The sequence below is a fragment of the Astatotilapia calliptera genome, chromosome 3 (assembly GCF_900246225.1).
Source record: "Astatotilapia calliptera chromosome 3, fAstCal1.2, whole genome shotgun sequence".
In the NCBI taxonomy this organism is placed as follows: Eukaryota; Metazoa; Chordata; class Actinopteri; order Cichliformes; family Cichlidae; genus Astatotilapia; species Astatotilapia calliptera.
Genome location: NC_039304.1, coordinates 757,944 through 989,976, shown reverse-complemented (window position 1 = coordinate 989,976; position 232,033 = coordinate 757,944). Strand labels below are relative to the sequence as shown.

General features: G+C 42.5%; 8 protein-coding genes and 1 pseudogene across 15 annotated transcripts in view; 6 read left to right on the top strand and 3 right to left on the bottom strand.

Moving 5' to 3' along the window:
• Positions 1-8,390, bottom strand: part of LOC113015885 (NACHT, LRR and PYD domains-containing protein 3-like) — a 525,401-nt gene extending 517,011 nt beyond the window's left edge. The window contains exons 1-5 of the mRNA XM_026158251.1: positions 7,943-8,390; positions 5,148-5,283; positions 2,857-2,935; positions 2,229-2,457; positions 776-2,087 (exon numbers count right to left, since the gene is read on the bottom strand). Of these exons, the coding sequence (XP_026014036.1) occupies positions 776-2,087; positions 2,229-2,457; positions 2,857-2,935; positions 5,148-5,257 (1,730 nt within the window). The 5' untranslated portion in view covers positions 5,258-5,283; positions 7,943-8,390. The remainder of the gene's footprint in view (positions 1-775; positions 2,088-2,228; positions 2,458-2,856; positions 2,936-5,147; positions 5,284-7,942) is intronic.
• Positions 8,391-66,227: 57,837 nt separating this feature from the next.
• On the bottom strand, positions 66,228-148,945 carry LOC113015897 (NACHT, LRR and PYD domains-containing protein 12-like). The gene is made up of 12 exons (XM_026158262.1): positions 148,719-148,945; positions 147,536-147,671; positions 143,039-143,115; positions 141,098-142,922; positions 107,939-108,112; positions 106,062-106,238; positions 103,735-103,911; positions 101,680-101,856; positions 84,756-84,932; positions 82,423-82,599; positions 77,950-78,123; positions 66,228-66,258 (listed from the first exon to the last, which is right to left on the bottom strand). The coding sequence occupies exons 2-12, from the start codon at positions 147,643-147,645 to the stop codon at positions 66,246-66,248; spliced, it is 3,258 nt and encodes a 1,085-aa protein (XP_026014047.1). The 5' UTR covers positions 147,646-147,671; positions 148,719-148,945; the 3' UTR covers positions 66,228-66,245.
• Positions 148,946-152,966: 4,021 nt separating this feature from the next.
• Positions 152,967-157,273, top strand: LOC113016045 (RNA-binding protein 4.1-like; annotated as a pseudogene).
• A 270-nt stretch (positions 157,274-157,543) lies between these two features.
• On the top strand, positions 157,544-161,789 carry LOC113016067 (RNA-binding protein 4.1-like). 5 transcript variants are annotated; one of them, XM_026158602.1, is made up of 4 exons: positions 157,544-158,167; positions 159,162-159,585; positions 160,272-161,170; positions 161,333-161,398. In XM_026158602.1, exons 2-3 carry the CDS (start codon positions 159,180-159,182, stop codon positions 161,123-161,125), a joined length of 1,260 nt encoding a protein of 419 aa, XP_026014387.1. In that variant the 5' UTR covers positions 157,544-158,167; positions 159,162-159,179; the 3' UTR covers positions 161,126-161,170; positions 161,333-161,398. The 5 variants fall into 5 exon arrangements, with proteins under 5 accessions (XP_026014387.1, XP_026014367.1, XP_026014394.1 ...); XM_026158582.1 differs by having other exon boundaries at positions 160,272-161,400; XM_026158609.1 differs by lacking the exon at positions 160,272-161,170 and having other exon boundaries at positions 157,546-158,167; positions 161,333-161,789.
• Positions 161,790-163,905: 2,116 nt separating this feature from the next.
• On the top strand, positions 163,906-176,557 carry sf1 (splicing factor 1). Of its 2 annotated transcripts, XM_026158343.1 has the most exons (12): positions 163,906-164,300; positions 164,802-164,933; positions 166,423-166,498; positions 169,824-169,976; positions 172,332-172,421; positions 172,521-172,704; positions 172,824-172,939; positions 173,107-173,214; positions 173,301-173,493; positions 173,568-173,799; positions 174,926-175,090; positions 175,490-176,557. In XM_026158343.1, the coding sequence occupies exons 1-12, from the start codon at positions 164,039-164,041 to the stop codon at positions 175,819-175,821; spliced, it is 2,043 nt and encodes a 680-aa protein (XP_026014128.1). In that variant the 5' UTR covers positions 163,906-164,038; the 3' UTR covers positions 175,822-176,557. The 2 variants fall into 2 exon arrangements, with proteins under 2 accessions (XP_026014128.1, XP_026014138.1); XM_026158353.1 differs by lacking the exons at positions 163,906-164,300; positions 166,423-166,498 and having other exon boundaries at positions 164,861-164,933.
• A 1,053-nt stretch (positions 176,558-177,610) lies between these two features.
• On the top strand, positions 177,611-190,198 carry LOC113015939 (glycogen phosphorylase, muscle form-like). Its single transcript, XM_026158323.1, has 20 exons — positions 177,611-178,003; positions 179,978-180,079; positions 180,611-180,689; positions 180,765-180,868; positions 181,320-181,451; positions 182,750-182,861; positions 182,945-183,027; positions 184,050-184,193; positions 184,306-184,398; positions 184,807-184,953; positions 185,112-185,275; positions 185,358-185,472; positions 185,544-185,645; positions 185,723-185,870; positions 185,961-186,019; positions 186,509-186,650; positions 186,814-187,021; positions 188,525-188,659; positions 188,839-188,905; positions 188,992-190,198. Exons 1-20 carry the CDS (start codon positions 177,761-177,763, stop codon positions 189,139-189,141), a joined length of 2,529 nt encoding a protein of 842 aa, XP_026014108.1. The 5' UTR covers positions 177,611-177,760; the 3' UTR covers positions 189,142-190,198.
• Positions 190,199-192,449: 2,251 nt separating this feature from the next.
• LOC113011367 (protein c-ets-1-B-like) lies at positions 192,450-197,098 on the top strand. Its single transcript, XM_026150880.1, has 7 exons — positions 192,450-192,468; positions 194,072-194,191; positions 194,264-194,467; positions 194,928-195,122; positions 196,035-196,259; positions 196,343-196,461; positions 196,741-197,098. Exons 1-7 carry the CDS (start codon positions 192,450-192,452, stop codon positions 196,951-196,953), a joined length of 1,095 nt encoding a protein of 364 aa, XP_026006665.1. The 3' UTR covers positions 196,954-197,098.
• A 6,340-nt stretch (positions 197,099-203,438) lies between these two features.
• Positions 203,439-207,071, bottom strand: LOC113016350 (bolA-like protein 2). 2 transcript variants are annotated; one of them, XM_026159124.1, is made up of 4 exons: positions 206,980-207,071; positions 206,716-206,780; positions 204,631-204,728; positions 203,439-203,648 (listed from the first exon to the last, which is right to left on the bottom strand). In XM_026159124.1, exons 2-4 carry the CDS (start codon positions 206,776-206,778, stop codon positions 203,549-203,551), a joined length of 261 nt encoding a protein of 86 aa, XP_026014909.1. In that variant the 5' UTR covers positions 206,779-206,780; positions 206,980-207,071; the 3' UTR covers positions 203,439-203,548. The 2 variants fall into 2 exon arrangements, with proteins under 2 accessions (XP_026014909.1, XP_026014918.1); XM_026159133.1 differs by lacking the exon at positions 206,980-207,071 and having other exon boundaries at positions 206,716-206,973.
• An 89-nt stretch (positions 207,072-207,160) lies between these two features.
• slx1b (SLX1 homolog B, structure-specific endonuclease subunit) lies at positions 207,161-213,096 on the top strand. 2 transcript variants are annotated; one of them, XM_026158796.1, is made up of 7 exons: positions 207,161-207,389; positions 207,423-207,476; positions 207,610-207,800; positions 207,882-207,933; positions 209,160-209,480; positions 210,320-210,535; positions 212,456-213,096. In XM_026158796.1, the coding sequence occupies exons 2-7, from the start codon at positions 207,444-207,446 to the stop codon at positions 212,483-212,485; spliced, it is 843 nt and encodes a 280-aa protein (XP_026014581.1). In that variant the 5' UTR covers positions 207,161-207,389; positions 207,423-207,443; the 3' UTR covers positions 212,486-213,096. The 2 variants fall into 2 exon arrangements, with proteins under 2 accessions (XP_026014581.1, XP_026014590.1); XM_026158805.1 differs by lacking the exon at positions 207,161-207,389 and having other exon boundaries at positions 207,417-207,800.
• The last annotated feature ends 18,937 nt before the right edge of the window (positions 213,097-232,033 follow it).

The window sequence follows — 232,033 nt, the reverse complement described above, 5'->3', positions numbered from 1 at the left end:
ATTATGATAATGAATACATGCAACTATAACTGATGACATAAGAATTTGGATTTTTAAGCTAAAGCGAAGCTGCTGACTCACTTGGCATGTTACTCTCAAATCCTCCCTAATAACAAGAACATAATTACACTTTAGCCACAAGAGGGCAGCAGCATTAAGTCGCATGTATATAAAGGTACAGTGATTATATTACAGTGATTTTGACAAAAACAAAACAGAAGTTCATGGCAGTGTGTTTTTCCATAACATACCAACCAAATTAAATAATAAAAACTTTATAACTTACAGAGCTTTTTTAGAGACTTTGACCACTGGCAGCAGCCTCAGAAGAGCCTCCTCTGAAGCAAAGTATTTCTGCAGGTCAAACACATCCAGATCTTTTTCTGATGACAGTAAGATGAAGACCAGAGCTGACCACTGAGCAGGAGACAGTTTATCTGTGGAGAGACGTCCTGATCTCAGGGACTGTTGGATCTCCTCCACTAGAGAACGATCATTCAGTTCATTCAGACAGTGAAACAGATTGATGCTTTTCTCTGCAGACAGATTCTCACTGAGCTTCTCCTTGATGTACTGAACTGCTTCCTGATTGGTCTGTGAGCTACTTCCTGTCTGTGTCAGCAGACCTCGTAGGAGAGTCTGATTGGTCTGCATTGAAAGACCCAGGAGGAAGCGGAGGAACAAGTCCAGGTGTCCATTTGGACTCTGTAAGGCCTTGTTCACAGCACACTGGTGGAGAGATTGGAGTTTTGGTTTATCAAATAGTTTAGACCACATGGACGTTGTTTGTTGTTCTTCCAGCAGATTGAGTCCAGAGTTGATGAAGGTCAGGTGGACATGAAGAGCAGCCAGAAACTCCTGAACACTGAGATGAACAAAGCAGAACACCTTGTCCTGGTACAGTTGTTTCTCCTCTTTAAAGATCTGTGTGAACACTCCTGAGTACACTGAGGCTGCTCTGATATCGATGCCACACTCTGTCAGGTCTGGTTCATAGAAGATCAGGTTTCCTTTCTGCAGCTGATCAAAAGCCAGTTTTCCCAGTGACTCAATCATCTTCCTGCTCTCTGGACTCCAGTGTGGATCTGTCTCAGCTCCTCCATCATATTTGATCCTCTTGACTTTGGCCTGAACCACCAGGAAGTGGATGTACATCTCAGTCAGGGTGTTGGGCAGCTCTGCTCCCTCTCTGGTTTCCAGCACATCCTCCAGAACTGTAGCAGTGATCCAGCAGAAGACTGGGATGTGACACATGATGTGGAGGCTTCGAGCTTTCTTGATGTGGGAGATGATCCTGCTGGCCTGCTCCTCATCTCTGAATCTCTTCCTGAAGTACTCCTCCTTCTGTGGGTCAGTGAACCCTCTGACCTCTGTCACCATGTCGACACACCAAGGAGGGATCTGATTGGCTGCTGCAGGTCGTGTTGTTATCCAAAGGCGAGCAGAAGGGAGCAGGTTCCCTCTGATGAGGTTTGTCAGCAGCTCATCCAATGAGGTGGACTTTCTGGTTTCTGTCAGGATTTTAGTTTTGTTGAAGTCCAAATTAAGTCGACACTCATCCAGACCATCAAGTATGAACACAACCTGGAAGTCTTCAAGCCTGCAGATTCCTGATTCGTTAGTTTGATTAAAGAAGTGATGAACAAGCTCCACCAAGCTGAACTTTTCCTCTTTCAGCACATTCAGCTCTCTGAAAGTGAATGGAAATATGAACTGGATGTCCTGGTTGGCTTTGTCTTCAGCCCAGTCCAGGCTGTATTTCTGTGTTAAGACTGTTTTCCCAATGCCAGCCACTCCCTTTGTCAGCACTGTTCTGATTGGTTCGTCTCTTCCTGGTGAGGCTTTAAAGATGTCTTCTTGTCTGATTGTTGTTTCTGGTCTGTCTGGTTTCCTGGATGCTGTTTCAATCTGTCTGACCTCATGTTCCTCATTGACCTCTGCAGTCCCTCCCTCTGTGATGTAGAGCTCTGTGTAGATCTGATTCAGGAGGGTTGGGCTTCCTGCTTTAGCGATGCCCTCAAACACACACTGGAACTTCTTCTTCAGTTGGGCTTTAAGTTCTCGTTTACAGAGTGGAGCAAATATTTCTGAAGGTAAGAAATTCAGAAAAAAATATTATATAATAAATATCATAGCCTTTCAGTACCCTGAAAGGATGAATGTCTATTGGTCCATTTCTTGAGCTATTAGGAAAGATCAATATTCAGTCTTTAGAGAAATTCTCTTACTGCTCTGCAGATGGTCAGCCATCTCATGCTGCTTAAGTCTCCTCAAGAAGTGGAGTGTGATCTTCAGAAATGCTTCTCTGCAGCTCTTTCTTTCATCTTCATCCTCACCTTCAAACATCTCCTCATCCTCCATCTGGCTCTTTAAAGTTTCTGGGTGATCTGGACTCAGAAGCTTCTGGATCTTCTTCAGCTCGTTCTTCACAAACATGGTGATGTTGTCCTCCAGCCGCTGGAAAAGAAAACTATATGAATTACCCAGTGGTAAATGGACTGGTTCTTATATAGCTCTCTTTGATACTCTGTGCACACAAAGCATTTATACAACATGCCTCATTCAACCAAGCACATTGTTCTATGCTTAAATACTTTCTTTCACACTCTGATGGATGCATCAGAGGGCAGCTTGGGTTTAGTACGTTACCCAGTACATTTGCCAGCCAGGGTTTGATTCACAAACCTTCTGACTAGTAGCTGACCTGCTCCCCTCCTGAGCTACAGTCACCCCAATCTGACTGAAATCATGGAGCCCAAACTCTGACTTATGTTGGACACACTGACAATCCTCTGGTCCACAAAGTGCAGCATAGAGGTGACTGAAAAGAACAAATGTAAACGTAGTACTACAAACCATAACCACAGAGTCCAGGTGTGTTTGATGTTGCTGTGCAGACTGACCAGTGGAAACCTCTGCTCTCTGCTGGTCCACTCTGTGGAGGAGTAATGTATAATTAGCTCATGTTATGTCTGTCCACACACAGACACAAGCTAAAGGTCCATGAAGTGATGTTTGGATGGGTTCAGTCAATCAGATGACTGTCATGGTGAAGCTTTGCTAGTCCTGCTGATCCCACTGAGAATTAACAACTCAGTTTCCAGATGTCTGTAGTTTTCTGCTCAGTTTCTTTAGTCCCAACAGCTCTTACCATCTCCTGCATAAAGCTTTCCCTCCATGCTCAGATGCCCTGGAACAAGGTGCTCTCTTTATATCAGTGACTGGTTTAAAGGGACAACTTGCAGTGCTCGCCAAACTTTGTGTCAGCAAAAGTAGTTCTAATGTTTCTTACATTTATTACATTTTTACATTTTTACACACACAAATCAATGAACGCAAAAACATGAACTTTCCAGATATTTTGTTTTACAATGTTACAAAACTCAGTTCACAACTACACAGTCTGATTTACAAGTACAAAATATTTATGACCACAGTTTGAGCCGATGTATGTCCCGAGTCTGTGGACTCAGTGGTTTTGTTTTGATTGTTATTGTCTTTTGTTACAATTTCATTCTGATTAAGATTTTCTAGTTCTGAGGTTTTGGTTTCTGTGTTCCCTCTGTACTGTGTTAGTATTGTGTCTCTGTGTTCACTTCCTGTTTTATTTTGACAGTGCCATGTCCTATGTTAGTGTGTCTACTTTTGCTTCCCCTTGTCTGGTTATGTCCAATGAATCCTGCTGTGTCTCCCTTTTCTCATTCCCTGATGGCTCTTTTGTGTATATGAGCCCTTTGTTTTTTCCTGCTTGTTGCTGGTTCGTCTGTGTTGTCTCCTCGTGTTTCCGTTTAAGGTTTCAGGTTAGTTTTTTGGTTTTTTCAGTAGAGGTTATCTTAGCTTCTGCACAGGCCATCTCCACTGCACTTCACCGTTGCAATACAGCTCACTCACGTCACAGCAGTGTCGGCATCTTGGGTCCTTTATTAAATTCAACATGGCTCGCCCCGCTAGCCGTGACATAAGATGTGAAAACAATATTTAAGGTGCAGGGCCAACAAACTGAGTCTAGAAATAAACTCAGAGTTGATTGAATTAGCATTTTGAATTGGCTGATCTGAGTTACTTCAATCAAGTCTATGTTCACTTTGAGTTAAGATTATACGTGATTGATGTAAAAGAAAAAAGCCATCATCAGCAAATGATTCTGATTTAGCAGGTTTTCAAATCTAAACGGTACCCATCCCTAGCTGGCTGTAGTTAAACCTTTACTTAAAAAGCATCCCTAGACCCAGCTGTCTTAGCTAATTATAGGCCAATCTCCAACCTGACAATCCTTGAAAGAGTAGTTGGGGGGAGACAATCAGAGGGGCAGTGTGATGATCTTTGGTTACAAACTACCGCAGTCAAGTCCAGAGGTGGGTAGTAACGAGTTACATTTACTCCGTTACGTTTACTTGAGTACGTTTTTGAAAAAAAAACTGTGCCATTAAAGTACCTTTTGTTACTTTAATGGCACACATGTTAATGTTAGCCATTTAAATATTAGCAGTTAGCTGAGGCCACAAGAAGAAGAGGCCCTAGAAGAACAATGGATGATAAGATTAGATTTTCAAGACTAGGCAGAGACGTGTTTTCCTTTACTGTCTCTTACAGAGGAGGGAGCAGATACCAGACGAGGTCACGGAGGTACGGGGAGGATTCGCAGCAGACCGCAAGACTGCCACGTCCATGCGAGAGAGCGATGGCTACGATAATCTCTGTTTTTGTCTCCCTGTATAATGTTGTACAGCCCATGTGAGGGTTATCCTCTCTGTGAACCAGATGCTTGATTTCACACAGAGGTCCACCAACTGAATTTGATCAGTTATGGAACGATTTACCTCGACAGGCTCCTTCACTCGCTGCTTTCAAACCTCCTTTAAAACACACTTTTACTCCCTGACCTTTGACCCAGTGTGACATGTTGACTCACTACCTCAGACACCTTAAAAATAGTCTTTTTGTTTTTTGGTGCTGCCTAAAAGAACCGTAAATATCTGTCCTATATACAGTTATGTTCATATATTTTTGTGCTACATCAGGAAACTCAAAAACATAGTTTTTAATATTTTAATCCTTATTTTTAAAACTGTTTTTGTCATTTTTCTTCTCCCATTGCATCAAAAATCATTATTTACACTGAATAAATGAGTCAGCAGCTCTCTTACATTGTTGCTGCAGGTTCATTACTGAAGTCTGGAGGGTTTCCTTTGGACCAGTCACTCCTCACAGACACACAGCTGGATGCTGCAGATCCTGCTCCATCCTCTTCCTCCATCTTCTTGATGTCAGGGTGGAGTTAGTCTGAGAGGCAAACACACACACTCAGAGGTGCTGTTGTACTGGAAGCATCACACTGACGGGTTTCTAAAGTTCTCATTGATCATTTCATGGAGTTTCTGTGGTAAACACTGTCCTGTGACGTATGTGTTATGGTGAGGGTCATGAGGGCTAACCAGCCCCACTCCTTCCTCCTCATATTTCAGCCTGAAGCACAATAACAGCCTAAACCTAACCAGGAGGCTGTAACCTCAAAGGGACTTCATGGTTAGACATAAAGGTTCAATGAAATGAAGCAGATCATAAAAACATGAGTTCCAACTTTAAAAGAAGCATCCACACGATGACGGCACAGCAGAGGAGCACTTTCTCTAACACACTGATTCAGTTCCACTGACACAAGGACACACACAGGAAGGCACACACACACAAGCCTTTATAAGAAACAACACAATCATCTGCGCTTGACTTGTCAATCCAAGTCCTTAGCCCATGAGCCCGCGGTATCAGACCACAGATATTCCCTTACTTTGAAAAAATAAAGACAGTTTTCAGAACAGACCTGATGTTTATGCTACAGTCTGTTTACCAATATAATCAATATCAGATATCAGAGCAAAAGAAACCTCGGTGATCAGGACGCTGGGACTGAGAACAGGAAGTGGCTCAAACGTCACAGTTTCATAATGTCACATTGAACTCCACTCACCAAGGGCGTAGATTTGGCATGGACGGAAGGGACGTGTCCCCACCAATAATTTGATCTCTTCGAGTAAAGAAAAACAAACCCGATAGTAAGAAAAAAACGATCTGTCAGCGTCTCATTCAGCGAGCGGAGCAGAAAAAGTTAAATTACGTTCTCTACTGGAGTCCTACATCATGTGACAAATATGGCCAATGTGATTGGCTGAGCCTTTCAGGGAGCTCTGTTTAGTTCCAGCAGCGGCAAACCTGCGCTGCGAGGAGGAGAGGAGGATGGAAGCGCAAAGGAAGAACCTGCATATAAGAAATTGTTTTTCAAAGAAACCTGTAAGTCACTTAAAGTCAAGTTCACTCATATAATGTGTCCGTCACAATAACGTTACAGGCTATGCCGGGTTCTCACACAGCTGAATAAACTGCTGTGTGAAAACAGCAGTTTATTCGACCATCTACGCCAGCGTCCGGTTATATTTTAGACAGCAAGGAACAGACGGCAGGTGACGTAATTCTGAAGGCTAGACCGTCCAATTTCACAGTCGCTCATTTCCGGTCTACCCAGCTTTCGGAGGACCTGGCCCACTTAGACCACTAAGGCCGCGTCCTCAGGTGGACGCAGCCTCTGAAGTTGGACACCCCCGGCCTGTTTCCGGCTGGACAATAATAACAGTGACATTTAACTTATTTTATCCGATAAATAAACACTGTAAGTTTCAAGTTTTTTGTATATATATATGTACATGTATCCCCCCCCCCCCCCCCAGCCCCTTTAGGTCTCCCTAATTCTGAGGTCTTATGGTTGGCAAGTAGGTGCTAGGCTTGGTCCAAATCAGTCTAAAATTGTATGTAACCACGAATAATGTGATTCCATGTCCACCAGGAGAGACTGGACAGTATAGATGCCAGCAGTTCATTTCAGCTAACGAGAGGAGCAGGCATGTGTTTGTTGTGTGGGCATGTAGTCCATATCTGTTGCTGTAACAGTAGTTCATGTTTAGAATTAAACATCCCAGCTCACTGATTTGATAGAGGGCAGTAGTGCCTGAAATGTTGCATAATGTTGCTGAGAGATCATTTACTTTGTGGTAATCTTAGATGAGTAGTTTTATGGACAAAACCCACCAGATCATTCAGTGTTCCCTTAGTGCTAATGTATCAGAGATGTTGGTGTAGTATAACTGAAGTAATGTTGTTAAGTCCTTAAAGTCATATTCTTTTATTGTCTTGACTGCATTTGAAGCCATTTTTACTTTTGTATGATACCTGATTTATATGGAATATGGCTGAAGTAAACTAAAGCCTGAAATACTTAGTCAGTCATTTGCTTAATAGTAATTTAACATCACATAATTCACATATAAAACTATGAATTGTAATTTTAAACGGTTTAAAAGCATGTAGAATAGCACATGTAGGCAAGAATATTTCTCCTCTTTTTATCAAGAAGCAAAAACAAAAAGGAAAAAATAAGAAACGGGGCAGGGGTCGATGGTTGAATCATCCGTCCCCACCAATGCCACAACCAAATCTACACCCTTGCCACTCACGGAGTTTCTGTCGCCATTGTAGTTTTTAAAGTCCCGTGATAAAGGCGGGTCTTTCTGTGAATCCGCACGCTCATTGGCTAATAGCTCGAGATTGACACATCGTTATCCAATGAGCATGCGGGAACTTCCGACATAAAGTTGTTTCCTTTGAAAAACCAAAGTCTGATTATTTTTGCCTCCACTGACGGAGCCTGTTGTTCCCGCCACAGAGACACAGTAATGTCAGAGCGGTGTTAACACTCACCCTGCCTCAGCACAGCTCTCACTCTCCTCCTGCTCTCTCACACTAAACGGAGGCTCAGCTAAACTCACTTCCTCTCTACTTACAGGAAACCAGCGCTCAGAGGAGCCGACCGGCCTCACATTTCACCCACAGACACGAACAGCGTGGAATTATTTTATGTCATAAGAAGAAACATATTCATGTTAACACTCACCTGCCTCAGCTCCACCTTCCTCCTCCTGCTGCTCTGAACGGAGGCTCAATACTTTCACTTTCACTGCTGCTCCCTAAACACAGAGGATGCTGGGACTTGTAGTTGTTTCCTTCCGGTGCGGTCTTCCTCTTTGTTTGTGTTTGTGTTCAAGTTATTTCGATCATGTAAACATCAACAGAACACGTGAAGCCACACAGAGTTTGTATGTCGAGGTGGGTAGGAGGGTTTGAGGGTTTGGGGAGGGGTCAGAGGGAAGAGGTCTCTCAGTCTGGACAATCCACATTGATGGCATTGCATCTTTCAACGTGTTTGTGGGTCGATTTGGATGCTCCAGGTGTGAGAGCAGCCACTCAGCCTCTGCTGCAGATGTGTGTCACAAGTTCATCTAGTAGTAGGCTATGGCACTTGGCCACAGGTGGCAGCAGTGGACTGGCCTCCATGTGAGACTGCTCCAGCTGCTATGTGATAGTCCAGCTGCAAACTGAAGATCATATGCAAGTTTTGGAAATTAAACTGTGTGAAGTAGTCAGACTCGAACGTCAAGGAAGGTGGTAGGGAAGCAGACTATGCAGACATTTTGGGTTTCCAAGGTGAGCAATTTATTTGCAGTGAACTTAATTTAATGTATAACTTAACAAAACTTTCCCCAAATCAATTCATTTAACAAAACTCAACATAACATGGCTCTGGTGACACAGCTCACCTCTCCTCTCTCCTGCATCTGGTAGAGACTGGCTTTAAATAGGGCCATCAATTTCCCTCCAATTGCCCAGCCAGTACCACTCACTCAACTGAGGGATCTAAAACGCTACACAGATTATCCAAAAAACACAAAACCTCTACACACTTCTAACATGCACATTTACACAACTAAATGGCAGTATTAACAAAAGGAAAAACATTCAACAAATCCCTTTAAACATTAACACAAACAAAAGGAAGCATCTCTCTGGAAAAAGAAACCCCTCCACATGGTTTGACCTGATGATGTCATGTGTGACATGATCAGGACTTTAAAATGAGGAAATGCCAAGCGGGCGTTTCCCCACACCTGACACTCATGATGACTGAAAAGACAAACAAAGTATGAACAAATGACTTAATCTGTAACATAATAAAGTATAAAGAAACATAACTTAGTATTTGTCTTAATTTGCAGAGTGTTTGATTTGCCGGCAACAAAACGCTTACACAAACAGTGAGTGAAGCAATGTTACTTGACAAATGCAAATCATAGCAAATACATAGAAACAGAATAATGTGTACAATGTGCAAAAAAAAGGTAAACACATATGGGACAAATGGAGAGAATTGCAACTGCTCCTCCACTTTGTCACACTCCCCCCCCCCCCTTAAGGCACTCACTCCTCCATGGAATGGGACAGAAAATCGGCCACCACATTCTTGTGCCCTGGTCTATACTGGATCCTGAAGCGAAATGGCTGTAGGGACAGATACCATCTAGTGATTCTGGCATTAGAGTCTTTCATTCTGTTCATCCATTGTAACGCACGATGGTCGGTTTCCAAAACAAACTCATCACCCATTAGATAGTACTTCAATGTATCCAGAGCCCATTTCATTGCCAGTGCCTCTTTCTCAATAGTGGAATATTTCATTTCCCTAGGAAAGAGCTTACGGCTTATATACACCACTGGTCGTTTATCCTCACCCTCACCCTGCAGCAACACTGCTCCAAGTCCTTCTCCGGAAGCGTCCGTCTGCAAAGTGAATGGCCGGGTAAAATCCGGGCACTGCAAAACAGGTTCACTACACAAACAGTTTTTAAGATCAACAAAAGCTGCATCACACTCGGCAGTCCATTTAACCTTTGTGGGGCTAGATTTGCGAGTAAGGTCACTAAGGACTGCTGCTCTAGCAGAGAAGTTGGGAATGAAGCGGCGATACCACCCCGCCAGACCCAAAAACGATTTCACTTTCCGTTTGGTCGTAGGAGGTGGGTAGGCACTCAGGGCTTCAATCTTTGACACCTGAGGGCGGATGACCCCACCCCCGATGACGTAACCCAAGTACTCCACCTCAGACTTAGCAATGTGACATTTGTGTGCATTTATGACAAGCCCGGCCCTCTTAATCCGTTGAAAGACATCAGAAAGGTGCTGAACATGATCCTCCCAGGTCTCGCTAAACACCACAATGTCATCAATGTATGCTGCAGCATACCCATCTGCACCTCTCAAAACCTCGTCCACCAACCTCTGAAATGTGGCTGGTGCACCGTGCAGACCAAAAGGCATTGTTCTGAAGCGATAAAGTCCACTGGGAACTCTAAAAGTTGTCAAATCTTTCGAAGACTCAGTCAAAGGTACTTGCCAGTAGCCCTTGCAAAGGTCTAGTGTCGTAAGATACTTAGCGTTCCCCAAGCGCTCAATCAGTTCCTCTACTCTTGGCATCGGATAAGCATCAAAAGCAGAAACAGCATTGAGTTTAGAGAAATCCACACAAAATCTCTGTTTAGGGTCATTTTTCTTCGGCACTAGCACCACTGGACTACACCATTCACCTCTAGATGGCTCAATGACCCCCATGTCAAGCATGTCTTCCACCTCTTGTTTCAATGCTGACATCAGCTTTGCAGGAACCCGTGAGGTGGTGTCCCTAATAGGTTTTTGATTGGGACAGTGGAGTTGTATCTCATGTTGGATGAGATTGGTGCAACCTGTTTTGGTGCTAAAAAGATCAGCAGGCATAATTGCTTTCACCTCTGTCTGTTGTTTGGAAGTAAGATGACTCTCATCAGGAACTAGCTGTTGACCTGCTGGAGAAGGAAAGAACAGCTCCCATGGTTCTTCCTCTTCGACCACGGCACGAGCCCAACACTCTAGTGAAGATGCTGGCCGATCACACCATTCTTTCAACAAATTTACATGAAATATCTGATTCTTCTTGCGACGCTCAGGCATGTACAGTTCATAGGTAACTGGACCCACTTTCCTACTGATCACATACGGTCCCTGCCACTTGGCAAGGAAACTGTTCTCAGATGATGGAAGAAGCAGCAAAACCTTTTGTCCCTCTTGAAAAATCCTCCTACGAGCTGCTTTGTCATAACTCTGCTTCTGACGTTGTTGGACACCAACCAGATGAGTATTGGCCAGCTCTTGGAACTCCTCAAGCTTATCTCTCATTTTCAGTACATATGAAAGAACATTGCATTGTTTTCTGGGATTTGGAGCCTCCCAAGCCTCTTTCAACACATCAAGGGGACCCCGGACAGCGTGGCCATACAAGAGCTGGAAAGGAGAAAACCCTGTGGAAGCTTGAGGTACCTCTCTGTAGGCAAAGAGCAAGAAAGGAAGCCACTGGTCCCAATCCGCTCCTGTATCTTTCACAAACTTCCTCAACATAGCTTTAAGGGTTTTGTTGAAACGTTCAACAAGGCCATCTGTTTGTGGGTGGTAGGGAGTTGTCTTAATACCTTTGATCCCCAGCAATCTATAGACTTCTCTCATGAAGTTAGATGTAAAGTTGGACCCTTGATCAGTAATGATTTCTTTTGGGATGCCTACCCTCAAGAACATTTGTATTAAGCAGTTGGCAATCTGACGAGCTTTAACCTTTTTTTAAGGGGAAAGCCTCGGGATATCTTGTAGCGTAGTCACACACTACCAAAATATACCTGTGCCCTGCACTGCTCCTCTCTAATGGGCCTATGATGTCCATCGCAACACGAGAGAACGGGGTGTCTATGACTGGCATAGGGATCAGGGGAGCCCTGTCACCTTTCCTTCCTGGTGCTGTTAACTGACACTCGGGACAAGACTTGCAAAACTGCACAGTGTCTGTAAACTGCTGTGGCCAGTAAAATCTAGTTGACATACGAGAGAAGGTTTTGGCTTGACCCAGGTGTCCTGCCCAAGGGACTGAGTGAGCTAACAGCAGTACTGTGGATCTTAAACTCTTAGGCACAACCAACTGGTCTCCGACCCTACTGCGGCGATATAATAGCTCACCCTTTAGGAAAAATAGCTCTCTGCCTCTCTCAGTGACCTCTGTTGCGTTTGTGACACTCTTTAAAAACAGGGGAGCTAAAGATGGATCCTCTCTTTGAAGCTGAGCTATTTCATCAGGTACGACTGGTAATTCATCACATTGTGGCACTGGAACTGGTTCAGTGAACTTTGTCCCCCTCAGCTTAGCCTGTCGCCTCTGGGCTCTGCTCTTTCTTATGCGACCCTGACTTAATCCTTCAAAATCAGGAACATCACTGTTAGCGAAAGGAAATTCACCCCAACCTAAACCTTCTTCCGCGTGATGCTTATGTTTTGACCTGGTGACTGCTACCATGGACTCAGCTGTAACACTTGGGTTGATTTCCTCTCCCCTGGCTATCAGATCTCGCAAAATGGGAAGATCACGGCCCAACACAACCTGATATGGCAGTTTACTCATAACTCCCACGGAAAGTAAATACAGCTTGCCGTCAATCTGAATATTAATGTTGGCAATTGGGTAATCCACATCATTACCGTGAACACACCAAACTTTTACCTTGCCACAAAATGTAGCATCCCTAGGAAGACATTCCTGCCTAACCAAGGTACGGCTGCTTCCTGAATCCAGAAGAGCCACACATGGCTTTTCCTCAATAAAAACGCATGTGGTGCGCTCATGCTGAGAAGAGGGCGCTGAAGACTCAACTTCATCTTCGACACCCCTTGAAGAAAAGCACATATATGTGTTACTGACAGTCTGACTTAGGCAATCTGCCCTAAAGTGACCTGTTTGACCACAAGAGTGACACACTAAAGGCCCACGTTGCTTGATTTCCCTAGCCCGACTACTAGTGGAATTATGGGGGCCCTGCCTGAAATTCCTAATTTTTTGACTGTTACCACTCTCTGTCCTACCTGCTATTACAGGGGCTAATTGTTTGGGACTTGCATAGTTCTTTAGTGGCCGACGGGCTGCAAGAAAAGCGTCAGCCAGCTCTGCTGCTTGCTTAGACGTGGTTGGGTTATGCTCCCTTATCCACGTGCGCAGTTCAGGATTGAGAACTCTCAGGAACTGCTCTAAAACAATGATGTCACCTATTTCATCTTTGGACTTTTCTCTTGGAACTATCCACTTATCATACAGTTCTTTCAAGCGTGTCCTTAACTCTTTAGGTGTCTCGTCATCGCCCAACGTCGTGGAGCGAAATCGGAGTCTGTAAGTCTCTGCACATATTTCAAACTTTTCAAGAACAGCTTCCTTCACCTTTACATAGTCCATAATTTCATCAATGTCCATGGCTACAAAAGCAGCTCGTGCCTTACCAGTGAGAAGTGGAGCAAGATGTAATGCCCAATCCTCGTGTGGCCACTGGCACCCGCTTACGATCCTCTCAAAAGTTGTTAGGTAATGCTCAATGTCTTCGTCCTCATTATAAGGCTGCATTTTAGGCCCTTTCCAAGCTGGTGGTCTTGTTAAGGGGGCAGACTGAGATGCTGTTGCGGCCTCCATGACGTTAGATTGTAACTGAGGCATTGCTGGATGCTCCGCAGTAGGCCTCAAACGTGTCTCTGTATCTGCTGTTGCACCTTCCACCAACAGCTGGTGCTCTCGACGTTCTGATTGCACTTCCTGCTGGAGCTGAGTGAACTGGTGCTGAATTTTCCACCAGCGACCTTCCTGCCGCTGCTTCTCCAGTTCCCATTGGGCCTCTCTGTCACTTTGTTGCCTCATAAAACCACGCAGGAGGTTTGAAAGTTCAGCAAGGTTATGCAGTTCAGTACATTGCTCTTGCTCTGCTTCCTCTAGCTGATTGAGCACTGGAGGCTCCTCACTTGCAGAGTCCATTGGCACTTGGTGCTTTTTTGGTCTGGCCCCTTTCTGCATTGCTGCTACCTACTGGCCTGGAGCCACTGCTGCCACCATTTGTGAAGTAGTCAGACTCGAACGTCAAGGAAGGTGGTAGGGAAGCAGACTATGCAGACATTTTGGGTTTCCAAGGTGAGCAATTTATTTGCAGTGAACTTAATTTAATGTATAACTTAACAAAACTTTCCCCAAATCAATTCATTTAACAAAACTCAACATAACATGGCTCTGGTGACACAGCTCACCTCTCCTCTCTCCTGCATCTGGTAGAGACTGGCTTTAAATAGGGCCATCAATTTCCCTCCAATTGCCCAGCCAGTACCACTCACTCAACTGAGGGATCTAAAACTCTACTCAGGTTATCTAAAAACACAAAACCTCTACACACTTCTAATATGCACATTTACACAACTAAATGGCAGTATTAACAAAAGGAAAAACATTCAACAAATCCCTTTAAACATTAACACAAACAAAAGGAAGCATCTCTCTGGAAAAAGAAACCCCTCCACATGGTTTGACCTGATGATGTCATGTGTGACATGATCAGGACTTTAAAATGAGGAAATGCCAAGCGGGCGTTTCCCCACACCTGACACTCATGATGACTGAAAAGACAAACAAAGTATGAACAAATGACTTAATCTGTAACATAATAAAGTATAAAGAAACATAACTTAGTATTTGTCTTAATTTGCAGAGTGTTTGATTTGCCGGCAACAAAACGCTTACACAAACAAACCCGGGATAGTGAGTGAAGCAATGTTACTTGACAAATGCAAATCATAGCAAATACATAGAAACAGAATAATGTGTACAATGTGCAAAAAAAAGGTAAACACATATGGGACAAATGGAGAGAATTGCAACTGCTCCTCCACTTTGTCACAAACTGTACAATATAAAGCGCCTTGAGGCGACTGTTGTTGTGATTTGGTGCTATATAAATAAAATTGAATTGAAATTCAGAATATTCTTAACTTAGCTTTAAAACCAACCCAATCTAACTCTCCTCCACACTCACAAACAAAGACAAACCAACTGACACATCTGAGTCCCTCACTTTCTTCAATCCACTCACTCTCACAAGCTCCACTTAGTCACACTGGCTCTGTTTATTACTAATTACTATTGTCTCCCCAGAAACACTTCCGTTTGTTTTTTCCTATTTCAGTTGTGTTTTTTGTGCTTTTGCAGCGTTTTTTTTTTATTGCTGGTGTTTTCTTAAGTTGCAGTCCGTTTGGCCTCTCAGGGCCACCGTAGATAAAGGCCAAAAATAAATACATAACATCATTTCAATCACTTTAAAGGTTTATTTGCAAGACACAAAAACAGAAAAAATAAAAAGTTACAAATGTATTGTGCATGAAACAGGAATTCAAACGTGGCTCAGATGTGTGTCACAAGTTCATCTGGCTGTAGGCTATGGCACTTGACCACAGGTGGCGCTAATTGACTTGACTCCATTTGAGTGCGCACAAAGTAAACTGCACACTTTAGTTGTGAAGCGAAAACGCTGAAATCGCAGTAATAACACGTACGAGGGGAACGATAACGAAGACCAGATGCTCCTGATCGTTACTCTTGCTGTCCTGTGAACAGCATCGGCGTGGTGTTAATTGTTTGCTTTTGTTTTGGCGAGCGCCCCGTGAATGAGAATATGACCAGGTAAACCCGCGACATTTTTAAATAGTTTGTCGTTCAACAGCAACAAGACTGACGGAGTGTGTTTGAGGAAACCTCACAAATGTCACAGATGAAATATTTGGTGTTTATTTGCTGGTTTGTCGGTAGCAGCTCCTTCAGAGTAAGTCTACCACACATCTGTTTGACCAACGCCAGTTGATTTGGATCACCGGTCCAAACAATTTGAACGATTGTTATATTTCCTTTTGTGTTGAGTTTGACTGATATTTGCTGGATAGCAAATGTTTTAAAGCTATGCAACCTTTATCTGCACATAGCAGTTAAACTGTTTAGATCAATCTTTATTGATAATATACATTATTTATTTATGAATTACTGTGTACACAAGAATAAGTTAATGTATTAAGTTAAACTGGCTGAAATCTTTGTATTATTCTTGTGATTTTTTTTTTATTGGCCCTGTTTATTTACAGGCCAGGTGACTCTTTAGGGGTTTAAAATGCCGAGCCAATGAACGGCTGGGAGCAGGAATCTTTCTTCACTGAAGCTTCCACTTCCACGGGTCTGGTAGGAAGTTGTCCAAGCCAACAAAACAAACAGACAAAAAATCCATCTATCAATCACCTGGATCACCTGTTGAGAAAGAAAAAAGAGAAAACAAGCAAACAAAAGAGAGCAATATAATAAACAACATCATCACGATGATCTATGTGAATATAACTGTAAATACTAAATATTGAATATTATTGTGCAGCACGTAAGATCGACAGCACACAGTGTGCTTTGAGGTAGCAGCCAAAATGCAAGGCAAGTTTATTTATATCGCACAATTCAACAACAAGGTGATCCCAAGTTCTTTACAGAACATTAAAAAACAAAAACAGATAAAAAGCATGATTTAAACGACGTGCCCGTGAGCTCCGCCGGCAGCCAGCTGTGCCAGAGTGACCGAGCCCCAGGCTGAGAGGCCAAAGGCACCCCACCCCCGAAGGAGCCCGAGCAAGTCCCAGGCTCCAGGCCCCGACAAGCAGTACCTGGACGCCCATCCCCGGACACAAAGAACCACCAATGCACCGATGTCTGAGGGCGTCTGCCACTGGCAGGGGGCGTGGTGGGGGGAGATAGGCCTCCATACCTTGGAGGGCCTGAGATGTCCCCAGAGAGGTGGCGTCTGATACCCAACCTGACATATGGACACAGACAAACAGGCACACACAGATACAAACATCCATTCCCACCCTCATGCTCTCATATGCAATTACTCAGCAGCAGGTAAGCGCATAGCCCCTCCTGGTAGCCCTCAATGTCTACGTGTATTTAAAATTGAGAGGTGGGCAACGGCACCAGGGGTGAGGTTGTACACCCTGATGTGATTCTGATCTTGGAAACATTAAAGACATTCATAGCCAGACTGCTGACTTTGTGTTTTTATTCAGTCGCCTAACAGAAGTGCAGTGAGAAACGATTTACCCCATCCTGATTTCTTAGCTATTTGCATATTTGCCACACTTACGTGTTTCAGATCGTGAAGCAAATTTTTATGATAGATAAAGATGACCAGAGTCAGTATAAAATAAAGCTTTTACATGTATTGCTGGGAGGTCGGCAGCTCCCTCCACTGCTTGGCCCTCTGTGAAAAACAACTGGGATCCAGCTTCCCTGTGATGCTGAATTATATAAGTGGACAAAAATAAATAGATAGAAGGATGGATGATTGTATTTTGTGTACAATCATTGAAGTGTAAAAAGGATTGGCCCTCCGTGGTGCCCTAAGCAAAGTTTGATTTTTGGGGCCCTTTAATAGTGCCAATAATAGTGATTAATGATCACCTACTATAAATGTATTTCATTTTCTAATGTTGATGTTGTTGTAATCCACAGTGAAAAATGTCATAAAAACAGATAACAAATTTGCAACTTTCATGAAAAATGTTTTCATTAATATTTAAAAAAAAAAAAAACTAAGCAAAACACCTCCCCCTGCTGGCCACACAGAGAAACAATAGATAAAACCTGAGAGCTGCACAGTTGCAGCAGTGTGGTTTACGTCATTCTGTTGTCAGCCTGTTTTACACATCGGTGGTTTCTTATTGACGTGTAAAAAGATCTGAAATCGTAGTAAATTCAGCTGCTATTGTGGGCTGGGGATGATTTACACTTAACATTTTAATAACTGGGTATTGAATGTCAGAGGCCCAATGTTCCCTCTAATTTTTCAGGTGTCTGAGCGAACACACAAACTCCCTGAGCGGTTCCTTGGACCACTGTGAGCGACATCAGACGTGTGCACTGTGGTCACTGAAAGAAACTCCGTCCCGGGTCTGGTCCGTGGATCGGGTTTCCCCGAGGCGTGTGCGTCTATAAGCAGAGTTTTGTCTTTACCCTATAAGATTCAAAAGTATTCTTAAGTAACACTCAGCAATATATTCTCAAGTAGCACTCAGATATGCCGTCAGCGGGTTAGTTACGACGTCGGGAGCAGTTAGGAGAACAAAATGATACAGAGACTGTTCAGGTTGCTTTCCCAAAATCAACTCAAAGTTTTATTCTTTTGTGCAGCAGTATTTATAGGCAGAAAGTTCGTGTGTCAACAAGTTTCAAGTTAAAACCATATAAGGAAGGTCCCCCAGCTCTGAAAGAGGCCTTCTACTATCGTATCTCAACATACCTTTGACAGGTCCGTTAAACACTAGACAGTTAGAATCCTTTGTTCTACAATTGCAGTAAGATGCACTCTCAAGGCCTATAAATCTTATACAGAGGTCTCCTACATCCGTGAGTTCTGACACAACCCAGATGGTCTTCACATAAACATCCTCTGCAAGGGAGTGATAAGTAAAAGAGTGATTTGTTGGTGTTTTCCCTCCAACCTTAGTATCTACTTTCACACCATAAAATCTTGAGTTGACAAAGCAAGAGAAAATGACGGTTAACATAAAGAGCCTTGTTGAGTCACAGAATCTTCTGTCTAATATCATCAAAAAAAGTACCCAATAAATGCTCCCATAATACTAAAATATCTAACAGTTGCTGTTAGAGGTCAATTTGTTACATCAATGTCTTTGCATGATTTTCCAGTGTTTAGCAAGGAGATGTAAAGTGGGTCACCAGCCAAGTCGTTGTACAGTTTATTTCTGTTAAATGCCTCACATAATAATATGAGGATAAAATGAGGCACTGTGAAAGTCATCTATGCAATAATGACAATAATAATAATAATAATAATAACAACAACAACAACAACAACAATATATACACTTAAAAACTACCCCGCACACAATAGTTTTGCACCTGAGCATTTAAAGTTAGAGCACTTTATTCATCACTTAAATCACTTTTAACTGGATTGTCAACGTCTGACAGTTTATGGTCTGTTTACAAGTTTTACTGTTTATGTTTGTTTGTCTTTACTTTTGTGAATAGCTGCTATAGGATAGGGCTGCACGATTTTGCATAAAATGAGAATCACGATTTTTTGGCTTAGAATTGAGATCATGATTCTCTCACGATTTTCTTTTCCAGTATAAATATTTATTGCACTTATTAACTGCTCATCAACTTCGTAACAGTTGAGACTGAACATAAAAACAATAAATAAACAAAAAAACAACAAATGCCTCACGTTTTGTGGTTGCCGCAAAATGTTGTACTGCTTGAAATTCCGTCTCCACCGTTGCTCGACACTGCGTGTATAGAGCAGGTAGTGCAACAATAGAAAAATAGTTGCGGGACGGCACTGTGTAGCGTTTGTCTAGGGTGTTGATCATTTTCCTAAATCGCTCATTTTGCACAGTGTTGATGGGAGCCATATCTTTGGTCAGGTGATAAGTGATGGCGTCCGTAATTTCTTTGTGCCTGCGGGAGTTCGACGGGTATAGGGAAGCGCTGTATAAGGTTCCCGTTATTGATGTTTGGGTGGTTGACCGGGACGGATTTTCTCCTGTCACTTTCTCGTTATCCCTGACGTGCTCTCAGTTGTTTTTTCCCTGCTAATATTAGCATCACATGGCACAGCTTCTGTATCACGTGGTGTAAGGCTCCGCCCTTGTCATTTGTTGAGCAGGAAGAGTGAGCGCTTGTTTTCATGCAGAGTACGTCCCGGATCAAAATGTGGTACAATCGTCGTCGTCCTCTTTTTTTTTTTTTAATCGTTGTCATTTGGAAATGAGATCGCACATAAGTATGAATCGACATCGCGATTTTCTAACGATTAATCGTGCAGCCCTACTATAGGATGTATATATAATTATATTTAAACATTGCACTTTCTATTGTGCTTGGAAAATGTTACCTGACTGTTGTACACTAATATTGTATATAACAGCAGCTTACTATCTCACCTGATTCCTCCTTCCATGACTCGATTGAGCCTTGGTCTGGTGGTGACCATTTTAATAGCCGGCCCTGGTTCCAACCCCTGAAAAAAAGCAATAACAAATATTTTTTAAAAAAAAATACTTATCAAACAAGCATATAACATATTATTTATTGCAGGTTAGAAAAGAACATTAAAGGGTCAGGCCTGAATATGAATCTCAGTGCTGTTTGGGTTTGTCCCACTGTTGCTCTGTCTCGGTGTAGGTGTGAAGAGACAACCTGCAGCTTCATTTCTGATTGAAAGAGCAAGGCTCACACTGTGCGATTTTGTCAGTCGCGCGATTCAGCTCCTGCTCAAACTGCACGATTGACTCGCAGGGGTTAGAAGTTCGTACGTCACGATGCAGGGTCTCACACTATACCGCCCGATGCTCTGATGCGACCCGAGTGCTGACACTGTGCGTCCATGAAATGAAGGTTATAACAGAAATTCTGTCGCTCGTGTAACGCAAAGTTATTTACAAATCAGTCATGTGACAGGGAGTAGTTGCCATGGGTTACATTCGCTCTCCCTCTTTGTCTTTCACTCACACAGACACGCACACCACCGCCATCAGCTTTGCTAAATTGCTAATGAAAAACATTGATCAGGCAGCTGTGATTGAGCAGCAATGTAAATCCAACTATTTTCACGGTTGTTGTGGTCGTGATAATTTTGTGAGGCCACATCGAATAGGCTCGGATGAGCTTTCCAAAGTTCTACAAGTGCCTCCATCGCTTGTGTCCAGATCACACGCTGCACTGCCGTGCTGCGCCATCTTTTTCGCTGACATATGTGCTTGCGCGTGCGCAGTGTGAGAAGCTGCGATGACACCCTCACGACGGTCGCGGATTTCAAACAGGTTTGAAATCCTCAGGACCAAGCGATTGATGATCGGGAGCTGGTCGTGAGGTGTTAATCGCTTCTCGTTACCCCACGTATACTACACGATGCACGACGCACGATGAAGGCAAAAATCGGGCCGATCACTCAGAAATCGGCTCAAAATGGGCCAAAAATCACACAGTGTCTGCCCAGCATAAGCCCAGACAACACTGCCAGCTACACACCAGCACCGATCAGAAAAAAAGGACAACAGGGTCCCGAACCTCTGCTCAGTCTGCACTAAACCATATAGAAAGCCAGTCTTACACACAATGGCTATACAATAATTGAGAGGCAGAGGCCTGTGACATCCACCAGGTACAAAGAGGGCTAGATGATGGCACTCAAAATGAAGCTGAGTTAGTCAAAGTCATTTATAATTCTGTGAATTCATCTTTTTACAAGTAGACAAACAGCAACACTGGACTGAATTGAACAACCATGCATGCATAGTTTACCAAGTCTCTCAGAGTATAATTTCTCTGACCTTTCTCAGTGTCCAACAGAGTACCCAAATAGCATACCTTTATTAAAATGTAATTTTAATAAATAGCACTAGAATACAGGTAACTGATATTCAATTACCCTACCTTTTAAAAGTTATTTCTGGAAATAAATTTAATTCAAGTGTCAAAATGATAATAAAACCTTTTTTCAATGTGGCATTTTGTGTATGATTTATAAGACAACACATAAAGTTCAACTTAAGTGACGATCAAAGACTGCAGGTCATTAATCAATGTATAAAACTAAAACAAACGTATTTTAGTTACACAGCACACAAACACGGAAGCAAGACGTGTAATTAGAATTACATATAATAAATATGAATTCATTAGTGCAATTTCTTTAACCATAGAGAATGACTAAATCCTTCAGGACAATGGTCATATCAGTGCACTGAACTCACTATGTTATCCATCTAACAGAGCCTCAACATGTTCTCACTGTAATTTCCCCTCATGAATGAATTTATGCTGCACTAATCTGAATGTTCGGAGGGAAATCAAACGCATTTTACTGGCAGTACTCAAGCTGTCTAAAAATAGCCAAACCTTGTAACCAACCATTGGTTAATCGGATGTGCGCCTCCAGACATTATAATTGCGAAACTGGTTCGCTGTGTATGCGCTGACTCCACAGGTACGGAAATATATCAGGCTTCGGGGTTTCTGCTCCACTGCCGTTTTTTCATACGGGTCCACATTTCCAATGTATGCTATTTTAGTACTGTCTCTTCGCATCTGACACAATCTGAGTCTATAAAGTTCTTTTTGTTTTGAGCTGCTTTTAAGTACGGTTTGTATCTTCCTTCCAAACGAGTGTGTTTGTTTTGATTCGTGGCCTGATAAAATGGTGGCATGCTCCCACAATGCATTGCGGCGTGACGTTAACACCAAAGCCCTATAACAGATTTTATAAATCTCAAATTTTACGTTTGAGTCTTATAAAATAGTAATGATAATTCCATAATTAAAATTAGACGAGTTAACGAACAAAAAAACCTAAAAAACAGTGATAACATAAAATCAACACAAGGCGGTCCAATCACGAAACACAATCGTAGTTAGCCAATCAGGGCGGGTGACAACAGATTACATCACAAGTTGTAACTTAAAGACCGGCGGGAACCTTATTTGATCTTTCTGCATCTTTCTAAGATACTTCGAGGGACACAGACGACTCTTACTGTTCTCAAAAACTTCATAAAACGTAAGTATTGAATTTTGAGGGTGGTTTTTTTTACTACCCTTATAATATGTATAATACAATATAGGGCAAGACACAAGATCTAGCCATTTAACTTGCTGTCAATATAAAGAGTGTCAAAGTACCAAAATTTAATCTGACTTTTCTTTCTTTTTCCTATGTTACGTTTCTATTGCAGAGAAATTCATTATCGATAAATTCACATCGACAGTAATGTATTAGTGGGTGTCATAGTTGATGAACTTATTGTCTCATGGGTATTTAATTGAAAAAAGATCTAAATGTATTAATGAAAAATAATTTCAGTCCTAATTTTTTATATGAAATATTAAGATCTTAACGAATTTGACAAATCTTCAAGATCTATAACAGTTTTATAAACTTTAAGATGTTAAGTTTGAGCTGTGAGTCTCTAAATTTGCTTAAGGCTGGCACTCTGCCCTGGCAACAACACTTTCTAGCACTTTCTCAATTAAGCTATACAAAAACTGAATAACCAATAGGAATTAAGCTAAAAGAGTTAAACAAAAACCTAATGGAAACCATATTCTGAATAACTTCATCTCCCACAGTGCCTCTCGTCAAAAAAGCCATTTTCTGCGCAGTTACAGAGGGTGAGACTGAAGTGAAAACAGGGTACATTACTGTCGTTCTATTGGCTCAAATGATTAACACAGGGGACCAATAGAAAGAGCCACAGAGACTATGCAACTGCATTATGTTTATGTGTGTATGTGTGTGTGTGTGTGTGTGTGGGGGGGGAGGGGGGCATTTTAGGCATTTCAATAAAGTTAAATCATCTCTGCTCTTTAGAAATTCAAAGCCACAGACCAAATTGTGAAATATGAATAGAACTGTAATTTCACTGTTTCACTTCAGCAGCATCAATCTTTGCACAGATAATCTTCATATGATGATTTCTTGTTTATTGTCAGTATTTTCAAAGGAGATTATATGCTAGAAAATACAAAAAATAAATGAATAACAATTTGGTGAGAAAAAACATTGAGTTTGAGTTCAGTCCTAAGTTACTTTCACCAACTTGTCTCTGCTGTAATATTTAGATTAATTCATAGAAGTCTTAGAACTGTCAGCTTTATTTTAAAACCAACATTGTATATCAATACAATACTTTTAGACAGGCCTGTGTTTTTGGCCTGTCATTTTTAAGCAGGAACCTCAGAAAGGTATTTATGAGTTTTGTTTGACATCAGAAAGTAAAAAGACTGCACAAAAGCTACACGTGTTACCATATTATATGACCCTTGCTATAACAGAAATGTATTAACCCCTTAATATTTTTTGTGTTGCTTTTTTTTCAGAATGGCTTTGACAAAGCTTTTGAACAACCGCCCTGACACGCCATATTTCCGGCCACCCCCACTGCACATACAAATTTTAAAGTCCTGTGACCAGCTAAAAGTCATTAGCTGGGACTTCAAAGATGCAACACCAACACCCCTGATAACAAAGAAGAACACCATTGCGGCAATCACCGATGGCCAGACTGTGACAAAGATCACAATATTTGAAGAATATGCCTCTAAAGTCCAGCAGGGGGGGTCATTTATTATGAGAGGCCATGAACTCAGGGGCACAGGCCCCCCTTACAACATCAGTGTCACACCCAGAACACAATTTTTTAGGGCACCGACCCTAAGTGTGAGGGAAGGTCTTGTAAAAGAAGCAGAGGATCTTCTGCATCCTCTTGCTCCTCTCACCCCACTCAAGATGAGCTCCACAAATGAGGGACTCATGACAGTTCAAGGGGAGGTGGTGGAGGTAAGTATTTGTGGTTCCATCAGAATTTACATGGATTTAGGTTTCCAAATAACCCATTATTGCCGGTATTTTTTACAGTGAAAATAATTTGGGTTTTTGCTGTCAAGCAGAGACTAAATTCTGTTAAGATTTTTAAGCACAATTTTTAAAAAATATTTTCCTCAGACCATTTCTGGTATTTTTGCAGCCAATTTGCATTGTGCCTACGTACATTTGTGTTGTAAGGGCTAGATTTTAATGAACAGTCTCTACTTGATAATAAAAACAAACAGAATAATTATTTTATACACTTCTGTATATAAATTCGCACAAAAGTCTTAATCTAAATATATCCTTTATAATAAAAATAAAAGCAGATACAACAGAAATGGTCAAAAAGTACCCTGAATTGGACATAATGGAAAACAAATAGATTTTGTATACCTGAAACTGGCAAACTTTTCACTTATGTTGCTGTCACTTAAACTAAGTTGCAAAATGTATTGTTTACAGAAGGATTTCCTACAACCTGTTTCATAATCACAGTATATGAAAAACATCCTAATGACCGATACAGATAAAACTGCTTCTGATAAGATAAATGGCATGTGCAGAATACTTAACAACAACCATAACATAATCTAAACAGATTACTGAAGAAATAAAAACCTATCACAGATAACTACACTCAATTTACTTTTCAGGTTTCTGCTGTAAAGAAGGTGCTGTCGGGAAAACAACATGTTCCCCTTAAAAATCTACAGCACACAAACACTAGATAGATAGATAGATAGATAGATTCACCACTCGCCCCTGCGGGCTGTCAATCCTTCAAGCTCGGGTCCTCTACCAGAGGCCTGGGAGCTTGTGGGTCCTGCGCAGTATCTTAGCTGTTCCTAGAACTGCACTTTTCTGGACAGAGATCCCGCACCACTATGTCCGGTTGGTTAGCCAACCGGATATAGTGGTGCGCAGTCCTGGGAAGAGCTAAGATATTGCGCAGAACCCTCAAGCTCCCAGGCCTCTGGTAGAGGACCCGAGCTTGAAGGATTGACCGCCCGCAGGGGCGAGCGGGGTATTTTTTTTCCAGGTGAACATAATTAACCATTTTGGAATTTACTTACCTGGATGATTGAGCATGCATCAAGACATAATGTGTGTATGTATGTGTCTTGGTGACTTCGTGAAACCACGTGATGACCATAGGTTTTCTTTTTTTCTTGTTGGATAAAGAAGCCCAACGTTTTCTGGGCTAAATGTGTGCCTATGCTGTGTCAACAGACAAAAGTCGAGGAGAGAGCTGACATTCTCATCATTGGTGTGGCCACGGCAGAAATGCCAAACCAGCTGGAGGTGTTACTGGAGGATGGAAAGAGCCTTTACATTCAAAGTGAGCTGTGGAGTCCCTTTGACAAGGAACTGGAGGAGGCAGCAATCAAAGTTACTGTTAAAATAAAGGGAAACCATATTGTACATATTCAAAAATATCAATACGAATAGTTTAAACAAAATGTACAGTTCCTTTGTTCACTTTGTTCAAAAATGGGATTGTATTTTATAACTCCAAAAGTATGAATTTTTTTCCTATTAGTATTTATAATTTTTAATGATATTTTGTTAAGTTCTCTACTATAGTTAACAGTTTTAGTATTTTCAAGTGTTAAGTATTTATATATTAAAAATTCTACATAATAATCTTATATTTGTGTTTGTTTGTAATTTTTGGAACACTGGAAGGCTATAAAATGTTTTTAAAAAAAGAAGAATAACAGAACTGATCAAAGCTTAATGTTGAATTTTGTAGATAATAAAGGGGGCAGGTCTATAAACAATATTTGATTTGTACCTTTTGAAAAAGCCAACAAATTCCTTTCATTATTGATTTTAACATTCCTGCTCTTTTAATTTTTAATTCAAATAATTGTGGTAGGGCAAAATGATGAACTCGAGCTTTCTGGGTGGAATTGATATCAATTAGAATAGAATAGATTAGAATAATCATTTAATTGTCCCACAAGGGGAAATGTGCTTGTATCAGCAGCACAAAAAAACCCACATATACAAACAGAACAGGACACAGAACAGAAACACAATTGTTACATATTTACATCATGGACAATAGTTACCAAAGCAGAGTACAGTACAGTTGTTAAAATTTGAGTACAGATCGGGTGCAAACAGAGCAGGATACTGAAAAATGTTTAAATAGTTAGGAATATTTAGAATAATTACAAAACTGCAGATTGTGTATCGTACTTGTGCATTAAAAAGTAGACATGTAACTCTCAATAAGTGGGTGTATATATAAACTGAGAAAAGTAATGTACATAGGTGTAGATCAGCAGGTGGTTCTCCTGAAACCAGTGGACTCAGTACAGACCTGTGGTGATGACAACTATGGCAGAGTTGTCAGAGAACTTCTGTTGGTGGCAGCATGGGGAGGTAATGGAGAAGTCTGCAGTCTAGGAGGTGAAGAGGAACAGATCCAGCACAGTTCCCTGTGAGGCCGCCGTACTGTAGACAGTGTATCAGAGACACAGCCCTGTGTCATCACATACTGTGGGCGTTCTGTGAGGTAGTCCAGTATCTTGTGGGGGATGTTGGCTTGCTCGGTGGTAGGCAGAACAGCAGAAGCGCCGAGGGCTAACAGCTTCTGGCTAACAACAGAGCCCTGCTGTAAAGAATGCGAGGTTGGATCTCCACGCGCTCTCCGGACACAGATGCCGTGACAAATGCAATAACAAAAACGATTGTCCATAAAATTCCGAGCTCCATTGTGGGAGATCAGTCCACAAAAGAAAAGCTCAGTCCACAGTCCACAATAGAAAAACAAAAACAAGGTTCACAAGAACAACAAAGAAACAAATATTAAAGGGAAAAAAGGACTCTGTCAGGCTGGAGCTGCTGATACTGGCTGCCAGCTCGGAGCGGCGCCTGAAGCTTTTTTCACAGGCAGTGAATTAAAACAGACATTCACATGTGCATATTCAAAGAAACGGGAAAAAAATAAAGAACGTTAAAGTTGTGGAAAAAATAACATTGAAAATTAATTGAATATCAATTAATAAATACTTAAAAAACTGCCCCGTGTTAGAGAGTGACTTATGATAAGTTATTGCTTGGTTTAACTTTACTACTAACAGCTTTATGGTTCTTGTCTGATCAAAACTCAAGTCAGCTGTGTCACTAAAAAGTAATGATAAACAGAAACACATATCACTGAATGTGACCGTCATGAACTTTTCAAGGCATTCTTATCAACACTCTGATAACCACAGGTTCAAACAGATGTTTGACCAAATTAATCTAAAATCTATACAAACAATTGAAGCATCCGTTGGAATTGTGAACATATCCTTGTTTGCCATGTTTATGTTCACAGGCTATTTTATAAATTTATACATATACATATATATATTTATACATGGGAAGTGAGAAACAAAATATGTTCTCTGATTTGTTGGAGTTTTTTGCACATACCGTGTGGCAAGGATAAACAACATATTCAAATGCCACATTGAAATTTTCAAAAGCTTCTTTTTTCAATTAGTTTACAGTTTCCTAATTTGATGATGAATATGGTACCAAACTAAGGAATACTGTTGAAATGAAGTTCACATTGTGATATACTTTAGGTATGGAGAGTCACACAGCTGAACAATAGATGTGCATATTTAAAGAAACAGGGATAAAATAAAGAACATTGTTGTGGAATAAATTATATTGAAAAATAATCAATGTTAGAGAGTGACTTATGATCAGATAATATTTGGGTTAACTTTACCTCTTACAGCTTTTCACATAGTACTGTGACCAGGATGAAAGTCATCATGAAGTAGCTGTAAACAGTAGAATCATTAACATGAATATTATGGTTCTACTCTGACTCATGTCAGCCGTGTGACCTCATAAAATGATAAACAGAAACACATAGCACTGGATGAGACCTTCATGAACTTTTCAAACAGACTTAATGGGTCAAACTATATGTCTGACCCATTATCTATATATATTAGAGCAGCGGTCCCCAACCTTTTTTGCGCCACGGACCGGTTTATGCCCGACAATATTTTCACGGACCGGCCTTTAAGGTGTCGCAAATAAATACAACAAAATAAAACTAGTACCGGTACCGAAAAAAAAGAAGATTTATTCATAACACACGTGAAAAGATCAAGGAAAACCGAGTTAACGATAAAACGATAACAAAATAACGCTGAAAACCAATAAAAATCCTGAAAACGATACATTTCACACCTGAGCCTCAACTCTCGCAGCCCGGTACCAAACGACTCACGGACCGGTACCAGTCCAAGGCCCGGGGGTTGGGGACCGCTGTATTAGAGCAGTCTAAGCACAGATGTGGAAAACCACTGTTACACCTATTCTATACTCATGTACTTACTGACACCCCATACTAAGACAATATTCATACAAACACACTTTGAGCTTTCTTTACTTATCCTCTTAAACACTTTCTTTTTTTGAGATTGTGTAATCTCTATAAAGAATATGTGTAATGGTTCAATAGATTCTGATTTAAATGTCCATAGTAATCAAATGATCATTATTGTGCAGCCTACAATTCAAGATTTAGAGCTGTGTGTTTGTATGAATTCAGGTTGCTATACTTATAGACTAAAATTACAGTAATCCACTATTTACCCAAACAAGTTACGTTGTTTGGGTAAATAGTAGGGGTGCAACGATACACAAAATTCACGGTTCGGTTCGATACTTTGGTGTCACGGTTCGATATTTTTTCGATACAAAAAAAAATGTTCATGCCTTTTTAATTTGTCATTTATTAAATTTTCACGGCACATTCCGCACCACATCTCTGTGCGTTCATCATTTGTTTGAAGCCAGCTCACCTCCTGCAACTACTTTTCCGAGAATACGTGCTTCTTTTGTGGTTCGGACTCCTGACATTTCTTTGGAGGTGGAGGAACATCACAGTAATTGCTTAAAGGAGCTTCTTTGACATCTTTAAGAGTTTTAAACAAATGTCTGTCCTCCTGAAAATCTTATGTACGCAAACACGCGTTGCAATTTCTTATCTTGTGCGCGTTTTTTATTTTGACAGCGAATGCGCACCTGCGGACCACTTATGTGCAGCCCTGGTTATATAGCTTGTCATATTGCAGCCACATAAATTCTTTTGTCCATGAAACCATAAAGCTGCACTTTCTTTTTGCCTTATAGTCTGATTTGTCATAACTTTTGTTTTGCGGTAAGCTTTTCTTTGGCTGTCCCTTCTTCACCCTGACCTGTCTTATTTGGCTCAGCAGAACTGAAATATATATCCTGCTGCTTTTACACACGCACTCACATGACGCTCAGCGATTCTCTGCGCGATCAACCTCTCACATGTTTAAGCTTGCTGCGGGAGATTTCACTTGTCATGTTTGCATAGTAAGCTAACGATTGATAAGACGATGTCAGAGGAATTGGTGCACAAATTATCATCACTCACCAATCAGTACGGTCGCTCTCTATACACAGTTCGCGCGATTGCAAAGTGAAAGCAAAAAACAAGCGCAAATTCAAACGTGATTTCAATATGTCACATATTGACAGTGGCTCACCGATGCCAATGACATAATTACCCAGCTACATTTCCGAAAAAATGCAAAAGCATTGACATATATTTTTCCTTCCTACGATAGCCCGACGGGCAGGGCAGAGATAGATTTTGGTAGCCTGACTGGAAAAATCGCTAGCCCCGGGACGTCGGGCTAGCGATATTGCGAGCCCTGTATCTGATTGAGGAATCACTCATCTTTGGAAAAGAGAGTTTATTACAGAGAAATGGCTCTTTCCAAAATAAAAGCTATACTATACGCTTCTTCTGGGCTTTATTCTCAGCAGCATATTAAACATATCAGGTCCCCATAAGGAGAATCATGTGCTAACGGCTGTCTAAATGACTCGGGTAAAGTTTGTAGCATGCGTGCTTGTTGTTTTTGTCTGCTTCCACTTGTCTTTGCACTAGGATGATGTCGGCATAAATGTGCAGTAGTGATGGGTCGTTCGCGAATGAAATGGCTCTAAGAGACGGCTCTTTGACGTGAACAATGCGAGCCGGCTCCTTATCGCGAGCCGTCACGTGGGTTTTTTTTTTTTTTCTTTCTCTCACCCTTTCTCTCTCTCTCTCTCTCACCCTCTCTCTCTCTCTCGCAGTTTTTTCCGCTTCACTCTGCACGCAGCCTTGTGCTTTACGCTGGGCAGAGGGGGGAGGGGCGGTAGTTACACTCAGTAGCACAGGAACAGAGCCAGAGGGGGAGAGAGAAAGAGAGCCAGGGACAACAACGTCACATTAGAAAGGTATAGTAATCATCCACAACTATTTTCGGTTGCAGATGATAAAGGATTCAGAAAGTTTATTCATGCAGGTCCATATGACAGAGAATATGCATGTTCTTTTTGTTTTCATATTATAATTTATATTTAATTGTGTTGTGGATTGCAGCGTTTTGTGTTGTTTTCACTTTAAATTTGTAAAAGGAAAAAGCTGAAAATTTAAATAGTTAAAAGTTGAAATGTGAATAGTTGACTTTTGTATTATATGATTTATTTATTACATTTTATGTGGAGTGAATAAATAAAAGTATATTTACGGTGGCCCCTAGAGACAAATCACATACAAACTTCAAATCACGTACGAACTCTGAAGCATGTACAAACTCCAAAACACGTAAAAACACGTACAAACTCCAAAACACGTAAAAACATGTACAAACTCCGAAGCACGTAAAAACTCCGAAGCACATAAAAACTCCGAAGCACATAAAAACTCAAAACACGTACAAAAGACAACAGAAGTGCTCCAGGATGCTGGGCGCAGTGTTGAGCTTTTGTTATCTTGTGGCTACACAAGCCAGCAAGTACCAACGACCAGATTTGGTGTGTGGTAATAACAGGTAAATGAACATTTTTTTTAAATTATTTGAATATATATGAGTGCCTGTGTATAAATACACAAACAATACACATATGCTTTCAATTGTGTAATTTAAGTGATCTAGTAGCTCTGCTTTGGAAGTTCAGTTCATGCTAGAAATGTGTTTTGGAGTTTGTACGTGTTTTGTCTCTAGGGGCCACCGCATATATTTATATATAAACATATATAAATAAAACCACTTTTTTTTACGTTAGTAATTCCTTTTGTGCATAATTTTTTCTTATTGTTAATAATAAATTAATTAAAGCAACAAAACAACCTGAAGAGCCGGTTCGGAGCCGAAAGAGCCGGCTCTTTTTAGTGAGCCGAACCGAAAGAGCCGGATCTCTAAAAAGAGCTGGAAATCCCATCACTAATGTGCAGTCATATTCAATGTGTTCCCACTGGTGCTGTCAGCGTAAATCTCGTTGAAATGACGTTAACGCCAGAACACGGCAAATCTCCGTTAACGAGCTACCGCGGATCGCCCCGTGCCTGGGGCTGGACGGCCAACACGTTAACGAGCTAACTGCACTAACACACTAGCTCCCACCCATGTAATTGAGCATTGCGTGGCACATCTCACATACTGTTTTCCTTTAGTCCATGACGCGCTTACCTTCAGGGTCATACGTCACATGAAAACCAAAATAGTTCCAAACGCCAGATCTGAATGAGGGTGGGGGAGGTTCAATTTGCCATGTTGCAAGGAGAGCTTAACTTCTGTCTCGCTAGCTTGCCCTGCGCTCAGTGAATCTGCGTTCGACTACTCCGCCTAGGTTGCACTGTCGAGCGCAGATCCACTGAGCGCTCAACACAGACAGCATCGTCAGAAGGAAAGTTGATAAAATAAATTAAAAATTTTGTATTGTTCGATACATATGCGTACCGAACCGAAAGCACTGTATCGAACGGTTCAATATCGATACGAGTATCGTTGCACCCCTAGTAAATAGATTGGGGTTTTTCTACAACATAATTATTCAACAATCAAAAATACAAAACAATATATGTGCACATTAATCCAAAGTTCAGTTTTATATGTCCGATATTGTTTGTAAAATCTGGTGACACAAACAGAGTCAAAAATTCATTGTTGGTCTGACATGTGGCTCTGTTTACCTTTGAACAATGATGTGCTGCTAAAAAAATAATATGTTAATTAAAAATGTTTTTGTTTAGTAAAAGGACTGAAATCACAAGGAAACTATCACCTTAAAGCCTCATTTTTAATACCATCACAAACAGATGTTTTCCACGCAGTTAACAAAGCTCCAGCACATCCGATCACTGCATCTAAATCTAAAAGAAGACAAAAAACATATCAAATATAATTTACACAATGGAAGCCTTTTGATTTAATAAATAAGCTCAAAATAAGTTGAATTTTGAATATTGAATATTTGAGGGAAAAATCTGATGCTACCACAAGAATGCAAAGTCACACTGGAAACGATGACAGGCTTGCAGCCCTCTGTCTTCCTGGAGTGAGGTGCCTAATCAGTAGCAGTGAGGTGACAGAAGTTGGTGTCTGTAAGAGTGGCCAAACACTGATACTCTGTCCACTTGTGTAGAGTCTAACGGTGTGTTCACACCAAACGCGATAGAGGCAGCAGAGCGTCAGGCTTACATGTAAAGTCAATGGAAAGGCGCGCTGACCCGCGATTGCGGCTCCCGCGAAAATTCGGAAGCAGATTTGCGTCGCCAAAACGCCAGAAACGCGCGTGAGTGTAGCGCGTTTCAGGCGTTTGACTCGCGAAAAAAACCACGCGCGTGAGTTTGTGTGTTGCATTTTGTGCATACACGCGTTTCGCGTCCCCCGCTCGAGTTGGAAAAATCTCAACTCCAGCGTAAAATCGCGCCGCGACAACCAATCAGGAGCCTGGTGACGTGGCTGTTACCTAGGTCAAAGGGGCAGATCCAGCCAAAGCCCTTTATTCTTCAATAGAAGGAAGGCTAATCAATGCCGTAGCAAACAACCCGGAGCCGTACGACACCAGCTGCTTTCTGGACCGAGACAGGAATATAAAGGACCGAGCTTGGAGGAAGATATGTGAAGGGCAACCTGGTAAGTTCATTCATTTCTCTTAAGTTTTCTCTAAAGTTTTCACTGACCCGGGGAAGCTGCACAAAAGCTAGCAAGCCACCGCTATTTTCCCACTGACGTACAAATACCGTTCTGCTTTTAGGCATGTTGTCATTTAAGAATATATTTTATTGTTTATTAATAAACAGCTCACAGTGGTCCCGCTGTTCATCTGTCACTGCCTCTTTTTTTTTTTTTTTTTTTTTGCACCGGACAGCATTGCATTCTGCAGCCTGATTGACAAATCTGCTCCGTGTCGTGTCTCCTGCGCTTGCCAAATTTATCATGTTTGGTTTTGATAACCATCACGTCCAATAGAAAAAACAGCACAAAAACACCCATAACTATGAGCCTCATTCGGAAATAGACACCTGCACCGTGAGGGAAAAAGGCGCACGAAAGTGGCGCGCAGATGAAGACAAACCGCGGCATATTAATACTTTTACGTTTTGCAATCTACAAAGGTTTGTGAAGGAAATTGTTTCCAGGGCCTACTCCGTGGATCGGCTTCCTCCGAGGCGTGGACGTCTATCAGCAGAGAATGTCCCTTAGTCTGTAACACAGTCAAATATATTCTCAAGTAATATTCAAGCATGCCATTCAGCGTGTTAGTACGAGCAGCTTGGGAGAACAAGAAAACAGAGACTGCTTTAGATTGTCTTCCCAAAGTGACTCAACTTTATTCACAAGTACAACAGTTTATATAGAGGGTAAAATTCATGAGACAGCAGATTTATCAGTTTAAACCAGTACAGACCAAGATAAGGGAGCGTCTTCCTGCCCTTGGGTGAAGAAGCACCCTTTGTGTAGTTTATTAGTTCAGCTACAATTGTGATTATCTCAGCGACATATTTTCAAGGCACAAAACGAAGAGTTCTTACATTAGTGAAATCTGAAACAAATCATTTGGCCTTCAACAGGCGTCTAAAAGATTAAGAAACTAATGTAGCTGAGGGAGTGATCTCTGTGGTATTTCAACCTTGTACCAGCCTGTGATTCTCACACATCAATTCTTGGGTCAAAGAGAAAAATAACTAAAACAAAGGGGCCTTATTGAATGACAGAGTTTTCCTGTATAATGTCACTATAAAACAATATCCAGTAAATGCTACCATGGTACTAAAATACCTAACAGTTTGCACTTTGAGAATCAATTGTGAGAACTGTGACCAATGTTCATGTGTATGTGTGGAAAACAGTGTATAAAGTGCGTGGCCAGGGGCTAGTTATTCTGAGAACCCCTGCTGCAATAAATGAGGGACCACTGTCTACTCTATGATTATTATATTCAACCTGTTAACATTTAATACTGTATTGATAGAACCAACTGATTCTGCAGCAGAGCATCCCCTGTCCCTGAGCTCCTGCTGCTGCACCCACAGGTATGTACAGCAAGCACTGATACCTTTTTAGTCGGTGGGATTGCCTTGTGATCACCTTTACTAAATATCTACAACCAATCTGATTATATCCTGTTTTTGGTTTGTTTGTTTTTTTCAATGTTGAAATTAAAATCTAGTAGCAGCCTTCTCATTTCTTTGTGTTTTGTGCTGTTTTACAGGCCCACAGGGGAGGACGGCTCCGAGGCAGATGAGGGACGTGTCCCAGGACGGTCCATCGGTGGTGGAGCTGGAGCCACACCAGTCTCCAATGGAGCATTTCCTCCTCAGCCTGGTTCCTGCTCTGGAGAGCAGCTGGTCCTTTTTATTCCTGTCTCTCTGTAAATTCTTATATTTTATATATTCATGTTTAATGTTTTTCTGTTTGAGAATTTTAATATTATTTCAAATAAATTTTTATAATGACTAATGTCTCAGTTCTACTACACAGCAAATGTTGGCACACGACTTGACACATGTAGAATTTATTTCATATTATACTAATGACAAAATATACTGATACAGTGGGATGCAAAAGTTTGGGGAACCTTGTTAATAGACATCATTTTCCTGTATAAATCGTTGGTTGTTACAATAAAAAATGTCAGTTAAATATTATACAGGAGACACACAGTGATATTTGAGAAGTGAAAAGAAGTTTACTGGATTTACAAAAAGTGTGCAATAATTATTTAAACAAAATCAAGCAGGTGCATCAATTTGGGCACCACAAAAAAGAAATGAAATAAATATTTAGTGTATATCAATGTGTGTGTCTCCTATATGATATATGGGGTGCCTTTGTCTGGACGTGCTTCCCATCCAGAGCTGCACAGCACAGAGGAAAGTTCCAGCGCTCCTGGAAACCCTCTGTGATGGACCACCAGTCTCCAGGTGAAGGCACAGCCATGAAGTCGTCCACTAGACAGTCCCAGATGGACGTCGCTGCCTGGGGGGTGATCTGGCTCACCATGGACACACCGACTCTGTAACTGAATGCTTGGTGCTGAAGGAGTCCCCGGTGACAAGGAACATGGACAAAATTGTTCAAAATCAGTATTATGTGTACTGCAGTTACAAAATACATTATTCAAATTCCAAAACACTTTTGTGATGTCAGATTTAAATCACAAAACTTAAATCTTACATAAAACATTTTGTAATTATAAGGATAATTACAAAATGTATATTAGATAATATCTAAAACAGTTGTGTTTTGTTTTAACTTTAACATATCATAATTTGATTGGTAGCAACTTTCACAACTACAGTGAGCCAATCACTCATAATTCCTAAACATGTCAATCAGGTAGGAATGAAGTGAGACATTAATAGAAATAAAGAGTTGTATGTTGACATGTAGCCCTTTCCTTGCTTAAATCATTAATATTTTTGAAAAATTAATCTGTGATAAGACAGCTTATCAAGATAGAACCATGTAACTAAAGATGAACCAAACTGTTCACAGTTTTATCTAACTCTGTTTTAATAAAGGCTGGTGACCCCTGTTATAGAGTCTGACAGCTGCAGGGATTATATACAAATATTCAACTATTCCAGAATTAAACCAGGTCTAAATAAAAAGGAGTGAGTATCACTACAAAGGTTAACTCAGTGGTCCTAATGCTACAGTTTGATATCAGCAAACACCGAGCGCATACATTGATGTGACACCACAGCCATGCTATCATTGCAAACACTGATAACAGCATAAATCGAATTAAATCGAGGCTTGATGAGAGCTTCTGAGTATCACTAGGAATATTATAAACAGTCGTCTCTGTCACGGTCCTGGGTCTTATGACCCAGTGTTTTGAGTTTTAGTTCATTTTGATGTTTTAGTTTATGTAGCCCTTCAGGTTCCTAAGTTCATTTGTTATCATGCTTAAGTGTTTCTAGTTCTTATTATTTCCCCCTCGTGTTTCCAACTATGGTAAATCTCCCCTGCTTTTCATGTGTTTCATGTCTGTGTCTTACATTGTGAAGTTTGGGTTGTCATGTCTACGTCTCATTATGTTTCCTGTTTTATTGTGAAGAGGTCTGGTGTTTCTGTGTTCAGTTTTACTCTTCCCCTGTGGCGTTGTTATGTTCATGTTGATCTACTGTGCCTTTCTGTTCCATGTTTCAGATCCCTATGTTCTGTCTCCCCCAGTCTGTTAAGTCCACATGTCTTGAGTTCCGTCAGTGTGTTTCCTGTTTTACTTTCACAGTCTGTTCTATGTTAATGTTTCTAGTTTTGCTTCCCTTGCCTCGTCCTGCTCAATTACTTTCCCACTGTGACGTCATTATGTTCATGTGTGCCAGCTGTTTCCTCATGTGTCTCCACTTCCCCTAATCACCTCCTGTGTATTTAAGTCCTCTGTTTTCAGTGTGTGTTTGTCAGGTTGTCTGTTGTTCACGCCATGTTCTCCATGCCATGTTTCTAGGTTTCATGTCCAGGTTTTTCCATGTTGTTTGTTTAGTCCTCCCAGTTTAGGTTAATGTTAGTTTTATTTCTGTTTAGTTTTCACCCATGCCCTATTATTTTGTACCCTTGTTTCTTGCCTTATTAAACGGCTTGTTTTGTTAATCCACACCACGTTTTGGTCTGCGCTTGAGTCCTTCCCTGCAACACATACGGTCTGCCCCAGCCAGACCGTGACAGTCTCTGTACCACAGTTTGCTTTCAGTAAACACCGACAGCATTCACTGTTAGCATAGCACATCCATGTTAGCAGTGTATAAATGGATGGTTTAGCATATTAGCACAGGTATCAATAAAGGACTACCGTATTAAACACTTTTACTAACCTCAGGCAGACGGACAGGCGCTCTGCAGGTGGGATTGAGCGCCTGTAATTGGTGTCTAGGCGGGCGATTCTGGGACCGACGCGGGACAGCAGGTCCTCAAACTGGCCGAGTGAATGACGGTGATAGCGCTGGAATCGGCCGTCATCCAGGCGCAGCTCCTGGAGCAAGTGGTGAAACTCACCAAACTGCTCACGCCTCTGGAGGACCTGATGGACCCAGGTACGGCAAGGATGTCCTTTACGCCGCTACTCTGCTCTCCACAGTAAATAGAGAAGGGAAACTCTCTCTTCAAGTGCTAGCTCGACACCTGCCATCTTGCAAAGATACCGGTCTTGCAAAACTTCCTCCCACATCCCTCCCACATTTCCGGTTCACGCGCGTTAAAATATGATATTTTGGGGCGCGATGGATTTTTCTTGGACACGCGTAGAGGTGCGAATGTGCACGCGTCAAGTTAGGGGCGTTTGGGGCTTTTTTCACGCGCCCATCGCGTTCGGTGTGAACACACCGTAAGAAGCTGGAATGCAGGCACACCGGACGAGCTTGTTCTAAAAAATACAGAAAAAAACCCAACATTTCATTAGTATTAAGGCATAAAAACTACAAACAAGTTATACAATGAGAAAAATTTAAAATACCTCATACGTGCTGCAGGCCAATAACCAGAATCAAGAGCAATCTCACACCACGTGAGTGTGAGATTGGTGAAGATAGACACAAGCTCAAGTGATGAGGTTTGAATGTCTCAGTTTGGAAACTGAAAAACTCAGAAGACAGCAATACCTGCACAGAGAGACAGAGTAGAAAAAAAAACATAGATTTTTCATCCATAATGTGAATTAAAAGTCATAAAGTGCCAACTAGTTTAATCATTTGAGTGTGGAATTATTTATGAAATAAACAGGATTTAAATTAATCAATTAATTAAATTAAAAGCTCTGACTTGTATTTTGTTTTTATCAAAGATAAAGAATCATACCTTTCTCTGCTCTGTAGATCACTGGACTCTGACAGGAAGTACAGTTTCCTCAGTATGAGTCATCATTGATGGTTTCAGAGGTGTCGACTGTGGCAGCATAGTGATGGTCTCTAGATAAGGCAGGAGGTCAGGTGATGTGATCTTCTCCATTGAAGACACACTGGTATGGCAGTTCATAAAACAGTAGTGTCTGTGTGGCATGTAGTTATCTGTGCAGTCCAGCACTGATGGATCAGGTTCAGATCGGCAGTTCATGAAGATGATGTTACGATGTTGTTGTTTCAGCTGAGGATGGTGATGTTTGAAGGTTTTCCCACAAAGGAAACAGGACTGTGTGTGCCCTGTCGGAAGAAAATAAACCTACAAAACATAAAGTGCTTTTAACACCACCCACCCTCCCCACCCACCCATCTCAGCCCCCAAGAGTCAATATAATGCTGGTATGGGGTGTCAGTTAGTAAATCTACTTAGTGCATCAGAAAGCATGGCCTACACCTAAAGCCCATGGTTTCTGACGTCTTTGCAGCTATTTCCAGCTGCTCAGAGAATTCTGACTTGGCCTTTATCCACCCAAACTCAAACCCACCCGGATAAAGGCCAAGTCAGAAAATTGATGCAGAAACTTTCCATTTACATCTAAATCAGTTTTTATAAAAATTCTTTTACCTGTAAAAAATATTTTTCTCCACTAAATGTATTAATACAGAAATCTCTGGTAGCCTAAGGATAGTTTAAAACTTTTTACATTTTTTTGTACCTGTAAAACATGATCAACAAAAACTCATTTACCGAAAAAACCTTTGATTCTACAAAATCTATTATAATCAAGCAAATATAATTGGCGGTATTTATTCATGTGACCCATAATATATACCTGCATTTATCTGGGATTTATTTGTTTGCTATTTAATATTTTGAAAGCCCTTTGACAGGAAGCTCTCATTTGTTGAGATATATACATCACAGTGAAATAAAGTATCAACAAAAAGAGAGGACAATTTACATCAATGAAAGAATGCATTTAAAAAAAGTAGATTTAGTAATTTAAAACATGAGTATAAAAAATAAATGTTGCTGCACATTTCAGATCAGAGGCATGATAACAGAAAGCAGATCTCCCGGCTCTGCATGAAGTACAGCCATGATTTGGTGAAATGATTAATAACATTGCAATAAGAAAGGGTCTTCTTACAGACAGAGTAGGGAAGACAATTTTTTCAATGAAAAATCTTTTTCATGCTCTACAATCAGCAAACTCTAACAAACATGATCTGTAATTGTTTCAAAACTCACCACACGACTTCATGATTGGCTCGAGGACAGGACACAAAACACAGGGTTGTGGTAACTGTAATATGGACACCTTAATGGAGACATTGCTGTGCCTGAGAAATAAAAATGAGGTCAAGCAGGGTGTTCTTGTCTGTAGTGGCAGAAGTGATCAGCTGTGAATACCCTCTAGACTGAAACTGCTCCAGAATCTATTTTCTTCCACTCTGTAACTGGTTTTCATTAAAATCTCCACACACAATTATTGGGTGACAGTCCATTATTTCAAGTGAATCTAAAAGACTTACCAGGTTTTGCATGAACGGTGTCAAACTGTAGTCAGGGGGTCTGTACACAACTGCAATGAGCGCAGGGAATGGAGCCTGAACCTTCAACACTAAAAACTCAAGATCAGTGACATTATGCAGATACTGTTTTACCTGAACCTGAAAATGATTCCTCAAATACACAACAACTCCACCACCACTTCTGCTGGCCATGTGAGGAAAGTTTGTGTAGGACACATGTCTGTTGCGTTTGAACATGGTGTAGCCGTCCAAATGAAGACTATCTGCAACAAAAGAGCCTTGGAGGTGAGACTCTGTGAGACACAAAACATCTGCTAAACACATTTCATGATGACTCTTGATGTCACTGATGTGAGATGGCAAACCCTCCGTATTGTGATGGATCAGTGTAAGTGTCAAGTCTGCTGGCTGTTTCTCTGACCTGAAGAAGAGGCAGCATTTCCTCAATGCTTGCTTGTCTCATGGTTTGGAGGGCTGCAGTTACCTCGGGATTGGCGATAGTCTTAAAGAACACGGGGATTATGACAATTTAACACAATGATCTGAGAAAAATATCTGTTTCTCTCACTTTCACTGTATTCTGATTAAATTTCCAACATTCTTTTAACATTTCAAAAGAAACCTGCAATTTGTCTTTCTTCCACTTCCACTCTGCTCTCCTACACTGACGCCTGACTGCTCGGGTGGATTCATTTAACCAGGGCTGTGGAACACGTTTTGGGCGCCTGGTTTTTAATGGGTTCACAGTGTTCAGGGTCTGAGTACAGGTTTCCTGGAACTGCAAAAGCAGCTCATCTGGGGTGGGCCCAATAAGTAATCTCAGGGTCGGTAAAGATTTTCTTTATAAAAGTGGAGCAGAAGAGAGCAGCGGTGGGGTGGAGCGCGAGCTTTGAACTCATGCGCAAGAGAAACAGGTTTGTGATGAGAGAACACTGAATCCCCAATTTCCAAATTAAAAACAGATAAACCATATGATAACACCAGGTCAAGAGTGACTGATGAACACTGAGAAAACCTCCAACCATCAAACCAATTTGAGCTTAAACAGAAACACATGAAAGGTAATCTTGTTTCTTACATTAATCACCAGAGATTGTTGCATCAAAAGAGACGACGTCTGTCAAAGTCAGGGGTTAAAAGTGGGACGGTGTTTTTGTTTTGCTAACTCTCCACGACACTCTAAACTTCAGGCTGCTCACCTACAGTCAGCCTCCATTGCCCCTTGATGCCCACTGACACTAGTCAGCTTCTACGACAGTGGGTGGGGGTAACTGCAGAGTTACTCTAGTTTTGCATTTTCATTTTCTTCGTTTGTTTTTAATTCAGTTTAGTTTCACTTACGTTCTATTGTGAGTTTATGTATTTCAGTTTAGTTTAGAGAGCAAGAGAGTAATAATAACTAACTGAGGAAATAAAAGTAAAACCCTTCAAAGTGCTGCAGAGAAAGAAAAGATTTCACTCTTGTCAGTCACCTTAAATGATAAAAACTGGACTTCACCACTGCTCTTAACTTGTCTGTCCAATTTAAAATCACTGTCCAACTTAAAACCAAGGTCAGTAATAAAAGGTTTAAGATAAACTTCCAGGGGACCCAAACCAACAGAGGAGGACTCACAAGGACCACTAGTTCAAAACGCCAACATCTCTGTTTTCTTATCACTAGAATTTAAGAAGTTTAACCCTTTAAAGCCGATTGGAGCGGGCACGCTCTGTTTTGCGTAACTATTTTTAAATCCCGGTAGCACTGCAACCACGTAAGCTAGCGCAAAATTTTTTTTTGCATATGAAACCGGAGGAGTTGTACTTACATCTTATGCCATCAGCTTGTCCTAGGTCACGGTTTCCTTCCACATATAGCTTTGCAAAAACTGCATAAAAACCACTTGCAGCAACACAAACATAATATTCCAGAAACACGCTTTGCCGATCTGATCAGCTGTTCATAACACTTCCTATGTTGGAATAGACGTCAGCGCGAACTTTCACATATCCGCCATACCTGCCCGAAACCGGAAGTGATGTCGTTTTCGCAGAAATGTAGTGGGGTTTTTTACCATCAGGGCCTCATGAGCCTATAATTGTGTTTTTAAAAGTTATCTTTGACTTTATGACTTTCTGTGTCGTTTGTGGGATGCTTAGGACTCATATTGCACTGCTGGAAATAGTTTATTTTGATGCACATGCTGCTTTTTTGCAAATTTGCATTATAATATTTATTTTCATTTTTCGTGCAGTGTATAAAAATTGGTGTATTTCAAAAATAAAAGTATGAAGACACTCAAAATAAATTTCCTGTGGTGGGAATCTATTTTGTGCAACTTTTTTGTATTTACAGTTTTGAGGGATAAGCCTCTTAAATTTCTCTAACTAGAAATATATGTTAAAAAAACAAAAACGATTAAAAAATTTTTTTGTAGTTTATTGCACTTTTTTGCAATTTATATTACTATGCACTTAATGCATACATATTATTAAAATCTGGGTTATAATGGTTGTATTGATGTAAAGCAACTTGAAATGCTCCCAAAAATGGCTCCACAGCATGTAAAAATATAATATAAGCTCTGGCGGACTTGGTTCTATGGTAGGTCTTAAAGCAGGGGTGTCAAACTCAAATATACAGTGGGCCAAAATTCTAAACTGGAACAAAGTCGCGGGCTAACATTAATATTTATTGAAAAAAATCTTCCTCCAGATATAACAAGGAACCTTTTCTTACAGACTCAAATAAGTTTTGCTGAAAAAATGAATATGGAATAAGCAACGCTTAATACTGAACGATATAGAACTTATATAAACATACATAACTTAATATTGCACACATGCAAAATTGAAATTCCAATTAAATAACATATCACTGGAATGCATTTCTTAAATAAAAATTGTATTTGCAGCCTCCTGATTTAAATTTTAGCAGTAAACTTTTTCCCTAGGCTAATAATAAATGTAAAATAAAATAACAATAATAAACCACTTAACTAATAAAAATATTATTAAACGTGAAACCATTCAAGCCCATGTCTGGGAGTAGCAAGACAAATTGCACAAAGAAAATGGTAATTATAGCTCAGTTTGCTACACACTGATCTACTCTGATGCGTCCAAGCCAGATACCTGGCATCTCTTCTTGGATGCTAGTTCCTTAATGTCTGGGCTCAGGCTCTGAGCTGAGGAAATCCTCAGGATCGAGTGAAGGTGTTCATCGGTCAGACGTCTCCTGTGAGATGTTTTGGCCATCTTCATTGAGGAGAATAGTTGCTCACATAGGTAAGTGCTGCCGAACATGGAGAGCATCTGAGCAGCGTGGGTGCGGAGCCCAGGCATTGTGTCAGGGATGAAATGTGGAAATTGTCAAGCGCCCACAGCATCATACTTTGATTTCAGTGTGTCACTACACTGGAGTTCAATCAGCTCCATTTGGAGGTTTGTTGGAGCTTTTGCCACGTCAACTGCAAAAGGATTACTGAGCAGTTCAAATCGACATTTCTGGGCGTCAAAGTCGGCAAACCGCCGGGTAAACTCAGTACTGAGTACACAGAGTGTTTCAGCAAACTGTACGCATGGAAACACAGCAGTAGAGATTTGCATGTTCATCGTTTGGCAGCAGGGAAAATGGCCCAGGTTTCCTTGTAGCATCTGATTCTGCCACAGGCACAATTTCGTTTTAAAAGCCCTCACTGCAGCGTACATATCTGTGATGATACGCCCCCGTCCCTGAAGCTGCACTCTTCAGCGCATCGAGATGGCTCGTGATATCACACATAAAGGCCAGCTCACACAGAAACTCTTGCTCCCTGAGCTCAGCTGTGTCTTGCCCTTTGCTTTCCAGAAACTGAAATATTTCCTCGCATAGCTCGAAACATCTGTTCAGTACTTTCCCTCGGCTTAACCACCTCACCTCCGTGTGATACGGCACGTCTCCGTATTCCGAACCACACTCCTCAAGAAAAGATTTGAATTGGCGGTGATTCAGACCTTTGGCTCTTATAAAGTTAACTACTCGTGTTACTGCGGTCATAACATGTTCCATCTTTAGGGCTTTGCCACAAAGTGATTCTTGATGTATGATGCAGTGATAAACAGTCAGCTCACCTGCACAGTTCTCCGCTCGCATCTTCTCCCGTACCCTGCCCACCAGTCCGCTCCTTTGACCACACATCGCTGGTGCACCATCTGTCGTTAACCCCACAAGTTTTTCCCATGGCAACTTCATTTCAGTTAGACATTTGGAAACCTCTTCAAATATTTCCTTCTCTGTGCTTGTTCCATGCATTGATTTTAATCCTAAAAGTTCTTCCGTAACACAGAGAGTTGAGTCCACACCACGGATGAAGACTGAAAGCTGGGCAGTATCAGAGGCGTCGCTGCTCTCATCCACAGCAAGGGAGAATGCAACGAAACTGTTTCCCTTCTCCATCAGCTGGTTATTTAGATTGTTGGCAAGTTCACGTGTGCGATCAGCTACTGTGTTTCTGCTCAGGCTAACATTTGCCGGGCTGATTTTGCGATCTCTGCTGCCACAACAAAACTAGCCTTTACAGCAGCCTCACTTTGTGATATGGCTTTTTTTGAACATGGTCTGTTGTGAAACAAAACTTCTTTTCATCTCTTCTGCTTTCCGGCGCCTTTGAGTCATGTCCAGGTCCTTGTACTTCTCTTGGTGTTTCGTTTCATAGTGTCGTCTAATGTTGTACTCCTTGGTTAAAGCCACATGAGCTCCACATACAAGACAAACAGGTCTGTCTTTTACAAAAGTAAACAGATATTCTGTCTCCCACCTGTCCAGAAAGCTCCTGTTTTCGTTCTTTCTTTTTGCCATTTTGGGAGAGGTAGCGCGGCAGTATTCGCGCGGTTGCTATGACTACAGTCAACAGAGGAGAGGGCGTTAATGGTGTAAGAAACTACATTCCGGGTTTCTCTGAGGCGTGGGCTTTCATCATCAGAGTTCATCCTTTAACCTATAACAATTAAAATATTCTCAAGTATGATCAACGGTTAATTACGGCACCGGCCGGAGTACCGGGAGCAGTTTGGAAGAACAAAAAGACGCGGAGACTGTTCTAAATTGTCATCCCAAACTAACTCAAAGTTTATTCTTTGTGCAGCAGTTTTTATAGGCAGACAACAAGTTTCAGTTCAGACCCTGCCCACTGGGTGGGGTGGTGTCCTTCGACAGTTGGAATCCTTTGTTCAGCAAGGGCAATAAAGATGCACTCACAAGGCCTATAAATCTTATACAGAGGTCTCCTACATCCGTGAGTTCTGACACCACCCAGATGGTCTTCACATAAACATCTTCTGCAAGGTAGTGATAAGTAAAAGAGTGATTTGTTGGTGTTTTCCCTCCAACCTTAGTATCTACTTTCACACCATAGAATCTTCAGTTGACACAGCAAGAGGAGATGACGTTCAAACAAAGGGCATTGCAGAAACAGGGTCCTTTGTATAATATCATCAAAAACAATACTCAGCAAATGCTACCATGGTATCAAAATATCACAACAAATGGGTCCTGTCCTGGCTGACGCGCCAACAGAGCATTCTGGGAGTTGTAGTATTAGCAGTACATGCGCTGTATAAGACCGGCGGGCCAGCTCTAATAGTAATTTGGTATGGCCTCGCGGGCCAAATGTAATTAGGCCCGCGAGGCCAGAGTTTGACACCTATGTCTTAAAGGGTTAAAGCCAACCAAGCTTTAATGTTATTTAGACATGTCAAGAGAGGTTTTATGGAGATGCCATCCTTCTGCTTTAGTGGCAAATACATTTAACAGTCATCAGTGAAACAATGAAAAGAGATCCCATGCCTTTTAAGGATGAAACCCAAAGGCAATATATACAGTAAAAAGAGCCCTAAACTTGACCCCTGTGGGACGCCACATGACAGAGAAGCAGAAGATGATTTGGATCCGAGAAGCTGACAGAGAAAGTTCTGTTTGCCAAATAAGACTAAACCAATTAAGTTCAGGGCCACCAATAACCACTACATCCTTTAATCAAGATAATAGGATGTTGTTGTTGTGGAGCAGGGAAATTATTTTACTGCTATTGTTAAATAATTGTCATCATTACCATTGCATTAATAATAAAATCTGGAGTTTATATTGCATTCAGGGGTTAAACAGCGTCTCTTTCAGAAAGACTGAGTTGCAGGCTGACAGGAAGTTGTATGCAGAAGTGAAAGCAGATAGTTATTTTGAGCCGCAGGCTAAGACGAGGCTTTAACAATGTAACAGATAGCTTTAAGAAGGCCTTAAGCAGTTATGACTATTTTATACACAATGCATATCTGTGCTTATTAAAGAGTTGGAGCTCGGTCAATTAATTGGGGGTCGGAAGCTTTGTTCGGCGCGATGTTCGGACAATCTATTGTGCAAGTGACTTGGAGCCATAGAAGGAATTGCAATACATGCTTACAAAACACTTATATATCAGATCATTTTATATTAAGGTTTTAGTAGAGGTTCTTGGTTAAAACATTTATTTAGTAGAAGACATACACATAGTCTCAGTGAGCTTCTGGTCTGGTAAAAGGTCAGAAGTGCAACAGGTGAATTGAGAAAGAGCATGTGAGGTCGTGACACACACACATAGAGTTAAATTTATTTAGAGGAACCGTCCTTGTTGTCTCGGCAAGAAAGAGGAACAATTCATTTTAAGATAAGAACGGAAAGTACCAAGCCATGAAAATAGAAGATGATTTTCTGGGTGAAAAGTCATGATGATGTTGATCTGATCTATGTATAAAATGTACCGGTGACGCATGAAGGGGCGTCAGTAAATAAACCCTGATGCTATAAAATATCTGTTCATGCTTTGATTAAGTCGAAGACTACTTCCTGTCTGCGTACAGAGTTGTCTTCCCACACGTGTGTTCATTAAAATCATGGTTTGACCAAAGACCTACTGGACCATGGGTGGTGTGTACTCTCCTTCCTCAACTTTGAATCTTAACATTTGGGGGCTTCGTCCGGTGGTTGAGGAGGGAGAATTGGAGGTTTAGATGGAGAAATTTGGTGGTCTCTGAGGTGGTCTGACGGGCAGACATGAATTCCAGTGGTCGAAGTGAGTGGGCATAAGCCGGCTTATCCAAAAGGTAAGGCACTACCTGTTGAATTATTTCCAAAGTGTGCCAAATTGAATATGATAAAATTTAAGTCTACTCACTGAAGTTACTGGTGGATGTCTGTTTTGATTTTGATGAGAATGTCATGACAGTACTGAGGATTTAAAGCAGTTGGACTGCTGGAAAGGATTTAATGCGGTTGGACCGCGGGAAGCAGTTGGACTGCTGGAAATGATTTTAGTATGTTAGGGAATTTGGTTATTTTTTGGTTATAAGGTTGGACCTGCTTCAGTCTTACACTTTGTTGGGTGTTTTACTGTTGTTCCAAAGTATTATAAATTACTCAAGAACGCCAGTTGGACTGGTAGGAAGCGCAGAGCCCGGAGGTTACGCTCCCTCCTTGTCGTGGACGCGCGACATTGACCTCTCGGCGAAGAGGGATAGTTCAGTGTGGCTTAACTGTGGGGTACAGGGCATCCTGGAATTAAGCTAGGAGTTAGAGTCTCCTTACCGTTTGGAACGGTATCTGCGCTTTTTTGGGCAGCAAAGGTTGGACCTTGGGTGTTGGACACTTTTAAATTGAGTTAGGGATTTTAGAAATGAGGCCAGAAACAGTTAAAGTCTTGATACTGGTTAATTGGTCGCAAAAAACTCAGGGAGTTTATCCGCTGGGCGGTTATTTTAAATTTGTCTAAAATTGTGTAGGCGCTAAAGCTGGCAGATCTGACAGTGGTTGTAAATATAAGACGTCTCTGTAATAAAAAAGATCTCTGTGTGTCGAGTCAGTAATGCACTGACTTCCTGCTGCTATTCTTAGATGAAGAGTGTGTGTGCATGCAAATGAGGCAACTGATGCAGAGCGCATGAGAGGACTATGCTTTCGGTTTTGTGTGATTATTCAGCCCTATAACTATTGTTTGCAAATGTGGATAAATGTCTGCGATTAAAATGCTGGCTTAGTAAATAATAACATTGTAAATATATGAATGGTGACAGCGTTTCAAAATAGAATATAAGAATTGTTTGTGTTTAAAACCAACGTTTAGGTAAGAAGATTTAAGGTGGATTTGAAGGCATAAACAAAAAATAAAAGGGTTACAGTCTGTAAGTGTTGTTAATTCATGAGCTGACTGGATGCAGAGTAAGTGGAGTGGTCATCCTGAGAGGATTGAATGATACTCTAACTCTGTGGTCAAGTCAGACATAGGTTTTAAGTAACCATGAGCCACTAATAAGCGTGACAGATTAATGAATATGTGTAAATTGAACTTGTTAAATAGCCTTAATAGAAGTATCTCAATGAACACGCAATGAAGTGGACTTTTTAGGGGTAGTTTACCATTGATACCATAAAAAGCAACTTAATTAGTAGTTCAATAACAAATTTTAAAGATAACCTTTGTTATTTGATAAGAGAGAGAAAAATTCAGGTTACATATAGTAAATAAATAAGGGAATGTTAATGTCTGCGTCATTCCACACTGAAATTTCAATTGTAGGGGATCATTTGGAGGTGAATTGTGTAGGACACGGGGAGACAGAAGAATCTCCCCATGAGTTTCCGGTGTGCATAGAAATTGAGGAGGCTGAACTGGAAGCCTGACTGGGTCGTTGTTTTTGTTTATTTGAGGGTCTGCTGGAAATTTGTGAGAACGACCACCTTGATATGTGGGAGCCTTCTCGGGCAGCGATTTTTTGTTAAACATGTGGCAGGCTGTGCAAAATGGAGAAAGCTTTGACATGATGAATAAAGGTGTGAGAGGTATTTCTTGGGTGATGTAAGGTAGGATGTTTTAAAGTTTAAAAGTGTTTTTAATTTGAGAGAGGCATGAGTGATGTTATAAGAGTTTGAGTTTCTTTTTCTTTCAGTTTAAAACACATAAGTACATACACTTGGTACACCTGTTTACTCTTTGACTTTATTAAAACAAACGGTGTATTTGAGTTTGAATTTCAGTAATTGTATGTTGATATGGTAATTTAGTTTTATGTTAGGTGAAGGAGATGTCCATCTCTGCGTCTTGCAGGATTGAAAGTGAAAGTTGAAGGTTGTGATGTGAATGCTGTGAGTACTCGATTTGAATGATTCTGTGTGAGGTGTACAAAATACTAAATAATAATAACACTATGAAAGTTGATAGTAGAGTGAGTGCAAGGTGATGTGTGAACAGAGGAAGTCTGAGAGAGAAGTGTGTGCGTAGGCAAAATGCAGAGTGTGTGCGTGAAATAAGGGAGTATTGTTTTTACATCAAGGTTTAGTAGAACTAAAGTAGAACGTTACAAACAAACAGAAGAAGGAGTCAGAAGTGAGATAGTTTAATATAAGATGCAATGAAGGAAGCAGCTTACATTCCTTTAATTCCCAGAGCCAGTGTGTTCCCTCCCCTGCCCACTTGGGCCCCGTATCAGGCGAGTATGGAAGGCTGGATAGCCCATGACGGGTAAGATCCCACCTCGAAACCCTGGGACAACCTAAGGCAGGCACAGTCACGATTATTCGCCTCACTCAGTCCCGGTGAGCTCCGACTCACTGGTGAGATGAAGTGAAGAGGATGGGACCTCAAGGGGTAAAGCCGCTGGGCTAAGGTGGAGGTGGAAAGTGGCAAGTGGAGCCCTACCTTCTGGCTGAGGACAAGGAATGCTGCTATTTAAGGTAGGAAATCAGAATTTGGGTTAGTAAATTTGGGGAGGAGAAAATTGACTGTTTAAAGGCAAAATTATGAAGGAGTCTGACACACTGCAAAAGCACCATATGCAAATTCACACACACAAACAGAAAATGCATTAAACTTATAAAGACAAGACAAGCTCATGGAGTTTAATGCAGAGATAGAGATTAAACCTGGCTAAGAACACAAACATAGGCAATGAAGAACAGCTTGCTATTTTGTATGAATGATACAATGGTGTGAATGTTTAATAAAATACATTTGTGTTTGTAATTGAGGAATAGAAGAAGCCATATGACAAAGGGGGTTATGTTTTATGCTGAATTGAAGTATGTTACAGAGCATAAGGGGGTGATTTTTGTGTGCAAATTGTGTGGTTTTAATGAGACTTTTGGTGTATTGAGGAGGTGAAATTATGTGGTGGCAAGACTTGGGTGTTTAAGGTTGTTGTGGTGATGGGTTGATTCTGTCAGGTAGGTTGTTGTTGTTATTTTTGTTTTTAATAGAGGGAGTTTTAGGAAACATGGACATGTCTGGGAGGGGCCCATTATTTTGTAACAGTGCACTTAAAGAAAACCTGTCAGGGGATTTTGTTTTGTTTTTATGAGCTAACAATCAGCTCTATTTTTTCATTTCTGTTTTAAGCAGGCCTGCAACAGTGAATAACGGCGCTGAAAATTATCGGGAAGAGCAAATATAAGGTGGGCTTCCCAGATTACAATTGGCTGAGGAGAAAGCTACCTGTGGGGACTGATCAAGGTCGTAAGTCCCTGTAAAAAGGATTTTATGCGAGTCAATCCAGTCCAAAAGCATAAAGAAATATTTTCCTATGGAAAATAAAAAATGACTGAGCTCATTTTGCTGAGGGTGGAGTATCTGATCGTGCGGGAAGCTCCACTATCAGCAAATATATGGTGTGACTGCATGTGAGTGAATGTGTGAGTGAATGTGAGGGTGAATTAATGTGGATGAACAATTTGCTTTTACCAGAAAAATTTTTGTTTTGTTGACTGGGGTTAGATTATGGGATTATAGTATATTGTTGGGAGAATGCCAAATGCTAAAGGGGAAATATTTTTTGATGTAACTCAGTTATCATTAATTGAAGAAACACATGACTGATAACTGTTCTGTTTTAAGTTTATTTTTATGACATAGGTTGGATCATGAGTGGGGAAACTGAGCATTTTTAAGTTTTGTATAGTATCTTGACACATGAAATGTATCAAGATAAAGGGGGGTTTAGGGTTTAATAATTTAATTGTTTAATAATTTAGGATCATTTTAGGACCTTTTGGGTTTTTGATCATTTGGATATGGTAAAACTGAAACTGTTATTTTTAAGTTAAGGTTAAAGGATTAAAGGTGAACTTGTCACGGTTTGCGAGGCAAGCCGTGTGGAGTTGTAGAAAAGGACCCAAAAGGCGGCAGCTCTGGTGCAGGTGAATATTTATTTACAACGGTGGGCACAAAACAGCACTGGTGGAAAAACAAGAAACCGGAAACCTAAACTGGGTAAGCTAATAACACAAACCAGAAACGAGACGCAGGGAGACCGAGGGGAAACAACACAGACGAACCAGCAACTACCATAACAGAAGACACAACTTAAATACACCCAGAGAAAGTACGGGGAGAACACAGACATAACAGGCTGGGGGAAACATGGAATAAACACAAAGAGAGACGAGAGCTCATAAATACACAGAGGGGCACAAGGGGGTAAGAGTCACAAAGGGAAAAACACTTAGGGAACACCACAATAGGACACCTGAGAAAACCTGGCCTAAATAAGGAGCGAAAATACAAGGAACCAAGAATACTGGGCCAACATGGCCCAGGACCATGACAGAACTGAATCCTGTTTAGAAGATACAATGCTGGTTTTTCAAAGCTGTGAATAAATCTTAGAGGGAAAATTAGTGAGGGTTGAAGGAGTAGAACAGGTTTGATTTTTTGATCTTTAGAAGAAGTGGTTATAATGTAGGCTTACACATACAGATATTACATGGAAGGTATTTTTAGGATAAAGGGGGAGCTTCTACGTAGAAATGATTTTTATACATATTGCATTTTGTGCTTTTAAAGGAGTTGTGGCTCAAATTTGTCTCTGGAGGGTCACGAGCCTTTGGCTAGCGCTATGATTAGCCAATCTACTGTGAGGATAATATGAGTTCATGAAGGATTGCACACGCTTACAGACACAGAGTTAAGAAACACACATGACAGTATTGATTCCAGGCAAAAGGCCTTAAATTCATTTAGCTTTTAACTGAACTTAAAGAAGGACCAAAGAGGAAGGAAAGCATATATTTTGGTTAAGTCTGGTACATTAGAATTAGAAGGTATTGTTACATTAAAGGGAGAAAATGAAATATAAAGGCTATACCAAAATGGGTTATAACATAGGAAATGTGAGGTTAAAATGAAGTTAACACATAGGAGTTGTTTCAAGGCAGCATTTAGCTATGATGAAATGTATACAGGAGTAATTGCTTATATGCTTAAACTTCATTGATTAAAGTGGTTGTTTTCTTTTAGAGTAGAGGAACTTGCAGCAGCGACAATTTGTGCACAGGATGTTGATGATCAGATAAGGGAAAATAGAGCGAGCAACCGGACGTGAAAGCAGGGCTTAAAGAGTTTTAAAGGGATGAGTAACGTTGAAGAGTATACATAAATACAAGTCAATAAGTTAAGAAGATAATTAGGATCAGGCTTTTGATTAAAGAGTCCCAGATAGGATAAGTTAGGGAGGTGCAGGAAAAGGTGTTTTGTTTCCTTTGCAGAAGATCGATCTCGGCGACCACAGGAGGGGCGAGGATCCTGGAGATCTCGAGGCCTGCTGAACCACAATGTATTGCGACCTCTGGTGTTCCAGAGGTCGTGAGAGGGAGTGTGGAGCAGGGAAATTATTTTACTGCTATTGTTAAATAATTGTCATCATTACCATTGCATTAATAATAAAATCTGGAGTTTATATTGCATTCAGGGGTTAAACAGCGTCTCTTTCAGAAAGACTGAGTTGCAGGCTGACAGGAAGTTGTATGCAGAAGTGAAAGCAGATAGTTATTTTGAGCCGCAGGCTAAGACGAGGCTTTAACAATGTAACAGATAGCTTTAAGAAGGCCTTAAGCAGTTATGACTATTTCATACACAATGCATATCTGTGCTTATTAAAGAGTTGGAGCTCGGTCAATTAATTGGGGGTCGGAAGCTTTGTTCGGCGCGATGTTCGGACAATCTATTGTGCAAGTGACTTGGAGCCATAGAAGGAATTGCAATACATGCTTACAAAACACTTATATATCAGATCATTTTATATTAAGGTTTTAGTAGAGGTTCTTGGTTAAAACATTTATTTAGTAGAAGACATACACATAGTCTCAGTGAGCTTCTGGTCTGGTAAAAGGTCAGAAGTGCAACAGGTGAATTGAGAAAGAGCATGTGAGGTCGTGACACACACACATAGAGTTAAATTTATTTAGAGGAACCGTCCTTGTTGTCTCGGCAAGAAAGAGGAACAATTCATTTTAAGATAAGAACGGAAAGTACCAAGCCATGAAAATAGAAGATGATTTTCTGGGTGAAAAGTCATGATGATGTTGATCTGATCTATGTATAAAATGTAACGGTGACGCATGAAGGGGCGTCAGTAAATAAACCCTGATGCTATAAAATATCTGTTCATGCTTTGATTAAGTCGAAGACTACTTCCTGTCTGCGTACAGAGTTGTCTTCCCACACGTGTGTTCATTAAAATCATTGTTTGACCAAAGACCTACTGGACCATGGGTGGTGTGTACTCTCCTTCCTCAACTTTGAATCTTAACATTGTCTACTGTGTCAAAAGCAGCAGTCAGGTCAAGCAAGACCAGAACAACGTGGGTACCAGAATAAAGACCTTTAAGAATGCAGATTCTGTGCTATAAAGGGTTTTAAATCCTGATTGAAAAACCTCAAGGATGCCATTACATCTATAAAATATTTCAGTTGACACAAAACATTTTTCTCTAACACTTGGAAAGAAAATGCAGCTTGGAAATCGGTCTATAATTAGCTAAAACTGTGTGATCAAGGCCAGGTTTCTTAAGCAGTGGCTGCCCTACTGCATGTTTGAAAATTGCAGGAACCACACCAGAGGACAGACTGCTGTTAATAATGTCAAGGACAGACTGCCCTATACTAGGAAAGATTTCTTTTAAAAATCGTGGAGGGAAAGGATCCTGGGGGGAACCTGCGGGGTTAATATGACACCCCCCAGGGCAGCTGTGGCTACAACCGTAGCTTGCCTCCACCAGTGTGTGAATGCGAGAGTGAATGAATAGTGGCATTGTAAAGTGCTTTGGGTGCCTTGAAAAGCGCTATATAAATCCAATCCATTATTATTATTAAAATCAGCAGTGCAAGGGACAGAGACAGAGGGGTCAGAGTCAGGAGCTGTGATAAGAGGCCTGGTGGTGCCGACCTTTTCAATAAAAGGTGATCATCATGTCTGGCGATTATACCTCAGCAGAGACTTTGTTTGGTGAATGAAACAGGTCAGAAATAATAGAAACAAACTTCAGAGTGACAGACGAGCAACCACACACAGCAGCGCCATCTTGTTACCAGTCAGGTGTGAAGAGCAGTTAGACCAAAGGTTCATTCAAGACTTTTTATGTGAAGGGAAGGATTTTAAACTGGATTCTGGATTTATCAGAAAATCAGTTCAGCTCGATCTGTTTCAGGATGGCTGAGTGGTCTAAGGTGCTGTGTTTAGTGCTCACTCTCCCCTGGAGGTGTGGGTTTGAATCCCACTCTTAGCAGTTTCTGCTTCATTGTCTTTCTCGGTGTTCACATCTCCTCATTCCTGAAATGGTCTGCTCACATTCACGTCCAGTCCAAAAAGGCTAGGCAAGCGCCTGTACCGTCTCCGACAACTCAGGAAGTTAGCAGGTTTTTCCAGTGGTCCTCAGAACTTTCTATTCAGGCGCTGTGGAGAGCATCCTCACACAGAACATCACTTCCTGGTGTGTCCAGGACACTAACTGTGTCCAGGATTGAAAAGCAGAGTGATCCGTGCGTCAGAACGCGTTACAAATGCAAATACAGTATGATCCACAAATAAAACTTCCCTACAGGACATTTACACCAGGAGATGTTGGTCCAGAGCATCTCAGATATTAAAGGACTGGTCCCATCCCAGTAACAAAATGTTTCGACTTCTGCAATCAGGCAGAAGTTTCCACACCATCGGGGCCAAAACAGAGACTCAAGGAGGAGCTTCTCTCCTCAGGCCATACGAGTCCTAAATCAGAACATGCCCCCACTCCCCTCATAGCATCAATAAGTGACTGAAACAGGACCTTATATCAATCTGTTCACACTTCTCTGGTCACTCAGTTGAATTACTCTGTTTATATTACTCTGGTCACTTGTTTACTTGCACTGCTCTGTCCATACGTTGCTGTGCTAATATGGCACAAGACACGTTAACACTCCATTTGCACAATGTACATTTTCAGATTTTTGATTTAAAATTTCCAGACTTTTACAATTTATTTACTTATTGTATATAATGTCTTTTTTTGTACAGTCAAAGGAGCAGTTCACTGTTTTTTTTGTAATTTAATGACTGCATGTGACAAATAAAAAATCTCGAGTCTTGAACGTTATCAGAATCAGAATCAGAAAGGGTTTTATTGCCAAATGTTGAGCAGGTTTACAACATTAGGAAATTGCTGCGGTGCTTCAGTGCAAACATGCTGTCATAAATTGCGCTTAAATAGACATGAAAAAATAAAAGTAAGAATAAGAATTAAAAGTGCTACGTAGAAAGATATATGCATGAGATATACATGAGATATATACATGAGAATAAGAATTAAAAGTGCTACGTAGAAAGATATATACATGAGTGCAGGTGGTGATCAGTGCCAAAACATGGAATGATGCAGTGAACACAGCGTAGGGTCATGTGTTAGTGGTGGGGACAGTCGTACGTTTATTGTTCATGTGTCCAACAGCAGAGGGGAAGAAACTGTTCTTATGGCGAGAGGTTCTGGTGCGAATGGACCGGAGCCTCCTGCCTGAAGGGAGCAGGTCAAACAGACTGTATCCAGGGTGAGAAGGGTCAGCTGAGATCCGAGCTGCACGCCGCAGTGTCCTGGAGGTGTACAGGTCCTGCAGAGATGGGAGTCTGCAGCCAATCACCTTCTCTCTCTTTCTAGGCCCTGCCAGTACTCTCGCTCCAGCATTTTGGATCAGCTGAAGGCTTTTGAGGGAGTTTTTATGACATCTGAAAATAGCAAATTGCAGTTGCCCAGGACTTGCATGAACAGTTCAACAGCAAAGCCCCAAATACCAAACAGGCTCATCAGGGATTTGAACCCAGGACCGTTTACACCCAAAGTGAAAAGGGAAAAGCTTCCTTAGGCATTTTCCAGGTCACAGCAGAGGTGTGCTTGCAGGCGGAGGAGGAGTGAGGTGCTGAGGCTGCTCCTGCTGCCCTCCAGCGAAGCCCAGGTGGCTGCTCTCAAACCTGCCCACAGCAAAGAGGAGCAGCTTCAATTACATGTTTCTTAGATTGTCACAAATAAGCTTTCGTTTAATTTTCAGATGATCACTTTTAATTTTAAATTAAGAACCAATTTAGGTGGGTTATTTAGAGCTTCCAATGAGGTGCATGTGTTTAGATCATGGCGGACAAAAAAAGAGTACCTGAAGAAAAACCCTGCAACATGGAGCATGCACCCACCTGCAATCAACACAGTGGCATGAGCATATAGTCATACAGATGAGCATGACAGCGTCAAGCTTCATAACCAGAAACCTTACACCACAAATTAAGTCACATTTTGACCCTAAAATCTGAATTTTGCAGTTAAAATCATCACATAATTTTCATCTGTAATATTTTATTTCACTTGGTACATAAGTTACATGTGTGCATAATGCACTGAAAGAGATTCCTTCGTGGTACTGAAGTACTAATGTTTACTGATGTTTATTTTTGGCCCTTTTGTGTATCAGTAAAACTGATGTGCGTTCTTCCACATGCATATTGTTAAAGTCGTGTGAGAGAGTTACACATTTATAATATATGATACATAACTGTGTATTGTAGTAGTTCTGTGTACAAGTTTGAATTGAATTCTCTTATTTAATCTAAAATAAAACTCTGTGTTATCTTGTTAACATGAATAACAAATAATTACCTTAGAAAAACTTTTTGGAGAATTTAAATGGTAAACAATAAGAACAAGGCCAACAACATCCTTCATATCAGATCTGTTAGCTGTCCCTGTATGAGGGACTATGGGAACATGTGTGCAGCTGCAGAGATTCTTTCAAATGGAGCCTAAACAGCATGTGGCAGCTGAGAGGCTCTATAGACAACACGTGGGCTCGTCCAGGATTTGAACCCGGGACCTCTCACACCCAAAGTGAGAATCTGATGCCACACAAATTATTTGTGCCGCTCCAAAAATAATTTCTGTCCACTTGAGATGAAGGAGAACAACAGCCTGATACCTGAAGCCTTGGTAGCAAAATACCCATGCCTCATAGAGCCAGGGTCTTTTAATGGCCTATATGGTTGGCAACAGAGGATAAAGTATAAAATGGGCAACTACAGGGCAAAGTTAAGAGGTCGCCAATTAGCCATTCCAGAGCTCGAGGTGAACACACTGAAGAGACGATGCTCCAGTGAAGAGGGTTCACTTAAAGGCTTTAAAAGGGCCAAAAAAGCTGAAGTCAACTATCTGCCACCACTGCCATTCGGTGAGACTGAGGAAACCTTAGAGATGGAGAGACTAGAGTTGCTGAAGGAAATGAAGAAGAAGAACAATGAGAGGGCAATTAATGAGAAAATGGAGAAGTCTTTCGCTATGAGAAGAAAAGAGGTTGTCAAGGATTGCCCCGCAATCCAAGACCTCTTAGAGAGGTGGCCTTCTCTGTTCTGTGAAAATCAGGTAAATCCAGTTCTTGTTCATGCAGCAACTAAGTGTATGTGAGATCTCATGAGTCATCTTTGACATGATTTTGTGTTTTATCTCTCATTTCAGATCAAAGAGGAGTTTAAGCGAATAACCACAATTCATCTGGAGCGAACGTTTTTGTCCAGATTGGACAGGTACACCACCAAACTCCTGGAGATATTTCGAAGGAAGGGCGGGACTGCAGGGACCAAAATAAAACCAATGTTGGACTCACTGAATAAGGTAAAATTTTAAATTATTTTAATTACATATACTAATGGAAAAGATGAGGTCATACACACTGAGAATGTATCACTCTTATTTAAAGGACAAGTTTGTTATTTTACACTTAAAGCTTTGTTTTCAGATTGTTTATGATGAAATCGAACGATTTTGATTGAAATTTGGACACATGCTGCTGGCCTGAGCTTTTTTGGTTTCTGTGGTAGCGCACCCCCACCTCCACAATGGCTTCATACAAAGACGTGAAACTCACCGAGTGGTCAGGGGTGTTCACTGATATGTTCACACACAAATCGCTGCAAAAATGCTTTCCAACAGGTGTTTTACCATTTGTTGTAAAACTGGACCTATTTTTTCAAACGCCTTACACCTGTACATTCTTCCGCCGAGAGCTTGAATAATAGAATAGAATAGCGGCGGACTAATACCGTACATCACAGCACATCTAATACAAGTCAATGGAGTTGGACAAAAACTACAATAAAAACCAGTTGGAAAGTATCTTTTGCAGCGATTTTTGTGTGAACATATCAGTGAACACTCCTGACCACTCGGTGAGTTTCACGTCTTTGTAAACGACAGTTTTATGCGTTTTAGGAAGGATTGTTCCAGTGCACCTATGAAGCCATTGTGGAGGTGGGGGTGTGCTACCACAGAAACCAAAAAAGCTCGGGCCAGCAGCATGTGTCCAAATTTCAATCAAAATCGTTCGATTTCATCATAAACTGAAAACAGGGCTTTAAGTGTAAAATACTGAACTTGTCGTTTAATCTGATCAGTGTCTGTGTTGGCTGAAACTGTTCTCCTGATCCTGACACTGTGGCCACAATTAACAATTTATGCACATGATTGTCTCTACAAGTGTATACAAACCTGTCATCTCTCCCTTAATATGCGCTCAAAAGCAGAGAAATTTACAGAATTTTCAAAGTGACCCTCTGAGTGCAGCGAGATCCCTTCCTGCTGCCCATAGACTCCAATACTATTATTTCCCAAAATATTACTCTTGTGTGTGGGAATTCCTGTCCTTGACTGGTTAATATTGTGATAGGAGGTACTGATATGTTGCAAAAAATTCATTTGCATGTCCAGTGATGAGGCAGAAAACTTTCCTCACTGGGCAGAGACAGTTTCTGGACCCACAGATTATGACATGCACTGGACTCTTGTCTTAACACACATCGTTGAGAAATTCATGTTAAGTTGTACACTTCACAACGTTAGAATGTAGCTGCAGGCTTACATTCTCCATGGGTAACTTTCTGTTTACATCTGTATGTGCTGTTATGTATGTATGTTACATATGTTATGTTGTGTATTTTCTGCAATAAATTTTCTTTTTGGGTTTAATAGCATCATGTCGATGGCAGAAGGGACATTATCATTCGTTGCTTAGTTGAGTATCTTGGAGAGAGTGGAGAGGAGCTGATCAAAGACCATCAGGTATCTGATGATCATAATGACTGTATTAAAATTGTCTAACCTTATAATCTGGTCTTCACTTGTGATGATATATTGAAGGTCAAAGATTCTCTACACTCGTGATGTTTTTTAATAAAGACTCAAGATGAATATTTTCAGTCAGGCTTTTAACTAATTTCTTAAATCTTTATGCTCTTACCCTTTATTTTTTAAATCATATTTAATCTTTATCTTATCTGCCTTAAACTTTAACTTGCCTTTTGTCTGGTTTTTTTCTGACTATTTAACGATCACTTATTAACTTTATTTTATGAGCAAAAGAGTATTTAATTTGATTATACCTTTATAACCTATTTTAATGATTTAATGGTTCTGGTCTACCAACACGCGTGCCGTCCCATGGACAGCTCCAGGCTGGATGGCCCCCAAAAGTGATTTTCTTTGTCTCAGGGTCAGCCTCTGTGAAGCACGTTCTGTAACTTTACGTATGAAAAGTGCCATATGAATATTGTTTGATTTGAGTATACTAAATTGAGTATACCTCTTTTTTATTTTTACATTTTTTTTCTCTTAACCTTTTCTTTTACTTGGAATCTATTCTAGTTATTTCTAATTGTGGCTTGTTTGTTTTCACAGGAGGACGTCAGCCAAGAAGCATTGAAAGAGGACTGCAGTAATCACATGATGAAGATCATCGTAATCCATCCCAATGTGGCACAGGAAAACCAAGACCCTGTGAACGTGTCGGTCATCATTGAGGGGACAGAAATTCTGGAGGACTGTGTGACAAACGCTTGCCTCCTGCTCATGGGTGTCATCTATGCTGCCAATTTAAGTTACCCACTGAAACTGAAATATACGTTTGAGGTATTTCAGAAGCTGTTTCTTGAGCTTGACATCCTTAAAATGTCACCAAAGGTCCAGTCTCTCCACAAGAAACTTTTAGTGTGAGTGTTCCAGTGTTATTTGTGCTTTTGTCCAGCACAATTAATTTGTTTGCATTTTGTCTGTTTTCTGACAGTAATTTCAAATGTTGCTCAGTTTTATACAAGTTCTTTCTGTCCTGAACGTTCTGAGAATGTCTGCAAAGGTAGTGATTGCAACTGTTAATGGACAGAGTTGATGTATGTGTTCTGAAAGTTGATTAGAAGAAAGGGGACAGTGCACACTGAGTTTTTGAATAGCATGTTTTGTTTTTTTTGTATATGTGTATATGCTCTGTTTTGAAATTTGCGAGCAAGAAGTTCTATGGCCATGTTTTTTGTGGTTATAATGTTTTGTAGATATTTTAAATATATCTATGCCATTTCAACTGTGAAATAAAAGTGTCCCTTAAGCTGCAAATATTTGTTTTGGAAAATATTGATTTATTATTTAATAGAATAATAAGAATATTTATTCAATTCGATTAATATTAACTAGTACATTCATAATAAATATTACTTAATAATTACATAGAATATATCAAAGAAAAGATGAGTAAGAAACACAAAGAAATATCAGCAATGTTCACTTGGGTTTTGTAATTGGATGCAATGGTATTCTGAGTAAAAGTTACAATATATAGATGAGTATTGCCAGCGCAATTTACTTGTGTATTTCACATAAAAAATAGATGGTTCTAGTAAGTAAATATTACTTAGAAATAGCCCGAGTAAAGATTACAAGCACTTTCTGTGTGGAAAAAGTTGCCTAGCTTTTTTTAAGTAAATGTCACTCCAATTTTTTTCAGTATGTACTCAGTCATATTAAAAACGAGAACAAGTTCCCAGAGATGGTTTCACAAAAACATGTGTACGTCTTTTGAAGTCTGCAAGTGAAATCAACGGAGAGCCTTAAATCCTTCGGTTATGTTTTCCATGAAGACGGAGCAGAAAAGGAGAACGCCTTCTTCCCAAGCTCTGCATGAACTGATGGAACAGTGAATGTAATGATGTCCTGAGACTGCAGGCTGTGACTAAACTGTTTGCCTAACATGTACTCTGATAAATAGGAGGCAGTAACCCAGAAACAGATTTATAGAGAAAATGATACTAATGGACCATCCTGTGTAAGACCAATGAGGACCAGTTAACCAGAGAACACAGAGTACAGTGGTGTGTTAAAGGTTTACAGACAGTTATAAATCTTAATGCTCCATGATGGACAAAATCCAACAGATGAAGAGAGCGAGCAGAGTCATTCATATAAATCATGTCACTGTAATCCAGGGCAGGTAAAAAAAAGGTGGCAGCAACAAACTTTTTCCTGTGAAACATGATCTGTTCCTGGAAGAGAAGCCCAACTTCAGCCTCAGTGTCTTTATTAGATGTTCAATGTGTGGCTTATAGGAACGACTGTCATCAACCACAATACCGAGGTCTGTGTACGAGGCCACAGTTTCAATAGAAATACTTTGAGCAGATACAGGAGAAGGAAATAAAGCCGGACCCTCTTTCTGTTTGTGAACAACATGACTTTGTTTTTTTCTACATTTAAAGCCAGTCTGAGCCAGCTGAGACTGAATACTATCAACAGCTGCTGTAATGGTTTGAAAACTATGTTGATGGTATAAAATGAACAGATGCATCTAGATTTTGTGCCACACCGTTGACATAAGTAGCCCAGGGCAGAACCCTGTGCACTCGTTTAGTGACATTTAAAAAGCTGGAAGAGAGACCATTGAGCTGAACGCACTGCTGATGTCCAAAAGAACATTGGAGAAGCAGCCAGCTGCTCGGTCTGAAAGGCCTATTTCCAGTAATCTATGACATAAAATGCTGTGGTCAGCAGCTCAGCTCATAAACCAAGGGACTGGGAGCAGCTGCTACTGAGTGTTGCTGGAGTTCCTGTGCTGTTAGATCCTCATCCTCTCCACGCACCTTGGAAGTAGGTGAAGTTGTGCCAGAAGAGTTTTTGTTGTGGTCGACAGTGTCAAAGGCTTTTGATAGATCAATAAAAAGAGCTGCACAATAGATGTCTTTGAGAACTTTTATCGAAGCAGTTCCAGTACTGTGCAGTTTCCTAAAACCAGACTGGAAGGGAGATAAAATCATATTTTCATCCAGATAACTTTGAAGTTGATTATTTACCAGCCTTTGAAGAACCTTAGATAAGACACAGAGTTTGGAAATTGGCCTGTAATTACTAACTGTTGAAGAATCACCAGCTTTCAGTGGGGGAGTACAGAGGCACACTTCCACATCTGTGGTAAAGCCTTCTGTTGTAGAGAAAGATTAAAAATATAAGACACTGGCTCAGCTATGATATTTGCAGCCAAGTGCAAGAAGGAAGGAGAACGATTGTGAGGACGAGTTTCTGGTGTTGGGGCTATTCAAAGCCTTACAAACCTCTTCTACTGTGACAGGTGTGAAGGAAAAGGTATCAGTAAGCAGGAACTACGAGCAGAGTTGTGTGCAAGAGGTTTACCATCAGATACTGTGCTGAACAAAGAGCAAGAAGCAACAAAGTGTTTGTTAAAGCAACATTTCAGTTTTGTCTGACACAGGAGTGGAGTCGATATTTAAGTGAGGAGGAAGCTCTGAGGAGTCACAGCTGGCAGAGACACTTTATAGTTTGCCAAAACCTCCTACGGTCGTTTGGACTGTCAGTCGTTAAAGTAAAAAATAGTCACATTGGATCTTGATGATGGAGGCAGTAATCCGATTACACAGCTAATGAAAACGTAGCCAATCAGCATCAGAGCCAGACTTCCTGCCCAGGCCTGGTTTCTCTCATGTAGGAGATCGGCCGGTACTGAACCAAACCAGGCCTGTCCCGACCTTTCACCCTGACCTGGCAAAAAGGGGCGTGTCTGTCCACAAAGTAGACACAACTCTCCTGTAAATGTTCCCAAACTGACATTGTCAGCCTGTTTAATACGACCCCAGTTCAAACTGATGCGGGCTCGGAGCGTGAGATTTTAGATTTCTCACAGCACCAACTATGCAGTGATCACTCAGGTCGTTGGAAAAACTGCAGATGTGGAAAACTTACGCAGCATATTAGTTAAAAAAGGTCAATAAGAGCAGATTTATCTGGGTGTTTAGGATCAAGGCGTGTGAGGCTTTAAATAATTTGAGTCAGTTTTAAAAACAAGCAGCGTGCCTTAAACTCATCAGACACAGAAGAAAGCCAGTCCCAATGAAAATCATCCATCTGAAAGACGTCATTAAAATGCAGCTCAGATAAAAGTTGAACCAGAGACGGTGATGTGCTGGGGGAAGCAGGTGGAGGCTGATAGCAGCCAACAACAGTCTGATTTCCAAACAGATCAATAGTTAAGGCCAAGATTTCAAATGGCTGAGGTGCAGATGGAGAGAACAAGACTTGAGCAGCAAGACAGAGCTTCACATAAACTTCCAGACCTCCGCCTTTTCTGGGACAGTCTGAGTGCTAAATGTTAAATCCATCAGTTGCTACGTTTTTATCCAGTAAAGATTTGGAAAGTCTCAGAAACAACAATGATACCAGCACCGGTTGAACAGGCCCAGATTCCAATCATATCCATGTTAGGAAGCACACGACGTGATGCATGTGTAACCCAGACAGTTTTTAACATCTGCTGGTGTTTCACATTCAGCCAGAGGCCCAGGGTTAGGTTGGATACCAGACAATAATAAAAGCATCGTTATTAGACTTTAGAGCTCGTTTATAGCTGACACCACATGTAGAGTTTACGTTCACACAGAGACGATGACATTTTTCTAAAACCAGCAAACAATAAACAAGAAATGTAACAAGAGTTTCAGAAGAAGCTGTTTTACAGAGAAATGATTCCCTGAAGACAAAATTATTATTATCATCTTTATTTCTCCAGGTGAAAATTTAATTGAGATTAAAAATGTTGTTTGTAAATTAAAATACTATTTCAGTATTTAAGGCAGATAACCTAAGTATGAAGAATGCTTACATGATGTACATACTGTGAATGCCTGCTTTTGAAACCTTAATAAAAATATGAATTAAAAAAAAAAAAAAATAAAATGTGGTTTTCAAGAGAGACCTGGCATCATGGCAGAAAGAGTCAAAAATACATCATAATTCAAACAAATACAAAATAGGAAAAACATCCTACATAAACTTCATAAAGTTTCATTAACAGACTTTGAACAATGGACTTCAAACTTCCCCCCAAAACAACAGAAACACATTTGAAGATAATGAATGACATTTATCCCTCTAAAGAAGGACTTAGACTACGATTTAATATGAATGAGAACATGTTCATAAATGGATGCAACCAAAGATTTCATCAATCCCTGATTTAGAGACAACAGAACATTTGGTTTGATTTCACAAGATAAGAATGACGACTGAGTTGGAAGATTGTTTTACGTTTAGTCAAATCTTTCATACATAAAGTCGGATTACAAAATCATCCCCTAAGTTTGTTGTTTTATTCAAGGAATTGAAATTATAGAGAAAATCTGTGAAATGACTTAAAGAAAACAAACCACAAAAACTCTATGATACTCTAAACCCCCTGGTTTAGGTCGGCAACCTTTCTGATGATGAGTGCATCTAACATTTCCTCAGAAGTCAATGTGCCATATGATTGCATTAGCAATAAATTACACACTATATAGAACAACTTCATAGGATTATATTTGTGCGTAGATGTTGGCAGCTGTCAGCGAATAGTTATCAGCTACTTTGAAACAAAAAAGACTTTTTATCCATAACAGCAAATGAACTGTACAACAGAAAATACAAATGCTATTCATGGTCTCCTCACAACAATGATAAGAAAAATAAACTGGGCCAATATGTCATGTTTGTTAATACAGGGACACACATGTTAATGTGATCTCTGGTCTCCCACTCAGAGACACAGGTCTCCGAGTGGGAGTTATTGTAACTGACTGTAAAAAGTCAGTACAACGAAAATAAACTCCACCTAAACTTGGTTTATATCTGTCCCAAATAGACTGCAGGTCATAACTTCTTACCTGAAGTTCAGTTCACCTGTCACTCGGATCGGCGGCTGCCTCAGGTCTCTGCTCCTCCTGGGTGGCCGACCCCTGCTCTAAAGCATCTGATTTGGATTCCTGAGATCAAATATATTTTCCTTTGGCTTTGTTTTCTTCCCATTTGTGGCTTTAATGTAGTGTTACATCCTGTTTGTTTGCTTCCATCTGTATACATGTCCAGATTCACTGTTATGTTTCTATTCTTACATTGCTGTGTGATCAGTTCCCTCTGCTGACTGATGTGACCTTTTGTATCTCACACTGATACTTGTCATATTTGTATCTGCGCCTAAAAGATAAAAAGTTTTCCATGCTAAAACACAGCTCCACCTCCTGCAGTTCTCCCTCTGAACCACTAGATGTCTCTGTTATCTAAATGAAGACGTGCAGCACAGCAACCACAGCAGCGCTCAGATCACACGTGTCCTGTTATTATGTATAAAAGCATGAAACAGGTGAGACAGGTGGGATCAATATTAATGTTGTGGAAATATATGAAAAAGCAACAGAAGAGTGAAAACATTTCCTGTTTCTAGAAAGATCTTTCAGCTCATAGCTGCTCACAGACTGTATTTACAAGTGACAAACTGCAACTCTACAGTACATCTACAGTATATATCAAATATATTCTGTATTCAAATCTATTGAGTGATGTTTAAAAGTCTTTCCAGGTGAGTTTGATCCAGGAGGGTCTGAAGCCAGAGTCAGACAGAGACTGTGCAGAGACTGTAGAAGGACAGAGCAGCAGCAGAGCAGTCCAGATACACTGATGATCCTCTGTCAGATCCAGAGGGACACACAGGGATGATGCTGGACTCTACATTGTGTCTGACAGTGGAGCTGTTCTCAGAGCAGTTCACTCTGCAGCACTGACAGTCATCTGCACTTCTTCTCATTCCTCTGTCAGTCACTGCTGGATGAAGCTCTCCTCTCCACCTCCCAGTAACATGGCCCAGTCAGAGCGTCTCTACACACAAGCTGCTGCTGCTTCAACCTCTCTGGATCATCAGGACACAGCTCCTCCTCTCTCAGCACACACACCGTCCTGTTTACCATCATATCCTCCACCTGCAGAGAGAAGAAGGAAGAGCAGAGGAGATAAACGAGTGTTTCCAGAGACTCTTCATCAGCTGTCAGTCAGTGATGCAGCACATCCAGTATAAAGAGCAGCAGGGACTTCAGTGCTGGGACTGTACTAGGACTCATTGTTGCTTCACTTTTTCTAATCTTTGGATTTTTATTGAAGTTGATGAAAATGTTTTTCCCTCCTAGTTTGAGTTTGGACTTTCATTCATTAGAAGAACCTTGGTGTGTCCACTCTGAGCTCTGTAGGAACCCCAACAACAAGCCCAACAATCCAGATGGAAGGTTCCAGCTGTTATGATGATTTCTGATATGAGGTTCATTTCTACGGTGGTGATCGCAGGGTGTGCACAGGTCAAGTGCCACTATGACCCTCCACAAAATAATGAGGACAGGGGCTGATCGTTCAGCTCTTTAATGGCAGATTTAGCGTGGGTGTGGTTCTACAAACAGAATGGAAAATAGAACACAAATTACAATCAAATTATAGACAACAATAATCACCATATAACATATATACTTGTCTTATAGGCCCTAATACTAAGCTGGCGGCTTTTACTTATAGTCTGAACCATATTTGGCAACAAAGAAAATAAACATCTTCCCATCACTTAACTTTTGTGCCCCACTCACTTATGATGCCAACTAAAGAAGGCAAATACACATAACAAATCACCAACTCAAACTGAACTCAGTTTTGCCTAGGCGAACTTAGCTTAGCTTAGCCCGCTTAGCTTAGCTTAGCGATAACTTAGCTTATAGAAAATGTAGAGGACGTCCAGAGCAAGAAAACATACAGGCTATCCTTCTATCCTTCTTACACAAGAAATATCCTGTAACTCACCAGTCTTATGGACGCACACTCTCACTGAACCCACATAAACTGCTCCCGAGCATAACTTGTGATTCACACTGCCTTCATGAACACCATTTTCCATCCCAGTCAAAACATTACTCACAAAACGGCCGCGCCCTCTAGTGGCGAGGCAGAAAACTGCATCACAGTCCTGCCTTCAGAACACCCCAGCCAACATGTATATATGGGCCCCACCTGGTTTTTGCTCGGGCTAGATGGGTACCATATGGGCATGGGCTCAAACTGGTCTTTTTGTATGGGGCCTACTTGGGTTCTTCACATTAAACCCATGTGGGCAATGCCAAGTGGGCACTTTTAGTAGGTCCTAGCTGGGTCAAACATGGGAAACACTTAACTTGGTACAAAATGGGAAACACATGTAGGACCCACTTGGGTTTTTCACATGGGTTAGATATGTGCTAACATAGTCTTTTAAAGAAAAGCTGTTTTTGTGTGCCCCAGGTGGGGCAAACTGCATCATTCCATGTTTGGCATTGATCACCACCTGCACTCATGTATCTATCTACTTAGCACTTTTAATTCTTATTCTTATTTTTATATCTATTTAAGCGTTTATGACAGTATGTTTGCACCAAGCACCGCAGCAATTTCCTAATGTTGTAAACCTGCTCAACATTTGGCAATAAAACCCTTTCTGATTCTGATTCTTTTAAGTGAGGTGTTGCTATTGTTATCATTACGATATATTCTGTCAATTATGCTTTTATTATTATGTTGTTTTATTTTTATGTTATTTGACAATTATTACATATGATTTTTTAAAACATAATAACCATTCCTATACTTAAAAAACTAAGCAAAACTAAAATTTATCTGTTTAACTTGTGCATGGTTTGCCTTTTAAAATGTTTGTATCAGGCATAAAATTACTTTTTAAATAAAGTTGTTTTTTAAAGTGAGCGGTTCCTATAGGGCTTTGGAGAAACATCGTGACTGGGTTCCAGCGCTACACAAGGGACCTGCTTCAAACATACCACCATGCCAATCAGATTACTTCTTCTGAGGGTGAAGAGGTGACCCTCCTGGATAAGATGGTGAAGGTTTGCTGTGTTTGGTGAACAGTGTGATAATAAAACCAGGGAAGAATGAAACCTGCTCCTGTTAAATATTCTTAAGTCTTGTGCTGTTAAAATTGCTGTGTTTTTTCAAAAGATACAGTAAATAAAGTAATGTTAGTAGTGGGTGATATCATGTAAACACTCATGATTTGTGTAAACATTTTGTCATTTGTAAACTATAAATGACATGGATTCTACACTGATGTGATGTTCTATAAAGTGGTTTTAATAAAAAAAGAGGCAAAATTAGTTTGTTTCTTTATTCAACTTTTGAACAGTGGGACTCAGTCAGTAGATATTCAGTAAATGCAAATTATTTACACGGCAGTGCACCACAGGCATAAATCTAGACCCCTAGATAAAACATTATGGGTCATTCCCACAACCCACAGCTTTACTGTGTTCCAGCAAAGTATCCAATAGCAGTGACAACTCCTCCACAGTAGCAGGAGGGATTTTTCTTTTTTGAGGATGGCTCCTTTTACCTTTCAATACGGATGGTCTGTTTATGTTTTGATCAAGAGCCTTTTTTAGGCAGCTGAAGAGGAGAAGTCCATCTTATGGCCAACCTCTGGCTGTATCTTGGTATTATTACCCAGCAAAACCCAGTATGCAGGTTCATCTGTAACAGTCCTTGTGCCACAGATCAACACTGTTGCTTCTACATTAAACAGAAGAGCAGCGACATGGCTGCAGGTCTCTGCGACTCCGGCCTTACAGCTGCAGTGGGCGGCTTCAACCTTCCCTGTGATGCTCACAGTGACCCATGGCTGCAATGCTGGTTCATTCAGTCTTTGAGAGTGCAGCACCTGAAACACACACAAAGTTCATTTAAAGACAAGAACTAATGAGCCAAGGCCGACGTAAATGTGTTTTATCTACTTTATCATAAATGTAACAAAGTGTTTAGAAAGTTAGCACATACATGTAATTTTTCATTTCTTTATGTGTCCATCTATAGAACGCTGCATGTTATAGTGTAAATCTGTCTGTTCTCTGTCAGAAAATTGCCTGCAGAAAATGAACCTAAAGTATGTAATGCAAGGATGTCATCACTTTAGCGATGTAGAAAGCATAAAGTGACAATTATGAATCACTTAATATGATAAGGAGATCCTGCAGGTCATTAATCAATGTATAAAATTAAAATAAAATGTATTTTTAGTGACACAGGATACAAACATGGAAGCAAGATGTATAATTAGGATTATTTATGAATAAATTAGTGCAAACACAGCTTTTTCAGCCTAAACACTGCCTGGATCACTCTCTTAGGCTACGTCCACACGTACATGGGTAATTTTGAAAACGGACATTTTCTGTTTTCCTAAAAAAAAAACAAAAAAAAACAAAATCCCATCCACTCGTAAAAGCCAAAACGCTGCTGCTAAAGCAGCAGGTGGCGATATATTCCTAATGTGTAGAAATGTTGGCCAATCAGAAGTCATGAAGCCTGGGTGGGAAAGCGTAAACAAAGATGGTGCATAGAAGCAGAACTGAGTCCTATGTGTGGAGGGACAGTAACTGTGTGTATGTAAGCATATTAACACTGCATAGAGTAAAATTAACAGTAATGGTATTTTTTCTAAGTCATTGTAGAAATTCCTTTCACCGAAGCAATAACCTGGCACATGGTGTGATGTCAAAAAAGGCACAGACCTTTGATGCTGCGTTTCCTCTGTTTCCCTCATCCACACCTAAACGCAAAAACGGTTTTTGAAAATCTCCACCCTTGCATGAGTTTCAAAAAAGTCTCCGCTTTCAAATACTGGTGTACGTGTGGACGTAGCCTTAAATACTGTGCTGTTCCATCTAGTTATTGGTTACTGAAAAATGTCCAAGGCAGTTATTAATTTAATAAATAAGTGCAGCTGTTCAGATCAGATGGTGATGTAGGAAAATGCAGAACATGTTACTATAGCTGAATGCTGTGTAAAACACTAGTATTAAATCTAACTCCCATTGATGGCTTAATTAACTATTTAATAAAATGAAGTCTTTCACTAAATATCCCCCTATGCATAGTTAAGTAGTCTATGTTTGTGTAAAAAAAGATTTGTGTGTGTAAAAAAGATTTGTGTGTGGCCAAAAAAACCCTGCACGTTACAAGTATGAATTTTGACCCTATTTTTCTTCCTTTCATCTGATTGGTCAATGTCATGTCAATCACAAATGTAACAATCCAATCAGAGAACAGATGGGTTTGGCTGTCGGAGGGGAGCTTTTTTGAACTGCAGGTCCTTGAAGGGTGATACAGTTTGAAGCTGGAGGATCGCTATATAAATATCCGATAGCAGCTCGGTCCCCTAATTTTCAGCAGCTGTTGAAAGGAAAAAGTTGTGGTATATCAGTGGTTAGAAATACCATTATTACTTTAGGATTAGTTTAACACAAAGTCAGGGCTGACCCAGGACCATTGCTGTGAGTCACAGCGTGCAGCATAAAGGTCCTTTCACATCAGACACAGGATGTGCTGCTAATGCTAACTAAAAGCAAAGGATCCAGAATTTGTAGCGCTGGCTGCTGAGCTCTGTGGGTTTTTGCAGCAGCTCTACCTGTACTAGATGCACCTGCTCCTTGTCTTTTCTATCTCTAACTTTATGTCCTCTACAAGAGTTTCTGGGGTTTTTTTTGCCAGTTCTTCAAATGTTAAATAAAAACATGTATGCTAATTCATAACGGAGAAAGCTTTGTAATGAAAGCTGTCATTTCAAAAACACTGCTCCCCCCCCGCAGCGCTGTTGAAAAGGCTGTGGAAGTCCCTGTATTATGCACGTAGACCTGTGACACAAAAATCACCAAAGTCGGACGACCACAGACTGTTTTCCTTCGTGGTGGTGAAGCAAAACGCTGGGTTGGCATGTAAAAGGGCATTTATTCCCTTCAAAGACCTGCAGTTCAAAAAAGCGCCCCTCCGGCAGCCAAACCCATCTGTTCTCTGATTGGATTGTTACATTTGTGATTGACATGACATTGACCAATCAGATGAAAGGAAGAAAAATAGGGTCAAAATTCATACTTGTAACTTGCAGGGTTCTTTTTTGGCTAAGTCAGCACACAAATCTTTTTTACACACACACAAATTCTTTTTACACATACAGATCTTTTTTTATGCACACACACACACACACACACACACACACACACACACACACACAAAAAAAAAAATCTTTTTTACACATACAAATCCTGATTTACAAGTACAAAATATTTATGACCACATTTTGAGCCCATAGCACTGTAACAGCTAGAAGGAACTCCTCAAAATTAAAGGCAGAATAGGGAAATACATGGAAATAACCATTTTCCTTCAAGCACATGAGCAAAGTTAAATTGGTATACTTGATAACTGTTGTTATAAGTATCACATGAATATGAATCCCCACAATTATAGATTTTAATTGGCAAGCAACATGCAGATGTACAGAAGGACTATAAACAGCAATTTCTATCACATACAACTCTTTGAGAAAATACCAGCAACAGTGATAATTTATCACTTGCTGATTTATACATTTTACAGTGTAGATTGATGGAAAAGCTCCACTCTGGCTGAAGTGTTTTTTACAAACAATGTTTCCAAATACAGTGGCTTGCAAAAGTATTCGGCCCCCTTGAACTTTCCCACATTTTGTCACATTACAGCCACAAACATGAATCAATTTTATTGGAATCCCACGTGAAAGACCAATTGTGGGGATGGTGTGTTCAGAGTGATGTGCAGTGTTAGTTTTAGGCCACACATAGCGTTTTGCATTTTGGCCAAAAAGTTCCATTTTTGGTCTCATCTGTCCAGAGTATCTTCTTCCACATGTTTGCTGTGTCCCCACATGGCTTGTGGCAAACTGCAAACGGGACTTCTTATGGTTTTCTGTTAACAATGGCTTTCTTCTTGCCACTCTTCCATAAAGGCCAACTTTGTGCAGTGCACGACTAATAGTTGTCCTATGGACAGATTCCCCCACCTGAGCTGTAGATCTCTGCAGCTCGTCCAGAGTCACCATGGGCCTCTTGGCTGCATTTCTCTCTTTCTCTGCAGCGCCCTCCTTGTTCGGCCTGTGAGTTTAGGTGGATGGCCTTGTCTTGGTAGGTTTACGGTTGTGCCATACTCCTTCCATTTCTGAATGATCACTTGAACAGTGCTCCGTGGGATGTTCAAGGCTTGGGAAATCTTTTTGTAGCCCAAACCTGCTCTAAATTTCTCAATAACTTCATCCCTGACCTGTCTGGTGTGTTCTTTGGACTTCATGGTGTTGTTGCTCCCAATATTCTCTTAGACAACCTCTGAGGCCGTCACAGAGCAGCTGTATTTGTGCTGACATTAGATTACACACAGGTGCACTCTATTTAGTCATTAGCACTCATCAGGCAATGTCCATGGGCAACTGACTGCACTCAGACCAAAGGGGGCTGAATAATTACGCACACCCCACTTTGCAGTTATTGATTTGTAAAAAATATTTGGAATCATGTATGACTTTCATTCCACTTTCACGTGTACACCACTTTGCGTTGGTCTTTCACATGGAATTCCAATAAAAATGATTCCTGCTTGTGTCTGCAATGTGACAAAATGTGGAAAAGTTCAAGGGGGGTGAATACTTTTGCAAGGTACTGTATTCCTCTTCAGAATATCTTCTGCAATTTTTTGAATTTCCGTATGTGTGAAAATGGCTCACACTTCTATTCTGCACACAATCTTCTGTGTATTTTAGTGAAATGGATTACCTTCTTGCCAAATCACAGACAAGGAGAAGGAGAATTAAAGTTCGAGTTCAGCAGCATTTACATAGCCTTGCCTTAGATGCTGTGGAACTTGCAGAGAAGGCCGTGGACCAGGCTTTGCAATACACTGAAGATGTGGCGAACAAACATTCGATTGTGGATGAAGCAGTGGAAAATATTGAAGATATAGAAAATAAAGATGAGACTATCAACAAGGCAGAGGACAATGTAGAGGAATATTCGAGTAACAGCTTGGATGAAGATTTACCTCTGGATTTTAATAGTAATGACTTTTACATGGATAGTGAAGCGGATGAAGAACAAAACTGTGACTTTCCTGATGTGGAGTCAGACTCTGATGCTAAGAGGAAACTTGCTGAATGGGCAGCAAACCGAAATGTGTCTCATTCTGTGTTGTCAGAGCTCTTAACCATACTTTTGGAGCTTGGTCTAGATTTGCCAAAGGATCCCAGAACTTTGCTCAGTACATTAAAAGACTGTGAAGTGAAACAGATTGGCAGGGGAAGTTACTACCATTTTGGTCTTGAAAGTGCAGTATTGTCAGAACTGAAAATGATAAATCAACATGAACTGAAAACTGATACATTAACCATTCGTGTGAATGTTGATGGTTTGCCTCTCTTTAAGAGCTCTAATATGCAACTGTGGCCTATTTTAGGTAAGATAGTTGAACTGCCACAAGCAAATGTTTTCATGATGGGTATATATGCTGGTCCCTGCAAACCTGAGTCGGTGAACGACTACATGCATGATTTTATAGAAGATGTAAAAAAGGTCACAAAAACTGGTATTGTTTTCAATGGAAAACACTTCAATGTACCCCTTCCAGATGCTTTTATCTGTGACACCCCAGCTAGAGCTTATTTAAAATGCATCAAAGGTCATGGTGGCTACAGTTCTTGTGAGCGCTGTACACAGTATGGTGTTTATGTTGATGGGAAAGTTATTTTTCCAGATATGGATTCAAGTCTCAGATCAGATTCTCAGTTTGAAGAAATGTTAGATGAAGATCACCACAACTCCAAATCACCTCTTCAAGAGCTAGGCATTGGCATGGTTTCAGCCTTTCCCTTAGACTATATGCATTTAATTTGCTTGGGTATTGTACGTAAATTACTTGCCCTGTGGATTAAGGGACCATTGCAGTGTCGGGTTCCTACTTCTACTCTGTCTGCCATTTCAGATCACTTAAAACAGTGTAGGCAAAGTCTGCCACGCACGTTTTCCAGAAAACCACGGTCCCTAATGGAGTACAGACAATGGAAAGCTACAGAATTAAGACAATTTTTGTTGTATACTGGACCAGTTGTGCTTTTCCAGAAACTGTGCAATCCACAGTACAAGAACTTCCTGGTGTGATGTGGCCTTTCTCAGCCGACGGCACTTTGTGTTTTTTGTGCTAGATTCTGAAGCTGCAGGTTTTATCTTTCTCAAAACAATATTGACTGAACCAGCAGCAAAAGAAGATCCAAACTACACTGAAAATTTCGCTTCACGTAAACATCGTCATGAATTCCCTCTTACTTTTGCTGTTTTGGTTTTCCACCATGGTGGTTTTCCATGACGGTACTGGAATATTTCTAACATTTTGAGTTATTTTCCAGTATTAGAAAATCAGCACTGCTCAGTGTTAACCATTGTTAATCTTCAAAACTGACTAGGTTACTTTTAAACATATAACACTGTCAAAAGTGTTAATTTAACACTCAACAGTGTTGTATTTAACACTCAGAGATGTGGACCCATATAGACACTCTCCAGTGTTAATTTAACACTGGAGATTTTGCTGTGTAGTATTTCTTATCTCCACACAATTAACATTAAGTAATATGTAAAGCGTCCATTTATCCTCCATTCCTGGTCCATTATCTTAAGCTTAGGCTGCTCCCCCTGTGACCCAATCCAGTACTAAGTAGAGAGGCCCAGACTTCGCTCTCTCCAGTCTCTTGGCCCTGCTCCTCCAGCGGAATCCCAAGGCATTTCCAGGCCAGCAGAGAAACATAGTCCCTTTAGCATGTCCTGGGTGTTCCTCTGGGTCTCTTCCTGGTTGGATGTGCCCAAAACGTCTCCCCAGGGAGGCATCCTACCCAGATGCCAGTATCTAATCCAGGGGTGTTAAACTCAAATACACAGTGGGCCAAAATTCAAAACTGGAACAAAGTCGCGGGCTAACGTTAATATTTATTGAAATCTATTTATTCCTCCAGATATAGGAATGAATCTTTTCTTATGGACTCAAACACATTTTGCTGAAAAACTGAATATGGAACAAGCAAAGCTTAATACTAAACAATATATATATATATATATATATATATATATATATATATATATATATATATATATATATATATATATTAGCTGTATAATACCAGTAGGCCAGCTCTAATAGTAATTTGGTATGGCTTCGCGGGCCAAATGTAAGTAGGCTGGGGGCCAAATTTGGCCCGCGGGCCAGAGTTTGACACTTATGATCTAATCTGTCCTTTTTGTATGTTCCCCTCAGGTTGCCATGGTAGCAGATATAGGGGGAACAAGCGTAGATGATGCTACAAGGAGAATGATGAAATTCCTCATATCACCCGAGCTTGCCGTGGAGTACAACTTGCTTGGCCGACATGGGAAGAAAAAGTTCCGAGATTTGCGCCTCTTTAATGTTGTGTATGGTAAGTTAATTTCACTTGAGACACTTTTTTTAATAAAGTGTTTGAAAGTGTAAGTGAGATTGGTTATTGTGCCATCTTATATATTTGAGGCAAGAAAGTGAAATAAACATTGTTCTTTGTAAATCTTTCCGAAAGGAAGTAAGCTACGGTTACCTTTACTTTGGCTTACCCATTTTTCTTCTTCATTTGCAGAGGCACTGAAGAAGAATTCTTTGACTGCAAAAGTCAACCTGCAAGAAGCAGAGAAAGCTCTCTCCAAATGGTTCACTGGAGCTAGAGACAGAGGAGGACTGAGGGCTGCTAGGGGACAAAATAGACTAACGGCTCTGTAAAAAACATAACAGACACCTCTGCTGATTCAAGTCAAGGTTCTGAGTTTCCCTTCTTATTTTTTCCCATGTTGCTACAGTTCCCAAGACCAAGGAACTGATTGTGGACTTCAGGAAGACCAGGAAACACTTGACCCCTGTTTCAATTCAGGGGGTCAGTGTTGACATTGTGGAGGACTATAAATACCTTGGAGTACACATTGACAATAAACTGGACTGGGCTAAAAACACCACAGCACTTTACAGGAAGGGCCAGAGTCGTCTCTATTTTTTGAGGCGACTGAGGTCCTTCAACATCTGCCAGAAAATGCTGAGGATTTTCTATGAGTCTGTTGTGGCCAGTGCGATCCTCTATGCTGTTGCATGCTGGGGGAGCAGGCTGAGGGTCGCAGATGCCAACAGACTTAATAAACTAATCCGTAAGGACAGCAATGTTGTGGGGATGGAGCTGGACTCCCTCAAGGTGGTGTCGGAGAGGCGGATGCTGTCCAAGATAAAGACAATGTTGGATAACACCTCCCACCCACTCCATGACATGTTGGTCAGTCACAGGAGCACGTTCAGTGAGAGACTGAGATTACCGAAAAGCACCACTGAACGACACAGGAAATCATTCCTGCCTGTGGCCATCTCCCTGTACAACGCATCCACTTAACACACTGTTTGCTGCTACAACTACACATGTTTCTTTTCCAACTATTTATTTATGAGTGACTTATGTATGTATGTATGTATATATATGTATATATTGTACTATTCTTAGTTAGTGTATTGTCTGTCTTGTCTTAATGTTGGTTTAAAATGGAGCACTGTAACAAAAAATAATTTCCCCCAGGGATCAATAAAGTATTCTGATTCTGATTCTGATTCTGATTCCAACTCTAAGCAATTTGAATGTAGTTTGATATTTCGAGTTTTTTAAGTTCACACTCCTTGGAATAGTTACTTAAACCCACAGTTGTGTGACAAAATAAATGTGACAAAATAAATGTGAACAAAATGTGTTTTGTGTCCCCTCTTGATTTCTATTTGCAGTCAGCTTTAATATATTTAGTGTCTTTGTGTCACAGAAGCCGTATTGGCTGTCTGTTAAATTGATTTTGTGGCTGTTTTTCTACATGGGACCCACCCAGTGCCAGAAATTAGCCAATTCAAACAGGTAGTAAGATGCAACTACAGAACCCACTGATAATGCCATTCCAACTTTTTAGCTCATGTTTTCCTCATGTTGTACACACTAAGAACTTGAAAAATGGGGCCCGGGTGGGTTTATGAGTACTTTGCCCAGTTGGGGTCCATTTAGTTCCCAGATTTTACCAATATAACACCAAGATGGGCTTATAAAATGGGGCCATTATGGAACCCGTGGACAATCCCACTTAAAACCCACTTTTTAGCCGATGTGATGCCCACATGGTACCCACAAAAACTGGAAAGATGGGGCCTGGGTGGGTTTTTGTGTATGTTGCCCAGTTGGGGCCCATTTAGTTCCTAAATTTTACCAATATAACACCTATATGGGCATTTAACATGGGGCCATTACGGAACCCGTGGACAATCCTATATGGGGCCCATTTTTCAGCCCATTTCCAAACCATATGGGCCCCACATATAAATGTTGGCTGGGACCAGCTGTTAACTGGAGGAATTCCATCCAAACATCTGCTCTCACTAAATTCTTCCTCACCTACAGACTGTGTTCGTCACTGCTTTAAACTTGGAAATGAATGCAGTCATTGGTCTGCGTGCTGCTTTGTTCAGAGAGCTGATTGGCTGTTGACAGCGTTTGATCAGAGTGTGTCAGCCGTTACTATGGTGACCATAAAGGTCAGAAACAGGAAGTGTTTGTGTCCAATCCTGAAGCCTGTCACCATTCTCCTCTCACAGCTTCACTGAGAAGCTGCAGCTTTACAGGAAACACTGGATCTTTGTTTCATACTGACTGTGTTTAGTACAATACTGCTGACAGCACCACCCAATCACTCCATCACTCTACTTACAGCAGAGTCTCCAGTCTGTAGTCTGGACTCTGCTGAAGATCAGACAGCTGCTTCACATCTGGATCCTTCAGGTTGTTTCCCCACAGGTCCAGCTCTCTCAGATGGGAGGGGTTGGACTTCAGCGCTGCTGCCAGATAATCACAGCTGATCTTTGACAAACCACAGAAACTCAATCTGTATAAAGAATGAAAGATGTAAGTTTATTAGACAAAGTGTGAGCTTGAAATCATTCAGTGTTTCATCATCTGTTCAGAGCCGAAGAAGGTTCAGAATGTAGAAGTTTAGAAAATGGAAACTCCAAACAGCTGAAGCCAACAGGAAGCAGCTTCAAACAGGAAACTGTGCAGAGTTTCAGACTATATGTCCTGATGCAGCCAGTTGGATTTTGGAGATTTGAAACTCTGTTCTGTGACTAAGTCCTTGAATCATTTCTTCCAGTCGGTCCAACAAGACAGACTAAGTGTTGGACATGTGTTGTGGCTCCATTATGGGAGCTTCTAAATGTGATGTGATGGCCCCTCTGGGTCTGTCAGGTCACAGGACTGAAGAGAGCTCAAACTGGGCACACACTTGTTCCAGTCTGGACCAAAGACTCTATACTGGGACTGAGGGACTGCTTTGACTGCACCCACTGGAACTTTTTAAAGGCTCATGTTCTCACTTAGATCATCGATTTCTACTTACATTTCTTTCTGGGAAAAATGGGGATTACTTTGAAAACAGGAAGTATTTTCCCCAATAAGCAGCCCTGGATTAGTAAATCACTCCAACATGTTCTCAGGCAGAAGAAGCTGTCTTGTTATGAGGGAGAGAAGAAAAAGATTGAGGCACAGAAACTTGTTGAAAGAGAGATAAAGCAGCTAAAATCAGGTGTAAAAGTAAAGCAGAGGATGAGCTGAATAAAGGACACTCAAGGCTGGCTTGGAAAGGAATGAAGTCCATGGTGGGGATGCAGAACAAGGAGCAAAGATGAATGTGATGCTGAATCAGCAGAAGACTTGGACTCATTTGATTCCAGCTTTGATATCATTGATTTCAATGAAGAGCTTTGTGATTGTAGCAAAGGGCTGGTAGCTCTGAGAGTCCCACTGATGAGGTGTTTGTGTGGAAATCTCTTAGTGGGATCAAAGAGAGAAAAAGCCCTGGTCCTGATGCTGTGGGAGGGAAATGATTGAAGTGTGCTGTGAGGAACTGACTGGGAGATTTTCACACATTTTCCAGTCCTCCTTGGAAAAAAACAGGAAGTTCCCAGCATATGGAAACAAAGGTTAAGTGTCCTATGGCACTCAGTAGGTATGGGTACCAGTATCCGGTGCCATTATGGCACCAGTTCTGACATAAACGGTAGTAATGTTGGGATTCAAATATATATTCTTAGTGTTTATTTGCTGATTATATTGTTTTATGTATTTTACTAAGAGAGGGCCAGCTCTGAGTAGAGTCTGAGCAAAACGTACTGACAGGAAACTGCATGCTTTTGCAGAGCACTGGAGGTGCAGACAGAAAGTGAAACTAAGCAGAGTGTTTTGATCAAAACTTAGAGTGTGTGACGTGCTGCGGAAATATATAAATAACCATGCTGGCTGCTGCTGCTTTCAGACCTGAGCGTGTGTGTCCGTGTGTTCAGGTCTCCGTTCCCGGGAATGTAAAATAAAGATCATTTTTTGAGCTTTGAGCACCCTGGGTCCAGTCTTTCTTTGCCGCCAAAAGAATTCAAAGAACGAAATTTAATAGTAACCAGACCGAAAAGCAGCGCACATTTTGGTGCTTTTTCCCCCTGAGATGTCATACACTTTAGATTCTAGCCAATCATTTTACCTTTCCAAGGATAGTAGGCGGGCCCAGGTACGTACATTCTTTTAGAGCAGAGCTACAGATTAAAAATGCCCAAGGCGAAGTGGTCAAAGTCTGGCTGTACTTCACAGCTAAAGATGCAAACTCAGCAGCCTGCAACAAGTGCTTTAAGGTGATACTGTGCAAAGGAGGTAACACCTCGAATCTGATGAAACACCTGGCGACGCATAGCGTTTTTTTTAAAAGCCGAGAAATGCACCGTATTTGATAGCTTGCTGCAAGACCGAGCGCATCTACTGCTGGTGTGGTGCCTGTTATCAGACCCGGAGTTAGCAACATCCCCCAAGAACCCGAAGAGGAGAGTCCTGGCCCCTAGCCCTGCCAGTGTAGCAGAAATGATGACGGATGATGATGGCAGCAGCAGCCGTTCTTCTCTGGGTGAGTAGCTTAATGTTGTTCGTGTGTAATTTACGTTGAGTAGGCTAACCACGTTATTACTTTAATGCATGTAAGGTGAACTAGCAAACACCGTCTTAGTTACATGCGGTTGTCTTCTTGTTTGATGGCAGATGCTCCCTTTACCCTGGCCAAAAAGGCTAAAATGACCAAAGAAAAAGTGGAAAACAGTTAAACATGAGAGGTTTTTGGACAAAGTTTGTGTTCTCCATTCTTTAAGCACTGGCACCATTTCAAAAATACTGGGTTGGCACCGGTATCAGATAAAACCTAAACGATACCCATTCCTAGCACTCAGTGAGGATGGTGCTGTGGCCCCACCACCTCCACCTCTTTGTAAAGGAACTAACTGTCATCTGAAGCTTCAAATGGAACTAAGACTTCCTCCACTAGGTGGCAGTGTCTGATGAGAAAGTGTTAGTGGAGCTGGCCTGGAGTCAGAAACAGGAAGATGCATGATTTGGGCTGAAATGGGGAAATGTGGTTAGCACTAGTGCCTTAAAGCAAGAAGGTTGTAGGTTGAAGCTTGTTGGCCTTTCTGTGGAGGTTGGATGTTCTCCCACAGTCCAATGAAATGCTGCTTAGGTTCATTGGTGCTTCTAAATTGGCTGTAGGTATGGATGTGAGAGAGTGCTTCTCTGTGTCTCTCTGTTGGCCCTGTGATGGACTGCTCACCTATGCAGGTGGACCACGCCTCTTGCCCTATGACAGCTAGGGCACAGGCTGCAGCTCTTTGAGCCTAAGCTGAATAAACAGTTAGCAAAAATGATCCATAGATGGCCTGAAATCCCCCAGTTAGCAGTTTGGTAGATAGCTATGACATGCTAATCCCATCCAGCAGCTGTATTCTACCTGTAAGCTGATCCCTGCTGAGCCAAAGCACTTTTTCATATACAAATTACAACCTTTAATAGAAACCTATTGGTCAGCATCTTATTAGCCTGCTGTTAGCTTCATTCCACAGAAAACTGAGAGAAACTAACAGAGTTGATAAAGAATAAAGAGAAATGTGCTGATTTAAAGCCTTTGAAGTGCTTCAGATGATCTCTGTCCACTTCTGTCCACTCATTCATTCATGTAAGCTTTCTAATGCAGCTTTGATCTTCACAGTCTGCTTCATGAAACTCATTCTAACCCTGAATGTCAGAGTGTTCCTCCTTCTCTTTCCCATCATTCATGCTGGCAGTGGAGGAGATTTGGATGTTGGACTGTGTTTTGGATGATGTGTGTATGTTTGTGTTGGACTGCTGTCTGTAAAGCAAACGCACATTTTGCTTTGGATTTCAGTTTCAGACAGACTTTAAGGTGGAATGAAGAGTTGGAGAGTTTCACAGTGAATTATCCAGGGGAGGATTTTTCTTCTTCTTTGAAGGTTTGTGTCACGGCGAGTGAGGTGAGCCGTGTGGAGGAAATGAAGGAGGATCCAAATGCAGGCAGTTGTGAAGGTGTGAAGGTGGTTTATTGAACATGAAAGTAAATACAAACGGCAAAATGGAGCTAGAACTAAACTATACTGGGATAAACTAAACTACAGAGCACAAACCTTAACGAGAACGACCAGAGGAGAATGATGATGGACAGCAGGGAGAACACACGGGTGAGACATGGTAGATACACAGATCAGGCAGGGTGGAATACACAGACGGACCAGCAACAACAATGACGGAAGACATGACTTAAATACACAGAGAACCACAGGGGAATTACACACAGGTGGTGGACACAGCTGGGAATAATCAACAAGACGAGACAAAGGTAAAACTGAACACACTCACATGAGACCCAGACCTTCACAATAAAACAGGAAATGAGAACACCACACCAAGACGCAGACCTGACACTGAGAGACAGACAGGAAATGACATATGAAACTAAACTCACATCGTAAACCCAGATAAACAGAAACATGGAACTCTAATAATAGAAATCATAATCATCACCATAACACGACAAGAGAACAAGAACACAATCTCTGATGAAAACTTAAATCAAAACACAATAAACTCAAAATACTGGGTCCAACGGACCCAGAACCGTGACAGTTTGAAATGTGAACATTGTTCTGCTGCAGTCAATGGACTAAACCAGAGAAGAAGAAAACAGACTTTACCATGAAGATCCTCAGTGTGGATCAGTATAATATCAGCCTGATGTCTGCAGTTTAGTGTCAGCACAAATTTCACATCATATTCATCTCAGCACAACTAAAACATGCTGACTGACCTCAGAGTTTCAAGTCCACATCCTGGACTCTCCAGGAAACCACACAGAAGCTTCACTCCTGAATCCTGCAGGTTGTAGTTGTAGCTCAGGTCCAGCTGTCTCAGATGGGAGGGGTTGGACTTCAGTGCTGCTGCCAGATAATCACAGCTGATCTCTGACAAACCACAGCCCCTCAATCTGTATAAAGAATGAAAGATGTAAGTTTATTAGACAAAGTGTGAGCTTGAAATCATTCAGTGTTTCATCATCTGTTCAGAGCTGAAGAAGGTTCAGAATGTAGAAGTTTAGAAAATGGAAACTCCAAACAGCTGAAGCCAACAGGAAGCAGCTTCAAACAAACACAACAAGAGAAAAAACTCTGAACGTTTCACATTAAAGTCGTACATTTATCATAAAAACAGGACAAAGACCTGAAAAAGTCGTGTTTTTCCTTCCAGGAACCACGAGGCTTCACTTTTAAAGGTGAAGTGTGAAAGAAATGGACATATTTGAAGTCCAACACCTTTTTCCAGTCACATTATTAAAGTAGAAAAACTACAAGCTCATTTTCATTCCAACAAGTCATCTTCTGACCTGGACTAACAACACTGGTCTCGATGTGCAGCTGGCTGTGAGACCAGCGCTCAGGGAGCGTCTACAAAGTGCAACACTGAAAGAACATCACACACTAATTTGCTTCCAGCACTTTCACACAAACATCTACTGTCATTATTGTCACCGAACTCTGTGGATCCTTTATTGCAAATTCAAATGGGATCAAATGGTCAGACAAAAGAGGGTTATGAGGAAATATGATTAAATGTTGTGTATTAGCAGCAAGTTATTGAATCATTTTCCTCAGAAACCAAACAAAATGATTGACAAACATGTTTTTACAGACTCAGTGTTGGACTTGGATCAGCAGGATAAGCTGATGTTTAAAGGCATTTGAGTCTCGCTGTATGAGAGTCCAGTTATTACTCAATATTTATGGCTGATGTTCTTTCAGTGTTGCACTTTGTAGACGCTCCCTGAGCCTCACAGCCAGCTGCACATGGACCAGCTGACATTACCCAGCATTAGAGGCGGCTGTAAAAAAATGGATTTTCCTATTTAAATGGTTTTAATTTGAATAAAGCGATGTTGATTCATTCAATCCTGAATCAATTTTTAATATAAATGTATTTTGCCAGAATCTCAGGTTAAAGTTCCTAAACGTATTTCAACAACAACCAAACAGATAAAACAGTAAATGAGAGCAGCTAAACACACAAAGATGGAAACACAGAGCGTGGATCGTTCACTCGACGGCACGTACACGGACACGCCATCGGGGCTGAAAGTGGACAGCTCACAGATCCTGAAGCTGCAGGTTTCATCTGTCTCCAACCAAAACTGAGTGAACCAGCAGCAGAAGAAGATCCAAACTACGCTTTACGTTTGATGAACATCGTCATGAATTCTCTCTGACTTTGACGTTTACTTCCTGCACAGCTCTCTCTCTCTCAGTGTACTTCAAGAACAGTTTACCTTCAAAAATCTGTTTCCTGCATTATTCACTGCTTATTACGCACCAGTCTGCTGTTGTGTTCACTGCTGTCGGCCTCCGAAAACAAAGCCTCATTTCTGCTGTTCAATACTGAAGAAATGTAAACCTTTTAAAATGATGACAGATTACAAACTCTCAGCTGTGTCTGTAATCAGACCTCTGTAACTTTGCTTCACTTCAGCAGCATCAGCTCATGTTCACATGTTGATTCATGGTTTGCTTCAGTTTTTGATGGACTGCAGAATATTTTGAAGGTTATCTGCTATAAAAAGCCAGGACAGGAAAATCTGCTTCATGTTTTCCTGTTTGATCCTCAGTGATTTTGACACAAAGGCCTCTGCTGTGATGATCACACCTCTGATCAAGTCTCACAGTGTCAGCTTTGTTTTTATACATATGGATATGTGCTGATAAATGATCAGAGTTATAATATTTCCCACTGTCTGCTGTGTGCCGTGACCTTTGACCTGCTAAAGACAGTCAGCTGTGGATTATTCATAGTTGTGTCTGATACTTAGAACTGTGAGGAAGAACACTAAACAGTTAATCAGGGTCCCCTCTCTCTGAATCAGAAAAGGTGGGCAGGCCGCGTGTGGGCCGCAGGCCATACGTTGAGTCTCACTGTTTGAAATGTGAACATTGTTCTGCTGCAGTCAATGGACTAAACCAGAGAAGAAGAAAACAGACTTTACCATGAAGATCCTCAGTGTGGATCAGTATAATATCAGCCTGATGTCTGCAGTTTAGTGCCAGCACAACTTTCACATCATATTCATCTCAGCACAACTAAAACATGCTGACTGACCTCAGAGTTTCAAGTCCACATCCTGGACTCTCCAGGAAACCACACAGATGCTTCACTCCTGAATCCTGCAGGTTGTAGTTGTAGCTCAGGTCCAGCTCTCTCAGATGGGAGGGGTTGGACTTCAGTGCTGCTGCCAGATAATCACAGCTGATCTTTAACAAACCACAGCCCTTCAATCTGTATAAAGAATGAAAGATGTAAGTTTATTAGACAAAGTGTGAGCTTGAAAGCATTCAGTGTTTCATCATCTGTTCAGAGCTGAAGAGAGTTCAGCATGTAGAAGTTAAGAAAATGGAAACTCCAAACAGCTGAAGCCAACAAGAAGAAGCTTCAAACAAACACAACAAGAGAAAAAACTCTGAATGTTTCACATTAAAGTCGTACATTCATCATAAAAACAGGAAAAAGACTTGAAAAAGTCGTGTTTTTCCTTCCAGGAACCACAAGGCTTCACTTTTAAAGGTGAAGTGTGAAAGAAATGGACATATTTGAAGTCCAACACCTTTTTCCAGTCACATTATTATAGCAGACAAACTACAAGCTCATTTTCATTCCAACAAGTCATCTTCTGACCTGGACTAACAACACTGGTCTCTATGTGCAGCTGGCTGTGAGACCAGTGCTCGGGGAGCGTCTACAAAGTGCAACACTGAAAGAACATCACACACTAATTTGCTTCCAGCACTTTCACACAAACATCTACTGTCATTATTGTCACCAAACTCTGTGGATCCTTTATTGCAAATTCAAATGGGATCAAATGGTCAGACAAAAGAGGGTTATGAGGAAATATGATGAAATGTTGTGTATTAGCAGCAAGTTATTGAATCATTTTCCTCAGAAACCAAACAAAATGATTGACAAACATGTTTTTACAAACTCAGTGTTGGACTTGGATCAGCAGGATAAGCTGATGTTTAAAGGCATTTGAGTCTCGCTGTATGAGAGTCCAGTTATTACTCAATATTTATGGCTGATGTTCTTTCAGTGTTGCACTTTGTAGACGCTCCCTGAGCCTCACAGCCAGCTGCACATGGACCAGCTGACATTACCCAGCATTAGAGGCGGCTGTAAAAAAATGGATTTTCCTATTTAAATGGTTTTAATTTGAATAAAGCGATGTTGATTCATTCAATCCTGAATCGATTTTTAACCCTTTAAGACCTACCATAGAACCAAGTCCGCCAGAGCTTATATTATATTTTTACATGGTGTGGTGACATTTTTGGGAGCATTTCAAGTCGCTATACATCAATACAACAATTATAGCCCAGATTTTAATAATATGTAGTCATTAAGTGCATAGTAATTACATAAATTGCAAAAAAGTGCAATAAACTACAAAAAAATATATTTATACATATACATATATTTCTAGTTAGAGAAATTTAAGAGGCTTATCCCTCAAAACTGTAAATACAAAAAAGTTGCACAAAATAGTTTCCTACCACAGGAAATTTATTGTGAGTGTCTTCATAGTTTTATTTTTGAAATACACCAATTTTTATATACTGCAGGAAAAACAAAAATAAATATTATACTGCAAATTTGCAAAAAAGCAGCATATGCATCAACATAAACTATTTCCAGCAGTGCAATATGAGTCCTAAGCATCCCAGAAAAGACACAGAAAGTCATAAAGTCAAAGATAACTTTTAAAAACACCAGTATAGGCCCTGAGGCCCTGATGGTAAAAAAGAAAACTACATTTCTGCGAAAATGACGTCACTTCCAGTTTCGGGCAGGTAATGGCGGACATGCAAAAGTTCGCGCTAACTTCTATTCCAACGTAGGAAGTGTTATGAACAGCTGATGGGATCAGCAAAGCGTGTTTCTGGAATATTATGTTTTTGTTGCTGCAAGTGCTTTTTATGCAGTTTTTGCAAAGCTTTATGTGGAAGGAAAATGTGACATAGGACAAGCTGATGGCATAAGATGTAATTACAACTCCTCCGGTTCCATATGTAAAAAAAATGATTGCGCTAGCTTACGTGGTTGCAGAGCTACCGGGATTTAAAAATAGTTACGCAAAACAGAGCGTGCCCGCTCCGACCGGCTCTAAAGGGTTAATATAAATGTATTTTGCCAGAATCTCAGGTTAAAGCTCCCAAACGTATTTCAACAACAACCAAACAGATAAAACAGTAAATGAGAGCAGCTAAACACACAAAGATGGAAACACAGAGCGTGGATCGTTCACTCGACGGCACGTACACGGACACGCCGTCGGGGCTGAAAGTGGACAGCTCAAAGATCCTGAAGCTGCAGGTTTCATCTGTCTCCAACCAAAACTGACTGAACCAGCAGCAAAAGAAGATCCAAACTACGCTTTACGTTTGATGAACATCGTCATGAATTCTCTCTGACTTTGACGTTTACTTCCTGCACAGCTCTCTCTCTCAGTGTACTTCAAGAACAGTTTACCTTCAAAAATCTGTTTTCTGCATTATTTACTGCTTATTACGCACCAGTCTGCTGTTGTGTTCACTGCTGTCGGCCTCCGAAAACAAAAAACAAGGAGCACGAGAGTCCAGAACAAACCAAAAACAGGTCAACACAAAACAAGACTATTTACGAGGCCACAATAAAGTCCGGGGGTCGACCTGGAGGTCGACAACACAAGAGCCTAAACAGTTCAGGGGGCCGACCATGCACACAGCAACGGCGGCGACGGGCAAACAGTTCTGAAGGCCGACCGTGCACATGGCAATGGCGGCGACGGGCAAACAGTTCTGGAGGCCGACCGTGCACACGGCAATGGCGGCGGAGGCAAAACCAATCAGGAGGCCGACCACTTGGAAGGCAGTGGCGGCCACTGAGCAGGTCCGGAGGTCGGCCGCGATGCCAGCGGCGGCGACGAACGCTTTCCGGAGGCCGTCCCCGAAGGCCATGATGCCATCTTAGAGGCCCGGAAAACGGCCGGCAGAGGCGAGGCGGAACGGGTCGAGCTGGCTCAGACGGCGGCGTGGCAACCACAGAACCAGACGAGGCAGGACCAGACGAGGCAGGACCAGGCGTGGACGAAGACACAGAGGCAGGACCAGGCGTGGACGAAGACACGGAGGCAGGACCAGGCGTGGACGAAGACACGGAGGCAGGACCAGGCGTGGATGACGACACGGAGGCCGGACCAGGCGTGGATGAAGACACGGAAGCCGGACCAGGCGTGGATGACGACACGGAGGCCGGACCAGGCGTGGATGACGACACGGAGGCCGGACCAGGCGTGGATGAAGACGCGGAACCTGACGGCAGCGGGACGGCTGCGGAACCTGACGGCAGCGGGACGGCTGCGGACAGTGATGCTGCAGGAGGTGATGTGGATGCATGCAACGGTGTAGGAGTCACAGGGGATGATTCAGCAGATGGTAGCTGAGCAAACTTCCCCGGACCGCCAGCAGATGTGAGGATGTGCTGGCTGGGTCCTCCAGGACCCTCAGCTAACGTGGCGTGGTGATGGGTGGGCTCCTCGGACCCTCCAGCAGACGTGGCATGACGCTGGACGGGCTCCTCGGGCCCTCCAGCAGACGTGGCTTGAGGCTGGACGGGCTCCTCGGGCCCTCCAGCTGACGAGGCAGGAAGCTGGCTAGATTCCCCAGAACCTCCAGCTGACGAGTCTTGGGGCTGGACGGGCTCCTCGGGCCCTCCAGCTGACGAAACAAGAGACTGGCTGGGTTCTCCAGAACCCCCAGCAGACGAAACATGAGGCTGGTTGGGTTCTCCAGGACCCCCAGCAGACGAAACATGAGGCTGGCTGGGCTCTCCCGAACCCCCAGCAGACGAGACATGAGGCTGGCTGGGCTCTCCCGAACCCCCAGCAGACGAGACATGAGGCTGGCTGGGTTCTCCCGAACCCCCAGCTGACGACACTTGAGGCTGGCTGGGTTCCTCAGGCCCTCCAGCCGACGAGGCAGGACGCTGGCTGGGTTCCCCTGAACCCCCAGCTAACATGGCTTGAGACTGGACGGGCTCCTCTGGCCCTCCAGGGAAAACAGACACTGAAGCAGCAGGTACGGAGACCTCTGCCAGTGTGGACACTGGCTGGGACTGAGCAGCACAGTGGCTAGACTCAGGTAGCAACAGTGGGATGCAGTCCTCATAGGGCTGAAAGTGTTCCCCAATACACTCAGCAGAGGACCGAGGCGGATGGGTGAACTCACTTGAACTCTCAGGGGGTGCTGAGAGCCGAGAGTGTTCTGGTGAGTTCTCCGGTGAGGCTGCTGGTGCTGGCGTCTTGACCTCTAGGGTCCAGAGTTGGCTGGTGACTGACACCCAGCCCCTGGGGAGGCCCTAGAGGGAGCAACTGTCTCTGACATGGCCAGCGTAAGAGAACCAGCAGATATTGTGGTGAAGTGTGTTCCCTGCTTTGAATGAGACAGTGAGGATGGTGGCTGAATGAGTGAGCGGGTAGGCTGCTGAACTGGTGGCAACTGAGCTACAGGTAGCGAAGTTGTAACAGGTGGTGGAGTGGCTGGCTGAACTGAGGGCAGCTGGGCTGCTGGCTCAACTGATAACTGTACTGCTAACTGTGTTACAGGCCCCACATTAACTTGTGGTGAAGGTGTGGATGGGAGAACATGGTCAGGAAGAACTGTGTCAGTGAGGTTTACAGCTTCCCCTGAATAGACCAGTGCAGATGAAAAATAGTTCCAAACGTTCTCATTCTCTGAATTCATAATGCCAGGCTCAGTAATGCCAGGCTTGGCAGCAGCAAAGCGGATACAGTCATTAACACAGGACGTGGGCACAGGAAAGACAGTCTTAGAAGCAATAGCCACAGATGAAGCAGAAAAAACACTATTATCTTCGGTGGAAGCGCAAAAAATAGTCCCAGAATAAATAGTCCTTGTATCCGACAAAGCAGAAACAGTGTCCCTCTCACTCACCACTGCCGGATGTTTACATGTCCCAACCTCCGGCTGCGGGGTGTCACGCCGACAGTGCAAACATCGCTTCTTTCTCAGAGACGGCTCCGACAGGCCGGGTAATCCCTCGTCCGACGGTTCGGACGGCACGTCCTCCGTAGAAGTGAGCAGGCGAGCGGTAGCGGCGGGGGGGTGTAGGTGAAGCTCATGGAGAACGTAATTCTGCACGAGCGGATGCAGAGAGTCCAATAGCCAGGGATAACAGGTAATAATGGGCGATCGTGGCGATCGTGGCTCAAGAGTTGGGAGTTCGCCTTGTAATCGGAAGGTTGCCGGTTCGAGCCCCGGCTTGGACGGTCTCGGTCGTTGTGTCCTTGGGCAAGACACTTCACTCACTGCCTACTGGTGGTGGTCAGAGGGCCCGGTGGCGCCAGTGTCCGGCAGCCTCACCTCTGTCAGTGCGCCCCAGGGTGGCTGTGGCTACAATGTAGCTTGCCATCACCAGTGTGTGAATGTGTGTGTGAATGGGTGGATGACTGGATATGTAAAGCGCTTTGGGGTCCTTAGGGACTAGTAAAGCGCTATATAAATACAGGCCATTTACCATTTACCATTTACCATTCAATAAGGTGCTGTAGGTCGCCTTCCACAGTGTAAAGAGACGCTTCTCCCTCATGCTCTAACAACTGGTAAATCAACTTAGAAGCGGAGGGGATAACGGCCTCCTGAAGCTCCCTGGGTGGGGTGACTGCCGCTGGATCCATATCTGGCTGGTCCGTACTGTCACGGCGAATAAGATGAGCCATATGAAAATAATAAATGAGGATCCAAGTGCAGGCAGTCGTGAGGGTGTGAAGGTGGTTTATTGAACACGAAAATATGGACAAACAGCAAATGGAGCTCGACTAAACTAGACTGGAAAACAACTAAACTACAGAGCACAAACCTTAATGAGAACGAGCAGAGGAGAATGGCGATGGACAGCAGGGAGAACACACGGGTGAGACATGGTGGTTACACAGACGGACCAGCAACTACAATGACGGAGGACACGACTTAAATACACACACAGAGAAACACGGGAATTACACACAGGTGGTGGACTCAGCTGGGAATAATCAGTAAGACGAGACAGAGGTAAAACTGAATACACTCACATGAGACGCAGACCTTCACAATAAAACATCACACGCAGGCTCGACATAGAGAGACAGACAGGAAATGACATATGAAACTAAACCCACATCTTAAACCCAGATAAACAGAAACATGGAACTCTAATAATAGACATCATAATCATCACCATAACACGACAAGAGAACAAGAACACAATCCCTGATGCACACTTAAATCAAAACACAATAAACTCAAAATACTGGGTCCAACGGACCCAGAACCGTGACACTGTCTGCTGTGTGCTGTGACCTTTGACCTGCTAAAGATAGTCAGCTGTGGATTATTCATTGTTGTGTCTGATACTTAGAACTGTGAGGAAGAACACTACACAGTTAATCAGGGTCCCCTCTCTCTGAACCAGGAAAGGTGGGCAGGCCGCGTGTGGGCCGCAGGCCATACGTTTAGTATCACTGTTTGAAATGTGAACATTGTTCTGCTGCAGTCAATGGACTAAACCTACGGTGGCCCCTAGAGACAAAGCACGTACAAATTCCAAAACACTTACAAAATCAAAAAACACTTACAAACTCCAAAACACTTACAAAATCCAAAACACGTACAAAATCCAAAACACATGCAAAATCCAAAACACATGCAAACTCCAAAACACGTACAAAATCCAAAACACATGCAAAATCCAAAACATATGCAGACCCCAAAACACATGCAAACTCCAAAACACAACGGAAGTGCTCCAGGACGCTAGGGGCAGTGTTGAGCTTTTGTTACCTAGTAACTACACAAGCCAGGAAGTACCAATGATCGGATTTGGGCTGTATCCCAATTCAGGGTCTGCAGCCTTAAAGGCCGCATTTTAAGGCCAATTACATCACAGCGACATGACGAAGGCTGTCCCAATTCAAAGGCTGCTCGAAATGCAGCCCTCAAATGCGTCCTTCATTTCCCTGAATTTTAAGGATGGGTCGGTGTAGCCTTCATGGCCCAACATATCCCAGACTTCATAGTGCGGCGGTGGTGTGGATAATTTTGCCGAAAAAAACGGCGGAAGGGGAGCGGCCGAAGAGTAAACTTTCAGAAGTAAGTACTGAATATTATGTCACTTATTTATGCGCAAATATTTTTATAATGAAGAACATTAAAACATTACTGTTGGCCACATGTTGGGAAAGTTATGTGACATTAGCGATGTTTGTACTAACTTGGTTTTAAAGCCTTTACTTCAAAATACAGTGGGGCAAAAAAGTATTTAGTCAGCCACCGATTGTGCAAGTTCTCCCACTTAAAATGATGACAGAGGTCAGTAATTTGCACCAGAGGTACACTTCAACTGTGAGAGACAGAATGTGAAAAAAAAATCCATGAATCCACATGGTAGGATTTGTAAAGAATTTATTCGTAAATCAGGGTGGAAAATAAGTATTTGGTCAATAACAAAAATACAACTCAATACTTTGTAACATAACCTTTGTTGGCAATAACAGAGGTCAAACGTTTACTATAGGTCTTTACCAGGTTTGCACACACAGTAGCTGGTATTTTGGCCCATTCCTCCATGCAGATCTTCTCGAGAGCAGTGATGTTTTGGGGCTGTCGCCGAGCAACACGGACTTTCAACTCCCGCCACAGATTTTCTATGGGGTTGAGGTCTGGAGACTGGCTAGGCCACTCCAGGACTTTCAAATGCTTCTTACGGAGCCACTCCTTTGTTGCCCGGGCAGTGTGTTTTGGATCATTGTCGTGTTGGAAGACCCAGCCTCGTTTCATCTTCAAAGTTCTCACTGATGGAAGGAGGTTTTGGCTCAAAATCTCACGATACATGGCCCCATTCATTCTGTCCTTAACACGGATCAGTTGTCCTGTCCCCTTGGCAGAAAAACAGCCCCATAGCATGATGTTTCCACCCCCATGCTTCACAGTAGGTATGGTGTTCTTGGGATGCAACTCAGTATTCTTCTTCCTCCAAACACGACGAGTTGAGTTTATACCAAAAAGTTCTACTTTGGTTTCATCTGACCACATGACATTCTCCCAATCCTCTGCTGTATCATCCATGTGCTCTCTGGCAAACTTCAGACGGGCCTGGACATGCACTGGCTTCAGCAGCGGAACACGTCTGGCACTGCGGGATTTGATTCCCTGCCGTTGTAGTGTGTTACTGATGGTGACCTTTGTTACTTTGGTCCCAGCTCTGCAGGTCATTCACCAGGTCCCCCCATGTGGTTCTGGGATCTTTGCTCACCGTTCTCATGATCATTTTGACCCCACGGGATGAGATCTTGCGTGGAGCCCCAGATCGAGGGAGATTATCAGTGGTCTTGTATGTCTTCCATTTTCTGATGATTGCTCCCACAGTTGATTTTTTCACACCAAGCTGCTTGCCTATTGTAGATTCACTCTTCCCAGTCTGGTGCAGGTCTACAATACTTTTCCTGGTGTCCTTCGAAAGCTCTTTGGTCTTGGCCATGGCGGAGTTTGGAGTCTGACTGTTTGAGACTGTGGACAGGTGTCTTTTATACAGATGATGAGTTCAAACAGGTGCCATTCATACAGGTAACGAGTGGGGGACAGAAAAGCTTCTTACAGAAGACGTTACAGGTCTGTGAGAGCCAGAGATTTTCCTTGTTTGAGGTGACCAAATACTTATCTTCCACCCTAATTTACGAATAAATTCTTTACAAATCCTACCATGTGGATTCATGGATTTTTTTTTTCACATTCTGTCTCTCACAGTTGAAGTGTACCTCTGGTGCAAATTACTGACCTCTGTCATCATTTTAAGTGGGGGAACTTGCACAATCGGTGGCTGACTAAATACTTTTTTGCCCCACTGTATATGCCGTTCAATAGCTGACCTTAATCTTACAGAGAATGTGATGATTTTATGGATAATTAAAGTCAGTCATATATCCACAACAGAAGCTGAAAGTCAGTGATGCTGCTCAGTTTGCAGTCCTGAATATCACGGCACAAGCAGGATCCACTGCACTGTTAATGTTATATTGTTATATATATATATTTTTTTTTTATTTAACCTTTATTTAACCAGGAATGTCCCGTTGAGATCAAAAACCTCTTTTTCAAGGGAGTCCTGGCCAAGAGGCAGCACATTTCCAAACAAATACATAAATAAATACATATTGCTGCCTCTGTTCGGTGGTGTCGAGCCAGAACGGACTTTAACGTGTGTTTGAACGAGCTGACGGTTCACCCGTTAAGCTGAAAGAAAGATGCTTTAATCACAGGAGTCACACATGTGTCCACTGTACCATCTGGGAACTCTTCTTGTTTACACTCGTAATAACACAAACACTAAATCCTCCTGTTTGTAGCAGTGTGTACACCTGAGACTGTCACCTGTCTGTCTGTCCTGCACTCTCTCTCTGTTTCTTTCTCTCTGATTGTGGAATAAAAGTATGAACATGTGTTTATAAGTTACACTTGTGTTTGAATCCTGCAGCTTATCACACATTTGATTTCCATGTGTGACAACTGCAAGTGTCCAGAGTGAGGACAGACTGAGGGACCCACTGCTGCACATCATCTGTGAGGCTTTGCACCCCTGATGATCCACCAGGACAAACTCAGCAGTGTGTGAGGAAGAGGAGGAGGAAGAGCCAGCAGCAGTTGACAGATGGAGAGAATAGACAGACTGTTCCCTGTTTGTGAAGGACTCCTAGAAAAGTTTAAAATAACTAATTGTCTGTCCTGAATCAGTCTTATTAGGTAATGTTCAGATAATTTTATCATTCCAGTGTTTTCAGTGTGGGAGAAAGTACTCAGAGCCTTCAAGTTACACACTATGAAAGGCAGCAACAAGTTTAATGTTCAGAAACCTAAAGTATGTATCAGCAGCAGAATGGACCTAAAAATAAATGTTTGTTTCAGTTCTATGAAGCTTTGAGTATTTTGGATCAGTAGTACTGCTGTGTTTGTTGCATCATATTGCTGTAATTGTTTATATGCTTTATATATTCTGAGGTAAGTTGATCTATAGTGTTACATCATATTCTATAAGGATGTTATGTGTTTGTATACTTTCTGCCCAGTTTGACGCATTTAGCAGACGTCAGCCTGTTTAAAGCTCTGATATCTATTCTGTATGACTTAAAGCAGTTATGACATGGTCTGATTTTCTCGCCCAATAAAGGAATATTCAATATATCAGTCTACTCTTCATTTTATCAGAAACAGTTATCACAGCTTGTACGTTTTCTTTTTATAAATATATGTAAGCATTGAGCCAAATTTAGTAATGCCAACATACTGAAGAAACAACATTTGTCTCTTATATATGATACACCTATATATGCACTGTCAAAGATACTTGTCTTTGAGTGAAGATTTAAGATATAAATAACTAAGATAAGACATAAATAACTGCAACTTGAATCTGTACTGAGGCTCAGTATTTGACACAGAGTTCATGTTCACTGCTGTAATAGTGTGGAGCAGGGAAATTATTTTACTGCTATTGTTAAAGAATAATCATCATCACCATTGCATTAATAATATAATCTGTAGTTTATATTGCATTCAGAGGTTGAACAGTCACAGGCTGACAGGAAGTTGCAGAGAGTTTGCAGAAGTGAAAGCAGTCTTAGGTTATTTTGAGCAGCAGGCTAAGACGATCATTGCTTTAACAATGTAACAGATAGCTTTAAGATGGCCTTAAGATGTTTATGATAATGTTAACTTTGTATTCCAGGTGCAGTTATAACTATTTTATACACAATGCATATCTGTGCTTATTTGAGTTGATGTTCAGGTTCATTAAGGGTCCAAAGCTTCACTAGTGAGAGTGTCTAGATGATCCATGCTGAGGGAAAACTAGAACATAGAAGGAATTGCAATACATGCTTACACAACAGTTCATTTTAATATCTTTTATATGTTCATATTCTTGTATTAAGCTTTTAGTAGGGGTCAGGAGCTAGTCGGCGAGGTGAAACAGGGTGCAATTGTGGTTAGCACACAGACACACACACACTTAGTTAGAGAGAATCATTTATAGGTGAAAGTTTAATTGTGTTTTGCTTGGGGTTGCAAAAAAGAGCAGTTTGTCGCAGAACTGCTGCTGAGGTGTCAAGATGACAAGCGAGCATCCGGCAGTGACAGGAAGCACCTGTTATGAAGATAGAAGACAATTGTTCTTTTAAATTGTGTCAAAAGTCGTTGTGGTTTTGATATTGACGTATGTGTATATATCCTGTCTGTGACGCATGAAGGGGGCGTCAGTAAATCAAACCCTGATGCTATAAAAATCTGTGTATGCTTTGAGGAAGTCGAAGACCACTTGCTGTCTGCGTACAGAGTGTTCTTCCCACACGTGTGTATTCATTAAAATCATTGTTTGACCAAGATCTTCTGGACCAATGGGTGTTTGTACTCTCCTTCCTCAATTTTTGAACCTTAACAATAGCTAATAATGATTAATATAATAACTATAATATTGGCCATATTATATTTACATTACCAAAGTGACATGACTTTAGTCTCATGAACAACATTAGCTAATTGTTATTTACTAACTAATCTTAAATGACTGTTCAGTACAGAAATGAAGCCCAAAAATCATGTTTTACTGTCCTGTGGTCTCAGCCTCAGATACTTATCAAATCACACAAAGCTCTTGTAGAAACAAACAAACAAATGAACAAAATATGTTCTCCTTCATTTCTGTCAAACAAAGTTGTATGACACATTTCCAGCGGTTAGTATCATGGTTGCTAGGCAACCTGGGAAGCGCGATGGAGACTAGACTGTCCCATACAGCGCAAGTTTGTTGCAAACACATTGGCTATGTGTTTGCAACAAACTTGCCGTTTATTTTGCAAATCAAGCTCAACACTGCCCGTAGTATGGGCAGAAATCTGTGCCATCAGAAACTGAATTTGAATAAGTTCAATTTGAATTTGAATTGCTCAGATTGAATCTGAATTGTAACTTGAATAAATCCTTTTGAAAACTGAATTTGAATTAGTCTAATTTGAAATTGAATTTATGGTTTGAAAATGATCATCACTAAATTGAAATTGAATTTTATATTTTGAAAATGAATTGATTTGCTTTGAAACTGCATTTTATCCTTTAAAAATTCAGCTCTCAAATAATTTCAGTTTCACTTCTAACCGTTCAGTTTCAGTTCTACAATTCAATTTCAGTTCCAAAATTCAGTTTTTTGGAACTTACATCCGGTTCCGGTTCAAGCGCAGATTAATAGAACTACGTTTTACTAGCGGACCGAAAGTGTTACCGACGGGAATCTACAGCGTCTTGAGCTGAATTAAGACTTCAGAAGTCATTCGTCATGTCGAATGACCAGCGGATAAACTCTCAGGTTGGTAATAAATGTATTACATGTATAAGAACAAGCGTCATGTTAACAAATGATAGCCGTACAGTAACTGTTATGCTTATTGTAGCTGCTAGCTAAAAACGCTAATTTAGCGTAGTTTGCCCTGGATTCAGCTTTGACAAACAAATATGATTGACTGTTTCTAGTAGAATTCCAAAGTTGTCATCTTGTACCCTGTCAGAGTACTCCCTCTGTATGCTTGCAGAGACCCCTACAGTAGGGAAACATGCAAAACGGTGCCCAAACCTTTGTATTTTAGCTTTATTTATGTCTTACACAGCATCCCAACTCTTTAGCTAACTTAATAACTTTAGCTAAAGTGAATAGTTAGTCTAATTCATTAGTGCAGCATTACTGGATCACCTCTGTTTGAAGTGATATAATGTGATATACAACTATCACTGAAACAGCAAACTTTGTAAATAAGCAAACAACACTTCTCATTTTCTAAACGTTTGGTAACAGCTGTAGATTACACTATCAGTGCTTGTTCACTCTTGACAATAATAACATTTCTAAATTCTCTTTGTGCATTTACAGGTAAACAATATCTAATATTTTATCTAAATGACTGCTTTGTCTTTGAAAAGGGTGAAGAGCCTGAGGCCGGTGACAGTCCAGTTCTACTCTAAGTACATCCTTACAGTGGCTCACAGGACAAGGCCACATTCCTGTCCTGCCAGAAGAGAAAAGAAACCTCAGAGTCTTCATGCAGTTCAACCACACCTGTCATATTCCATATGACAGGGGTCTCAAACTCCAGTCCTCAAGGGCCAAAGTGTCATGCAACTTTTCCATGCCCTCGAGGACTGGAGTTTGAGACCCCTGCCGTATGGTGTTCATGCTGTTTTCCACCCCACAGTTACAGCATGTCTGACTGCCTGTTCAGCATATGCAAAAATATATGATGAGTTTAAGCATGTGATGACTAAGGCCTTCCATTATGGTGTTTGTCATCACATGTCACAGACATCTGGATGATCATTTGGAATAAACAAAAAACTAAAAACTTGTTACTTCATCTTTTATCTTTATTATTATTATTGTTCTTATTTTACACTTTTCATTGTTAGGCATTAGGTTTATTTGTAGTAGTCCTTTCGAACGTCTTTCCCTCTTCCATGTTACTGTGTCAGCTTGTCAGCATCTATTTGGGTTTGGAAGTGGAACAGAAAGTATAGAAATCCAAAGTGCCATTAAAACCAGGAGAGGTTCTTATATTTCAGAAGAAGGGATTAATTCAAAAGACCTCAATGCCATATTTTATTTAGGAACCCTAGAGAGCACTTTGCAAAATAACACATTCTTATAATTTCACCCTCAGATGAGCCAAGCTACGACTGTCAGGGAAGGTGATGTAGGTACAGAGCATATGAGAGTGGTTAAGTTAATGTCTCTTGTCTAGATGAAGGCACAAGAGGGATCAATGGCAAGGCGTAGAGATTCAGTATCTTCAGTCTTCAGTGGACACTCCATTTCTGGCACAAAACACCTGTAAAAGATGGTCAATTTAGGAGGTGACCCGACAACTTCAGCCTGTCAAACATATTAATGGAGCAGTATGTTTAAAAAAATAATAATCTAATTAAGCATGCACTCAGTAGCCTAAGAATTATTATGGTAGTTAAACACAGTGATAGTTGTATATCACAGTATATCACTTCAAACAGAGGTGATCCAGTAATGCTGCACTAATGAATTAGACTAACTATTCACTTTAGCTAAAGTTATTAAGTTAGCTAAAGAGTTGGGATGCTGTGTAAGACATAAATAAAGCTAAAATACAAAGGGTTGGACACCGTTTTGCATGTTTCCCTACTGTAGGGGTCTCTGCAAGCATACAGAGGGGGTACTCTGACAGGGTACAAGATGACAACTTTGGAATTCTACTAGAAACAGTCGATCATATTTGTTGTCAAAACTGAATTCAGGGCAAACTACGCTAAATTAGCGTTTTTAGCTAACAGCTACAATAAGCATAACAGTTACTGTACGACTATCATTTGTTAACATGACGCTTGTTCTTATACATGTAATACATTTATTACCAACCTGAGAGTTTATCCGCTGGGCATTTGACATGGCGAATGACTTCTGAAGTCTTAATTCAGCTCAAGACGCTGTAGATTCCCGTCAGTAACACTTTCGGTCCGCTAGTAAAACGTAGTTCTATTAATCTGCGCTTGAACCGGAACCGGATGTAAGTTCCAAAAAACTGAATTTTGGAACTGAAATTGAATTGTAGAACTGAAACTGAACGGTGAGAAGTGAAACTGAAATTATTTGAGAGCTGAATTTTTAAAGGATAAAATGCCGTTTCAAAGCAAATCAATTCATTTTCAAAATATAAATTCAATTTCAATTTAGTGATGATCATTTTCAAACCATAAATTCAATTTCAAATTAGACTAATTCAAATTCAGTTTTCAAAAGCATTTATTTAAGTTACAATTCAGATTCAATCTGAGCAATTCAAATTCAAATTGAACTTATTCAAATTCAGTTTCTGATGGCACAGATTTCTGCCCATACCGTAGCGTCCTGGAGCACTTCCGTTGTGATTTGGATTTTGCATGTGTTTTGTATTCTGTACGTGTTTTGTATTTTGCATGTGAGTTGGATTTTGTACGTGTTTTGGATTTTGTATGTGTTTTGTATTTTGTAAGTGTTTTGTATTTTGCATGTGTTTTGGATTTTGTACATGTTTTGGAGTTTGTGCGTGCTATTTGGAATTTGTAAGTGTTTTGGAGTTTGCATGTATTTTGGATTTTGTAAGTGTTTTGGATTTTGGATGCGTTTTGGATTTTACATGTGTTTTGGATTGTGCATGTGTTTTGTATTTTGTAAGTGTTTTGAGTTTGTACGTGTTTTGGATTTTGTACGTGTTTTGGAGTTTGTGCGTGCTATTTGGAATTTGTAAGTGTTTTGGAGTTTGCATGTGTTTTGGAGTTTGCATGTGTTTTGGATTTTGCATGTGTTTTGGATTTTGTACGTGTTTTGGAGTTTGCATGTGTTTTGGATTTTGTACGTGTTTTGGATTTTGTACGTGTTTTGAAATTTGTGCGTGCTATTTGGAATTTGTAAGTGTTTTGGATTTTGCATGTGTTTTGGATTTTGTAAATGTTTTGGATTTTGCATGTGTTTTGGATTTTGCATGTGTTTTGGATTTTGTACGTCCTATTTGGAATTTGTAAGTGTTTTGGAGTTTGCATGTGTATTGGAGTTTGTGTGTGCTATTTGGAATTTGTGTTTTGGATTTTGTACGTGTTTTGGATTTTGTGCGTGTTTTGGATTTTGTACGTGTTTTGGAGTTTGTGTGTGCTATTTGCAATTTATAAGTGTTTTGGATTTTGCATGTGTTTTGGAGTTTGCATGTGTTTTGGATTTTGTAAATGTTTTGGATTTTGCATGTGTTTTGGAGTTTGCATGTGTTTTGGATTCTGTACGTCCTATTTGGAATTTGTAAGTGTTTTGGAGTTTGCATGTGTTTTGGAGTTTGTGTGTGCTATTTGGAATTTGTGCTTTGGATTTTGCATGTGTTTTGGAGTTTGTAAGTGTTTTGGATTTTAAAAGTGTTTTGGATTTTGTACGTGTTTTGGAGTTTGTGTTTGCTATTTGCAATTTAAAAGTGTTTTGGAGTTTGCATGTGTTTTGGATTTTGTAAATGTTTTGGATTTTGCATGTGTTTTGGAGTTTGCATGTGTTTTGGATTTTGTACGTGCTATTTGGAATTTGTAAGTGTTTTGGATTTTGCATGTGTTTTGGAGTTTGTAAGTGTTTTGGATTTTGTAAGTGTTTTGGATTTTGTATGTGTTTTGGATTTTGTGCGTGTTTTGGATTTTGTACGTGTTTTGGAGTTTGTGTGTGCTATTTGCAATTTATAAGTGTTTTGGATTTTGCATGTGTTTTGGAGTTTGCATGTGTTTTGGTTTTTGTACATGCTATTTGGAATTTGTAAGTTTTTTGGAGTTTGCATGTGTTTTGGATTTTGTAAATGTTTTGGATTTTGCATGTGTTTTGGAGTTTGCATGTGTTTTGGATTTTGTACGTGCTATTTGGAATTTGTAAGTGTTTTGGATTTTGCATGTGTTTTGGAGTTTGTAAGTGTTTTGGATTTTGTAAGTGTTTTGGATTTTGTATGTGTTTTGGATTTTGTGCGTGTTTTGGATTTTGTACGTGTTTTGGATTTTGTACGTGTTTTGGAGTTTGTGTGTGCTATTTGCAATTTATAAGTGTTTTGGATTTTGCATGTGTTTTGGAGTTTGCATGTGTTTTGGTTTTTGTACATGCTATTTGGAATTTGTAAGTGTTTTGGAGTTTGCATGTGCTTTGGACTTTGTACGTGTTTTGGAGTTTGTGCGTGCTATTTGGAATTTGCTAGTGTTTTGGAGTTTGTACATGTTTTGTTTGTAGGGGCCACCGTATAAACCAGAGAAGAAGAAAACAGACTTTACCATGAAGATCCTCAGTGTGGATCAGTATAATATCAGCCTGATGTCTGCAGTTTAGTGTCAGCACAACTTTCACATCATATTCATCTCAGCACAACTAAAACATGCTGACTGACCTCAGAGTTTCAAGTCCACATCCTGGACTCTCCAGAAAACCACACAGATGCTTCACTCCTGAATCATGCAGGTTGTAGTTGTCACTCAAGTCCAGCTCTCTCAGATGGGAGGGGTTGGACTTCAGTGCTGCTGCCAGATGATCACAGCTGATCTCTGACAAACCACAGTCGATCAATCTGTATAAAGAATGAAAGATGTAAGTTTATTAGACAAAGTGTGAGCTTGAAAGCATTCAGTGTTTCATCATCTGTTCAGAGCTGAAGAGAGTTCAGCATGTAGAAGTTAAGAAAATGGAAACTCCAAACAGCTGAAGCCAACAGGAAGCAGCTTCAAACAAACACAACAAGAGAAAAAACTCTGAATGTTTCACATTATAAAAACAGGAAAAAGACTTGAAAAAGTCCTGTTTTTCCTTCCAGGAACTTTTAAAGGTGAAGTGTGAAAGAAATGGACATATTTGAAGTCCAACACCTTTTTCCAGTCACATTATTAAAGCAGACAAACTACAGGCTCATTTTCATTCCAACAAGTCGTCTTCTGACCTGGACTAACAACACTGGTCTCTATGTGCAGCTGGGTGTGAGACCAGTGCTCCGGGACCGTCTACAATTTGCTTCCATTATTGTCACAAACTGTGGATCCTTTATTGCAAATTCAAATGGGATTCAAATGGTCAGACAAAAGAGGGTTATGAGGAGATATGATGAAATGTTGTGTATTAGCAGCAGCTCCCTGAGCCTCACAGTCAGCTGCACATGGACCAGCTGACATTACCCAGCATTAGAGGCGGGAGTAAAAGATGGATTTTCCTATTTAAATGGTTTTAATTTGAATAAAGCGATGTTGATCCATTCAATCCTGAATCGATTTTTAATATAAATGTATTTTGCCAGAAACTCAGGTTAAAGCTCCCAAAAGTATTTCATAAGCAACCAAACAGATAAAACAGTAAATGAGAGCAGCTAAACACACAAAGATGGAAACACAGAGCGTGGATCGTTCACTCGACGGCACGTACACGGACACGCCGTCGGGGCTGAAAGTGGACAGCTCACAGATCCTGAAGCTGCAGGTTTCATCTGTCTCCAACCAAAACTGAGTGAACCAGCAGCAAAAGAAGATCCAAACTACGCTTTACGTTTGATGAACATCGTCATGAATTCTCTCTGACTTTGACGTTTACTTCCTGCACAGCTCTCTCTCTCTCAGTGTACTTCAAGAACAGTTTACCTTCAAAAATCTGTTTCCTGCATTATTCACTGCTTATTACGCACCAGTCTGCTGTTGTGTTCACTGCTGTCGGCCTCCGAAAACAAAGCCTCATTTCTGCTGTTCAATACTGAAGAAATTGAAACCTTTTAAAATGATGACAGATTACAAACTCTCAGCTGTGTCTGTAATCAAACCTCTGTGACTTTGCTTCACTTCAGCAGCATCAGCTCATGTTCACATGTTGATTCATGGTTTTCTTCAGTTTTTGATTGACTGCAGAATATTTTGAAGGTTATCTGCTATAAAAAGCCAGAACAGGAAAATCTGCTTCATGTGTTTCTGTTTGATCTTCAGTGACTTTGACACAAAGGCCTCTGCTGTGATGATCACACCTCTGATCAAGTCTCACAGTGTCAGCTTTGTTTTTATACATATGGATATGTGCTGTTAAATGATCAGAATTATAATATTTCAAACTGTCTGCTGTGTGCCGTGACCTTTGACCTGCTAAAGACAGTCAGCTGTGGATTATTCATTGTTGTGTCTGATACTTAGAACTGTGAGGAAGAACACTACACAGTTAATCAGGGTCCCCTCTCTCTGAATCAGGAAAGGTGGGCAGGCCGCGTGTGGGCCGCGGGCCATACGTTGAGTCTCACTGTTTGAAATGTGAACATTGTTCTGCTGCAGTCAATGGACTAAACCAGAGAAGAAGAAAACAGACTTTACCATGAAGATCCTCAGTGTGGATCAGTATAATATCAGCCTGATGTCTGCAGTTTAGTGCCAGCACAACTTTCACATCATATTCATCTCAGCACAACTAAAACATGCTGACTGACCTCAGAGTTTCAAGTCCACATCCTGGACTCTCCAGGAAACCACACAGATGCTTCACTCCTGAATCCTGCAGGTTGTAGTTGTAGCTCAGGTCCAGCTCTCTCAGATGGGAGGGGTTGGACTTCAGTGCTGCTGCCAGATAATCACAGCTGATCTTTGACAAATCACAGCCCTTCAATCTGTATAAAGAATGAAAGATGTAAGTTTATTAGACAAAGTGTGAGCTTGAAAGCATTCAGTGTTTCATCATCTGTTCAGAGCTGAAGAGAGTTCAGCATGTAGAAGTTAAGAAAATGGAAACTCCAAACAGCTGAAGCCAACAAGAAGAAGCTTCAAACAAACACAGCAAGAGAAAAAACTCTGAATGTTTCACATTAAAGTCGTACATTTCTCATAAAAACAGGACAAAGACTTGAAAAAGTCGTGTTTTTCCTTCCAGGAACCACAAGGCTTCACTTTTAAAGGTGAAGTGTGAAAGAAATGGACATATTTGAAGTCCAACACCTTTTTCCAGTCACATTATTAAAGCAGACAAACTACAAGCTCATTTTCATTCCAACAAGTCATCTTCTGACCTGGACTAACAACACTGGTCTCTATGTGCAGCTGGCTGTGAGACCAGCGCTCAGGGAGTGTCTACAAAGTGCAACACTGAAAGAACATCACACACTAATTTGCTTCCAGCACTTTCACACAAACATCTACTGTCATTATTGTCACCAAACTCTGTGGATCCTTTATTGCAAATTCAAATGGGATTCAAATGGTCAGACAAAAGAGGGTTATGAGGAAATATGATGAAATGTTGTGTATTAGCAGCAAGTTATTAAATCATTTTCCTCAGAAACCAAACAAAATGATTGACAAACATATTTTAACAAACTCAGTGTTGGACTTGGATCAGCAGGATAAGCTGATGTTTAAAGGCATTTGAGTCTCGCTGTATGAGAGTCCAGTTATTACTCAATATTTATGGATGATGTTCTTTCTGTGTTGCACTTTGTAGACGCTCCCTGAGCCTCACAGCCAGCTGCACATGGACCAGCTGACATTACCCAGCATTAGAGGCGGGAGTAAAAGATGGATTTTCCTATTTAAATGGTTTTAATTTGAATAAAGTGATATTGATTCATTCAATCCTGAATCAATTTTTAATATAAATGTATTTTGCCAGAATCTCAGGTTAAAGCTCCCAAACGTATTTCAACAACAACCAAACAGATAAAACAGTAAATGAGAGCAGCTAAACACACAAAGATGGAAACACCGAGCGTGGATCGTTCCCTCCACTGCACGGACACGCCGTCGGGGCTGAAAGTGGACAGCTCACAGATCCTGAAGCTGCAGGTTTCATCTGTCTCCAACCAAAACTGAGTGAACCAGCAGCAAAAGAAGATCCAAACTACGCTTTACGTTTGATGAACATCGTCATGAATTCTCTCTGACTTTGACGTTTACTTCCTGCATAGCTCTCTCTCTCTCAGCGTACTTCAAGAACAGTTTACCTTCAAAAATCTGTTTTCTGCATTATTCACTGCTTATTACGCACCAGTCTGCTGTTGTGTTCACTGCTGTCGGCCTCCCAAAACAAAGCCTCATTTCTGCTGTTCAATACTGAAGAAATGTAAACCTTTTAAAATGATGACAGATTACAAACTCTCAGCTGTGTCTGTAATCAAACCTCTGTAACTTTGCTTCACTTCAGCAGCATCAGCTCATGTTCACATGTTGATTCATGGTTTTCTTCAGTTTTTGATGGACTGCAGAATATTTTGAAGGTTATCTGCTATAAAAAGCCAGGACAGGAAAATCTGCTTCATGTTTTCCTGTTTGATCCTCAGTGATTTTGACACAAAGGCCTCTGCTGTGATGATCACACCTCTGATCAAGTCTCACAGTGTCAGCTTTGTTTTTATACATATGGATATGTGCTGATAAATTATCCGAATTATAATATTTCCCACTGTCTGCTGTGTGCCGTGACCTTTGACCTGCTAAAGACAGTCAGCTGTGGATTATTCATTGTTGTGTCTGATACTTAGAACTGTGAGGAAGAACACTAAACAGTTAATCAGGGTCCCCTCTCTCTGAATCAGGAAAGGTGGGCAGGCCGCGTGTGGGCCGCAGGCCATACGTTGAGTCTCACTGTTTGAAATGTGAACATTGTTCTGCTGCAGTCAATGGACTAAACCAGAGAAGAAGAAAACAGACTTTACCATGAAGATCCTCAGTGTGGATCAGTATAATATCAGCCTGATGTCTGCAGTTTAGTGTCAGCACAACTTTCACATCATATTCATCTCAGCACAACTAAAACATGCTGACTGACCTCAGAGTTTCAAGTCCACATCCTGGACTCTCCAGGAAACCACACAGATGCTTCACTCCTGAATCCTGCAGCTTGTTGTTGTTACTCAGCTCCAGCTGTCTCAGATGGGAGGGGTTGGACTTCAGTGCTCCTGCCAGATAATCACAGCTGATCTTTGACAAACCACAGCACCTCAATCTGTGTAAAGAATGAAAGATGTAAGTTTATTAGACAAAGTGTGAGCTTGAAATCATTCAGTGTTTCATCATCTGTTCAAACCTGAAGAAGGTTCAGAGTGTAGAAGGTTAAGAAAATGGAAACTCCAAACAGCTGAAGCCAACAAGAAGAAGCTTCAAACAAACACAACAAGAGAAAAAACTCTGAATGTTTCACATTATAAAAACAGGAAAAAGACTTGAAAAAGTCCTGTTTTTCCTTCCAGGAACCACAAGGCTTCACTTTTAAAGGTGCAGTGTGAAAGAAATGGACATATTTGAAGTCCAACACCTTTTTCCAGTCACATTATTAAAGCAGACAAACTACAAGCTCATTTTCATTCCAACAAGTCATCTTCTGACCTGGACTAACAACACTGGTCTCTATGTGCAGCTGGCTGTGAGACCAGTGCTCAGGGAGCGTCTACAAAGTGCAACACTGAAAGAACATTACACACTAATTTGCTTCCTTCATCCAACCTGAAGAGGAAACAGAGACGCCTCCCCTTCAAAATAAAAGCTGCTCGTTTTGGACACAGTATCAAAGAAAGTCTACAGTATAACATAGAAAAGACAGAAAAAAGTTTTGGTTGTTTTTCAATTGTGCAGAAATGAAAGTACACTAAGCTCAATTATGTGACAGACATTTCATCCCATGTCAGTTTGGCCTCATCCTGCGCCGGATTATCCAGCACACACTCTGACCACAGGCCCAGCTGGGCTCCATCCAAGAGACAGGAAACAAACCAACACAATAATAAAAAGCACCATGTGATTTTCTTACAGTTTAGCTCTTCAAGCCAAACATAGTAAAAACATGAGCATATTTGTTTCCTGATAAAATGATGTGACAGGTAGAACAGAGTAAAGTGGTGGTGTTACAGCCGGCCTTTCTCCCCTCTGCTGCCGAGGCTGTTAGTCTCTTCCAAACTCAGCTACAGGACTTCCAAATGAATGAAAGCAGCAGAAGTGGCTTTACAAATGAAAGAGGAAGAGGAGAAGAAGAGGAGAGGGAGGCCACTCTGACCATCACTCCAGCTGAAAACATCACACTTCCATTAAAGTTGGTGAGAAAATGTTGAGCAGGATGAGCTGCTGGCTAATCTGGAGGCTGTAGCAGCAGCTCACAGTCACCGTGGATTTCCACTCATGAAAAAGCTTTGGCTGCTTCATTTCTCATTTCATATCAGAGACTTTAAAGCTTCACTGAAGCTGTACTGTGATGCTTCCATATTCCAGTGAGGCCTCCATAATGATTTCAGCTGTTCTGTACACACACTGTGTGCCCTGTATGGCTCAAAGTCTCTGCAGCCTGTTTTTATCTGCTATCATCATCCTCATTCACATCCCTCACACACTCTACAGACGCATCTTCACTGACTGATGAAGCACAACATGAACCTGTGGAGGCTGAAACACTGTCTTGTCAAACATCTCGCCATCACCACTCCACTTCTGTCAGCCTTTAAATGAACCCTGCTCAAGTCTGTCACTTCTATTTGGAGCCAAAAGGAAAAACTTTTGTTCAGTCGTTTGGAAAGACAACATTTCTGAAAGCACGCAAACTTCTTCACATTTGTCTTCAGAAACATCCTGAACATTTAGGAACTAAAGAAAGTTTCAAACATCAATCAAAGACCTGAAATATAGAAAAACTACAACAGCCACAGTCAGTGAACTCACCTCAGAGTCTCCAGTCCACAGTTTGGACTCTCCAGTCCAGCACACAGAAGCTTCACTGCTGAATCCTGCAGCTTGTTCCAACTCATGTCCAGCTCTGTCAGATGGGAGGGGTTGGACTTCAGAGCTGAGGCCACAACTTCACAGTGAGACTCTGAGAGTCGACACCGAGTCAGTCTTTGATGATAGAAAATATAAAATGTGTTATTATAAAAGCAGAAAATCTGCATTATAAACACAAACTGAATGTATATGAAGACAAAACAGAGTGAGGTCATAATCTGATGAACATCTGTTCTTCACATCTGTGCTTCAGCTCCTCTTACTGTGTTTGACATAACACAACGATTGAGTCTCTCTCAGACCTGCAGACTTTTTTCTTTTATTTTGCCTGTCCCGTTTGGTTCTTTTGCCATCAGAATTATTGTCTAAAGATGAAGAAAGATACCCAACGGATTTACTTTACCAAATTGACCATCCCTGACTTGCCGTAATGGTCTATTTGATTCACCTTTTATCGTTTTTTTTTTTTTTTTTTTTTTTTCACTTGCTAGATATGGGACAGACTTGAATGAGGAAAAGAAAAGGGAGAAAGGAAGAGGGGTAAAAAACAGTGGAGAAGAGGGACGGGGATAAAGGGCAAAAAAACAAAAACCAACTAAATAAGCAGACAAAAAAAATACATATATCAATCACATGGATCACCTGTTGAGAAAGAAAAGAAAACAAGCAGAAGAAAACGAGAGCAATACAATAAACAACATCACAATGATATATGGGAATATATATACTAAATATTAAACATTATTGTGCAGCACGTCATATCGACAGCGCACAGTGTGCTTTGAGGTAGGAGCCAAAAAGGGTGTAGTTTGTGTGTGTGAGCACCCGTGTGTACACCTGTGAGCATGAACGCGCTTGTTTTTAAAAGGTTCCTTCATTTAATGATCTGCTAGAGGGTGTGGGGAGCCACAGCCCCGTCCTCCAGGGCATGAAGCAGGTATGGAGGAGATCAAAACTCCAGACATCCAGAGGCCCCCAGAACACAAGAGACCAAGGAAGACCAACAGAGGGGCAGCCGCGCCACTGTCCCAGAAAGAGCTGAGGAGAGTCCCAGATGAGGGCTCACTCAGCAGCCGCGGAGCAGAAGCCAGGGGGGGTTGCAGTGACGCGCCCGTGAGCTCCGCCGGCAGCCAGCCGTGCCTGAGTGACCGAGCCCCAGGCCGAGAGGCCGGGGGCACCCCACCTCCGAAGTGGCCTGAGCAAGCCCCAGGCTCCAGGCCCCGATAAGCGGCCGCCAAGGAGTGAGCCGGTGTGTACCTGGACGTAACTGCACCCAGACCCAGGTGGTGTTACCCTTTTCCCTGCATTGGGGAGAAGCAGACCGCCCCAACTCCGCAGCAGAAGGGAGGCCCCACATTCCACTCCAGACCGCAGTCGGACGGCCAACTCCTCCTCCTGGCCCCCCACTCCAGCAAGTCGCAGAGAACGGGGGTGTGAGAAGACTCCAAACCTCCCTCCGCTCGCTCATATGTAGTGTTGATGCATGTGTGTTCTAAGGTTGTTAGGGAGTTTTTATTGTTTTATTTGCTTATGCTTCAAAAGTTATGTTACACATATTTCACCAGACACAGTTTTCTGTTGAAACAGGAAGCTGACCCTGTGACACTGACAAGAGACCAGTACAGAAATACATATCCGCAGAAGTTGACTTGCATTATATTATTCTTAGAAATTGACTTGCAACAAACATACTTTGTGACACACACACACACACACAGACAGCATCAGGACCTGCGTAACAGGAAATGTGATTATATTTGCATATTGACGATGTACTGTGACCAGGAGATATTTTATTTTGTATTCTTATGATCACAGTTATAAGCAGAAGTATCAACCATTAATCATTTACCATTGTTTGAATCAGTTGACAGAATAATCTTTGAACCACATTTAGGTTATTCTGACTAGAGTATTAATCTACACAGATTATCAGTACTTTAATCAGTCTATGGTTGTTCTGTACTATTCTTGTTATTTGCTTAAAGCTGTTTCACAGTTTTGTAATCACTCAGAAGCCTGTGAGTCCTGCTGGACCCAGGCCTGTCCGTGTTCAGTTTTGCACGTACGCCGGCCTGGAACCACATGCACGCACTTATATAACACACGCACGTTCACATACACATTTAGTAATCATAGGAGGGTCGTTTGAGGACACCATTCTGATAGATATACTTTCACAAAAGGCACAAATGTAATACACACTTGTTTTTCTCTAAAAACTAGCAGTTCATGTCCATATTAGGTAAACTCTCTGAACAGGCCCAAACTGTTATCAGTTCCAGTAATATCTAACTGTGAGGTCGGCTCAGGACATGCTCTCTGTTCGATATACACACACAATAGACACGAATAGAGATACACACCACACACACTGGGTTTCTCTAAGTGCTGGATTGAGTGGAAACATCTGGAGGCCATATAGGGGGAACTTCCTGAGTGCTGAGAACTGACTGATACCGATCATGTGACTTGACGTCATCATTGTAATAAAACCCTTGTGAAGAAACTGTTCGGGGGAGATCGGCTCTAAAAGGCTTGTGATGCTCATCTTCCCCATATGTACATATGTATAATAAAATCACTATTCTGACATCCACTTAGACCATGCAGTCGTTTGTCTTTTCCTCAAATTCGAACCATGACAGTACCCTATAAAAATAAACGAATACTGCAGTTCGGTGTGATTTGCTCTGAGCTTTTCACCCGTGCAGCACGTTAACCTACACAAGTGTCTCATTGTTGTTTATTCACCTGACTGTTTGTTAACTGTAAATCTCTGACATTTAATTGGTCCTTCGAAGCCGTTAATGGACTGGTATTAATGATAATATTATGCTCCATTTCACAGTGGTATCCTTCCTCAAGTCCCGACGCCGTGACAAGCCTGCGTCGAAGTCTCTGCAGAGCGCCCTCTAGGGAGGGTTGAAAGTCCAGGGACGCTAAAATTCGGGTCCTGGCCGACGTTTTACATGCCCACGGCGCTGGGGCTTGAAAAAAGGATGCCTGACAGACCGGCAACAGCGAAGCCAGGTGATTATTCCACATTTGACACACCTTGCATAAAACGATCGGCTGGGACAGTCTGTCTGCTCTAAGTATATTAAATAGGAAGTGACCTATTCGCTAACATAAGTCTATAGAAAGACTGACTATCCGCTCACCTGAAAGAGGTTGGTAGCCTGATAGAATTAGTTGTCCGCTCGCCTGAAATAGTGGCTGGAAGCCCGACAAGTTGTCCGCTTGCCTGAAATAGTGGCTGGAAGCCCGACAAGTTACCCGCTCGCCTGAAAAAGGGCTGGAAGCCGTGTAACGGTTAGCAGTACGCCTGAAAGACGGCTAGTGGTAGATACTAAAGAGAGATTCAGACTGTCCAGTATAAATTTTGCGCGCATAAACTGTTTTTACTGTTTTGTTGGTGGAGTAAGTTGATTTGACAGCACATTAAGGTGGCTGAACTACTCCACTGAATTGTTTACCGTTGATAGCTCACGTACTGGCTGAATGAGAAATTAAGTTGTGCGTCATCACGTAAAATCGACAACCGCTTTCAAGAATAGCTGAAAGTAGAAGGCTGTTGTTGATAACTTATCTCATTCTTCGTGCCAGTGACAGCTTCACGGGTCTGTCTGTATATTTAACTCAATTAAATACCTTGTAAACAAATCTTCTACAGAAGGAAACTGAATGGATAGTAACGAAACTACACTCACGGCAGATGAACAGTGGTTAGACAGTAGCTATTTTAAGAGGAACCTTACAAACAGAACTAAACAATGAAATATAGTTGGCATGACAATCATGCCCAGATTGTATAAAATAAATAAAAGGAAATCATTCACATGAAAACCTTTTCTATAAAAAAGAGAGATGCATAAGATAGATTAAGGCTGTCTCATTGTTCAGCCAAGGAAAGTGTGTGGAAAGGTAAATGTCTCCAGCCTGGATGACGGGTGAGACTGCAGCCCACCCAGAGCCCTTGATGGATACAAAATAAAATATAAAAATAAAAATAATAATAAATTACTTGGTTCAACATGCAACAGAGAGAATGAATGTGACTGAAGGTTGGATCTGAGATGAGGCAAACAGAAGACCAGTCTAAAAAAGTAGGCACAAACCTGTTCAGAGAAAAAGCATATTTGTACAGATTGGATGAATTCTAAATTATCTGTTTGCTGAGTAAGATGATCCTAACTATTAAATTGGCTCAGTAGTAGTATAGTGATTTACACTGATAAAATGTTGTAATATACTGTTGTTATTATATGGAAAGAATAAGATGATGATATTAATAAAAAATATAATATTAATGACAAGAAGTATCCTAGTCAGTATGATGTGAGATGGATAATTGTTATGAAGTAGTCTGCATCAAGTTTAAGGTTTGCTCGAACTCAGTATAATGGCATATGAGATGAAGAAAATAAAGAGAATATCCAAACTACTTAAGTGCATAGGGGTACTACTTGACATGTTTGAGGACCTATATTGCTGAAATATAGAGCACATCTGTAATAACAACCAATATGCTAAACCATGTATATGACAGCTAAAGCTACAAGATTGAGAAGCTGATTTAAATATGTGGACACTACTAAGCTCATGAGCGAGTTAAACATTTTTATTTATTTGTTTTTAGAGCAGAAGCTGCATAGGGGACAGCACAGGGAGCAGTCTATCAATGAATAGAAAACACACATACACAAATTGTTACATGTGAAATTATTATTGGAAAGAATCAGAAGTGAGATGGTTTTGAATTAAGAAATCAGTGAAATGATGCATGAATTAAACCTGATAATAACATACAGAGGCAATGAAGGAAGCAGCTTACACTCACTGAACATTAACATGCATAGGAAAAGTAATGAAGACCTGCTTACACTTATACACATGACATAAGTTGGTATTTCTGACCAGAGAGAGGGAAACGGGTAGTTTAAGTACTCAGGATAATAATGAAAATGTCTTAGTTGTGTTTCTTCAGGAGCAAAACAGACCTGGACCAATTCTCCAGGTGCAGCGGTCGGAAGAAACTTATAAGTTAACATGACTGGACATGTCAAAGCAAGTTTCTGGTTGAATTGTTCACAGCGCCATGTCTCCATAAACCTGTCAAGTGGGCCCTAACTTGTGTCTGAGGACAAGGATTGCTGTTAATAAGGTGGGAACTTAAAATTTGGGTTAGCAAATTTGGGAAAGAAAACTGACTGCTTAAGCGGAGAATTGTGCAGGAGTCTGAAACACTGCAAAAGCAACATATGCGAATTCACGTACATGATTTACAAATGCCCAGTTTTAGAGCTGTAAACTGTGAGCAATTCAAAGTTTAAATATATATATAGAGAGAGATAATAATAAGAAAACTTTAACTTCAAAGTTGAAATATGTAAGATGTGTGAAATGTGTGAATTCTTTGAAAAACTAGAAGGTATCTTGGAATGCCTCAAGTGAGAACGTAATGAACAAAAAAAAACAAAGAAGAAGGAGCAAAGAGCAATGGAAACACGGACGTGTATAACATAGAACAATTACTTCTAGGCTCTGAACACAAACCCTCTGTTGTCAGATCTAGCAGATCCAGTTGTAGTAAAAGCTACCACATCTTACAGGCCAGTTAAACCACAATATCCCTTAAGCACAGAAGCAGAAAAAGGGATCAGGCCAGTGATTGCAGATATGGAAAAAGCAGGCATTTTAGTAAAAACAACTGAAACAACCTGTAATACTCCGATTTTCCCAGTGAAAAAAGCAAACACGGGGAAATATCGACTAGTACATGACCTTAGAGCAATAAATGACATAACAGAACAAATTCCACCTGTGGTTGCAAATCCACACACAATTTTAACTCAGGTGACACAAAAAGAACAATGGTTCTCAGTTATAGATCTTTCGAACGCGTTTTTCTCTGTGCCATTACACCAAGACTCACAAAAGGTATTTGGATTCACTTTTACCAACCAGAAGTATACCTATACAAGGTTGCCTCAGGGATTCCAGAATAGCCCCACTCTTTATGCAGGAGCTCTAAGACAATCCATGTCATTTTGCACGCTTCCTGCCCCAGGTAAATTCCTGCTATACGTTGATGGTATTTTGATTACAGGCTACACACAGACTAATTGCGTAGCAAGCACACTGACAGTTTTGCAACATCTAGCAGAGCAAGGCCATAAAGTCTCACAGCATAAATTGCAATTGTGGAGCCGAGAAGTAACGTACCTTGGCCACAGACTGACAGGACGAGGCAGACAGCTGTTAGACAGCAGAAGAGTAGCTGTACAGAACGCTCCTAAGCCTGTCGCCAAACAACAAATGATGAGTTATTTAGGTCTCTGCAACTTTTGCAGATGTTGGATACCTGAATATGCACTGCTGGACCAACCTTTGCAAAACCTGATCTATGGCAAACACTTAGCTCTGAAAGATGAAATAGAATGGACACCAGAGGCAGATAAAGCATTTATTGACTTAAAACTTGCCCTGCAAACAAGCACAGTTTTAGCTTTGCCTGACTGTGACAAGCACTCTCCTTCCTGCGGAAGTAGATGGTGCCGAACACAGCTGTATGCAGAAGCTAACTGAAAAAATGAAACCCCGACCAGACATTTTTAGTACACTGCAGCCTACTGTTTTAGAAGCGAAACCTTTAGCTTCCTCTTTTTCAGCACAGAGTGCAGAACTAGCGGCTATCATACGTGCATGCTGCGCAAAGGTCGAGAAATAGAAATATATAAATATTCACACTGACAGTCAATATGCGTTGCACACCAAAAAAGATAATTCAGAAATTACTAAAGGCAATAACTTCGCAGGCCAAGCTGCGAGGAAGGCCGCACAGCAACCAATACGAACTTTAATGTCTGAAACCTCACAGCTAATACCACTTGATGTACTTAAAGATGAACAGACAGCCGCACCCATCGCAGAGCAAAAGAAGTGGTTAAAGTGTGGAGCACGGCTACAAAATGACCTGTAATGGCGAACCAATACTGCCAAAATTGCTACACAAGACAGCAGCATTAGTGACACATAGCTTAACGCATTTGTCAAGGGGTGGAATGATGAATATCCTCCCCAAACACTTCTATACTCAAAATTTTGAAGCTTCAGCACAAGAGTTTATCAGAGCATGCATGATTTGCCAGAAACATATTGCACAGGGAAACCTCAGGCCTAAAAGAGGCTTTTCCCCAACACCACCGCACCCATTTCACACAATCCACATGGATTTTATTGAACGGAACGAATGTCAAACATCAAAATACGCTCTAGTAATTGTGGATGTGTTCTCAAAATGGCCAGAAATCTATCCAGTAAAAAGAGCAGATGCAATCTCAGTAGCAAAATGTTTATGCAACCATTTTATTCCTACTCTGATAAAATCAGACAAAGGCCTGAGTGTTTGGGCCTGGTGAAGATGTGGATGCGACTAACCCAGGGTTCGCAAAAGCTCACACCCTTTGAAATCGTTCACGGGAGGCAATTTCCGCTGCCTCTCACTAGTGAGCCTATTAATAAGTCTATAAGACCTTATCCAACAGGCTTCAGTTCATCTCAGAATGGTTAAAACATACCTTCTTAGTTGAGCCCTGGCTAGATGTTGAACAGGCACTATGCAAGGATCTAGAGATTTCAGACCTACCATTTATTAGCTCAAACATCAAAAGACATGAATGCTTTAAAAGTATCAACATCAGCTTTTCTCTAACAGCATGGTGGGAGTTTCTAAAAATAACGGAGTCTTCATTAATCCCATGCAAACGTACACCTATCTGGAATAACCCTGACATATTACAAAACAATAATATGATTAATTTCACAGAATGGAGTTGTAAAGGAATTAAATACTTAGAACATATATTAGAGGGAACAGAATTTATTCCATTTGACAGACTAGTTGAACAATATGGGATCAACAAGACAAGGTTTTTAGAATATCAACAAATTAAATCCATAGTAAAAAAGAAATTTAACCTCAGTCAAGTTGAATTACAAACACCACTAAGTGCGGCACATTTTCTTACTCTTAAATCCCCCAAATTATTATCTAAAATATACAGAACACTTTCTAAATTAGATGAATCAATATCCCTTCCTACTGCAAAGTGGGAAGCAGATTTATCAGTCAACCTAGACCAAAACTTCTGGTCTCAGATTTGCTTAAAAACTTTTAAATTAATTAAAAATCCCAGTCTGCAATTAATACAATACAAAATACTTCATAGAGTGCACTATACAGGTCATCGGATGTTCAAGATGGGCTTTACATCTTCCAACAACTGCTCACACTGTCAAGGCAATACACCAGACAATTACATCCACGCTCTTTGGTTCTGTCCACCAGTGCAAAAGTTTTGGCGCGAGATATGTGAAGACTTATCAAAGTGTCTGAAATGTAACATTCCAACTTCCCCCTTAGTGTGTTTGTTGGGCAACTTAGATAATGTCACTTCAGAAAAGAATATAGCCCATATGATCTTCACTGCCCTATGCATAGCCAAGAAAACAGTCCTCATGAACTGGAAAAATAAAAATAATCTTAATTCTAACCAATATAGAAATTATCTATTAGATTACATTAGTCTTGACACAGCCTCTGCCACCACATTAGATCAATTGCTCTGGGCCCCTTTTATCAGCTCCATCACATAGTGGGGGTGGGGGGTCATAGTTTGGTCCCGCCTTCACTGTTGTGATTGGTGAGGGGGTAGGGACAGGCTTAGGGCGTCGGGGGGTTCCCCGGAGGCATCTTCCTTGGGGGGCTCAACCCGGGGTAGCGGTCACCTCCGGTTGGGGGCTCTGTTGGCTCTCAGGTGACTGTTTCCTCGCGGCTGCATGCAGCGGGGCTAGGGGAGGGTCTGTGCTGACGGACGTGGGTTACTGACCTGGCAACCTGGCTGCCCCTGGGTGGGTCCGGGATGGGCGTGAGGTTCTGGGGGCGCTCCGTCTCTGGGCTGGGGCCCGGGCCGGGCCTCGGGGGCTTGGGTCCTGGTTGGTGTGTTGCCGGGGTTGTGGGCGGGTGGGTGCATGGGGGCCCGGCCCTGGAGCAGGGTGCCGCCGGTGCGTCGAGCCGCCTGGGGGGCTCTTCAACTGGTGGGGGGATGGTCACATCTTGCAGGAGCTTTCTTCTCTTCAGGAACTCTCTGCAGGAGGGGGAGATACAGGAGAGGTGGAGGAAGATCTCAGCCTGGGCGTTTACCGTCTTATGTAGTCTGGAAGATGTGTGGATGGTGGGGTGGGTGCAGTTTTCTCTGTGGTGGGGTTGGGTGGACTGTCCAGGGCTCTGTGGAGCCGGAGGGCGCTACTGCACTGGGCCCCGGTCTGATGGGCCTGGGCCCCCCTTCCCTGGCGGGTCGCGAAGGATGGGAGTGCCTACTGGGGTCAGCGGGGGAGCTGGCCCCAGGGAGGGGTTACCTGCCCCTCCCTTCCTTCCCTCCCCATCTCCAGCTGCCTCCCTCTTTCCGCTCCTCCACAACCACCCACACATGCAGGGCCTTGGAGTGGGGGTATGTCACCAGGGTGCAGAGGAGGCTACCCCCCCCCCCCCTGTCCCCTTCTGGCTGCCTCTGCCTCAATTTTATCCCACAACTTAGACATTCACATTATTCACACTCTCATTACACATACATATAGGATCTTGGGGGTGGGCACCATCACGGAGTCCAAATTACCATCAGGGTGTATACCTCACCCCTGACGTCATTGCCCACCTCTCAATTTTAAATACACTTAGTCATTGAGGGCTAGCAGGAGGGACTATGCGCTTACCTGCTGCTCCTTGGCAGGTAGCTCCATGCCCTCCTGGGTTTTAATTGCACCTTAGAACACATATGCATCAACACTACAATGAGCGGGTGGAGGGAGGTTTGGAGTCTTCTCCCACCCCCATTCTCTGCGGCCTGCTGGAGCGGGAGGGCTAGTAGGAGGAGTTGGCCGTCCGACTGCGGTCTGGGGTGTGGGGCCTCCCTGCTGCTGCGGAGTCGGGGTGGTCTGCCTCTCCCCACCGCAGGGAAAAGGGTAACACCACCTGGGTCTGGGTGCAATTCCCCCCTCCAGGGGCAAGGGTACCTAGACCCGGTTTGTAGAGTACGCTTGGGGAGTGTGATTGTGTGTACAGCGTCTCTTTATGTCTGTCTCCACGTTGGTTGAGTGTGGAGTGAGTGCATATGAGAGTATGAGGGTGGGAATGGATGTTTGTGTCTGTGTGTGCCTGTATGTCTGTGTCTATATGTCAGGTTGGGTATCAGACGCCTCCTCTCTGGGGACACCTCAGGCCCTCCAAGGTTTGGAGGCCTATCTCCACCCACCACCACTTCCCCTGCCGGTGGCGGACTCCCTCAGGTGTTGGTGTGTTGGTGGTTCTTTGTGTCTGGGGGTGGGCGTCCGGGTACACACCGGCTCACTCCTTGGCGGCCGCTTGTCGGGGCCTGGGGCCTGGGGCTCGCTCGGGCCCCTTTGGAGGTGGGGTGCCCCCGGCCTCTCGGCCTGGGGCTCGGTCACTCAGGCACAGCTGGGGGCCGGCGGAGCTCACGGGCGCGTCACTGCAACTCCCCCTGACTTCTGCTCCGCGGCTGCTGGGCGAGCCCTCATCTGGGACTCTCCTCAGCTCTTACTGGAACAGTGGCGCGGCTGCCCCTCTGTTGGTCTTCCATGGTCTCTTGTGTTCTGGGGGCCTCTGGATGTCTAGAGTTTTGATCTCCTCCATACCCGCTTCACACCCTGGAGGACGGGGCTGTGGCCCCCCCACACTCCCTAGCAGATCATTACATGGAGAAACCTTTGGAATGCAAGCATGCTGATCCACACAGGTATGCACACATGGGTATTCACAGACGCGGACTAAAGCTTTCTTGGCTGCTGCCTCAAAGCACACTGTGCGCTGTCTATCTTGCGTGCTGCACAATATCGTTTATTATTTAGTAAATATTGATATCTATGACTAGCTAGTTTATTGTGATGGTGCTTTGTTTTCTCTATTATTATGTTGCTCTTTGTTGTTTGCTGTCTCCTCTGTTTGTTTTTTTTGTTTGTTTGTTTTTTTTTCTCCATACAGGTGACCCAGGAGTTCTTTTTTTTTTCTCTCTCTTCCCCCCCCCTTCTCACCGTCTCTTCTCCCCTTTGGTTTTCTTTCTTTCTCTCCCCCTCTTTCTCTCATTCATTCCCCCTGTCCTATTTATTTAAAAAAAAAAAAAAAATGACAAAGGATGAACTGAAGCTCTGCCATCACGTAATGTCGCATACTGCTGTTTCTGATGTCATTTAGAAAAAAAAATAAAATAAAAAAAAATAAGTCTATAAGAGAAACCACTCTAGCAGAGTGGATGACTAAATTATTTGAGAATAAAGAGATTGTGCTAACAATAAACTGCCGAGCGATATCTCTCCAGTTTCTTGCAGGTTGCAACCAGGTGATTGGATCCTGATCAAAGTACTCCAGAGAAAGAATTGGAGTTCACCAAGGTGGGAAAGCCCATATCAGGTCTTACTCAGCACACCGACTGCCTGCAAAATAGCAGAAAGACCATCTTGGATCCACCAAAGCCACTGCAAAAAAGTGAGTGACAACACAAGTATAGACGCCGGTTCCCCCGACTCCTAGGTGTTCCCTGGTGGAGGAAAGGGCTGTTTGGGTATATCCCGCCCTTTTGTCTTCTCGCCAGTGGTCTACTCACCTGGAGCCCGGGTGTGCCTGGTCATCATGAAGAACCTTGTCCTCATAGTGACTGGCATTGCGCTCCTAGTGAGCCTACTGATACTCACCTGGAGAGACAAGGACCCACAGCACCACCTGCAGAAGAAATGGTCGTATGACAACTTACACCTGAAGGATATGGATAAAGAGCATAACCACCCCTGGCTGAACAATGCCTGGTACCGGTACGTCTACAACCGAGTACATACAGAAGACAACCACACTGGCTGCTACGTCTGTTCACACCTCCCAACAACAGCAATGCAAGCCACCCTATATGGAAAATCACCCAGCCTTTCCGAAGCCCTATGTATATTCTACAAAGCCACCAGCGGAACATGTTCCCCCGAAGACATCTTCTTCTTCAAGGTTGAGTTAAAAAGACAAGTCACAAAAATCGACCTGTGACGGTGTAATGGAACACTGATCAACTATAAACCTAATGAGGTAGTGTTTTGTACACCAGAGGTCTCAGACTGGAACTACAGCTGTGATGACCGATACTGGGTACACCTGAATAGAATAGAATAGAATAGAATAGAATAGAATAGAATAGAATAGAATAGAATAGAATAGAATAGAATTCAACTTTATTGTCATTGCACATGCACAGGTACAGGGCAACGAAATGCAGTTTGCATCCATCCAGAAGTGCTTTAGTGATATAGATATATTACAATATATATTAGCAATAATATAGATATGTGAGTATATTACAGAAATGGGTCTATTATGGTATGTTATAATGTACACGGTATGAAGTAGGTTGTGAATATTCTATAACTATAAGTATGTACAGGCTGTAGTGAGTACACGCTATGTACAGGATATGAACAGGATATAAATATGAAAAACTATACAGAATATGAAATGAAATAAATAACTTTACAGAATCTGGGATATACAGCTATACAGAAATGGGAACTATGCAAGTTGTAAACAGTTGTAGGATTAAAGATTATCGAATGTACAGAATGATTATTTACACAGAGCTATACAGTAGTGCAGTTAAGATAAGTGAGGGTGTAGATAGTTTCTACAGAGGCTATATAAAGTACTAGTGGTTGTGAGTGGTGGTTCAGTCCATGTTATTATTGTGTTTGAGGGTACAGTTGTCCATTGTGTGTGTGTGTATGTTCAGTCCATGTGTTAACGTGGGTCAGATGTCAGGAGGCAGAGTTCAGGAGTCTGACAGCTGTGGGGAAGAAGCTGTTCCGGTACCTGGTGGTCTTAGTCCGGAGGCTCCTGTGGCGCCTCCCAGAGGACAGGAGGGTGAAGAGTCCATGTGATGGGTGACTGGGGTCTTTGATGATTTTCCCAGCCCTTTTCAGACACCGCTTCCTGTAGATGTCTTTTATGGCAGGAAGTGGTGCTGGGCAGTTTTCACGACCCTCTGCAACGCCTTCCGGTCCGAGGCAGAGCAGTTCCCGTACCAGACTGTTATACAGTTGGTCAGGATGCTCTCGATGGTGCAGCGATAGAAGTTCACCAGGATGTCTGAGGACAGGTGGTTCTTCCTCAGAGTCCTCAAGAAGAAGAGGCGCTGGTGAGCCTTCTTGACCAGCTTGGAGCAGTTGGTCGTCCAGGTGAGATCCTCGGAGATGTGGACTCCCAGGAACTTGAAGCTGCTCACACGCTCCACAGCCGTCCCCTTAATGTGGATGGGTGGATGTGGGTCAGCATTCCTCCTGTAGTCCACGATGAGCTCCTTGGTCTTCTCGGTGTTAAGCAGCAGGTTGTTTCTGTCGCACCACTCAGCCAGACGATCCACCTCCTCCCTGTAGGCGGCCTCATCGTTGTCACTGATGAGGCCAATCACCGTGGTGTCATCTGCAAACTTAATGATGGTGTTGGAACCATCAGCAGGTCTGCAGTCGTGGGTGAAGAGGGAGTAGAGGAAAGGGCTCATCACACAGCCTTGTGGTACACCGGTGTTCATTGTGATGGTAGATGAGCAGCGGTTATCCAGCCGGACATGTTGGGGGCGGTTGGTCAGGAAGTCCAGTAACCATTTGCAGATGAGGGAACTGATACCCAGGTCTGTCAGTTTCCTGATGAGTTGTGAGGGGTGGATTGTATTGAATGCTGAACTGAAGTCTATAAACAGCATTCTGGCGTAGGTGTTGTTGTTGTCCAGGTGTGAGAGGACAGAGTGCATTGCGATGGAGACTGCATCCTCTGTGCTCCTGTTCCGGCGGTATGCGAATTGGTGGGGGTCCAGGGTGGGGGGGAGACAGGATTTGAAGTGTGCTAGGACCAGTCGCTCTAAGCACTTAGTGATGATGGGGGTGAGTGCTACTGGGCGGTAGTCATTGAGGCAAGATGGGTTGGAGTTTTTGGGTATCGGGACGATGGAGGTGGATTTGAAGCAGGCCGGTACCACAGCGTGGGCCAAGGACAGATTGAATATGTCTGTGAGCACTCCTGCAAGCTCCCCAGAACACGCTCTGAGAACACGCCCGGGGATGCAGCCTTGTGGACATTGATCCTGTTCAGCACCGCTCCTACATCGGTGGGGGAGAGAGTCATAGGTTGGTGGTCTGGCGTCATGTCTGCTTTGGTTGTGGTTGTGGGGTTCCCTCGCTCAAAACGAGCATAAAAGTTGTTGAGCTCGTTGAGGAAGGAGACATCAGAGGATGCGGGGGAGGGTTTGGTGGTCCTGTAGTCTGTGATGGTCTGGAGTCCTTGCCACATGCGTCGGGGGTTGGAGTTGGAGAAGTGTTCTTCTACCTTCTTTTTGTAATGGTGTTTGGCTTTTTTGATGCCCTTCTTTAGATTAGCCCTGGCTGTGCTGTAGGCGTGTGCATCTCCTGACCTAAAGAAAGTGTTGCGGGCCTTCAGGAGGAGACGAACATCCCGGTTCATCCAAGGCTTCTGGTTGGGGTACATGGTGATCCGTTTCTGGGTGGTGACACTGTCTGTGGTTTTGGAGATGTAATCCAGTACAGATGAGGCGTACTGGTCCAGGTCTGTGTGGGTGAACATATTCCAACCAATGACAAGGGAAAATCTTTCAACGTCAGGAGGGAACCAGGAATACAACATCCAATGTGTTTCACCTTCGCATACGGCAACAGAAAGCTGGGGATGAACCAAAACTGCTCCCAGACTTTCCGGATGCCGCAGGACAGAAAGGGACCAACCAAGACGCAAGAGGAGCACTGATGACGTGCAACCTCATGATCCAATCTGGGGTAGTGATGTGCCAGCGGAGTTCAAGTTGTGGACCACCGGACAGAAAGTCCTGCACTCACTTTTCCCATGGATCGGGAATGGAAAAAACATGCTAAGGATCGAGACTCTTGACTACCGATTTGGACTTTTCCAGAACAGCTCAACATGGATAAACAAGGCTCATAATGAGGAAATCGACGCGATCAGAATAGTGGTCATGCAACACAGAGTCGCCCTGGACATGATTCTCGCTGAGAGAGGGGGCCTCTGTGTCTTATTCAACACCACTTGCTGCACCTACATTCCAGATAACGTGCATTCCTTGACCATGACCACCGCCCTGGAGAAGTTACGACAACTGAGTAATGCACAGCAACAAGACTATGTCATGAACACAGAGGACTTGTCTTGATAGGAGTTCTTCTTTTATTGCTTTGCATGTTCTCTACATGCATTCTACCCTGTATCAGATCAATGATTGGCAAAATGGTACAGGCCACAGTGATCACCTATGTTGGACTGCCACAAGAAGATGAACCGGACGAAGAAGATTTAGTATAGGAACACACACATTCACACATACTGAATGATGCTACAATTGAAAATGTTATAAGCAAGTGATTGTTAGCTGATAATAAAGTATGATTGAAGTGGTGAAATACGGTAACAACAGGGAGGGATGTTAGGGAGTTTTTATTGTTTTATTTGCTTATGCTTCAAAAGTTATGTTACACATATTTCACCAGACACAGTTTTCTGTTGAAACAGGAAGCTGACCCTGTGACACTGACAAGAGACCAGTACAGAAATACATATCCGCAGAAGTTGACTTGCATTATATTATTCTTAGAAATTGACTTGCAACACACATACTTTGTGACACACACACACACACACATTTCCTGTTCCTGCGTAACAGGAAATGTGATTATATTTGCATATTGACGATGTAACCTATAAAAATAAACGAATACTGCAGTTCGGTGTGATTTGCTCTGAGCTTTTCACCCGTGCAGCACGTTAACCTACACAAGTGTCTCATTGTTGTTTATTCACCTGACTGTTTGTTAACTGTAAATCTCTGACAAAGGTGCATTTAAAACCCAGGAGGGCATGGAGCTACCTGCCAGAGAGCAGCAGGTAAGCGCATAGCCCCTCCTGATAGCCCTCAGTGTCTACGTGTATTTAAAATTGAGAGGTGGGCAACGACGCCAGGGGTGAGGTGTACACCCTGATGGTCTTTTTGGAGTCTGTGTAGCGTGCCCACCCCCAAGATCCTATATGTATGTGTTATGAGAGTGTGAGTAATGTGAGTGTCTAAGTTGTGAGATAAAATTGAGGCACAGGCAGCCAGAAGGGGACAGAGGGGGGGATGCCTCCCATGCACCTTGGTGACACACCTTTACCCCAAGGCCCTGCATGTGTGGATGATTGTGGTGGAGCGGGAAGAGGGAGGCAGCTGGAGATGGGGAGGGAAGGAAGGGAGGGGCAAGTGACCCCTCCCTGGGGCCAGCTCCCCCGCTGACCCCAGTAGGCACCCCCATACTCCAACACCCGCCAGGGAAAGGGGACCCAGGCCCATCCGGACCGGGGACCAGAACAGCAGCGCCGCCCGGCCCCACAGATCCCGGGACGGCCCACCTGATCCCACCACAGAGAAAACTGCACCCATCCCGTCATGCACTCATCTTCCAAACTACACAAGACAATAGACGCCCAGGCTGAGATCTTCCTCCACCTCTCCTGTATCTCCCCCTCCTGCAGAGTGAGTTCCTGAAGACAGGAGACCTCCTGCAAGATGTAACAGCCTCCCCCACCAGTTGAAGAGCCCCCCAGGTGGCTCGATGCACCGGTGGCACCCTGCGCGACGGCCGGGCCCCCATACACCCACCCGCCCACAACCCCAGCAACATACCAACCGGCCAGGGCCCCAGCCCAGAGACGGAGCGCCCCCAGAACCTCACGCCTGTCTTGGACCCACCCAGGGGCAGCCAGGCTACCAGGTCAGTAACCCACGTCCGTCAGCACAGACCCTCCCCTAGCCCCGCTGCACGCAGCCACGAGGAAACCATCACCTAAGAGCCAACAGAGCCCCTAATAGGCCATGACCGCTACCCCGGTGGGACCAAACTATGACCCTCCACCCCCACTAGGTGATGGAGCTAATCAAGGGAACCCAGAGCAATTGATCTGATGTGGTGGCAGAGGCTGTATCGAGACTAATGTAATCTATTAGATAATTTCTATATTGGTTAGAATAAGATTATTTTTATTTTTCCAGTTCATGAGGACTGTTTTCTTGGCTATGCATAGGGCAGTGAAAACCATATGGGCTATATTCTTATCTGTAGCGACATTATCTAAGCTGCCCAACAAACACACTAAAGGGGAAGTTGGAATGTTACATTTCAGACACTTTGATAAGTCTTCACATATCTCGCGCCAAAACTTCTGAACTGGTGGACAGAACCAAAGAGCGTGGATATAATTGTCCGGTGTATTGGTTTGACAGTGTGAGCAGTTGTTGGTAGACATATAACCCATCTTGAACATCCGATGACCTGTATAGTGCACTCTATGTAGTATTTTGTATTGAATTAATTGAAGACTGGGATTTCTAATTAGATGAAAGGTTTTTAAGCAAATCTGAGACCAGAAGTTTTGGTCTAAGTTAACTGATAAATCCGCTTCCCATTTTGCAATAGGAAGTGATATTGATTCATCTGTTTTAGAAAGCATTCTGTATATTTTGGATAGTAGTTTGGGGGTTTTAAGAGTAAGAAATTGAACCACACTTGGTGGTATTTCTAGTTCAACTTGACCCGGTTTAAATTTCTTTTTTACTATGGATTTAATTTGTTGATATTCTAAAAATCTTTTCTTGTTGATCCCATATTGTGTAACTAGTCTGTCAAATGGAATAAATTCTCTTCCTTCTAGTATATGTTCTAAATATTTGATTCCTTTACCACTCCAATCTGAAAAGTTTATCATATTATTGTTTTGTAATATGTCAGGGTTGTTCCAGATAGGTGTACGTTTGCATGGGATTAATGAAGACTGCGTCAATTTTAGAAACTCCCACCATGCTGTCAGAGAAGAGCTGATGCTGATGCTTTTGAAGCATTCATGTCGTTGGATGTTTGAGCTGATAAATGGTAGATCTGAAATCTCTAGATTATTGCAAAGTGCTTGTTCTACATCTAGCCAAGGTTCATCTAAGAGGGTATGTTTTAGCCATCCTGAGATAAACTGAAGCCTGTTGGCTAAGAAGTAGTGCTGAAAGTTAGGTAGTTCTAATCCTCCTTTATCCTTGGTCTTTTGTAGTGTTTTTAAGCTTATACGTGGGGGTTTATTTTTCCAAAGGAATTTGGACATACATGAATCTAGAGATCTGAACCAATCTTGTGGCGGTTTAGTTGGGATCATTGAGAATAAATAATTTATTTTTGGTAAAACCATCATTTTTATAGCGGCAACCCTTCCCATAAGTGATATGGGTAGACATTTCCATCTAGCCAGATCACCTTCTACTTTCTTTAAAAGTGGGATATGGTTTAATTTAGTTAGATCTGCAAGCTTGGGAGAAACATTAATACCTAAATATTTTATATTTCCCGATTGCAGTGGTGTAGAAGAAGAATTATGGAGGGAGCAATTAATTGGAAGGACTGTAGATTTTGACCAGTTAATTGAGTAATCTGATATTCTTGCAAAAGAGCTTATCAATTCAATCACCCCAGAGATATTGGTTTGTGAATTTTGGAGAAAGAGTAACACATCATCTGCATAAAGGCTGATTTTATGTTCCACATTCTTGCATTTTATGCCCTTAAATACTGAATTCTGTCTAATTGCTGCTGCTAGTGGTTCAATAAAAATTGCAAACAGTGAAGGGGAGAGTGGGCATCCCTGCCTGGTGCCACTCAGGAGACAGAAGCTGGAGGATGTCTGGTCATTTGTTCTGACACAAGCTGTTGGGGAATTATATAATATTTTTAACCGGTTAATGAAAGAGGATCCAAAACCAAATTTGTGTAAAATTGCAAATATAAATTTCCAGTTAACTCTGTCAAACGCCTTTTCTGCATCTAAAGAAAATATTGTAGTTTCAAGGTTTTTACTGCATGAGTAGTCTATCAAATTAAGTAATCTACGTGTATTTGTTGATGAGTGCCTACCTTTTATGAAACCAGTTTGGTCAGGATGAATTAAGAGGGGGGTTATTTTCTCTAATCTCTTTGAGAGAGCTTTGCAGATTATTTTAAGGTCTACATTTATAAGGGATATTGGACGATAGCTTGAGGGATATACAGGGTCTTTGCCTGGTTTTAGCAGGAGATTAATGTTTGCAGAATTCATATTTGATGGAAGTCTGCCCTTTTCTTTGATTTCCAACAATGTTCTGTAGAAAACTGGTGCTAGAATCGTCCAGAATTCTTTGTAGAATTCTGCAGGAAAGCCGTCTGGACCTGGAGCCTTATTATTGGGCATACTTATCAGGGCTTCCTGGAGTTCACCTGGTGTCAGTGGTGAATCCAGTGCCATTGCTTGGGTGTCTAATAATTTTGGAAGCGTTATGTTTTCCAAAAACTGATCAATTTCCTTTTTAGATGGGTTTAATTGTGGTGAATACAACGTTTTATAGAAATCCCTGAAAATGTTGTTTATTTGTTTCGGTTCATATATTGTATTCCCAGATGAATCTTGAACAGCACATATAGTTGTTTTTTCTTTATTTATTTTTAGCTGGTTTGCTAGAAATTGACCGGATTTATTACCATGTTCATAATTTTGTAAGCGTAGTCTTTGTACTAAGGATTTTGTTTGTTTGTTTTTTATCAATTATCTCATTTAATTCTAGTTTTGTTTTGCGTATTTTGTTCAATGTTTCCTGATCTTGGTGGGACGCGTAGGCTTCTTCTAGTGATTTGATGGTTTTTTCTAATTCCTGAATATTTTTGTTTTCTTTTTTCTTTTTATGTGATGAGAAAGAAATTATTTTACCTCTCATCACAGCTTTCCCTGCTTCCCACAGAACAGAAGCTGATGTTCCGGGAGTGTCATTATAGTCTAAATATGAAGTCCACTCTTTTTTAAAATATTTAATAAAGTCTTCATCTTTAAGCAGTGATGTATTAAATCTCCAGTTTTTACTTGGCGTAGTATTGTTCTTGTGCATTAGTGTTAAAGATACAGGAGCATGATCGCTGACAGCTATAGGGTGAATCTCAGTGTCTGAAATGTCGCTCAGCAGTGAGCTGCTGACCAAAAAATAATCCAGACGAGAGTAGGAGTGATGGACGTGAGAAAAAAGTATATTCCTTACTGGTGGGGTGAAGGGAACGCCATGCATCGCAAAGACCAAAGTCGCTCATATACTGTTTGATTATATTTGTGGATTGCCAATTACGCTGAGTTCCTGCTGTATTGAGCCTATCCGTTTCTTCATTTAGTCCAAGGTTGAGGTCGCCTCCAAGAACAAGTGTGCCATCTAAGTGTTCAGAGTAGTGATGGTAAATTTGATTCTTTTTACTGAATCGAGTGTTAATGAGTCACTCACCAAAGTGAATCGGCTTTTTTGAGTCATTTGATTCACTGAGCCAGTTGACCAGAGAGTGCAAAAATTTTACATTTTCACTCAAACTTAATTTGTTTCCCTTTTCATGTAAATCCCACTGCTAAGATGAATGATTAAAAAACAAACAAACTATTTTATAGAGAAAAAAAGAGCAAAAACATTTCTAAAATTAAGCAGTTTCCTATCAAAATTGCTTAATAAACATTTATTTTGTTTATTTGTATTTTATTTGTATTTTCCTTAAGTGTGTCAAATATATATTTTCTCATCTAAATGTCCACTGCGCTGTGAGCCAGGGGGCGGTAATGCGCCTTAACATTGGTTCGGTAATGCGCCTTAACATTGGTTGCCAACCAAGAAGAAGAAGAAGCTGTGAGCCAGGAGGGAGGGGGTGAGTGAGTGATTCGTTCGTTCGCTCTATGATTCAGCACAGGAGGGAGGGGGTGAGTGAGTGATTCGTTCGCTCGCACTATGATTCAGCACAGGAGGGAGGGGGTGAGTGAGTGAGTGATTCGTTCGCTCGCTCTTTGATTCAGCACAGGAGGGAGGGGGTTAGTGAGTCCTGAGTGATTCGTTCGCTCTTTGATTCAGCACAGGAGGGAGGGGGTTAGTGAGTGAGTGAGTGAGTGAGTGATTCGTTCGCTCTATGATTCAGCACAGGAGGGAGGGGTTGAGCGAGTCCTGAGTGAAAATAGCACCGAGGAGCTATTTTCTTGATGTGAGCTTCTACTCAGGGTTTTTTCTTCCAGTTCAGGGCAGAAATGCTTTTGTTACGAAACTGGCTGTTGTTTCCCCCCCCACAATTTTAATTATAAGCTAGATATATTTCTACTAATGGGATTAGTTTGCTAACAGCAACAGGGATGAGTCAGTGAGTCAGTTGGGCTTGTGAATCATGATTCACGAGTCAGTAAAGTGATTCTCGAGTATTGAACGAATCGTTCACGAATCGAACATCACTAGTTCAGAGAGTGCACTGAAAAAACCGTGAAAGAATGAGGGATCATCAACATTTGGACCATATACACTTACAATACATATGTTTTTATCACGTATAGATAGTTTGATGATTAAGAATCTGCCCTCTGGATCTATAACTGTATCGAGTACTGTGAAATTAATATTTTTATGTATTAAAATTGCTACTCCCCTTTGTATAGAATTATAACAAGCTGAGAACACATTAGGAAACTCAGGTGTTTTAAGTTCATTCGAGCCTCTAAGATGTCCGTGGGTCTCTTGTAAAAGGACATCTGCCTGTAGTTTTTTGAGTTGGTTAAGTATTTATAACCTCTTTTCTCTGGAGCCAGCTCCATTTATATTCCATGTAACGAACCTTAGTGCACCCATAGATGTCTGTGTATAACTAGGGGTGTATGCTGTGTGCGTGTCGCTTAGACAGGTAGAGAGAATACATCACTTGAGAGAGAATACAGACCTGCAGACTTTTAATGAGAATCTTTGTTTGGCTTTAATCTGCATATGAAGGAGGAAGATGGTGTCACATTTAGGCTTCCATAATGTCGACAGTCTGTCAGTGAGATCTGATCCAGAGTCAGAGTGAAGACACACATTTGGACTGTTTCCTATTTTGAATCTGACTCCAGAACATTTTGAATGAGTTCAGCTCAGTGAAGAGTTCCAGCTGGAAAGATGATCTCTGTTTGCTACCTGCTGCTGTCAGGTACGACTGTTCACGTCCACACGCAGGAAAAATCTGCTGACTGCAGAGGTGGGTTGAGTATCCAAAAATTTTACTCAAGTAAGAGTAGCATTACTTTAAAATATTATTACTCAAGTAAAAGTGAAAAGTAGTCGTCAAAAAAGTTACTCAAGTAAGAGTAAAAAAGTACTTGGCGAAAAGACTACTCAAGTAGCGAGTTACTGTTTTAAATGTCTGATTTATTTATTAAATAAATGTTATCAGACAAACAAAAATTAATAAATATACAAATGTTACTATTTTCAAAAGGAATATATGTAAAGACATCAAAATAAGGCACAACAATTCTAATTTCCAGATTTCAGTTTTTCACAACATAAAGCTTTTTTCACCAATACCTACAGTATATAATATAATTATATAAACAGTGCAAACAATTTCCAGTGACAAGATATGCTGTAAACTTTATATTAATTTTTGCTCCAAATGGCACAACAGCCTCAGAGAAAACAGAGCGAGGCATCTTCAACATATGTCCATACAAGGCAGCTCAGTTTACCATAAATTGCATGGGTGTGCATTTATTTCTGCATTTTTAGCAAAATTGTGCCATTTCTTCACTCAGTGAGGTGATGGTTAATGTTCTGTCCTTATTGTGCGTCCCTTTGCCCAACTTGACAGACAGCTAACGGTTTCAATGAACATTGGAGGCGGAAGTAAGTTTAAGGCTTTTTACTTCGTCAGTAGTTCAATAATTGACATCCTTTTCTTCCCGTAAAACTAAAAACAAACACAAAGTAAATGTTACAAGATGTCTTTTCCTTTTTACTCACACTTCTAGGATATGAACTATACTGTTATATAGTATGTGTAATCAACAGCGACTCAGTATTGATCACAATGCAACTTAGCGAGTTTAGCTTCCTCAAAGATAAACATAGCAGATGAAATAACTGGTTTCTAAACAAATCTCTGTAATAGAAATGCACCAAATAAACTTGTAAACATGTTGTACATTAATACTCACAAGCAATAACTCTCCAAGGCAGAAACGTTTTAAAGAGCAACAACATATTCTGCAGGCTAACAAGCGACCAGCTTCCTGTTTCCTCTACCCACAGGAACACAGAAAAACCCTACCAAAATATAAGCTGGTGAGTATTCCCACTATGACCAGCAGAGGGTGCTGAAGAGAAAGAACCTGTGCATGTCATAACACTCCCTGTCTGGTATTGTAAAATACCATTATGAACCAACTGAAACATCATAAACTGCAAGATTTTACAGATTATATCTGAATACAATGTTTACCATCATGACACACATACTTCTCAATCCTTTGGGGACATTAATAACACTGTCTCTGACACATGTCTCAGGTAAGTATTAATAGTTACATTTCTTGAGACCCTCACTTTAATCTTCCTGACCCTGCCATCCTTATCCGGGAAGATCTGGTTGACAAGTCCCATTGGCCATTCATTACGCCTCACTTGTGCGTCTTTGATGAGCACCAAATCTCCCACCTTGAGGTTTGCATGGTTACGTTGCCACTTGTTCCGGCTTTGCAGTGTCCCTAAGTACTCCTGTCTCCATCTGGTCCAAAATGTGTTTGCAAGGTGTTGAACTTGCCTCCACTGCTGTCGATGGAGATCTTTCTCAATAAAACTTCCCGGAGGGGGGAGAGGAGTGCACACCTTCTGAGTGAGAAGCATGGAAGGCGTCAACAGGAAGGGTGTGTCAGGATCTGTTGTGATAGGAGACAAAGGTCTAGCATTAATGATGGCTGTTACCTCTGCCATTAGAGTGGAAAGCACCTCATGTGTCAAGTGAGAGTGCGTGGTTTGGAGAAGCATTGCATCCAGGATACATCGGGACAACCCTATAATACGTTCCCAGCTTCCTCCCATATGAGAAGAGTGAGGTGGATTAAAGATTCAGGTGCATCCCTCTCCTCCCAGGTATGTTTTAATGCTTGACATGTCGGTCTCTGTCAGTGTGAAACCTAGCTCCCGGCAAGCACCAACGAAATTAGTCCCACAATCGGATCGAATCTGCTTAACAGGCCCTCTCAAACTGAAGAATTGACGCAGGGAATTGATGAAATTTGATGCATCCATCGACTCAATCAGTTCAATGTGCACAGCATGTGTGCTAAGACACATAAAAAGAACAGCCCACCTTCTGCTATTTGCCTGGCCTCCTCTTGTGCGCCTTGTGACCACAGACCAAGGGCCAAATACATCCAAACCCACGAAGGTGAAAGGAGGTTCGGTGCTGATACGATCAGAAGGCAGATCTGCCATTTTTTGCTCAGTTGCTCTCTTCCTAAGTCTGTTGCAGGTGATACAGTTGTGGATAATCTGTTTGATTAGCCTCCTTGCTCCTGTAATCCAATATCCAGCAGTACGGACTGCACCTTCTCTGAACACCCGTCCCTGATGCATTACTCGCTGGTGATGGTGTTCTACTATCAACTTGGCAACGTGGCTACCACCTGGAATAATGAGAGGATGTTTCTCCTTGTAGTCGATGTTGGCGTGCTTGAGCCTTCCACCTATCCTCAAGAGTCCTTCATCATCACAGTAGGGACTGAGTTTTTGTAAAGAGCTGTGTTTTGGTATGTCTTTACCATTGGCAATACAGGCACGTTCCTCCTCAAACATTTCCTTCTGCACACTTTTGATGACGACAATCTCAGCCTTTGTCAGTTCCTCTGCTGTGCGAGACTGTTTGCAATGATGCCATGAACGGCAAGAGGGACCTTCACCTTTGCTCTTGAAGAGCTTTGCAATATGAATGAGCAAGCTCAGGGCCTTGAGGAGTTTCTTCAAAGAGGAAAAATGTCTGAACCTTTGCGATCCAAGCAGAGACCCATCATTACTCGTGTGAGTGACAAAGCTACGTATTTCATCATCCAACTCGGGGTCCACAAGGTCATAGGTTTCAGCTTCTCTTGTAACACTAGCTTGTAACAAGAAGGCAGGTCCTTTAAGCCAGGCACTGTCACCAAGCATGGCAGCAGGCACAGAGCGTCTGTCTATGTCAGCAGGGTTAGAGCTCGTAGGGACATAGTGCCATTGTTTTGGTTCTGAAATCCTCCTGATTCGCTGCACCCTGTTGCCACATATACATAGAACCTCTTCGTCTGGTTGCTTATATAGCCTAAAACCACACGACTGTCTGTGTAGAATTCAACTGCCTCAAGATTTAGGTCCAGTTCACTTGTGATGACTTCGGCAAGCTCTGCAGCTAACACAGCAGCTCCCAATTCCAGTCTTGGAATTGTATGAGCAGATTGTGGGGCCAATTTTGCTTTCCCTAGAATGAAGCCCACCTGATGGTTCTGATTTTCACCAGTGGTCTTCAGGAAAGCAACTGCTGCAATGGCTTTAGTGGAGGCATCTGAAAAGATGTGTAACTCTTTTCTGATTGCTGTTGACATCGTAGCAGAAGCGTAGGTTCTTGGAATATGTACATTCTTGAGCTCGACAAGAGATTCTTTCCATGTATCCCACTCGGCCTCCCTTTCTCTAGGCAGTGGAGTGTCCCAGTCTAGGGCCTCACTTGAAAGTTCTCTCAGCAGCATATTTCCCTGGATTGTAACCGGTGAAGCAAATCCTAAGGGATCAAAAAGACCATTGATTGTAGCTAAGACACCTCTCTTTGTAAAGGGCTTCACTGTCTCTGCTACTCGAAAGGTAAAGGCGTCTTTCTTTAGGTCCCATATCAGACCAAGACTTCGCTGTGTAGGTGTCACATCAGTCTCCAGATTTAGCTCCTTAAGCCCCTTTGCACGGTCATCTGGAGAAAACGCATCAAGAACCTCAGAGCTGTTTGATGCTATTTTATGCAGGTGAAGGTTAGATGTGGCAAGCATTTCCTGTGCTCTGTTCATTAGATCAATAGCTTCACTGGCTGTGGTCCTTAACATAAGCGCATCATCAACGTAGAACTCCCTCTCAACGAAGCGTCGTGCATCTGATCCGAATTCCTCTTCACCATGAGCTGCTGCACATCCAAGGCCATATATAGCTACGGATGGTGAGGGACTGTTGCCAAACACGTGAACCTTCATTTGATACTCACAGATGTCATTGGCAGGATTGTTGTCTTCATGCCAGAGGAAGCGCAAATAGTTTGGATGGTCCTCTCTTACAATGAAACTGTGAAACATCTGTTCAATGTCAGCAGTTACTGCAACAGTTTCACGTCTGAACCGCAACAATACTCCCAATAAGCCATTATTGAGGTCAGGTCCAGAGAGGAGAACATCATTGAGAGAGACGCCATGGCACTTTGCACTTGAGTCAAACACAACCCTGATCTGATTCGGCTTCTGAGGATGGTACACCCCAAACGTAGGTAAGTACCAGCACTCCTTGTCCACCTCAAGTGGAGGAGCCAGTTAAGCATGGTCACGATCAAATATGTTCTGCATGAAAGGAAAAAAATGCCTCTTCATTTCAGGCCTTTTTTCAAGGGTGCACTGAAGAGAGGATAAGCGTTTGACGGCCTGGTCGCAATTGTCGGGCAGCCACTGGCGAGGTCCCTTAAATGGAAGTGGCGCTACCCAGCTGTTGCTGTTATCTATGAACATCTCTCTCTTCATGACCTCTTGGAACAGTTTGTGTCACGGCTAGACGGTCCTCACCGATCGTCTTGCCAATTTTTTGTGGTGTTTGTGTGTACTGTGTCGTGTTCTCCTCTCCATCCTGTGCATGTGTTTTTCTGCTGGAACATGTACTTCCGGAAGCCATGGCACGGAACGGCAGTTGACCGGAGGGGAGTGTCCTGAGCTAGAATCATTGCACCTGTGCGTAATCACTTCGCCGGCTACAACTAATCTGAAGCAGACTTATTTAACGGGGCGGTTGAGTCACAACCAACGCTGGAATGTTGAACTAAATCGGGTAGCGTAGTCGTGATTAGCATACCCGGTTTGTGAAGGAGAGAACGTTTTCGTTATTGTGCGTGTGTTTTTTCTCATCTGCCTCCAGGATTCAGGGATCGGAGAAGGAGCCGGCACAAGGAGTTGTTGTGGATTGTTACTGCACTGTCATCGCGAGGAGAGGTCGCCGTATCACTGCACTGCCCTTTTTGGATTATAGACTCAAACTGTTGACTCTGTTTTAGATGCTGTTCTTCCACTAGTCACATGGCCAAGAACTGTAACACAACAATCAAGTGTACAGAATGTGAAAGCAGGAATCATATCTCTGCCCTTCATCCAGGACCACCTCCTCTTTGGTCATGGCGGGGAGGGCACAGAAGAGACTACTCAGCCTGCTATAACATCGACTTGTACCGAAGTATGTGGAGAGGCTCAGAGAGGAAGATCCTGTTCTAAGATCTGGTTGGTAAAGGTTTTCCCAAAAGCGCAGCCAGAGCGAGTGACAAAGGCTTATGTCGTGCTCGATGATCAGAGTAATCGGTCACTTGCCAGGTCAGAGTTTTTTGATGTTTATGGCATAGAGGGGAGGAGGAGGAGGAGTCTCCATTTACAATTCGTACATGTGCGGGAATGACAGAAATGATGGGTAGAAGAGCTACAGGCTTTGTAGTGGATTCACTAGATGGAGCCACATCAGTCACGCTGCCGACAATAATTGAATGTGATAACATTCCGAGTAACAGAGCTGAGATACCTACCCCTGAGGTGGCAGCAGAACATGCTCATCTAAGGCCAATAGCCCATCTCATCCCCCCACTCGATCACAAAGCTGAGATCCTCCTTTTACTTAGATGTGACCTACTTAGTGTCCACAAAGGTAACTTGTCCACAATTGGAGCGACACCACGTGCAGAGTCAAGATAGCTTAGCCCTGGGAGATAACCCTCTGATTTTGCTGCCTCAACCTCTTGCAGCAGGTCACTAAGCTCTCTCAGCTTCACAGGATCCTTGCTGCTGACCTTTGGGAAGTTTGTAAGCCTGTCGAACAGTGTTTTTTCAATTATCTCTGGAGAGCCAAAACATTCCTCCAAGCGTTCCCAGGCTTTGTCCAGTCCAACTTCAGGACGACAGACATGCACCGTCTTTATTCTTTTCACATGCCGTGCCGAGTCGTGCCCCAGCCACTTAAAAAGGAGGTCCAACTCTTCACTAGGGCTGAGTTTTAGTCCACTGATTGCATTCAGAAAGGAAGATTTCCATGCCCAGTAATTTTCAGGGCAGTCATCAAACTTTGTGAGACCAGCATTAATAAGATCCCTCCGTGCCAAGTACCTTGCTATATCACCCACCTGAGCACTGCCATCTGGTAGGAGTGGTGGTGCGACTCGATCAGGCGACCTTTCCCTTGTGCTCTCTGGTGGGTGCGGTGTTGAGTGGGGGTAATTACCAGACTTTGGTTCCTGAGATAGCCCTGATGATGGAATGGCTTTGTTTCTCATTTTGAACAAGTGAGATTCAACATATGGAGTACCAAAGCTTTGCCTGGGTGGAATCGTGGGCTTCAGCTCATGAACAGTTGACTCTCTATGCTCTGCCTCTGGTTTAGCGCTCTCGGTTGGCTGTAGATGCTGCTCCACATACTGGAGTGTCCTTTCAGCAGTCTCTTCAAAGGCTGGTTTCCTTTCAGTTTTGACAGAGTCCTCTCCTGCAACCTCAAGGATGATGGCTTCAGCCATAGCTGCTGCTACCTCCTTTTCATACTGTAAAGTGTTCAATTTGGCTTCTATGCGAGCCTTCTCAATCATCATTTCTGACTCTATTTTGGCATAATCGGCTCGTGCGCAAGCTGCCTCCAGTTTAGCATGAGCTGCAGCAGCGGCTCGACTGGCTGATGATCCACTAGATGCTATAGAGGCCACTGACCTGGTCTCTAGAGCCGACAGCTGCGTTATTTCTTTTGTGGCTTGTGTGTCCTCCATCTCACAATGCTGCTGTGTGGCGAGAGTAAGCAGTAGTAGAGATGAGACGTGCTGGCAGATGAGGTTGCTGTCTTTGATTATCTCGGCCTGCTGAGAAGCTGCTTTTTTACTGCTCTGTCCTTATTGTGCGTCCCTTTGCCCAACTTGACAGACAGCTAACGGTTTCAATGAACATTGGAGGCGGAAGTAAGTTTAAGGCTTTTTACTTCGTCAGTAGTTCAATAATTGTATATTGTCAATAACCCAATGTATATACTATATATATATAGTTATACTTGTATAACTATGCATGTGACAAATAAAGAACCTTGAACCTTGAACCTTGAATTGACATCCTTTTCTTCCCGTAAAACTAAAAACAAACACAAAGTAAATGTTACAAGATGTCTTTTCCTTTTTACTCACACTTCTAGGATATGAACTATACTGTTATATAGTATGTGTAATCAACAGCGACTCAGTATTGATCACAATACAACTTAGCGAGTTTAGCTTCCTCAAAGATAAACATAGCAGATGAAATAACTGGTTTCTAAACAAATCTCTGTAATAGAAATGCACCAAATAAACTTGTAAACATGTTGTACATTAATACTCACAAGCAATAACTCTCCAAGGCAGAAACGTTTTAAAGAGCAACAACATATTCTGCAGGCTAACAAGCGACCAGCTTCCTGTTTCCTCTACCCACAGGAACACAGAAAAACCCTACCAAAATATAAGCTGGTGAGTATTCCCACTATGACCAGCAGAGGGTGCTGAAGAGAAAGAACCTGTGCATGTCATAACAGTTAAGCTTCAGCAGCAGTTTGCTCTCAAGGTTCTTGCTGTGAAGCTGTAACTGTTTAGCAGTGAACATGAGTCCTGCATGACTAAGAAGTCCTTCACAAGCTCCAGATGCAGGAAGAGCTGTATTGACTTTGATCGACAGCTTCTTGATGTGACGAAAGCCATGCAATAGATCCACACTTCCAGTGAATGGACATGAAAGGTACCTCTCCAGCTCCCCTGCTTCTGGCTTTCCTGACCCCATGGATCCATCATCTTCGTCGAATAGGCCGCTGTTTGTGCTGGCCTCATCCAGCTCTGTGTCTAGGTGATGTCTGATGAAGTGGAGACCTGTGGAAAGATGTAAGGTTTTCAAAAGAATTAGGTCTGCTCATTATAGTGCTGTATACACTGCCAAGCTGCAGATGTTTGTTTGGAGCTAGCCTCCAAAAGCTGGCCATACACTGTGCGATTTTTGGCCCATTTTGAGCCGATTTCAGTCGCGCAACCGTTTTGGGGATCGGTCCGAGTTTTGCCTTAATCGTGTATGCATCGTGTAGTATACATGGGGTAACAAAAAGCAGTTAACACCTCACGACCAGCTCCCAATCATCAATCGTATGGTCGCAAGATAATCAAACCTGTTTGAAATCCTGTTGCCCCTCAACGCAGCCTCTCACACTGCGCACGCACAAACACAGAAATCAAAGAGAAAAGGTGGAGCAGCACGCCGGTGGAGCAGCACGCCAGTGCAGCGTGTGATCTGAACACAAGAGATGGAGGCACAACTTGTAGGATGAGGCAAGCTCATCTGAGTACGTAAGCGTAGAGCTGCCACCCAGGCAAAAGAAAAATAGAGCTATATCACGTTACAACGTGAAAAGTTTATTGTCATAACAATATACGTTTCATGTTCGTGCAATATACCTTTCACTTTTGAACAATATGTATATTGTACGAAGGTGATATTATATTGTTCAAACGTGAAAGGTATATTGTACTAACATGAGGCAGCTCTACGCTTCCGTATCCGAGCCTTTTCAATGTGGCCTCACAAAATTATCACGACTACAACAACCATGAAAAGAGTTGGATGGACATTGCTGCTCAATCACAGCTGCCTGGTCAATGTTTTCCATTAGTAATTTAGCAAAGTTGACGGTGTGTGTGCGTGTCTGTGTGAGTGAGTGAGTGAGTGAGTGAGTGAAAGACACAAAGAGGGAGAGCGAGGGACAGATTTTGTATGATAAGCTTCATGTTATGGACGCACAGTTTGAGCACTCAGGTCGCATCAGAGCATCAGGCCGTATAGTGTGAGACCCTGCATCGTGACCTATGAACTTCTAACCTCTGCGATTTAATTGTACAGTTTGAGCAGGAGCTGAATAACGCGACTGAAAAAATAAAATAAAGTATAAATAAAATAAAATAAAATCGCAGTGTTTGCCCGGCTTAATTAAACTAAACAAGCTGCTGTTTCACATAATAAACCCTGTCACCCTCAGTATTGCCTTATGTTTTAACAGTTAAAGCAGTAGAGACGAGCTGTTTGCATGTGCATGGAACTCTAGCGTCATTAACCAGGCTAGCTGTTAGCTTATAGCTCACGCTAGCTAACCAGCGAGCAGTTAAAGGGACAGCAGAAGCTGCACAAAACACCCACAAACTTATCTCACTACAACGTAGCGCCGAAAATATGACTCGCAGCTCGAGCTCGACACAGCTGCTGTAACATAAGACTGAAATCCAGCTAACCACAGCTAAAAAGATATTTACAGAAAACTTACCATTTCCTCAGGTTACACGAGTTGAGTTGTTTTGGCTCTCACTGAAGACACCGACGCTGAAGACATAGTTGTTCTTTTGTACTGCTTTTAAGCGAAACATTCTTTGTATATGAGGCCAAGGCTGTTCATCCTCTTCAGCTCTAGCGTAGACTCTGCCATTTTTCATGTTTCTTCTTACTGGGTGTCTGCTACTTTGAAACGCTTGAGCCGCTCTGCCCGCCACAGTTTCAAACTGGTCATGTGACTGCACGGCCACATCTCATTGGTAAAAAAGTTACCGGAAACTCCACTGGCGCCATGTTATCTAATGCGTTAAACTAATTATTTTTTTTTAAAGTAACGAGTCGAATTTTGCAAATGTAGCGGAGTAAAAGTACCGTTTCTTCTTCACAAATGTACTCAAGTAAAAGTAAAAAGTATCGTGCAAAAAAGGTACTTTAAAAGTACATTTTTTTCAAAAACGTAATCAAGTAAATGTAACTCGTTACCGCCCACCTCTGGCTGACTGTTACCAAACGGAGCAGAAATCTCATCACTGGACAATAATGATGAATGAACTCAGAGCTGCTGATATCAGATCTGATTTCAGGGGAACTAAACACAGAAATGATTGGCTCATTTTAGCTTTCTGAGCCATTATCTGCTGCTGTGTCGCTAGTTGGCAGAAAATGATTTGTATTCCTGTTCAGGGCTTCAGTGTTTATGAGTCCAGATCCAGGTGACAGCAAGTCAAAATGATGTTACCTGTCTGTGTCCAGCAGCAGCCTGTATTCACTTTGAATATTGTTATAACCTGACATGGATCAGTTTGTCTTTGATTGGTTTGTAAATGTCACTGTTTCCATTGGACCTGAGTGACGTACAAAGACAGAGAGGGAGAGAAAGGAGAGAGAGGATGGAGACAGCAAAGAGAGAGCAAACACGAACAGGTGAGAGTGGACAGGTGACCAAGGTCAGCAACCAATCAGAGAGCTTCTGTTTGACCCACAGTCACTGATGATGACTGCACATAACCAAGCAGTGTGTTACTCTGATATCAAATATGGATCCTGCTCTTATAATAATGATCATCAGATGATATTATTGTGTTATTTTGTAGCTGAATACGATGTTTGTGTGATTATCAGTGAAAGAAGCAGTGAGGAGGATGGAGAGAGAGAGAGGACAGAGGGTGAAGTTAGAAACACTAAAAGGATTTTTCATGGATTTCATGGATAATTTGAGTGATTTCCAGCAGGACACTTAAACATGTCAGTGGACGTCCTAAAGAACATATTCACTGATATGAAACGTGTCATTGAACAGGATTAATATCAGTGGAAACATGGTGGAAACAGCTGTGACTGCATGGATGTGACACACTTCAAATCTGTTCTCCACTCTTGGATTTGGGATCCATGGAGCTGCTGCTGAGTCTGTACAATAAAGGAATGGTGTGGAAGGTTGCAGCGTACGGACACAAACACTTTGTGGTTACAATCTGATTTTATTTTCAACATTAAACTACTAACCTACACTGATCAATGATGTTAATGATCACATCTGGACTCACCCAGCCTTTCTGCAGTTCCTCACAGCTGGAATCAGTCTCTGTCGTCCCCGCTTTGATGTTTTGTACTTCAGCAGGTCCAACTCATCCAGAACCTCCTCTGACATCTGCAGCATGAAGGCCAGAGCTGAGCACTGGATCTCAGAGAGTTCCTTCTCTGATCTGTTCTCTGACTTCAGGAACTCTTGGATCTCCTGAAATAATGAGAGGTGGTTCATCTCCATCAGACAGTGGAAGATGTTGATGCTTCTGTCAGGAGAGATTCCATATCTGTTCATCTCCTTCAGGTTGTTGATGACTCTCTGGATGGTTCCTGGACTGATCTCTGTCTGACCCAGCAGACCTACTAAGAGTCTCTGGTTGGACTCCAGACAGAGGCCATGAAGGAAGCGAACAAACAGGTCCAGGTGGCCATTTTTACTCTGGAGGGATTTCTCCATGACTTTAGTCAAAAAGACATCCATTGATGTGAAGCTGTTCTTAAAAAAATATCTGTTTTTGTATTCTTCTCGGAAATTCCCTAGAAAACCTTCTACCACCTCTGTCTTCCTGTTGGAGTGACAGTGGAACATGTAGACAGCAGCCAGAAACTCCTGAATGCTCAGATGAACAAAGCAGTAGACTGGTTTCTGGAAGATCACACACTCTCTTTTGAAGATCTCTGTACAAACTCCTGAGTACACCGAGGCCTCTGTCACATCCAGACCACACTGCTCCAGGTCTTCTTGGTAGAACATGATGTTTCCTTTCTCCAGGTGTTCAAACGCCAGCCTCCCCAGCTTCAGAAGAACTTTCCTATCAGCCTTCGTCAGCTCCTGTGAACTCGTCTCACGTCCCTCATGGTACTTGTTCTTCTTCTTCTTTGTCTGAACCAGCAGGAAGTGTGAGTACATGTCAGTCAGGGTCTTGGGCAGCTCTCCTCTCTGCTCTGTAGTCAACATGTGCTCCAGAACTGTAGCAGTGATCCAGCAGAAGACTGGGATACTACACATGATGTGGAGGCTCCTGGATGTCTTCATGTGGGAGATGATTCTGCTGGACAGCTCTTCATCACTGAATCTCCTCCTGAAGTACTCCTCCTTCTGGGCATCAGTGAAGCCTCGTACTTCTGTTAGCCTGTCAACACATGTAGGAGGGATCTGATTGGCTGCTGCAGGTCGGGAAGTTATCCAGACGAGAGCCGAGGGAAGCAGATTCCCCTGGATGAGGTTTGTCAGCAGCTGGCTGACTGATGACTTCTGTGTGACATCAGACAGCAGCTTCCTGTTGGTGAAATCCAATGAAAGTCTGCTTTCATCCAGGCCGTCAAAGATGAACAAAAGCTGAGAGACAGCCAGCTTCTCTGCTGTGACCTTCTGTAATGTTGGATGGAAAATATGGAGCAGCTTCAGAAGACTGTACTGATCATCTCTGATCAGGTTCAGCTCCCTGAATGAAAGCAGAACCACCACACTGACATGTTGGTTCTCCAAGCCCTCTGCCCAGTCCAGAGTGAACTTCTGCACTGAGAAGGTTTTTCCAACACCAGCCACGCCGTTGGTCAGAACCACTCTGATGGGTCTCTGTTGGTCAGGTAAGGCTTTAAAGATGTCCTGGCACCTGATTGGAGCGTCATGGAGGGCGTCCATCTTGGAAGCTGTCTCCAGCTGCCTCACCTCATGTTGGGTATGAACCTCTTCACTCTGTCCCTCTGTGATGTAGAGCTCAGTGTAGATCCTGTTGAGGAGGGTTCTACTTCCTGTTTCATCACTTCCTTCAGTCACACGTTCACATCTCCTCCTCAGACTGATCTTATGTTCATCTAAAACCTCCTGCAGACCAACATCTGCTGAAAGAAAGAAAAACAATGAGACTAAAGAGAAAGAAGACTCTTCAATGTCTGAACAACACAAGAAGTCCAGTTTTCAGAAATGAGTCCATCAGCAGACAGATGTTCAGTCTTACTTTGTACACAGCTGCTCTGACTGGTTGTCTGCAGTCCAGCTCTGCTTCTGGATCTTTCTCCACACTGTGCAGAAGCTCTGATGGTGACATAGAAAAGTCAAAGTGGAGATACTTCTGTGCACCTTTGATTAGACTCATTATAAAAAGGAAAACAAAGTTTAACACAGTCATGTTTCCAGTTCACTGACTTACATTTATTCCATGGACACTCACTCTAACCTGAACCACAGCTACAACCCAACATTGTTGAGGCCTCATCTCCTCCTTTCCTGACTGTAGAGGTTAAATATGCAACAACCAACAAATAAAAGAATTTGGTTCATTTCAAAGAAATTCACACGGTGACCAAGTAAAGTAACCGTAGTAAAGGAGACAACATCCCGTTGATGGTGGGATTATTTGAAAGATTTGCTTTAGTCACGTCACCAAATGCAGTTGAACCACCCGTGGATCCATGTTTGACCATTCTACCACTCTGAGCTCTGCTTTTTAATCATTTTATTAATCCATCCATCCATCCATCCATCCATCCATCTTCATCCGCTTTATCCAGGGCCGGGTCGCGGGGGCAGCAGCCTAAGCAAAGAGGCCCAGACCTCCCTCTCCCCAGCCACCTCCTCCAGCTTATCCGGGGGAATACCAAGGCGTTCCCAGGCCAGCCGAGAGATATAATCTCTCCAACGTGTCCTGGGTCTGCCCCGGGGCCTCCTCCCGGTGGGACATGCCTGGAACACCTCACCCAGGAGGCGCCCAGGGGGCATCCTTGTCAGATGCCCGAACCACCTCAGCTGGCTCCTTTCGATGTGGAGCAGCAGCTGCTCTACTCTGAGCCCCTCCCGGATGGCCGAACTTCTCACCCTATCTCTAAGGAAGAGGCCAGCCACCCTTCGGAGGAAGCTCATTTCTGCCGCTTGTATCCGCGATCTCGTTCTTTCGGTCACTACCCACAGCTCGTGGCCATAGGTGAGGGTAGGGACGTAGATCGACCGGTAAATTGAGAGCTTCGCTTTTACACTCAGCTCCCTCTTCACCACGACGGACCGGTGCAGCGTCCGCATTACTGCAGCTGCAGCCCCAATCCGTCTGTCGATCTCCGGCTCCCTTCTCCCATCACTCGCGAACAAGACCCCGAGATACTTGAACTCCTCCACTTGGGGCAGGAACTCATCCCCGACCCGGAGTGGGCACTCCACCCTTTTCCGGCTGAGAACCATGGCCTCAGATTTGGAGGTGCTGATCCTCATTCCCGCTGCTTCGCACTCGGCTGCGAACCATTCCAGTGCGAGCTGGAGGCCCTCACCCGATGAAGCCAACAGAACCACATCATCTGCAAGAATCAGAGATGAGATTCTGAGGCCACCAAAGCGAAAGCCCTCCGCCACTTGGCTGCGCCTAGAAATTCTGTCCATAAAAATTATGAACAGAACCGGAGACAAAGGGCAGCCCTGGCAGAGCCCATCACCCACCGGGAACGAGTCCGACTTATTGCCGGCAATGCGAACCAAGCTCTTGCAACGGTTGTATAGGGATCGAATGGCCCGTAGCAATGGGCCAGACACCCCATATTCCCGCAACACCTCCCACAGGACACCCCGAGGGACACGGTCGAATGCCTTCTCCAAGTCCACAAAACACATGTAGACTGGTTGGGCAAACTCCCATGCACCCTCAAGTATCCTCGAGAGGATAAAGAGCTGGTCCGGTGTTCCGCGACCAGGACGAAAACCGCATTGTTCCTCCTGTATCCGAAGTTTGACTAACGGACGAACTCTCCTTTCCAGCACCCTGGCATAGACTTTCCCAGGGAGGCTGAGGAGTGTGATCCCCCTGTAGTTGGAACACACCCTCCGGTCCCCCTTCTTAAAGATGGGGACCACCACCCCGGTCTGCCAGTCCACAGGTACTGCCCCTGATCTCCACGCAACATTGCAGAGGCGTGTCAACCAGGACAGCCCTACAACGTCCAGAGCCTTCAGGAACTCGGGGCGGACCTCATCAACACCAGGGGCTCTGCCACCAAGGAGTTGTTTAACTGCCTCAGTGACCTCGCCCCCGGAAATTGGCGGGTCATTCCCCTCATCCCCAGACTCTGCTTCCTCCTCGGAAGACGTGTCAGTGGGATTAAGGAGGTCCTCGAAGTATTCCTTCTACCGCCTGACAATTTTCTCAGTCGACGTCAGCAGCGCTCCGCCAGCACTATACACAGTGCAGGTAGAGCACCGCTTTCCCCTCCTGAGACGTCTGACGGTTTGCCAGAATCTCTTCGAGGCAGTCCGAAAGTCTTTTTCCATGGCCTCTCCGAACTCCTCCCACACCCGAGTTTTTGCTTCAGCCATTGCCCGAGCCGCATTCCGCTTGGCCTGTCGATACCTGTCGGCTGCCTCCGGAGTCCCACAGGCTAACCAAGCCCGATAGGACTCCTTCTTCAGCCTGGTGGCTCCCTTCACCTCTGGTGTCCACCATTTGGTTCGGGGATTACCACCACGGCAGGCACCAACCACCTTGCGGCCGCAGCTCAATGCAGCAGCTTCGGCAATGGAGACGCTGAACATGGTCCATTCGGACTCAATGTCCCCAGTCTCCCTCAGAATGCTGTTGAAGCTCTGCCGGAGGTGTGCGTTGAAGATCTCGCGGACTGGGGCCTCTGCTAGACGTTCCCAGCACACCCTCACTACGCGTTTAGGTGCACCAGGTCTGTCCAGCGTCCTCCCCCGCCACCTGATCCAACTCACCACCAGGTGGTGATCAGTTGACAGCTCAGCCCCTCTCTTTACCCGAGTGTCCAGAACATATGGTCGCAGGTCTGCTGATACGATTACAAAATCGATCATCGACCTACGGCCTAGAGCGTCCTGGTGCCACGTGCACTTATGGACACTCTTATGTTCGAACAGGGTGTTCGTTATGGCCAAACTGTGATTAGCACAGAAGTCCAATAACAAAGCACTGCTCGGGTTCAGATCAGGGAGGCCGTTCCTCCCAATCACGCCCCTCCAGGTCTCGCTGTCGTTACCCACGTGAGCATTGAAGTCTCCCAGCAGGACAACAGAGTCTCCAGGTGGAGCACCCTCCAGCAGCACCCCCCCCCCCCCCCAGGGACTCTAAGAAGGCTGGGTACTCTGAACTGCCACTCGGCGCATAAGCGCAGATGACAGTCAGGACCCGTTCCCCGACCCTAAGGCGCAGGGAACAAACCCTCTCGTCCACCGGGAAAAACCCCAACGTACCGGCAGCAAGCCGAGGGGATATTAGAATACCCACCCCAGCCCGCCGCCTCTCACCAGGGGCAACTCCAGACTGAGACAGAGTCCAGCCCCTCTCCAGGAGACTGGTTCCAGAGCCCAAGCCATGCGTAGAGGTGAGCCCGACTATATCTAGCCGGTACCTCTCAACCTCACGCACTAACTCAGGCTCCTTCCCCACCAGAGAGGTGACATTCCATGTCTTCACGTCCTTCTCAGCTCACAGACACTCATCCTGATATTTTCCTTTAACATTTGATGGTATAATTCATCTGAGTTTACACTTTATCTGCATAAATACAGAAAAACAGACCCAAACACCATAAACCATCAGTTTCACCATGTAGAATATATTGTTGTTTCCTTGCTTTTAATTCAGAGAAAAACTCTGATTTGGATTTTCTCTGTTCTCTTTGCCACAGCCCATCCCAGCAGCAGCTGAAGCAGCTGACTGTCACAACACTGAATAACACTTTAGGAGGAATTTCAGAGGTCAGTAAAGCTCCAGTTTCAACATCAGTTAATTAATCATAGTTCATCATAAATGTTAACCTGGCTGGCACACATGTTAATGTTAGCCATTTAAATATTAGCAGTTAGCTGAGGCCACAAGAAGAAGAGGCCCTAGAAGAACAATGGATGATAAGATTAGATTTTCAAGACTAGGCAGAGACGTGTTTTCCTTTACTGTCTCTTACAGAGGAGGGAGCAGATACCAGACGAGGTCACGGAGGTACGGGGAGGATTCGCAGCAGACAGCAAGACTGCCACGTCCATGCGAGAGAGCGATGGCTACGATAATCTCTGTTTTTGTCTCCCTATATAATGTTGTACAGCCCATGTGAGGGTTATCCTCTCTGTGAACCAGATGCTTGATTTCACACAGAGGTCCACCAACTGAATTTGTTCAGTTATGGGACGATTTACCTCGACAGGCTCCTTCACTCGCTGCTTTTAAACCTCCTTTAAAACACACTTTTACTCCCTGACCTTTGACCCAGTGTGACATGTTGACTCACTACCTCAGACAGCTTAAAAATAGTCTTTTTGTTTTTTGGTGCTGCCTAAAAGAACCGTAAAATATCTGTCCTATATACAGTTATGTTCATATATTTTTGTACTACATCAGGAAACTCAAAAACATAGTTTTTAATATTTTAATCCTTATTTTTAAAAATGTTTTTGTCATTTTTCTTCTCCCACTGCATCAAAAATCATTATTTACACTGAATAAATGAGTCAGCAGCTCTCTTACATTCTTGCTGCAGGTTCATTACTGAAGTCTGGAGGGTTATCATTGGACCGGTCACTCCTCACAGACACACAGCTGGATGCTGCAGATCCTGCTCCATCCTCTTCCTCCATCTTCTTGATGTCAGGGTGGAGTTAGTCTGAGAGGCAAACACACACACTCAGAGGTGCTGTTGTACTGGAAGCATCACACTGACGGGTTTCTAAAGTTCTCATTGATCATTTCATGGAGTTTCTGTGGTAAACACTGTCCTGTGACGTATGTGTCATGGTGAGGGTCATGAGGGCTAACCAGCCCCACTCCTTACTCCTCATATTTCAGCCTGAAGCACAATAACAGCCTAAACCTAACCAGGAGGCTGTAACCTCAAAGGGACTTCATGGTTAGAAATAAAGGTTCAATGAAATGAAGCAGATCATAAAGACATGAGTTCCAACTTTAAAAGAAGCATCCACACGATGACGGCACAGCAGAGGAGCACTTTCTCTAACACACTGATTCAGTTCCACTGACACAAGGACACACACAGGAAGGCACACACACACAAGCCTTTATAAGAAACAACACAATCATCTGCGCTTGACTTGTCAATCCAAGTCCTTAGCCCATGAGCCCGCGGTATCAGACCACAGATATTCTCTTACTTTGAAAAAATAAAGCCAGTTTTCAGAACAGACCTGATGTTTATGCTACAGCCTGTTTACCAATATAATCAATATCAGATATCAGAGCAACAGAAACCTCGGTGATCAGGACGCTGGGACTGAGAACAGGAAGTGGCTCAAACGTCACAGATTCATGACGTCACCCTGAACTCCACTCACGGAGTTTCTGTCGCCAATGTGGTTTTTAAAGTCCCGTGATAAAGGCGGGTCTTTCTGTGAATCCGCACGCTCATTGGCTAATAACTTGAGATTATTTTTGCCTCCACGGACGGAGCCTGTTGTTCCCGCCACAGAGACACAGTAATGTCAGAGCGGTGTTAACACTCACCCTGCCTCAGCACAGCTCTCACTCTCCTCCTGCTCTCTCACACTAAACGGAGGCTCAGCTAAACTCACTTCCTCTCTACTTACAGGAAACCAGCGCTCAGAGGAGCCGACCGGCCTCACATTTCACCCACAGACACGAACAGCGTGGAATTATTTTATGTCATAAGAAGAAACATATTCATGTAAACACTCACCTGCCTCAGCTCCACCTTCCTCCTCCTGCTGCTCTGAACGGAGGCTCAATACTTTCACTTTCACTACTGCTCCCTAAACACAGAGGATGCTGGGACTTGTAGTTGTTTCCTTCCGGTGCGGTCTTCCTCTTTGTTTGTGTTTGTGTTCAAGTTATTTCGATCATGTAAACATCAACAGAACACGTGAAGCCACACAGAGTTTGTATGTCGAGGTGGGTAGGAGGGTTTGAGGGTTTGGGGAGGGCAGAGGTCTCTCAGTCTTGACAATCCACATTGATGGCATTGCATCTTTCAGCGTGTTTGTGGGTCGATTTGGATGCTCCAGGTGTGAGAGCAGCCACTCAGCCTCTACTGCAGATGTGTGTCACAAGTTCATCTGGCTGTAGGCTATGGCACTTGGCCACAGGTGGCGCTAATTGACTTGACTCCATTTGAGTGCACACAAAGTAAACTGCACACTTGTGAAGCGAAAACGCTGAAATCGCAGTAATAACACGTACGAGGGGAACGATAACGAAGACCAGATGCTCCTGATCGTTACTCTTGCTGTCCTGTGAACAGCATCGGCGTGCTGTTAATTGTTTGCTTTTGTTTTGGCGATCGCCCCGTGAATGAGAATATGACCAGGTAAACCCGCGACATTTTTAAATAGTTTGTCGTTCAACAGCAACAAGACTGACGGAGTGTGTTTGAGGAAACCTCACAAACGTCACAGATGAAATATTTGGTGTTTATTTGCTGGTTTGTCGGTAGCAGCTCCTTCAGAGTAAGTCTACCACACATCTGTTTGACCAACACCAGTTGATTTGGATCACCGGTCCAAACAATTTGAACCATTGTTATGTTTCCTTTTGTGTTGAGTTTGACTGATATTTGCTGGATAGCAAATGTTTTAAAGCTATGCAACCTTTATCTGCACATAGCAGTTAAACTGTTTAGATCAATCTTTATTGATAATATACATTATTTATTTATGAATTACTGTGTACACAAGAATAAGTTAATGTATTAAGATAAACTGGTGGAAATGTTTGTATTATTCTTGTGATTTTTTTTTTATTGGCCCTGTTTATTTACAGGCCAGGTGACCCTTTAGGGGTTTAAAATGCCGAGCCAATGAACGGCTGGGAGCAGGAATCTTTCTTCACTGAAGCTTCCACTTCCACGGGTCTGGTAGGAAGTTGTCAAAGACGACGTCTCTCTGCCCCCCCAGCTCATTATTCAATCGCCGTAATCTTTTTTGTTTTCCCCTCGCCTGTACTGTTAGATTCTTTTGCCATCAGAATTATTGTCTAAAGGCAAAGAAAGATGCCCAACGGATTTACTTTACCAAATGGACCATCCCAGCCTATTGATCTATTTGATTCACCTTTGCTTCTATTGTTTATTTTATTTTATTTTCACTTGCTGAACATGGGACAGACTTGACTGGGGAAAAGAAAGAGGGAAAGAAAAACAGTGGGGAAGAGGGACGGCGATAAAGGGCAAAAAACAAAAACCCACAAAACAAACAGACAAAAAATCCATCTATCAATCACCTGGATCACCTGTTGAAAGAAAAAATAGAAAACAAGCAAAGAAAAAGAGAGCAATATAATAAACAACATCATTGCGATGATCTATGTGAATATAACTGTAAATACTAAATATTGAATATTATTGTGTAAAATGTAAAATTGACAGAGCACAGTGTGCTTTGAGGTAGCAGCCAAAAAGGGTGTAGTTTGTGTGTGTGAGCACCCGTGTGTACACCTGTGAGCATGAACGCGCTTGTATTTAAAAGGTTCCTTCATGTAATGATCTGCTAGAGGGTGTGGGGGGGCCATAGCCCCGTCCTCCAGGGCATGAAGCAGGTATGGAGGAGATCCAGGCTCCAGCCATCCAGAGGCCCTCAGAACACAAGAGACCAAGGAAGACCAACAGAGGGGCAACCGTGCCACTATCCCGGAAAGAGCTGAGGAGAGTCCCAGATGAGGGGTCAGCCGCAGAGCAGAAGCCAGGGGGGGTTGCAGCGACGTGCCCGTGAGCTCCATCAGCTGTGCCAGAGTGACCGAGCCCCAGGCCAAGAGGCCGAGGGCACCCCACCCCCAGGCTCCAGGCCCCGACAAGCAGCCACCAGGAGTGAACTGGTGTGTACCTGGACGCCCATCCCCGGACACAAAGAACCACCAATGCATCGATTTCTGAAGGCGTCTGCCACTGGCAGGGGGAGTGGTGGGGGGAGATAGGCCTCCATGCCTTAGAGGGCCTGAGATGTCCCCAGAGAGGTGGCATCTGATACCCGACCTGACATATACAGGGAGTGCAGAATTATTAGGCAAGTTGTATTTTTGAGGAATAATGTTATTATTGAATAACAACCATGTTCTCAATGAACCCAAAAAACTCATTAATATCAAAGCTGAATGTTTTTGGAAGTAGTTTTTAGTTTGTTTTTAGTTTTAGGGGGATATCTGTGTGTGCAGGTGACTATTACTGTGCATAATTATTAGGCAACTTAACAAAAAACAAATATATACCCATTTCAATTTTTTATTTTTACCAGTGAAACCAATATAACATCTCCACATTCACAAATATACATTTCTGACAGTCAAAAACAACTCAGCGACCAATATAGCCACCTTTCTTTGCAAGGACACTCAAAAGCCTGCCATCCATGGATTCTGTCAGTGTTTTGATCTGTTCACCATCAACATTGCGTGCAGCAGCAACCACAGCCTCCCAGACACTGTTCAGAGAGGTGTACTGTTTTCCATCCTTGTAAATCTCACATTTGATGATGGACCACAGGTTCTCAATGGGGTTCAGATCAGGTGAACAAGGAGGCCATGTCATTAGTTTTTCTTCTTTTATACCCTTTCTTGCCAGCCACGCTGTGGAGTACTTGGACGCGTGTGATGGAGCATTGTCCTGCATGAAAATCATGTTTTTCTTGAAGGATGCAGACTTCTTCCTGTACCACTGCTTGAAGAAGGTGTCTTCCAGAAACTGGCAGTAGGACTGGGAGTTGAGCTTGACTCCATCCTCAACCCGAAAAGGCTCCACAAGCTCATCTTTGATGATACCAGCCCAAACCAGTACTCCACCTCCACCTTGCTGGCGTCTGAGTCGGACTGGAGCTATCTGCCCTTTACCAATCCAGCCACGGGCCCATCCATCTGGCCCATCAAGACTCACTCTCATTTCATCAGTCCATAAAACCTTAGAAAAATCAGTCTTGAGATATTTCTTGGCCCAGTCTTGACGTTTCAGCTTGTGCATCTTGCTCAGTGGTGGTCGTCTTTCAGCCTTTCTTACCTTGGCCACGTCTCTGAGTATTGCACACCTTGTGCTTTTGGGCACTCCAGTGATGTTGCAGCTCTGAAATATGGCCAAACTGGTGGCAAGTGGCATCTTGGCAGCTGCACGCTTGACTTTTCTCAGTTCATGGGCAGTTATTTTGCGCCTTGGTTTTTCCACACGCTTCTTGCGACCCTGTTGACTATTTTGAATGAAACGCTTGATTGTTCGATGATCACGCTTCAGAAGCTTTGCAATTTTGAGACTGCTGCATCCCTCACTATATCTCACTATTTTTGACTTTTCTGAGCCTGTCAAGTCCTTCTTTTGACCCATTTTGCCAAAGGAAAGGACGTTGCCTAATAATTATGCACACCTGATATAGGGTGTTGATGTCATTAGACCACACCCCTTCTCATTACAGAGATGCGCATCACCTAATATGCTTAATTGGTAGTAGGCTTTCGAGCCTATACAGCTTGGGGTAAGACAACATGTATGAAGAGGATGATGTGGACAAAATACTCATTTGCCTAATAATTCTGCACTCCCTGTAGACACATAGTTTTCTACAGTCAATGGTTCAAACCTTTACTGGAGCCTCCCAGTGTACAAGCCACAAAAGTGCAGCTCATTTCTGTTTTTTTTTTTTTCTTTTTTTGCACACAGAAACCCTTTGTATAAGAACATCTTATTAAATAACAATAGTACAGAAATGTTAAATAAGGTGAAATACTCAAGGGCCTTCCTGCTCCCATCTTTCCTTTATCTCCATGTTTGATTTTCATGTCGCAGCTTCCTTTTGCTCTGCTGGCTGCCCTGCCTTTGTAAAAAACAAAAACAACAACAACATGGCAGGTTGAACTGATTGCTTATGCTTTAGGGTTTTTTTTCCAGTAAATTTTATATCTAATGTCCTTTTTTATAATGGTTAAAAAAAATATGCTGTGGTCAGCGAGCTCGATCACTTTTGGCGCCGATTGACTTGTTCGCACTCCAGGCCAGTAGAGGGCGAACGGCTCCAAGCTGGTTTGCTAACTACCAATCAAAACAACAGGAGAAGAAGAGAACGCGGACGGTACAGTGGCGTCATTTCATTGTTCATTCATTGGTATCGAGGCCTACGTCTCTTTATAGGTGAGCTGGGGGTTTTGGTGTGAAGACGTGACACGACTCTTTATGTGTGCGATGTAAAACTTACGTTGTGGTGTTTAATAAAGAAGAAAATTAATTAACAGGCCAAAGTGAGTGAGTCTGCGGCTAGCGAGCATTAGCTTCCTGGACGTATTACAGTCAAAAATTATAAATAGCAGTGGATGAATGGTGAAGAGTTGCGAACTAAACGCAGTTTACATAGTTTAGAAATTGGGAGCAACACGTACCTGGGGCGTTAGGGTTCGTTATCGTGTGATTAATGTAACATACGGATTAGTGCTAACAAGCTAGCTACTTTACGAGTGCAAAACTGGTGTTGACATGTCTCCGCTGACAAATGAAGGCAGTGTAATATGAAGGTGGTACTTTTCCAAATACAGCATACACACACAAAAGTTAGCACATCTGCTCAGCAAAAGTCTGTTTATGTCACTCAGCCCCAAAGCAGCTCCTGTCACAGCCCCGAATTCAGCTCTTCTCATCTGCCGATCATTTTGCAGCAGCAACATGTAGTTACAGTTTAAATGAATTGTGTAGTCTCTGTGTGTACACTTGACCACTCAAGTAGTCACACATGTCAGATCGCCTGTGATGAGTACAAATAAGAAGCTATCCTGCCAGTGTCTGACATGGACATCATTCTGACCACCACAGACAGTCCACACGTTGAATCTTCTGCGGTCTAATAAAAGAAGCTGGTGAAAGCTGAGTGAATGATTCTCTCCTTTTATGTGACTTGATTTTGGCCTGTCCTCATTGATGTTTGGTGTGAACACATTCAACAGTTTAAGCAAACATGCCCTGCCTTGTTAATGTTTGCGAAGGCCTTTGTATTAGCTGAACAATTGCTTTTAGATTTAGTTTGTATTTATTTGTATAAGGCAGCAATTTCATGACATTGTTAACCAACAGAAATGGGCAATGGCCCTCACATCCTTTTAGATCAATAAGTATGGAATGTGTTCCTAACAGACATATTTCTTGATCTTCTAGGATACACAGAATTCATCATGGTGAAAATTTTTATTGGCAACCTTGCCTGCAATGCCACAGCAGAGGAGCTACGGGAACTCTTCGAGAAGTACGGCAAAGTCACAGAATGTGACACTGTCAAAAACTACGGCTTTGTACACATGAGCAACATGAGCGAGGCAGAGGAGGCCATCAAAAACCTCCACCAGCACCAGCTGCACGGCTGGCGCATGAATGTGGAAATGAGCAAAGGGAGGCCTAAGTCCACCACCAAACTGCATGTCAGCAACCTCGGGGAAGAGGTCACTAGTGACGTTTTGAGGGCCAAGTTTGAAGAGTTTGGCCCAGTGGTGGAGTGTGACATTGTTAAGGACTATGCCTTTGTTCACATGGAGCGAGTCGAAGATGCAATGGAAGCCATCAGTAAGCTGGACAACACAGCCTACAAAGGTGAACGCTCGGGCAGGGGAGTGCAAGTTGTCTTCTCTGTACATGCGATTTTGGATTCTATTTTGCCGCCGTAGGGATAAGTAAAGTCCTCTTGCTGATGTATTTCCACAGAGTATAGATAACCGTTGCTTTAACTGACGAGTTAACTAAAAATAATCACAAGTTTGGAAGGTCTTTTTGTAAAACCAGTGGCAGTGTACTTGATGAATGGGCACTGCACTGTCATTCAGTCACCTGCACGTTTTTTCGCTTTTCTCAGTCATTGTCGCTTTAACGTGTTTAATGGTCGTTAAGAAGCTTTCCGTGTCAGAGTCCCCACGGTCTCATGCGTGTCTTCTCTTTCCTTACAAGGCAAGCTGATGAGCGTACAGCTATCCACCAGTCGGCTTCGCACTGCCCCGGGAATGGGAAATCATACGGGCTGCTTTGTCTGCGGGAAACACGGCCACTGGTCGAAAGACTGTCCAGTCGCTCGGAACGGTAGCCACAGTGACAGCATGAGAGGCCGCGGCGCCCAGGCCCCGCCACACAGTCTCCCAAGTTATGGCAGCTACGGGATGGCCTCACCTGCAGCAGCTGATTACATGAGTGGCTCTGCATATAGTCCGGCTAGTTACGTAGGTGGGTTGCCTCCACCTCTTCCCCACAGGCTTAGCGGCTACGCCTCTGAGCCAGGGGATCGGTACAGCAGCAGAGCACCAAGCTCCTATGCTGATAGGTCACCAGCCTTTGATCGTGACCATTTCTATAGCAGCGTCAACTATTATGAGAAATACAGAGCTCATCCTTTTGGCTCAAGCTATTTTGAGGATCGGCGCATGTCCTACCTTCCCCCTCCCCCACCTTCCTCCATCTCAAAGCTCTCATCCAGTGTAGATCCCTTTGAGCGTCAGGCCTTGCCTCCGCCTCAAGCGCCTGCCGCATGCTACACAGGTGAGCACACCCCGACCAGACGAGCAGCTGTCCCATCGGCTGGCTTTGCCTATGAGCGAACACAACTGTCGCCTGCCTCTGCCTCCAGGAGCTCATACACAGCTGCACGACCCAAGGGTCATTATGCATCACGTTATGCGCCTTACTAAAGCCAGGTGAGCACCACAGTCCATAACGTTACTTTAAGACATTAGCAGTCAGCGGGCACTGACGCGGTTCTGTGTTTGTCTGAACTTGGACTGTTTTTAACGTTCTGAATCTTTTAAAGTTGTGGTAAGTGTCAGCACTGTTTCTCAGGAATGCTGTGCTCTCTTTCTAGGTCTGTCTGTGAACTGCAAGACTTTTCCTTTGCCGTCACTTCAAGTGTGATTCCTTCAGTCTGCGTTGATGTACGGCAAAGAGACTCTGTTTGGAAAATGGTGTCCGTATCTTCTAGGCATCTGAGATGCCAGTGGCCTGCAGACGACTCGTCCTTTTCAGCCATGTTCCCCTAGCTTGTTTTCTGAAGGGGCGATTAGCAAATGTCACACTTTGACATTTTTCTTACTCTGCAGGTTTTCAGCTCGGGTTTTAGCCAAGTCTTTCTTTCTTTACATGTCTCTCATCATTTGTTGCAAATTGTTCAAATCGGCAAATAATAATTTTTGGTCTTTCTTTGTCATTTAGACATATTCTTGTTCAGTTAATACATGTTTTGTTTTTTAAGATTGCATGAAGCATACCTCATTCCACATAATGGCATAGGTTACCTGTTGCACAGAAGAATTGGATTTTGCGCTTTCACACATTTGACATGTGTGTCAGTAAAACGAATTTGGATAAAGAGAAAAAAGTGTTACAAATGATCATCATTGCTGCAGCATCATTGCGGCAGCATCATTGCTGCAGCGGGCGGTAACTCTCAATGTGTATTTTATAACAGGTAAAGCCAGACGTGTGGAATCGAATGGTGCAGCATTTCCCTCTGTAGTGGATTAAAAGGCTAAAGGCAGCAGCAGGGAAATGGATGTGTGTGCAGTCTAGCGTTCAGTTAGCATTTACAGAGGGATACTTTGAGTTTAAACCAAAGTTAAGCCTGGAGATCATAAACATTCCAGCTTTTTTCTCATTTAAATGTGTCTGTGGGTTCTGCTATTTGTTCATTTTCTAATAATTGAGGTGTCTGCTGGGCTAAAATTCTTCAACTAAGTGACACCAAAGTGAGACTGCTAGCTGATATGGATTGTGCAACTGACAAACGGTTTTCTTCCCGATGATAGTGGTGCTGACTGCCTGTAGCCAACAACAGAAACGAGCCACGGTGTGTGAGATCTCTATTGTATCCATGTAACACTGAGTAGGAACAAGTCTGTGGGGGGACGGAGCAGAGCTGTAGAAGTTGTGAGGCACGTCCTGTGTACTGTTGAAGGTGCCTTTCCTTGTTTTGCTTATGAGTGGATTTGAAGTTTGTATTTTTCATACTAGCTGAAAAAATATTAATATACCTTTTAAAAAAAAATCTGAAGTTAATGATTTTTAATAAAGCCAAAATTATTTTGGTCATGCTCGTTTCAGTTTTTTACTTGAGTATGATGAATGCAGTGGTGTGGCTTTTGGTATTTTGTTCTAAAAATGCTCCAAGTATGAATATCAGAAAATAAAATCCAGTTATTTGTCCAAATAGGGGCTCAAGGTTAATGTTCAAGACGATGTCTTGTAAAAAAAGAAAGTCTCCATGAAAGGCCATTCTTCACCTATTTAAAATCTATATTTCTTTGAAATTCTGTTTTTTGTTTGTTTGTTTGTTTGTTTGTTTGTTTAAAGCTCTTCATTGATGTAGAGCCACAGTTGAATTAAACTTTTCAGTGCAGATTTTAGGGAGAAAAAACACTAACCCCTGTCTCTTCATTGTGTTAAGATTCCATTTAAATCTTAACAATTCCATTCCATTTAAAAGAGAGAGAAGTCACCGGGACAAGCCAGGAGAAATAAAAATTATTTTTGACAAACCAAAACAGCCTTATGTGCTGAGCCACAGTTTGGGTCATGTGTGTTTTATTCTGCTGCGGATGGTAGAGTATACAGGACGATCCACTGTGCCCAAACTGGGATGGATCAGAACGAAATTGCCCCCTCTTTCGCTACGTTGTTATCAATAAGGTTTTCATATCAGAACATATTGGACGAAACGCATTGACACTAATCTGTATGTGGTAGTCCAGTTAACTTGAAAACTTTGCTCCGCGAACCGAGATGGGACCTCCAAACTACAGATCCAGCTTTGAGTGGGCTGTGTGTCTCCGCATGAACGCTTTCAAAGACCCAATGATGTGATCCAGCGACTGTATGAAAGAACCTTTTTCACTTTTGATCAGCGTGATTAGGTGCTAATCTTCCAAAGCAAGTCGGATTTCTTAAATGTCACTGTTCAAGTACTGATAATAATGTTTAGAAAAAAACTATTTTACACGTAGTCACGAAGTATATCCTCCATCTTGCCTATTCTCCTGCCTTGGTTTCCTTTGCTCTGCATGTGGAGACGCCATGGCTTAGCTTTCGGTGCTAGCTAGTCCCTCCCAAAAAGCGCTAGCGGGGTTAGCTGTATGTATTTGCCTGCCAACGCGCTAGCCGCCATTTCATTCTCCGAGGGAGGAGACGAGGAGTGCGACTTTTAACAGGTATGAATTGTATTACCCCGTAATTGCGAGGAACAAAAATCGGTTGCGAAAGTGACCCAGTGCACCACAGTTCCAGCTGCTCCAGAAGTGTTTGCTGTAAAAGAGATCTGCTAATCCAATATCCAAGCTACAGCCTCGCGACTCGTGTAGTGAAGGCCGCAGCCTGAATGTTGTGACGTTACGTAAGAGTAACCAAAGCAGGCATAGTATAGTGCGGTAAGTTTAAGTGTGTAAGTGTTTTGTCAGGTTTTGATGCACATTGTAATCAGATAAGCTGCGGTGATGTTATTTAGCGGTGCCGCTAACGACTTTTTTCGGCTGCGTGCTCAGTGTCTGGTTAAGCACCGCGCGGGCACTGCTGTGCTTGCTAATGGCTCGTTCGCGCGTTTCCTTTGGACTCCGCACACCACGCTGGTTCTTTGTAAACTAAACAGCCGATAGAAATGGCTCCGCTGAATCCAGTCCACTGCAGCTTTGTCTGTTGGTCAGCTCCTTCGTCAAACTTTAATTGTTGCGCTTAAACTTTTGCCCAAAGAGCGCGTCCATTACGTTATTCTCCAGTTGACGTTCAAGGCCTATACGGTGACTCGTTAAAGCTGAGTGGGTTATCTTTAATGAAATACTGTCAGAGTGCTGGCTTTGTTAGTATTGCTGCCACTCTATTCTGTGCGGACTGTACCAGTGTTGTTCGTGTTGTCCCCATGAGATTACGTGGAGACTTTCTATACAGTTAACTAGTAGGGGTCCTCACTCCTACATGCCCAGGAAGCCTTGTCAATGGAGAAAAGTCCATAAAGTTTGAGTAGTGATTGCTCAACAACACTGCTGGAAACTCATTATTGCAGAAGTTCACCTTATAACCTTGGAGTTGTGATTTGGCGCTATATTAATAAAATTGAACTGAATAGCATTTTGTTAAATGAACTGGTAAAAGTTTCAATTCAGTCATCGGAGTCATGATGCTACTAATGCTGAAGTTCCTCTCTTCCTTTAGTGACGTGGACCCTGCACAATGGTGAAAATATTCATAGGGAACTTGTCCCCAGACACCACATCAGATGAACTTCGCTCTCTCTTCTCTCAGTATGGCAAGATTGCAGAATGCTCAATTGTCAAGAACTTTGGCTTTGTGCACATGGATGACAAAACAGAGGCAGAGGAAGCCATCCGCAATCTCCACCAGTATGAGCTGAATGGCCAGCCTATGAACGTGGAATTAAGTCGTGGCAAGTCAAGGGGATCCACCAAACTGCACGTTGGCAACATTGCCTGTACCAACCAGGAGCTGAGGGCCAAGTTTGAAGAGTTTGGCGCTGTGTTGGAGTGTGACATAGTAAAAAACTATGCTTTTGTTCACATGGAGAGAATGGAGGATGCCATGGAAGCCATTAATCAGTTAGACAACACAGCTTTTAAAGGTGAACTCTTGGGCTGGGCTTGATGATTTAATTAAAGTCAGATTAAAGATGTAGTATCAATATTGTTGTTATGTTGATGGGTAAATTATTGCTCAAATGCAGGTGAGTAAAAAGAACTAAGGTAAGTTTTAATAGACAATTCCAACATCATTTTAAAGCTGGTATCCGTAATGTCTTTGGTAATATCCGCCTGTGTTGTGGACTTAAAGGGACACAGACTGGAATTTATGACTCACTCGTCAGGTAAACACCTGTTGTGTGGTTATTCCAAGTATTTGATTTGAAGTACATAGAGTGTACAAATCGGACCAAATGCATAGTCCCATTAAGGGCAGGATTAAAACGGACATGACGTAGTCCTGTTCGTAGAACGTGGTGTTTGACACGCATTTATTCGCAGGATCATAAATCTCGGGTTGCGCCGGTGAGATCCACGTCCGCACCACGGGTACAAGTTGAAATTGACGCTCACTGATCACATCGTATTAGTTACCTGTTGTGTTTTCGGTGGTTTAAGAAGCGTTTCAAGTTACGGATTTCAGCTTTAATAACCATATTTTTAGTGCTCAAATCATTAGGTATGTCTTCTTGCTACTGTTGGAATACAATGCAGCCTTTTAGCTGATTGATACAGGCAGGAAATATGAATGCAGGTATAAATCCTTATTGAGTCTTTTCTTTTTAAGGCAAACTGATGAGCGTGAAGCTTTCGACTAGCCGCCTGCGTACTGCGCCGGGAATGGGAGACAGATCGGGTTGTTATCGTTGCGGGCAGGAAGGCCACTGGTCCAAAGAATGCCCTCTTGACCAAAATGGCTACCACGGTTCAGAGCCAAAGTCTGATGGATACGATGCCTCGAGATTTGGCGGGCGGGGTCGCAGCAGGGGTTATCATCCGGACTTCAGTGGCGAACCAGATTACGGTGGCAGCTATGCTCCTGTGCACGGTTTTTCCCGAGGTTCCGGTCACAGCAGCAACATGGCAGGGTACAGAAGAGGTGCAGGCTATGAGGGTGCAATGAGGTATGGGCCACACCCGGGGTATGGTGTAAATGCTGCTGCAGAACATAGCATGGCTCAGATGTATGGCGGCGAGGCAGCATACAGGGGCAACGGCTCACTCTATGGCGCGTTCCCAGCCTACCCGGTGCGACGGTCGCCTTATGAGGAAAGAGATCCGTACGGGGTTGTGGACTACTACGAGAAGTACAGGGCCAATACTTACGGAGGCAGTTATTTCGAGGAACGCCGCGCTGTCCCCTTGCCTGCTCCAGCAGCGTCCTCCTCCACGGCTATAATGAGAGAGCGTCTGCCTCCCTCTAATGTCAACCCATACGAGCGCCCTCCCCTCCCTCCTCCACCAGCCCCAGTCTCTTCATACTACGCACGTGACCGGAGTCCGATTCGGAGAGTTGCTGCCGAAGCAGATGGATATACATATGAGCGTTCGCGCCTTTCTCCGGTGACCGCCCTCCCAAGAAGTTCTACCTATGAAAATCCGCGGGATCCCGGCGCGGAGCGGGCACGGTATACATACTAGTGCTTGTCCCATGCAGTCAGGGCAGAGCTGATTTACAGTAAGCAGGTAGGCTAGCCGAAGTGCCATGTAAACGTCACACAGTGAATCTCATTGCTGTTGTTTGAAGCTAAAGTCAGCGCTCTGTATGTGGGTGGGTGGGCACAGTAAGCAGAACATTTAAGTCTAAATGGTTGGATACATTCACAATATGCTTTGATCTTCTTCCAGGTCCTAATTCACACTCCAGTCCAAACAGTGGCTCAGTTTCCCATCTCTCATTGTCTTGTAACACGCTGTGGTATAGCTGCAGTTAGCAAGTATGTAAAAGCAGGTCCAGCCTGGTTCCTTATGTGACACTGCCACAACTGAATTTTTGCCCTTCTGAAAAAAACATACATAGCCTGAACACATTACATTAGTGCATGGTGCTTATTGTAAAGGTGAGTCTTCTGTTAATAGAACTTAAAGTGTATTCAGCAGCTTCTAATGTATTATGTGCGTTTAGTGTATTTGTGTTAGTGGAAGTATGCCTCATAACTGCAGCGACGGCTAAACAAATGTGAGTGCTTGAAGCCTGAAAACGAGGACCTTCTCTTCCTTCTCATGGTTCCACTTTTCTGTTCGGGATCAGATGAAAACATTTGTGAAATTAAGATGGGAGAACTTTTTTTTTTTTTTTCTTAAGCTACATTGTGTTTGATTTTTTTTTTCTTTTTTTTTCTTTTATTGACAGTAGGAACATTACTTAAATTCCATTGATTTCCATTGCTATGATAAATATGAGATTCACATGTTCAACCTGTAGTAGTAAAGCATTGACCTCGGAACCTTTTTGTCTGTATTGATTTCTCACTATTAGGTTATAATAAAAAATCTGTCTAAAGTTTGAGGATTGTGACCTCTCTCGTGTGTGTGTGTGTGTGTGTGTGTGTGTGTGTGTGTGTGTGTGTGTGTGTGTGTGTGTGTGTGCGCGCGCGCGCACTTACTATAAGATGTGAAATCGACTGCAGAGTCCATCAGCCCGTGAACACACAAGCGAAGACTGGTGGAAGATCACTTTGTCATACAGAGAATGATAAATGCAACTTGTGACATGAAATATGTCATGACATGATAAACATTGACTTGGACATGTTTATATATCAGAATCTGTTTGGCCAAGTTTGTTTGACTCCAGTTCAAGTTTTTTTTTTTTATGCAAAAAACCTGTTTTGTTTTAAAAAAAAAAAACCCTCTTGCTCTTTTACAAGTTACATAGCTATAAATGGGGTGAACATAGTGCAACCCTGGATGAATCTTAGACACTCATTTTAATAGTGTAATACTAAGCCACTGTTACCTTGAATGATATAACAGTGGGCTATTTCTCAGTGTTCATCAGCATGACAGCCTGGGGGAAGAAACTGTCTTTGGCAGCTGGTTTTAGTAAACAGCGCTCTGTAGTGCCTCCTGAAGGAAGCAGTTGCAATGTGAAGGGTCTGCAGAGATGTTTTCTGGCCCTTTCCTAAAACTGGGCCTGTACAGGTCCTTGATGGAGGGGATATATTGGTGCTGATAAGCCTCCCTGCAGAGCTGATTGTCCGTTGGAGTCTGAACTTGTCCTGCTTCATGGCTGACCAGAACTAGTGAGTACTATTATTATTGTTGTTATGATTATGTATAATGTACAGTAACTTTAGTAATGACACTTGGCTGTGTATCTGAAGTTTTACACTGCCAACTTTCACACAGTACGTGGTCTGTCCCACCAAGGGGGAGAGAATTTTAGACCTACTGTTAGCATACAGACACACACGCATGTGCGAATGGTTAAAGGAGGTCTTAGTGAAACTACAGGGCTGTTTTGAGGTGACAGACTGGGAGACACTGTAAACTTGTCAGTGAGGACATCAGTGGGCTTACTGAGTGTATCACTGACTCCATCGTCCCTGCTCAGACTGTCCATTGTTACCTAAATAACAAGCTGTGCATAACTAAGGACATAAAACCCCTCCTCAATGACAAGAAAAGGGGCCTTCTGAGCGGGCAGTATTGAGAAGGTTCATCTTCAGAAGTTTTCTGATGACTCTGCGGTGGTTGGATGCATCAGTGAGGGTGTTGAGACAGAGTACTGAGTTATGATGGACTCTTTTGTCATCTTGATGCATGCTCAATCATCCACGTAGGTAAAACTCCAGAAGTTGATTCTGTTCATCTGGATGTAGCGTTTTCTTTTGTTGTGTGGTACGAGCAGAGTCACCTGCAGCTCAACAAGACAAAGACCAAAGAATTGTTTGTGGACTTTAGGGGGACCAGGAAACCTGTGACCCGTGTTTCAATCCAAGGGGTCGATGTGGACATTGTGGAGGACTATAAATACCTCAGAGTACACATAATAAACTAGACTAGGTTAAAAACACCACTGCACTCTACAGGAAGTAGAAAGTAGAAGTTTTTCCGGAATATCCTGTGTAAGCCTCAGAGAGAGAGGCTGTACAGGAAAATCTCAGCAGTTTGTGAAACCGCAGCTCCCATTCAAAGTCTCTTAATCTTAATCACCTTTCTTCCCTACGCTGATGCTAGGTATGAATTTCAGGAGGTCGTCTACATGCATTAATGTACAGACTTGGAGCCGGTGAGCGTATAGACACGTTATATTTGCGATTTGTTGCCTGTTAACGAGGTATCAAAAATAGGAGATTGACATTTTTCAGCCAATCAATTTTTAGAATGACAGGCGCAGGGAGCATTGGTCTGACCAATAGGAATCTTTCTTACTGCGACGGCCCGTCCCACGTCCGAAGGATTAACCTTTGTGATTTTCTGTTGGGCGCCATTTTGATTGAAGTATTGTGTGAGAGCTAAAGCAGGAAGCACTTTGTCAGCTATTTGCACACATTTAAACTTGAGCTGACTGATCGCTCATACTGATTGAGCCATTTAAGTAATTCGAAAATGGCGACGGGAGCAAATGCAACTCCATTAGGGAAGTTGCACCCTAGTATTGGCGCTAAACGAGCCTTTGATGCCGGGCCTGGTGCGGGGAACGGGCTGATGCCAACACCGGGGCCGCCCGGGTCCTTTCCTTCTCTACAAGGCTTCCAGCCTTCGATGCCAAGCGCATCTTTTCCCCAGTCTCATCAGTTCAACCCGGGGACAAGTTTTTCGAGTCAAGCTCAACAGCAATCTGCTGCGGGGAGCGGAATGGCTAAACCTGGTAAGTTAAGCGAGCTTAAGCTAACTCCTGTAGCCCTCAACGCGGCGTTAGCGAGCTGAAGCTAACGACGTTAACCAACATGGGTGACGAGCCCTGGCCTGAACGGCATGGATAAGGAGCCGCTAAAGTTGGTTAGTAAACGATAGTGGTTGGTGTTTTTTGGTCTAGGTTGTCCTCTTCTGACCTGACGGTTTAGTTAACGAGGGTTAATAGTGAAGTCTGGCGAAACGACAGCTCTCTGCCTGACGGTATGTTTTATTGGTAACAGTGCATTGCCTCGCTTTCATACGTAAACCTCATCAAGGCCATCCATAACTGTCTTTTTCTAAATCGAAGCACATGAGAGAGGAGTAGCTGATAGAGCCCAAACGAGGAGTCACCACGTTGCCGTTCTCCTGCATTTAATCTCGAAATACACCGGCTCCATCAATGCCGTGAAGGGCGGTAGAGCTGGCGTGCATCATGTAATGTTTCACCGGCATGCTGTGTTTCTCGCGGTAGATTTCGGCCAGAAGAAGTCAAGAAAGAAGAGTCGTTGGAGCAGCGAGACGCCTGATCAGAAGACCGTCATACCGGGCATGCCCACCGTTATCCCACCCGGACTGACCCGGGATCAGGAGAGAGCATATATAGGTAAATATTGAGTTGGTGATAATGAAACATGTAGTTTCTTGTATTATGTGTCTAGGAAATTACTTGTTTGGGGTTTAAGTTTCCCTGCCAGTAATAATTTTATCCTGTTTGCTGAACTGCCAACAGTTAGAGCTTCTAAAGACACCCATTACACATTCTGGTTCCAGTATGTTTACTCTAACACGTGGGACATTTTGCTCCAGCTGTTGTCTTTTCTGAAGAGCAATGATTACTTTATGATTGAAAATGTTAAGTTGACTTCTTTGTAATGGAGGCTTAGTGGTGGTGCTGCATAGTGTTATAGTTTGCATACCATTGGCACCCATTAGCAAGAGGAGTAGATTGTTAAACACCACTGCTTGCAGATATCTGTCCTCAGCTGCAGGTCACTGCTCACTGTCTTGCCTGATTCCCTACACATCATCAGTTTTGTTCCTGTGCATGGAGGAGTTAGTTTATAATGTCCTAACATTGCTAAAGAATGCTGTTTATTTTGGTTTGAAGTGTGAGCAATGCTGCTTCAATGGCAAACGAATCCAGTGAGTTTAAAGAAGACAAATTGTTGTTTTTGTGGGCACTGCGAATTCAGAAATGCTTAAGGACTGTGTGCGCGCTCTGATTTTGGCCTGTCCCAAAAACATTGATCATAAAAAGTCCTTTTGAACCACACATGCCTTCCAGCAGCAGTGTAACACCAACATACTGCCTTCACAGGCCCTCAGCGGGTGTTCTGAAGCAGACCAATCCTTTTTTTGTCAAAAACTAACATCATTATTGATGTTGTGCACTCATTGGTAATGGTTGATCTTGGTATGTAAACATTCATTTGTGCCCACCCTCCGTCGTCACACTTGTTATTTTTCCTCATTCAGTAAAGCCCCAAAAACATTGTGAGGGAAGATTTAAAGATGAAGCACAAGTCACTGGCCCTTTATTATTCTTCTCAATAACCCAGACTAATAGTTTCAGTGCCAGTGAACGTGTGTTTGGTGTATTTCATCACAGCTTTCATAATGTGCATTAGATGACTGACTGATTTCATTGCCTTTGGAATGATCCCCTCAGTGTTAGATCTGTGGAGTGACTGCGACTGACTTTATAAAACCAAATAGCCAGCGTATCTTCAAATGTTTAAGATTTAAGCACTTTTCATGGAATTAATTAAAGAGTCTTTTATGCGGTAGGTATTATTAGGAGTCGTGGAGTTAACGGACACATTGATGTTCAGAAGACGTTAGACTTTTTCATGCTAAAGTAAACGACCTCTAGGACTTGCTGGTAATGTGTGCTTCTGATGATGTAATACTTTAGAGTCTTGCCAGATGTTTATTTGATCTTCCTTTTGTATTTAACAGACTCACCGTTTGTCTTTACCTCAGTAATGAATGAGATAGTGCTCCAATGTGCAGAGCATTGTCTCTCTGTTGTTATTGTGGTAATCAAATTTCTCTCCATCCTTGTTTTTCTTTCCTAACCTGAATTCTTCCAGTCCAACTGCAGATTGAAGACCTGACTCGTAAACTGCGTACAGGAGACCTGGGAATCCCTGTTAACCCTGAGGACAGGTCGGAAAAAGATTAAATCCACGAACAGTAACACTTTCTCTACCTTCTTGACTTTTTGGAAGACATGTTCAGAGTATATGTGGTTGTTAGCCTAAAACTTTAGTATTAGCTGAAGGATGTAGTTTAGTGAAGAACAGTGTTGTTTAGACAGTTTGAGTTCTTCACATTTCCATTTCCTGTTGCTAGAGGAGAATTGATATATATGAACGTTTTTCTAAAGACTGCTCCTCGTCCATCACCACTTAGTACACGTAACTACTAGTTTCAGCACTTCTCTATACATGCAGTGATTGTCTAGAATTGGTAATGATGCATTTTTAAAAGTAAATTAACATTTTCTTTGAGTAAACTGGAGAGTGATTAACGGAACTCCACTGTTACACTGTTTCCTGTAAAACAACACAAGTTTGAATGTTTTTACTCAAGATGGAGAAGCAGTGTTTGTAATTACACTGAAATGAAAGAATTGTAATAGAACGGACAGCCAAAAGCCAACCTTAGTAACATTTGAATAGTTGTTGGCGCAAACAGAAAGTTCCTTCTTGACAGGTGAAATATTTGTTTAACAAAAACACGAAATCAAAGTGCACATTGTGGCTGCTGCTGCTTTTTTGGAAACCAAGCTTTGACAAAGGTGTTTGCTCTGAGCTCAACAGCTGCCATCAGCACAGGAACACTGTAACATGTGCTTCACAGTACCGGAGAAGTGATCGAATGGTCCCTTTGATTTGTTTCTCTCACAGAAATCTGTACAAGCTTATGCGAATTGTTTCATTTGAATGAAATTACAACCACTGTTTTGATCTTGAGTTAAAAAAAAAAAAGGCCAACACATTCTCACTCCTCTCTCACCTTTCTATACATTTATAGATGGCTGTGCTTGTTTGCAACCTTTGGTTTCACATGTTACCAGGCTGACAAACTTTAGTGTTTTCCATCCTGATACAGATTGAAGCTAGCGTCCTCATAATGCTATTGCTAACGCTGGGTAGCTCATATATAAACTCGGTGATCCTCTCCTTCACGTTTTCAGGTAAAGGCAGTATTCCACATTAACTCGCTATAACTCAATAGCTCGTCAAAGTCTTCACTCTGTATATTTTCAACCTAATTGACAGCTGTAACTGTATTGTTAACAAAACAAACAAAAACAGTGGCTGCTCACTTTCTTGCAGCGCTCACCACAGGAGAGGAGCCACTGAATAATGCCCAACACCCTTTCTGATGCCGCCCTCCCACTTTTGAACTTTGTGCATTAGATGAGCGTATAAACCTCTACACTGTGGAGCTGCATATGTATTTAATTTCTATATTTTATACCCGAATACGAGTCAATACCATCACAGAGACTTTAGTGGTAGGTGTGTGTCCCTGTTACGCACACACCTGAAGGCCACATTAAAGAACACGAGGGTGAGGAGTGGTCACGTATTAAAAGCTATGAACCATTCAGAAGGGTTACTAGTTTGCTACTTATTAAGTTAATGTAAGTTTAGTAATGTAGCTAAGGTTTACATGACTGACACCAATCCCAAATATCTCTGATATTATTTTGAACTCAAACATCCGCACAAATGTTTGGAAAATGAGCTTTTCCTAGGTATTGTGTTTCATTCCTCAGTACACTGCAGCGAACATGTGCTGCAGGGCCAAAAAGCACATTAAATTATGACCTGCCTGAGGTGGGAGTGAGAATAAGTTGAAGGATTTTAAGGCTTTGAAAGCCAGCTTTCCATAGTCGACTATAAGCTCAGTCTTTAGAGCTGTCCTAACAAGGGTATCTAACTAGTCACTGCCAGACTCCTTCTATTGGATGCTTGGCAGTTTACTTAACACAGTCGTTGCCTCAAATTTAAAACTGTAGTATTTCTGCACACTGCTTATTCTGTGTCTGCAGTAGGGGCCTGTCTGGATATGTGAGTGCTATAATTCATGTGTAAAGATTTTCCTCTGACACAGGTTGGACTAGTGTACAAATAAGTTTGCATATTGATTTATTTCACATCTTAGGTTTGACTTGAATTGGCTTATTTTGAAAAGATGGGTACTAAATGCACACAAGCACCAAACTACTGCTTTGTCTTACTTTATTTCACATACTTATTTTGGTCCATTGTTGCCAGTGACTCAGCCCATGGCATGAAGCCTACTTGATTACATCCCAGTAATCCAACTGGGCTTTGTGTTGGAGTGAACGAGTGATCTATTGCTAGTCCTCTCTGGTTTTCCCCTAATGAGGCTGTGAACACTTCTGCCCAGGGAGGAGGAGGATATGCTCAGTTTTCCCTCTGGATTTTGAGGTCTGGAGGAAAACTGACACAAATGTATGTGTTCTTGGAAAGCCAATGGCTGCCTTAGAGTGTGAAGTTGACCTTTGCTAGGTAGCGTCCCGGTCACCTGTACACTGTATATAGTTTTTTTTAATCATAATCAGACATTTCCACAGCTGTCCAAAACTTGAATGCAGAGCTGCAGAAGCTTTAGAAATCACTTCCCAATCTAATGTGACCAACTTGGGAGGTGTTTCAGGTTGTCAGCGTTGGAAGTTTGAAGCGTAAAATGAAAATTTTTTTTCTCACTCGTCACGTGGACACATGTGGCTCTCTGATGGGAGAGCGTAGGAAAAGGTGGATATCTAATCTTAATTCCTTTTCTCTAACCCAAATTACCCCACATCAACCTAACCCTTTTTCAAGCACAGAGCCTCCTTAACGCAGTACCACAGGTTTTCAGCATCCAAGGGGAGGCACGGACCTCTTCCACCACGTCAGCACCAAGCAACTCTCACAGCCAGCGTTTCTGCTTAGGATTGCAAATTTTGCTTTGATTTGTTTTCTTGCCTCCAACTTTGCTTTCTTGTAGGCCAACAATCCTGTATGCAGGTTGAAGTTATGGCCGTGTATTTTATTTTTTCTTCTTGGTTGATGCCCCTCCAGATTATTTGTTTACTGCCACTATACAGCTTTGGTTGCTACGTTTTTCTTTTGTTTTCTTCTGGTTTTGTTTAAAAAAAATATTAATTTTTTGATGTCAGAATGGACTTCAGTCTTTGAAATGGCAGTGCAGAGTTCCTATATACTTTTCTTTTGTTTAAGTTTGCTGCTACTGCTGCACTGGCCATGAGTCAGAGTCCATCTGAGATTCTCTCAGTAGAAACAATTACAGTCTCAAAGTTTATTGTTGTTTTAAAGATTCACTGATTGAGATTCTTTTATTGTTAAAGTCTTAGTCAGCTGTAGGGAGCCTGTGTGATTGTTATTGGCAGAGCTTTGCTTGTAGGAGGGTGCTGATGATGTCTGTCTTGTCTTTTGTCTGCCGCTCTCAGGTCTCCTTCTCCTGAGCCCATCTACAACAGCGAGGGCAAGAGGTTAAACACCCGCGAGTATCGCACACGAAAGAAGCTCGAGGAGGAGCGACATGCACTTATCACTGAAATGGTTGGACTCAACCCTGACTTCAAGCCTCCTGCAGACTACAAGTATGATTATCTTTTTTTTTTCTTTCACCCCATTAACTGTATTTTAAATTTTTGTTTCATTTTGTGTTCGTTTATCTGATAAAATAAAAGGCTGGCGTTTTATCTGGGACGCCAGTTTGATGAGGGACAGAAAAACAACATGAAGCACGCGGTCTTTTAATGGGGGGCACTGGTGTGATTTTGGTAGAAAAAGTAAATAACAAATGACCAATTGACCGGATGGTTAAGCGTTGCTGTTAGTGTGAGTGTGTATCCCAAATAAGGTAACTGTTACTAACTGTTAACTGTTGGATTGAAGATGTTATAATGCCACCCTCGGTGTCTGTGATGGGAAATTGCAAACAGGGAAAGTTGATAAGTAGATGGATGAAGCTTTGCAAAAGCAGTGTTCTGCAGTCAGTTGGTGCAGAATTAGTGGTTGCATATAGACTGTGTCACAGGAAAGTTGCCTGAAACAATGTCTAGCCACACTCTCCACAGGTGTGTTGATGCTACCTGCAAAGGAACAAATGCGCTGATGTCGGCAAATTAATCTAACATTGCATGCATGTTGAATATTGCCTGTGGTGCAAATTGTTGCACATTTCAGCAGCAATTTGTGACAATTGGTCCTTAACAAATGTGAGGAAAAGTTTGGGTTAGCTCTTAAAAACACAAGCAGTACTTGGGTCGTATTTAACCCAAAATTACTTTTAGAGTAGTCCACTAGTCTCCCTCTCTGTAATCTACTAGCTTTTTATTCTCTGGGAACAATATGACATAATTAACAACTGAAGGAAAAAGGTTAGAGGGGGCACTGAGAGAAACAAAATATTTAATTTTCATCCATCCATCCATCCATCCATCCAAACGGTTAACTGGGTAATGTGTCCTCTGGGCCATGGGGCCGTTGGTAATGTCAGACCCTGATGGTTAGCTGAGCTAATCAGTCAGCCTTGTGTTTAGATGTTAAACTGCCTGGATCACAGTTTGCAGCTTGTGACACATTTTCCATGAGGATCTGTTTCTGCAGGTACAGCATTTTGTTCAAGCTGGGGAAATGATGTTCAGAGCAAGGATGTGTGAGTCTAGTGGACTAGATGACTAATTGTCACTAGGCTGCTGCAATTTGAGTATTTTTTACACAAATTCTTTGCTTCGATGCGTCGTATAAGACGGCTCTATAGCACGCCATTGTCTCCATGGATACACAAACAATTCACCACCAAATCACAAGAAGTGTCGCCTCACTGCGAGCGTTTCACCAACATTTGCAACTAAAAAAGGACCTGCGATACCAATGTATTTGGGAGCAGCATATGAATAAATAACGTGACAACATAAAGCCCACACAGTGTTCAGGCTGGCACAGTTTCGTATGGAGCTGGAGTCTGTTTACACACTGTGAAAAGCATAGAGGCGTCCTGTTACCGAGACGATGAGCTCAGGTAGCATGAAAGAAAACATGTTTCTAGTCTGAAACGGTGCTGCTGTTCCCATAATCACCATTAAACCTTTAGTGGGGAAACACTAGTGGGAGTCCTTCAGACTGTCAGAGCAGACGGTGGATGGAAGTCACTGCTGTGATAAAGCAGGACTTGAGCAGAACCGTAGTGTTCTAGCAGCAGCTCATTGTAAAGAAAGATAGCAGATACCTTTGGTTTTGTTCGTATTAGTAAACGCTGAAGCCTGGAAGCTCACTGATAAAACATTGTTTGTTTTTACTGGTCTACATCGTTATTAGTGCCATTAGCACAAATTTGAATCTATCGCCCACTGCTACCTCACAAACCATCTGAGTTCAGTGAACTCCTGTTAGGGTCAAGAATCTGATCTGGGATGTGGAGTGTTGGCCATTAGATGATGGGTACACTGTGGCCAGAGACATGCTGCCATTATTTTCCTTGTCTCTTATAGAACAGGACATCAACAGAAAGAAGAGTGGAGGTCTCTGTTAGTGCCAACAGTCTGATTGACTTAAGTAGTAATGTGTTCATTCGACATTACTACTGTGTTCTTTTCATCATTGTCATACGTTGTCATGTGCAGTCACGCGTGCAAACGAATGATGTGTCATCAGAAAGTGATTTTTATGCATTAATTGTCAGAATGAGAGCGTTTGACTGGTCAGTAACAGAATCATTTCAGTTTAGTTTTCTTCTTCAGTGGTCTCGGTCTAATCAGTGATTGGAGTCCATCTGCTTTGTGCTTTCATTTGTATCTTAATGATTCTGTGAAGAGTACAAACTTTCTTCCTGTAGAGCAGCCCTACTGCACATTGTGGGACTCTCCATGCTAACTGCTGATGATCTAAATACTGGATTGGCTCTTAGGACATTTAGAAAGCTAAATTCTTTACTTGTTTGTGTTCTCCAGGCCTCCAGCCACCAGAGTCAACGACAAAGTTATGATCCCTCAAGATGAATACCCTGAAATCAACTTTGTTGGTCTGCTCATTGGACCCCGGTAAGTTCGATGCCATCTTAAAGTCATGCAGTTTGACGTGCTTTCATACTGCAACTGAGGGGGGAAGAAAGAGTTTCTCACGTTTGTTTTTCCTCCCAGTGGTAATACATTGAAGAACATTGAGAAGGAGTGCTGTGCCAAGATTATGATCCGGGGGAAAGGGTCTGTGAAGGAGGGGAAGGTTGGTCGAAAAGATGGCCAGATGCTGCCAGGGGAGGACGAGCCTCTGCATGCCCTGGTCACTGCCAACACGATGGAGAACGTCAAGAAAGCTGTGGAGCAGGTTGGAGCACCTCCTGTTCATTATGTGAAGATGTTTAGCATCAGTTTGTTAAATGTAATGCATGTATACTTTGGGGAATATATACCGTGATATTAATGGTGTGAAATGTGTGTCCACAGATTCGTAACATTTTGAAACAAGGCATTGAGACGCCTGAGGATCAGAACGACCTAAGAAAAATGCAGCTCAGGGAGCTGGCCAGACTCAATGGCACACTGAGGGAAGACGACAACAGGTCTGTGACACTGCCCGGGCTTTGTGCACAATCACTCCTTATTTGTTATAACACGAGGAGCCACCTGGTCATTAAAGTACAGAATGAGCAAGAATAGAAATCAAGGATGGATTTGTTCCATTTCTGAAGTCTCCGGACACCATGCTTATTGTCTCTTGTATCCACAGGATTCTTCGTCCTTGGCAGAACTCTGAGCCACGCAGCATTACTAACACCACCCTCTGCACTAAATGTGGTGGAGCCGGCCATATCTCCTCAGATTGCAAGTACAGCAGGTGACGATGCGCTGAGTGTCCAAACTTGAGCTGAACTCCTGACTCCACTCGCCTGAATTGTGTAACGACGTGTGCTTCTTTCACAGCTCGTTCGCTGCACACAGAGCAACTGGTGGAGAGCCCCCTCAGTCAGCTCAAGACAAGGCTCGTATGGACAAGGAGTATCTGTCTCTCATGGCTGAGCTGGGGGAGGCCCCTGTCCCAACGTCAGCCGGAGGACACACCAGCACCCAGGGCGCACCTCGGGCTGCAGGCCCCAACAGCACCCAACCTCCACCGGTTAGTGGGGACGCACGTGGTTCTCTGTACTCGTCGTGTAGAGCTCTGTCTGAAATTCTCTGTGTGTTCAACAGAACCGGCCTCCGTGGATGAGTTCTGGTCCAGCCGAGAACAGGAACTTTCACGGCATGCCTGGGGGGCCCGGAGGGCCCGGTGGTCCTGGAGGACCTCACAGTTTTCCTCCTCCGATGCCCAGCATGGGAGGACCGCCTATGCCTCCCAACCCCAATGGCTTGCCTCCACCCTGGATGCAGCCCCCTCCTCCTCCCATGGGCCAGGGACCTGGACCGCATGGACACCCGATGGGTAAGAGCAGATCCAGACTACACAACAGTGTGTTTAGTGATGACATATGAACCCTGCTTCAGGTCCAAACTACTCTGCGTTCATTAGGGCTGTTGTGTATTTGACATGTTTTAATGCTTTGTATCTTGTCTCAGTTGTTCTCCTGACTGAAGTTTGGTCCGTTTACAGCATCCTGCCATGTGATTGCATTTGTCCCTAACCATCAGGAACCCTCATGTTTTATTGAGTGGAAAAAAGTTAGCGTTCATCCTCCAGCTTCACCGTGTTTATATTGTGCTAACAAAGCTGTGTCGCTAGCCACCACGTAGCACATCATTATATACCAGCTAGCCCAACTTCAGTAACCCTACAAATGTCACTGCTGTTTAGTTTTCTGTCTTTATTTATGTTGGAAGTGATAGCAGAGCTGTATGTTTGAGAGATTTATGAAAAACTTCAATCAGAACATGCTATATCATGTTTAGGTGGAAACTAGCGAGCTAACTTCCTGCTAACTTCTAACTTTGTTGAATTTAATAAATTCTGTTTTCGTGGATGCCTGGATGTTAAACTTAATAGTTACACCTGGTAAAGCAGCAACACTGATCATTTTATTAAAGATGAAAGAATTTAGACAGTTTGTAACTCTCAGTGATGCTGCAGTGTTAGTTTGTTTTTTGGGACCTGAAGCGGAGTTTGGGCCCAGACACAGCTAATGATGTCAGACTTAAGGTCCGGATACTGCCAACAAAAATCAGAGTGTATGGAGGATTAAATTCTGCATGGTGGTGATAACAGTACAGTTTGGGTAAAAGGCTAAGACCTGGTGATCCATACAGTGCCAGTGGCAGGGAGCTGGCACAGGCTGGACTCTCATGAAGGCTTTTAGATTTTTCAAGTCGAGTTACTGAGACGTCTCATGAAAGCTAATGAACTCTGTGTAAGATTCAGTTCACCTCCTGAGTTCTTTGTGTCGTACTTAAGTTGCTTTGAAGTGTGTTTTATTGTAAAGACTTTCCAATATTGAAGAGGTCAAACGCAAAAGAAGCGTCTGAGCGTCTGCTGTATTAGAAAAGGACCCAAAACTTTACTGTAGAAAATCTGCAAAATAGAAAAGAACCCCCAATCTTATGTGCTTTTGTTGTAGGTCTGCTGCCACCTCCAATGGGTATGATGCCACCTCCACCTCCTCCCCCAAGCAGCCAGCCACCGCCTCCCCCTTCAGGTCCTCTGCCACCTTGGCAACAGCAGGCTCCACCTCCCCCTCCAACCAGCAGCATGGCAACTAGCACACCACTGCCCTGGCAACAGAGTAAGAGCGCACAAAAGCTTTATTGAGAAAACTTTCAGTGGTTCAGCACACACACAGCTCTTTTATACGTCAGTGGTTTCAAAACTGGTTCCTGTGTACACTGAAACGAGAGATAGTGTGTTCACTGTGTAATCTATAACAAAACGGCTTCATTTTTTTGGTTTCTGGGGGGGGGCTGTCACCCAAAGACGAGTGTTGACCTCGGTGTGTTGATTTGACAGAGAGTTTATCACCGAATCAAACAGATAGGCAGTGCATATTTACAATATGTCTTTGTCCTTACACACACACAAAGACGTACTCACCGCACCTTATTCACAGATCTGTGGAGACTCTATGCATAAGGAGCCTTTATGTTTGCCTACAGTTCATTTCCATGTGTCCCCTGCTCTCTTACAGACACCACCACCACATCTAGCCCCGCCACCGGCACTCTGCCTCCATGGCAACAGCCCCAACAGCCTGCAGCCTCTGGAGCCCAGCCCCCACCACCCATGGGTACTCCGTCCATGGTGCCTCCTCCACCTGGGGTCCAGCCCCCACTGCCCCCGGGCGCTCCACCACCACCACCTCCACCTCCTCCAGGCTCCACGGGCGTGATGTATGCCCCACCACCACCTCCACCACCCATGGACCCCTCTAACTTTGTCACAATGATGGGGATGGGGGTACCGGGCATGCCCCCTTTTGGCATGCCTCCTGCCCCCCCCCCCCCCCCCCCCCAGAATTAAGTGTGGGTCAGAGGAATGGTCACCATGTACCCATAGACTGAAGTCTGTGCTCACAGAAATGTAACCAGTGCTTTATTTTTTATGGATCCATGATGTTGTGAACAGTGACAGGCTGTGATCGTTCACTCTGTAACTTAATTCCACTTCTTGTCGCTGTTTTTAACGTTTGTGTGGACACGGCGCTCGGCCCATGTGTACAGTGTCCCTCTCTGACTGCCATAGTTTGTTACATAAGTACAGTTATGACTCAGCCAGCCAGCACCAGGTTTAATGTATGTGAAGACTTGCCTGTCATTGGCTTTAATATATCAGAGTTCAGCTTGCATGATCCATTCAGACAGCTCATTCTGTTTAAAGTGACACATTTCTACTCTGACCTGCTCCCCATCTTCGCTTTGAGCTGGACAAGATGAATATTTTTGTATGCAACATAGGAAGTGTACCTTAGTTGCGTAAAACCTTTGTAGTACTAAGATTGTTTTCCAGGGATTCCTGTGGTTTTCATTTTCTTCTTTGGCCTGGGTCTTGGCGGTGACACCGAGTTTTGTGCCCCCTGCACTAATCGACTGCTCAGAAGATCCTCGTTCATGTATCTCTGCTGTGATTAGACGCTGTGTGCAGTGTTAGTGTTGCTTCTGTTTGACTTATCTGTGTAGAAAATTGTTCATTTCTGGAGTCCACCGTGTAATGTTAGCCTGAATTAATGTTGGTTTCATATTAAACTGATCCATGTCAACTTGTTGTTTCTCCTTTTATGGATGTCAGCCCTTTGTGTCAGAAAGAAAGCTAGCTTTTCTTTCCCCCGAGAGGAGACCCTGTTGGCCACTTCATTAAAGTGTTACATAATGTGGTCTGCTTAAAAGAACATGGCCTTAAAAATGCCGTGCAGCTCGTGTCCCCATGCTGAAGCAACTTTCTTTAAACAGCCTAAATCTATGTTCAGAAAAATTAGCTTCAGAGTTACTTGATTGCCAACATGTACCAGTTGATAGTACATGTTGGCTTGTAAAATCCTGACTATGACCGTGCTGTGCAATAGTCTCCCCACACATATCCTAAGTGTTACTGTCAGTCTATGAAGTCTAGGTTGGGTCAGCTCTGAATAAATATCAGAAATGTTGACAGGATTACAGATGAGTACAAAGGATTGGACTGTGGTGTTTTACTCAAAGAGAGATCTGTCATCTGAACTATTCAAAGTTTAAACCATGTAATCTAAATTTAATCGTTTTTCATTTGTAATCTGTGCCATTTGGGTAATTTATAATTGATTATTTCATATTACATGTAAACCGTTTTACTGTGGGTCACGTGATGAGATTAGCCTGAAGATTTGAAGGTGATGTTTCCCACTACCTGACCTTGGGCCGAGTTTTCTCTGTGGATTCGTCAGTACTTGTTCAGTTCAGACACTGAATTTAGACTCAAATTTCTTCTTGGTTTGAATGCTTTAAACCAGGGGCAGAAAGATCAATGTGCTCAAAGACGCACCAAATATTTTATTCTCATTGTGCGACTGAAGTTAAGTGGTTCGAATCCACTTAACGGCTACCCTGAGGTACCCCTGAGCAAGGGTCAGGGTCTGTGGAGTTTGCATAGAACTGCTACATATTCTATCCATGTGCGTCTCAGTGAGGCACGGTTAAGTCAAAGTAGCCACATTTACACTGGAAGTTAGAACAAGTATTGTTTACAGAGTTTCGTGGAGTACCCGAACAGTAAGACGAAAGTCTTCCAAGTCGCTGATTGGCCACCTGATGATACTGAGTTTTATTTTGAAACTGTCGACCGGAAAAGCTGTTTGGCTGTTCCGTCCTGACGCTCTCAGCTGTACGTGACATATTAAAGAGGCTGGAGCATCGCTAGGCTCCGGCTGTGTGTTCAACGCAGAGCCGAAGAAGAGCAACGACGCGTCGGGTCACACTCCGGGAGCACAGAGATGGCCAAGCCGCTGACAGACCAAGACAGGAGGAAGCAGATCTCGGTGCGGGGCCTGGCCGGGGTGGAGAACGTTGCGGACCTAAAAACTAACTTCAACCGGCACCTCCATTTCACCCTGGTCAAGGATCGGAATGTGGCCACCAAACGGGACTACTACTTCGCCTTGGCAAACACGGTCCGAGATCACCTGGTGGGCCGCTGGATCCGAACGCAGCAGCATTACTACGAGAAGGACCCCAAAGTAAGCAACCGGGTGCACTGCAGTCGAGCACAGCTGATCGGAGGCCTGGGGGAAGGGAGGGGATGCGGGTTCGTGATGCGGATGTCAGCAGTGATGGCTGCGGCTTGTAACAGCGTTGCTCTTCGTATCCATTTATAGTCACGTTCGCTCTGACCGTGAGTCGTGTGTGTGTGTGTGTGTGTGTGTGTGTGTGTGTGTGTGTGTGTGTCCCGGCAGCTCCGCTCTTATGAGATGTTACGCAACGTCATCCGCAGCTGTCTCACCTTCACCTGACCTCTGCTGTACCTCGCTCACTCATGTGCGTCCACACGGGCGGGCTTGGGGCCAACCAGACATAGCTCACGTAAACGCATGTCCGCCATCCATCTCTCCACCCCCTCTCCTCTCACCAAAGCGCAAAATGACCTAAAGGCCTTGAGCAGGCAGCGAGAACTGAGCCCTCAGAGCTGCTGCATAGCCCCTTTTGCATTAGTACCCACTCTGATCAGCGCGCCACTGTTTTATTACCTACTGGGCTGGGGTTCCTTGAGGAGGGGGCTGCCCTCACGGGCTCACAGCTCTGATAACTGCGTCACTAAGACTGCATACCACTGCCACGGCCCGAGACCCCGCTGTGCTCCAGCCTGGCTGTTCAGACGGCTATGTCTTGTCCTCCTCCAGCTTATTGACCGGTGTTGTGCCAAAAAGTGATTGTCTGCCAAAAACTGATTTCCGGTATTTGCCAAAAACTGATTGCTCGTATTTAAACTGCTATAAGTAACTTGTTGGCCTATAATATGTGAAACATATGTCAAATTCATCCCTCATGGATGACACAAAGTCATATTGAGCCACAAACAACATTCGTGTAACAAGGTAGAAGCCGCAATCAGTTTTTGGCAGCGACTTTTATATAACCTTTATTTATGCAGTTAAAAAAATCTCATTAACATTAAAAATGTCTTTTGTAAGAGTAAGACAGCAGAAATGGCAGCAAATATTACAATAGTTCTGTAAAAATATTTTAAGTGGGGATAAAGGACCGGATTGGTTATAATGTGAGTACAATAACACAGAGTTATAAAGATACTTGAAAAAACAGATAATCTTTTAATTCTATATATTACCCCTTTGTAAACGCTGTTCACCGAAGTCTATTTACCAACATACGTAAAGATATTACACATAAAAAATACACAGAAACATTGGAAATCACTTTTTGGCACAACACCGGCTTTCAGGGAGGCCTTCATAGTCAAAAGATGCTGATCTGCTGTGCATAAAAGTATGAAGTGATTCTTTTCAAAGCATGTAAAATGTTAGATGATGATGATTCGTTGAATTTTCAGTAAAGAAGTTCTGGTTCTCTGGAACTGGAGGTTCAGGGTGAGCATTGCATTCAGCTGCTGCACTCTGGTGACTTTTCCTGTGACCGTGTGGCGTGGTGCACTTGGAACAGCTGTCACATTTCTATACACTGAGTCAATGTGCTGCTGACTCTCAGCACTCTTAAAGTGGTGCTCAGTTAGACGTCAGACGTGGAGGTCAGTGTTAGACGATACATATGCTGTGACAAAGAACGAAGGAGCCATGCCAGTGTGACCTACCCTGCTGACCTCTGCATGTCTCAGTCACTTCGGTCTACACATGCTTCTCATGCTGGAGCCGTATCAGAATGTCAGAAGCTTTGTTCTCTGTACCAGACTTGTAATGCTGCTTCTCTGAAGTGAAACGGTGTCATTGCCTGCAGTTGCTCTGCTGCTGTCTTGTCCTAGAGATCACGTGGCCGGGCCATGGGGCGCATACTGTGTGCTTTATTGTCAATAACCTGACTCTGTTTCAGAGTTTCATCCAGTCATATTTGTGTTGTTGCCTTTGGAAATATTTTTGCATACAGATGTAAAAGTGCAATAACTGAAAGGAAATTCAAACTACCAGCAGCTCAGGATCAGGTGGAAGTGGAATAAAAAGCCATTTTGCTCTGTTTTCTTGCAGCGCGTCTACTACCTCTCCTTGGAGTTTTACATGGGCCGTACTCTGCAGAACACCATGGTGAACCTGGCCTTGGAGAATGCCTGCGATGAAGCCACATACCAGGTGAGGGTAATACAGCACGCTTCCAACAGAAACAAAATCAAATCAACCCACACTGATGCAGAGAGGCTTCCACATCCTCAAGCAATGGCTGAATAAAGTGAGAGGGATGACCAGAGATATTATAGATTTGTAATTAGTTTTTACTTTTATTTTGACTTCCTGTTTTTAATTCAGTTTAGTTTCAGTGAGTTCATGAATGAATCTTTAGTGTTAATGAATTTTTTATTAATTTAAATTTGAAGGAAAAAAAAATTGAAGATGTCGTTTTACAAGATCCCGCAAAAGTTTTTAAGTCCATGCACTTCCAGGTCAGTCTGAGACCTTGGAAACAACCATAGCAATGAGAGACGCACTTGCGGGAGACACTCACAGATTTTTAGTTGGAGCTTGGCTTTACTGTCAATAACACTCAGCCAGACAGTGAAGCTCTAATGTTCATTGCCGTTAACGTGGGAGGAGTGATTAACAGCTCTGTCCTGCAGTACTCACAGCTGATCCACACCTTACTGTGCGTGTGCTCATGTTCTTTAGCTGGGTTTGGACATGGAGGAGCTGCAGGACATTGAAGAAGATGCTGGCCTAGGCAATGGAGGCCTTGGACGCCTGGCTGGTGAGCTCCTGATTGGCTGCTGACAAATGGTGATGTGAAGCACAGCCGTGTCTAACAGCGCTCCCGTTTCCACAGCTTGTTTCCTGGACTCCATGGCCTCTCTGGGTCTGGCTGCTTATGGATATGGCATCCGGTATGAGTTCGGCATTTTCAACCAGAAAATTGTCAGTGGCTGGCAGGTATGTTCACCCGGTGCTGTGTATGCACTTAAAGCACCTTTGCACTACAGTCATACTGAATAAGATTAGCCAGACAAAAGCGCCCTCTGTGATGGTAGCAGAGGGTGTTGCATGATGGACCCGTCACAGTTTGTTTACACAAGATATGGGTGATGCTGATTAAAAGGAGCATTAATAGGATTATTAGGAGGATTATTCGGAGCACAGAACGTGGCAAAGTGAGAGAATTTGATGGACCGTCTGTTCACTCTGTAGTCTTAGTGGAAATGGAGTTATAGTCAGAGTACCGTCTTGAAACTCCAGTGTTTGTTGTGTTTGGACAGGACGGTCTGCTGATGTAGTTTTTGTCATATAAGCAGCATATAAGTGCTCAAATATGAGACTTTTAAGGACTTTTTTTTCATATTTTAACTAGTTTTAAACAGGAAGATGCCATCTGGTATTTCCACAGGTGGAAGAAGCCGATGACTGGCTGCGTTATGGGAATCCCTGGGAGAAGGCTCGGCCCGAGTACATGCGCCCTGTCCACTTCTATGGCCGCGTGGAGCACACAGCTGATGGAGTGAAGTGGGTTGACACGCAGGTTGGTACCAGGTCGTTACTGTATACTCTTAATAGAAAGTACTGAGACTGTCACATTTTCTTTGACACCTCTAATTGTGCATGCTACTACTACTATTATTATTGGGTAACAAAGACTACAGTTTAACGAGGATACGGGGTAAAGACAAACCCCTCAACTTGCTGTAATTATCTAATACACGCGTTTTTTGGTTATAGTAGTTTAAAAAATTGAGTTAAACAGTGGCTGGATCAGGTTAAATGCACTGGGACTGTATGCATTAGTAACATTTGCATGCAGCAGGTCAGTCCTGTGTCTCTAGTGTCTGTCTGTAGTCTCTCTCAGGGGTCGAGGGGGAGGGAGAGCAGATCCTCTGTTAATCGTAAGGTTGGTGCTTCAGTCAGCATGCCAAAGATCCTTGGGCAAGATACTAACCCCAAGTTTCTCTCCGATGTATACATCACAGTGTGAAGTAGCACTTTTGTAGAAACACATAGAAAAAAAGTGCTGGTTTGAATGAGGTGAGTAATAAAGTACCTGGAGTGCTCGGGTAGAGTAGAAACATGCTACATAAGAACCAGTGCAGGTGCCATTTAGTTGCACAGCTGTTATACAGTTGAAAGGTTGGTAATGTTGTGTGAAGCAGGACTTTTTCCCACAGTGCCAAATCACACATTTGTGCATTTGTATTGTAAGATGAAGACCTTATGATAATACAGAGAGAACGGCAACAGTCAGAAAACTCGCTGTGAGCAAGCTCTTGGTGACGATGAGAAGGAAAAACATCTTTTTAAAGTAAGAACCCTGCGTCTGAACCAGGCTCAGTGAGGGGCGTCAGTCTGCCCAGTGATTTGGGGAAAGTGGGACAAAGATGCACCGTAATCTTCAGATGTGGTTACACTCATGGCAGTAGTAATGACCATGGCAGTAGAAGAATGCAGGGTGGAGAGAGTCCCGTCACTTGTTCTCTGCATCAGAGAAGGTTGAATGCAAACAACAGTAACAGATATGAATGCTTTCTGGTAGCTTCCAGCTCAGTATCTGTGCCTCGGGAATATGTGAAGGATTAGAGAGTTCAGCTCTTCATGTCTCCCCGATGAACACCTCAGTTTGCCTGAAGATGTCTGAACCCAGGAACCTTGCACTGTGGTATTCCCTCACATTCCCTGTAATGGTACCTGGGACGGATGATTTGTATTTGCCCTGCAGCCCCATCTCAGTCTAGTTGGCTTGTCCTGTGGTCTGTGACATCATCCCTGACAGTAAATCAGCAGACTGTAGTTTAAACACTCAGAAATGATGAAGTGTGTGTGTTCCAGGTGGTTCTGGCTCTTCCCTATGACACTCCAGTCCCCGGCTACAGAAACAACATAGTTAATACGATGAGGCTGTGGTCTGCAAAGGCGCCCTGTGACTTTAACCTGAAAGACTGTGAGTACTGCACTCTGCTCACATCACTCTGTGAAAAGTAGAACCAGCAGACATGGACTGCTCTTCTTGCTGTTGTCCCACAGTTAATGTTGGAGGCTACATTCAAGCTGTGCTCGATAGAAACCTCGCTGAGAACATCTCCAGAGTGCTCTACCCCAACGACAATGTGAGTGGATTTACAGCTGCACTTCTTATTTATTTGAACCTTTACTTCGTTCACATGAACTAGTGGATGGTGCTGTGCGTGACATTGAGAGTATTTGCTCATCTGCTTTCACACACGTATGAACTTCAGCGACATCCCATTCTTAATCCCTAAAGTGTAATATGATGTCAGCCCACCCTCTGCTGCTATAACAGCTCCAACTCTTCTAGCTTTCCTCAAGGTTCAGGAGTGTGTTTATCCCTGTGCCAGGTGACATTTTTCCTTATCTGTCCAGTGTTTTTAAAAGTTAAGATTGACCAAACTCCTGCAATGATTGCATTTGGGACTTGGAAATAAGCACAGGGTCTGCAAAGGGCACAAAAACGTCTCTTAGTGCAGAGGTTCCCGAAGTGTGGGGCCCACCTCTTAGGGGGGGGGCTAAGCCATTGCAGGGGGGAGGGGCACGGTATGAAAGAAAAAAAAAAAAAAAAAGGAACGCTTGGACGCTGTTAGCATAATGGACAGGTTTTTGACGGGGCTCCCACACAAACGCAAAGCAGGAAATGAAGCATCGCTGAATATGTTTCCAAACCAACTTCATTCTAAGCCAAAGACTAGAAAATATTGTGAAGCATATCTTCCCTTTGGTTTTACCTCCACAAGTGCCGAGGTAGGTCTCCCCTGCAGAATTGGTTTTCCCTGCGTCAGGAGCAGCGCTAGGCTCTCCAAATCACGGACAAACAGTATCCCACATTCTTGATTTTTAGTTCACGAACACTTGTTGTAATGACCAACTACTCCTGACATTTTGGAGATGTTAGGTCTTTATACAGTAAAGTTGCAGTGAGATACAAATAATATCAGGCCGTTCCTGCCACGATTTGTTCCCTTGGTTCAAATCACGGACTAACCTGATGATTTCCTCCTCCTGAGCTGCTCTCTTTTTCTGTGCTTCTTCCATAATAATGTCAGCGGGTGTACCGGCAGCAGATTGATTGTAAGCATTGAACTCTGGTGTAACAGCTCTTCATACTCTCCTTCAGTTCTTTGAAGGGAAGGAGCTGCGTCTGAAGCAGGAATACTTTGTCGTAGCTGCAACTCTTCAGGACATCATCCGTCGATTCAAAGCCTCAAAGTTTGGCTCCACAGAGTTTGTGCGGTTAGATCTTTCCACACTGCCAGACAAGGTGAGCTTGCTGTCATTCTGTGTTATTTGCTTCTCTTTTGTTTTTTACTTTCTCTTATTGATTTCTCCTAAAACTGATGATCATGAGTTTTCTGTTTTCTCTCCATGTGCAGGTGGCCATCCAGCTGAATGACACCCACCCTGCTCTGGCCATTCCTGAACTGATGAGGCTGCTGGTGGACATTGAGAAAGTGCCCTGGGAGAAGGTATCACATCGCAAACTCTTAACTTTTCCATCCAGTGTGCATCTGTAGTGAGTCTGTGGGACCCTAATGGTGTATTCAAGACTTCAAACTGAGCTGGAGACCATAAAGTCACTGGGAAAACGTTTAATGAGCTCTGCAAATAAGAAGTAGGTGCATTAGGAGTCGCTACCTGCCATTAAAACAGATGCAGTTTTCAGACTCTGGCTACGCTGATCAGCCCATATTTTATAGACGTTCTAGGATTCTTCGACCGGGATTCAGTCTCATTGTTTGTTTGTGTCCTTAGTGCTAACCTCAAACCAAGTCACTGATCAGCTAAAAAAGTGCTTTCACATTGGTTCACATTTTCTTTAGCACAGTTTCTTAAATGCTAACCTAGCTGCCTGTGGCTCTGGCCTCTGTGTCTAGGCCTGGGACATTGTGATCCGAACCTGTGCCTACACCAACCACACCGTGCTGCCTGAGGCACTGGAGCGCTGGCCCGTGGACCTCTTCCAAAACCTGCTGCCTCGACACCTCGACATCATTTACGAGATCAACAGGAGGCACCTGGAGGTATGAGGGGAGGATGTAATATTGGAGCTTTTCAGGCAATAAGGTGCCTGAAAAGCTTTGTGAGCAGAGAAAATGTGGTTCGTTCTTGAAGAATGAAACATTTTGTTTTATACGCACAGCGGTGAGTAATCTCAGAGTGTTTATCTTCACTCCTTCAGCGCATCTCGAAGCTTTACCCAGGGGACACTGACCGCATATGTAGAATGTCCCTGATTGAGGAAGGAGATGTGAAGAAAATCAACATGGCTCATCTTTGTATTGTGGGCTCTCACGCAGTCAACGGAGTGGCCCGTATCCACTCAGATATCATCAAAAACACTGTGTAAGGAAACCTGTAGGAATCTAGCTGCATAACATGTTACAAAGATGTTTGGAAGTTTCTCTGACTGGTGTTCCACGTTCAGGTTCAAGGATTTTTACGAGGTTGACCCTCAGAAGTTTCAGAACAAGACCAACGGTATCACCCCCAGGCGCTGGCTGGTCATGTGCAACCCCGGTCTGGCTGAGGTCATCGCTGAGGTGGGTTAGTTATTTGTGAACGTTGTAAGTCTTTGTAGAGATCTTGCCTAACTCACCTGCTTAACCTCCAGAAAATTGGAGAGGATTACATCCGTGACCTGGACCAGCTGAAGAAGCTTCTGGACTTTGTGAATGATGACGCTTTCATCCGGGACGTAGCCAAAATCAAACAAGTGAGAGCTTAAAATGCCAAAAGTAAAATGCACTCTGTTTGCGTGCTTCTTTTTACACCCTCTGTCTGAACTTTCAGGAGAACAAGATGAAGTTTGCAGCGCATCTTGAAGCGCACTACAAGGTGAAGATCAACCCCAGCTCCATGTTTGATGTGCAGGTGAAGAGGATCCACGAGTATAAAAGGCAGCTACTCAACTGCCTGCATATCATCACACTGTACAACCGTGGGTGCTGCTGAGCTTTAACTCTGAATCCAGACTTGTCTTCTGTTTAACAAACAAACAAGCAAACAAACAGTCTTTCTCTCTGATCAGGCATTAAGAACGAGCCCAACAAGCAGTGGACACCCAGAACGATCATGATTGGAGGAAAGGTGAGCAGCAATATTCCTAAAAGTTTAATGTGGTCAGAAGAAAGCCTGTCATGGAAGCAGTTTATTCCCACACCCACTGCACTTCACACTACATCAAATCCAGCCTTATCTAGTATGTGTCTGGGCCACTTTGACACAGCCAGTCATAAACATGGCTGTCCATCTGTCTGCACATGGATGTTGTTGCATCAGAGAAGCTGCTTGTAGACATCTGTCTCACCAAGCAGGACCTTTCTTCTTCTTCTACACTAACCTCATTCAGTAGTGTTTATTCACCTGTAGTTTATATACTGCTGTGACAGGACAGGCTATGAAACTGTGATGATTTAGAAGCACCTCTGGAGGAAAATTGAGCATGATTGAGTTGAGCTGCACGTCTTGGACGAGTTGAAGCTAGCTGTTAGCCACTACGAATTTAACACCTGTTTTTGAACTTTGAGGGTGTGGTGAGCCTCTTGGTTTCCCAGCATGTGCCTTCTGCGTTTCTAGGCTGCTCCAGGATACCACACTGCCAAGATGATCATCAAGCTGATCACGTCCATCGGAGATATCGTTAATAATGACCCCGTGGTGGGAGATCGCCTTAAAGTCATCTTCCTGGAGAACTACCGCGTCACACTGGCTGAGAAGAGTAATAAGTTTTTGACTGTGTCTTACTGTAAATAAGTGATGTATAATATCACTTATTTACACTACAGCTGGATAAACCTGATCTTTTATGTTGGGTCATTCTCTGTTGGGACAGTAGCACATAAAGCTGACTCCACTGTATTCCGTGTGTCTCCTCTGTGCAGTCATCCCTGCGGCTGACCTGTCTGAGCAGATTTCCACAGCAGGTACTGAGGCCTCGGGCACAGGGAACATGAAGTTCATGCTGAATGGCGCCCTCACCATTGGCACCATGGATGGTGCCAACGTGGAAATGGCAGAGGAGGCTGGAGAGGAGAATCTGTTCATCTTTGGTATGAGGGTGCACGATGTGGAGGCTCTGGACAAGAAGGGGTGAGTTTTAAAATGGTCTTGGTTCAGAGGTGTGCGTGCGTGCGTGCGTGCGTGTGTGTGTACACATCCACAACATCAGGGATAAGTGAGATGCTTGGCTACAACAACCAAAAGGAGACTAGAGGCCAAGATCTAGGTAGCATAGAGGGATGTTAGCCAACTTCAGTTGCAGAAAGGTAACTAAGAAGTACAGCAAAGTGTCCATACCTGAGGCCTTGGAAACAGCTGCTAAAGATTCACAGCCTTGGCCAGCCGCTTGAAGAAGTATACCTGACAAACAATATGAGAACAGCACCACCGAGGCTGGGGGCTTTTTTTCCATAGGCGAGCGGAGCAATACTGGAAGAGCATATGGGAGAAAGATGCAATGCTCAGCAGCCAGTGGATCTAAGAGCAAGTAGTTACTTTATTGCTTAGTTACTTTTTTTTAATAACATGATACACAACCCGAGTATAAGGCAACAGACCTTTCAGCCCATTTCTATTTTTTCTGCATAATCCATCATATTAAACTGAATCAAATGAAAAAGTCTCTTTAAAACTTGTTTTATTAGTTTATTAGTTATCTTTTAACTTTATGCATCAAGTAAAAATGTAATTATATGCAACAATCTTTGACTGGAAGAAATGTGTTTAACATTTAAACCTATTTCCTGCATAATCCAGCAGATAAAATAATGTTTTGGGTTTCTACTCTTTCAAATAGATGCGAGTAAAAACAGCAGAAAATAAATAAAATCAAAGACTCAGCAGCTCTTAAATCTATTGTCACCTGTTTAGCTGGAGTGGGGTGGGTGGAGGTTTGCCCACAGCTGTCCTGTCAGTGGGAGGATCCGGGGGTTTCTGTGTGAATGTCACATTCCCGTGGCAGCGTGCTCGCTGCTCGCTCAGAGTTGAAGTTTAATTTTTCGCTGTAGAAAGAAGTTTTCTTCCCACACAGCGTGAACAGCAGACGCTGATGTTTTTGTCACTTTTTACAGAATCAAACTCAAAGTAATGTGATTACTTCCACGCTTTAATCGTTGCTTGGTCGTGCTCTCTCTGCACTCCATATTATCCATTGTTGATCTCCACACGTCTGTTGCTGCCACGGACGTCTTACGCTCGAAGATGTGGAGGGTGGAGGAAACGGTGGTCTCAGTGGTAATCGGAGCACTCGGTGCGGTGACTCCCAAGTTAGGCGAGTAGCTCCAGCAGATCCCGGGAACAACATCGGAGATCTCTGTCCAGAAGAGCGCAGTCCTGGGAACAGCTAAGATACTGTGCAGGAGCCTCGAGCTCCCAGGCCTCTGCTCAACTAGTTAGCTAAAGTAACTTAACCATGTAACGGCAGCTGAACAGTATCATCACATAATAATAAAACCGAAAAGTATTTTCCACCTGGGATGTTGTGCTTTTTAAAGCCCTGCTTTACCACCATGGAAACCACAGGAGTAACTTCCATCCACTGTCTGCTCTGTCCTGTGGAGCACAGCTAGCATCTCTGTGTTTTTCTGTCCTCAGCTACGACGCCGTGTCCTACTATAACCGTGTCCCCGAGCTGAAGCAGGCAGTGGACCAGATAGCAGGAGGCTTCTTCAGCCCCAGCCAGCCTGGCCTCTTCAAAGACCTCGTGAACATGCTGATGCACCATGACAGGTGAGCGCACGGTGGTCCCTAAACTCACGAGTGAGTACTTTGCATTCTAACTCACACTGTAGGCTCCAGTGATGTCGTGTCATTGCTGAGCAAACATGTGACTGACTTTCCCAGGCGTTAGACACGAGCTGAAGAGTGAACAATGCAGCTCACTGTTGAAACATTTTTATGTCCTGCAGGTTCAAGGTGTTTGCTGACTACGAAGACTACATCAGATGTCAGGAGAGAGTCAGCGCGCTCTACAAGGTATGCTCTGCTGCTAGTGAGGTCATGTACACAAGTATTGTCCAATAAATGACACCTGGCCTGTGACGCCTTCTCTATGTTAACAGAACCCTAAAGAGTGGACCAAGATGGTGATTCACAACATTGCTGGCTGTGGAAAATTCTCCAGTGACCGCACCATTTCTGAGTATGCCCGGGAAATCTGGGGAATGGAGCCCAGTCTGGAGAAGATCGCTGCTCCGGATGCCCCTCGCTAAACCAAACTACCTTCGTCCGTAGCTCAGCACGTGGTACGGCAGCCAGAGACGAACCCTGTAGCTTCTCACTGTGCACTGTGGCATTATTTCTTTACAGTAACGATCCCTGTACAACCTCAACCACTTCCAGTTCACCCTGTGCTAACTGGAGCTGAAATGGTCCACTGTGGATGTGTGACAAATTAAAGGAAAAAGCAGAACCTGCGACTCCCCAACTGAGGGCTGTGGAGGTATTTTGCCTCCATGGGTTTGATCCACTTTTCTCTTTTTAAGGGGAAAGATTGTTGATCCTGAAAAGAGAGGGAATGTGTTTTAGAAGTATGGTCTGCCATTAGTCCATTTCCAGAGAGTGGGAATCAGTGCCAAGGATTAAGGCTGTTGGCGTCCCCTTAATAAATTATTTCATCACTTGTTTTTCCTTTAACTTGTTACATGTCTTTATTTTTCTTTCTTCACCAGTAGCATCTGTACCACTTGTACAAGTACTACTAGGCACTGAGCTGTTTTATGTAAAGTGTAAACTGTAGGACACATAACAAGTACTGTTCATTTTATTATTTTTACTAGTAGTACTTGTACTCCACTAACCGCAGATTATGAGAAAACTGGGAATGTGTTTGGTCACTACAGGATAATTGAGGCCTGTCTTTAACAAGAGCTAGACTACATTCCCTCCTTCCAAAAGCCAGCATAACTGCAGATAAGCCCGAGTCCTGTCACTGTTCCTGACCAGTCACGTCTTCCATGGAAGAGTGTAGCCTCCCAGCAGTACTGTAACTAAAAAGCATGTACCCGTGTTTCAGCACATGACTATTTCACGTTCACTGTCCAACTGCTTGTCCAGTGTTGTACGATGTTAGCTGAATGTATTTGTGTGTTTTATTATAGTTGAAGTTTGGTAGCTGTGACATCCTGTCAGCATGTGTTGTCTTTGTGCTGTAGTCTGTTAGACATTGATGGTGCCTACTCTTTGCATACCTCTCTGGAATATGTGTGTACTCTCAGCTGTATTTGTGTGTAACATAGAAGAGTGATATTAAAAAGCATTTATAATCAACCTTTTTGACTCCTGGAGTTAATGTGTAATTCTGTTTGAAGAACGATTGGAGCAAAAATGAGGAGAAAGGAAAACGATGCATTCAAGGAAAATGTTCCAACATCTGTGAAGGGACCAGCATTTAAAAGTGAAAACACACACACACACACACACACTTTATCCTTTCATGCAATTCACACAATTTTCTGACTAAATCAACGACCAACTCCAATACTCTATTAGTTTATTTTGGTTTTCTCTTTTTCATTCCAAAGTGAGGAAGTTTGTCTTTTACAGCACAGTCAGCTTTTCCCTATTTTCTGAAATTCTGATATATGTTGGTCTTCCATGGTCTCTTGTGTTCTGGGGGCCTCTGGATGTCTGGAGTTTTGATCTCCTCCATACCCGCTTCACACCCTGGAGGACGGGGCTGTGGCCCCCCCACACTCCCTAGCAGATCATTACATGGAGAAACCTTTGGAATGCAAGCATGCTGATCCACACAGGTATGCACACATGGGTATTCACAGACGCGGACTAAAGCTTTCTTGGCTGCTGCCTCAAAGCACACTGTGCGCTGTCTATCTTGCGTGCTGCACAATATCGTTTATTATTTAGTAAATATTGATATCTATGACTAGCTAGTTTATTGTGATGGTGCTTTGTTTTCTCTATTATTATGTTGCTCTTTGTTGTTTGCTGTCTCCTCTGTTTGTTTTTTTTGTTTGTTTTTTTTTTCTCCATACAGGTGACCCAGGAGTTCTTTTTTTTTTTTCTCTCTCTCTTCCCCCCCCTTCTCACCGTCTCTTCTCCCCTTTGGTTTTCTTTCTTTCTCTCCCCCTCTTTCTCTCATTCATTCCCCCTGTCCTATTTGTTATAAAAAAAAAAAAAAAAAAAAAAAAAAGAAATTCTGATATTTTTTTCTTCCTATTTTTCATTAGCACTAACCTTTAAAGTCAGTTTCTAAAACTGACTCAACAGCAGTTGGACTGCCGATTAAACTTAGGACGTCACTTTAGTCTCGTGACTTGTTTGATACACAATTAGCTGCAGTTTTGCATATTTTTTTTTATTTTTTATTTTTTTTTATTCTCCAGTCTTTCTCCTGAAATAGTCCACCCATACCTCCTCCAAGATAGTTCAGAGTTTACTACTCTCTACAAATTTCCAACAAACAGGAAGTGGGAAGCTGTATGTGTGTTTTAACAAATTCTTAATATATACCACAAAAACAATAAATGTACTTATTCTAGCATATTCTTATGTTATTATACTTATATTGTGGATTTCAGGAAGCACACAGCCCCACTCCCCCCCATCATCCTGACTGACACCCCCATCACCTCTGTGGACTCATTCCGCTTCCTGGGTACCACCATCACCCAGGACCTGAAGTGGGAGCCCACCATCACCTCCGTCATTAAGAAAGCCCAGCAGAGGATGTACTTCCTGAGGCAGCTGAAGAAATTCAACCTGCCAACACGGATGATGATGCAATTCTACACTGCAATCATTGAGTCCATCCTCACCTCCTCCATCACCGTGTGGTACGCTGGAGCCACTATCAGGGACAAACAGAGACTGCAGCGTGTTGTGCGCTCTGCTGAGAAGGTGATTGGCTGCAGACTCCCATCTCTGCAGGACCTGTACACCTCCAGGACACTGGGGCGTGCAGCTCAGTCACAGCTGACCCTTCTCACCCTGGACACAGTCTGTTTGACCTGCTCCCCTCAGGCAGGAGGCTCCGGTCCATTCGCACCAGAACCTCTCGCCATAAGAACAGTTTCTTCCCCTCTGCTGTCGGACACATGAACAATAACCACATGACTGTTCCAACCAGAAACACATGACCCTACGCTGTGTTCACTGCATCATTCCATGTTTGGCACTGATCACCACCTGCACTCATGTATATATCTATCTACTTAGCACTTTTAATTCTTATTTTTATTTTTATGTCTATTTAAGCGTTATTTATGACAGTATGTTTGCACTAAGTACCGCAGCAACTTCCTAATGTTGTAAACCTGCTCAACATTTGGCAATAAAACCCTTTCTGATTCTGATTCTGATTCTTATACACACTGATTTATTATGTGGCGGGCTTACACTGGACCTTATATCTCTTCCTGCTGACCCTCCCACATCTCCGTGGCTGACAGTTGTCAATCACGGCCTGCCTCCTCCTTCCCTCACAGCTATTATATTAAAGGCTCATTCCCCGTGTGATCCCTATTTACTCCACCTGATCCTCAGTCTCACACACACTGAGATGGATGGCAACGCTTACGGTAAGACACCAACATCTCTCTGTTCTGTGTTTTATCAGAATGAATGATTTTTACTTTGAATCTTTTTATTGTCTGTCAATATGTCTAATACATTATGTTAGACATGGCTGATATTATAACACAAAACTTTATTCGCCTTTGCATTTATAAGCAGCATAGAACCAATAGCATATTAGAAAAAAGTGTATTTGTTCATAATTTGTTTACTCTCAAACTAAGAAGATCATTCGGATTGACAGCAAAGTGGAACAGTCCCCCATCATACAAACACAAACCAGCGTCTCTCACTGTGCATCCTGTAGCTGACTCGCATCACTTTTGGTTGACGATCTAATAATTTAGTTCATGCTGATTAATGTGATGACAATGTCTGGGGGGTTTTAAACAGCTAATACAGTGCTGTGCAAAAGACTTGAGTCCCCCCTCCATGTGTTGCTAGAAAAATGGGGATATCGATGCAGTGATTTATTGAATAGTTCTCCAGAGCTCTTCTTTGGATGTTTCTGTTCTCTGTCGGGATGATCCCACACTGTTTTAATAGTAATAATAATAATAGTAATAATATAATGTTGAGCTCTGGGGAGGCCGGTCCATGAACGATGGTGCTCCACTGTGTTCTCTCTGCAGCTCTGCTTTCACTGCACTGATGGTGTGTTTGACGTTATTTTCATAATGATACTTTTCTGAATTCATCATTTCATTAATTTTGACAAAAACCTCCACACCACTGTCTGAAAACCAACAACAAAACATGACAGAGCCTTGTTGCATTTTAAAGATGACTGCAGGCATACATACGTATTGATGGTGATTTAAATCAATGTTCACAGTTGGCTTCATTCCCCCATCAAACCGGCTGCCACTGATTTTCAGTCCAATTTCTGTGAAATTAGGTGAACTTCATCAGCATGCGAGACAGCCGTCCTTCTGGCTCCAGAACAGCAGATGGGTCAGATGAAGGTCCTGGGTCAGGTGCTATTTCTTAAGGACACGAGTTTCAGACATTGTTCATTTGCTGTCCTTTCTTTTTAGGCCACCTACTTCGGGGCTCTACTTTAATTTGTCTGACACGCTGCACACCATGCTGAGATAAACCAAGTTACCAAGAAAAGAAAGAAAATGATGTTTTCATCAGGTTGCTGGTAACAAAGTGCCTGAAAATACTATTTAAAATTTCTTGTGGAAAAAAAAAAGTTCATCTGAAAATGGTGAGGTTCAGGTTTATTGTGTATTTTTGTGTCTTTTCCTTACAATTTAAAGTGGCTTGAGGTGACTGTTGTTTTGATCTGGTGCTATATAAATCAAATAAATTTAATTGAATAAAATAAGGGGGAAAAAAAGAAAAGAAAGAGCATCACCTAAAAGAAAGTCTGGGTCCTTAGAAATAAAAAAGAGAGGGATGGCTCAAGACTTTTGCACATAACTAATTTATATTCTAATTGTGTAGCTCATACATACATAAACGTGTCATCATAATAAACTTAATCTCTGTAGATTAGCTTTATTGCACCATGTATGAAATAACTGAATCAAAAGTTGTGAAATATTCAATGATAGGTCGTCTTTAATGTGTTGTAAAGAGTAAACATAACTTTTGTTCCAGAGTTTGATGTCCTAGAGGTCCCCCCCCTCACCCCAACCAGTAAGGAGGTCTTCACTCAGGCTGTGAAAGCCAGCTTTGCAGGCTTCACTCAGGAGAGAATCAGCTGTCACTTTCCACAGGGTACAGTGGGAGCTTTGATTAGTTGTCACGTGTTGCCGACTCTATTATTAATGCATGTGCATGTATATTTAGATCCTAGGTTGTGGTCGAAGTGGGAGGTGAACCACTGGCTGGACTGGTGCCAGGCTGAGTTTGGGCTCTGCTGCCTGGGCTCAGACCTCAGAGGTCTGGATGGCAGCGAGCTGTGTGGTCTTGACCAAGAGGCTTTCCTGGGCCTGCTGTCTGACTCCACTGCAGGAGAAATCCTGTGGGAGCACCTGGAGACCATGAGGAGAGGTGATAGCACTTTTATTGAAAAGCACAGAGTTAGCTTTCTAGCCACATTGTTTTCTATCATTGCACAAGAATGGTGAAGAATTCAAAACTCTGAAATTTTAAATGGTCAGTTCTCTTTGCTCAGTCCTTTCTCTCAGCAGGTCATTATATGGCATTTCAGACAGTGTTGAATAGATGTTCTGAGCCACATACTACCACCTGTATATGTTTGGACTATGAAAAAAAATAGAACTGCTTCAAACTTGATACTATTGCTATCATCAGTGAAAAAAATTATATATTGATATATGGAACAGAGTGAACTGTATGCATACTTCATTCACAGATGCGTGCATACTGATTGTGAATAAAGCCCATTGTCACTGAGAGAACGTGACTGCTCTTCTTCATTAGCCGTCTGCACGCACCACCCAACTGCAAGCTTGAGACTTTTGTTGTTTTGTTGTCGTGTTTCCTTCAGAAAATTACTCAGAGATTGAGGGATGCTCAGACAGAGATAATTACCACCTTCAGTACCATCCCAGTGAGAGCTCAGACCTCCACGATCTGGAACCAATGAGTGTGCAGCATGGAGGCCACTATCCAGCCTATTCACAACGTGACAGCAACAACATTAGCTCTGCAGCCCCGCTGCAGGAAATACGAGGGAATGGAGGTAAGACAGATCACATGATACTGAGTCATCAGTTGAATAAAAAGCATTACAGTCAGAATTGCTCCACAAAGGGAAAAAGACCCAATATGGACAAAAGTAAGTGAGCCACATACAGTTTTAGAGCTGATGTTAATGCCAGAGGAGCTTACTGAGTGAGCAGAGCATTTATGTGGGCTGGCAGGTGCTGTGGCTCGTAACACATCCACTTTGCAGTTAGAGGACTTACAGCTGACGTGGAATATAATAATTGTTTCATGGTCGATGGGTCTTGGAGCCAGGGTTGTGAGTTTTTGAGGATCACTGTTTTAGTAATGCTCTTTAGGAAAATGGTTGCTATTTCCCTTTATACTTTCATTATCCTCCAGCAGTGTGTTTGGATCTTTAGTTATGTTCTTGTTGAGCCCACGTGTCTCTGTTATGTAATATTTCCCTTCTTGTGTGCCCAGTTGTGTGTGGATATCTCTGTGTCTTGTCTCTGTGGTTTTCTGGTTTCCCCATTACTTGTGTCGCGTTTGTATGTCTTTGTCCTGGACTCAGTGATCGTTACTTCCTGTCTTATTTTATTTGTTACTTATCTCCTGTGCACTGTCTTTAGTTTTGCTTCCTTTGCCTTGTTTCCCAGTGAGTTTCAGCTGTGTTCCTCGGTGTTTCCATCTCCCTGTGTACATATGGTCTGAGTCTCCCTCTGTTCTTTGCCGTGTCCTCCCTGCAGCTGTGTGTTCTGTGTTTCATCCTTGTAGAAGGAGGCTCTGGACTGTGCTCCGACTAAAGCTCTCTTCTTCAGTTAGTTAATTTTAGTTACTTTATTACATCAGCTCATTTTTGGAAGACTGTAGACTAATCTACAGTTTGATATGACCACTCAGTTGAGCTGGCAGACATCACTTGATTCTGTTTCCAATGTGTGTCCAGGGACAGGCTCAGAAGTGGAGAGTGTTCTTGGGGATGAGTCTGCCGCTGTGGGCACTCAATCATGGGCTGCTCCGCAACATGACGTCCAGCCAGTAATGGAAGAGAGCATGTCTGAAAATGCCTTCATGTTACCTCAGCAACAGAGGAACTTCAGGGAATGTGCAGGCAGCAAAACTGATCTGGAGACAGCTGTAATACCTGTAGCAGTTCTTGCTGGCTACACTGGTGAGTAGAGTGGCTGAAAGAGGTAAACGATAAGGTGTAGCCATGAGGTAAGCATACTCATTTGTTCTGTCATGTCTCAATAGGCAGTGGGCCCATTCAGCTCTGGCAGTTTCTGCTGGAGCTTCTGACAGACCGCAGCTGTCATTCGTGCATAAGCTGGACAGGAAATGGCTGGGAGTTCAAACTGACGGATCCTGACGAGGTCATTAATGCTGAGTTCACAACATATCAGGATATATACCTGCATGAGTAGAGCATGAAGGGCCACATTTCAATTAGGGTATTTTTCACTTTGTAATGGCATATTTGTAACCTCCACATGTTCCACTCTGCAATGAAAGCACCAAAGAACCTTCTTCTATGAGCTGACGTTGCTAACTACTGCTTCAATATTGGTCATTTAGAAATCATCATGTTGCTGTTATAAAAAGGAAACACGAGGCTTATTCTGCTGGTGTTTACATGTGGATTATTTCTTCAGGTGGCAGTGCTGTGGGGTCGCAGGAAGAACAAACCTAAGATGAATTATGAGAAGCTGAGCCGTGGTTTGCGCTACTACTATGACAAGAACATTATTCGCAAAACCGCTGGCAAGCGCTACGTCTATCGCTTCGTATGCAACCTGCAAGGCCTTCTTGGATATGAGCCTGGGGAGCTGCATGCCACACTGAATATCAGCAGTAAGAGTCTATAGTGAGGCAAGAAAAAGGAACAGTACTTGTTAAGCGTCTTATAGTTTTCACTTTACATGACACAGCTCAGCGCATATGCTTGTTTGACGACATGGAAGTGGTGTACCACTTTATCTCTGTCACTGTCAAATAATAGAAATCAATTCATGTCAGTTCATTTTAAAAGTTATTTATTCCTCTGTGAATAGTTAAGGCACATGGACTCGTTTAGCAATCCTTTGTATATTTAACTTATACTATAAACATCAGTTAAAAGAAATAAAATCAATGAAACCGTAAATGAATTACAGCTGATTTCTATCTGCTTCATCTCAGAGAAACATTCTCATTCATTCCTCTTCTTTTGCTTATCCAGTTCAGGGTCACCAACGGGCGGCAGTCAATTCCAGCTGCCATAGGTTGAGAGGAAGGACAGAGCCAGGACAGGTCATCAGGCAGGGCTAACACAGAGTGCTATATTGCAACAACAGTTGCCTCAAGGTGCTTTATATTGGTAAATGGATGGGTTCTTATATGACATCTTTCTATCATACTCCATACAACAAACCTTAACCATTCAGACAAGCACGTTTCTCGACACCTAAGTGCTTTCTAGCTAACATTCAAATCTAGTGGACGCCTCGGAAAGCAACTTGGGGTTAGTATACTTAGAAATCGAATGCAATTTGACCCTCAAAGTGACTTTTTTGTTAGGGAGGATTTATTTGTTGTTGAGTTCAGTGTTAAAATAAGTTCTTTAAAAAGCCAAAATATGCCAGATTGAATATGAAGGGGACATGAGCAGAGAGCACAAACATGCTGAGGGATCGGCTCTGTTAGTTCAGTGAGAGAGTCACAAACTCATGTGTAACCTTATGTCTGCATTTTTAATTTGTTAAATACAAACACAATGATAGCAGAAGTGCTGCCACATGTCTAACCAGAATGCGAGGACCAACGTGTTTATTTGGTAGTTCAATGAAAGGCTTCAGTTAAGAGGGAGGAAAAGCATTTGCGTTCACGTTTGCAGTTTTCTCTTGTTACACAATATTTTACATTTTAAAAAACAAACAACCCTCACATGAGATGACAGTGCTAGCAGTGGCCCACAGCTCATTTAAGTTTGAGACGCCTTCCCTCTTGGTGACAGTGGGAAGGAAAAACTCCCTTTTAACAGGAAGAAACCTCCAGCAGAGTCAGGCTCAGGGAGGGGTGACCATCTCCCACGATCAGTTGGGGGTGAGGTGAGGAAGACAGAACAAAGACACACTGTGGAAGAGAACCGGAAGTGAATAATAACTATCGAGAACACAGGGACAACCCACACAGAGAGACTGTGATTGGCTGTGAGTGGACAGTGCTCCCTAATGTGCAGCTTGGAGGAGCCCGTCTCTGCCTACCACCCACTTTTATTCCGTCACAATGAAACGAGTATCCTTTTAATCACGTTAAAAGGAGAAATAAATAAGAAGATGGCATTAAAACAAGGGGAGAGAAACAGTTATGTAAGAAAAAGAAATGAATCTAGTGAATTTAAAAAGAAAGCAGTGCTGTTCTGATTCTGTTCAGTATGAGATAGACACAAAGCTTTAAATGACTGAAAACAAATTTCAGCTGACTGAAACTTAACAAAAAGGAAAAATCAGACTTTAAAATACTCACTGAATGGCACCATATCAATGAATTTCCTTCTCAGGAAATATTTTTAGACTGACTGTGAGTCAGTGACCTTACATGTATTTTCATTTTCCTGAATATATTATGACTTATCACATGGAACATAGTAAGTATAATGCCTCTGAATGTAGCAGATCATTCACCACACACCCCTGACAGCATCAAGCATCAGGTTTAGATCAGAAATGGCTGAATGCTGATTTAATTTCATCCCTCAGAGAACAGGAAACAGAAACAGAGCGAGAGTGTCAAGTGTGTGAGGATTAATTCCACCACTTACCCTCCTGAGGTGTGCTAATGGAAGAGCCATCAAGGGGAAAAGTGTGTGTCTTTGTCTGAGCCTGAGTGTATGAGGATGGATAATTTATTCAGGACAGAGCAAGTGTATGTTCATGTGACATAAAACCTGGCGTTTTCTACCAGATACATTTCTCTTTAAGAGCTAATTATGACTTTATGCTTTCCTTTCAACCCTGAGAGTTTCTGAATATGTTTGCCCTGGAAGGAGTGTTTGAATAGAGTTTAGTTACATGAAGCTGCTTGGCCAAAAGGTTATTACAAATTAAGTCAATAAATATGCAAAGGCAAAAACAGGTTGGCCAAGTTGGTCCTGCTCAGCAGAAAGACCAAAGGAATACACCACCTGAAATTAACACTAAGTAGAAATCTCTGAGTTGAAGATGAAAAGCTTTTTATGTTAACACACGTTACAAACTGGCCTTGCAAACAAAGCTCCTCACAATGACTCAAACCACTCTGAAATAAATCTGCTCAAGTAGGAGTGAAAAGGCAAGAAATCAATAACCTAGCCCTGAAATGTATAACAGAGGTTAAATTAGAAGGCCTGATTTCTCTGCAGGAGCTGACGAGTCTAGCTAACCACACACAAATGCACTGCACTTCACCTGTGCACTGACGTGAAAAGCAAAGAGAGTTGGCTGAGCAAGAGTGAATACATCAATTAGGCTCCATCCATTTAGTCCACCCACCACCAGCTGATCCTTGGTAAAAACAAACAAAAACACAAAAAAACACCTCCTGACAGCGATTCTGAGATCCCACCATACCCGAGTCCATGAGAGGAATCATGTGGTGAGCTGCTGGAACCACTATGGAGCTTGTGCAGCTTGCACATATTCACAGTGAGAACTTCACATCACTGGGAATTTGGACTACAAGATGCCCTTTTATTATTTAGGGAGGGTTCAGATTGACTCTCTACCAATATTATGTATTATAGTTTGTAATACCACCAACTGCTGGTCAGATCTCAAAGTAGCTTGGCTGCTATGCTTGGTTTTAGCTACTGGATTGTATGTACGGAGGCTGCATGTTGGCCCTAACCTTTGATGCAACACATGTTGTGTACCAGCATACCTACTGTATGCCTCATACTATATAAAGACTTCAAAGCTGTGGATAAAAAATATTAAACCTCTGAAATATGTCAGCATCTGTCTGTTTTTGTATTTTGTCCTTTTTGTCTCCCCAGTCTGTCATGTCTCTCCGTATCCCTGATCCCAGTGTCACGTTCACGTTTCTTAGTCTGAGTCTCACTGTGTGTGTGTGTGTTACTTCCTGTTTTATTTTGTCCTTTGTGTGTGATGTTCAGCTTTGCTCCGCCTGTCTCATTAGCTGTGATTCAGTTCAGCTGTGTTCCTATGTGTATATATTGTCTGCATCTCCCTCTGTTCCTCATTGTGTTCTCCCTCATGATGCGTACCACCTCTTGCTTTGTATTTCTCATTGATTACTGTACTGTTGATTCTGACTGACCACTGTAACTCTCTCTATTTAGGCATGTGTCACTCAAGCCTGTCCCGCCCGCAACCAGAACGAGAGAGAGTATTACTCTGATACTTGCATCTCTACATTGGCTGACAATTAAATATAGAATTGATTTTAAGGGTTTATTATTTGTTTTTAAACCTCTCCATGGTTTGGCTCCAGGTTACATTTCAGATCTCCTTAGCCTACACCTACCCACTCGAACTCTGCGCTCCTCCAGTCAGACGCTTTTATTATTTCCATACTCCCAGTTCAAATCTAGAGGTGACAGGCTTTCTCCATTGCCGCCTCGAGACTCTGGAACAGTCTTCCCTCTTCCTCCTCCTTCAAATCAAATCTGAAGACCTACCTATTTTCCAAGGCTTTCAGATCTCTCTGACACCTATTTTATTCTGTTTTATTATTCTGGTCTTTTATCTCATTGGACGATGTTTGCATGTGTATACTTATACATGTATTTTATGTTCATGTATGTGTGCTTGTGTGTGAATGTGTACACTTTTGTATATGTATGTGCATATTTGCATGTACACATATATTTTTACAAACATATATGGATGTCTCACAATCTTTTCTATAATGTTTTGATCTCATCTATTTTAATTATTTTTATTTGATTATATTATCCCTCTGTTCAGCACTTTGGCCGACACTTGATGTCCTTTAAATGTGCTATATAAATAAAGATCACTTGACTTGATGTTCTCTGCTTTTTGATAGCAATAAAGCTGTGATTTTGACTGTTTGCAGAGTCCTGCATTCTGCCTGCCACATGACATGCTTGTGTCACGACAGTATCATTAGCTAAAAAATGGAGAGAGGTGGAGGAATCTTTTCAGAACTGTTCCTTTAATGCAATGGCACACTATAAAAACACCTCTACACATACAAAAATATACTAGCATATTTAAAATGTCATAAGCCTAAAAAGTCTTCATGTAAGACCCTTTTTACCTTTAAGAAGCTGTTTTATACAGCATCACTCGTTTAAAAAATGCTCAATATCGTATGCTAACTTTACCCACTGACTTCACCAAGTACTTTATACTTAAACACCAAAAAATGTATAAAACAAAAAGAAACAGAAAAATTCAGATGCAAAGATTTTATTATTTTTTTGAATCTATTTTTATTTGGGAGCACATGATCATTAATAGCTTAGTCACAAGTTCAGGTCAAAAGCATATCAGCCAGTAAATATGCACAAAACACAACAAATAGTGTCATGCTCAGGTGAGCACCTAATGCTGTGTGAAAAGTGCGTGAAACCATGAAAATATGATTAGAAACTATTGACTTATTGTTTCTCTCTCACAGTCTTTAAGGCAGATTTGAGACCTATGTACGAGTTTCAAATCACTGTAACAATACTCCACTTAAACCACACATACTCCAAGTGATTTTAATCATTTATAACCTATTGTTAGAAAAAGTCTCTTATGAAGTGAGACACAGTGAGACACAGTAGCGAGCTCCAACGCATTTATTTACTTGAAAGGAAGTAAAAGCATACACAGTGAACGTCTCTGCAAGTTCCATTTATACACTCCTTCCAACGTTATCATGGGAACATACGTGTGTGACGCTCTTACAGGGTTTAGAGTGCATCATTTTGTGATAGCTGTTGATGCACTTTTCACAAAAAAAGCGTGATATAGACAACACTTTATAATGAATCATAATCAAATACTTTATTGACTTAAAGAAATTATGTGGTTACAGATTCTCTAACGGTATAATCTTATTATTTTCACTGTGGAGGATGTGCAAAAGGGTGTGACTACTGCACTGTGTACTGTGCATTACACTGAGGAGTCGTACAGACAAATATCCACAGGCAGGAATGATTTCCTGTGTCATCCAGTGGTGCATTTGTGTAATCTCAGTCTCTCACTGAATGTGCTGGCATGTCACGGAGTGGGTGGAAGGTACTGTCCAACGTTGTCCTTATCTTGGACAACATCCACCTCTCCAACACCACCCCAGCTCCATCCCCCACAATATTACTGGCCTTGCAGAACCAGTTTCTTGATCCGCACTTGATCTTGGCATTTATCACCCCTTAACTTGCAACATCAGAGGATGGCACTGACCACAGCAGACTCGTAGAAAATCATGAGCACTTTCTCACAGATGTTAAAAGACCTCAGCTTCTCTGACCCTTCCTATGCCCTATGTGTACTCTAGGGTATTTACAGTCCTCCACAATGTCCAAGGGGAGAGGTCCCTTGTCCCTTGTGGCGCCCCTGTCTTGCTGATCACCTTGTCAGACCTTGTGGTCTTCCTGTCAGGTAATCAACAATTTTGTTGTATATGTACAGTCAAGGACGAGCCTTTCTAGGATCTTCATGACGTGCGAAGTCAGTGCCACTGATCTGTAATCCTGGGGGTCACTGGGACATGTAGTGTGCCAGCAGCATCCCCATATGACATATAACAGCACTGCTCCTTAAAATACTTGAATCACTATAAGTTTAGGATTTAATCACATCCTTAAAATGACACGCTCACCATTACATAAATCACATAGTTGGAGTTGGGGAATGGCTGCAATCGCAGTATTGTGAGATGGTGAACGATGTACCTTTATGATCAATGATCTTCTTTAATAAACTGTTCACCATCACCTCACCTTATCTAATGATATGCACTGATGAGATAAACTACATACTGACTTGAGGTGAGGGTTTACTTGATTTTGTGCCATATAAATAAAATAAACAGAATAAATTATATATAAATTATGAGCCTCGCCTCTGTCAGTGCGCCCCAGGGTGGCTGTGGCTACATGCAGCTTGCCATCACCAGTGTGTGAATGTGTGTGTGAATTGGTGGATGACTGAATGTGTAAAGCGCTTTGGGGTCCTTAGGGACTAGTAAAGCGCTATACAAATACAGGCCATTTACCATTTACCATGTTCTGCAGTGGGCATTTGTAACTTCATTAAATGTATTTATCATGATTTATTAGCAATAAAAAACATGATGTTGTGCTGTCAAAACAGCAGAGAGTCCAATAAAAATGATTCAACAGAGACAGGAGGAAGCATCTAAGAGTTTTATTGCCAGTCGATTAAAGAGAATTTAAGAAGTGTATCCGTTCTACATATCCAGTGAGTGTTTATGGCAACAACGTGATACAGTGTTTGTGTGTCATTGTGAATTCTGTTTCTTCCACTGTTCTGGTGTGAGGGTCTTCTGTTCAAAAGCATGGATCTCTTTCAGCTCCTCGGCTAGACAAGTATTCACCATCCTGCCAACACACAGTACACACAGCACAGTGACATGACGAGCTTTAAGGCTGCAGAAACGGCTAGAAAGGAGTTTCACTGAAACCCGCACAGACGTATAATCTGAGCAAAAGTCCTGCGTTACACTTCATTTCTTTATATTTTGCTAGGAAAATAGAAAATATTTGCTGTGGTTTATGGAAATCTGCAGACATATGTTGCACAATTCTAACCAGCTTGAAAGGCAACGCTGAACACTCTGAGGCTGCTTCAGGTCATTTTCAGGAATAGTTGCCCTTCATGAAGGAAATTCAAAGTTCTTCTTTGGAGGTTTCTGCCTTTGTTCTGTTCTGTGTCTGGATAATCCCACACAGCTTCAATAATGTCGAGCTCTGGGGAGGCTAGTCCATGACTGACAGTGCTCCACTGTGTGTTCTTCTATCCAGGTATGATTTAACTGCACTGGTGGGATCATTGCCATGCTCCACACCACTGGCTAGAGCCTCCACTGTGTTTTAAAGATGACTCTACACACTCACAATGTTGAACCTCTCTCTCCCCACCTCCTCTGTACATACCGATGATGATTTGAAGCAAAAATATACAATTTTGTTTCTCTTTTTGTTTCATTTCCTGTTAAAATTGCTAATTTTTTTAAAGGACTCAAGCCATACAAAGTCTTGCACTAATAGCCATTAAGGAATCACTTGGTATTTGCAAAAATACTTGTTTTTTTTATTGTTTACATTTTTCATATATTCAATTAAAGTAATTGGAACAAAATATATGTTTTTGCAGTACGCTACTATTAAAGTGTCTAAAGACACAATATAAAATTCTTTGCCTAGTTTTCTGTTACATGTAGCCATAACACAGGTTCATCCCTTGAGCCTTTTTTACTTCTTAACCCAAGAAGGTTAAGGTTACAGAGAAACAAATAAACCATCCACAGCTTTGTTTTGTCATCAGCACCTCATGCGTACACACTGGCACATGTGTTATTACCTGTGTCTCTGCAGCAGTGGTTTGTTCTCAAACTGGGGCGAAACCACCAGCACTTTGAAGCTGGCAGCACATCTGTTGGCTGATGTATCCTCCACCTCCTGGTTAAGCACAAGATCAAGTATGTGAGTACCTTTACTTAAGACAAATAATCTAAATACTTCTATAAAAATACATTTCAAGGTCATTATTACTCATCCTTTATTATAAAAAGGTAGATTTGCAGTAGTTGTGTGAAGTGAAACTATTGAGTATCAAGCTGCAACTAACATTTTCATAACCAAATGATGTGCTCATATTATTTGCTGCATTAATCAATTCATTGTTTGCATTGTTTAAAAACAGTGAGATAGCATCACCATTAGCCAGAAGCCAAACTGACACCTTACTGTACTTCTGTACTTCCTCTGAAATATACTGGTTTATGTGCCATTAGAAAAAGAACTCATGTAAAGTATGAAAAGTACACTGATGTAAGCGTACCTTCTTTCATTCCAGCAATGCACATTATTACAACATAGTGTCAATAATTACAGCTCTGATTTTTTCATGGTAGTTTCATTTTAACAGAGGCAAAAATACATTACATAAAAGTTATAAATTGATTTGTGTGTCATGTGTAAAACATGAGTGAGTGGTGGTGAAACCCTTGTTGCCTAAAAAAAAAGCTTGTAGTTGGTCACCAGGCTTGCACACATCTCATGAGACATTCTGACCCAGTCTTCACAGAAACTCTCAGCTGTTTAGGTTTGTTGGCTGCTGTTTCAGCTCCATCCACAAATTTTCTATTGGAGTCCTGGAGACTGGCTATGCCACTCTATGACCTTAATGTTCTTCTTATTTAGCCACTCCTTTGTTGCCTTGGCGGTATGGTTTGGGTTAGTGTTGTGATGGAAGACCCATCTTCAATGTTTTATGATACATGGTCCTGCCCAGAGGTGGAAAGTAATGAAGTACAAATGCATAGGTTAAAAGTATATTTAAGTACAGTACCAATGTGTACTTCAGTATTTATTTTTCTGACAACTGTACTTTTACTCCCTACATTTTTAAACAAATATCTGTACTTTCTCTACACATTTTCAAAACAGACCAGTTATTTCAGGTTCGACAGGATCATCTCTTATACTCGGGATTTTAAGTGGGCTGGAAAGTGTGCAGGTGTTTGTATGTTGAAGCCTTAACACAAAACACCTTCAAAGTATAGTGTTTCACCCTCCATGCTTGGTGTTCTTTGGGTCATACTGAGCATTTCTCTTTCTCCAAACATGGTGAGTCGAGTCGAGGCCAAAAAGCTAAATTTTGGTTTCACCCTATTACTGCGCTTTCTCTCAAGCCTTCTCTGAATTATTTAGATGTTTCCTTCCTTCTTCAACCCAGATTTCAGTCTGTTACAGCGTAGTGTGTTTTCCAAGTGGTGTTCCAGGTGGCCTTGGTCCTACCTACCCTTGAAATCATCAACTCCTTCTGTCTAGTTTTGGGCTGATTCAACCGTTATCATCCTCACCCATCATCTTTCATGTTGGTAAGATCTTGCATATGGCATACAACCTGGGATAATAGGGGGTCGTTTAATATTTCTTCCATTTCTGAATTATAACAGTTGTCACCTTCTCACCAGCTTTCTTTCTTTTGGTCTTGTAGCCCATTTCAGTCTTGTGCAAGTCTACAATCTTGTCCCTGATGTGCTTTGACAGCTCTTTTGTCTTGTATGTGATGGTGGAGAGGTTGGAATTGAAGAAACTGATTATGTAGATAGGTGTGCTTCTACCTCACATCCATGTCCAACTTAGAATTACAAATTAAACTAACAGACATGTCTTTGAAATGCGGGAGGAATCACACAGACACATGGGCATTATGCAAATAGCACACATAAAGGACCCAGCTGGGGTTCAAACCTTTTTCCTGTGAGGCAACAGACCTAACCCACTGTGCTACTGTGTTACTTCAAAGTTAAGGTTTTGTTGTTAATGACTGAAAGCACTTTGAATGTGTGCGCACACACACACTCACTCACTCACTCACTCACTCACTCACTCACTCACTCTCTCTCTCTCTCTCTCTTAGGAACAGTCTTGAACCTACCACGTGCACTGCCGCCAGCTCTTTGATAAGTCTGTCCCGGATGTGATCAGCTGTTACTGACATGTCTACATGATATAAAAACGGAAACAAACCGATTGCAGGGTTAGTGGTTAGCCGGACCGGCAGCTGCTTTGTCACACTGGATCTGATGACTGATGTAAACTGCCACTTAAAATACGGGCGTTATATTCACTCGTGCAATCTCGGTATATTTAAAAGAAAAATACTCTTCGACTGTTAAATCGTTGAAGATGAGAGTATTACCAAAAGCTGTGATGCTGTCGCTCCTTAGTGACTCTGTGCGGACGTCCTACTGGCGTCAGTCTTCGGCGCTAAGATCACAACAGACCGAAAGAAACACCAATTGCATTGTGACAAATTACACAGTGCCCAATCATTTGAGAGCCGTACATACAGTAGGCGGGACCAATTATTTAAAATAGCAAATCATAACACTAGAGGTCTATGCAGAAAGCCAAACTAAAGTTTTGCAGTTTCGATTAATGAATCAGAAAAGACTGCACGTATCCGACATCTTTAGTCATAGATGTGTTAGTATAGCCTGACTGGTATAAGATGTTACGCTTTTGTTAGCTACTCTGCGTCGTTACGCTTTTTTGAATTTTGAATTTTATCAGGCAGATTTTTCGACTACTAATACAGAGGCTGTTTATGTGTATGTACTTTTTTTTTAAAGCGACCAAGCAGTCGGAGGTGGCTAACTGTGGATGAAAAACGTAAAGATTTTGTGCAAAAGTCACGTAAGTGTTGAACAATACTTGGAGTTATTTGGTGTGTATTATACCTGTATAATACTTTAGCATGTAGCCAATGTTAGCCACTGTGACCGATATCTGGTAAAGTCGTGATTCAGTCTTGGGCTTATGAGAGTAGTCTGCTTATGCTGTTACTATGGTAGTGGAGGTGGAAAGTTTCTTCGGGGTGTATATGCTGTACTGCATCAATCCAAAATTTAAAGGCCGTATCTACATCGGCTTCACTGTGAACCCAGAGCGAAGGATAGGACAGCACAATGCTGGGAGGCACAGAGGAGGGGCCAAGAGGACCAGCGGGAGAGGACCGTGGTAGGGCCTCGCAACTTTATACTGTACGGTATACCGCACCTTGGACATTAGTTACTATTTACTGTGTCCGTCTGTCTACAGGGAGATGGTCCTCATTATCCACGGCTTCCCATCTGATATTGCTGCTCTCAGGGTAAGTATCAAGACACTGTCCAATCTATAAGTGATGGAAATGAATCAAAAACTCTCAGAGCGCCATTGTGACTATAATAAAGTGTCACCCAAGCCCATAGCAATAAGAGCACAGTTTCATGCGTGCACAGTTTTCAGAGTTTGGACGACCACATGTAAAGAAACAATCTTGTACAGTTTGTCAGTTGGAATTTCATGCAAATGTTAGTATATAATAAATGTGATGATTAATTTTCTTTGCTTTGCTTTAAATCATTGGATTTCAGCAGAAATCTGCCAATCTGGGCTTTAGGTGATGAAATTTCCATTTGTCATTTTTTTCACCTAATGATAGTGAGTGGGTGGGTGGGGGGAGGGTATGTTTACTGAGTGATAAAAATAAATAGAGGCCCATTTTTCAGCACAGAAATTGAACATGATTTTCAACCATTCATCTCAGACAATGATCCTTAAAGCTAACAGAAAGAAAAACATGAAACATGACCATGACTGCATGTGCACGCTAGACAGGTCAGATTCATGATCAAACATTAACAGCTGAAGTTTAGTTGAATGTTTCCAGAGTTCAGTTTAAATGAACTCTGGAATCTGAACTCTAGTCTTGTTTGATTTATTGTGGTCAGAAGACTGTCGCAGTGGAGACAAAATCATCCGTGGCTAGTCTTAGCACCAAAATAACCACAGAGTAGAAGAGATAGTGACCATAGTGTTTGTGTTCTGAGACACTATGTTTTTTATGTCACAGCCTAATTGCATTTCCAATAAATCTGAAACACACACACAACAGACAACATCTCTCCTCTTCTCAGGTGTAGTTCTGATGCCTTGAAAGGCCCTGAAATGTTTAAAGACTACTTTGAACATTATATTTTATTAATGGAATTGCAGATTCCCGTCCCTACCTGAGAATGGTTCTACCAGAGGTTTCTTCCTGTTAAAAGGGAGTTTTTCCTTCCCACTGTTGCAAAGTGCTTGCTCATAGGGGTCTTCTCATTGTTGGGTTTTAGTGTTTACTTGGTGGAGAGTCTTTACCGTACAGTATAAAGCACCTTGTGGCACTGTCGTCTGTATAAATAGAATTGAACCAGACTGAAAACAGACAAGGTTTTAGGCACCAAGTGAAATGAGGAAAATACTTCACACAAATCAGATTAATATTTTGCAAGCTCCATCCAAGCTGGACACTGTCCTGAGTGGCTGTGTGACTGTCATGTTTCTGTGTGCCAGTTTGAGTGGGCGTGGCAGCACCCTCATTCCTCCAGGAGGCTTGTGCATGTATCTCGGCGCTCCAGAAAAGAATCGAGCCTGGAATTCCACTGGCGAGTCGTCTCCAACATGCTGAGGGTGGCGCCATGGAACAGACTGCCGCTAACAGCGCGCTGGCTCAAACAGGAGTACAGGATGGACTTTGAGCCTGGCCTGCAGCCTCCCCTCCATATCCCCATCGCTTTTGGCACCGTAAGAGCCAAAAAGACACCCTCGCTACAATGTCAGGACGAGGAAGAGGAGGAGGCGTCCATGTGTTTTCTCTGTGAGAAGCACATCAAGGTAGAGTCATCTAACAGATCAGTATCAGTGCTTTTACACATTTCTGTTCAGTTTAAACAGCAGGATGTCTTTAATGGTCAGCAGGATTAACTCATCAAAATACTCAATGGCTCAGATATCGTTTGGTTGTTTAGATACTTGTTTTTCAAATCATATCCATCTGAGTACATTGTTGATATATATTTTTTAATCTAGGAACATTTTAAACTACTTCAATGACCTTTCTTCAAATAAACAGGCAGTGGAGAGAATGTGTGGAGCTTCCTGCTCTGCAGCAAAGCTCCTGACCTGTTCCTCTGTTTTATTTTACTTTAGTCTCAGCCAAGCCGATTTGCTCAGGAACAAATAAAATACTGAAATGAACATTAAGTTATCTAAGTGAATTTTATTCAACTCAACTTTAACTTCCACTGAGTATCCAAACGACGCAGGGTTGAAAATAATGTGCAAAGTCGGGCTCCCGACGCAGGGGAAACAACTTCTGTCGGGGATAACTACCTTGACACAAGACTGGCTCTAGTGAGCCTTGACATCCCAGTCGACTATCTACTGCTAGCTGGTGGGATGTCAGGCATTTCCGAAAATGTGGGAGCACTTTTACAAACAGGTGATGTCTTCATAAATCGAGGTCTCGCCTGAAAATATCTTGAAAGTTTATTTTGTGTCCCAGAACCAGTAATAGTTCAAACTTTACTTGAAATTTTAGCTGAATTTAATGTAATGTAATGTAAGCATTTCACTACATATCGTACTGTGTATGACTGTGTACGTGACAAATAAAATTTGAATTTGAAATTTGAATTTAATGTAAACAATGTAATGCTTTTGTGCTCTTTGAGGTGTCAGAGAAGCTGAGCTGTGTCCACCCTTCCTGTGGGATGAGAGGTCATGTAATCTGCCTTGCCAGATATTTCCTGAGGTCTGAGCCATCCCACCTTCTGCCAGTTGAGGGCGAGTGTCCTTCCTGCGACAGCTCGATGCTGTGGGGAAGTCTCATCCGACATAAACACGGCTGCTTCGGAGACCTGGAGGAGGTCACGCTGTCTGCAGCCCAAGTTAGTTACAGCATCTCATGCTCAGTATGTTTAGATAGAATACATTCAGCTCTCTGTTCATTACTCACTTTTATTATTTGCATGTCTCCTGTTGGTTCTTTTCTAAAGCCTCTCACAAAAAGCTTTGCTCACATTGATTATGCCGGAGGCGGTTACTGGAGTCTCACTGTATTTCTGTTTTTTATTTTATTTTTTTCATGTGCAAAATTAAGACAAAATGCCAAAGCAGTGTGTGAAAACCAAGTACACCCTATGATTCAGTAGCTTGTAGAACAACGTCTACCAGCCACAACTCGGAGTAATCATTTTCTTATGACGTTATCAGTCTCTCCCATGGCAGTGGAAGAATTTTGGCCTCTGGTGTGTTTGATTCTTGGGGTCACTGTGCTGACTAGGGTTGTTCTGATTTCACAACTTGGACACTCTCATTCCTTACACTTTAATGACACATACATATAGGGCCTTTTGAGGTGGGCACACTGAACAGGGTCCTCACCTCTGGTGCCAGTGCTGGTGCTGGTTGGCGCCCCCACCCACTGGCTGGTGCATTGGTGTTTCTCGGTGTCTGCGGCTGGGTGCTCGGTTGGGTTGTGGCTCACTCTCAAAGGCTGCTTTGCATGACCTGGCCCTCCTGGCTCTGATGGGCCCCTGCTTGGGTGGTGGGCGTGGTGCTCTTGGGTCTCAGGTCCTGGGCCTGGAGCTCAGTCTGCTCTGGCACAGCTGGCTGCCGGCAGCACCTGCGGGCTCATTTCTGTGGCCCTGGGCCTTCTGAACTGTGGCTGCTGGCTGCTTACCTCTGCTCTTCTCCAGGTAGGGGCTGCCATTGTCCTTGAAGTGGTCTGGGGGGGCCTCTGGATGTCTGTTGCCCCGGTCACCTCCTTGCCTGCTTCATATCCTGTATTAGTAGTACTGTGTGCTGTTCAGTCAAATTTATAATTTATTCCATTTTTATTATTTATCTTTAATTGCCAGGATTAGCTCTCCACTCTCTGGCCCCTCCGTTCTGTTCAGTTCAGCTACAGTCTCCCCTCTGCTCTGCACAGCCAGCAAACTGCCTGCTTATCCATGTGTCCGTAATCTGCTCTGCAATAATTATTCGTCTTTTATCTAATTGCAGTTCGCTGGCTGCAATGTTAATGATAACAGATGGCTAATGTGGCTATCGGGTAATTGCTAATGCTAAACACCTAATGTTATTGTGTGTGCCAGCCAGGCTAACGTTTATGATAACTGTTTAATATTTCAGTGTTGCTGAAATGAGAGTTTTACTGAGCTCTGAAATTCCTCTGAAAGTGTTGCTCAGTGTAATGCATGTTAACTACTTCAGCTGTCAGTGGGGGGAGGAGCTGTGAGCCTAAAGTTGCCTGTCAGCTGGAGGCAAAGATGATTGACACTGTTGCACACGAGTATCTTAATTCAATGTTAATTTTAGATTCGATTAATATCGGAATAAAGTTGTTGTTGTTTTTTTGTTGTTTTGTTGGCACGAGGCTGATGCTGTATGGTATTCTGAGTGGTAATCTATATAACAATTTTCTACTCTGACCTGCAAACTGCCAAAACCTCTGTTTTCATAGAAGTGCTCAGACTTGATGATCAGTTAATTATGTGCATTTGAGCTTAGCAGTACTGGCTTCTACTTGCCTATTTACATATGTACTTAGTTTTTCACACTTTGTTTCTGCATTTTATCATTTGAATCAGATGATCTTTCTGATTCAATCTCTAATTGATAAAGACTGTATGCATTCTAATTTACGTAACTGGACATATAGGTACAGTTGGGCCTTAAAATGTCACATCCCTTTCAGAAATCTTGTGTGTGTACACCACACCAGTAGATCTGGAATAAAATGAAGAGTAAATATAGAAGATTTAAGGTGCTTAATTACTTTGCTAATTTGTACTGATCTTCCGCAGAGTCACTGGGCAGACAAACTGCAGATATGAAGAAGGGGAAGCTGTAAAAAAATGTGTTTACTTCTCACTGGACATCACATCACTGTCAGAAGAACTGGAGCATTGCGTGGAAAGGACCGTGCTTCCAACATGATCTGCAGTTTGTGGCGACTGTGTCAGTGGACTGGCATTAATATGGTGCTTTTCTAGCCTTACTGACTACTCTGAGCACTAGAAGCCACGTTTCACCATAAGTTATACAGCAAATTCTCATTCACAATCTATTTGAACCTCTAACTCATGCAATCATAGGGCAAGAGGCAGGATACACTCTTTTTTTGTTGTCATTATTAGTGTTGAATTAGGTGCGAGTGATGTAGTGTTAGTGCTGTCTTCTCTTCGTTCCAGTCTGCTGGAGTCTGTTTGGGAGGAAAACCACACAGGGAGAATATGCAGAGTACACACATGTATTAATTAATAGTTACGTGGTAATTCTAAGTGTGGATATGGGCGTGTGAATGGTTGAATCTCTGTGTTAGCCCTGTGATGACAACATATCCATGATGTTCCTGCCTTTCCCTTACCCAGTGATAGCAGGAACTCCAGCCTAACTTTTGTCTTGTTTCTGTCACTTTCTCTTAATTATTTAAAAAGCAGAATAAAATCTTCAGTTTTTATACATGACTGATAACTAATTCTTCCATTCTGTATGTATTATTGTAATATTATGCCTTATAATATAAAGCGCCTTGAGGCGACTGTTGTTGTGATTTGGCGCTGTATAAATAAAACTGAATTGAATAACTGTTTTGGGGGTATAATCTTGGTTATGGTTCCCTGAGCTATAAGTCTGGCCCATATTTTTTCTGTACACTACCACAGAGGATTTTAAATCAGCCGTGATGTGACTGAAGTGCGAACTATTTGTATACGTATGAATATGTATATGTACACTACAGGTGAAAACGTTTAGACCACTCCAATTTTTCCAGTTATTTATTGCAAGGTCTGTCCTACAGAGAAATTGCAAAGAAAGTCAAGGTGTCAGTGAGTACAGTTTCCTTCACCATGAAAAGGCTCAGTAACAAACTCTGACAGGAAGAGGTCTGACAAACCCAAAGACACAACTGAATCAGAGGACAAGTTTCTGAGAGTTAACAGCTTGCGTAATAGGCGGCTCACAGGACATCAAGCACAAATTAATAGTCGTATTAACCAAGTCTCAGTTTCTTGCTTCTTCTTTTCCTGGTCAACCTCCATGAACTGATTTGGCTAATGTGCCTTGTTCCTTGGCCTGGAAGTCCCCCTGTTTTCTGTTTGATGTGTGTGTATGTTTGTGTGTGTATATATATATATATGTGTGTGTGTGTATTGTGGGGATAAACAAAAAGTATTTTACCAGCATAATATAATCTGCAGTATGAGCATTGCTTTAACAATATAACAGATAGCTTTAAGATGGCCTTAAGATGTTTATGATGATGTTAACTTTGTATTTCAGGGGCAGTTATAATTATTTTATACATATTGCATATCTGTGCTTATTTGAGTTGATGTTCAGGTTCTTTAAAGGTCGTAAGCTTCACTGACGTGACTGTTCAGGTGATACATGCTGAGGGAAAACTAGAACATAGAAGGAATTGCAATACATGCTTACAAAACACTTATATCAGTTTATTTTATTATCTTTTATATGTTCATATTCTTGTATTAAGGTTTTAGTAGAGGTTCTTGGTTAAAACATTTATTTAGTAGAAGACATACACATAGTCTTAGTGAGCTTCTGGTCTGGTAAAAGGTCAGAAGTGCAACAGGTGAATTGAGAAAGAGCATTTGAGGACGAGACACAGACAGTAGGTGAAGAGGTGACACAAAGAGCATGTGAGGTCAACACACACACACACACACACACTTTAAATTAGATTTATTTAGAGGAAGAGGTTAGATATGTTTGGCTGTAACTGCAAAATTGTCTTGGTAAAAGAGGAACCGTTTCTTGGTGTCTCGGCAAGAAAGAGGAACAAGACAAGAACTGAAAGGTAGACAGGAAGGGCTAGCCATGAAAATAGAAGATGATTTTCTAGGTAAAAAGTCATGATGATGTTGATCTGATCTATGTATAAAATGTATCTGTGACGCATGAAGGGGCGTCAGTAAATAAACCCTGATGTTATAAAATAATTGTTTGTGCTTTAGTAAGTTGAAGATCAATTGCTGTGTTCAGTGATCTTCCCACATGTGAATTAAAATCTTCGTTTGACTTCACCCGGCCGGACCAGTGTGGTTATTTTTCGATCACCTCTTGTACCCTTTCTCAATTCTTGAATCTTAACATCTGGGGGCTTCGTCCGGTGGTTGAGTAAGGGAAAAAAGTGGAGGTGTGAGCGGTGGTCCGAGGTGGTCAGACGGGCAGACATGAAGTCCAGTGGCCGAAGTGAGTGGGCATAAGCCGGCTTATCCAAAAGGTAAGGCACTACCTGTTGAATTATTTCCAAAGTGTGCCAAATTGGACATGATAAAATTTAAGTCTACTCACTGAAATTACTGGTGGATGTCTGTTTTGATTTTGATGAAAATTTCATGAGTTGAAACAGTTAGAGTTCTGCTAAGAAGAAATGAAAGCAGTAAAGTCTGCTAAAGCAGTTTGAGTCTGCCAGGAAAAAGTTTAAATATTGGGTTGAAGTCCCAAAGAAATTGAGTTAGAGTCTCAAGTAGTTTGGTAGGGAATTGGTTATTGTGTTGGTTAGAGTCCAAATTTGGTCATAAGAGTGGACCTGAGCGGTCATTTTGTGAGTTGGAGTCTCGATTTGACCACTAGGTTGCACCTACTTCAGTTATACACTTGTTTCGGGTGTTGATTGTTGTTTCAAAATATTATAAATTATTCTAGAACGGCAGTTCGAGTCTGCTAGGAAGCGCAGAGCCCGGAGGTTACGCTCCCTCCTTGTCGTGGACGCGCGACATTGACCTCTCGGCGAAGAGGGTTAGTTCAGTGTGGTTTAGCTGTGGGGTACAGGGCATCCCGGAATTAAGCTAGGAGTTAGAGTCTCCTTACCGTTTGCAACGGTATCTGCGCTTTTTTGGCCAGCAGAAGTGGTCTTCGGGCGTGTAACTTTAACTTAACACTTTGGGGTAAGCCTTGGCTGTGAAATGCCAAAAATAGAGCTTGAGGCAAAGTTTGGGTTGGTTGACGCTTTTAAATTGAGTTAGGGATTTTAGAAATGAGGCCAGAAACAGTTAAAGTCTTGATACTGGTTAATTGATCGCAAAAAACGGTTATGTTAAATTTGTCGAAATTCGATAGGTGTTAAAAGGTTTAAAATCTGTGCAGTTGTAAATATAAGACGTCTCTGTATTAAAAAAGATCTCTGTGGGTCGAGTCAGCAATGCACTGACTGCCTGCTGCTATTCTTAGATGAAGAGTGTGTGTGCATGCAAATGAGGCAGCTGATGCAGAGCGCATGAGAGGACTATGCTTTCGGTTTTGTGTGTCATTCAGCTCTATAACTATTGTTTGCAAATGTGGATAAATGTCTGCAATTAAAATGCTGGCTTAGTAAATAACAACATTGTAAATATATGAATGGTGACAGCGTTTCAAAATAGAATATAAGAATTGTTTGTGTTTAAAACCAACGTTTAGGTAAAGAAGATTTAAGGTGGATTTGAAGGCATAAACAAAAAATAAAAGGGTTACAGTCTGCAAGGGTTGTTAATTCATGAGCTGACTGGATGCAGAGTAAGTGGAGTGGTCATCCTGAGAGGATTGAATGATGCTCTAACTCTGTGGTCAAGTCAGACATAGGCTTTAAGCAACCATGAGCCACTAATAAGCGTGACAAATTAATGAGTATGTGTAAATTGAACTTGTTAAATAGTTTTGATAGGAGTAACTCAATGAGCACGCAATAAAGTGGACTTTTTAGGGGCAGTTTATCACTGACACCATAAAAAGCAACTTAATTAGTAGTTCAATAACAAATTGTAAAGATAACCTTTGTTATTTGAAGAGAGAGAGAAAATTCAGGTTACATATAGTGAATAAATAAGGAAATGTTAATCTCTGCGTCATTCCACACTGAAATTTCAATTGTAGGGGATCATTTGGAGGTGATTTCTTGGTTTTAGACTTATTAGTACGGGACAAGTTGAGGGACCCTTGAGGGTGTGTTGCTGTAAAGTATATAAGGGACGCGCAGCGCCGTTAATGGGTTTAAAATAAATGAAAAAACACTAATCCGAGGAACTATTGGAGAGGTAAGTATACGGAGGTGAGCGCGTTGCGCATAAGGGTTGCTGGTGTCATATATTAACACTTTGAGGGCGAATAATTTTGATTGAGTGTCAACGCTTGAGAACGCGAGGACAGCGTCTAAAGTGCTGGGTTAAACTTTGTGTATCACCGAGCAGGGGAAGAGGAGCCAGTGGTTGCGAGAACAGCGAGACGAAGACTGAAACCGAAAGTTAAGCGTGTCTGGGTGACCTAGACCAAGAAGGTGGAGTCGACCAACGCCATTGGAAGAGGTAAGTCTGTGTTTCAGAGAATGGCTGACAGCTCGGGTGCGACACCTAGTGGGAAAAGGGGATGCAAACCTCTGAAGGATCAGCTTGAACAGCTTAAGAAAGCTATTCGTTTGGCTTCACCTGGAGCATTAAAAGCAGCAGAGAAAGAGTGCCAAGCGATGGAGGTTGAGGTAAGCAAACTTATTACATCTCAACAGAAAGGGCTGGGTGATAAAATAGCTCTGAGCCTGGTGTTAAAAACTGAGGGAGAGAGATGTGAACAGAAATTGAAACAATTTGAAGAGGAGTCCAAGGGACATTCAGTGAACAGGAAAGCCAGAGGAGAAATTAAGGACCTAAAAGAAACTCATGCCAGGTGCTGTAAGTGGCTGCTCCTGTGGAGGGCAGCCTCTTCCTGGATGACTGAGGAGGAGGATGACACAGGAAAATCAGGAGACATGGTGAGTATAATGGAGTCTTTGAAACATCTGAAGGAGGAAAATAAAAAGCTAGAGGACCAAGTGAAGGACTTGACTCCGAAGGTAGAAGAGGCTAACAGGTATTACACACCGAAATTATATCCTTGGGCTGATTTGGCACGTTGTGCACCACCACCACCATATGTCATGCCTGTAATGACCCTTGGAGGGGGACAAGTTCGTGGTCCTGATGGACAGACTGGAGTTGTCCTTGGCGGAATAGCAGATGTTGAATATACTACTACTCCCCTGAATATCCCCGAAGAAGGGATAAGGGCAGTGGAATGTCAGTCCCAAGATATGGGAGGGAGAATGATAGCCTCAGCTGCAGATGAAGGCTCGACCTCGCCTCCCAGTTCGGTGGATAGTGGAAACATCATATGGGCCGAAGTGTCTACAGTGGAACAGCCAAAGCAGGACGGGGAGGCCAAAAGGACCCCTAGAATGAAGGACAAAATACCACAAGGAGTGATAACCAAGGGAGAACATTGGGAAGGAGAAGTGTATGGACAAATGCATGAGCCCCCACGTGCGTTAATAGAGGCATTAACAGCATTGGAGGTTATAAAGCAGAGAGTAATGCAGGGAGGGCCAGAAGAGGAGAATGAAGACCGTGCGACGTCATCAGAAGAAGAGGACGATAAGGAGGACGAAGATGGAGGACCTGAGCCCCAACCAAGTACAAGCCTAATTTTGAGGAAAAGAAGTGTGAAGAGAGACCAAGCACAGAGACAGCCCATATTTAGGAGCTCAAAGGGAAAAGGAAAGTCGAGGAAGAGTAGAAAAGTGAGTTTTGAACAAGGAGCTCCTGACCCTGGTTTAAATCTGCCTCTAATAGCAGGTCCAAAGAACGAACCAGTTTATCGCGCCTATAAGGTGAGAGATTTGGAAGCATTGGTTAAACAACTTCCACCAATAACTGAGGGAGGAGCTAGCTGGTTGAGAAGGCTGGGCGCGCTGACCGAAGGAGAAGAATTAGCGCTGGGCGATTTTCGCGCTTTGGCCGGACGTTGTATGCTGGGTGGTGGGTTAGCAGATGTAGAGCAGATAGCTCAAACAACCAGATATGCAAATGACCTACAATACCATGAGGTGCAGAATGACTTAGCAGATGCAGTCCGGGAGAAGTACCCAACTCCTAACTCTGGAGCCATTCCAAAAATTATTTGGGATCCCAAAAACACACCCAGAGAGTTTTTAGCTAAAGCAAAGGAACAATGGTTGTTAGAAACAGGAATACATCCGGGGAAGGAGGGTGAAAGTAGAGCGTGGTTTCGTTCGGCGGTGCTGGCAGGGCTGCCCAATCAGGTTGCAGTTGATTTGGAAAAGAACCCAGATTTTGCCGTTGCAGACTCGGTGCAGTGGGAGAGACATGTGACCCACAGACTTCAGCAGGAACAGGATTTGGCAAACAAACAAAAGAAAGAGTTGGAGGAGGCACAGGCGCAGCTGGTAAAGATACAGCTGACAGAGGCGAGAAACAAGGCAGGTGACAGAAAGAAAGAGGATAAAGAGAGCGCAAGGAAAATAATGGTGGCAAGGTCTCAGCCCGATCCTGTGCCTGACTGGCCAGATCAGGATCCGGGTCTCTACCCTGATGACCGTTGGCCCGCCAATGCACCAAGGCAGCGTCAACCCGTAGGGAATTGGGGGACCGGTGGACCGCAGAGAGGGCGTGGTGGATCCGTGGGGGGAGGACAAAGGGCTCGGAATCCAGGGAATCCTAACAATGTGTCTTGGACTGCCTGTTACAGCTGTGGAGCAGAAGGACACTGGTCCCGAGAATGCCCTGAATCGCAGCGAAATTATCAGAGGCGAGGCTATCAATCCCAGGCACGAGGAGGCCCAAGACAAAGAGCTGCTTACAGGGGAGCATATCAAGCTCCAAACCCGAATGCAGCACCAGCCGCCCAGTACCCAGTAGCTGACTGGGGCTGGGAGAGGGAGCAATACTGACGGAGCCCGGAGAAACTGAACAGCGTGGGGGCGGCAGAACCCATGCTGTCGATGACCGTGGAAGGCACTGAATTGCCCTTCCTGGTGGATACTGGAGCAACATACTCAACATTGAAAGACACACCAGACAGTGCAACACTCTCCTGTCACACAGTTAATGTGGTAGGCTTTTCCGGGATTCCGATGACACTGCCATTGACAGATCCAGCATTGACACAGCTGGGAAAACAGACTTTGAAACACCAATATGTGGTGTCCTCACAGGTGCCTGCAAATCTCATGGGCAGGGACCTGCTTGTGAAACTGGGAGCCACAATCATGTGCTCACCAGATGGACTGATTGTTACTCTGCCTGGAGGAAAAGAATTCCCGTGCCTGGGATCACCTTCAAAGACTCAATATTTAGTCCAGAACTCTGAACAACCCACTGCCGAAATCTACTGGGGGAGGCTAGTGGAAGAAGGCATTCTGAGACATTATCAGCTGTGGAAACCCTGGATAATGAGCCTGGCCGTCTATTCCCCACCGCGAGATCCTTTCCACGTTACACTCTTTTATGATAGGGAAGATAACGATATCTATCGGGAACAGTTCCAGTCTGATCTTGAGGGACAGACGTGGAATGTGCAAACACATAACATTTATGTTGGACCAGAAGGTGTGGCCGCGGCTGTGAAATTTACTGATGAACAACTGCCTTGGTACAATGTGGGAGAGGATTCAGCCCCTCACATTACATTGGCGGTCCACGAGGGTCATGGGCCAAGAGATCTGGGACCAATGGTCAAGCGGGCGCTGGACAACGCATGCTGGCAAAGCACCCAAATTCCAAATGTCTGGTATGCACCAAAATGTAAAATATATCGCATAACTTGTTTGTCCAACGATGCAGTGATCTTAGAACATAAAGAAATCTCCAGAATACATGGCAGGGAAAGAATGGATCATCCTGATGCAGTAGCTGAGCTCTCAAAATTGCCTGGTACTTTGTGGTCCGCAGGGCCCACAGATGTAGGTCTAGCTAACTGTTCGCCTGTCCTGTTCCAGCTGAAGTCTGACATACCAATTAACAGACCACAATATAAGCACAAAACTGAAGCAGAAGAAGGTATAGCTGAAACCATTGAAGGACTGTGGAAGGCAGGAGTGCTTGAGCCCTCATGGTCATTTTGGAACACACCTATTTTGCCAGTGGAAAAACATGGGACAGGGAAGTACCGTATGGCACATGATTTGAGAGCAATAAATGCCATGCTGAGGACTGACACTGTGCCTGTACCAAATCCCTACACGGCTCTGACCGAAATTACTGGGGACCAAAAGTGGTTCACATGTATTGACCTAGCGAATGCATTCTTTTGTCTCCCACTGCACGAGTCACTCAGAGACATTTTCTCATTCACATACAGAGGCCGCAAATTTAGGTACACACGCCTACCACAAGGCTTTGCACTCTCACCAGGAATTTTTAATCAGGTGTTGAAAGAGGCATTGTCCCCATGTCAACTGCCAGGGGGCTGTACATTAATACAGTATGTTGATGATCTTCTTATTGCAGCCCCGTCAGCAGCGGCCTGTACGGCAGCATCGCTCGTGGTGTTGAACAGATTGGCGGAGTGTGGCTTCAAAGTGAGCAAAGAAAAACTGCAGTTGGTCCGGCCAGAGGTAACATTCCTGGGCCGGGTGATCGCACACAGATCAGTGGGGCTAATGAACACACACAGAGACCAAATTCTGACACATCCAAAACCAAGAACTGTGAAGGAGTTGCTTTCCTTTCTTGGCTTGACAGGTTACAGCAGGCAGTTCATTCCGAACTATGCGGGTAAAACGGCCCCTTTAAGGGACATGATCAAGAAAGTTGGTGTTCGAAATCTGAAGGCTGAATTGCCTTGGACGCCGGACACAGAGACAGCGTTCATTTCACTAAAACAGGATTTGTCAAGAGCCACAGATCTGGCCACACCTAACTATGATGAGGCATTTTACCTTGATGTTTCAGAAACAAAGGGAGTTGTGAATGGTGTGTTGTTTCAGAAAAAAGGGGGAGGTAGGGATGTACTTATGTATGTCAGCATAAGATTAAATTCAACAGAAGCAAGGCATCCCACATGCACACAACACGCAGCAGGAGTAGCAAAGATAATTCAGAAAACAGCACATATAGTGAGGGAACACCCACTGAAAGTGCTTACTACACACAGTGTAGTGGCCTATGTGAACTCACAGGCATTCACAATGACTCCACTGACGCAACAAAGGTTGAGCAAAATTTTAGAGGCGCCAAATTTGATATTCACACATGAAGGAATAAATATGGCAGACCTAATGGGGTCAGGAGAACCACATGACTGTATTAAGAAAGCCCAGGTTGAAGGAAAAATCAGGGAAGACCTGAAGGCAGAGCCCATATACGGAGCTGAGGATTGGTTCACAGATGGATGCTGCCACAGAGATGAAGAAGGATTGAAAGCGGGCTATGCAGTAGTCTGTAGAGTAGGAACTGAGTTTCAGGTGAAAGAAGCAGGAAAAATTGAGGGACAACAGTCGGCCCAGAGAGCTGAAGTGATAGCCCTAATTCGAGCCCTGAGGTTGGCTAAAAACATGAGAGTGAACATCTACACTGACTCAGCATATGCGTTTGGAGCAGCTCATGTGGAACTGGCTCAGTGGAAGAGAGCCGGGTTCAGGACGGCCACTAATGCACCCATCTGTCACAAAAAGGAAATGGAGGAACTGGAAAAGGCCCTGGAGGACCCAGACGAGGTAAGTATTATAAAATGCAAAGGCCACTCACAAGCAGACAGTATGGTGGCAAGAGGAAATCAGAAAGCTGACGAAGCCGCAAAGGAAGCAGCGGGCTACAAAGGACAGAGACAACTGGTGCAGGTAACCCCAGAAGAGGAGGTTAGCACTAACAGCATGGAAGAAGTTAGAAAGGCTCAGGAGGAGACATCCCCAGAGGAAAAGGGGGTGTGGGAAAACAAAGGAGCCTGGCAAGATGGCGGTTTGTGGAGGGGGCCAGATGGGCGTCCCGCTTTAACGGCCAAAATGGCGGAACAAAAGGTGAATGAGGCTCACGGGCTTGGTCACGTGGGAGTGAAACAGATGGAGAGAAATTTGTGCCGATGGTGGCATCCTGATTTGAGAAGGATGATACTGGAAAAGGCCAGAACGTGCCTAATTTGTGGGGCACACAACCCAAAGCCAGCAGTAAAACCTGAAGCTGGTAAGTTTCTCATGCCAGAAAGGCCAGGAGAAGAGGTCGTGATTGATTATACCGACATGATTGATACAGGCCCAGGTGGGGTGAGGTATTTGTTGGTGTGTGTGGATGTTCTGACTGGATGGCCCGAAGCATGGGCGACCAAATGTGAAGATGCGAAAAGTGTGATTAAGTGCTTAATCAATCATTACATTCCAAGGCATGGGTTTCTCAAGAGAATTAGATCAGACAATGGTACTCACTTCAAGAATAAAGATTTGCAAGAGGTAGAGAGGATGTTGGGAGTGCAACATAAGTTCGGGACGGTCTATCATCCTCAATCTCAAGGAAAGGTAGAGAGGATGAACCTAAATTTGAAAAACAAGTTGGCTAAAATTTGTGCGCAGACAGGGCTAAATTGGGTCGCAGCCCTGCCCATTGCTTTGATGACCATAAGATGTTCTGTTAACCAATCCACAGGTTTCACCCCTTATGAGCTGCTGACTGGGAGACAGTTTCCAGCACCCTGGACAGTGGTCCCGGTGGAGCAGCCCAGGACAAGCAACAGGTCGCATGCAGAATATTTTAATGAGTTGAAAGCTCTTGTGTCCAGCTTTACAAAACAGGTCACTTGTGAGAGACCCACGGGGAACGGAGAGGTCCCGGACGCAAAGGCAGTGTGGCTGAAGGTCATTAAGCGAAAGTGGAAGGAGCCCCGCTGGACTGGTCCGTATGAGGTGACCGCCCGGACGGCTACAGCAGTCCAGCTGAAAGGGAAAGGCGACACCTGGTACCATTGGTCGCAGTGTGCACCCGCACACGAGAGCTTGGTGGAGGAAAATTCGTCTTCAAAGAACGCAGGTGTCAAGAAACAGAGGCAGAATAAACCTCTTCACCTGTGCAACGGGCCGACCAGTAGTCTACCTGGAAGGCCGAAGAAAGAAGAGCAGCCTAGGAGGAGATCGCCGCGCCTACAAAAAGGAGTGGTAACAAATTGAGAGTTTGAAAAGGGGTGGTTTAAATAAAAAAAAAAAAAAAGGGGAAAGTGGAAGGGGCTTGCTCTGTCAGTTATGTCGTCTCTATCTGTATTGGTGGGTATTTTGGTGACCTGTGGTTGTTGTCTCATTCCTTGTGCACGAAGGTTGGTAGAGAAAGTGATTGTAAAGGCAGTGGACCCTGGGGCGGTGGCCCCTATGTCCATGATGCCGATGATGGATCTGGAGGTAGCCGAGTGGACTGAGGAGTGAACAACAACCTATGTATCGACCTCTGGGGTGTCAGAGGTCGAAAGGGGGATTGTGGGGATAAACAAAAAGTATTTTACCAGCATAATATAATCTGCAGTATGAGCATTGCTTTAACAATATAACAGATAGCTTTAAGATGGCCTTAAGATGTTTATGATGATGTTAACTTTGTATTTCAGGGGCAGTTATAATTATTTTATACATATTGCATATCTGTGCTTATTTGAGTTGATGTTCAGGTTCTTTAAAGGTCGTAAGCTTCACTGACGTGACTGTTCAGGTGATACATGCTGAGGGAAAACTAGAACATAGAAGGAATTGCAATACATGCTTACAAAACACTTATATCAGTTTATTTTATTATCTTTTATATGTTCATATTCTTGTATTAAGGTTTTAGTAGAGGTTCTTGGTTAAAACATTTATTTAGTAGAAGACATACACATAGTCTTAGTGAGCTTCTGGTCTGGTAAAAGGTCAGAAGTGCAACAGGTGAATTGAGAAAGAGCATTTGAGGACGAGACACAGACAGTAGGTGAAGAGGTGACACAAAGAGCATGTGAGGTCAACACACACACACACACACACACTTTAAATTAGATTTATTTAGAGGAAGAGGTTAGATATGTTTGGCTGTAACTGCAAAATTGTCTTGGTAAAAGAGGAACCGTTTCTTGGTGTCTCGGCAAGAAAGAGGAACAAGACAAGAACTGAAAGGTAGACAGGAAGGGCTAGCCATGAAAATAGAAGATGATTTTCTAGGTAAAAAGTCATGATGATGTTGATCTGATCTATGTATAAAATGTATCTGTGACGCATGAAGGGGCGTCAGTAAATAAACCCTGATGTTATAAAATAATTGTTTGTGCTTTAGTAAGTTGAAGATCAATTGCTGTGTTCAGTGATCTTCCCACATGTGAATTAAAATCTTCGTTTGACTTCACCCGGCCGGACCAGTGTGGTTATTTTTCGATCACCTCTTGTACCCTTTCTCAATTCTTGAATCTTAACAGTATATATGTGTGTATATATATGTGTATATATAATGGAGGGTAAAGTGCCACTTTGATATTACGCATGATTGTTATTCTCAAAATACTAATTTGGTTTTAACTCAAGACTGTACTGGAGCATTTTTGTGGCTGTACGTGAGTCTTTTGCGCCTGTCCCATCTTCACTCCTGGGCGGGAGGGGCTTGTACGGTGATCACTGGCTGAAAGGCACAGAAAATAAGGTTGAATATCATTACCTCTATGAGCCCTGTCTAAAGTTAGTAACAATGATTGTGTGGCCTATTCTTAATGGGATAACAAAAAAATATTAATTTACTGTGGAGGGCCTCAAGTGCCATGGTTAAATAATTATAATTGAAAATAAATCATTAATTAGATATATAAATAATTAATCAATCATATCATGTCAATTAATTTCATGTAAAAGATTTAATAATTTTTTATTTAGTTGTTTTCAATTGTAATTAATTAATTACACAATTCAATGGCTTATTTAATTAAGTCATATTGGCACTCCTGACCCTTCTGCTGTGTTCATGAATTAATTTTATCGTTCAACCTCACCCATCAAAGTCATGGCAAGATAATCGATTGCCATGAAGTGGATTTGGGGCAGGTATGCCAGAATGCATTGAAAACCACAAATGGCACAAGTGTAAGTAAAGTTTTGAAATACCTTGTTTGTGTATTTTGAAAGATTGTTAGCACAAATCTAACAGTTAACGGTTAACAAAGTTAACTGGCAGCAGGAACAACTGTCTTTGAAAACGTCAGAGCACTTTTGCAAAGAGGCTCTATCTCAACAAACTGACCAAATATTTGAAGATTGTGCCACTACATTCTCAGCAAAAAACTGTAGTTGGAGACACACAAACAGGGTATTTCAAAACTGTAAGTATAGTTTGGCTCCACACATGTCCAAATGCCTGTGTGTAGGCATTAATGAATATGACAATGTGACAGTGCACTGCGATTGCGATCATGAGCATCTACTCACTAGTTTAGCCGGTGGTCCACAACAGTTGACCACCTTACAGCAATAGGCAGCCAAAGTAACAGAGATGGCAAACAGAGTCGCCTGGATGAGCATACCTCCAGCACAAAAGTGGGCATTGATTTTCTGTAAATAGAACACAATACACACACATGACATATGGACATCTTTCATGTCATTCTTCAGCTCAACTTCCTTCATTAAATTGTGCATTTAGCATACTGTGAAGTGCCGTCACATTACTATTCCACCTATTTCAATTCATTTTCATTTATATTGTTTACATTTATTATAATTGTAGTTTTTCCATATTTATATAAATAAATAAAACTATATTGAATTATATAGCACCATATCACAAGCCCGCTGCCCCAAGGTGCTTTATATTGTGAGATAGCCTCTGTCAGTGCGCCCCAGGGTGGCTGTGGCTACAATGTAGCTTGGCATCACCAGTGTGTGAATGTGTGTGTATGAATGTGCGTGTGTGTGTGTGAATGGGTGGATGACTGGATATGTAAAGCACTTTGGGGTCCTTAGGGACTAGTAAAGCGCTATACAAATACAGGCCATTTACCATTTTTACCATAGAGACCTTACAATAATACAGAGAAAATACTGGTGGCTGCCAGTTATCTCAGTAGATGCACCAAGCCATCTTTTTGAAAAATCCTACACTATCGCATTCACGGGATTTTCAGAAAACTTCTGAAAATCTGTGATCATGATCACTTTGGGATCAAAGTTGTCCGAGATTCGTAGTAGACGCACCCATAGTGTTAATTTTAAACTTCTGCTCTGTCTCATTCTCGAGTTATTGCATGCCCACACTTGGTTGTCCATGCCATTTATGTCATCTGGCTTGATTGACAGATAAATCTGGGCATTATCTGCAGTGAAAATGTAAGCGATACCCAGAACAATATTGCCTAAAGGGAAGCATGTATAATGTAAACAGAACTGATCCTAGTACAGAACCCTGTGGAACTCCATAATTAACCTTAGTGTGTGAAGAGGACTCTCCATTTACACTAACAAATTAGAGTATATTTGATAGATATGATTTAAATCACTGCAATGCAGTACCTCTAATTCCTATGTACTGCTCTAATCTCTGTAATTAAATATTATGGTCGACAGTATTGAACGCTGCACTGAGGTCTAGCAGGACAAGCACAGACACGAGTCCACTGTCAGAGGCCATAAGAAGATCATTTGTAACCTTCACCAGCGTCTTTACTGATGAGTTCTCAAACCTGACTGAAACTCTTCAAATAAATCATTATGCTGCAGATGATCTGTTAGCTGTTTGAAAACTACTCTTTCAAGAATTTTCCCACATTAGAATAATGGAAGACAATAGATAGTTCTTAGTTTGACACTTCCCTTTCTTCCACTAATTTGAAAATAAAATGAATGTAGTTCAACTAAATATAATAACAATATTCTTATAAAGAAGGCATTTGTTACTCACCTCAATTTTATGGCAGATTTCACCGTAGTCCCTCGTGTCAAAGTGCCAGCAGTAATAGGGTGCGCTATCCTTAATCAGAGTGCAGGCTAGATTGACGATGGAAGCGACACACGCCACAATCTGCATCACCAAGCAGGCCCTTAGCTGAGAAAAACAGCTGATACAATTATTTGCTTGGAGACATGGATACATTGTGTAAGAAGATATAAAAAAAAACCACTTTAAATTTCAATCCTGATATAAAAAGTCAGTTTCACTCCTCCCACTTGTTTCCAGCTAGTTGCTAACAAGGTGACTGCTGGTGTCTGTCTGCTGTATTATGAGAAGTACTGCTTCTACATCCTGGCCATATGTGCTGTTGCATGTACTGGTCACTGCCAGTCCTGGCAGTAAAATGTCAGGGACAAGGTCACTTGACATGTGTAACAACCAGCTGCATTCAGCCTTACTCAGTGATTCTTAAAGGAAGTGAGACTGAGAGCTGTTCTGTTTCTGTGGCAGGGGACTTCAACAGTGGCATTAACTGATACGGTAAATATCTTCCCGTACTCTGTGGTTGCTGTTTTTAAGCTGTTATGTTGTATGTGCATGCTTGTGTGCACACTCACTGTCGGCAGATGAAGATTCTTTGCTGCTACAGCTAAGCTCCCAGCTATTATCACCTGTACAGAGAACAAAACCACACACAAGAAGGCTGACATTAGGCCCAAGTCTGGAATTAACCAACTAACAGAATTAACAGGTAGTGCAACTTTTCTATGAACTGGTAGTTCGATCCCTGGCTACTCCAGTCTGTGTTCCAAAGCATCCTTGGGCATGATACTATGTACAGGTTGCCCTCAGTGGATTCAGTGCAGTGTGATTGTTAGCTAGAAAGCGCTCAGGCATGAAAGGAAGTGCTTGTATGAATGGGAAATGTTGTATAAAATGCTTTAAGTGCTCCAGTAGAGTAGAATTTGCACTCAATATTTTCATTCAGCATACTTTCTTGTATTTAGCTATCTAGCTTGCTAGTAGTAGTTGGATGACTGCAATTAAACAGACTGGCGAAGGTAATTAAATAACTAATCTAATTTATAACACAGACAACTTGCCAACATGTTGCAGTCACTCTGAGTCTACACTGATGGGTACTACACTTATTTACTACATCCCTTTGAAACAGAGAACTCTATATTTTGAGTTATCTTCTTATATAAAAAGCAAGGTTGTTAAGTGCCGGTGTCATTTTGCAGATCAGTGATTGTCCTGCAGCAAAGATGTCACTATTTGAAAACATTTCATCTTTTATTCTAGCTGGACTTGGGATGCAAGTAGTTATGAAGAATGCAAGTTTTCTTGTCTTATATAGTTTCTCTGCTCATCTAATGCTGTGTGTGAAGTGTCTGCAAACTTACCAGGAGAGATGAGATGAAGAAAGGTATAACAGCGTACGTATTACCCCAGTTACTCAGAAACACAATGGTGCTGAGCATCGTGAAAACACTGAGGCTGATCTGAGTGATCTGAAGTAAAGTCAGGAAAAGGTGTCAGAAAATAAACCTAGAACAGTTGAATTTAATGATCTGGACAGATGAGTGAGTACTTTTGGCAATATAGTGTGTATATATAAACTAGTTGAAGTTGAAGACACACGCACGCACGCACGCACTCACACACACACACACACACACACACACACACACACACACACACACACACACACACACACACACACACACACACACACACACAATACCCCCAGAGCTTTGGGTTCAGCTTCCAGGTATTTCTCTTTCCTGTGGATGTGTTTCTGGAAGGTGAGTGTGACCAGAGGACTTTGAGCTGGGCTGATGGCTTCTTCCACAGCTGGTACTTCTTCTGAAAGCAGCAGTGAAAAGATCTCTGTTACTGCTGCACAGTTTTGACTCAGCTCAGTATCCAAACTGTGCTGCTAAACTTCACTGCAAATCATAGCGGTATTCATGTAAGTTTGGGTTTATATTAACATTATAACTGTGTTTACTCAGAGTCCAGAATCTCTGAGGGTGACAATAAAAGGCAGATTCCATCTTGGGGTTGTGCTGTACCGTAATAACAGTGCTGAGGGTATTTGTTGTTTCTCTGCTCACTAACAGCAGGCGTGTGTCGGCGCGCAGTCTATGTGCAGATTTAGCAGAAACAGCTGGATTGCAAACATGCCTCAGTATCAACACCGACATCTGGATTTTATCAGACGCACTGCTGCTCTCTCATTTCCCCTTAAACCAAAGCGGGGACATCGTAAATTTAGCACCGAGAAATAAGGTTGTTAAGTATTAAATAAAATCGCTCCTCTTGAGAATAAAGTCGAAATTCGCGATTAAAGCCAAAAATCTGCTTTGAGAAAAAAGTCGAAATGTGGAGATTACAGTTGTTTGGTTGTTTAGCTCATTGACATGATCAGCAGAAGGGTGCTGAAAAGATAGCGCGGAAAACTGCATCTGGTTAGAAGCAAAAATCCACAAAAACCTAGAAAAGCGGATTTGTACAAATGATGGTTACACCCGTGTTTGCACACGATGGGTGTTGTATCACAAGACGGCTGATCAGTTAGTTTCACGATGTTTTTTGTGTAGAGGCTACAGTTACAACAACTAAGCTACAAATGTCGATAATAATGTCAATAATATTTTTTCTAGTGTACCGCTTGTACACCATCGTTTAGATTTGAATTATTATATCGATATTTTACCTGCCATGATCACAAGATCCGCTGTAACTTCGTCCAGACAGCTCGCCAGTTTCCCTCGTTTATATGCTGACCTCGGGATTTTGTAGGGAAGTTCGACCCACCCAATCCTCTATCGGGGTGTAGTGGCAAAAAGGGATTTCCTGTTTTTAAACTGTTGTAATTTTTTTTTTATGTGAAATATATGTCAAATGTATCCATCGTGAATGATATCAAGTCACCTTGAGCCACAAACAACATTCCTGTTACAAGTTAGAAGCCGCAGTCAGTTTTTTGGGGTTTTTTTTGGCAGAGTTTAAATATCCTCTATGAATACGGTAAAAAAAATAAAAAAAATCTTGTTGACATTAAAAAATGTCATTTTTTAAGGACAGCAGACATTACAACAAATATGACAATAATTCTGTAAACATATTTTAAATTGCTAAAAAGTACTCGATTGCTTATAATGTAGGTATAATAACACAGAGTCATGAAGATACTTGAAAAAGAGGTAATTTTCACATTTTACACAGTATAGAATAGAATAAACCTTTATTTTCCCACGGATGAGAAATTTGGGTGTTACACAGCTCTTATAGCAAGGAGAATATAGAATATAAAAGGGAGACACAAAGTGTTCCTATATACATAAGCAACTGAAGTTCGTATATACATGTAACAATGTACAGAAATATGTATGGAAAAATTGCACAGAGCTATGTATAAAATGTACAGTGAGCAAACAAGCTGATAAGATGACCATATAACCTCTTTGTAAACCCTGTTCACTTTAGTCTATTTACCAATATAAGTAAAGACATTACATATAATAAAAACACATGTAAACACTGGAAATCACTTTTTGGCAGACAATCGGTTTTTGGCACGAGCTGCTGTATCCTCTTGGGGGCGGACCATGACGATGTCCTCCGAGTACAAGTGCAGTTTTCCCACAGTGTTTTGATCATGACACGTATTTAGCGCTGCTATGTTTGCTTTTTTTTTTTTAGTTATACCTGACTACCTGACCGAAAATAATACAAAGACAACATAAGAAAGCTAAAGTTTGTCATTCTCGCTTATTATGATCTCAGCTACTCTGTTTTTGGTTTTCCGATGCTTTTTCTCTCTGCTGTTTCCAACACTAATCTCTAAGCTGTTGTTTTTTTTTTTTGTCTTTTTGTTGTTGTTTTTTTTTTTTTGGGGGGGGGGGGGGGGGGCTTTTGTAGATATGATTTTTCTACAAAGAGTATTAGGAAAATATTTTTTTTGAGGGGAAAAAGAAGTATGTGGAGAATGCAGTTCTTCCACGACTGCCACGGCTCCTATGCCCTCTACAGTTTTGTGATACCATCAGCACAGACACATATTTAGAAATAATATAATCATTTTTATTGGAAAAGGGCGTAAAAACAAGGTACAAAGTGCTCACATGCTGTGCACAACAGTAAAGTCTAACTTTTCTGCTGATGTCTTCATTTCACAGCCTCTGCCTGCCCTGACAGTAAGAGTGGAGCTGCCAGTCACTGACACAGTTATAACATCACAACATCCCTTTTTTATTACATCAACAAAAGCACACGAATAATCATTTAAAGTATTACTGAAGAGTTGGTTCACACGAATACATTTGACACCAGGAGAGAAACTCCTTTGTTGGTACAGTATGGTGTTACGGTGGCACGCAGAAGGTTTTGGTTGCATTTGTTCAATTCTTGAGACATCTCTCTGAGCTTTTTACTTCCCCGCTTCAAACCTACAGAGAAATTTAGCTTGTGCATTTCAAAAGTTAAATGTAATAGCACTGACATTCCTATTGCTTTCTTCCTTTTTAAAAAACTTCAAACATACATAGATTGAGTGGGTTCAGATGTCCTCTCACTTCTCTGTGTTACAGGAATTTTAAACAAAACAATCTGCTGTTCAACATTTATACGCTCTAAAATTTAAATGGAGTGTCATTTACATATTTCTCTACTCTTACTGGCCACTTCAGAATAAGCTGCAATAAACCATACATTTGTTCTTTATCTGACATC

Bases quoted from the DNA above. Each gene is read 5' to 3' on its own strand.
- LOC113016067 (XM_026158582.1), top strand. From the start codon at position 159,180: ATGGTGAAAATATTCATAGGGAACTTGTCCCCAGACACCACATCAGAT. The intron at 159,586-160,271 runs GTGAACTCTTGG...TTTCTTTTTAAG, and splicing joins AGACAACACAGCTTTTAAAG to GCAAACTGATGAGCGTGAAG.
- LOC113015897 (XM_026158262.1), bottom strand. From the start codon at position 147,645: ATGGAGGAAGAGGATGGAGCAGGATCTGCAGCATCCAGCTGTGTGTCT. The intron at 143,116-147,535 runs GTAAGAGAGCTG...TGTCACCATCAG, and splicing joins AATGAACCTGCAGCAAGAAT to AGCTTCTGCACAGTGTGGAG. The intron at 142,923-143,038 runs GTAAGACTGAAC...TCTTTCTTTCAG, and splicing joins TCAGAGCAGCTGTGTACAAA to CAGATGTTGGTCTGCAGGAG.
- LOC113016350 (XM_026159124.1), bottom strand. From the start codon at position 206,778: ATGTCAGTAACAGCTGATCACATCCGGGACAGACTTATCAAAGAGCTG. The intron at 204,729-206,715 runs GTAGGTTCAAGA...GTGCTTAACCAG, and splicing joins AGCTGGCGGCAGTGCACGTG to GAGGTGGAGGATACATCAGC. The intron at 203,649-204,630 runs GTAATAACACAT...GTGTGTTGGCAG, and splicing joins CCACTGCTGCAGAGACACAG to GATGGTGAATACTTGTCTAG.
- slx1b (XM_026158796.1), top strand. From the start codon at position 207,444: ATGAAAAACGTAAAGATTTTGTGCAAAAGTCAC. The intron at 207,801-207,881 runs GTAGGGCCTCGC...GTCTGTCTACAG, and splicing joins ACCAGCGGGAGAGGACCGTG to GGAGATGGTCCTCATTATCC. The intron at 209,481-210,319 runs GTAGAGTCATCT...GTGCTCTTTGAG, and splicing joins TCTGTGAGAAGCACATCAAG to GTGTCAGAGAAGCTGAGCTG.
- LOC113011367 (XM_026150880.1), top strand. The intron at 195,123-196,034 runs GTAAGACAGATC...ATGTGTGTCCAG, and splicing joins GGAAATACGAGGGAATGGAG to GGACAGGCTCAGAAGTGGAG. The intron at 196,260-196,342 runs GTGAGTAGAGTG...ATGTCTCAATAG, and splicing joins AGTTCTTGCTGGCTACACTG to GCAGTGGGCCCATTCAGCTC.
- LOC113015939 (XM_026158323.1), top strand. From the start codon at position 177,761: ATGGCCAAGCCGCTGACAGACCAAGACAGGAGGAAGCAGATCTCGGTG. The intron at 185,473-185,543 runs GTGGGTTAGTTA...CTTAACCTCCAG, and splicing joins TGGCTGAGGTCATCGCTGAG to AAAATTGGAGAGGATTACAT. The intron at 185,871-185,960 runs GTGGGTGCTGCT...CTCTCTGATCAG, and splicing joins TATCATCACACTGTACAACC to GCATTAAGAACGAGCCCAAC.
- sf1 (XM_026158343.1), top strand. From the start codon at position 164,039: ATGGCGACGGGAGCAAATGCAACTCCATTAGGGAAGTTGCACCCTAGT. The intron at 169,977-172,331 runs GTATGATTATCT...TGTGTTCTCCAG, and splicing joins AAGCCTCCTGCAGACTACAA to GCCTCCAGCCACCAGAGTCA. The intron at 175,091-175,489 runs GTAAGAGCGCAC...GCTCTCTTACAG, and splicing joins ACCACTGCCCTGGCAACAGA to ACACCACCACCACATCTAGC.